The sequence below is a fragment of the Coenobita brevimanus genome, chromosome 41 (genome assembly GCF_032717465.1).
Source record: "Coenobita brevimanus isolate Jiangsu-jjx chromosome 41, ASM3271746v2, whole genome shotgun sequence".
NCBI lineage: Eukaryota > Metazoa > Arthropoda > Malacostraca > Decapoda > Coenobitidae > Coenobita > Coenobita brevimanus.
Window position 1 is genome coordinate 14,672,242 of NC_136994.1, and position 270,000 is coordinate 14,942,241.

General features: G+C 42.6%; 5 protein-coding genes and 1 non-coding gene across 6 annotated transcripts in view; 2 read left to right on the forward strand and 4 right to left on the reverse strand.

Annotated features, from left to right (window-relative positions):
• Nucleotides 1-89,285: 89,285 nt before the first annotated feature.
• LOC145397480 (elongation factor 1-beta'-like) lies at nucleotides 89,286-92,907 on the reverse strand. The gene is made up of 2 exons (XM_080270534.1): nucleotides 92,782-92,907; nucleotides 89,286-90,046 (listed from the first exon to the last, which is right to left on the reverse strand). Exon 2 carries the CDS (start codon nucleotides 90,040-90,042, stop codon nucleotides 89,326-89,328), a length of 717 nt encoding a protein of 238 aa, XP_080126660.1. The 5' UTR covers nucleotides 90,043-90,046; nucleotides 92,782-92,907; the 3' UTR covers nucleotides 89,286-89,325.
• Nucleotides 92,908-93,696: 789 nt separating this feature from the next.
• On the reverse strand, nucleotides 93,697-117,479 carry awd (nucleoside diphosphate kinase). Its single transcript, XM_080270535.1, has 3 exons — nucleotides 117,254-117,479; nucleotides 111,827-112,041; nucleotides 93,697-93,976 (listed from the first exon to the last, which is right to left on the reverse strand). The coding sequence occupies exons 1-3, from the start codon at nucleotides 117,437-117,439 to the stop codon at nucleotides 93,859-93,861; spliced, it is 519 nt and encodes a 172-aa protein (XP_080126661.1). The 5' UTR covers nucleotides 117,440-117,479; the 3' UTR covers nucleotides 93,697-93,858.
• Nucleotides 117,480-118,195: 716 nt separating this feature from the next.
• On the forward strand, nucleotides 118,196-135,894 carry wcd (U3 small nucleolar RNA-associated protein 18 homolog wicked). Its single transcript, XM_080270491.1, has 9 exons — nucleotides 118,196-118,213; nucleotides 125,125-125,411; nucleotides 126,353-126,598; nucleotides 127,700-127,886; nucleotides 129,130-129,327; nucleotides 131,149-131,346; nucleotides 133,238-133,406; nucleotides 133,845-134,137; nucleotides 135,733-135,894. The coding sequence occupies exons 2-9, from the start codon at nucleotides 125,179-125,181 to the stop codon at nucleotides 135,892-135,894; spliced, it is 1,686 nt and encodes a 561-aa protein (XP_080126617.1). The 5' UTR covers nucleotides 118,196-118,213; nucleotides 125,125-125,178.
• An 8,071-nt stretch (nucleotides 135,895-143,965) lies between these two features.
• On the reverse strand, nucleotides 143,966-196,823 carry Cap-D3 (Chromosome associated protein D3). Its single transcript, XM_080270592.1, has 17 exons — nucleotides 196,805-196,823; nucleotides 194,544-196,486; nucleotides 189,858-190,034; nucleotides 188,133-188,299; nucleotides 186,666-186,819; nucleotides 184,200-184,398; nucleotides 183,664-183,784; nucleotides 176,605-176,812; nucleotides 175,187-175,338; nucleotides 174,500-174,656; nucleotides 171,846-171,977; nucleotides 168,286-168,457; nucleotides 167,436-167,632; nucleotides 154,625-154,762; nucleotides 145,253-145,352; nucleotides 144,309-145,087; nucleotides 143,966-144,248 (listed from the first exon to the last, which is right to left on the reverse strand). The coding sequence occupies exons 1-17, from the start codon at nucleotides 196,821-196,823 to the stop codon at nucleotides 144,102-144,104; spliced, it is 4,962 nt and encodes a 1,653-aa protein (XP_080126718.1). The 3' UTR covers nucleotides 143,966-144,101.
• Nucleotides 196,824-201,357: 4,534 nt separating this feature from the next.
• The window catches only part of Itpr (Inositol 1,4,5,-trisphosphate receptor), a 365,063-nt gene continuing 296,420 nt past the window's right edge, over nucleotides 201,358-270,000 (forward strand). The window contains exons 1-3 of the mRNA XM_080270492.1: nucleotides 201,358-201,452; nucleotides 221,192-221,262; nucleotides 237,350-237,465. Coding sequence (XP_080126618.1) covers nucleotides 201,358-201,452; nucleotides 221,192-221,262; nucleotides 237,350-237,465 — 282 coding nt within the window. The remainder of the gene's footprint in view (nucleotides 201,453-221,191; nucleotides 221,263-237,349; nucleotides 237,466-270,000) is intronic.
• Nucleotides 209,005-209,123, reverse strand: LOC145397572 (5S ribosomal RNA). Its single transcript, XR_013896997.1, has one exon. It is a non-coding gene; the product is annotated as a 5S ribosomal RNA (ribosomal RNA).

Sequence of the window (270,000 nt, forward strand, 5' to 3'; positions counted from 1 at the left end):
TTTTTTGGTATTGGCGGGTGATTCAGTTCAGCATAGGAGTGCAGCTAGATGTGAGGTATAGCCAGGATTTCTTGATGTGGGCAGGTCGTTATGTTCAGCTAAGGAGTGGACATTGTTAGGCATGTGAGGTGGAGCTTTTCTTGGTATGGGCAGGGTATTCAATTGAGCTTAGGAGTGCAGGTGGTTAGGTGTGTGAGACGTGGGTATCTTGGTATGGAAAGGATATTTTATTCAGCTTAGTATAGATGGTTAGGCATGTAAGGTGGACGAATAGTTTTGTAGCCTATTTCAGTGGTCATGCTGTTGATAGTAATTGCATGTTTGAGCTTTTTCCTTTTCTTGTTTATGGATCCACCTCATGACATTTAGACACCATTGACCATCTTTAGCCTTAAAAGATTCCTACCTCACCCCTTTTAGTTCAGTTGATGTGGTCATATTGAAAAGATGATACGAGTAGTAACGATGGAGACTCCCTAACTAAGGCTCGTTAAAATTCATGTAACCGGAACATGGCATTAAAGTTGCAGAACTGGCCCAGTTCCCTGTGATGAAAGTAACGTAGCTATAGTAGTGGAAATGAGTTGCCAGAAAAGAACATGTGGAGTTAGGTGCAGGGGCACAGACAAAGAGACATTAGGAAGTAAAGGAGTATTTTGTTGTTGTTGTGGATTTCCTAGACAGCATTAGGAGAAACGGAGTTGGTTCTGCCATGTGGAGAGGTGGGAAAGACTATCTAGGAGAGTATGAGAGTCAGGTGGGGATGAGCGGGGAAGAGAGAATTAGATGGAGGAATGGGTTGTAAAAGTATGAAAGGGGGGAGGGGAAGAGGGAGGATGGATGTGAGGGAGGAGACAGGATGTGGTGCAGGGATAGGGTGAGTTGGAGAGAGGACAGCCTATTAGTGGAGGACGGGATGATAAGTTAGCTGTTATTGGGATTAGTGTTAATGTTTGGTATTTAAAAAATAGTGAGAGATGGCAGTATTAGGCCAAGTTAAAGTGAAAAGGTTGAGATTTGAGTGTATGAAGGTGGGTGTTGTGAGATGGCAATTTTAGGCAAAGTTAAAGTGATAAGAGGATAGGTTGAGAGATGATGGATATGAGTGTGTAAGATAAGGTGATGTGTGGTGGTAGGAGGGGTTGTTATGAATAGGGACAGAGATGCTTAGAGGTTCTTTTAAGGGCATAATAGAGTTGGGCGATAGTTGTAGCCTGAGGTTCATCTGAAACCTGAACCCAGTGGACTGCAAGCTGAGGTAGCCCTTCTCCAACAGTCCACCATCTTGGTTTCTAGGGATAGGGAGGGAATTTAGGAATGCTTGTAATACCAAACAGTGGATCTGTGTGGTTATATCAGCGTTGAAAGCCTAAAGATGTCATTGATAAGATGGAAAAATGTCAGCAGAAAGCATAAAGACACCTTTGAACAGGAGTTAACGAGTTAATACTTGGGGTTCCGTGACTCATGACTATAGTTGTTTAGCATTAGCAGGAATAAAGTACTAGAACTGTATCGCCTCATGAAGAGTTTAATGGTGACTATATTAACCCCTTTGCACACAGATAGGTTAAACAAGTTTTTGTGTTCCACAACACATCGGCTTTTCTCCTCTGCCCACCGCGCGCTCTAAAAAAGTGTATTCTCGGCTTATTTTCGCCACCCAAACATATTTATTTTGCCACAGAACCCACATATTCCTATTCGTCAATGTTTGTTCTACACAAGAAAAAAAAAAAAAAAAGTGTTTGGGCCGTATGAATAAACATTTGATAACATAAATCGAATGCTTACCAATCAGTCTCAACATGTTATGCGATCATTGGAAAGAGAATTTTATTAGCTTTCGAACGGGGAAGGTTGTATTTTGATATGAGGTATGGTGTACGAGTAATAAGCGAAAAAGTAAAACCCATTTCCAACAGCTCTAACAAAAAACTTTGGCAGTGTTATGTTTTTATCATCCTGTGCAGGATTCCATTGGCTTTCATTTGTAGACAACAACAGTTCTCCTACGCCCCATAGTTTTTGAGAAAAATGCAAAAAAGTATGGTGTGCCCATGCCGTGTCATGACAGTAGGGCGGTTTCCTGCCTTCCTGTAAGCTACTGCACGTATTTCACCAATTCCTTGTACACTAGATATGCACACTATGTTCACACGATTCACTGTCTCTTTTTATAGTTGAATACTCAAATTTGGTGCAAGGTAGAGGCAGTGTAGTTCATTAGAAATGGTAGCACAATCTTTGTTGGGCCGGCGGCTGATAACGACCAGGAATGCTTCACAAACACCAAATATCCTATTGCAAATGCCTAATCTAATCACAACAATGCCCAAAAACTATACGTAAGCTTTATTGGTATAGTGAAATATGTTGCACGGCAGGGACAGGGGTAAGAGTGGAAATTTAAAGGGACAAAACTGAACAGTACCTTCCCCACTCACAGCTCATTCGGTACTGAAAAACCCATCTGCACTCGCACTGGTATCGGGACCCATAGTTGTCAACTCTTTACTTTTGACGAGTGCCGGGCAAGCTATGATGCCTCCTAAAATGACGCAGATCAGCCAAAAACTTATTTTCTGGTAAAGGTTTTCTGCTTTAATGACACCAAGAACATCAATGCATATTTACGCAGCCAGACCCTAATGACGACTAACACGTCATCGTGTACGAAGGGGTTACACTGAGCCGTCTGTAAACAGTCAGATGAGAAATACTGTGTGTTAGCTACAGTGAAGTGCTAGAGTTGTCCTGACTGTTAATGGTGACAGTATTAAGTTAGGCTCCCCAGACTTAAACCAGCTGGCAGTAGTTGGAATAAAGCAATAGAATTATCCCAACTCTAAAAATGTTTTTTTTTATTATACAAGAAAATAAGTGCAATGGCTCTATGAAGATTTATTTGACTTTGGACTGTAAGAACACTTTTAATGCCACCAAAGGATGTACACTGGTCTGTTAATCTTATACCCTTGTTGTTCTGTAAGTAGGCTGGTCATATACCCTATTATTCTTAGTACTGTTATTTTTATTCATGTTTTGTCCCATGCTTATCTGAAAGTGAACCTGGTGAACTTGCATTGAAGTTTCCCATCTCGTGTAGCCCACCATTCCCCTTTCAGATGATAGGGAGGGAGTTGAAGGTTACTAGTATTTGTATCCAGATGTGTCCCATTATATCAGTGCCACCACATGATGGCATCCCTTTGTAGCACCATCCACCCTTAACTACTTGACTTTAATGATATATTTTGTATTCCTGTTACCTTCACATGATTTTATTCAGCTAGAGAGATTTTGTCCAGCTGGGAGCATTACATACAGCCTTAATTAACCCCTTCACTAAGAGAGATGTCATTGAAGCAAAGTAACATTGGTGATGACCTGATTAAATGGAAAAGGATGTTATTGGATTGGTAGGGTCAGTAGCCAAGCCTCAGGACGCTACACCTCCAAAGCCGTAAATTGGAATACACTGTTACTCTTGCCATGTAACACTTGGTGAGAAAGTAGCAGAGGGAGATGGCTCTGTTGTAACCTGTTCAATATAAAAGACAATTCCAGTTAGGGAGGTTAGCTGCAGTCTGGGTGACAGTGGGAAAGTAGCAGGTGAAGATAATTATAGCATAACCAGTCCAGTATGAGAGTCTTTCAGCTGTGTAGGTTAGATACAGCCTTCATGAACCCATCACCACACCCTCTTCAGTACAGGAAAATTTTGCCACTAGGGAGGTTAGAGACAGACTGGGTGACTGGTGGGAAAGAAGCAGGAGATAAATTATTACTGTGCAACCCATTCAGTATGGAGAGTTTTCTAGGAAGGTAAGATAAAGGCTTCATTAACACCATCACTAAAAGAGGTGCAGTATACTGATGAGAGAGGGAGAGAGGTGAGGACAGAATAGAGGCCTTTTTTTCCATCCCCTGTTTCCAGGAGGAAGCAACACATCAGAGGTGATTACATTGATGAAAAGAATAAATGTAAAGGAAATGAAGAACAGAATGGTCTAAAAAGTGAAGTGGCTGGTGCTGTGTCTTTAGGACTTGATACAGAATAGATATTTTGAATGCTTAGAGAACTGCTGGAATGTATTACTTCCAATATTATTACAGTATATGGGTATGAAACGTATGAATGAATTCTGGAATATTAAGATATGGTATACGGAAGTGTTAGTAAGCCCCTTCAGTATGATCAATTTTCCTTTATTTTTGTTGCCTCCAGACAGTTCTGTCCACCTTAGGAGAGACTGAACTGGAGGGGTTAGATTTAGCCTTTGTTAACCCCTTCACTGCATAATTCCTGCCCAAAACAAAAATCTTCTTCAGGTAGCAAGAAGAAACCCAGACAAGAAGCCACTGGGGGGAAGGGGTGAAATTGCTTTGATAGTACAATACTTTATGCATTGCACAGAATGGATGAGTAGAGTATATGTAAGATAGAGGGTAGGAGAAGGCTTTTAGTGGATAATAAGGATGTGTAAAGAGGTGAGGTAGTGAATTAGGTGAAAGACTAAGACAAAAGATGAAGATGGATAGATGATGTACATACAGAGGGAGTTGCATGTGACGGGTTGCATCCTTTTTAACACCTGCATTCTGATTGTCTTTTTCTTCTTCATTGGGCTTCCACCAGATATAACTTTTCAACTTTGGAAGGACTTCTCTTACTGACTGGGTAGTTATGATTGTGCATAACCCCTTCGTTTTTAAAAGTAACCCCTTTGCTGATTAAAACTGACTAGAGATAGCAAGTCTAACTTGTAAACTGTCACCAGATTATAGATGGCTGTGTTATATGGAATGGTCTTTATCCCACAGATATTATAAAGTTCACATTTGTGCGGATTGTTTGGGCTTTGAGGTGGAGCTGAGAATTAAATTTGTACTGTTCTGTAAGGCCAGCATTCTCATAAGTTACAGAGACATGCGAGCACCTCTTACTTACTTGCCTATGTATATGACCATGGTATATATATATATATGTAAAGTATGTAAGTGTTGAAATGATGTAAATAACAAACCAGAGCATAAGCTGTAATATTCAGACTGTATTGCTAAGGAGGAAATGTTAGTCTCTTAAGTTGATGAGAATGCCAGCTTAACCCGCTGTGTGCCAGTGCCGTTTTAAAATGGTGTAAAATAAAAAACATCACTGTGACCGCATTTTTCAAGATTCACGGGTAAAAATTGACAGGCATGTAAGGTAACTGTTCCTCTACCATCCCCCAGGCTGTCAAGGCCATACACTCACTCACTCCCCCCCTCCCCAATAATGCATTCACGGTGAGAAAGACACGCAAATTGTGATAGATGCTGAAGTAATAAGTGATCAGAAAAGTGTACTGAAATTGCTATACCTTCCCAGCATAAATACCTGAGTGTACCTTACATAGAAAACGGCTTTCTCACGTATGTGGTGAGCGTGAGAGAGCGGCTATACCTGTACATGAGCATGCAGGACTGAATAAAACCGATTTCCGACCCTCGGTGAGCATTTTAATGGCGAAATTCGTTGTTTCCACATTAAAATCTATCATTTTAGCCCAAAAAAAAAAAAAAAAAAAAGTCGAAAAATGGCCGGCACTGGGGTGACCCAGAGGGCTAAAAATAGCCGGCACGTGGCAGGTTAATTCTTCATTATGTACCACTGTTTTTGACATTCTTTTGTGATATTAAGCCCTCAGTATTTTACAGTAATATTGTGTAAAGTTCAGTTGCCACCTAGAAATTCAATTTACCAGTTTTCTCCAGTTCCAGTTGTGTGTAAAAAGTCGTGATATTCAGAAACATCCCTGACATATAATGAGGACGTGATGCCTGTGGTTCTGTGACTTGAGAGCTCCTGTTTTTACACTTTCTTGTGACTATTTCTGGACACTTTTCACCTCATATTTGAGTGGGAAACAGGGTTAAGATATTTAAAGGTCTTGAATCTGTTGTGATTCAGTAATGTACCCTTTGCTTTTTTTTTTTTTTTTTTTTTTTTTTTTTCCCCGGAGAGACTTTGTATTGTAGTGGTTAGATATGACAGCAAATTTATTTTATTTTAATATGAAAGGCCTTCCCTAATTGAGTAAAATTGCTTGGTAGCAGCAAGAATTAATTAAAAAGGTATGACACCCAGACTGAAAAATGTAAAAAGTCCTATTCAGCATCACACACACACACACACACACACAAAGATCGTTAAATATGGAGCGTCGTTCGTCTGTACAGTTGTACGCAGTAACATACAGCTAGACCTAAATGGCTCTTTTTCTCAATAAATGCTCTATTTATAGCTCCTTTCACGATGCTGGTCACCCAGAGACTGAGCTGACATTCTGCAGGAGGCGAAGGAACGCGGGCACCTATGTGCATGTGCCATGCTGGTCGGTGTTTCCCCCATGTCCATCCTTTTACCAAACAAAATTCATTAAGTGAACAACTTTCAGCCAGTTCAAGGTGTTCGTTAACTGAAATACATTAACAGAGGATTTGGTATATCGAGGGTTTACTGTAAATAGGCAGCTTATGTGTTGATATTTTTTTATTACTGATGTGTATGCAACTATATTTACACATGCAAATTGGCAAATTGAATTCAGTGCTTAAACAAATTGTAAGCTTATTGTATGTTTTAGTTCATTGCCATTGTATATCACACTGATTGTTTACTCATTCTGTACTCTAGTAGTAATGAGTTCTCATAAAATTATCAGTTCTATTTCTAATAATAAGTTAACTTAATTTTGAATAAGCATTTTTTATTTCCGGTGTCCTTTATCTTACTGTTCGGCAGCATATGACTCTGGCAGATGTGCTGCCTGATTTTAATTATTATAAGTAATCAGTAATCTTAAAATTATCATCTGTATTTTCTGTAATAGTGGTAGATGGTGGCGACCATCATCAGCTCACTTGATGTAGTGCTGCCTACTTCTTCCTTAGCCTTTATCATTCTTTTTCTGTCTGCCCTCCTCTCCTATTTCTCCCATCTTTCCTGTCACTTATTGCTTTTCTTTCCTTTACAGGTGGTTTTACATTGAGTGACAAGCCAAATGGTTTCCTGTAAGCCAAGAAACCATTTATGACGCTGGGTGGTAACCATATAACCAAACCATACGTGCTCTTTGTGTGTCAACAAGAGGGTTGGTGGAGGGTTAGTGACCCTCCCCGTAAAACAATTAACTCAGTCAAATGGCCACCCCTTACGGTGTTATGGCATCTGGCAATAGATATATTTTCTCTAAGTACTTGGTTACTTTTTTTTTCTCTCTCTCTTTTCTTTCTTAAGTACTTTCTTGATCTATTGCTCTTCAGTAAATACTCCTCCTTAATCATAGATGTATCCTCATGTTGTCTTTGAGCTTTCTTTTATTTCTTTATCTTTTTCCGTTATGTAATTTTCGTCTAGTATCATTATGTCCTGTTCCACTTTTGTATTCTCTTTCTCCATATTCTTCTTATGTCTTGTACTCTCAGCTCTCCCTTCCCCCCAGTTGGTTAAGTAAAAGATAAAGTACACTACATTTTCTTTTTATTGTATTTTATCCATCTCATACAATATTACAACTGTTACACATCTTTGAAGGAACATACAGCAAAATGGAGGACAACATAATATATTACCTGCAGAAGTAGAGGCCCTCTTGAGTGCTGGAGCTGGAAAGGTAAGGAATGGGAGTAGGATGGAAGGAAGGATGTGAGGAGTGGTGGTGAACCTAACCAGCTCAGGTCACCCAACACCCACCAGCTGGCAGGTCAGGTCAGGGTGGTGAAGAGGGTTAGTGTTGAGGGTGGAGGGGGGGGGTAGTAGTACTGCTGACTACTAGTAGTAGCAGTCAGCAGTACTACTACCACCACACCCTCAACACTAACTCTCTCCACCACAGTGACCTTCCCTGCCATGTGTGGGGCAGGCAGGGTGGTGAGGTGGTCTAGTGTTGAGTGGGGGAGAGGGGGTGGTGGTAGGCCCAAGGACTGGACTACCACCACACCACTCAACACTAGCTCACCCCACCACACTGACCTGCCCTGTCATGGGTGGTGGTGGTGTGGCTGGGGGTGAGTGAGGCCTGTGTGTGCTTGGCAGGCTACAGGCAGCCTTGCCACACACAGACTCACTCACCCCCAGCCACACCACCACCACTACTGACACCGTAAGCTGGTGGGTGTCGGGTGGGGGGGGGGGACCTGGAGCTGGCCAGGGTGAGGAAGAGAAAGAGTTCAAGCTGTGAGAAGAAGGAGGAAGCACAGGAGAAGGGAGGTAGAAGGGGCAGAGTGCCCTCTCCCCCCCTCTCCCCGACCCATCAGGGAGAGGACATTCTGTCCCCGGGTTCCTATCTACCCACCCCCTCCCATGCCCCTCCCTCCCAGCCCTCCCTCTCCCTCCCCCCCACAGACCCCACCACTCCACACACCCAAGGAAGAAGAATAGGGGACCCACATACACACCGGATTCAGGATGTGGAGGAAAGGATTTGGGACAAGGAAATCACACATACACACAGGAGATAGAACAGTGGCAAGAGAGGACACACTAGGTAAGAGAGAGAGAAAAAGGTGTTGAGGGGAAGGATGGTGACGAAGCTGGTGACTGGCATCACAGGCTCCTGGGCTGGGCTGCAACATCCAGGACCTGCAATTAGAGGGACAGGACACTGGGGAAGGAATAAGGATTGGGGTGGAGGAGGGAGGAAATAAAGGCAGGTGATGGAAGGGAGGTATAGAGGGTAACTGAGGTGTAAGGGAAAGGATGAAGGACTCCACCACCTGAAACAAAAGAGAAAACTGTTAGTCTTTTGAATTTAGGTGCTCTCTGGCTACCTGACTGCTAAAATTCGTGGATGCATTTCCAGCTTTATTCATACCACCAGTTAATTTTACTCAGCCACTTCACTATCAGAGGTATGTTCTAGGTTTAACTGATTATTTAGAGTGCTCTGAGTAAAGCAATTAATACATCAAATGGAACGGTTTAGTTTGTATCAGTTTAGGCTGCTAGGCTCCTCGGTAACCATTTTGGTAATTCAATCAACCACACACTATGAATACATTGTACCTATCCCTTCTCTATTAATAAAACTTCATTATGCTTCCTATCATCCTGCTGAATTCTGCCATTTCACCCTATTTCTCTAAAATCTTCAGTGTCTGTCTACACAACTCTTCTGAAAGATCCCTATCATTCTGTCTTGGTAAGAACTGTTTTCACTCAGTCTATTTTATCACGGTTTACCTGGCAAAACCAAGGTTTTCATATGACCAAACATTCATATTTAATTTGTAGACACCTTTGAGGAGGAGAAGTCAATTAAGCACGACATATGAAGACACACAAGTGTGCATTCAACAGCAGCTCCTACAGAGGGGAGTGTGAAAGAAAGGATACACCAAAATAAACTAAGTATGGAGTACAAGGGGGTTCGCCTTGAGGTGTACGTGTCGTATGTTGAGTCTAGGGGCCCCCTGTGGGGTCTGAAAGTGATAGCACACAGCAACATAGCCCAGTAAGTGCTACTCAGCCTGCGGTAACAGTAAGCATAAGAGGACCACTGAATCAAAACCTGCACTGATATAGTGCCTTAATTACCTATAGATACATCCAGTCACAGTTCTCTCGTGGCATGCAGTCTTTAACACACCAATGGTAAAAATGACTGGGTTGGCTCTAGGGTGACTAACAATACTCTGTGAAAAAACATTTTGACATGCTATTTACTTATTCTGCCACCAAGCTATGATCAAATAAGAGTTCAAGCTGCCATAACCTGGTACATGGATTCTGGGCAAGAGCATTGCAAGCAGTGTGAGTACTGATAAAGACTACAGTACTGTAATTACGGGTTGCTCAGAGCAAAGAGAGATGCAGAATTTGTGACCTTCTGAAGTGGATGACTAAGGAGAAGGGTCAGTACCTGCCTGTGCCTAAGACATTAAGCACCCCAGGCTCCACACAATCTGATCTCTTAGCAAGCTGTGGACTAGTAGCCAGTGGTCTGCTTATCTGCACAGAAGTTGTTGGCACTAAGGTTGGGAACAACAGGGGTGCCACTAAGCTTAAGTATGGTGGTGTTGCAATATGCCAACTCACAGGCCAGTGACAGGAGGAGAATGATGTACCTCTAATGTTATCAGAGATTCAAAACAATGCCAAAGCACTCACAACCTTGCAATGCATCACTGAGCCATAACACAGTAACTTTTGGAAGGGACGTGGTACTCACAAACAGGGCTTTTTGGTAAAGACACAAAAGGCCAATGTCTCGGGAAGCTTGTTGGCATGACATGAACCACCTCAACAGAACATTCCCACAAAGTGTGGATGTTCCTTGTATGTGGGAGGCCAACATATGTGGATGACACGATGTATCCACTTGCAGGGAATTTAAGCTGTCATCAAGAATGGACTGGAATGTGTCAACCTTTAATTAATGTCACAGTGTATTCACTGCAGCAATATGAAACTATCATTCTGTGCCGGTGTCTCCCACAGTGAGAATGAGAGGATTACTAGAAGCTCTATGTTACTGTGTTGTGCTGATGTGTGTGGAGATTTAGTCTTGTGGCCTGGGGTAAGCAAAAGCCCCAGCTCCATCCAATGAATGAATGTACTAAAATGACAGGTAAAAGTTTTGTCCATGGCCCTGTGGCTGTTGAGCAGGGAGTGGTAGTCCATCACTGATGTGGCTGAAGAATGTGGGCGGTGGTGGTGTGTGGCAGTTGAAGGATGGTGTTGCTCTGCAGAGCCAACCAATCAAGATACAAGCATCTACTGCAAATTCTCAGTCTTACCTGGGCTTCCTATATTTCTCTGCCTCCATGTTAAAATCACAGCCAAGCCATTCTAAGGTTTGGGTCAGCTGCAGCCTGCACGTGTGAATATTAACTGAATAATGGGCCCAGAGACTCTGCCGGCTTGAGTGGGGTAATCACTATGTTAGTGTATTCATGTCACTGCTGGATGCTGTTGGATGGGGAGGATAATGCTACAAATTTTCATCACTGCATGACTGGGTACTGACTGGCAGGACCAATCACTACTAAGGTCAATGGTCTGGCATAAAGTAGGGCTGTGGACACATGAGGCCACAGAGATCAGCACACATACTGCCACATCCCGAGTGTGTTTGAAACCCAGCCACCACAGAAATCCCACCTACCCCACTATATAAGAAGCAGAGACATAAGTCAGGTTTTTGGTGGTCATCAATCAACCAGGATCACCAGTCATGCCTGGTATCCAAGTGTCAGCCATTAAGTAACAACTCACATCACAGGGCTATTCAGTGTTCATAATGACTGGGTGGAGAAGAGCTGCAGGCTGAAGGCAGGAACCAAACTTATCCCTCATAAGAGTGTGCAATGCTTGGATGTCACCAACTAAAAGGAATCTGAGTATGGACTTCGTATCAACTTACAGTGACTTTAAAATTCTGTCTCACCATAAACCAAATGTGAAAGCATGCAAGAGTTTGGAAACCGAACCATAAGGATCTCATCAGTTGGAGCACCATAACTCTCAACCACCAGGTGTTCAAAAACTGAATGTGGGCAAAAGGGCAATAATTGCACTACAGTATGTAGGTCCACCACTAATCTCTCAGTGTGCATCGGAGTACTGACACAGACAGAAATACTCAAGTGCAACAAGAGCAAAAACTAAAATCATCTCAACAAATGGACAAGGGGGAGAGAAAAGTTTAAAAATCTTGGTAAGTGTAACTAAGTACTTAACTATTTGCCTGCAGCACTGGGCATAATGATCCCTGCAACCCTTGCTGGATGAGGGAAAAATCAGAGGGCTGCAAGGAAAGAAAGACATTGTAATCCTTGCTGGGTGGGGAAAAATTAGAGGGCAGCAAGGAAAGAAAGCCATTGTAACCCCTGCTGGGTGGAGGGAAAATCAGAGAGCTGCAAGCTGGAAGGAAAGACAGACATTCAAAGAGTAAAACAACTGAAAATGTAGTCAGTAATAAAAAAGTGAAATGGTGACAAAGAGGACTGTCAGTACCAAAGCCAAAGTACAGTACTGTATTGTAGTTGGGCACAGATAGGCAAAGAAGATATCAAGAAATTGGAAACTATCATAAATGAAATAATGGAAAAAAAAATGAACTCTGCAGCTGCACTAACAGCAGCAAAGTGGGGAAGTACCACACCACAGCCAGGCTGCAAAAACCGTCCCCAAACTAACCAAGAGAATGCCAAAGTATGAGCCAGACAGACACAAAAACCCCTGATACTTCTACCAAACCCTGGACAGCCTGATAATACAGCTGGCCACTCCAGACACAGCACACGAATGGAAAGAATGGAGATGCAAACAATAATACCTAATAAAGGCAGCCATGAACTACACTGGCACCCGGTGAAGCACTTGCTCTGTCAGCAGGTAAGGAATCAGTCACTTTGGATGTAGGTCATCATGTCTGGTGAGGTATTCTTGCTGGACACATGAAGCAACACACCTTTTCCTCAGCTCTGTGACATGATTCCTTCCACCACCACTTCTAATGCCTGTGTACTCCTAATTGCTGCTTGATGCCTCTTCCTCAAAGATACCTACAAATGAAGTGAGTGCAAACTGGTGATGATGATGATGGTAACTTGAGTCACTGTTCTCTCTCTCCCTCTCTCACCTACAACCCCAAACACAATCCTAACATTATACTTAGTCTGTCAGCAACAAGGCACTGTACTTAAACTATGAGATCAATTGCTGTACCTTACACTTAATACTACTCTGCTGTCACAGTATTGTATTAACTCTTTGTTTAGCTCTCAAATATTTACAACTTAAGTAGTTAAATGTGAACAATATTTTATAGTTACTGTCAAGATATCTACTGCATTAAAAATACGGTTTGCAAAATAAACAAACAGATAACTTGCTAAAGAAAGAGTTAATGTATAGCTACAGAACTAAAAAAAGATAAGATATAACTCACCACAGTGCTGAGTGTTCCTTCAAAGACTTGAATAATGTAGCAAACGTGCCAAGACAATACAATACAAAAGTATGAGATGGATTATTGAGATGAATCAACAGACTGCCACAAAAATGTAAAAATTCAACTTGGGGAAAAAAAAAAAAAGTGTGCAACGTTGTGGAGAGGGATGTCTTCAAGTGACGTCACTGATACAACCAGTGATGCTAGGTTATAGAAATGTCCCACAACTCCCTCCCTATCCCCCAAGAGGAGGATGGTGGACTGCGTAAGGGCAACTTCAATCTGCAGTCCACCAGATTCATATCTAGATGAACCCAGGGAGACATGAACAACAGGAACAATGTGTGCATTACTGTATTATGAAAAGCTTAAAATATAACTGCTGATTCATCCTTTACAAATCAACACAAGTGATCAGTTTATAATCAGATGACAGTTGTTTCTTGCCCATGACTCTGGTGATTACGATGCAGCCACATCCACACAGGCCAGGGAGGAGTGCTACTAGATGTGCAGGTCAGGACGCTGTGTACAGTCACCAGTACACTCATGCTGTGTACATCCAAGTCCACAGGTGTATGTTGAGCTGGACAGAACACCACAAACTGTTGAAGAAACATTAACATTAATAGCCATATCATTTGTGCCAAATACTAAACACTGAAAAATTCCATATCACCAAATGACACAGTGAAGTAAGATCCACAAAACAAGGAAAGAGAAAATGGCAGACCTACTAATGGCTTCCATGCATTACAATAATATATTATGATTCACTCTTTCCTCTTTCTTCTGCCTGTGGGTGACTCTAGACTGAGTGACAAGCCATATGGTTTCCTGCTATACAGGAATTTTGGCGCCTGGTGGTTTAATGGGTAACTGTGGCACTCCAATAGGATTGAGCCAGTGAAGGTTTATATCCAAGGGATGGTTGGGGTTTATTGCTCACATAATGCCACTCAGGGATGAGTGAGGCTGGTCACTCTCATCTTAATTGTCAGGACCAATTTGCCTAGCCCCGGGCTCCTACGTTTCTCATGAGGCAAAGCAGGATTGGATAATGGATGGATGGATGGATGGATTATTATTTCTCTTAATACATGCAGGTGACATAAGGTACAAGTAATTCACCTATAATAAACCACAGAACAAGGTGGACTAGGACTGCATCAAAGGCCTACAAGTGGGTTGGTCAATAACTGAACTCTTACCAATAAATGTTCCATCCTGTAGTGAAAGCCTGCATGGGTCCAGTTATGAGGCAACATGATCCTCAAGTTTGTATACAGTATCAGGCACTTGACAACCACTGGATCATGCACCACTGACCTGGAAAAGAAAATACAATAAATAAATATAAAGAATAATAAAAACAATGTTCATCATCATCAGCATCTTCCCAACCCAACTTCCTACTATGTCTAATAGACGAGTACAATGTAGAAATAAACGTCATCATCATTATCATCTTACCCCACTGCTCGCTGTTGGAAAGCATCATCATCATCAACCATCATCATTATCATCATCAATCATCATCATCATCCTAACCCAACTTTGCACTATTATTATCACCCTACCTCAATGTAGTACTCTCACTACAATACACAACAATGCTTTAGTCTCTCTGCATGTGGGTATCTATGGTCAAATGTGGTGCTGATGTGGGAAGGACTATGACCAAAACACCTCTCTACTACCACTCCACATTCCCTCATACATCTCACCTACCACTCATCACCTTCTTTACACTACTCTGGTTTTAGATATCTTCCTTCTCTTTGTGCTTAAATTTAAAGAAAGTTTTAGACATTTTCCTTCTCCTTAAGCTGAAATTTAAGGAAAGTTTTATATTTTCCTTCTCCTTATGCTTAAAATTTAAGGAAAGTTTTATATTTTCCTTCTCATGCTTAAATTTAAGGAAAGTTTTATATTTTCCTTCTCCTTATGCTTAAATTTAAGGAGTTTTATATTTTCCTTCTCCTTGTGCTTAAATTTAACTTAAAGAGAAAATGGAAGAAAGGTTTTGTGTGGGTGTGGAAAAGGTTTGATGACACTAATGATGATTATAATAATATGAAGAAATATGTGATGAGGTTACTGAATATTACAAGACAAGAGGTAAATACCAGTAACAGATTTTGAATGACATATTACTCTAAAAATGGGAAGCTGTTTTTGAAAGAGCTAAAACATACTGTATAGTAATGAATGTGGTGTAAAAAAAAAAAAAAAAAAAAAAAAAGTGGGAGAATGCTAACAATTGGGCAAGAAATAAGGATCTGATGGGCAAAATGTTGTGAAAATTTGGTGAATGGGAATTATTAGAGTTGAGCAGTGGCAAAGATAACTGAATCTGGAGGTTATATAGCAAAAGTAATTCTATGGCAAAATAACTGGATCTGGAGGTTATATGGCAAAAGTAATTGGACTGGGAGGTCATACGGCTAAAGTAACTGGATGAGGAGGTTCTATGGTAAAAATAATTGAATCTGAGTTACTATGGAAACAATAACTGGATCTGAAGGTTATATGGCAAAAATAACTGGATCTGGAGGTTATATGGCAAAAGTAATTGGACTGGGAGGTTCTATGGCAAAAATAACTGGACTGGAAGGCTATATGGCTGAAATAACTGGATCTGAAGGTTAGAGGGGAAAAATAACTGATCAGGAGGTTATATATAGCTACAGTCTATCCTTGCCTAACATGGTTTGCTGTAACGCGATATTGTTCTAACACGGCACGATTTTGCGGATGGAAATAAACATTCAAACGCAGGCACTGTCAGCATAACGCGGTAATTTGAACCGAGCAGGCTGCGATGCAGGTGAACCCAGCAATGAAGTTTTGATCCTAAGTCGGGCTGAGTCTCTCAAGGAGTTCATCTTTGATAGCAACCCTTCCCTTGCAAGAGGTAATGACATGCTTAAGCAGACTGTTGACGCAGTCAGCGTCTACAATCGTAAGCACATCAACCTAGTAAACCATCATAAACAGTCACTAATCACTCGTTACTTTGCCATACAAGCTGCCGCTGGTCTACAACAAGAGGATATCCAGCAACAGCAGGATGAAGAAGCTATGGAGGACCTAGAAAGTGATGTTTGGAGTGTTGCTAGTGAAACAGACTTTGATGGATTTTAGTGTGTGTTCTCTCCCTCTACCTCATCTCCGGAGATGTGTGTCTGCTCTTCTCCTCACATAAGGTACAGTACAATAAATAAAAAAGTCCTATTAACCTAATGTATTTTTTGTAACCATATTAATGCTTTTAGAAGGTTTAAATTGGGGTGTATAAAAAATTTTTGCACCACAAGAGGGGAAAAAGTGGATTTTGGGCAGAGGTGCAGAAGGAAACAGGGATTTTCAAGAGTTCCTGCAACGCAATACTTGCCTAACGTGACGTCGGTGCACAAGCAAATACCCGCGTTAGGCAAGGACAGACTGTATGGGGGGGGGGGGAGAGAGAGTGCCTAAAATGAAGCAAAAGCAGAGGCGAGGAATGCTGTAAAAGGGCTTAGAGAAAAGGGAGACAGTGGGTGTCAATGAGATACGAAGATGGTATGGAGTAACGGAAGCAGTAAATATGATAATGTAGTAGCCGCTTTACTCTTCCTTTCTCCTGATGATATTATTACACCAACATTAACTGATAAATGCAAGTACAGAGAACGGCAAGATGAATTCACTTTATAAAGCAAAATGGAAAAACCTATGAAATGTTACAGGTAAAAAAATATACAATACCCACCAGTGCTTTCCCATCCATGACAGCGTTCAATTCTTCCTCATTTCAGAGAATCGGTTTTCCATCTTCTTCCAGTCCTGTGATCCCCAGCGCTACAACTGTGACCGGATTACTTGAGGCGCCAACATGTACAAGTTCTTTTCCAGGTAATTCTTATTCAAGCTGCAAAAAGAATATGAAACATCAGTACTGGACACTGGTTTGACAGTGGAAGTGCTTCTCTAACATTTTGAATACTTTTGCTCTCCATTTCTAAGAATAATAACAAATTTTTCCAATACACCCACCCAAACCCAAGAATATGTCCATATAAATTTGCCAAAATTATTCAGAATACATAAACTATTATTGGAATATAAATTCAAATAACATAAACCAACAACCTAACCTAATCTACAAATAAACTGGGCTTTTTTGTCCTGGCCATCTTAAAACTACTGTAATTCCAATTCACTCACAAACAAAGAGGTGCTGAGTGACTGAAATCTGACCAAGCAGTACAACTGTTTGAAACCCAATGTCAACAATCATCATTATTTTATGGTAGTACAATACACAGATAAGTTTCAGTATTAATGTAGTGTTAGATATGGACATCACACACCATTATTTACTTTTTTTTTTTTTTTTTATATGTGGTTAGTTACATTACGGTTATTTATGGTTAGGTTACTTTACTGGGACTGGCAACATCGAATATGAATGTAAAAATCTAGTTCTCAAAAATGTCCCAAACTGCAAAAACAGGCCTTTTCAACTCACAGGAAAATACAGCACATGGAGTTTCATGTTATTTCTATGGGTCTTTTTCATTAACATAATAAATTTTCCCTACTAAACCACGCAGACCTTTACCTCATCTACCCTAACTAGCTAGGCTGGCTAGGGGAGGCTTCACCTCTCATTATTAACCTTTCATTCCTGCAGCAAACGGTACTGTATATGGGAAACATTGTTACTAATGTAAAGAACCTACAGAAGACTCCATGCACTGCAGTTGCCCCCCCTCCCCTGAAAAAAAAAAAAAAAAAAAAAAAAAAAGTTTCTTTGAATGATTATCAATTGTATATCCTAACCTTAAATTGCCAAGATCCCATGGCATACCAAATTAACACCAAAACAAGATGCTGTATCCCCCGAGGAACGTCAATCACTCCTGTAATTTACATTAAAAAGGCTAAAACTTCTACGATAAAATTAATTGCTGGTTTGTATTGAGAAACTGGCTGATGGTTTGTATTGAGAAACTGGCTGATGGTTTGTATAGTGAAACACGGAATCTTTGTGGCCATAACTCAGGCATCGTCTCTTCCACACTGATCTCAATGCCCTTCAAACTTTTGCTCCTATCCCGTGACTTACCTCACGTCCCTAACTTCTATATGCAGTCAAAATCAACCTAGACGCTGCTGTTTATCCCCAAATACCTAAAAACACTTAAAATCCCCTAAATATTCCCCATTTAGACTTACTTTGGCAAAACGTTTGGTCCTGCACGGAACTCCAGGTGCCGGAGTAAACAACGTGCTGAATATAAGCCTCACTTTTAGATACTCTTTTCTTTAAGCTGTTTTTTATTCTTGTCAATATTTCTAAAAATAAAATAAAACAATAATGCAAGAAAATCAAGTCTTAATGCTACTTAACTAAAACAGTCCTTTGAATGTATTTACCTGACCAATCTCTTACGATCAGTCCAACGTGGCCCGCGAAAACGAAGCTTAATTTAAACCATTGTTGATAATTTGATATCCCATGTCTTCCTTATTATACTGATTATATATGATAACGATATCCCATGTCTTCCTTATTATACTGATTATATATTATAATCTCATGTTTGTTTCACCGGCTACCCCTTTCCTTTTTCAGCCTAGTCAGCTATAAGACTTTCTAATACCTCTTATAATGGATGCTGCATCTCGGCTTTCTACTGTAGGCTGTTTTTCCTTTCCTTTCACGATACAAAAGCTTTCTAGAAGTAACATGGCTGAAAACTGGTGTAACAGAACATGAAAATATGGAGATGGAAGAATTACAACCGAAAATACGTTGTTTTACCTCCTCTTTAGTATCTTCATTTCTCTTTTAATAACAACTACCCAATTTTATCTTAATTCCGTATATTTTTTTTTTTTTGCTTTTCTTCCAAAACACGCCAGAAATTTATTACAATAGCAAGGAAACTTTATCATCAGAAGGGGTAAAAAAAAAAAAAAAAGTGAAAGGAGAAAAAAAAAAGATCCGGTGACTAAAAAAGGGGGGGCAGGAGGAAGGAGATGAAAGGGCGAAATGGCTCATGGCTGAGACTTTGAATAAATGGAATAAATGGAAAGACAGAGAGTGAGAGAGCTAGTCCCATAAACCAGCGTCTGTACAGTTCTCTTTGGTGGTCTATCATAAAGAAAACGTAACTGAGACGACAACTAAAGGCAGACTATGGCAAAGAAGCGTACACTATGATCCATGTACTGTATCTACTAAGGGCGTATATATATATATATATATATATATATATATATATATATATATATATATATATATATATATATCTTCCTGTCTATGTATATATGAATATATCATATATATGTGCATGCTGCATATGTATATGTATGCACGCCTGTACACACACCCATATCTTTATACATAGGTACCTATCCTGTACATGCAGTATGTCTGTTGCTACATGTGCATGAATATATACATATATGTATAGATATATGTCTTCCTCTCTATGTATATATGCAGGAGTAGGTGAGAATGAGAGGGCAAAAGAAGGAGTGTGTATGGTTGTGAGTAAAACACTGAACAAGAACATAAGAAAGTATGGATCAGCTGGGTCAAGGATTGTGTGGCAAGATTGAAAGTTGGAATACAAATGTGGGCGATTGTGTGCGTGTATGCGCCAACGCAAGATCGTGCAAGCAGAGTGAGAGAAGAGTTCTGGACAAATGTGGAAGTGTGCATGGAAAAGTTTGGAAGGAATGAGACAGTGTTTTTGATCGGTGATATGAATGGTAAAGTAGGGAATATGAATGTGGATGGAATAGTTGGTGAGTGGGGTGTGCCTGCTGAGATAGATGAGAATGGTAGTGCGTTAGTGGACATTTGTGCTGGGAGGGGGTTGGTGATAGCCAATACCCTCTTCAGGCATAAAATGATCCACAGGTATACATGGCGAGTGATGAGAAGGGTGGGTGGTGAACTGAATGAAAGGAAGGCAATGATTGATTATGTGTGTGTGGATGAAAGGATGCGAAGATGTGTAATGGATGCAAGAGCCTATAGAGGTTGGGGGAGTGGACTTTCTGACCACTACTTGGCGGTGGCCAGAATCAAGACCAAATAAGATGGAGTAATAGAAGAAGGGAAAGACGGGAAGAAGGAGTAGTTGCAAGGAGAGTGGAAAGGTTACAAGAGGATGAGAAAAAGGCAAAATATAAAAGAGAAGTGGAGGAACGATTGGGCAATATAATATGAATTGGAGCAGATGGGGGACGTGGAAGGTGTGTGCAGGATATTCACAGAAGAAATATGTGCAGCATGTGATGTGGTGTGTGGGATGAAGAGAAGACGGAGGGGGGTGCAAGGAAGAGCGTGGTGGAATGAAGAGGTGAGATAGGCTGTGGCACAAAAGAAGAAAGCATACAATGAATGGATGAGAAATAGGGGTGTGGAAGAAGTTGAGAGGCGGAAGAGAGAGTTATATGTAGAAAGAAAGAGAGAAGTGAAAAGATTAGTAAGAGGGAGTAAGAAGGGAGTGGATGAGGAATCTGGAAGGAATTTGTGTAAAGTGGAGGGACTGTAAGAAAATGTTCTGGAAAGAGGTGAAGAGAGTAAGACAGGGTGGAAATGAAGTTAGCAGGGGAGTGAAAGATAAAAATGGTAGATTACTAGTGAACAAGGGAGAAAAAGTGAGCAGATGGAGAGAACACTTTAAGGAATTGTTGAACATAGAGGATGGAAGTGATGAGATATAAGTGGCTGGGGAATGGCTGGGAGAAGGAGGGAGGTGAGAAGACAGGAAGAAATCAGTAGGATAGAAGTTGTGGAAGCAATGAAGAAAGTTAAATTGGGGAACGCCCCAGGAATTGATGGAGTGTGTGGTGAAATGTTGAAGCATGGGGGAGAGATAGTAGTGGAATGGATGTGGAAGATGTGCAGATTGGCCTGGGAGGAAGGTAGAGTTTCGGAGGATTGGAAGTCAGGTATAATTATTCCCTTGTACAAAGGAAAAGGGGAAAAAGAAGTGTGTGGTAATCATAGGGGCATTTGTCTTCTTAGTATAATAGGAAAAGTGTATGGTAGGGTACTTATTGACAGAGTTACAGAAAGAACAGAGAAATTAGTTGGAGAAGAACAGGGAGGCTCTTGGAAGGGAAGAGGTTGTGTAGATCAGATATTCATTCTTAGATCTTTAGTGGAAAAGTTTCTAGAGAAGGGAAAGAAGTTGTATGTGGCTTTCATGGATTTGGAGAAAGCATATGACAGGGTGGATAGACAAGGATTGTGGAAAGTATTAAGAATATATGGAGTAGATGGGAAGTTGCTGAATGCTGTGAAGAGTATGTATGATGGTGCTAAGGCTGCACTGCATGTGGATGGTGAACTGCGTGAATTTTTCTCTTTGAAGGTTGGGTTGAAACAGGGATGTGTCATGTCTCCATGGTTGTTCAATCTGTACATGGATGGGGTAATAAAAGAGGTACAAGGTAGGGTAGTGATGTTGGAGTGGCCCTGGTGAGAGAGGGTAGTGTTTGGAAACTCCCTGTACTGTTGTTTGCGGATGATACTGTGTTGTTGAGTGAAGACGAAGGGGAGCTGCAAGGCTTGGTGGATGAGTTTGGGAGAGTGTGTAAGAAATGGAATCTAAAGGTGAAGGTAGGGAACAGTAAAGTGATGGTCTTTGAGAGAGGTGAAGTCAGTGAATGTACAGCGAGGTTGGATGGTAAGGAATTGGAAAATGTGCGTACGTTTCAGTACTTGGGTAGTGTGATGAGTAAGGATGGAGGTCTGGAGGGTGAAGTGCTTGAAAGGGTACAGCAGGGAAGAAAGGTTGCTGGTTCCTTGAAAGCAGTGATAAGAAACAGGGAAGTGAGCATGGAAGTGAAAAAGTTACTACATGACAGTATTGTGATACCAACTCTAACGTATGGAAGTGAAGCTTGGACGTTGTTGGAAGGGCACAAGTCAAGAGTGAGAGCAGTGGAAATGAGTTACTTAAGAGGAGCCTGTTGAGTCACATGGAGAGACAGGCTGACAAATGAGGATATAAAGAAGCGTTGTGGTGTGGATGTGGATGTGATAGGAAGCGTTAGGAGGAATACACTGAGGTAGTTTGGCCATGTGGAGAGGATGGAGGGTGAAAGACTGACGAAGAGAGTGTATGTGAGTGAGGTGGAGGGGGGTAGAGGGAGGGGGAGGCCGAGGATGAGATGGAGGGATGGGGTGGAGAGGTATATGAGAGAGGGGGGTGTGAGTTGGGAGGAGGGCAGTGAAATGGCGGGGGACAGGGCGACATGGAGGCGATTTGTTTGTGGCCACCCCGAACGGGATTGAGACGTCTGGCAATAGATAGATAAATAGATGTATAGATATATATGTATATATATGTGTGCATATGTGCCTCTCTCTGCATATGTATGTACATACGTGTGTATCTGTATGCCACTTCACTCATCAAAACATGTAATGATAATTACTGTGCCAACTCTGTACCATGTATGTATCATTGTGTGCCTTAGTTCATTATTGTGCTTGTAATGATAATTCCTTCTGTACCGTCTATGCCCTGTGCTACCGATTGTGTTTTCCTCATGCACCCCTCCCTGTTTGGCCTTCAGGGACAGTGTTGCCCAGAGTGTTGGGGCTTGTACTGAATGGTAAATAAAGAACCTAAATAAAAAAAAATATACACTATGATCCAAGGTTTACTGATTTACCTCATAAATAATAGAGAAAGGAAAGTTACAATAATACTTAGGCCAAGAAGATCACGGATTTGCCTCCATAAATGGAAAAGAATGCTACAATAATCCTTAGGCCAAGAAGATCTCTTATTATGTTCAGCAAATACACAATACGTGTAAAAATAACTGTTATATCCAGTGAGATAGCCAGAGGGGTGGCCAGGGCTTCCATGGCCACCCCAAAATATGCCTGGCCATCCCAGTGGCCATCTCAAATTTTTGGGAGAATAGCCTCCGACCCCCCTGAAGAGTTCTTATTGGGCTGCCCCATTAGTGGGCTTGGCCACCCCTTGGCCAACCCATGCTGAAAATTCTGGTTACGGTTGAGTCTATATGGCTCTGTTTGAAACATTAACTACTTGTTAAAAGGCACTCTCGTGTGGGTAACTATTTGCGGACAAGCCAAAGATATACAAAAGAATCATGAATCCTCAGGAAAGAAACTCCAAGCTGACATCAACGAGCTTCAGGAATGTAGTGAAAATGGGCTCCTATCCTTCAGTAAGTTTGAAGTAATGTATGCAGGAAAGATGAACCCTCCTACGCGAACCACACAGACGAGACTCCCTTACAAGTTACGACAGAATAAAAAGATTTGGCAGTTTATGTAAGCCCTAACCTCTCACCATTAATAATTCCATGTTGGGGAGGATTAGGAGAACGTTTACTTACATGGACTTAGAAATATTCCTGGCCCTTTACCCAGCACCGGTCATATCCCACAAACGAAAGGGACATTAATAACCCACGAAAAGTTCAAAGCAGAGCTATAAAATTTTCCCCTGAACTACGAGAGCTGCCTATCATGGAAGACTACCTGCCACTGAGTTTACTACACTTGGAAAGCGAAGAATACGAGGCGGCATGATACAAGTGTACAAAATCCTGAGTGGCTGCAAGGATGTGGACACCAGGCAGTTCTTCACGCAGGTAGAGAGGGACACGTATCCTGAGACAAGCGAACACAGCCGGAAACTTGTTCAGACCAGGTTCAGGGCCACTATTAAGAGGAATAATTTCTTTAATGCATTAGTAATTAACAAACGGAATGGGGAGTAGGCAGTATAGCACCAGCCGATCAGGGAGGTACTCCCAAGGGGAATGGGAATATTGGTGATAGGGAAAGCTGGAGCTCCTGTTTCACTAGTCACCAGAATATCCTGATCATCCCCTTTACTGACCTTTTCAATATGACACTAACATGGCACACTTCTTTCTACCTCATGTGCTACCCTACATCCGCTTTACATATCACACTACTACACAACACCAACAACTGCTACTACTACTACTACCGCTACAACAACAACAACAACAACAACTACTACTACTACTACTACTGCGAATACGGCACCGACCATGGAGCACTCTGTTGCCACTGTGATGCTGGAGATGGACGCCTTCCTGTGGTGGCACTAATATAACCAGGCAGTTGGACTGTTGGATTATACATTCGTCCCTCAGCTATGTCCCTGTCCCCCTGAAAGGAGGATGGTGGGCGGCAGGAGAGGGACAGCTCCAGCCAGCAGTCCACTGGGTTCACGTTTCACACACCGCCTTCAGTCAGGTGGCATGTGATCGTATTCTTGCTGCCTTCAGACAATTTTATGCAGCTTGGGAAAGGGCTGTCGTAGTGAAGGGGTTTATGAAGGCTGTATCTAACTCCTCCATTTAGGAAAATGTCTCCTTAGCTTAATATAATCGTCTGGAAGTAGCGATAATTTAGCGAAACGTCATCGTAGCAGTAGTAGTAGTAGTAGCAGAAGATGAAGTAGTAGTAGTAGTAGTAGTAGTAGTAACCCCAGGCTCAGGTGAACGTGAACCCAGTGAACTGCAGGGTGAAGGTTCCGTCCTACATTTCACTATCATCCTTTCGGGGAATAAAGAGGGAGTATAACAGGGCAGTGGAGTCGCCCAGCTATATCAGTGTCACCGCAAGAAGGCGTCCCTCTCCACCAGCACTAAGATGGAACAGATTCACGATAAATTAATGCAAGGGAAATATGAAGAAAGGTGGGATCTCTCTCTCTCTCTCTCTCTCTCGCTGCATGGATTGAAGAATTGACAAAGGATGATTAGGTTTATACACGCTAGCTAGTCTTCCTTTATTCCATTATGTGTGTGTGTGTGTGTGTATGTGAGAGAGAGAGAGAGAGAGAGAGAGAGAGAGAGAGAGAGAGAGAGAGAGAGGCCTTGTGCACTATGATTAAGGCTGGGATAAGATTAGCGTATCAGTGAAGTATGCGACCTTATCTATGAAGAAATAGTTAGTGCAGGACACCAGGAGAAGACACATTATGGCAGGTTAGTGCAGTGGTGTAGTATAATCTTACCTATAAGGCGCTGAAGGGGAGCCTACACGTGGTGGCGCTGTTTAAACTGTGTGGAGCATCTGAGGCGTCCATCTGCGAGCCACACCTCGTATTTCCCTGCACTACGCCGATTCTGGTGAGGCGCTGTGTACCACAAGGAGGCGCTGGCTCCCTACACGGTGTTTGTTCTGTACTGCACCTGTAGAACAGTCACACAAAAGCAGTTGTTTACCTGTGGTTCTGATCTGCCAGACAGGCAGGGGTTAAGTAATAATAACAACATAACCTATAAACTGTTCACATTCACAGCACTGCCATCTCTCCGTCTTGAAAACTGAGCTTAAACATGAGATTAACACCAGAAAATGATACTAATGGAGAAATGCGCAGGAAGCAGACCTGTAAAACTGTCTTATTCTAACACTGAGCTACGGGAAATAAGATGAAAAATAACGAAAACCTCCGTCATGTTAAAGTGAATGAACTAAGCCAAGACTGTTCTTTTAATTTCAAGATTTAGTCCAATCTTCTAGATTTCTCATTCCTCCCCAGTCAAGACTGTATCCTTCATTTTTCAGTATCTTTTATTGTGTGCTTCATATCGCCTTCCATATCATTCCTCTCCAAACACCAGACAGTATCCTTCCCTTTCAATATCTGTTATTGTGGTCTTCATATTAGCTTCTACATCTCTCACTCCTCTCCAAACAGCAGACAGTATCCTTCTTCTCATTCTCCTTTACTGGAGGCTTCATATTGCTTTCCATATATCTCATTCTACCCCAGTTGACACAGTATCCTTCTTTCCTTATCCTTTTTTACTCTGGCTTTCATATTGCCTTTCATATTTCTCATTCCTCCCCAAACAACAAAGAGAATCCTCCTCATTATCTTTTACTGTGGGCTTCATATAGCTACCAAATAAAAAACAGATAATGTAACAATTTCCATTGCAACAGCAGGTAGAGAAGTGTCAGCGAACTTTTGTTCATGGCTGTACCAGCAGTGTTTTCAGATGTAAGACACAACCTGCAGTCACTTCCATGCTGGACCTAAGAGTTAACCACATCATGCATGAACACTTGCAAAACTGAATACTTACAAGGGACGGATCCAGCATTTAATAAAGGAGGGGGTCAGTAATTTCTTCACCCACTAAGGACAAAGTTATTAAAACGGTCAGATTCATAAATGAGGATACTGCTTATTTCTTTCAATAATTCTACTTACTACATCCGCCAAGGGGGTTATGATTTTGGCTCGGCTGGAGAGGTTCGGGGGTGTGGGCTGGAGTGAGGGCAGACTGATGGTGGAGGACAGAATGACATGAAGGCGATTTGTCTGACACCAGCTCTGTGGAAAAACAAGTTGATTGAATTTCAACAAATTTGGAATAACAACACACCATCAGAGGAACAAGTGATAAAAATTTGTGCAAAAAAGGGTCAACGGTCAAAGTCAACGCCATTAAGAGCATGATAGGAGGGGGATGGTGCTGCCTTGACAGGGGTGTGCGTTCTCTGAGAGCTATTGTTGTGGGTTATGATTTAGCTGCTGTACTATACTCTTTTCACTTCAACCTGGCCTGAAACTGCAAGCCCTCCATCTGCAATGCTACGCTGTAAAAATAGCTTAATAATGAATTATGATGTTAGTCACATATAAGTGCTATGGAAAGGATGCAAAACTGTAACACTGCCTCTTTCTGACACTCAGCTACGTGAATAACCTAGAACAGGGCGAAAATCTGAGCCAAGTTATGTGAAAGAACTATAACAAACAGGTAATGGAAAATGATATGGGCAACAACTCAGAATTCAGAAACTTTCCTGGATCCGCCCCTGGAAAGAAATAAAAAAGGTACAGCTGATAATAAAGGGAAACTCAGCCGCCAGGATCCCCACACCCTAGATCCGACTTTATTTACTATATGAAATTCGATGAGCCTTAGATATGATATGAGTCTCCCTGGTTACTATACTCTTGTGACTCCAAAATGGCCTTGTCATTACTCCATCTTGAATGCTCAGTTTTAAGTGGATAAAACTAGATGATGATGTTAGTCACGAATAAGTGCTATGGAAGGGGTGTAAAGCCGTAGTACCGTCTTGTTTCTGTCACTGAGATCCGTGAAACAAGCTGCAACACGACGAAAATCTGCGCCAAGTTATGGTTAAGAGAGTATAGTCAAATCAACCCTCCAGATTCCCAGAAAGAAAGTATCAGGAAAAAAAGTAACAGTAAAAAACGTAAGGGAAAGAGCTAATCTAACCTAACCTAACCTAACCTAACCTGACCTAATCTAACCTAACCTAACCTAACCTGACCTAACCTAGGAAAAGTCGTTACTTTTTTACTGTTACTTTTTTTCCTGATACTTTCTTTCCGATTCCCCCAGTCTGACACTCTACTTGGACATAAACTGAGCGGAAAATGTGAATAGGCCTTGACCATATTGTTTGTCAGTGCAGGTGAGACTTTTCAGCCACTAACCTATACAAAGTGGCCCCAGGGGACGCGCGAGGGTGCGAACGAAAAATTCCATGGGTTGCAATAACTGATGCTGAACTCCCGCCCGTGCCAGCAAGCATTTGGCGTGGATGTGGCCTTAGGAATTTAGTCATGCTTTAATGGAACCTGTGTTGTGTTGTACATACGTGCAGGTATCAACATGGTGAGCTGCTACTCTGGGTCGTCGTGCCCGTCGCCCGTCAAGGTGGGGCCTGACGATCCCTTCTCATGGGGACAGTTCGCCGGGAAGGTTGGTGCGGCGCGCCACAACGGTGGCCTCATACCAGGGATAGTCATGCACGGCGCCTCTACTTGCCTCATTCCCTGGGGCGGGCAGGCCATTGCCAAGTCTGAGTACTATGTAAGTGAATTTTCTGTCACATTTATTCCCGTCACTGCAGTGATATTAGTTTTGTTCATCTTACTACCTCCAGATAATTTTACTCAGCTGCCATTAACACGATAATGAAGGCTTTATCTATATATACAGTTTGAAAAATTCCTCATGTCTGGTGCCACTTCTGATCTCACCGAAAGTCAAGCAGGTAATGACTAAGCAATATTACTATGCAAATGCAATCAAGGAATCGTAATTGGTGACACGTATGGATTAGCCTATACAAATGCGGTACTAATATGTTAATGGGGAGAAGCAGGAAGAACGTTAACCATTGGTTGGCTATAAAGTTACCAACCAATATAATAAACAGTTATCCCTGGGTCACAGGAAAGTTTGGCTTGTTAATCAGCGTAGAGTCACCTGAAAGTATTACAGCTTCGAGTAAGAGGATGGTGGGCACCCTTTCCTTCACAATATAACAAACAATGTATACCTGTAGTATTTTTCATATTCTAAATAGTTATCAGATCTTCGACAGGAGTCTAGCAGAATCATTCCCCCCCCCCCCTTCCAACAGTCTGGACCGAAGAACCTGGTGGAACTACGACGATCCTGCAAACGCCCCTGGATTCCCCCTCCCCCGCCAACACACCACCATTACTACTGCTACTACTACTACTACTACTACTCTTTCCTCTTAGATGCTGGATAACCCCGGAAATGTCGGTCTGGTGTGGGTGAGGGCAAGCAACGGGCAGGTCCCTAAAGGTGCTGTGCAGGGCGGATATTCGGAGACCGGGGAGAAACTCTACATCGGCAGGATCACCTACAGTGGAATGAATTTATCTGGCAAGGTGGGAAGATCTCTGTTTTGTCGATTTGTTTTCATCTGACAGAAATGGGCAACACTGTCACCTTGAATACTGAGCCTTAGTTATGAGGCAGCAGTGAGTCTCCCTGGTTACTGTATTAATGTGACGCTAAGTTGGCCTAAAACTGCCACCACTATTTTTGAATGCTGAGCTATAACAATAAATATACACTAGATAAGATGCTTGTCACGATGTGCTATGGAAAGGATGTAATTCCGTAGCAACATGCTTTTATGCCACTGACCTATGTGAAATAAGCTGCAAAAGGACGAAAATCTGGGCCAAGTTAGTGGAAAAGAACTATAGTCAGATTTATCCTTCAGTCTGACTACACCTGCCATCAACTGAGCTGAGAGGTGTTACGGATCTTTGTCAGGCTGTACTCTGGTTGGCTTTGGAGATTCGTATCACCGTTTTGTCAGCGATTTGTTTTGCCTGTGACACCTATATTCTGTTGTAAGCTACTGATACAAAGAATAGCAATATTAACACGAATTTGGTAACATTCAAGAAATTAAGGTTATATCAGCTATTTTTTTTTCTGAGCTCTATGAACAAGCCGTACTTAACCCGCCCCGTCCCAACCACTTTTTGACCACTGGTACCCCCCAATCCCGACCATTTTTCGACCCTTTTTTTTTTTTGCTAAAACTTTCGCTTTTGGTGAGAAACATCGAAAATTTATAGAGAAATCGCTCACCTGAGGTTTAAAATACTCATTACAGGTAGGAGAGCCTCCTTACCTTACTGGGTTTTCTATCGGGCTGGCACCAAAAAAACGAGTTCTATGGGAGGATAACTATTTCACACCACTCATAAACGGTATTTATTTATTTACTGTTACGAATTTTTATGTAGTACAAAAGTATATTGGTTTTCAAGCAGTAATATAGGCATTATAAGCACTGTTTCACTCACTAATACCTGACCTTTTTTTGCCACATTACCTGATCATCATTTCTAACTGTTTCTTCCTCTAATGCTATGTAAAGTTTGTCCTCCACATTGTCATTGATTGGGGAATCACTCTGGCCCTGAATTTCGTACCGTGGCATGACATGGCTATACTGGCCAGGTCACTGATAACAGGTGAATTGCTGAGACAATGGCATGCAGGGGGTGGGAAGAGGTCATGCTGGGTAAGGCATTGTCTCTGCCTGGCATCTTGTTGAGGAAGGTGTCACGTGTATACGTACCAAAAATGACTTGCGAAAATTGAAAATTGTGGAAATTATGAACCTTGCACTTGCAGGACGTTGAAGTACGTCCCCGGGATTAGCTGTGACAAAACGTGAGGACGTGGAAGTACGTCCCCAGGACACCACAGGTTAAGGGGGAATAGAATTCGTAATGCCTCGTCTTGAGCGATTTATTTTGCACATTACACCTTAATATCCATGTATATGTCATTCATATCGTTTTAATGTGGATATACCTTGCATCAATCAACATACAATAGGATCGCTATGGTAGAGGTGTTAAGAAAGCTCCAAGGACAACCCACAGTTTTCGTCTTCAGTATTGTGACGTACATTTTTTTTTTTTCCATTCTTAATACTACAGGTCAGACTTATTCAATTTAAACGGGGCCTCTGTACTCCATTTAAATTCACCTGACGGAACTCGACCACTCCCACAACTTGAGTCGCCGTTGCATGACATTCGACAGGCTACGTTGAGGTACTAAATTAATACGTCTTTTTAGTTCCTACGCTTCACTGATCTTAACTTGGCCCATAATTTCGTTCCTTTGCAGCTTATTTCACGTAGCTCAGTGGCAGAAAAAAAAAATACCACTGAACATCCTTTCCACGACACTTCGTTCCTAAAAGCATATTCCAGTGATAATCTACTGTTACAACTCAGCCATCTAAGTGGTGAGATAGGAATTTTAGGCCCAGTTTAATCAGTTCGAAAAGTCTAAGACAAAGTAAATAGTGTAGACCGTAAACGTAGTAAAAATAAAAAAGTAAAAATGTGTTACCGGACTGACTACGGGGTTAAAAATGCAGATGTAGATATTGCGTTGCCATTTAGCTATGAGAGAGAGAGAGAGAGAGAATTTACAGACTATGTAAATGGTACACTGTAATTCCCAACAGGTTCACCCAAGTCACGGAGTGTGCTACGTACCCCACAACGGACAAGAGGTTCGCAACAGTAGCTATGAAGTCTTGTGCCTGAAAACCATACCACTGGCCAATCTCGGTTTGTAGGCACAGAGGAAAACCAAGACAAAGCTAAGTCCTCGGCAGTATTACGTGCCCTACTACGGACAAAAGGTTTCTAACAGTAGCTATATTGGTTTGTAGGCACAGAGACAAGCCAAGACAAAGGTATACTTGTATCTGGAACAGGCTTGGTTGTCCAACAGATAATAACACTACTCGTTTTACCTTGACTGATTTTCGACCTTTTGCAGCTTAATACACTTAGCTGAGTGGCAGGAAACGACCATACAGTGCTATAGCTCTACATTCTTTCCATAGTAAGGCTACTTGGTAACTAGTATCACAGCCTATTGTTAGAACTCAGTATTCAAGATGGAGAGATGGCAATTTTAGGTCGTCAGAGTAAAAAGGATATACTGCAGTCTAAGCGACCTACAAGTGGATTAGTATTGCAAGTAGTCATGAATTTGATGAACCACCACAGTTTACATCCTTCAGTTAAACAAAGATGGCATAAACACCAAAACACATGAACTCACACAAGTCATCAAACAACAGAACATACACATTGCCATCTTACAAGAAACAAAACTACACAGAGCACAGAAAACACCGACATTTCATAACATAACCACCATTCGACAAGACCGGGCGACGGCGGTGGCGGTGGACTCATCACCCTGGTACACAAATCCATCAACTTTGCAGATACCAGTGCACACACAAAGTCACTTCTCCCCCCACACGACACCACAACAGAAATACAATCAATTAAAATACGTACTGGTAACAAATCACACATAACAATCGCTAACACATACATTCCCCCCCAGTCGTCCCCCACAGTACCACACAATTACTCTCCACAGATACACCACATCATTAACATACCCAACATCCTGGGTGGTGATTTCAATGCCAAGTCGTCGGCCTGGCATGTCAACAACCCTGACACAGACAGAGGGCTGGTACTACAATCCCAGACAGATCATCTTTTCATACTAAACAGTCTACACCAACATATCCATATCCCACACCAAGCCCTCTTCCTCCCATCATCTCCAGACATCACCTTCTGCTCCCTAAACCTCGCCCCCACTACATCATGGAGAGTGGTCAAAACCCTAGGTTCTGATCACCTCCCAATCATCATCACTACCAAAACCAGAATCACCCCAGCTGGCCACAATCACATATACACTAATTATAAGACAGCCAACTGGGAGGCCTTTGTAACTGAAACAGAACAACATTTCGAAGCACTAAACAGTACATCCATCACAAACATCAACACCGCTGTGCACACTTTCAATACAATCATACAAAACGGAGACAAAAGACACATCCCTAGAGGCAACAGAAAGAGACACAACCCCAACTTCACACAAGAAATTCAAGGCCTCATCAGACAACGGGACACACTGCGACACTCCCCAACACCCCATACACAAGACACCATACAACAAATACAAGAACTCAACAATCAGATAAACAACAAAATATCAGAACAGCAAACACTAAACTGGAAAAATTACCTTCAAACACTTGACCACAAAACAAACATCAGCAAACTCTACAAAACACTAAACAGCATTACATTTTCCAATAGCAACACCACACAATCACACGCTGCCATCACAACAACAGACACCATACCCCCAAACAAACAACAAGCACACACTCTCATCAATCACTTTTCACAAGTCAGCCATCTAAACCCCCATCCCAAAGACCGACGTATCATCCGACGTAAGAGACAGTTCCCCACATACCCAGACTACGCACCTTTCACTTACAACCAGACGAAGCACATCATTAACAACCTCAAGCACTCATCTGCCTGTGGACCAGACAACATAAGCAACATTCACCTTAAACACCTAGGACCACAAGGCATACAAGCACTCACCAACATATCAAACTACAGCTACTCACACAAAAAAATATCCAACATCTGGAAGCATGGCAATATCATCACTATCCCTAAACCAAACAAAGACCCCACGTTACCCTCCTCACATCGCCCCATCACACTCCTCTGCAACCCCTCTAAAGTCACTGAACGACTGGTACTACAACTAGTAACACCTCACATTCCCCTAGCCCAGTCACAACATGGCTTTAGGCCACTACACTCCACAAACAACCTTCTTACAGACCTTACGCAGAGAGTTTTCGATGGCATGAATTCAGCTAGGCCACCACACAGAACACTCCTAATCATACTAGACATTAGGAAAGCTTTTGATGCCATCCCCTGCCACAACCTCACAAACAAAATACTCAACACAAATGCACAATAACACAAAAAGATGGCTGGCAAACTACTTAGCAGGCAGATGTGCACACGTAACATTTGCCAGTCAGTGCTCTAACATCAGAAACTTCACAAACGGCGTCCCCCAAGGATCTGTTTTGTCCCCTACACTCTTTAACCTATACATGCATGACGTACGCACACCCCACACACCACAGATACACATAGCTTCCTATGCAGATGATATAACACTTACTTGTACGCACCAAAACGCAAACACAGCTGCACACATCATTCAACATTACCTCAACATTACACGAATGGTTCACCACAAACAGACTCAAAATAGCCCCAGCCAAATCTACAGTGACTCTTCTCACAAACTGGACAGCAGAACACAGTCACATCCCACACCTCACAATAAACAACACTCCCCTACCACACACACACACACACACACACACACACACACACAAAATCCTTGGTGTAACATACAATATATACATTAATGTCATTTAAGCAACACATCATATACATTAAAAATAAAATAACACCAAGACTCAATGCTTTGAGGTCACTTGCCCATACAACATTCGGACACAACAAAGAAACCACCACCACAGTATACAAACAATACATACCGTACGTTCAGTGATGAATTATGCAAGCACTGCCTGGGTTTCTAACCTCACTAAAACACACTACAACACTCTACAGACCGTACAGAACAAGGCCCTAAAAATAATCACAGGCTGCACAGCTACTACATCCACACACCACCTACATCAAGAAACCAAAGTCCTCAAAGTCAAGGATCACCTAGACATGAGAGGCACCCAGTTATTTACTGCAGCCTCGACAAACCCACAACATCCACTACACTACATGGCAGCACATCCACACACACCAAGGAACATCAAAACAACACCCAGCACACAAAACCATACACAAATACTGTCATCTCTCCCCCCTCACCAACCTCAGACCAGCTTCCAGAAGCATATCCACACTCAGATCATTCGCCGCTCCATTCAGTCACTTAATGACAACACACAGCTGCATGCACGGCCTCCTGACATCTACCCTTCTGAATCCTATCTTCCTCGTGAGGACAGGATCCACCTGGCCAGGCTGAGATGTGGGCACCACCCAGCCCTCTTAAGCTACCAGAAGAGGCTGGATGGCTCCATCGCTGATGCCTGTCTAGGATGCAACACAGCACTCCATACTATTAAGCACATTATGGAAGACTGCATTGCACACAATCACCTACGCCAACAACACAACATACACTCTTTGAGAGCTCTGTGGGAAAGCCCGGACTCGGCCATGGCCTTCCTAAGGGGCTCGGGGCAGTTCGGCCAGACTGCCTAGGGAACAACAACAACAACTACTACTACTACTACTACTCCCTTTATTCTACCTTGGATAAAAATTGTCATCTCCCCACCTTGTCTGCCGTGTTATAAAAATAGATTAACACTAGAATCTGACGCAAGTCATGATGAAGTGCTACAGCAAGGATGTATAGCCACATAATAGTTTTTCTGCCAATGAGCTACAGAAGATGAAATACAAAGGACCCAAAAGGCAAAGTTAAGGTTAAAGAACTATATATATAATGTAATATACTTTACAGGTATTTCAGTTACTCTCCAGTGGATTAATATCTTTGAGATTTCATACTCAACAAGTTTTTTTTAATGCATCCATCATATTGCTGTACCATAACTCAGCACCATTTAAAATAAAAATAAACTTTTCATTAAAGCGGTTTCTTCCTTACCTTCACTCAAGTACCAGTACAGCTTCTTTCCAGCGAAAGGACAGTAAATAGTACTGTACCAATCAAACATGGTGTTCACAAAACGGTAGAGAAACTGGTGAAACGGAGAGTTAGAACTTCAGCTTCATTAATCAACAAGCCATTTGCTCCAACCCATCTTTGTTGCTGTCTTTTTTAGTTCCACTGGCACAATGAGCTGACCAGCATGCTCTGAAATAGCAGAAGGAATGAATGAAAACAGCTGCGTTCCCACCTATACTGTCAATCATGACTCATGGAAAATCTTCACACACACACACACACACACACACACACACACACACACACACACACACACACACACACACACACAAAAGTCTAAAGAATAATAATAGGATGTACGAAAAACAAAAATATAGATCACTTGCACCAAGAGGCAAACATACTACCAGTCAAAAGGTACATGAACTTTACAATGGGTAGATGCCATGAGGCACTTACATGTGGTGCTCTGTAACTTATATCTTTGAGCCTGGGTGGCTTATTCACCCACTACTGCATCCTGGGATACGTGGTCACTGCATAGTCCAGGCTACCACAGCTAACTCCCCTAGGTGTTACTCCAGGTACTTATTTAACAAACCAATCCACGAAGGTGGCTAGGCACCGCTCCATCACATCAGTCATTACTTCTCACTGAACCACTTCACCTGTAACATCTTTACTATCACTCACTCAGTTTCGTTTCGTTTTTAAAGGCTCCAACATGCTTGCATGTGTCGGCCTTGGTCACCTAATGGCGGCTCTCCACGCTGCACGATCCATTGCAGCCTCCCTGTTCAGTCCCTTAACCCTAAGGTCACACTTAATGACCTCGTCCCATGTCTTTCTCGGTCTACCCCTCATAACCCCACCCCAATATTAACACTTCTCACCTTCCTCACCCAATTATCATCCCCCATCCTCTCCACATGTCCAAACCACCTCAATCTACCTCTCCTCATCACAACACCAATACACTCCAGTCCCATCCTACCTCTCAACTCTTCCATTGTAAACCCAGCCCCTCCAGGCCTTGGACGCAGGGACGCACTGCACATCCACCTAATTATTGTCATTTCTGTACGTCTGAGCCGGCGAATGTCTTCCTCCTTCACTGCCCAGGTCTCACTGCCATACAACATTACACTCCTAACACATGCTGCATACAAAGACCCCTTAGCACGTAGAGAGAGCCCTCTCAATGTCGGGAGAGGCAAGAGCTCCCTGAACTTCTTCCAACCACTTCTCACCCTAGCCACAGAGCTAGCTCCAGCCCCACCTCCAGCACACAACATGTCTCCCAAATAACAAAACTCTTCCACACACTCAAGAGATTCACCAGCAAGTTCAATCCTTTCACGTCTGACGATCTCCACCTGCTCATCCCGGCACGCCGTACACATAAAATCAGCATTATCTCGCAGTCTACCTCTGATACCACTACATCTCTTATGCACCCATTTATCACACACACCGCACAAGATGGAATTACTTCCCACGCCCTTGTGGCAAACTGCACATGGCCACTCTCCCTCGTCTTTGACAGTACCGCCACCAACCCTAGATATCATCACTTTTGTTTTATCTGCATTTACCCTTAAACCCTTTTGCCCCATACCATCTCTCCACTTCCTAAACCTTTCCTCAGCCTCCCTTTCATTCTCTGCAATCAACACCAAATCATCAGCATACAACAACTCCCACGGGAGTCCGTTTCTAAAGTCACGTGAAAGGGCTTCAAGTACCATGATAAACAACATGGGACTCAAGACTGACCCCTGATGCACACCAACATTCACGGAAAACTCATCACTCAAATCTCCATTCACTCTCACCTGGGTGTGAGCACCCACATACATGGCCATAACCACCCTAACCAGCCACTCCTCCAAGCCAAGCTTTCTCATTGCCCACTTCACCACCTCTCTAGGGACTCTGTCAAAGGCCTTTTCCAAATCAACAAAAACAAAATAAAGATCCCTTCTCCTACCAATATATTTTTCCTGAAGCTGTCGAACAATGAATATGGCATCAGTGGTCCCCCTACCTGGCATAAACCCAAACTGCATCTCATCAATATTCACTCTTTCTCTAATTATACCTTCTAAAACTCTCTCCATTACCTTCATTATCTGATCTAAAAGCTTTATACCTCTATAATTTCCTCTTTCCAGGGCATCACCCTTCCCTTTATACACATTTACAATTACACTCTTCAGCCAATCATCTGGGACAACACACTCATAAATAATCCTATTTATCAAGTCAGTGACTAAACTCACCCTTATATCGCCTGAGGCCTTCAACATTTCGGCAGTCAACCCAGACACACCTGCTGCCTTCCCCACCCTCATCCTGCCTATTGCCTCACTCACAGTAGCAGTATCAATCAAAGGCCAAGGGCCAGACACTGGATCTGCTGGCTCCAAACCTTCCCTGTCTCAGTCAAACTCCTCATTCAACAACCGGTTATAATGCTCTCTCCATGCATCTTTAATATCCTCACTGTTCACCACTTTCCTTCATCATTCTTCACACACTGCTCACCTATGATATCCCGATTATCCCTCTTCACCTGACCTGCCACCCTAAATATATTTTTCCTTTCCCCATGGTTTAAGTTATCAAGTAATTGTCTCTGTGACTCAGACTTTGCCCTGTATACCTCTCTCCTAGCCCTACGCTTGGCAGCCAAATATTCCTCTTTGCTACCACCCTTCTTCCATTCAGTCACCCTAGAAAAGGTACACCTGATTGCTTCATCACAGGACCTAATCTACTCATGCAATTTTATGTTGCACAACCTCCACCACAATGAAATAAAAGGTGAACAACCTCCCTACACAACAAAGAATACCTCAATAACAACCTTTCTCTTCCACACTACACTGCACTTAAACATATACAAACAGATAGCCACCGAAGCCATCAAAAACCTCCTGCCAGACAACAATCTTCCTGAACCCCTATCAGGCATTCATCCCTCAGAAACTGTCCTTCCCAGAGAGATGTAGTGCAACTGCAACGTGGCTTTGTATCCTTCCTGCTTCCATACCAACACAAAATTTAACTCACAATCCACTGTGACCTCATTTAAGTGCAGCTCCTCCCACCACAACATGATTACCTCATGCATATCTCTTTCACAACACAATCATTCGATATACCAATAAATAAGATCTCTGGAAGTGTCCATCTGAAATAGTTTTCTGCATTTTGCTGGGGTCACATCCAGATGAACATGGAGTCACAACAATAAACTAAGCTACAATATGATGATTTCAAACAAGTGCTACGGAAAGCATGAACAGCCACAATACTGCCACCGAGGTACAGGAAGTAGGCTGCCACAAGGAGGAAAATCTTTGACGAATTAGGGAGGACAAACTAAAGGATAAAAACAGACTGCTGAACTGCACGTTGTAATAGACCAGGATATACATCAGAGGGCCAGCCGCTAACTTGGTCAACAGCGCTAGTAAACACCTACATTTATTTTAATTCTTTGAAAACCCTCGCATGGAAAACGGAGGATGACATAACTGGGGAATTCCACAAACCAGGTTTAAGACGCTCGCAGACGGGACTAGCATCAAAATTTTTGCTAAACTCTGAAATTAATCTCCGGAAAATGGAGACAAAATATCACCATGAGTGTTATCAAATACAGGCTACATGGTTTTTAGAGCAGACTGATACTTTTTTTTATGCAGCACTTGTATGTTTCAGTTTCCCTTTGCGAGGTTTGGACAAAAAGACATGATCCACAGGTTTACGTGGCAACCAGACATATTTCTTTGACATTTAAAATCTGGACAAAACACTGAATTTCATTAGACTGACTCCTGAGTGGAGAATTATGCACAAATGTTACCACAATAAGGAAAGTGAAATTTAGTGAAGCAGCGCTGAGGCAGTCACGAAAGGGGCAGACATTAATGCAAAAGGCAGACAACATACAGTAGATAGACATTTTGGTTTTAAGTCCATTCAATAATGTCTGTGCTGTACATATGACTGTCTGCCAGGTCATGCAGGAATACAACCAGGTTGATTATCAGTCTAGGCATTCACATACAGAAAACAGGCATAAATTGAGAAAATCTGGACCCATAATGGCAAATGTCTAGTACATGCAAGTCATCTCCTGACTTCATTCAGACTGATGTCCTGATGATAAGCTAAAGTTCACTCAGTACTAGTCAAAATAAATAGTTTCAGGATCTTAGATATGAGACTAATTTCCAGCTCCCAACAACTTCAGCAGCTGCTTCCAACACCCTCCTCCAAAGACAAGACATGGTAAACACATACACACTTGAGGGTCACATTCTCGTTAGCTTAGGAAACTGTCTAGCGTTAACATTTCTTCTTTAGCAACTTATTTTGTACATTTAAATATTCACGTATGGTTGGTAAACAACACGGCCAGTTGGAGAGATCGTCGGTAAACAGTGTCTGAACATAAACAAGTACCACTACCGTACAAGTACTATAACTACTGCTGTTAATACTATGTCCAGCAGGCATTGTTTGGGCAGTTTACCTTTATTAGTTTGATATCGAAGCTGGCTGGATGTCTAACAGAATCTTGCTTTAAAGTGATCCAAGTTAGGTTGCGTCATCTTGGGGGACGCATCCATGCTTCTGTTGACACCTAAACTTGATTCGACGTCTTGAAAGCTCACACCACTTCTTCCTGTAAAAATATGGCGATTATTGCGCGACTGGTTTGAAAAGGTCTCACAGGGCCGGCCAATTCTGCCCAGCGGGAGGTAAAAATTAATATACCTGGGAATGTTGGTTTCTTGATCTGAGGGGTCATATAATCCATCACTGCATATGCTAATTATCCTCCAAGTTACCAGCATTCACGGACTTACCTCAGTTTGTGAATATTGAGCCGGAGGTAGTGACACCAGGGCCAAATTGGCATATTAACCACATGTTACTCGTCTGCCGTCCCTTGTGGTGCAGAGTAAACAAACGTGGTAAGTATAAGCGTCACTTACAGGGACCTAAATTTATTTATTTTTTATTAAACTCTTTTCAGTTTATTTAAAATGAATAGAATGAAAACGTAAACAAGTAGTAAAATAGCTATTTCAATATTGTACACAAATATTCCTTCAACAATCCCTGGCCAATAAACTAATCCATTCAGATTTCATTTATCCCGACCATGAGAGAATCACTGATGACTTTATGCGAGCTCCTATTTCCGCTCAGTTTAACATGATCATCTAGCTCTAGCTGAAACAGGATACTTACATTGTCCCTTATGACCCATGATAAACGAACGATCAGCAGATACATTACCCCTAAAAATAGCGATTTTCTCTAACACTTTCATGACAGAAAACAGGAATAACGGCAGTAAGATAAGAAAACCAATAATAAAGGATTGAATACTGATTCAAACTAATGAGGAAGACGTTCTATGAAGCTTCCTGAGCCAAGTAAAATATTATCATGGACAAATATCAGACAGAGTATACATAAGTGTCATTCCTGGATATATATGTCGGTATCTGCAAGTCAAATAACCAAACCTACTCACCGTTGCCCACCACCACTGTCCTGTTTCACCCTCTGTTCCTTGTATCAGTCCTATCATAGCCTCTCTTTGCCTACAACCAATATTTTCTGTTCCAACATATGTGCTTTATATCCATCCTATCATACCACTAATACCAGTATCTTGTGCTTCAACGTACACGCCTTGTGTCTGTGATGCCATGACTGTGTATCACCACTATCTTCTTTTTCACCCTTGTATGTTCACCTGTACCTGTCTACCACAACTATCATCTATTTCACTGCCTGTCTTGCATCTGTCCTAGTACATCTCATCACAACTACCTTCCATTTAACCACCTGGGCCTTGAATCTATCCTACCATCCCTCATGCTAGCACAACTGTGTCTTCTTTCTCATCAACCTTTCCTTGGATTTGAACCCTGACGCGGCACAACCATTCGGAGAGCCCTAATCCACTAAACCACCAGGCATCTGCTGGATAAAAAGGAATAAAAATCCTGGTGAGCGTATGTTATATTTATCAGAAACAATAATACGCTTATATCTTTATATATCTATCTATCTATCTATTGCCAGACGCCTTAATCCCGTACGAGGTGGCCACAAACAAATCGCCTCCATGTCGCCCTGTCCCCCGCCATTTCACTGTCCTGCCCCCAACTCACACACTCCCTCTCTCATATACCTCTCCACTCCATCCCTCCATCTCATCCTCGGCCTCCCCCTCCCTCTCCCCCCTCCACCTCACCCATATACAATCTCCTCATCAGTCTCTCACCCTCCATCCTCTCCACATGGCCAAACCACCTCAGTATGTTCTTCCTAACGCTTCCTATCACATCCACATCCACACCACAACGCTCTTTTATATCCTCATTTGTCAGCCTCTCTCTCCATGTGACTCCACAGGCTCCTCTTAAATAATTCCACTGCTCTCACTCTTGACTTGTGTCCTTCCAACAACGCCCAAGCTTCACTTCCATACGTTAGAGCTGGTATCACAATAATGTCATGTAATAACTTTTTCACTTCCATGCTCACTTCCCTGTTTCTTATCACTACTTTCAAGGTACCAGTAACCTTTCTTCCTTGTTGTACCCTTTCAGGCACTTCACCCTCCAAACTTCCATCCTTACTCATCACACTCCCCAAGTACTTAAACGCATTCACATTTTCCATTTCGTCACCATCCAACCTCAATGTACTGTACATTCACTGACTTCACCTCTCTCAAAGACCATCACTTTACTCTTCCCTACATTCACCTTTAGATTCCGTTTCTCACACACTCTCCCAGACTCATCCACCAAGCCTTGCAGCTCCCCTTCGTCTTCACTTAACAACACAGTATCATCTGCAAACAACAGTACAGGGAGTTTCCAAACACTACCCTCTCTCACTAAGGCCACTCCAACATCCACTCCCCTACCTTGTATCTCTTTTATTACCCCATCCATGTACAGATTGAACAACCATGAAGACATGACACATCCCTGTTCCAACCCAACCGTCAAAGAGAAAAATTCACTCAGTTCACCATCCACACGCACTGCAGCCCCCGCACCATCGCACACTCCCCACAGCACTCAGCAACTTCCCATCCACTCCACACACTTCCAGTACCCTGCACAATACCCTCCACAATCTTTATATATGTTGATTGATTACATGCATATTTACCATTCCTACTCAAGTAAATACATTTCAGCTATTATGAATAATCAATACATTGCAATAATTAGCAGTTATTGACATTAACACTAAACCAACGTGCCCGATGTCTTTTGTATTCTATTCTTGCCGTCTGAGTTAGGAGTATAATGCTGTATGGTAGTGAGACCTGAGCAGTAAAGGAAGAGGATAAGCGCCTTCATCTATAGCTTCCTTTCTAGTCGTTCTATAGCCGCTGTTGTAGACGGCCATCGTTCTTCTCCTAGATCTATCAACATTGGTGTTCCTCTGAGCTCTGTCCTATTACAAACTCTCTTCCTTTTTTTCATCAATGACCTTGTAAGCTGTACATCTAACCCTATCCACTCGTACGCTGATGATTCCACCCTTCACCTTTCCCTTCGGTTCCCGCAACGTCCATCTCAGCAGTTACTTCAACAAACAAGGGATAAGGCTATGGCACACCTAATATCTGACTCGGCTCGTATTTCTGACTGGGGTAAAAATAATCTTGTTTTTAATGTATCAAAGACTCAATTCGTACACCTATCAACCCGTCAAAATCTTCCACAGGAGTACCCACTAATATTTAGTATTATCCAGCTCAATCCTGCATCATCTTTGAATATGTCTGGTGTTTCATTCACTCTTGGAAAGATCATATTACATCTCTTGTAAAATCTGCTTCCAAGAGATTAGGTGTGCTAAGCCGACTCCGTACCTTCTTTACTCCTGCGTAGTTGTGGACTTTATACACGGATTTTATTCTACCCTGTGTAGAGTACAACTCTCATGTGTGGGGAGGCTCCCCACATACAGCTCTTCTCAATAGGGTGGAGTCAAAGGCTTTTTGTCTCATTAACTCTCCTCCTCTTACTGGCTCCCTTCAACCTCTGTCTCTTCACCGCACTGTTGCACCTTTATCTCTATTCTATCGCTACTTCAATGATCACTGCTCCTCTGAACTGTCTGCTTGCATCCCTTCACATCTACGACATGCGCGTAGCACCCGTCTAGCAACAGACTCATCCCTTTTTTGTCTAACTCTCTAATGCAAGAGTTAACCATTACTCCCAGTCCTTCATTTATGCAACAGGTCAACTCTGGAACTATCTCCCTCTGTCTGTATTTCCTACTTCCTATGATCTCCAGTCTTTCAAACGCAGTGTGTCCAGGCATCTCGAAATGAACGGATCTCGAATTTGGCTCTCTTTCATATTTTTGTTTCTTGGAAGGAACAGTTTGCGGGCTCCTGGCCTTTGGTTCCCTCTTCCTTGCATAAAAAAATAAAAATAAAAAAACGTACAGAAATGGCAATGATTAAGTGGATGTGTAGTGCGTCCTTGAGTGCAACGCCTGGGGGAGCTAGGTTTACGATTGAAGAGTTGAGAGGTAGGATGGGACTGGAGTGTATTGGTGTTGTGATGAGAAGAGGTACATTGAAATGGTTTGGGCATGTGGAGAGGATGGGGGATGATAACTGGGTGCAGAAAGTGAGATGTGTTAATGTTGGGGGTAGGGTGGTGAGAGGTACACCGCAAAAGACATGGAACGAGATCACTGAGTATGACCTCGGGGTTAGGGACTAAATAGGGAAGCTGCCAGAGATCGAGCAGCATTGACAGCCGCCATTAGGTAACCAAGGCCAACGCATGCAAGCATGTTAGAGCCTTCAAAAACAAAAACGAGAACGACGACAACAACGTCTGATAATTTTGTTCAGCTTTGGACTCATTTTTTGAACTGGGAGGGTTAGAGACAGCCTTAATAAACCCCTTCAGTTGGACAGGCTTTCCACATGTGGTTAAAAAAAAATGTTTGATGAGTGACGTCATTTAAACCAGGCCATCTCCAAATGATATTATTCTATTTAAGGCAGACCTCTTGCTGTGAAGGAGTTAATGAAGGCTATAGCTAACTCTTCTAGTTCAACACATCTCACTTAAGCAGAATAGAAGCCTCTGAAAGCAGCAAGACTTCAATAAAAAATATATCATTGGAGTGAAGGGTTGAATATTGTCATGTTTTACAATGATGATGATGATCATCATCATCATCATTCTTACCTTTACTGTAAATAAACAAAGATCTATCTATCTCCAGCAAACGCCTTTAAAGGATGGTCATAAAAAAAAATATCCCCCCAGTCGTCCTGTCCCTTGCCATTTTGCTGCCCTCCCCCCAATTTATACCCCGCCTCTATCCACCTAAATAAACAAATGAACAATAGCAGGGGGAAGCAGTAGGTCGTTTTCATCGTAAATCATTCAATCTGATAATGAACTACTGATTTTATTCTTGCTTGTATACTCATTTTACCCTAGCCTGGTCTAAAATTGCCGGCTCTCCATCTTCAATCCTGAGTTATAACAATAGATTGACAATAGAAGATGATCCTAGTCACAAAAAAGTGCTGTGGAAAGAACACAGAGCTGTAGTATTGTCTTTTCCTGTCAATGAGTTGCGTAAAATAAACTGCAAAAGAACGAAAACCTGGGCCAAGTTTGAGCTTCCTTAACTGATGAGAAAGCGAGCCCATATCCTAGGAATAATCTCCTGTTACAGCTCAGTATACAAGAGATGGCAGTTTGATGTTTAATATTCTGTACCTATTACTCAAAAGGAGGATGGTGGACTGCAATAGGGTAGTTTCAGCTTAAAGTCCTCCAGAATCACAAACAGATAAGCATGAACCCATACCTGAGTTATGGACTCTAGTAAATAAATCTCAGAAATATATTCACACCAAAATTTGCATGGAAACCAATGCATCTATTCCTGTACTGTATAATGCTACTTCCCTATTGAAGTTAAGCCAATGGAAAAAGTAAACTGTCTAATCATAATTTTCCTTCATCCCGATCTTCTCCGCCTAATGATGGGATGTGGCGGGGCGCAGAAAACAAGGATAGGGATAACACAATAGAGGAAGTACCGAAATTTATATGTCAACCCCATTACCCATCTAAGGAAACAGAAAAAGAGAACTAATCAAAATTTCCATCATTCTTTCACTTATAAAGACCCCAAGATACGGGCATATATCGGCCAAGGTCACCTAATAGCACCTTCCATGCTGCTTGATCTCTTGCAGCGTCTCTATTCAGCCCCTTATCCCTGAAGTTGCACTATAACCATCCAAGGTCTTTTTCACACCCCCTCGAAATTCCGTCCTCAACGTTCACACATCTCACCTTCAGCACCCAGTTGCCATCCTCCATCATCTCTACATTCCCAAACCATCTCAATCTACCCCTTCTCAGCACAAAAGCACAACAATATATTCAGGTCCCATCCTTTCTCCCGAACCATCCCAATCCACTCCTTCTCAGTCTGCCTCTTCCTTTCAGTTCTGTCCTCAACATTCACTCCTCTCATATTCTGCACCAAGTTGTCACCCTCCATTCCCAAAACATCTCAATCTACCCTTTCTAATAAAAAAGCTAATACATTCCAAATACCATCCTTCCACACCATCTCAGTCTATCCCTTCTCAATCTACCCCTTCCTCTCAACTGTACTGTCATCGTTCACACCTCTCACCCTCCACTGTTAACTTCCATCCTCTTCACATGCCCAGTGAAATGGACCACATTAAATTTCTGTACCTGCCCCTACATACTTTACCTCTGCTCTCACCCACACTGGATAGGCCAGGATTGTCAAATTCAGGCTGATAAGATCGAAGACACCACAGGACACGTGAGGACCTGGTGGATTTCATGGTCATTCTCTGCAAGTTCGGTTTTTAGGTGTCTAGAGGCACACCGGTGAGTTCCAAGAGCTGAGTGGGACGTTGACAAAAAAAGGTGTTGAATAAAAGCAGACGGCAGTGAATGGCTAGTTAGTAACCAGGATACACATTTTGAGCGGCTAATGCCTACTTGTCAGTAGGGGGGGGGGAGGGGCTGGCATCATGTTCTTTTGAGGTAAGAAAGTAGGTAAGGTAAGGTAAGGTGGGGGCAGACGCCATGAGCAGCGTAGTAGCGGTGCTCATCTCCGAAACATAGAGCTTTGAGCCTGTGGTTTTTTATTCACACAATATCATGGCATACAAGGCCATTGCATCACCTAGGTTTCCACAACTGCCTCAAGGTGCTACCCTTGGTATTTATTTAACATACCAACCCACAAAGGGTGGATGGACAGTTGGACACTTAGGTCGAGTGACGCCACCTGCCCGCATCAGGATTCGAACCCTGGCGATAACTGGCCCGCAGCTTTACAGTCCGTAACTTTTATAAAAATCATTAGACCTACCCCCAAATTGGCAAAACTGAATATCTACACCTCTGTTCACTTTGTACTCTGCTTACTTTTAACTAGGTGTAAAACTGCCGTCTCTCCATCTTGAATGTTCAGCAGCAACAAGAGATTTAACACTAGAATATGGTGCCAGTCACAAAGACGTTGTAAGGAAAAGATGATGAGCCATGTTGTCATATTGTCACTGAGCTACGGGTGATGATTGCTACAAAAGGACAAAAATCTCCACTTTGCTCAAATGAATGCACTATACTGTAGGCATAAAATTTCCATCCCTACAGCTTCTGTGCGATGGAAAGTATGTAGGGTTATGTTAGATGAACTGCCTGGTTAAATGAACAAATTATAGACGGTCTCCATATGTTGACCTACATTTTCTGTACAGGTATATTTCAGATACAAGTATAAACAAGGTTGAATGATGATACTACATCTCTATTTGCTGAGGGGGGGGGGTACAAGACCCACCATTTTGTTTTTAGTAGTGTTCGTTTCATTTCGTTTATAAAGGCTCCAACATGCTTACATTCATCAGCCTTGGTCACCTAATGGCAGCTCTCCATGCTGCTCGATCTCTGGCAGCCTCCTTATTCAATCCTTGAGGTCACATTTCTATGGCCTCACCCCAGGTCTTTTTTGGTTTGCCTCTCATGGTTCTGCCCCCATCGTTAACACTTCTCACATTCTGCACCCAACTGTCATCCCCATCCTCTTCACATGCCAAAACTGTCTCAGTCTACCTCCCCTCATCACAACAACAATACACTCCAGTCCCATCCTTCCTCTTAACTCTTTCATCGTAAACCTCCCCCTCCCCCCAGGCCTCGCATTCAAGGATGCATTGCACATCCACCTAATCATTGTCATTTCTGTATGTTTGAGCCTGTGAATATCCTTTTCTTTGACTGCCCAGGTCTCACTACCATACAGTATTACATTCTTAACACATGCCGCATACAAAGATCTCTTTGTATGGAGGGAGAGTCCTCTTAATGTCGGGAGAGGCGACAGCTCCCTGAACTTCTTCCAACTACTCCTCACTTAAGGCACAGAGATAGTTCCAGCTCCACCTCCAGCACATAACGTCTCCCAAGTAACAAAACTTCCACACACTCGACTCACCAGTAAGATAATCCTCTCAGGCCAGACAATCTCCACATGTTCTCACCGACACACGCCACGCACGAAATCAGCATATCTCGCAGTCGATCTCTAATACCTCTACATCTCTTATGCACCCATTTATCACAAACACTGCACAAATGGAATTACTTCTCACGCCCTTGTGGCAAACCACACATGACCACGCTCCCTCTTCTTTGAGAGTACTGTCACCATCCCTAAATACCATTATCTTTGTTTTACCTGCATTTACTCTCAAGCCCTTCTGCCCCATACCATCACCTCTGTTTTATCTGCATTTACCCTCAAGCCCTTGTGACCCATACCATCTATCCACTTCCTAAATCTTTCCTCTGCCTCCCTTTCGTTTTCTGGTACCAACACAAAGCCATCTGTATTCAACATCTTCCACGAAAGTCCACTCCCTGAAGTCACGTGAGAGTGTTTCATGCATCATATTAATTAACAAGGGCCTCAAGATTTACCCCTGATGCACAACAACATTCAAGCAAAACTCAGCACAACAACATTCAAGCAAAACTCATCACTTAAATCTCCGTTCATTCTCACCTGAGTGCGAGCACCCACAAACATAACCATAACCACACCAACCAGCCACTCCTCGATTCCAAGCTCTCTCACTGTCCACTTCACCACTTCCCTAGGGACTCTGCCAAAGGCCTTCTCCATATGAACAAAAGCGAAGCACAAATAACTTTTTCTTTCCTATATATTTTTCCAGAAGCTGTTAAGAATGAATATGGTATCAGTGGTCTCTTTGCCTGGCATAAACCAAACTGCATCTCATCAATACACAGCCTCTCTAATCATACCTTCTAGAACTCTCTCCATTACCTTCATTATCTGGTCCAAAAGTTTTATGCCTCTATAATTTCCTTTTGCCAGGGCATCACCCTTCCCCCTGTACACATTTACAACTCACACTCCTCAGCCAATCATATGGGACAACACACTCATATATAATCCAGGCATATTTTGCTCAGGCTGGTGTGTGTGTGTGTGTGTGTGTGTGTGTGTGTGTGTGTGTGTGTGTGTGTGTGTGTGCACTCCTTTTTACCTGTACTGCCTATCCTTTCCAATGCCTTCACTGATACTGGGGAGGGATGCCTTTATGTGGTGAAACTGTTATTACCAGGCAACAGAGCTACCAGGTTATACAAATGCCTTTCATCTTTCTCCCTAGTCCCGAAATGAGGATAGTAGGCTGCAGAAGGGTAACCTCAGCCTACAGTTCACTGCATTCATATTCAGATGAGCTTGCAGCCACAACAAAACAACACCAACCCCTTTCCTACTAAGCATAACTCCTTGAATGTGGTGATAATTTTAAGTTTATTCATGCTTGCTTCAGGTGATAGTATTAAGTTTAGAAGCGATTTTGAATTGAAGGGGACTGATTAAGCTGTCATCAACCCTTTCATTTCTGTGTTTGTTCCTATGTTGAACAATATCAAGTGACTGCGGCAATGCAAGAATAAGTATGACATCCTCTGGTAATCACAGCAGTAGTTGTAGCCCCATGTTCAACAGGAATAAGCATTTATTGGACGGCAGGCTTAAATTGCTCTTCTCCCACAGTCCACCAATCTCTTTTCAAGGGATAGGGAAGTAACAAAGCTGACAGCTGCTTATATAACCAGGAAGCTCGGAGCTGTTCGGCCAGACTGCCTAAGGAACAACTACCAGGAAGCTAAACCCCCCCGTTAGGACCAGCAGCGGTGGCGTCTTCGCCGTGGGTCTACCCCCCAGAGGCTGTCAAAGCAGAAGAGGAGGACAGCATGGGGGCCAAACCACCGCAAACCCCCCCGGCCCCTCACGGGGCCCGAGAACCTGGGAGTGGGTTCGGTCGCCCAGGCAAGTACCACATCTCTCAACACACACAACAACCCCGTTTTTTCTACACCGAGAAAAGACTCCTCGGTGGTCATTTCTTGACGACTTCTAGCCGGGGACATTGACAGCAATCCAGGACCCATCAACAAATACACATGTCCAACATGTTCAAAACCTATCACTTCGAGCCGACAGACAAAGGGTTCAGTTCAGTGCAATTCCTGCAAGAACTGGACTCATTACACCTGCACAACACTTGCAGAAAGAAGACATTACACAAACACTGGACCTGCTCCCTATGCTCCTTCCCCCCACCCCCTAACCCCCCCACCAACCCCACTCCTATTTCCTCCACACCTCAGCCTAACCCACCGAACCTTCCCACACCATCCAATCCCCCAATCCCTCCCATTCCACCCCAGTCTAATTCACCCCAACCCCTCCCATTCCACCCCCATCTAATTCACCCCAACCCTTACCTCCATCACAATCTTCTCCTACCCCTTCCCCTCCACCCACACCCCCACCTCCCCCCCGTGCTGCAGCACCCAATACACATCGCACACACAATATAAACATCCTTCAAATAGATACAGATGGCATAAACACCAAAAAACAAGAACTCACACAATTCATCAAACAACAAAACATACACATTGCCAGCTTACAAGAAACAACACTACACAGAGCACAAAAAAACATCTACGTTTCGTAATTTCACCACCATTAGACAAGACCGGGCCGACAGCAATGGCGATGGACTCGTCACCCTGGTACGCAAATCCATCAACTTTTCTCATACTAGCGCACACACAAAGTCACTTCTCCCACCACATGACACCACAACAGAAATACAATCAATTAAAATAAGCACTGGTAACAAATCACACATAACAATCGCCAATACATACATTCCCCCCCTCCTAATCGTCCCACACAGTACCACACAACTCTCCACAAATGCACCACATCACTAACATACCCAACATCCTGGGTGGTGATTTCAACGCCAAGACGTCGGCCTGGCATGTCAACAACCCTGACACAGACAGAGGGCTGGTACTACAATCCCAAACAGATAATCTCTTCATACTCAATAATCTCCATCAACATACCCATATCCCACACCAAGCCCTCTTCATCCCATCATCTCCAGACATCACCTTTTGCTCCCCAAACCTCGCTCCCACAACATCCCGGAGAGTGGTCAAAACCCTTGGCTCTGACCACCTCCCAATAATCATCACTACCAAAACCAGAATCATCCCAGCTGGCCACAGACACACATACACTACTTATAAGAGAGCCAACCAGGAGGCCTTGAAAACTGAAACAGAACAACACTTTGAAACATTAAACAGTACATCCATCACAAACATCAACACCGCTGTGCACACTTTCAATACAATTATACAAAACGCAGACAAAAGACACATCCCTAGAGGCAACAGAAAGAGACGCAACCCCAACTTCACACCAGAAATTCAAGGCCTCATCAGTCAACGAGACACACTACAACACTCCCCAACACCCCACACACAAGACACTGTAAATCAAATACAAGAACTCAACACTCAAATGAACAATAAAATATCAGAACGGCAAACACTAAACTGGAATAATTATCTCCAAACACTTGATCACAAAACAAACACCAGAAAACTCTACAAAACACTAAAAAGCATCACACTCTCCTACGGCAATAATACACAATCACACGCTGCCATCACAACAACAGACACCATACCTTCAAACAAACAACAAGCACTCTTATCAACCACTTTTCACATGTCAGCCATCTAAACCCCCATCACAACGAACAACTGTCATCAGACGTAAGACACAGTTCCTCACAGACACAAACTTTGCACCTTTCACAACCAGACGAAGCACATCGTTAGCAACCTCAAGTACTCATCTGCCTGTGGACCAGACAACATAAGCATCGTACACCTTAAACACCTTGGACCATACAGCATATCAGCACTCACCAACATATCAAACTTCAGCTACTCACACAACATAATACCCAACATCTGGAAGCATGGCACTATCATCACTATCCCCAAACCCAACAAAGACCCCACGTTACCTTCCTCACACCGCCCCATCACACTCCTCTGCATCTCCTCCAAAGTCATTGAATGAGTGGTATTACAACTAGCTACACCTCACATCCCCCTACCCCATCACAACATGGTTTTAGGCTGCTACACTCCACAAACATTCTTCTTAAAGACCTTACACAGAGAGTTTTTGATGGCATGAATTCAGCTAGGCCACCACACAGAACACTCCTACTCACACTAGACATTAGAAAAGCTTTTGACCCCATCCCCCGCCACAACCTCACAAACAAAATATTCAAAACAAACATGCACAATAACACAAAAAGATGGTTGGCAAACTACTCAGCAGGCAGTTGTGCACACGGAACATTTGCCGGTCAGTCTTTGAACATCAGAAACTTCACAAATGGCGTCCCCCAAGGATCTGTTTTGTCCTCTACATTCTTTTACCTGTACAGTACATGCACGACATACCCACACTCCGCACACCACACATACACATAGCTTCCTATGCAGACAACACTCACATGTACACACCAAAACGCAGACACAGCCGTACACATCCTCCAACCTTACCTCAACACACTACACGAATGGTCCACCACAAACAGGCTCAAAATAGCCCCAGCCAAATCTACAGTGACCCTTCTCACAAACTGGACAGCAGAACACAGTCACATCCCACACCTCACCACAAACAACACTCCCCTATCACACACACACACACACACACACACACACACACACACACACACACACAAAATCCTTGGTGTAACATACAATACATCAATGTCATTTAAACAACACATCACAAACATTAAAGATAAATTAACACCAAGACTCAATGCCTTGAAGCCACTTACCCATACAACATTGGACACAACAAAGAAACCACCAGCACAGTACACAAAAAATATACGTTCAGTAATGAATTATGCAAGCCCTGCTTGGGCTTCTAACCTCACTAAAACACGCTACAACTCTACAGACCATACAGAACAAGGCCCTTCACAGGCTGCACAGCTACTACACCCACAGACCACCTACACCAAGAAACCAAAGTCCTCAGAGTCAAGGATCATCTAGACATGAGAGGCACACAAATTCTCGCTGCACCCTCCACAAACCCACACCATCCACTACACTACATGGCAGCACATCCACACACACCAAGGAACATCAAAACAACATCCAGCACACAATACCATACACAAATACTGTCATCTCTCCCCTCTTGCCTGCCCCAGACCAGCTTCCAGAAGCATATCCATACTCAGATCACTCGCCGCTCCATTCAGTCACTTACAGACAACACACAGCTGCATGCACGAGCTCCTGATATCCACCCTTCTGAATCCTATCTCCCTCGTGAGGACAGGGTCCACCTTGCCAGGCTGAGTCGTGGGCATCGTCCAGCCCTCTTAAGTTACCAGAAGAGGCTGGATGACCTCATTGCTGATACCTGTCCAGGATGCAACACAGCACCCCATACTATTAAGCACATTTTGGACGACTGCATTGCACACAATCACCTACGCCAACAGCACAACATACACTCTTTGAGAGCTCTGTGGGAAAGCCCGGTCTCAGCCATGGCCTTCCTTAGGGACTCGGGGCTGTTCGGCCAAACTGCCTAGGGAACAACTACTACTACTACACCTCATCCCCCTGTTATATTGATGACACTACATGAAGGCATCCCTCTTCAGCACCAGCACCTCTGGTTGAAGGGCTTAACAAGACCATCTGGCAGAAGCAAGAATATAGTACATGATATTATACTGACTGGGTTAATACTGGACAGTAAGACGGTAAATGCCATATTTTTGTAACACCACAGATACCAGGTAATCATCACAACATTCTTTTCCCAACTATGTATCTGACTGTAATACAGTTAGCTAGAGATAAAACCTTTCAGATCATAATCTAGTAACGACAATTGCTGCATATATATAAGAGTGAATACATCTAGAGTATCAAATATCACAGAAAAATAACTAAAAATCATGAAAAAAAAAAAAAAACTACTTACATGGACAGTTGGAGACCAAACTACTGGTATGCGTGATATTTCACCTCCTTCTCACTTTCCTCTGCTGGCTAATACAGTATTTCTCTACTAACAAAGGCTTGATATGTGTGTCTGCTTTGCGATTATGTTCTCTGCTATGATGCATCAGGGGCAGATGTGTCAGACATGTCCTAAATGTGAAGTGGACATGGTGGAACACATTATACTCATTTAACTCAGATTGGCTTAAAATAGTCATCTCACCATCCTGAACGATGAGTTAGGAACAGATTAACACTACAGTATCATGCAAGTCACAAGGACATGTTATTGATATGACGCATAGCTGTAGCACTGCCTTTCCCTGCCACTATGCTACATGAAGTAAGCTACAAAACAATGAAAATCTGGTACAACTTAAGATGAAATAACTATAGTAGGTTAACTTTTGTCTCTGAATGAATATATCCCATTGGAGCCTGGTGTCCCAAGTATTGGACAGAACTGGGATTTTTCAAATCTTCACAAAGTAGGGAACCCCCAGGTAGGGACCTATGAGCTTCACGACTATGAACCGATAGGCAGAGGGCAGTTCACTCAGTACCCACCCAGTGCCATGCCTCGCCCAGCACCCCTGGGATCCAATGGGTTAATGACTGGCAAACCCATCAGTCTCTTTAACCCATTGGAGGCCAGTGTCCCAAGTACTGGACAGAACTGGGATTTTTCAAGTCTTCACAAAGAAAGGAACCCCTAGGTAGGGACCTATGAGCTTCACGACTATGAGCCGATAGGCAGAGGGCGGTTCGCTCAGTACCCTCCCAGTGCAGTGCCTCACCCAGCACCCCTGGGATCCAATGGGATACTGATGCTCTGTGTAAGGTACCAGTAGATAGATGCTTAAGGAAGGTAGAGTCCCAGAGGATTGGAAGTCAGGTACAATTATTCCCCTGTGCAAAAGAAAAGGGGAAAAAGAAGTGTGTGGTAATCACAGGGGCATTTGTCTTCTTAGTGTAATAGAAAAAGTGTATGGTAGCATACTTACTGACAGAGTTAGGGAAATAACAGTGGAATTAATTGGTAAAGAACAGGGAGGTTTTAGGAAGGGAAGAGGTTGTGTAGATCACATATTCATTCTTAGGTCTTTAGTGAAAAAGTTTCTGAAGAAGGGAAAGAAGTTGTATGCAGCCTTTGTGGATTTGGAGAAGGTATATGACAGGGTGGATAGACAAGGAATGTGGGAAATATTATGAATATATGGTGTAAATGGGATGTTGTTGAATGCCACGATGAGTATGCATGAAAGGGCTAAGGCTGCATAGTGTGTGGATAGTGAATTGAATGAATTTTTTTAAAACAGAGGCTTTAATGTTGCAGCTGAACGAGGCTTACATGAGGGAGTGTTAGTGCCAACTTTAACATATGGGTGTGAGATTATGGTGTGGCATGAAAATGAAAAGTCAAGAGTAACAGCAGTGGAGATGGGACTGCTGAGGAATGTATGTGGAGTACAGAGGGTGGATAGGATACAAAATAATGTGATTCGTGAAAGGTGTGGAGTGAGTAAGTCGGTGGACACCAGAATCGAAGAGAGTGTACTGAGATGGTATGGTCATGTGGAAAGAATGGATAACAATAGAAGGGTGAAAAAGGTATATCTGAGCGAATTTGAAGGAGGGAGGAGGCGAGGTAGGCCAAGGAGAAGGTTGAGAGACATGGTGAATGAGTGTTTGAGGAAGAGAGGTTTGGAAATCAGTGAGGCTAGGGACCTGACAAGAGATTGAGCTGGCTGGATGAATGTTGTGAGAAGTGCATGATCAGGGATTTTGGCGTCCCTTGTGAGCATGGGAGCGTCCGGACTGACTCAATCGGATACATTTGCGTGGAGCTGCAGAATGTGGTGAAAGTTTTTGGCGTATAAGGTAGAGCCAGGATTCCGGAGGCTTGAATGGTGAGTGAATGGAAGTGTGGCCTATTGGATTGGGCAAGTTTGTGCTGTCTGGACATTGCTACTGCTCACCCTGCCCTTGGGTGGGAAGGGAGGTCCGGATGATGATGATGATGATGATGAAAGTTGGATTGAAACAAGGATGTCATGTCTTCATGGCTGTTCAATCTGCATATGGCTGGGGTTATAAATGAGATACAAGGTAAGGCAGTGAATGTTGAAGCAACTTTAATGAAAGAGGGCAATACTTGGAAACTCCCTGTACTGGTGTTTGCAGATGATATTGTATTGTTAAGTGTAAACAAAGGGGAACTGCAAGGGTTGGTGAATGAGTCTGGAAGTGTGTGTAAGAAATGGAATCTAAAGGTGAATGCAGGGAAGAGTAAAGTCATGGTCTCTGAGAGACATGAAGTCACTGGATGTATACTGAGGTCAGATGATGTGGAAATGGAAAATGTGAGTGCAGTTAAGTACTTAGGTAGTGTGATGAGAAGGGATGGAAGTTTGGAGGGTGAAGTGCTTGAAAGGGTTGAACAAGGAAGAATGGTTGCTAGTTCTTTGAAAGGATGATAAGAAACTGAGAAGTGAGTATGGAAGTAAAAAAGTTGCTCCATGACAGAATTGTGATACCAACTCTAACATATGGAAGTGAAGCTTGGACCATGTTGGAAGGACACATCAAGGGTAAGAGCAATGGAAATGAGTTATTTAACAGAAGCATGTGGAATTACATGGAGACAGACTGACAACTAAGAAAGTGAAGAAGCGTTATGGTATGGATGTGGATATGATAGAAAATGTTTGGAGAAATACGATGAGGTGGTTTGGCCATATGGAGAGGATGGAGAGCAAGTGACTAAGGAGGATAGTGTGTGTGAGTGAGGTGGAGGGAGGGAGAGAGAAGGGGGGCCCAGGATGAAATGGAAAAGTGAAGTGAGATGTTTGTACTGAACAACAAAGCAGCTCCACCACCTGGTCATATCTGTGTCACCACTTGAAGGCATCTCTCTCCAGTACTTTCCCAGACTGCTGGTACTGTAAATTAGGGAAGACTGAAAAGTCACTTCTGATTATTCTTCCTGTAGTTTAATGAACTTAAAACACAAAAAAATCCTTATAACATGGAATTAAAAGTACCCTCATTCCCACCAGAATGCATACATAGCATAGGTGATATCAAAATTACAGCACAACAAAATAAATAAAGAATTTCCTCTAAACCCTTCTTATGGTAAACACAACTGATTTGGGGAAAAATACTGACATGATAATGGAAACTGTTTTTATGCTCTGCAATCATTTCATTTCATTTTTGAAGGCTCCAACATGCTTCTACGCATCAGCTTTGGTCACCTAATGGTGGCTCTCCATGCTGCTCCATCTCTGGCAGCTTCCCTATTCAGTCCTTCATCTCTAAGGTCACACTCATTGACCTCGTTTCAGGTATTTTTTGGTCTACCTCTCGCAATCCTGCCCCCAACATTAACACTTCTCACTTTCTGCACCCATTATCATCCCCCATCCTCTCCACATGCCCAAACCACCTCAATCTACCTCTTCACATCATGATACCAATACACTCCAGTCCCATCCTATACCTCAACTCTTCCACTGTATTCCTAGCCCCCCCCAGGCCTCACACTCAGGGACGCACTCCACATCCACTTAATCACTGTCATTTCTGTATGTCTGAGCCTGAGAATATCCATTTCCTTTACTCCCCATGTCTCACTACCATACAGCATTACACTCCAAATACAAGCTGTATACAAAGATCCCTTAGCATGGAGGGATAGTCTTCTCAATGTCAGGAACGGCAACAGCTCCCTGAACTTCTTCCAACCACTCCTCACTCTAGCCACTGAGTTAGCTCCAGCCCAACCTCCAGTACATGTCTCCCAAATAACAAAACTCTTCCACACACTCAAGAGACTCATCAGCAAAATAATCCTTTCATACCTGACAATCTCCACCTGCTCACCCCAACACATAGAACACATGAAATCAGCATTATTTTGCAGTCTACCTATAATACCACTACATTTCTTATCCACCCACTTATCACAGCCATTACACAAGATGGATTTACTTCCCACGTCCTTGTGGCAAATCGCATGTGACCACTCTCCCTCTTCCTTGACAGCACCGCCACCAGCCCTAGATACCATCACTTTTGTTTTATATGCATTTACTCTTAAGCCCTTGTGCTCCATACCATCACTCCACTTCCTATATCTTTCCACTGCTTCCCTTTCATTCTCTGCAATCAACACCAACTCATCAGCATACAACATCTCCTACAGGAGTCCATTCCTGAAGTCACATGACAGGGCTTCAAGTACCATGAAAACAACAAGGGGCTCAAAACTGACCCCTGGTGCACACCAATACAAGACACATTTCTATGATGCACAGGATAAAAAAGAAATAGCATTGAAATAATTCATAACAATGTCCTCTCTATTATACCATTTACAGACATTCAGGTTAGAACAGGCTTTTTCAACCTGGGGAGTTTGATGTGACTTTCAGTGAGCCATTCAGTACAAAAAGTCTTCCCTAAGATGAATAAAGTCATCTGTAGGCAGCAAGAGTATACCATTATCATACATCACCTGAATCAAGGGGGGGTGGTTGTTCTGTTGTTGTAACCCCAGGCTCATTTGGTTGTGAACCCAGTGGATAGACAGAAACCGACCACTTCAACCAGTCACTCTCTGGGGTCTTTTATTGGGGTTATGGGGATGGGCTGTCTGTGTTTGATAGAGTGGTCCATGAAGTGAGTACCAGTATGTTGTGGTGTGGGGGCTGCACTGCGATGTGTGCATACTGAAATGTTTGTGAGCTGTAGTTTGTGTTGGTACTGTAGTAGGGAAAGATGGTGATCACATCACAATCTGGCTTGAGGTAACCGTCACTCTCAGGGTAGGGTAGTTTCTGACGGGTGTATGCCTGTGAGATTCATAAATGATATTATTTGGCTGAACATTTGGGATGATTGTGGTGGCTGTGTTTATGTGCTTGTAAAGTGTAGTGTTGGGTGGAGGAGAAGGGATGTTGAGATGCTCTGGACAGCATTGAGCTGTTGTTCGATTTTTGTTTCTATGTGGATGGAGTGATGCAACAAGGAGTTAAAATGGTGGGCTGGATCTTAAGCTGATGCAATGAACTGTGTGCCTCTCATATTCATATGATCTTTTATTAGAAGTTCTTTGTTTATCCAAGTCATCTATATTTGTGGTCTTGGTGTATTTTTTTTTTTATCATACCTTATCCATGTTTTTGTTAAGGTTGGGCCCCAGCTTAGGCTAGCATAATTCACAATTGTTCTAATGAATTATCTTTAGAGTTTTCAAAAATTCTTTTTCAAGGCCACAGATAGGTTTGTGAGTGTCTTCATGGCATCAAGTTTCCAGGATGCCTTTGTTATTTGTATGCTGAGAAAAAAACATGAAAGGAATGAAAGGGTGTTTTTGATTGGTGATATCAATGGAAAAGTAGGGAATGTGAAGGAGGATGAAGTGGTTGGTGAGTGGGGCGTGTCTGCAGGAGAGGACGAGAATGTCAGTGCCCTAGTGGACATTAATGCAGGGAGGGGGTTTGTGACAGCCAAAACCCTCTTTAGGCACAAAACAACCCACAGGTATATGTGGCGAGTGATGAGAAGGGTGGGCAGTGAACTGAACGAACGGAAGGAAATGACAGATTATGTGTGTGTGAATGACAGAATGAGAAGGTTTGTAATGGATGCAAGAGCATACAGAGGTGGATTTTCTGACCACCATGTGGTGGTGGTGATAGTCAATCCTCAAATGCAATGGAGGAATAAAAGTAGGGAAGGACAGGAAGTTGTAGTCCATACAAGGAGGGCAGAAAGGATGCAAAATGGAAAAAAAAGCAGAATAGAAGAGAGAAGTTGAGGAGTGATTGGGTAAATATGATCTGAAGCAGATGGGGGATGTGGAAGGTGTGTGCAAGATATTCACAGAAGAAATCTGTGCAACATGCGAGGTGGTGTGTGAGGTGAAGAGAAGATGAAAGGGGGTGCTAGGAACAGCATGGTAGAATGAAGAGGTGAGACAAGCTGTGGCACAAAAGAAGAATGCATATAGTGAGTAGATGGGAAGCAGGGGCGTGGAAGTTGAGAGCCAGAAGAGAAAGTTATATGAAGAGAGGAAGAGAGAGATGAATAGATTAGTAAGAGAGAGAGTATGAAGAAAGTGGATGAGGAATTTGGAAGGAATTTGGGTGTAAAGTGGAGGGAATGTAAGAAAATGTTCTGGAAAGATGTAAAGAGAGTAAGACTGGGTAACAGAGAAGTTAGCTGGGTAGTGAAAGATAAAAATGATAGATTGTTTGCGAAGAAGGGGGAAGAAGTGAGCTGATGGAGAGAACATTTTAATGAACTGTTAAACACAGAGAATGAAAGTGATGTGAGGATAATTGGCTGATGGGAGAAGGAAGGAGGTAAGAAGGGAAGAAAAAACCAGTAGGATGGAAGTAGTGGATGCAATGAAGAAAGTCAAAATGGGGAAAGCCCCAGGAATTGATGAAGTGCGTGGTGAAATGCTGAAGCATGGGGGAGAGATAGTAGTAGAATGGATATGGAAAAGGTAAAGACTGGCCTGGGAGGAAGGTAGAGTTCCAGAGGATTGAAAGTCAGGTGTAACTATTCCCTTGTACAAAAGAAAAGGGGAAAATGAAGTGTGTGGTAATTATAGGGGCATTTGTCTCAGTGTAATAGGAAAAGTATATGGTAGGATACTTACTGACAGAGTTCAGAAAATAACACAGGAATTAGTTGTTGAAGAACAGGGAGGTTTTAGGAAGGGAAGAGGTTGCATAGATCAGATATTCATTCTTTGGTCTTTAGTGGAAAAGTTTCTAGAGAAGGGAAAGAAGTTGTATGTGGCCTTCATGGATTTGCAGAAAGTATAAATGACAGGGTGGATATACATGGAATGTGAAAATATTAAGAATATATGGAGTAAATGGGAAGTTGTTGAATGCCATGAAGAGAATGTATGAGGGGGCTAAAGTTGCAGTGCATGTGGATGGTGAATTGAGTGAATTTTTCTGCTTGAATGCTGGACTGAAACAGGGATGTGTCATGTCTCCATGGATGTTCAGTCTGTAGCTATATGGACGAGGTTATAAAAGGGCGACTTTAAGGAGAGCGGGCAACGCCCGGAAACTCAATGTACTGTTGTTTGCAGATGATCCTGTATTAAGTGAAGACGAAGGGGAACTGCAAAGCTTGGTGAATGAGTCTGTAAGTGTGTATAAGAAATGAAATCTAAAGGTGAATGTTTCATTCTTCCTCTTCCTTCTGCCTATGGGTGACTCTACACTGAGTGACAAGCCAAATGGTTTCCTGTACACTAGGAAACCATTTACCATGATGGGTGGTAACCATATAACCAAATTTTGGCACCTGATGGTTTAGTGGGTAATTAAGGCTCTCCAATTGGATTGAACCAGTGTAGGTTCATATCCAAGGAATGGTTGGGGTTTATTGCTCACATAATGCCACTCAGCGATGAGTGAGGTCGGTCACTTTCATCTTTAATGTCAAGACCAACTTGCCTAGCCCTGGGTTCCTATGCCCCTTATAGGGCAACACAGGATTGGATGATGGATAAATGTAGGGATGCATAAAGTTGTGGTCTTCGAGAGGAATGAAGTCACTGAATGTTCAGTGAGGCTGGATGAGAAGGAAATGGAAAATGTGAGTGCACTTAAGTACTTGCAAAGTGTGATGAGTAAGGGTGGAAGTTTGGACGGCGAAGTGCTTGAAAGAGAACAAGGAAGAAAGGTTGCTGGTTCCTTGAAGGCAGTGATAAGAAACAGGGAAGTGAGCATTAAAAAAAAAAAAAAAGTCACTGCATGATAGTATTGTGATACCAACTCTAATGTATGAAAGTGAAGCTTGGACCTTGTTGGATGGACACAAGTCAAGGGTGAGAGCAGTGGAAATGAGTTATCTGAGCAGAGCATGTGGAGTTACATGGAGAAACAGACTGACAAATGAGGTAGTAAGGAAGCATTGTGATTTGGATGTGGATCCAATACAAAGCGTTAGAGAAATACAATGAGATGGTTTGGCCATGCGGAGAGAATGGAGAACGAGTGACTAATGAGGAGAGTGTATGTGAGTGAGGTGGAGGGGAGAGGGAGGGGGAGGCCAAGGATGAGATGGAGGGATGGAGTGGAGAGGTATAAGAGAGAGGGGGGTATGAGCTGGTAGCAGGGCAGTGAAATGGCAGGGGACACGGCGACATGGAGGCGATTTGTTTACGGCCATTCCTTACAGGATTAAAGTGTCTGGCAATAGATTGATAGATTGATCAAACAATGTGGAAATAAGTTGATAAGGACAAAAATCTGTGTCAATGTAATGTGAAACAGAGTGTTAAACTAACCCTCCAGTCTAGCTAAACTTATCCAAGTTACAGCAAATCCATTACAGTGACACTGGCCTGAATCAGAACTTTATTTTTTCTGTGCATGGTAAGCTAAACAAAAGTTCAAGGTAATTGAACATTATGAGTTTTATTTAAAAACTTTTAGAACATTAACCAGTATACTTTCAACCCTACATATATGATATAAAAAGTTGGAATTCTTAAAAGTGCTCAAGCTCGACTCTGGAAACAGTTCTTGACCTCCTGACTGAAGGTATTTTTTTATTGACTAGTTGCTACCTTCAAATGATCTTATTTAACTTTGGGGAACCTTTTGCAGTGAAGATTCTATGTAATCCTCATTAAACTTTCTACCATGAATTGTCAACCCAATGCCAATTAAAACAGTAATATGGTTGCAAGAACAAGGTGAAAAATACATCCTTGGGCTGAAGGGGTTAATCTCAATATAGTACCACAATAAGAAATACTGTTTGCTGACACTTCCCTGCTGGCTGCGGTAACACAAGGTATTACATGAAATATTTTTATGTTAAGCCCTTCAATCTGATGAATTTTGTATATCATTCTTATTGTCTCTAGGCAATTTCATTCAACTTCATGGAAACTTTCTAAGCTGGACTGGTTTGATAAAGCCTTCATAAATCCATTCAGCATTAAAAATCTATCCTGAGCTGAAGTAAACTGCTTGGAGGTAGCAAAAATAATCAATAAAACAAGATACCAAACTGAACAAGTTTAAGGCAATAAGAAATATGTTTGGGAAGAACGAGAAACATGGATGCCAGGATACAGTGCTGGTAGGAGACTGCCTGAGAACTTAGGCTAATGATGGTACGTCACTGCCTAACAGTGTCCTTACTTTCAATGTGGGTTGATGCATGTCGCTCAAGAGTAGTCTTACGAGTAAACATCTTCCCACAAACATCACAAGCATAACTTTTCACTTCTGTATGCGATAACATATGCTGACTGAGATCGTTTTCATACTCAAATTTCTTACAGCACCGACAACATTCAAACCTCTTTACCTTCAAATGAATACGGATGTGCCTCTTGAGGGTGTTCTTATCTCGGAATCTCTTACCACATTCACCACATTCAAGGTTCCTTGCCTCTATGTGAACTCGGCCATGTCGGGTGAGGGTGCTTTTCTGAGTAAATTTCTGACCACATTCATCACACTCAAAAAGTTTTTCTCCTGTGTGAATATATTTATGCTCAATAAGGTGGGCATTTTGACGAAATTTTTCTCCACACTCATCACACTGGAACCTTTTCACCCCGGCATGTACCATCATATGTCGATTAAGGTTGCTTTTTATTCCAAATTCTCTTCCACATACTGGACATGTATAACCTTTAAATCCAGTGTGACTAAGAGTGTGCTGTACTAGATGAATTTTTTGGTTAAATTTTTTTCCACATTCCTCACATTCAAAATTTTTCAGTCCCTTGTGTATAAGAGTGTGTCTCTTGAGGGTGCTTTTATCACTAAATACTTTACCACATTCATCACACACTACAGTTCTCTCCTCATTATGTGTCTCTGAGCAATGATTTTGGTCAAACTCTGTTGTAACATTGTTGCTGAAATCAGTACAGTTTAACTTTTTTTCCTCCCTGTGACAGAGATGGTGTTGTATCAACTGCTCCCTCTCAGTAAATATTTCTCCACATTCATTACACACCAAGTTCCTGACCCCATTATGAATAAGTTCATGCAATGCAAGGTCACTGCTCTCATCAAAGTGTTCACCACACCGCTGACAGCTCAAATTGCTGTCAAGCATTTGCTTGGCAGCTTCCATCATAAAACCCCTTCTACCCCTTACTAGTGTATCACATACTCTTATCAGGCACAGTAAGTACTAATTGTATGTTGGTGATGTTTCAGAATACCACAACATTCCCTTACACAATGCACCAGTGTACCACAGTAAAAGTCCTGTAATCCAAATGGTAGGGGACCAAGGGTCTTTCGGACTACTGTTTTTTTCAGAATATTGGGTGGGACCTCTGAAAATGTTAGAAATATGTACATGATCATTAAGTAAACAATTAAAATGACATGGGTTATTGTTTTACTCACCAGAAATGCATAGTACTGTAGATGAATAGTTGCAGGCTGGTACATCCAAGTCTGAGAGCAAGTTCAAGCCATATAAATCCTTAGATAAAGCCCAGAAAAATTCAAAAAAGGCACAGAAAAATGACAAAAATTTTGCCTTGAAGAATTCGGAGTATTAGGATATTCAGATTATTGGTGGTCGGATTGGAGGACTTTTACTGTATATGGAACTGACAAATGAACATTAAAGGATGCATGTGGAACTTAAGTACAGTATGCAGCTTTCCTGTAAATTACTGTGAACCTAATAGCAAAGGGAAGAAAATGACAATAGGCTATATGACAAGGTACTTCTGTACAATTATTTTTCACTCTATAATGATACCAATCTAGGTTCAAGTTGGCCAACTACCAGTGCTACATATGCTGATAAGAAAAATGGCCACTGGGGATGTCATACTGCACAACTGCATGCAACATACATGGCCTAATTACTATTTACCTTAGCACAGTAGGCCTAGCACCTAAAGTTTCTATTAACTTTTGTTCACTGCACTGATGAAAGGGTTAGCATGTCAGAGGTAACAATGGATGGTGTTTGTCCAACTTAAGTCTGAGGAGCCACATCAGCACCCTGATTTTCTAAACTTTGTTCAGTCCCTTAGCTTTATCCTGGCAACCATCACTGCTGCACCTGAAACATTAAACGATATTCATCAAGCACCATCCAGAGATCCTGACATGTGTTGACATCAATTCTATATGTAAAGCTGTTGCTGTTTATTTTTACTTTTTTCAAGGTCTTGGCCATATATCCATGTGTAGGCCTTTATATAATAATGTATATATAAACTGTTGATGGTAAAAAACAGCAATACTAGCTGCCTTGTAGCACCTGCACCACCAGTGTGTCACTAACAAGTAAACTGGGTAAACTTTTAAAATGGCAATACAGTTGTAGGCATAATATAACACAATACTAAATGTAATTACATAGCTACAGGTAACAATATGTAAAACAGGTAGTTATGTCTGAGTTCTCCAGGAAGAGTTACAGAACACATCCCCTTGCCTAGATGAACCAGGAATGTATTCACATAATGTATATCCACAAACCTTGTTCTCCCAGACCATCAAGAATCCTTAACCATACGATGTATCTCAAACTTCCTTGTAGTCCAGACAACCAAGAATTTCAAGACATATTCAAACACGTGGAGTGCCAGTTAGTCCACATGATAGGAGATTTACCAAACATACACATCCTCTCCACGCTGTATATAATGTTGGAGAGATTCCCTCCAGAGAGAGAAAGGGGAGAGAAGGGCTAGAGAGAAGGTCCGACGTTAGGATCACGTTCCACTAAACTGTAACTCACTTTTTATAACTGTGTGCAATAAACTTTGTAACTCAAGAGTGCTGTAACTAACCCCGTTGACACTACATTTCGCTACTTTATTCTGGCTGAGCTTAATGATCCATAATCGATTGCCTTATCTCGCTACAAGTACCTAAGACCACACTATCGAGACAGGATGTTCTAACTGTTGCTATTATCTTAGGCCTTAGGTTTGAATTTGGAGTTCACCAGCCAAGTGCTGGAGACAGACACCTTTACAAGGTGACAACAATAGGACCGAATGGCTCCACTGCCTGGTCACACAAATGTCCCTCAGTTCCCTTTCTACTCCCCAAAAGGAGGTTGGTGGACTGCAGAAGGATAACTTCACCCTGCAGTCCATTGGGTTCACATTCAGATGAGCCTGGGGTTGCTGCTACTACTACTACAACTACTACTATGATTACTACTACTACTACTACTACAACTACTACTATGATTACTACTACTACTACTACTACTGCTGCTGCTGCTGCTGCTGCTGCTACTACTACTACTACTACTTCTCCTACTAATACTGCTACTACTGCTGCTGCTGCTACCTTCTCCTAGGTCACCTGTTATTCAAGGCCACTGAGTCTAACTTTGTTGTGTAAAGACAGGCTATGTATATGTAGTAGTTTCTACCTAGACAATGGCTTCCTGGACCACTTCCATGGTTGTACAATTGCAGTCAAATATTGCGTCTTGTTTCCAGCCACAAGAATCTTTACCAAATGAAGACTAGGAACATGACTCCCTCCCTTTCACTTCCCCTCTCACCATCCCAATTCCTTCCATTCTCCTTCTCCCAAAGCTTTGCTGTTTCATCCTGTGGCTGGAAGTAGTACACAACTTTTGACTGCTGTGTATCTCCCAGGCATAATGGTCACCGTTTACCTCCAACTGGATAAAGTTCCTAAAGAAAATATCTACGGTACATACTCATAAATTGATATTTGGTATGTACTCATCATGTAATGGCAGTCAGGAGTGACTGAAACACTGGATCAATACGCAAAACGAACATCAATGGTCAGATGCTGCATTTGATCTATTATCAAATTACAGCAATGCTATCTATCTATTGCCAGACATCTTAATCCTGTAAGGGGTGGCCACAAACAAATTGCCTCCATGTTGCCCTGTCTCCTGCCACTTCATTGCCCTGCTCCCAGCTCACATTCCCCTTTCTCATAGAGGCTACCTCTCAACTCCAGCCCTCCATCTCATCCTCGGCCAGCCTCTCCCCCCCCCCCTTCCTTCTCACTCATGTACACTTTCCTCATCAGTCTCTCGCTCTCCATCCTCTCCACATGATCAAACCACCTCAATGTATTTCTCCTAAAGCTTTCCATCACATCAACATCCACACCACAATGCTCCTTCACTTCTTCATTTGTCAGTCTGTCTCTCTATGTAACTCTACATGCTCCACTCAAATAACTCATTTTCAATACTCTCACTCTTGACTTGTGTCCCTCCAACAATGTCCAAGCTTCACTTCCATACATCAGAGTTGGTATCACAATGCTGTCATGTAATAACTTTTTCACTTCCATGCTCACTTCCCTGTTTCTTATCACTGCCTTCAAAGAACCGGTAACCTTTCTTCCTTGTTGTACCCTTTCAAGCACTTCACCCTCCAAACTTCCATCCTTACTCATCACACTACCCAAGTACAGTATTTAAATGCACTCCCATTTCCCACATCTTCATCATCCAACCTCACTGTACATTCAGTGACTTCATTTCTCTCGACGACCATAACTTTACTCTTCCCTACATTCTCCTTTGGACTCCGTTTCTTACACATTCTCCCAAACTCATTCACCAAGCCTTAACTTAACAACATAGTATCATCTGCAAACAACAGAGCAGGAAGTTTCCAAATGCTGCCCTCTCTCATTAGGGCTGCTCCAACATCCACTGCCCCACCTTGTATCTCTTTTATAACCCCATCCATATACAGATTGAACAACCATGGAGACATGACACATCCCTCTTTCAATCCAACAATCAGACAGAAAAATTCACTTAGTTCATTATCTACATGCTCTGCAGCCTTAGCCCCCTCATACATGCTCTTCACAACATTCAACAACTTCCCACTTACTCCATATATTCTTAATATTTCCCATATTCCTTGTCTATCCACCGGGTGGCTGAATCGGTAGAGAGGCGGCCTGCAGTCCTGATGGACGCACGTTCGAATCCCGGCTGGGGCAGGGAACAGTTTAAGGATTTTTCATTCATTCATTGCCAGACGCCATGTATCCCAGACAGGGTGGCCAAGGGCTTAGAGTTAATTGTTTTACGGGGAGGGGCACTAATCCTCCACCAACCTCGCTTGACACGTAGGGATGCTAGGATTTGAATTTCATAAAAAGCGGACTTTCCTGATCTACCAGATGACCCGCCAACATGTCGTAAAAATACCCCCGCTAATACCAATACACCAGACCCGTATGAGACAGCCCTAGCATGTATTCAATATGGACGGTGGATGTTAGTGCCGAAGTGGTGACATGTGGAGGTGTAGGAGGACTACTGGGCCTTGGGATAGGCTACTGCCCCCGAGATATAGGCCCTGAAGCCTTTGCCCAGAGTCGGACACATAATATATATATATATATATATATACAGTATATCCATCCATCCATCATCCAATCCTATGTTGCCCCATGAGAAGAGTAGAAGCATAAGAGCCAGGGGCTAGGCAAGATGGTCCTGACATTTAAGATGAAAGTGATCAGCCTCACTCATTCCTGAGTGGCATTATGTGAGCAATAAACCCCAACCACCCCTCGGATATAAACCTTCACAGGCTCAATCTGACTGGAGCACCTTAATTACCCACTAAACCACCAGGTGCCATAATATGGTTATATGGTTACCACCCAACATAGTAAATGGTTTCCTGGCTGTACAGGAAACCATTTGGCTTGACACTCAGTGTACAGTCATCCATGGGCAGAGGGAAGGAGAAAGAACGAAGGAAAGAAAGACAGGACGGAGTGTAAAGTCACCAATAGGCAGAGGTAAGTTATAAGAATGAAGGAAAGAACGACAGAAGAGGAAGGTAGGGCAAGAGGAAAGGGCAGACACCCAAAGCAGCACTACATCAAATGAGTGGATGGTGAATGCCCCCACCTACCTATATAATGGTAATGTCTGTCAGGTGGAACCAGAACTTGAATGGCTCCAATGATGTACACTTGACAAGCATATTTCAAAAGACATTTTTCCCACTTTTTAACATTTTCTTTCTCCTTCTGGTACCTACCTCACTCCAAATTCTTAAATAAGGACTGGGATAGGATGATTCAGAACCTTGATAAACAAGAATTTGCTTAAACAGTACAGTATTTGGGTAGTTTCTGTATGACATAGCTTAGTATCTTGATAAAGTATAGGTTATATTGCTATTTAATTACTTATCATATGATGTTAAGCTGAAGCAGCAACCAAGACATGAAGCATCCACCATGATGAGGGTGACAGTTGTGGCAGTTAATATTACTGACAAGGTGTTCTCACCAACATGTTTAAGCCCTTCCCTCTGATGATGTATTTCTCATTTTAATCATATCACTAAACTATTCTATTCAACTTCAGTAGGACCTCTTGAAGTGAAAGGGCTTAATGAAGAATTTACCAGTATATTCAACTTCAGTAGGACCTCTTGAAGTGAAAGGGCTTAATGAAGAATTTACCAGTATTTAATAAGTCCAGCTCGAAGTCTCTCCACAGCATAATGATATACGGTAGTTTGTAAATAGCAAGAATAAAGTAGGAAATACATCATGTAACTGGACTGACGGGGTTTATTCCTGACAGTGAAAGCAGCATACCATCATCACTGTTGTCATCTCTGATGTTTTGCTCCCTTCCTGGAAACCTTCAGACAGGAGATGGCCAGGACAGAACCACCTTCAGGTGCTCTCTCTCTCTCTCTCTCTCTCTTTCTAAGGGTAAACATCTAAGCTGACCCAACTAAATTTAACCAATCCAAATGAGGAATCAACACCCTTCTCCATGATGCTAAGGTCTTTAACAGTTTTTTTTTTCTTTCTTTCTTTCTTTCTTTTTTTAACTAATCAGATCACTGCCATATGATTATATTCTCTGGAGGGTGATATGATAATGACAAGTTGCAGAGGGTTAGTGATGGGTATATCTAACACACCAGTTTCAAAAGTACTGTACACTGAATACATCTGTCTGATGATAGCCTGAAAAGATTAAACGGTGCTGTATATAACCTACACATCCTTGGGCTGAAAGAGTTACATCAATAACAGTTAAAAAATGGGAGTAAATCTAATGAACTACATCCTCTTCTGATAATCAAATTCAATGATGGTATTGATATTCAAAAACAATGCAGCAAAATTTAACCACCACTGCACAGTAACTTTCTTACAAGCTCATGATCTTAAGGAATATCATTTTAGCACAATAGGCTATGCAACACAGAGCTGTTTATTGATTTTAAACAACAAAAATAAAATTTGATAAACAATATATTCCTGTTTTTAGGTAACTAAGGATGCCACCACGATGCCAAAAGCAGTGTATTTACTGACAATCGTGCCAACTGAACATCAGTGCATCAGACATATTCAAATTTGCACAAATTATAAAACACAAATAACCCAGTCAAAGCTAAAGGACACTTAATGATCAAAGTGAGGCTAATGCATGACCTAATCAACCTAAGCTCATGTTGCTTAGCCTAACCAACCTATGTTAATGGAGCCTAACCTAAACTACCCTAATCTGTCCTAAGTAAGAGGCTTTGCCTCCCAGACTCCCAGGATAATACCCACTTAACAGTACGTATTGCCACTAACCCTAAGTTTGAAAGCCTCCAGTACCTATCAGGCCAAAGCCAAAACTCAATTTTGCTTTTAACCTGACCTATTGGTAAAGGCAATGGGAATTTAAATACTGAACCAAAAGTAAAATGCACTTCAGGAAAGTAATGCAGCAAGCTTTGCTCTACCGTAGGTGGCAACCTCACTGGAAAGATGTAATACCTGTACATTGTTAATAATCAGTTTTTGTGTATCTGTGGTAAAAAGTAAAGGTAATTCTTTATCACATGGGCATGCTGATTCCATCCATCCATCCATCCATCCATCATCTAATCTTGTGTTGCCCCATGAGGAGCATAGAAGCCCGGGGCTAGGCAAGTTGGTCCTAACATTTAAGATGAGAGTGACCAGCCTCTCATCCCTGGGTGGCATTACATGGGCAATAAACCCCAGTCACCCCTTGGATATAAACCTACAAAGGCTCAATACAGCTGGAGTGCCTTAATTACCCGCTAAAATACCAAGCGCCATAGTTTGGTTATATGGTTACCACCCAGAATAGTAAATGGTTTCCTGGTGTACAAGAAACCATTTGGCTTGTCACTCAGTGTAGAGTCACCTGCAGACAGAAGGAATAGGAAAAAATGAAGGAACAAAAGACAGAATAGGAAGGCAGGAAAGAAGGAAGGAAGTGAGGAGAGGGTAGTTATCCAAGAGCAGCACTACATCAAGCGACTGGATGGTGAGCACCCCCATCTACCACTAACTGGCTGATTCCACCTATCGCATAACAAACTCATAATCTCACAGAAAGTAACTTTGGTACATAGGCACCACAGATAGTGGTATACATACATTTTCCTTTAAGCAGTAGATGTACCTTTCCCAATTAGTTCTTCCTGATGGTCTGTTATATTTTCCTGATTATTTCTGGGGTGGTAAACAAACAGATCTTTTACTTCCTTTGTTTACTTTGTAGAAATTTGCCCTCCGTCGGGGCAGCTACGGTAGACCTCTGTTGCGACCAGGCAGCTCTGCTTCTCTGATATTCCATAGGTTTGCCAAAGAGTTGCTTGCTACGCTGGGGAATCCCAGTGTTGGGGGCTCATTGGGTAATGCTGCCAACCATCCGTCCAGCTGACACTTGACGGAGTAAGTCATGACCCCTGTCAGCTCCCTGACTGCCATTGGCACAACACTGAAGAGACAAGCTCCATTTCTTGTGGAGCAGTTGTGTATGACTGTCTGTGTTCTCTGGGTTGTGGTCTCTGTCCTCTTGATGTAGCATTGTTGTCCTTTTCTTACGTGGTTATTTACTTTCTGCCCCACATCAGGCACAAGACTTTCTAAGGTGTTCCACACATAGATAACTAGCTAGTGCTCACATCTTCTTTGAAGAGAATATAGTTTCAACTCCTTCAGCTGCTCCCAATAATTCATATGCTTGAGACCCCAGATTTTGCTTGTAAATGTCCTCTGTAAGGATTCCAGTTTAACCCCAACACGCCAGGGGTTTTCCGATGTCACACGTTCCTCCCTATGGGGGATATCTGTGATGGAAAAAAATACCCTTACTTCAAACCCTAATATCTGCCAAACTATAACAGCTAGAGAAAAAAATAAAGATACACAAGATTCAACAACTCTTCCTCTTTCAAATGAAAGTATCCCCACATCTCCTGGTGGTCCCATTGATGAATAAGGATAAGTTAAAGTTCAAAGGGTGGCAGGAAGAGGCTTGCGGCTATACATGTCAACCAGCATTGCTCTGCGCCCAAAATCGTGATGGCTATACATGTCAGCCGGCGGTTAGGGATTAATGATATCCCGTCTTGTACTGAGTCGAGTTGGCGGCATTATTCTAGTTTAGGGAGGACCAAGGCCTTCCAGAGGGTCAACATACAAGCCCTTGCTTTTGTCTGAAAGGTCCTGAAAATCCACCCAGTCAGTCTGCTGGCTGTATTGCTGATGCAGTTTACATGTTGGGAGAAAGTTCCACCTGCACTAATAGTAACTCCTAGGTCACGCATGTGTTCTTTTGGTGCGATGTTTTGATGGCAGACCCGGTAGTTAGTGCCCTGGTGTTCTGCAGTGGGCCATATCTCATCAGTTCGAATTTCACGCCATTTATTTTCACGTTGTTGGTATCAGCCCAGTCGAATAATGATATAGGTCTTCTTGCAGCAGAGCCACATCATCCTCTGTTTTGATCTACTTCACCCTTGTGTCATCAGCAGATGATGTAGCCTGTGAGTGCTAAAGTTCTTTATCTACGTCTCTGATCATGATCAGAAACAAAAGTGGTCCTGGCACCAACCCCTGTGGAACTCCACTTTCCATTTCACTGGAGTCTGACAGATGTCCCTAGACTGCTGTACTTTTTGTGTCCTGTCTGTCAAGAAACTGCATCCACTTTCCAAGGTTTCCCCCTTTGCCAAGGTTCCTTAGTTTATGGAGAACAAGGCCATGGTCAACTTTGTCGAATCTATCTATCTATCTATAGCCCGACGCCCTAATCCCGCAAAGGGTGGCCGCAGACAAAACGCCTCCAAGTCACTCTGTCACCCACCATTTGACTCCCCTCCCCCCAACTCACCCCCCCCTCCCTCATATACCTCTCAACTCCATCCCTCCACCTCATCCTCGGTCTACCCCTCCCTCTCCCTCCCTCCACCTCACCTACATACACCCTCTTAGTCAGTCTGTCATTCTCCATTCTCTCCACATGTCCAAACCACCTCAGTGTATTTCTCCTAATCTTTTCAACCACATCCACATCTACCCCACAATGTTCCTTCACTTCTTCATTCGTCAACCTGTCCCTCCACGTCACTCCACATGCTCCTCTCAAGTAACTCATTTCCACTGCTCTCACTCTTGACTTGTTCCCCTCTTGCAAGGTCCACACCTCGCTTCCATACATCAGGGTAGGGATCACAATACCATCATGCAGTGACTTCTTAACTTCCATACTCACCTCCCTATTTCTCATCACTGCTTTCAGTGTACCAACAACCTTTCTTCCCTGCTGTACCCTTTCACGTACTTCATCCCCCAAAGTTCCATCCTTACTCATCACACTACCCAAGTACTTGAATGCACTCACAATCTCCATATCCTCACCATCCAACCTCACTGCACACTCTGTGACTTCATTCCTCTCAAACACCATAACTTTACTTTTGTTTACATTAACTTTCAGCTTCCTCCTCCTACACACTGTCCCAAATTCATTCACCAAACCTTGCAACTCCCATTCATCTTCACTCAACAATACTGTATCATCAGCAAACAGCAACACCGGAAGCTTCCAAATCTCACCCTCATTCATTAGGGCCACCCCCACATCCACTGCCCTACCTTGCACCTCCTTTACAACCCCATCCATATACATATATTAAACAGCCATGGAGACATCACACACCCCTGTTTCAGTCCCACATTGAGATCAAAGAACTCACTCAGCTCACCATCCACTCGCACCGTAGCCCTAGCTCCCTCGTACATACTCTTCACAGCACTCAACAATTTCCCCTCCACTCCATATATTCTTAATACCTTCCACATACCTTGCCTATCTATTCTGTCATAAGCTTTCTCCAAGTCCATGAAGGCAGCATACACTTTCCTTCCCTTCTCTAGATACTTCTCCACTAAACATCTTAGAACAAATATCTGATCTACACACCCTTTTCCCTTCCTAAATCCCCCTTGTTCTTCTCCAACTAGCTCCTCTGTCATATGCCTAACCCTATCAATGAGTATTCTACCATATATTTTACCAGTCACACTAAGAAGGCAAATACCCCTATGGTTACCACATACTTCTCTCTCCCCTTTTCCTTTGTACAGAGGAACAATTATACCTGATTTCCAGTCCTCTGGAACCCTTCCCTCTTCCCAAGCCAATCTACACAACTTCCATATCCACTTCACAACAATCTCACCCCCATACCTAAGCATTTCACCACACACTCCATCAATTCCTGGGGCCTTTCCCAGCTTAATCTTCTTCATCGCTTCCACAACTTCCGACCTACTGATCTCTTCCTCCCTCCTCTCATCTCTTCTTCTCCCAGCCATTCCCCAACCACTTATACTCACACTGCTCTCACTCTCTACATTCAACACATCTTCAAAGTGCTCCTTCCATCTCCTCAATTTCTCTCTCTTCTCCACCAACAATCTATTATTCCTATCTTTCACTCCCCTACTATTTCCCCTTTCACACTGCCTTACTTTCTTTACCTCCTTCCAAAACAATTTCTTACTCTCCCTCCATTTCACACTCAGATTCCTCCCAAACTCTTCATCCACTTTCTTCTTACTCTCCTTCACCAGTCTCTTAACCTCCCTTCTCCTGCTCACATATACCCCTCTCTTCTCTCTCTCATCTTCTCCCCTACCTCTACTCGCCAACCATTCACCATATGCCTTCTTCTTTTGTTCCACAGCTCGTTTCACCTCATCATTCCACCATGCTGTCCCTTGCACACTTTGTCGAATGCCTTGGGAAAGTCCAATTAGATCACATGGACATTTATACCCTTGCTAATATCTTCCAGTGTGGCTTCCTGATGAACGAGTAGCTGTGACAAGCAGGATCGGCCCTTTTCTGAAGCCATGTTGGCCCTAGTTACATGCATCAATCTCCTCCATGTGCTCATACAGTCTTTTTCTGACATCATGTTCAATTATTCTAATAATGTGGGAGGTCAGTATCACAGGCTGATAGTTTTTGGCCAGTCCTTTCTTGCTCCCTTTGTGGATCAGAGTCAGGGATGAGGGAACTATGCGAGTATGCCAGGGATGAGGGAACTATGCCAGTAGCCAGGGACTTGGTGGCTAGCTATTAGTTTCAGCGGTAGTGTCAGCCCATTTTTGCAAGTTTTCAAGAACTGTGCGCTAAAGCCATCTGGGTCTGCTGCTGAGTCCATGGCTATGGTATCAGTGGCTTTGATTATTTCATCAGTCAGCTTTAGGGTATGTGTGGCCACCTGTGCTTCGAAGAAGGCTGCTGGGTCGTCCACGATTTTGCCAGGCTTAGGTACACTGAAGACACTTTCATATTGTGTCTTGAGGACAGGCTACATGCCCTTCTCACTGGGTCACCCACTAGGTTTTCTTCACCATCTACTAGTGGGCCCATCACTGATATGTTTTTAGTCTTCTTGTTTGCGTAAGTAAAGAAGAACTTTGAAGTATCTCTTCTACTGTGGATTGCTTGTAGTTCTTCTCTTATTCTCTGATCTTCATAGGACTTCAGTGGTTTATTTTCTATTTCTAGGAGGGCCTCTAGCAATTTGGTAGCTTTGTGATGTGGAGGATTTCTTGTCAGTTTGGCTTTCCAGAGGCTCCTCTTTCTCACAAGAATGCATCGGTCTCTTGGGATTTGTCTTTTCTTTTTGAGGTATTTTTTGGTGGTAGGTGGTGGTGACCATCATCCACTCACTTGATGTAGTGCTGCCTACTTCTTCCTTAGCCTTTATCATTCTTTTTCTGTGCCTGTCCTCCTCTCTTCCTATTTCTTCCATCTTTCCTGTCACTTCTTATTGCTTTTCTTTCCTTTACAGGTGGCTTTACATTGAGTGACAAGCCTAATGGTTTCCTGTAAGCCAAGAAACCATTTACAACGCTGGGTGGTAACCATATAACCAAACCATACGTCCTCCCTACGTGTCAACAAGTGGGTTAGTGGAGGGTTAGTGCCCCTCCCCGTAAAACAACTAACTCAAAGTCAAATGGCCACCCCTTACCGGATTATGGCGTCTGGCAATAAATAGATAGATAGATAGAAGTGGGCCACAAATATACGTCTGCATATTCTGGTAAAAGTAGAGAGCAATCACTCAACATTATTGTCCACCAAGACAGCCGCCTAGTTGATTCTTAGTTTGCTTTTACAGCAACCAGCTTATTTCCTTATAGCAGAAATTTAGTTTCCCCATTCCTGATAGGGTTTTGCATCCACGCTGTGCTGACATTAACTGTGACTGTGACTTCGCAATATTTGTGATCAGGCATGGTGGTTTCGAAATATTCAGACTGCTGTATTATTCTGTGATTAGTGTTAAAAAATCTGGTCTAGGATGTTGGGCCCTCTTGTTGGTTCAGGTACAAATTGTCAGAAATATTGTTTCCATGAGGTCTGTCAGCTTCCCTGCTTGATGTTTTTCTTCTACCATTCCACCCTCCACCTCTAGTGACTTCCAGTTCACATGAGGGGAGTTAAGTCCTCGAGTAATAATTCTATGTCTGAGGCTGGCAGGTGCCCTATTATATAGCTGATAATGTTTGTGACATCCTCAAATGGCTCCACAGTGCTGTTACAACAGTTACCACAAGGTTTATTTCCTTAATCCAAAGCAAAAAAATTTCACACATCCCATTTGAAAAAGTTTCCAAAGTTTCTATATTTGCTGCAATTTTATTCTGAATATAATGGCTACTCCACCATGACTTCTGTCTCCTCTGTCAGTGCAAAAAAATTCGTAGTTTTTTTTCTGTAACTCTCCTAACATGTCATTGTGCACATGCATTTCCACTGGCTAAAGCAAGTATGGATAGCCTATATTGTCTGGTGGCCATTTCTTGCAGCAAAGGGACCATATTTTGATTGCACTTTGGGTACAGGCCTGATAGCAATTCAATGAAACAGGGTTCCAGTGCCCTGTTTTCCATTTGTCCTGCCATTCCATTTTTTCCATCATGGCAGTCATCATTTTCTGTAACTGGGACTGTTGGGAAATGAAATCTACCTTTGAGTACATTTCAGTAAGTCTCTTCAATTATGCTGGAAACAAACAATCACAGGTACAGCATAAAGACCGTAATGATAACAAGATGGGGGGAAAAAATTTCATAGACTGTCGTAGATGATTTACTGGAAGAGGATAAGCAAATTCAGCAGGAGAAGGTCATTTACCACCCTGGAAATAGTCAGAAAAATAAAGAAAACAAACTGGAGGAATATGAATTGAACTGGTAAGGTCTTTCTGCTGCTTAAAGTAAAGCATACACTTACCCAGATAGTTAGGCTAACTGCTGATTTCTGACTGCAGGAAGTGATTAGAAAACAACGAAATATACTTATTTCTGTGTACTTAAGGAAGCGACCAGGTCTCTGGCTGCAATGTATTTACCAACAATCTCTGACTGGCAGCACTGTTTACCAACCATCGTTCCAACTGGACGAATCAGTATATCATACTCACAGTACATGCAAGGAAAGAAAACACTAATAACCATGTCAAAGCTAAGGAAAACTTAATGGTTTAACCAACCAAAGCTAACCTAACTTAATGCGTCTGAAACCAGCTTCAAATTTAGATGTGTTTGTTTGGAACACTAGGTATGGCCAGCTACTGGTAGACATCAGAGGAATATTTACATTCTAAATCCTCATTTACAGCTTTCAGAGGTAAGTTTATAAAGATGTCCAGAAACCATGGTGATCCAGGAAAAATAACAAGTAACCCGTGAAAGACTCTTTCAATAGAGATTAATTAATTAATGTCCAGTTCCTGAAACATAGCAACCTTTGAAACACCCGCTTCCACGGAATATCTAGAAGACTGAAGCCCGAGTAAAACATCTATAGCTTTTCAACAAAACTACTACAGCATCTACAGTACAGTACTCACAAGCTAGCCACAAGTTGAGTTTGGTACGATGCCAACAGCCTGCAGTTCCCTGGGAATTGGTATGGTGAATTCACAAGGTCAGTGGAAAATTGATCTTTTACTTGGTTCAGTGTTTATTGAATGAACTTGCTCTTGTAAGTTGTCAGAAATGCTTATCCTTATTCACCTGTCAAAGAGCATCTGCCTCCCAGCATAGTCTCAGCTGTTAAGCAGGCTTGCCAACATTGCCATTTGCCATGTAAACAAAGGCATTTTTGGTATTTACATTGTCCATTTTTGTCATCAAAATTTTGCCGAGAAGCTTAAAAAGCTGTTTTTTTTTTTTTTTTCAAATGCGAAAATTTGGTATGTAGTTTTTGGTTAAAATTGATCTAGCTTTGAGATACGATGTGATCATTGTGCGGAGGCTTGCCTAGTTATACAGATCTCTATCTCTCAATTTCTAAAGATGATGGATGACATTTTGATTTTTCTACATCACTAAATAAAGTTTCTTATCATGTCTACTTTGCTTTCAATATTGGTCTTATCTCAGCGAGAGGCGAATACGTCTTAGGCCTTGGCATAGGGCACAGCGGGCGCACCATACTGAGTTGAATTGATGTTCGGGAGTTTTGCCTTGTAGTATATTGAGTTGATGTTCGGGAGTTTTGCCTTGTAGTATATTGAGTTGATGTTCGGGAGTTTTGCCTTGTAGTATATTGAGTTGATGTTCGGGAGTTTTGCCTTGTAGTATATTGAGTTGATGTTCGGGAGTTTTGCCTTGTAGTATATTGAGTTGATGTTCGGGAGTTTTGCCTTTGTGGTATATAGATCTCTGTCATGCTTTCAGCAGAATTACTGACGTTGAGGTATTGTCGTATATATCCCAGTTCCCACTCATTTAATACATATATATGTAACACTGGATGTTTTTAGACTGACTCCAAGTTCTAAAGACACCAGTGACTGAGCGGGGTCCTCTTTCCAGACCGGAAATAGAACACTTACGAAGAAACAGGGCATAAAAACTCGGCAGACACCTTAACACATATATTGCCTTAGTCCAACTTCCTTACAATATACATACATTGGTACACTGAATGTGGATGGAGTATAGTGACAGGTTCGTTAATATTAGTACATTATATCACCTGGGCAGTGCTTACACCCGATTACTACACAAGAGATTATCACATAGATATATGGTGACACTGTTCATACAATCGGTTTCTTGGACTCTGCGTGGTATATGTTGGCCTCTTTGCACTTGGGATATTACTCAGGTTCTAGGGCGCTTAGGTATTAACACAGCACTCTGCGTAAACTGGGGTAGAGACACTATGCGGGTGGTGTTTTCTGTTTCTATATCACATATAGTCACTGTCACTATTAAGTCTCTAGCACGACACTGGGGTCCTGAGGCGTCATCACTGGGCTGCTGAAGTCTGGGCTTATTCGAGGTGGCGCCCGGGGGTTGGAGGGAGCCCTACTGGGGAGCCCTCCTGCAGAAGACACGGGACAGCTCTCGGGGGCGTCGCGGACCGGGCGCGTTTCTGGTCTGGGGTGCAGGGAGGCCCTTTCCTGCTCGGGCCTCGACCTGGTGAGGGGCCCTCGGAACTGGGGCCGAACAGCGTCAGGAATCGGGCCTGCCGCTTCTTGCTCCTGGCGGAGGGCTGACGGTGAGTGGGGCCAGAGCGGTCCTGCCTTGGGCTCCGAGGGCTGGCCCTGGGAGGCATGGGACCGCGGTCGCCTCTAAGTTGGGGCGCCATCAGGGGTTGGCTGTGGCATCTTGCCCGCGGGTCATCTGTCAGGATCCGGCATTGTTCAGGGGCAGGCCGTATGGCGTGAACTCCGCCTTCGGCGACAGGAACTCGCCACCACTCCTGGAATGGCACACCTCTGGGGAACCACACCTGGAGGGAGAGACAGAAGGGCGTCCCACACAGCCGAGGGGTGGAGAGTGGGCCGCGCAAGGGACCTCCTCCGGGAGAACCCTCGGGACTGTGGACAAAGGGCGTACAGTGGCTGTCGTCGCGGTTCCACAGCCACTTGGGGTAGCAGCAGAAGGATGTACAGTGGCTGTTCCTTCCCCGGCGTGTACAGTGGCCGTTGCCGCAGTGCTGCTGCCGAAGGAGGAAGAGGCAGATGAGGGTCATACAGTGGCCGTTCCCTCCCCAGCGCGTAAAGTGGCCATTGCCACGGGTCTGCCTGCCCAACAGGAAGCAACTAAGGGATGTACAGTGGTTGTTCCCTCCCCGGTACGTACAGTGGCCATTACCGCGGTGCTACTCCCGTAGGAGGAGGTGGACGAGGGACGTACAGTGGCAGTTCCCTCCCCTTTGCCTGTCGGTGTGCGTATAGTGGCCGTCACACCGAGGCAGGCTCCAGATGTGGGTACAGCAGAAGGACATACAGTGGCCGTTCCTTACCCGACGCGTACAGTGGCCATTGTCGTGGGGCTGCAGGGGGAAACAGCTGAGGGATGTACAGTGCCTGTTCCCTCCCCGGTACGTACATTGGCCATTACCGCGGTGCTGCCTGGGACTGTATCTGGAGCAGTCCCACCCCGATCATGATGAGGGCTGGTCCAGCCGAGAAGTAGTTTCGCATCCCTGCAGTGTCGTGGTTGAGCAGGTTGAGGGGAAGAGGGACACAAGGCCGGGGCACACCTGGGCCCGTCTTGCTCTGGGCCAGCGTCGCATCCACCCAGCCCACCGTGGTGTCCTCCTGGGGTGGGGGTGGGGCCGCAGTTCCATAGGGGGGGGGGGGGTCCAGCAGTGGGAGCAAGCATTTATATATATATATATATATATATATATATATATATATATATATATATATATATATATTGTATATCTATATATATAATATATATATATATATATGAAGTACCCATCATGATGAGACACCACCAGGACGTCGTGACACCAACCCCAGGAGGAGACCACGGAGGGGCTCTGAGGGTGCCCGCAATACCCAGGCAGTATGGGCCTGTGTCCCCGACTACCTTGCGCCCTTATTCCCCGCAACGGACCCGGCAAGAACTACACAGTGCTGGTACATTACTCTCCAGCTGGACCAGCCCTCGCCAGGTTCAGGGTGGGGCTGATACTTCAGTCCCAGACAGCACCCGAATGATGGCCACTATCCGCACTAGGCTCTAGACGGCCACAAGCCGCTCACCAACTGCATCCCCCTCTCTGCAGAAACCATTGAAGGCCACTAGCCACACTAGGGGAGAGACAGCCACTGCCCGCTCTCCTTTTACATGCAGCTGCCTCAGGGAGCTGGACCTCAGTGATGGCCACAACCCACACCAGCAGGCAGGTGATGGCCACTAGCCACACTTTGCCTGCCGTTCCCTTCCCTCCCGGAACCTCAGTGATGGCCATTAACCACACCCGTGAGCAGGTGACGGCCATCAACTGCACTCAGCCCACAGTCCACTCGGAGAACAAGGCCCCAGCAATGGCCACTAACCACGCCAGAAGACAGGCGATGGCCACTAGCCGCGCCTCCCCTCACAGGACCTCGGTGATGGCCATTAGCCACGCCTGTGGACAGGTGACGGCCACTAGCTGCACCTCGCCCTCAGTCCTGCCAAGAAATCGGGCCCCAGTGACGGCCATTAGCCGCACCGACAGGAGAGGGATGGCCACTAGCTGCCCTACCCCTGTTGCTCTTGGGACCTCGGTGATGGCCACGAGCAGCACCAGGGAGAGACCAGACACCACCCGTCTCTCGCCCCCTGTGACTTCCCCTCCGGAGGACGTCCCTTGCTTGGCCCACCTTTCCTGCAGCCGAGCGGGACACCCCTCCTGTTCTCCCCACAGAGACAGCCCCCAGGAGGAACTACCCTGCCTGGAGGTCTGGCAAGGCCCCACTGTGACCTGGGGAGTTTGAGCATTGCAGCCGGTGTCCAGATGAGGCCACCCAGTGTCAGATTCCCAAAGGAGAGGACGCTGCGGACCACCCCTCATGGCGACCTGACCCAAGGCCACAGTCCCTGGACTCCCTGAGGTGCCCCCAGGACCCTGGGGTGTGACCTCCCCAGCCCCAGGGGATGACGACCTCCTCCCCAGGGTGGGCGCAGACAAGTGCACCTACTCTCCTTATTTGGTCCCAGCCCTAAGGACTGAATGCCCCACCGAGGCCCCATTAGAGAAGGGCCCCTCTCCATGCTGCCCAGCAGCCCACTCCAGATGATGCGGCTCCTGGGAAGGCACTCCTGATGGGACCCCTCCCACACCTGGCCGACACTGGTAGGAGTCCAAGACTTCAGTAGCCCTGTTGGAGTCTGCATGCCTAGATTCTGACTTTGTACCTGGATAGTGTATTGTGCCTTAATTGTATCTACATTGTACCTAGTGGTATGTGATTTTAAGATAATACACGTGTAAGGTTGATTGGTCTGACCAGAGTTTTTATGCCCTGTTCCTTTCGTGGTGTATTCTAGTTCTGGCTTCGAAAGAGAACCCCGGCTCAACAGCCAGTGTTCTTAGGGCAAGAAGTTGACCTAAAAAACACCTAGCATAACAATAATATATATATATATATATATATACACACACACACATATATATGAGATGCTCGCCCCCACAGGAAACCCAGGGAGGTGTGTCGCAACACCTACCCCAGTAAGGACCCATGGCCCCACACCCATCCCAGAAGGAGACCATGGGGGGGCATGTAGAGAGAGCACCGGGCCCAAGGGAGATGGGCCTAGGTGTCCCACGGCCCTGCGCCCCTCTTCCTCTCAACATGGCCACCAGCAGGAGGGCAGTCCTGGCCAACTACATCTCAGCTGGGCCAGCCCTCGCCAGGATCGGGGTGGGACTTGTCTCACCACAGTCCCAAGCAGCACCGCGGTGACAGCCACTGTACGCACCGGGGAAGGGACAGCCACTGTATGCCCTTCAGCTGTTACCCCCTGCAGTGACAGCCACTGTATGCACCGGGCAGGATGTGACGGCCACTGTACGCACATCAGCTGGCAAACCAGGTAGAGGCAGAACCGTGGTGATGACCACTGTACACACTGGGGAAGGGACAGCCTCTGTACGCCCTTCGTCTGCCACCTCCTCAGGAAACAGCCCTGTGGTGACGGCCACTGTATGCACTTCGGCTGTTGTCTCTAAGGCTTGTGGAACCGCGGTGACAGCCACTGTACGCCCTTCATCCACAGCCTCCGATGTATAGGACCGAACTGAAGCTTAACAAATTAATCACTGGACTGTCTGGGATTTGAACTCAGGCCCACGCACTTCATACGCATCCATGTTGCCACTGAGCCAAAGAGAGGATCCTCGCTTTGCCTCTAAGCAACACGGGCTTTTTATACATCCCATTACATCACTCCCCTCTCCCTGATGATTAATGTGGTTAGTTTCGAACAGACGTGGTTGCGTAGCACACTGGAGGCCACCACTGGGGAAGACTGCGAACCATGCACAGACAGCTCATCTCCGGGATGTGGACTAGGATGCTGCCAGCTAACCAACAACACGTCAGTGCCCTCTCAGCCTTGCCTCACATCCCATGCTGCTGCCAATAGAAAAGAATCAAACTGAAACTTAACAAATTAATCACTGGTCTGGCCGGGATTTGAACTCAGGCCCTCGTGCTTCATATGCGCACACATTACCACTGAGCCAAAAAGAAAATCCTCACTTTGCCTCTAAGCAATGTGGGCTTTTTATACACCCCATTACATTGCCACTACCCCTTTGGAGGAAGTCCCTGGCTCGGCCCACCACCCCTCCGAAGGCCGAGTGGGATGTCTCTCTCTCTCTCTCTCCTCTCAGGTGTGGTCCCCCAGAGGAGTTGCAGATCGATGAGTTGTGGCAAGGGCCCCTCCCGAGCCCAGGGATCCACGCCCTACAGGCCGCCCCTGGACGATGCCCGCCGCTGATGGGCGCTATGAGGAAGGGACACCGCAGGCAGCTCCTGACGGAGGTCTGACCCTGTGGAGACCGCAGCCCCCAGACACCCAGGGGCATCCCCAGGACAGGGCCTCCTGAGCCCCACGCGAAGACGACCCTCCTCCAGGAGCAGGCTAAGGCAGGCACGCCTGTTGGCCCTGTTCAGCCCCACTCCAGAGGGCCACCTCCCAGGTCAAGGCCCCACTAGGAAAGGGCCTCCCTGCAGGCCAACCAGCAGCCCCATCCAGATGATATCACCCCTGGCAGTAGTCCGGTGCCCCCTAGGGGAAGGCACACCCGAGGAGCTACCTCCCAAACCCAGGCACCACCTGTAATCAGCCCGGTCCCCAGCGCCCAGGCCGAGCCTGACAGTGTTCCTATTAATCTGTACATGTATGTCATTGTTGTATATTGTAAAGGATTGTATTTAATGCAATATATGTGTAAGGTTGGTCTGCTGAGTTTTTATGCCCTGTTCCTCTTGTAGTGTATTCTAGTTCCGGTCTCGAAAGAGAACCCTGTTCAGTAGCTAGTGTTCTTAGGACGAGAAGTTGACCTAAAAACACCTAGCATAACTATATATATATCTATCTATCTATCTCTATCTTTATATATATATATTATATATATATATATTTGGCCATTACTTCTTTCTGCCACCTTGCTGTATCCTAGTTCCGTCGTCTTTATTTTCCTCACTTTATTGGGGTTGCTTACCTAATCATTTATAGTTGGGGGATAAGAAGATACCTTCTTGTGGTATCCCCCACCTCCGGCAGATTGATTGCCAACCTCACCTCACACCCATGAGTTTGTCATACCGTGCTTTAAAGGTAGCAATCGTTGGGGCCGTTACCACATGCTCCGGGAGAACATTCTAGGGGTCAATTGTCCGGATGGCAAACCAGTTCCCCTTCATACTGGTTTGCCAGTGGTCGGGCTTGGCTAATTTCAGACTGTGGCCTTTGAGGTTGTTGTCGTAGAGTTGGAAGAATTTGGAGTAGTGGACATCATCGAAGCCATGGAGAAACTTGTAGCCTTCAATCATGTCCCCCATCTGCCCCCGTTCCTTAAGCATTGGCAGATTTAGAGCCTTGCATCTCTCCTCGTACAGCAAGTCCTTCAGCTCTGGCACCAGCTTCATCCCCTGGAGTTGGACCAGCTCTAGGAGATCTATGTCCTTAACCAGGTAAGGCAACCAGCACTGAGCACCATAATCCAGCATTGGTCTGACCAACAATATAGAGGGAAGATAGAATTTCCTTATTGATATTGCTGAAACTCCTCTTGCTCAAGCCAACGCTGCTGTTTGCCTTAGCTGCCACCTTGGCTGAGTGTGCTGATGATATGAGGTCAGCAGACACAAACACTCCCAGGTCCTTCTCCACTGTGGTTTTTTTGAGGACTGTATCATTCAACTTGTAGTTGGTGCCAGGGTTCTACTGCACATAGTGCATGGTCTTGCACTTGTCTACGTTGAACGACAGCAGCCATTTTTTGCTCCACTCCTTGAGCCTGTTCATGTCGCCTTGCAGTGCATCGGTGTCCTCCTGTGTCCTAATGGTCTGGTAGATCCTTGCATCATCTGTGAAGAGACTTGCTCTTGACTCTAAGCTATCTACCAGATCATTTACACACATGATGAACAGGACTGGGCCCACAACAGACCTCTGAGGCACTCCACTTTTGACTGGCAGCCATTCCGACTTGGTTCCCCTGACAACTACTCTGTGGGTTCTTCCTGATAGAAAACTTGCCAGCCAACGCCTTATGTTTCCTCGGTTCCCTTGTGCACCTATTTTCACCAGCAGTCTCTTATGTGGCACTCTGTCGAACGCCTTCTCACAATCGAGGTAAATGACATCGACACAGTCCTTCCTGTCGATGGCGTTCACCACGTCATCCAAATATGTGAGTATATTAGTCAGGCAGCCCCTCTTGGCCCTAAAGCCATGCTGTGCATCACATAGGATGTTGTTCCTGGCTAGGTGAGTGACCATTTCTTACCTAACCATACCCTCCATCACCTTGGAGACGACGCTGGTCAGAGAAACTGGTCGGTAGTTTAGGGGGTCAATTTTATTTCCCTTCTTAAAGATGGGGGTTATGTCTGCCTTTTTCCAGTCGTTAGGGATTTCACTTGTAACCATTGATGATTGGAAGATCCGCCTGAGTGGTATGTATAGTAGTCCTGCACAGGTCCTAAGCACAAATAGAGAGATGCTGTCTGGACCTGGAGCCTTGTTCACGTGGAGCTGTTCTAGTTGACAGTGAACATCTTCAGCTTTGAACCTCATGCTCGTGATTTCCTGCACGTTAGGATTTCCAACGGGACTGGGGATAGGATGGGTTGCATCCTCTTCAACAAATACACAATTGAAGGCCATATTCATTACTTGGGGAGTCTCCCTGTCATCCCTGGTCAAGCCGCTCTCTGGTGTTGACAACCTTGTGACATTATCCTTTACGCTGATCTTTGTCCGCATGTAAGCCCAAAAGAGCTTAGGATTTTCCAAGGAGTCGATGGCCACCTTTCTTGCATACTGGAATTTTGCCTTTCTCACGTCTCTGGTTGCTACATTTCTTGCCTCGGTGTAGATTTCCTGTCTATTTGGTGTTCTTCTATCCCTGTACCTTTGCCAAGCCTCTTCTTTGTCCCTCAACTCTTCCTCAATGCATCTGGTCATCCACTTTTCTTTGGCTGGTTCCTGCCAGGAGGAGGCAGCTGGAATGCACTGAGTTACAGCTCGCACAGAGTGTCGTGTGAACATGTTCCACATTTGTCCTATTTTCCCATGTATTTCAAGATATCCTCATACCATAAACAATTCTCAAGTCATTTGTAACAGTCTCTTTACACTTCATTTCTGCTGCACTTTCCATTCCCTCTTGAAATGTTTCATAGATACTGAACTTTTCCTTACATAATCTTGCTGACACTGAAGAGGCTTCTCCTCTGAGGGGACTGTTTCCCCCCTCTCTCCTGGACTTTTTCCCATCAACCTACTCCAACCATGGGCCTGTTTCCCCTCCCCCCCAACCATCTACCCACTCAGGGGCATAACTAGGATTTTAAAGAATGTGGTGGACAAGCCTAATTTCAGGGGAGTCTATGAAGAAATGCTTGGTTCATGGATATGACCCAAGGAAATTTGGGGTGGCCAGCACCACTCTGGCTCTGCAACTGCACCCATATATCAACATATCGACCCACTCACCCAGGGTGGTCTCTCAGTTGTACTGAAGTGGCTTAGCAAGTCCCCATACACATACACGAGAGAGAGAGAGAGAGACTGATCAGTACAGTATGGAAGTATTTCCTATCACAATTTACAGTGCTGTGATTAAGAATTATTTTGTTTTTCTCATTATTCACTCAGTTGTGAAGTGTATGGCAGTCATATAACCCATCATGTGCAAAACAAAAGATCAAGAAAGTTTGTAAATATCGGTTGTATTCATTAAACTTCTTTTATTCTGTGAACCTCCAACAGGGGATGACCCTAAAACTACTGCCTCCAGGTTACTTCATCCTCACATACTGTACCTAATTCACTCTCTTTGACACAGCTCTTCTTCCTTCACTTAACATACTTCTCCACATTCTTCTTCCAGACCCATAAGGTCTGGCTCTCCCGATATTCCCTCGCTTTCACTTTCAGGGACCACCATGTATGTGTGCTATGGGCATACATTACAATTATATATGACCATGCCATCTCAACATAATCTTTGTATCCAATCAGTAATTTCATTTCTCACAACTGTCACCTCCTTCTTGTGGTGACAACACACCTGTCTTATAATGTTCAGTATTACTGCTACAGTAAATGCAATAATAAGTTTCTTCCACACCTTCACATATACAGTATATTACTGTGCTATTGTACCTGCAAAGTATTTTGTTGCCCTCAACAAACTCCCTTCATCACAAAATATGTGTAACATACTTCATAAACCCACCAAATACATTCTAATGTAAGCCTTTTCCAGACAATTAAAAATGAATACAGTACAGTATTCAGATGTTTTCCCAACTGACAGTATGACAGAAATAAACCCCAACCACCTTATGACCCACAAACAGTTGGTATGCCTTCACTCACTACACTACCAGCCACCCTATTAGATGGGAACATTGTGGTAGGTGGGGGTGCTCACCATCCACTCACTCAATGTAGTGCTGCTTGGGGTGTCTGCCCTTTCCTCTCTTCCTTCCTTCGTCTTCTTTCTTTCCTTCATTCTTTCCCCTTTCTTCTACCTAGGGGTGACTTTACATTCCCTCTTGTTTCTTTCCTTTTCCTTCTGCCAATGGGTGACTCTACACTGAGTGACAAGCCAAATGAATTCCCGTACACCAGGAATCCATTTACTACGCTGGGTGGTAACCATATAACCAAATTATGGCGCCTGGTGGTTTAAAGGGTAATTATGGCACTCCAGTCGGATTGAGCAGGTGAAGGTTTATATCCAAGGGGTGGCTGGGGTTTATTGCTCACATATTGCCACTCAGGGATGAGTGAGGCTGGCCACTCTCACCTTAAATATCAGGACCAACTTGCCAAGCACCGGGCTTCTACGCTCCTCATGGGACAACATAGGTTTGGATGATGGATGGAACAAGTTACATATTTATTAAAGGATTTGCAACTGACAGTAACCCATACTGTGTTTAGACACTTTCTTGTTTACTATATAAAGTTAATCTATATCTCCCATAAGTGTTTTTTCATTACTATTATACGAATTTACAACTGGCAGTACTCCAAACTGTGGAAGCATAATAGCCACATTTGTAATGGTGTTTCCACTGATGAGATCCAGGAGTTTGGGGTCTACTTTGACATCCTTCAGGTTGTACCCCTCCATACCATCTAGTCATTTGACTGTAAGACACTCTGAATTGTGTGTGGACACATTTCCTTGTTTACTACCGAGTTTGGTGCTGTAGAGTGACATCATCATCATCATCAGGACCTCCTTTCCCACCTCAAGGAGTAGCACATCCAGACAGCCTAAGTTTGCCCAGTCCAATAGGCCATGCTTCCATTCACTCACCATTCAAGCCTCCCGAATCCTAGATCTATCTGACATGGCAAAAACATTCACCACATTTTGTAGCTTCGCATAAATGTATCTGATAGAGTCAATCCGGACACTGTCATGTTAAAAAGGGGTGCCAAATCCCTGATCATGCACTTCTCGCAACAGCTCCATCTCAGTCCCCTATCCTCACCGACTTCCATACCTCTCTTCCTGACACACTCATCCACCATATCCTTGGCCTACCTCGCCTCCTCCCTCCTTCAAATTCGCTCAGATACACCTTTTGAGTGAATATGGAGGATGGAGGAGGCAAGGTAGGCCAAGGAGAGGAAGGATATGGTGGATGAGTGACATCTTTATGTAATGGCACCAGTATAACTGGGCAATGTCACTCAACCACTTCTTATCCTTCGAAAGGAGGATAGTGGACTACTGCAGGACAGCTTAATCGAGGATAGTGAACTACAAAAGAGCACCTTCAGCCTGTAGTTTACAAGGCTCATGTCCAAATTAGTCTGGGGTAACAACAGCAACAATTTTTTTTTTTTTTCAGGTTACAGAAAAAAACACTCTTGCCTACCCAAAGCTTCATTAATAAAAGGAAACTGTGGTCAAAACATTCATATTTTGTTGAAGGCAGCAATATCAACCGACTGCACACTATCTTCAAGAGCACAGATCTTTTCCACTAGGTCATCAATGGATACCTTCTCATCCTCAACTGTACACAGGATACACAATTTGTTTATGCCATAAGCAAGAGGAGCCAGTTTGCTTGCACCCCACTGTAGTCCATCAAATTTAATTTTCCTTATCTCCTCTTCTGTGGCTCTCAGATCTGTCTCATCATCCCAAGGCTTCACATCCAGCATCACAGATGACTTGGCAATTGGCCCAGGCTTTTTGGATTTCTTTTCTGCATAAGCTTTGAGTCGCTCCTCACGTACTCGAGCTGCCTCCGTGTCCTCTTCCTCATCATCTGAGCCAAACAGATCAAATTCATCATCATCATCATCATCCTTTTTACTTTCAATGCCAGCTGGTGCTGAGGACCTTGTATTGTTACCACTATGAGAATCTGTGTTCTTAGTAGGCACAATATTAACTGCAGTATAGCCCTCCCCCACAGACAGCTTCAACTCTACACTGTAAGATTCAATGTGATTGTACCACCTAAGTACATGGCAGTAAAGTTTGTCAGGCTGGCCTGCCAGTGATGAGAACACATCAGCATCTGCTTGAGAGGGACTGAAGCCCCAGATGTAACTGCGTTCCTCCAGGTACCGGTTCAGAGTCTCCAGCCCACATGCTGTTCTCACATCTCCAAAAAATTCCATTAGTCTGAAAAATATCTTGCATTAGTGAAGTAATACTTTACTGTATGGGGTCCTGTATTGCTACTTTGAGCATTTTCCCATAATTTACATTACTAATACGAAAAAAGAAGCTTGTTGATGCTTCACTGTGAACCAGGACAGCAAATTGTTACTAGTATCCTAAGTCAAACCAGTTTACTGAATAATTCACAATAACGCTACACAATACTGGACATGTACAACATGCACTACCATTTATCATAAAATTAATGACAATAAACACATGCAAGCCAGCACCCACCTAATGATCACAGTTCACCAGTTTGTGGGGTGACCTCACAAATTCCTTTACCTTTATTATTATTATTTTTTAACCTTCAATATTATACTCTGGATTAGTTCTAAAATACTTTTGTAGTTGTTGTTGTTGAGTAAACCTGGTCTATCTGGCCATACTGACCCATCAATCATAGGCAAGCAACCGTCCCTGCAGAGCTGTCCCAGGTGGTGAACCGATGTTCTCTTGCGGTAGACAGTGCCTTACCACAGTGAGGCATGGGCAAGGGTGTAGAGGTTCGGTTCCAAGTGGACATCACATCTGCATCTCTCCACCCAGTTTATAGGGATATTGCAGTAGGCTTCACACCACCCAGTTATCTAGATATATAGTTACCACCCAGTGCTGTACAGAAAATGGTTTCCTAGGCTACATAAAACCATTAGCCTTGCAATTGTGTAGAGCCACCTGAAGTGGAAAGAATAATTGTAGAAGAAAGGACAGGAGAAATATGAATGAATGCAGATACAAAAAAAAAAAAAAATGAGAAAGGTGAAGGAAGTAGGCAGCACTACCTCAAGTGAATGGATGGTGGTAACCACCACATTTACCAGCACCACCTACCACCTACTTTTGTAGTGTTTAACCATTCCTATGTGCTTTACATTCCCTTTAATCACTGGTCAACTGAGTTATAATAATGAAAAATTATTTACCGATTTTCCTCTTTTACTGGTATTGTTGGCAGTAAGCGAGGGTGCCCATCATCCACTCATCTGTAGTGCTGCCTACTTCTTCCTTCATATGTCTGTCCTCTTTTCCTATTTTTCCCCATCCTTCCTGTCACTATTTATTACCCTTCATTCCACTTCAGATGGTTCTGCAAATGCCAAGTCAGTTGGATTCCTGTAACTCTGGAAAACATTTACAATGATGGGTGGCAACCATGTAACCAAATGAAGTGGTGACATGCAGCCTATGGTTTAACTTTTAACTGGGGACAAATGCAGTATCCATCCCACACCGATCCCTGCACCACGCTGTGAAGCGGTCAGCTGCTTGGGACAGCATTGTAGGGGCAGTTGTTTGCCTGCAGCTGATGGGCCTGCTCAATCAGACAGACTGGGGTAGCACAACAACTCTGCTAAGCCAAACAGTTTGATCAACAACAGATGATACTCTAAAACTAATGGTCCAATTCCCACAGTCTGTTTGGGGTGGCTGCTTGTATGTTCTTACCTATCCTTCATATCAACTCTGCACCATCCCACCTGTAATGCCTGGAAGCCACTGAAACTGGAGTATTACTGGGTAGAAGATGAGTTACCGGTAGTATTAAGGACAGGCACCATGGAGCATTTAGCAGCAGTGCTCATCTGTGACTTGGGCATTCAATTTTGTGGAGGGTTATTCACCCACCATCCTGCGATACATGGCCATTGCATCATCCAGGTTACCACACTATAGTTACCTCCCAAAGGTGTTACCTTAGGTACTCATTTTACCAACCAACCCACGAAGGGTGGGAAGTGGGACCATCCGTCCACACCCTGGCAGAAACTAGCAAGCTTCATAGCTAACAACAATAATCACTCAGCTACCATGACAGAGTTGAAAGTGTCATTATCTAAACAGCCTTGACGTGTTTGGGACACTGAATGAAGTCAGTAATACGGGACTTATTGGCTTCTTATAAAAAAATGGGGAGGGGGGAGGGACGACCAAAGTTTTTATGTACCGTCTAAACAGGGAAATGATATCTCTGCGTTGGCCTAGTAATGCTGCAACCTCCTCAGTAAAACATTATTATGTAAAACTGCAGTGCATACAAAAATATAGTATATAGAGTAAATGGCCTCAAGAGTTGTTATATTATCCCAGTGTTTAACCTACTGTGCAAGGCTTCATAAGACCTGGTGACAAATGTAACCAAATGATCTTGCTAATGTCTAAGGAATATACGAAAAAGAAAACCCACACACCAAGCTGAATCTCAGAGCAAACTTCCAAACCTTGGCTTACACTTCTGTTCATCACATAACCCTTGACCAGTTTTTTACCTTCACAAAAACCTCTCATTCCTAACAAACTTTGATCTGCCTCCACTATGTAGTAGGCTTTATAAGACCTGGCGACAAATTTTACCACATGATCTTGCTAATGTCTAAGGATCTACGAAAAAGAAAACCCACACACCAAACTGATATGAATCTCAGAGCAAACTTCCAAACAATGACTTACACTTCTGTTCATCACATAACCCTTGACCAGTTTTTTACCTTCACAAAAACTTCCTATTCCTGACAAACTTTGATCTGCCTCCACTATAAGAGGTCACAAAAACTTAAACTGATCAACTAACAAGAATTAAAATAATCCAGTACAGTAAAGGTTAACAACTTTCCCCACATAACCACATCCACTTCATACCCACACACTTCAGATTACCTAATAATCCACACAATACTTGGACCACATCTTACCCCAGATCCCATGCACTGGTTGAGCTTCCCTGTCAGAAGCCAGAAAAGTGCAGGAGGCTAGGTGTTGTCAGGCCACCACAAACACCATGCAGGTAACAATGTCATCTCTGTTACGATCAGCTGTGGACCAACTCAGTGGGCAAGGTTACCAATCTGTTGGCACATCTATCTGTTACTCATGTCACAAATGCAAAAGACCAATGGGTATGATGACCCTACTCATTAACAGAAAAAATGCAGTTACCAGTTATCAGTTGCCCATTTTTAACAGACCTCTCCAGCTTAGCTTCAAGGTATACTGTTCCACTGAAAATGCTCAAATGAAGACTGAGGGGTTTTCACACTGCACTACCTGTATTATAATGTTCAATTAATAACTTACATCTTATTGCACATTATTGTTGCTCGTATAACAATTTCATTAGTTAATTTTACTGATACATTAGAACTTCATACTGTACTTTTCTTGGTAAGTACACTCAAACCTTGATTTAAGGGGCCTCCATTTAAGGGATTTCAGATTTAAGGGACTCCATATTCTGCCTGACAAATGAACAGGACCATTCAAAAAGTCCACTGCTTGAAACATTAATATGTTTCTTTACACAGTAACTGTAAAATAACATTCATAATCATATAAATAAGTGAAACAATCATTGCATTTCATAATAAGATTGTCTTTATATGTGGTAAAACAATGGACATTTTCAAGTAAGGGACAAGTTGATTCCCCATTTAGTCCCTTAAATTGAGGTTTGAGTGTATATAAAACCATGAACTTTTCAGTCACATTCCTTGTACAGCAATATTGTACAAGTGTTCTATTTATTGTCCATACAACCTTGCCAAGTGAGATGGATTAAGCAAAACATGCAATACCTACCAAGGAAATGCTTGCAAAATGAAACTGCCATGAAAACCAAATATCTTTATTACAAAGTAACACCTAAATCAGAGGAGTGTGAGCCTGGTGCGTGGGTGGTGATGAGGTAAGTGTGGTAGTACAGTGTCCCCTCCCCCCCACACCACCAGCACCATACCACCAAACTACACCCCTCCCCCTCCCCTCCGTGTCGCTTACTCGTAGATCCAGGTCTCATTGGCCTGAGTCCAGCTGAACAATTCCTCTGGCTTGAACCACAAAGCAATCTCCTTCTCAGCAGATTCAATGGAGTCGGAGCCGTGGATGATGTTCCTGTTAGAGGGAATATATAATTATACAATACTATACTCTGTCCACTTAAACTTGGTCATAAACTGCCATCTCCACATCTTGAAAGCATAGCTGTAACTGTAGAACATTGCACTTTATTCTGCTCAATTTAACGAATTAAAACCATCATCATGAATGCTGAGTTATAACAGAAAAAAAGTAGAATATAGTGTTACACCTTCTCCACTTCAACCTGGCTTAAAACTGCCATGTTTCTACCTTCAATCTTGAGTTGTATGAAGAATTCAGCACTAGCATATTGTATGGTGTTAATCACAAAGATGAACAACAGAAAAGATGCAGAGCTTTAGGTACAATATTGTCTTATTCTGCCACTGAAACAAAGGACAAAGTTACAGTGGATAGAGCATAGTGTATTAGCAGCAGTAATTGTTCCCTAGGCAGTCTGGCCGAACAGCCCCAAGTCCCTAAGGAAGGCCACAGCTGAGACCAGGCTTTCCTACAGAGCTCTCAAGGAGTGTATGTTGTGTTGTTAGAACAGGCCACTGTGTGCAATATAGTCTTCCATAATGTGCTTAATAGTATGGGATGCACTGTTGCATCCTGGACAGGCATCAGCAATGGAGTTATCCAGCCTCTTCTGATAACTCAAGAGGGCTGGATGATGCCCACATCTCAGCCTGGCTAGGTGGACCCTGTCCTCACGAGGGGGGGGGAAATTCAGAAGGGTGGATATCATGTCGTGCATGCAGCTGTGTGTTGTCTTTGAGTGACTGAATGGAGCGACGAGTGATTTCAGCACAGATATGCTTGTGGAAGCTGGTTTGAGAAGGTCATGGGGGTAGAGATGGCAGTATCTGTGTATGATATCATAGGCTGGGTGTTTTTTTGATATTCCTTGGTGTGTGGGGATGTGCTGCCATGTACTGTAGTGGATGGTGTGGGTTTGTGGATACTGTGGCAAGAATTTGTGTGCCTCTCATGTCTAGATGATCCTTGACTGAGGACTTTGGTTTCTTGGTGTAGGTGATCTGTAGGTGTAGTAAGTGTGCAGCCTGTGATTATTTTTAGACTCTACTTCAGTATGGTCTGTAGGATGTTGTAGTGTGTTTCAGTGAGGTTAGACGCCCATGCAGGGCTTCCACAGTTCATCAGTGAACATAGATATCGTTTGTATACTGTGGTGGTGGTTTCTTTGTTGTGTCCGATGTTGCATGGGCAAGTGACCTTGGGGAGCTTAGTCTTGGTGTTACTTTATTTTTAGTGTTTGTGATGTGTTGTTTAACCCTAATTCAGCAGCGTCGTCCGGGATTCCGAATTTAGGCCTACTTTGCGTTGTGGAGGAGATGCTCCAAGGCCTACGGCGCTCAGCTGCCATGACATTTGATTAAAAGGATGTAGCATTGTCTGTCATTTTTACACACTTTGTTTTATTTTTTTTTATAATGTTGTTTTAGTTAAATACATTTAGTTCATAGTTCCTAGAATTAAGATTAGCATCTAATTTCAGCGAATTTTTTAAAAAATAAACTGTACCATTCCTATATGTATATTTCTACCCCCAAAGTTGGTCCGGGATTCTGGACATCGCTGGTAGGCACGTGATGCTGACAACGCTAATATTCCAGGGTTAAATGACAATGATTTGCTATATGTTACATCAAGGATTTTGAGTGTGTACGCGTATGGTAGAGGAGTGTCATTTATGGTGAGGTGTGGCATGTGTATATGTTCTGCTGTTCTGTTTGTAAGGAGTTACTGTAGATTTGGGTGTGGCTATTTTGAGTCTGTTTGTGGAGAACCATTCGTGTAGTGTGTTGAGGTAAAGCTGGAGGATGTGTGTGCCTGTGTTTGCGTTTTGATGTGTACAGGTTAGTGTTAGGTCGTCTGCACAGGAAGCTATGTGTATTTGTGGTGTGTGGTGTGTGAGTTTGTTGTAAGTGTTGGGGCCAAAACAGATCCTTGAGGGACACCGTTTATGAAGTTTCTGACATTCGATGACTGACTGGCTAATGTTACATGGCACATCTGCCTGCTAAATAGTCTGCCAGCCATCTTTTTGGGTTATTGTGCATGTTTGTGTTGAACACTCTGTTCATGAGATTGTGGTGGGGGATGGCATCAATAGCTTTGCTAATGTCTAGTGTGACAGGAGTGTTCTGTGTGGTGGCCTAGCTGAATTGATGCCATCAAAAACTCTCTGTGTAAGGTCTGTATGAAAGTGTTTGTGGAATGCAGCAGCTTAAAACCATGTTGTGATGGGGCTAGGGGGATGTGAGGTGTTACTAATTGTAATACTATTCGTTCAGTGACTTCGGAGGGGATGCAGAGGGACGGTGTGAGGAAAGAAACGTGGGGTCTTTGTTGGGTCTGGGGATAGTGATGATAGTACCATGCTTCCAGATGTTGTGTATTATGTTGTATGAGTAGCTGTAGTTTGATATGTTGGTGAGTGCTTGTATGTCTTGTGGTCCAAGGTGTTTAAGGTGTATGCTGCTTATGTTGTCTGGTCCACAGGCAGATGAGTGCTTAAGGTTGCTAATGATGTGCTTCATCTGGTTGTAAGTGAAAGTTGCAAAGTCTGGGTCTGCAGGGAACTGTCTTTTGCGTCAGATGACATGTCGGTCGTCGCGATGGGGGTTTAGATGACTGATGTGTGAGGTGATTGATAAGAGTGTCTGCTTGTTGTTTGTTTGCGGGTATGGTGTCTGCTGTTGTGATGGGAGCACGTGGTTGTGTAGTGTTGCTGTTGAAGTGTGTGATGCTGTTTAGTGTTTTGTTGAGTTTGCTGGTGTTTGTTTTGAGATCAAGTGTTTGATGATAATTATTCCAATTTAGTATTTGCTGCTCTAATACTTTATTGTTTATCTGAGTGCTGAGTGCCTGTATTTGTTGTATTTGTCATACACAGCAAGGTGTTTACACAAATGCTCACCTATCCTAGAAAACAGTGATCAATTAATCTAAAATCTAAAATGGCTGTCTCAGCTCCCTTCACTATTGCACAGTTTTTAAACATTCTTGCAGCATGGCGGCTCTGTGGTAGAGCGCCTGACTCGAGACCGAAGTCGTGAGTTTGCGCTTCACCCAGGTAAGCTGCCTTGCCGGGAGAGGTAGCCCTCTCCTGTCACCTAGCTGGTTGTAGCAGCTGTGGATCAGTGGGATAGCACGCTCTGACCGAAGGGTCAGAGGTTCGAGTCCACCCAAAGGTCATTTGTAGACTTCAGGAAGGGCATCTGGTCATAAAGTGCTACACGCTCCAAAACTAAAAAGTCCTCTGCCCAGGGGCAACGCCGTAGCCCTTATCGAAAAATGTTACATGGCGTAAAAATAAAAAAATAAATAAAATAAAGTGAGAACTCGATTTATAGGATATTGCAAATTAGAAATCCTACAACCTTCATTTAACCTCATCACAACTACATATCCTTCTTGTCATACAGAACTGTCTCATGAAGGCCTGGTCAACATGGAAAATACATCATAGGAATGAAATGGTTAACATGTATAGGATAAAAATATATACATAACACTCGGCGAATGTTGGGTCTCCGTGTACCACCCCCAGTAGAAGCGTGGGCATGGGTTGCAACAAGAACCATTCACTCTAGGCATTATGTTACTTTAACCAAAAAAACTGAATCTTGGTCAGCATTCTGGCCGATTAATGCCATGTTAAACTGATGACTAAATACAGTCAGCCCTCAACAATCATGGATTTGATTTTCTGAATGTTAAAAAAAAAAAAATCAACATTTTTAGCAATCATGTGGTCACAACACAACTACAGGGGCTCACTTGGTAAGCTGCTGTACTCACGCAGTTTCAAGCGCTGGTCCCCCCCTGGGGTAGGGGGGTTTCAAGAATACTCCCCCAGTATCCCTGCTTGTCGTACGAGGCGACTAAAAGGGTTGGTGGTGGGTTAGTGCCCCACCCCGTAAAAAGAACTAACTAAAAAAGCAAATAAAGCGCCTCGGACCCGGACGGACCATACGTTGATGACTAAGGAACGGACAAAGGACATTCTGAGAGTAGGAACGTGGAATGTGAGAGGAGTGAATGATGAAGTGAAAGAGAGAGAGATTGTCCAGGTGCTTGAGGATGCAAAAGTGGATATATGTGGATTGACTGAAACTAAATGGAAAGGTGAAAGGATGAGAGAATGGGAATACGGTGTAGGTATATGTGCAGGAGTCAGTGAGAATGAGAGGGCAAGAGAGGGAGTATGTCTGATGATAAGCAAGAAGTGGAAGGAGAATATAAGAGAGTATGGAACAGTGGGTGCAAGGATTGTATGGGTGAGGATGAAAGTAGGTATACAAGCATGGGCGATTGTATGTGTGTATGCTCCAACAGAGGATCGAGTGGCAAGAGTGAAAGATGAGTTTTGGGCGAAAGTAGAAGCATGTATGGACAAGTTTGAGAGGAGCGAGAGAGTGCTGTTGATTGGAGACATGAATGGCTAAGTCGGGAATGTACGAGTGGATGGAGTGGTTGGTCAGTGGGGTGTGCCAGCGGAAGTAGATGGGAATGGTAGTGCTTTGGTGGACATCTGTGCTGGTAAGGGGTTGGCAATAGCCAACACCTACTTCTTTAAATCATAAGATGATCCACCGGTATACATGGAGAGTAATAAGGAGGATGGATGGTGAACTTGTTGAACGAAAGGCAATGATAGACTACGTGTGTGTGGATGAGCGAATGAGAAGACAAGTGTTGGATGCAAGGGTGTGGAGAGGGTGGGGGAATGGAGTCTCGGACCATCACTTAGTGATGGCCAAGATAGAGCTGCAAAGAAAGTGGTTGAGGAGGCGAAGGGGAAGACAGGAGGAAGCAGCTCCTGTGAGAAGAGTGGAGAAATTGCAAGATAGTGAGAGGAGGACAGAGTATAAGAGCATAGTGGAAGAAAGATTGGGAAGGTATGAGCTAGAGCAGATGGAAGGGGTGGAAGACGTATGTAAGATATTCACGGAAGAGATAAGCGCAGCGTGTGAGGTGGTTTGTGGAGTGAGGAGGAGATGCAAGGGTGTGCAAGGGACAGCATGGTGGAATGATGAGGTGAAAGCGAGCTGTGGAACAAAGAAGAAGGCATATGGTGAATGGTTGGCGAGTAGAGGTAGGGGAGAAGATGAGAGAGAGAAGAGAGGTATATGTGAGCAGGAGAAGGGAGGTTAAGAGACTGGTGAAGGAGAGTAAGAAGAAAGTGGATGAAGAGTTTGGGAGGAATCTGAGTGTGAAATGGAGGGAGAGTAAGAAATTGTTTTGGAAGGAGGTAAAGAAAGTAAGGCAGTGTGAAAGGGGAAATAGTAGGGGAGTGAAAGATAGGAATAATAGATTGTTGGTGGAGAAGAGAGAGAAATTGAGGAGATGGAAGGAGCACTTTGAGGATTTGTTGAATGTAGAGAGTGAGAGCAGTGTGAGTATAAGTGGTTGGGGAATGGCTGGGAGAAGAAGAGATGAGAGGAGGGAGGAAGAGATCAGTAGGTCGGAAGTAGTGGAAGCGATGAAGAAGATTAAGCTGGGAAAGGCCCCAGGAATTGATGGAGTGTGTGGTGAAATGCTTAGGTATGGGGGTGAGATTGTTGTGGAGTGGATATGGAAGTTGTGTAGATTGGCTTGGGAAGAGGGAAGGGTTCCAGAGGACTGGAAATCAGGTATAATTGTTCCTCTGTACAAAGGAAAAGGGAGAGAGAAGTATGTGGTAACCATAGGGGTATTTGCCTTCTTAGTGTGACTGGTAAAATATATGGTAGAATACTCATTGATAGGGTTAGGCATATGACAGAGGAGCTAGTTGGAGAAGAACAAGGGGGATTTAGGAAGGGAAAAGGGTGTGTAGATCAGATATTTGTTCTAAGATGTTTAGTGGAGAAGTATCTAGAGAAGGAAGGAAAGTGTACGCTGCCTTCATGGACTTGGAGAAAGCTTATGACAGAATAGATAGGAAAGGTATGTGGAAGGTATTAAGAATATATGGAGTGGAGGGGAAATTGTTGAGTGCTGTGAAGAGTATGTACGAGGGAGCTAGGGCTACGGTGCGAGTGGATGGTGAGCTGAGTGAGTTCTTTGATCTCAATGTGGGACTGAAACAGGGGTGTGTAATGTCTCCATGGCTGTTTAATATATATATGGATGGGGTCGTAAAGGAGGTACAAGGTAGGGCAGTGGATGTCGGGGTGGCCCTAATGAATGAGGGTGAGATCTGGAAGCTTCCGGTGTTGCTGTTTGCTGATGATACAGTATTGTTGAGTGAAGATGAATGGGAGTTGCAAGGTTTGGTGAATGAATTTGGGACAGTGTGTAGGAGGAGGAAGCTGAAAGTTAATGTAAACAAAAGTAAAGTTATGGTGTTTGAGAGGAATGAAGTCACAGAGTGTGCAGTGAGGTTGGATGGTGAGGATATGGAGAATGTGAGTGCATTCAAGTACTTGGGTAGTGTGATGAGTAAGGATGGAACTTTGGGGGATGAAGTACGTGAAAGGGTACAGCAGGGAAGGAAGGTTGTTGGCACACTGAAAGCAGTGATGAGAAATAGGGAGGTGAGTATGGAAGTTAAGAAGTCACTGCATGATGGTATTGTGATCCCTACCCTGACGTATGGAAGCGAGGCGTGGACCTTGCAAGAGGGGAACAAGTCAAGAGTGAGAGCAGTGGAAATGAGTTACTTGAGAGGAGCATGTGGAGTGACATGGAGGGACAGGTTGACGAATGAAGAAGTGAAGGAATGTTGTGGGGTAGATGTGGATGTGGTTGAAAAGATTAGGAGAAATACACTGAGGTGGTTTGGACATGTGGAGAGGATGGAGAATGAAAGACTGACTAAGAGGGTGTATGTAGGTGAGGTGGAGGGAGGGAGAGGGAGGGGTAGACCGAGGATGAGGTGGAGGGATGGAGTTGAGAGGTATATGAGGGAGGGGGGGGTGAGTTGGGGGGAGGGGAGTCAAATGGTGGGTGACAGAGTGACTTGGAGGCGTTTTGTCTGCGGCCACCCTTTGCGGGATTAGGGCGTCGGGCTATAGATAGATAGATAGATAGTTATTCATGGATTTTTCACAATTTGCGGCTAAGTTTGTAAAACATCCCACAAATATGGAGGGCCTACTGGACTGTGTTATCTACATATTCTTTTAACATTAAATTTTAATCAGTGCATTTCCTTTTCTTTTTACCCAAATCCATCTTCTGAAGATCAGAAACCATCTGATGTCAGTTTTCTCGATGCACCTAACTTTGGACACAGGCCATGATGCTCATCCCTGAGGTCTAGTAATCCAACTACTGCAAACTCAAAAAGGACTGATCCTCAGTCATCAAATGTCAACATCTGGTAATAACAGACTACCCACTGTGCATGTACTGAGATACACCAAAAGATATCATATCCACAGCTGGTGTTATGGTATTATCATGGGCATTTATGACATACCACTAGGGCCATATAAATAACCAATACGTGATACTAAATTCATATTCTCAGGCTGTCTCTGCAACAACCAGATTCAAACTCATGACTCCACAGCCCAGCCCAATGCTTTATCCACTGCACTACCACCTCCCCTGGTAAAACTACCATACTGATGATACTGAAAATATACCATGACCATCTTATTCAGCCATGGCATGATGGTATTAGCAGGGGAACTGGTGGATCTTGAGAAATAGCAGTAAAGACTAAATCTTCATCCTAAATAAGCTATTCCCTGGCCTCAACTAAGATACAGCACCCTTCTAATCAGTTGATCTCACACACACACACACACACACACACACACACACACACACACACACACACACACACACACACACACACACACACACACACACACACACACATTGAATACGAGGACTTAGCTACAAAATGTTTAGTAATGTGGATGGGCTGATGGTTCTCTCATCAAGAGCAGTGAAGTCAATAATGTACAGTGAGGTTGGATGAGGAGGAAATGGAAAATGTGAATGCGTTTAAGTACTTGGGTGGCGTGATGAGTAAGGATGGAAGTTTAGAGGGTTAGGTGCTTGAAAGTGTACTACAAGGAAGAAAGGCTGCTGGTTCCTTGAGAGCAGTGATAAGAAACAGGGAAGTGAGCATGGAAGTGAAAAAGCTACTACAGGACAGTATTGTGATACCAACTCTAACGTATGGAAGTGATGCTTGGACCTTGTTGGAGGGACAGAAGCCAGGAGTGAGAGCAGTGGAAACGAATTATTTGAGAGGAGCATGTGGAGTCACATGGAGAGACAGACTGACAAATGAGGAAGAGAAGGAGCGTTGTGGTGTGGATATGGATGTGATAGGAAGCGTTAGGAGAAATACACTGAGCTGGTTTGGCCATGTGGAGAGGATGGAGAGCGAGAGACTGACGAGGAGAGTGTATTGAGTAGGAGGGGGAGGCCAACGATGAGATGGAGGGATGGAGTGGAGAGGTATATGAAAGAGGGGGGTGTGAGCTGGGAGCAGGGCAATGAAATTGCAGGGGATAGGGCGACGTTGAGGCGATTTGTTTGTGGCCACCCCATACGGGAGTAAGGCGTCTGGCAATAGACAGACAGAACTTGAAGACTTTAATATTACAGAATGGAAGCTACATGTTTTATGTCTGAGCAAATGTCCAATTAACCAGTGATACTGATATAAATGTAATAAGCCAAAAGGATTACAATATGAGGAGGAAAGATGGAAAGAGCAAATGTGTAGAAAGAGTGATGATTAAGAGTGATAAAAAATTAAAAGTCTATCTATCTATTGCCAGACGCCCCAATCCCGTTTGGGGTGGCCACAAACAAATCGCCTCCATGTTGCCCTGTCCCCCGTCATTTCACTGCTCTGCTCCCAACTCACACCCCCCTCTCTCATACACCTCTCCATCCCATCCCTCAATCTCATCCCTCGGCCTCCCCCTCCCTCTTCCCCCCTCCACCTCACTCACATACACTCTCTTTGTCAGTCTTTCACCCTCCATCCTCTACACATGACCAAACCACCTCAGTGTATTCCTCCTAATGCTTCCTATCACATCCACACCACAACGTTCCCTTATATCCTCATTTGTCAGCCTGTCTCTCCATGTGACTCCACAGGCTTCTCTTAAATAACTCATTTCCACTGCTCTCACTCTTGACTTGTGTCCTTCCAGCAACGTCCAAGCTTCACTTCCACATGTTAGAGTTGGTATCACAATACTGTCATGTAGTAACTTTTTCACTTCCCTGTTTCTTATCACTGCTTTCAAGGAATCAGAAACCTTTCTTCCCTGCTGTACCCTTTCAAGCACTTCACCCTCCAAACCTTCATCCTTACTCATCACACTACCCAAGCACTTAAACTTACTTACATTTTCCAATTCCTCACCATCCGACCTCGCTGTACATTCACGGACTTCACCTCTCTCAAAGACCATCACTTTACTCTTCCCTAAATTCACCTTTAGATTCCGTTTCTTACACACACTCCCAAACTCATCCACCAAGCCTTGCAGCTCTCCTTCGTCTTCACTCAACAACACAGTACAGTATCATCTGCAAACAGTAGTACAGGGAGTTTCCAAACACTACCCTCTCTCACCAGGGCCACTCCAACATCCACTACCCTACCTTGTTCCTCTTTTATTACCCCATCCATGTACAGATTGAACAATCATGGAGACATGACACATCCCTGTTTCAACCCAACCTTCAAAGAGAAAAATTCACTCAGTTCACCATCCACACGCACTGCAGCCTTAGCACCATCATACATACTCTTCACAGCATTCAACAACTTCCCATCTACTCCATATATTCTTAATACTTTCCACAATCCTTGTCTATCCACCCTGTCATATGCTTTCTCCAAATCCATGAAAGCCACATACAACTTCTTTCCCTTCTCTAGACACTTTCCCACTAAAGATCTAAGAATGAATATCTGATCTACACAATCTCTTCCCTTCCTAAAGCCTCCCTGTTCTTCTCCAACTAATTCCTCTGTTGTTTCTCTAACTCTGTCAATAAGTATCCTACCATATACTTTTGCTTTTATACTAAGAAGACAGATGCCCTATGATTACCACACACTTCTTTTTCCGCTTTTCCTTTGTACAAGGGAATAATTATACCTGACTTCCAATCCTCTGGGACTCTACCTTCCTCCCAGGCCAATCTGCACATTTTCCACATCAATTCTACTACTATCTCTCCCCCATACTTCAGCATTTCACCACACACTCCATCAATTTCTGGGGCTTTCCCCGATTTAACTTTCTTCATTGTTTCCACAACTTCTATCCTACTGATTTCTTCCTGTCTTCTCACCTCCCTCCTTCTCACAGCCATTCCCCAGCCACTTATACTCGCATTACTTCCATTAATTAAAAGTGAAAAGGATAAATCTGGTTAAGTAGAAATATTGGGAATGGAACTTACAGAACATGGTGGGAAGCAAGATACAGCTGTGCTGCATATGCCTCCACAGACTAGGTCATGGAAGAGAGGAATATGGGCAGCTAGACAAGGAATCCCTACCTGTGCTCAAGATATTAACTGAACAGAGAAATAGACTGGTACTAACTGAACATTTTAATTATGAACGACTGACTGGGGAATCCTGAGGACAGACTAATGGACTTAGTAATGGAGAACATGTTCCTTACCATCATCATCCAATTCTGCACTGCCCCATGAGGAGTGTTGGAGCCTGGGGCTAGGAAAGTTGGTCCTGACATTTAAGATGAGAGTGACCACCCTCACTCATCCCTGAGTGGCATTACATGTGCAATAAACACCAACCATCCCTGGGATATAAACCTGAACAAGCTCAAACCAATTGGAGCGCCTTTATTTCCCAATAATCCACTAGGTGTCTTAACTTGGTTATATGGTTACCACCCAGCATGGTAAATGGTTTCCTGGTGTTCAGGAACCCATCTGGTTTGTCATTCAGTGTAGAGTCACCTGTAGATAGAAGGAAGAGGAAAGAATGAAGGAAAGAAAAAAAGTGGAAGGAAGAAAAGAAGGAAGGAAAAGAAGAATGGCAGGCACCCAAGAGCAGCACTACACTGAGTAAGCGGATGGTAAGTGCCCCCACCTACCACAAGGGAACATGATGTTCCAAAGAAAATACAAGATCTAAAAGGGATGATGTACCTAAGACTAGATAACCTTTACATGAGACTTTACAGAATATATAGTGCTACTGCCCTCCTGTAAAGTGGCCAATTGGTTATTGCTGAAATGAAGGTACTAGGCAAATGCTTAAGAAAAAGAAGAAGCATATCAACAGGACAAACAATTAGGACTATGAGAAAGAAGATTCTGATTCCCCATGGCATCACTTTGGGAACACTGACTGCAGTGGAATGGAGAGGGCAAAAATTATCCATCCATCATCCAATCCTACATTGCCCCATGAGGAGCGTAGGAGCCTGGGGCTAGGCAGTTGGTCTCGACATTTAAGATGAGAGTGACCAGCCTCACTCATCCCTGAGTGGTATTACATGAGCAATCATCCCCAACCACCCCTTGGATATAAACCTTCACCAACTCAATTCGATTGGAGTGCAATAATTACCCACTAAACCACCAAGTGCCAAAATATGGTTATATCGTTACCACCCAACAAAGTAAATGGTTCCCTGGTGTACAGGAAACTATTTGGCTTGTCATTCAGCGTAGAGTCACCCACAGGCAGAAGGAAAAGGAAAGAATGAAGGAAAGAAAGACTGAAGAGGGAGTGTAAAGTCACCTGTAGGCAGAAGGACAAGGATAGAATGAAGGAAAGAAAGACAGAAGAGGATGGAAGAGAGGAAAGGGCAGAAATCATTCATGAGAAATAAGTAATCTTTCTGGAAGTACCATATACAGGAAAAGCGTCGGTAACCATGTCCCAAAATTCTCTGCAAGAATGGGGGAGGGGGGATAGTAATAGGTGTAGGGAGGTATATGACCAAAAAGGCAGCACAGAACAAAGTATGATGATGTATGAAAGAGCCTGGAGAAAGGATGAAGTGGCAAACATTGAATATGCAAAAAGGAGAGGAAGAAATAGGAAAAGGCTATTGTAAGAAAAAGTAAGAATGTACCAACACTGTTCTACAGGTTTGCTAACAATAAAGAAGAAAATAAGAGTCAGTAAACTGAGAGATGATGAAGTAATTAATGAGCATGACTCCAATATGTGTGACATGGTGACTGATAGACTGTAGTGGTATTTGTAATATAGTGTACTACATCTGAGTGTTAGATACTGTACAAGAAATGGCGGCTGGGTAGAATCCATCTGCCTGGACTTGAAGAACGCATCTGACAGTGCCACACAGATTATTAATTAATCTATCCATCTACCTATTGCCAGACAAATTAATCCCATAAGAGGTGACCACAAGCAAATCGCCTCCATGTCGCCCTGTCCCCTGCCATTTCACTGCCCTGCTCCCAGCTCACAACCCTCTCTCTCATAATCCTCTCCATTCCACCTCTCCATCTCATCCTTGCCCTCCCCCTCTCCACCTCACTCAGTCTCTTGCTCTCCATCCTCTCCACATGGCCAAACCACCTCAGTGTGTTTCTCCTACCGCTTTCTATCACATCCACATCCACACTACAGCGCTTCTCCATTTCCTCATTTGTCAGTCTGTCTCTCCATGTGACTCCTCATGCTCCTCTCACTCTTGACTTGTGTACTGCATGGGAATGTGCTGAAATGGATGGAAAGTTATTTGGTGGGAAGACAAATGAGAAAAGTTATAAGAGAAGTTATCCCAATGGAGAGAGAAAACTAGTGGAGTGTTCCAAGGTTCTGTGTTGGTCCCAATCACATTCCTGACATATGTAAATGACATGTCCGAAGGGTTGAGTTGTTATGAGTTTATCTGCAGCATTATGCAAAATTTATTAAGCAGATGAAAGGGATAGACTGTTTCATGGAAAAGGTAAAGGATCTGGATAAGCACTAATTGGAATCAAACTTGGGAAATAGATTTTGATGCTTATAAAAAGTCATGCTTTAGACCGGGAGTGAGTGAGTGGCAAGAGGCCACCGTACAGTACGCATTCAAATGGGAGAAGAGATAAGGCAAAGAAATGGACCATGATGTGACTATACAGGATGACCTATCACCATAAAAACAACCATGATTACTGATGGACGTTACGGTTTACTGACAAATATAAGTGCCTTTTAGTTATAAGGATGAAGAGTGTATAAGCCCAATATTAGAATATGCAGCAATGATCTGGTCAACCCACTTAAAAAAAAAAAAAAATAAAAAATAAAAAAAAAAAATAATAATAAAATAAATAAACTGGAGAAATACAAAGGATAGCCACAAAAATGATACTGAGCTTGAGAGACTTGCCTTACAAGAAGAGACTACAAAAATTGAATGTATCAACCCTGAGAGAGAGGAGGGAGAGGAGAGTTGATCACAATGCTTAATGGAGCAGGGGGAATAGAGTGAGTGGGTTGAGGGAACCTCTTTGTGAGATAAGGGAAGAACAAGAGATCAAATTCAAACTGAGAGTTGATTCCTGAGATGTAAAAGAAATTTGTTTTTTGAAGTACAGCTAAAGACACTTAGAATAATTTAGAAGAGGAGGTGGTACAAGCAAGGAGAACATCCAGGAATTTAAATCTAGACATGATAAAAAGACTTCACACATAAATGACACAGGACAACAGTAGTGTAGCACAAATTACCAGTACATAGTCTATAATTATGTAAATACACTAGTTTGTCATGAACTGGGCAAACTTGGGCAGCCTGGACATTGTTACTCCTCACCCTGCCTTAGGGTGGGAAAGGAGGTCCAGATGATGATGATGATCACTAGTGCCAAATGCAACATGCAATAAAAAAATCCAAAGACACCCCAGCAAAGCATTATCATATATATATATATGGATTTTGAACTGATACTTGAACCCAAGTAGAAACAGACATTATGCATGTCTTACAACATAAATAAGCTACCCAAGTAGAAACAGACATTATGCATGTCTTACAACATAAATAAGCTTGATATACAGTAAGACTACTTCGCTCTAACATCTAGTCATCCTACAACAATGCTGTTACCCTGACATGCAACGAATCTCCAGCTCATATCAAGCATTATTACACTTTCATCTTATATTCTGAAAAACTATACAGAAATCAGGATTCGTTGTCAGTTTGAATTTTTGACATACTGTACTTGAAGTTATGCTGTGACCACTATCCAATCTAACCTAAAATACACAAGTAGATTCCATTGTACGTCAATGAAAAATAATGAACTGATGCTGAATACTGTGGTGGCATGTTATCGTCATGTATGTTTATATGGAACACACTTAACTTTAACAAAAGGCAACCTCAAGTCTACTTCCAAATAGACTAGGAGCCCCCACAAACTGGAAAAGATGCCACTGCTCGCCAGATAACTTAATGTAAAATGCAAAAGTGTGGTCAACTTGAATTACCTTCTATTATACAGTTTTTTTGCTACTTTACTGAAAATAGGATATTTACTGATTTATCTACATATAATACTGGAGAAAAAATGGTTTATTTATCAAAATGTAACATAAATGGAAGATTGTCATTTGCATCTATCTCAGTTTAGGAACAGTCTACATGTGATTATTAACCTGTGGATTGTGAGCCACAGCTCAGGCTGGGTAGCATGGCATTGAGAGCCACAGCTCAGACTGTGCTGGCCGTGCATCACCACTAATTACTCCACCCCTACACAAACTTACACATGGTGCTATGCAAAGATGGAGAGAGAGAGAGAGATTGTTTTTTGCACCAGATGATGCCCTGGATGTTTATCTACAAGTTTATAATAAACAAAAAACTAAGAAAAAAAAAAAACTTTTTTCTCCATTTTTTGTGCTGAACGGAGTGGGATAAAAAAAAGGTAATTGCACAATCCATGGGTTAATATGTTACCTGAGTATTGATTACTATTATGTTTTTAGGTGTTGGATGTACATTTGCAATGAAAAATGGTAAATGGGTACAATGAAATTGTATATTACATAAAAAATGAAGGACGTATGATACATCAACAATCGAGGATCGTATGAACCCACTGAGCTCTATCATGTGGAGAGGCTTTCTCATGGGTACTTTGGAGTGAATCATGGATCAATGTGCTTTAGCAGATGTGGAAAAATGAACTGCAGCACAAATGTGATGTTTTCTCAGAGCAAGAGGAATACCTTGCCTTTTAAAATTTTGGTTGCTGATCTCAGCCCCATGCGATTTCGGACATACAATACTGTACAGTACTTATTATTATTAAGCGTATAATGGATAGAATAATGTCAATATTTGCCAAATGAAAGATTACAATCTTTGGAAACTGTATGATAAATTTTCCCAACAACTGAGATTCATAACACTTGGTAAAAAAAAGTGCTGAATGCAAACACACCCAACAAGTTTTCATGGCTTCTTGTAAACTCTATGAAGAAATTTTCACAGTAAATCTTATGTAGAGCATCAGTTAAATATATAAGATGAATATAATACTGGTATAATGCTTTATGGATGAGTAATAATCTGTACAGAATTTTTTAAAAAGATACACCAGCTCCAAGTGGGTAGTGACCACATGCTATGTAGTGATTCGGCAAACACTGGCAACTTTCAGGGGTTTGTAGGGGCTCCTTCTCTTTATAACATCATCACAGCCAAGCGAGATGAACTACATGTACATATCACCTCTTCCTTACCAGTTTATTTTGCATACTACACTAAAATTCTCTTCATTATTACATATATGTCCATCCATCCATCATCCAATCCTGTGTTGCCCCATGAGGAGTGTAGGAGCCCGGGGCTAAACAAGTTGGTCCCGACATTTAAGATGAGAGTGAATGGTACTTATATAAAACAATATTACAAAAAGTCCGCATTAACAAAAACAATGAATTAGAAAGTGCATAATGATGCCCAAATCACAAACCTTAAATCACAAAGTGAAGTGAATTTTTGTTTTTTCATCATGGAATGCCTGTGGTTAATATGTTCAGTCAGCCTGCATCACACACTGGTACTACAGAATGCGGTCAACAACCACACTGGAAGGCCAAATACATTCCACCATTGTCAAGTATAGCATGCCCTCGTCTTACAACTGGAAGGTGTTTCTAAAAACAGACTGTATAGTGAATTTAGCATTTGCATTGATGGAGTGTGTGGTGAAATGCTGAAGCATGGGAGAGAGATAGTAGCAGAATGGATGTGGAAGATGTGCAGATTGGCCTGGGAGGAAGGTAGAGTCCTGGAGGATTGGAAGTCAGGTATAATTATTCCCTTGAACAAAGGAAAAGGGGGAAAAAGAAGTGTGTGGTAATCATACGGGCATTTGTCTTCTTAGTATAATAGGAAAAGTGTATGGTAGGATGCTAATTGACAGAGTTAGAGAAAGAACAGAGGAATTAGTTGGAGAACACGGAGGCTTTAGGAAGGGAAGAGGTTGTGTAGATCAGATATTCATTCTTAGATCTTTAATGGAAAAGTTTCTAGAGAAGGGAAAGAAGTTGTATGCGGCTTTCATGGATTTGGAGAAAGCATATGACAGGGTGGATAGACAAGGATTGTGGAAAGTATTAAGAATATATGGAGTAGATGGAAAGTTGTTGAATGATGTGAAGAGTATGTATGATGGTGCTAAGGCTGCAGTGCATGTGGATGGTGAATTAAGTGAATTTTTCTCTTTGGAGGTTGGGTTGAAACAGGGATGTGTCATGTCTCCATGATTGTTCAATCTGTTCATGGATGGGATAATAAAAGAGGTACAAGGTAGGGTAGTGGATGTTGGAGTGGCCCTGGTGAGAGAGGATAGTGTTTGGAAACTCCCTGTACTGTTGTTTGCAGATGATACTGTGTTGTTGAGTGAAGACGAGGGGGAGCTGCAAGGCTTGGTGGATGAGTTTGGGAGAGTAAGAAACGGAATCTAAAGGTGAATGTAGAGAAGAGTAAAGTGATGGTCTTTGAGAGAGGTGAAGTCAGTGAATGTACAGCGAGGTTGGATGGTAAGGAATTGGAAAATGTGAGTACGTTTAAGTACTTGGGTAGTGTGATGAGTAAGGATGGAGGTTTGGAGGGTGAAGTGCTTGAAAGGGTACAGCAGGGAAGAAAAGTTGCTGGTTCTTTGAAAGCAGTGATAAGAAACAGGGAAGTGAGCATGGAAGTGAAAAAGTTACTACATGACAGTATTGTGATACCAACCCTAACGTATGGAAGTGAAGCTTGGACGTTGTTGGAAGGACGCAAGTCAACAGTAAGAGCAGTGCAAATGAGTTATTTAAGAGGAGCCTGTGGAGAGACAGGCTGATGAACGAGGATATAAAGAAGCGTTGTGGTGTGGATGTGGATGTGATAGGAAGCGTTATGAGGAACATACTGAGGTGGTTTAGACATGTGGAGAGGATGGAGAGTGAAAGACTGACGAAGAGAGTGTATGTGAGTGAGGTGGAGGGGGGAAGAGGGAGGGGGAGGCCGAGGATGAGATGAAGGGATGGGGTGGAGAGGTATATGAGAGAGGGGGGGTGTGAGTTGGGAGCAGGGCAGTGAAATGGCGGGGGGACAGGGTGACATGGAGGCGATTTGTTTGTGGCCACCCCAAATGGGATTGAGGCGTCTGGCAATAGACAGATAGATAAGTGATAAAGCAACTGCATAATGAGAAATTAGGCACTGTAGCAATAAAAAAAAAGGCACTACAATGATAAGACTGTATAAGCAATCAATCATAAAATGCAGGTCTACTTAAAATGTCATCATCAAAAGTTTGGGTCTATGTCCCACTTTGCTAATTCAGGTTTAAGCATACCTGTACAACCCTAAGTCTCCAAAGCCACCTATAATATGACCTGCAATCAAAACAGAACATGACACTCACCGGCCAACCTCAATACAGAAGTCTCCCCTGATGGTGCCAGGCTTAGAGTCAGCAGGCCTGGTTTCACCCATCATGGTGCGTGCGGTCTTGACGATACCGGTGCCCTCCCAGCACATGGCCACCAGGGGACCCGATGACATGTACTTACACAAGCCAGGGTAGAATGGCTTGTCAGCCAGGTCAGCATAATGCTTCTTCAGGTGATCTTCACTGGCCTGCAAGGAGGAGAGTGATATTCTGATAAGCATATTAACCAAATTTTTCCACAGCTGTAGCAACTTAGATGTATCATGCTATTTACTGTAAATTCCTGTGCACTTTACAAAAATGGTAACTCAAATGATACAGTACTACATGGGTTAAAGGGATCAAGTGAGGCCTGGCTGTATTGCAATGAATGAAAATTTTAAATGAATTCCAAAATCTTATTGTAAAAAAATCTGATTTAAATGACAAATGTCTAAACATAGAGTATGCTGTGGCTTGTTACTTCCCCCCCACCCCCTTTTAATTGTCATGTTTATTTCATTCTGCTACAGTGGTCTCTCAGCTTGAACAAATTAGAAAGGACTTTGAATAATGAACTCAATACATCTTGCTCTACTCTGGGTATCACCAGATTATATTTCAGCACGGGAGAGACCTCTTGTAAAGATTAATCAAAACATTCAACAAAAAATTATAGAAGTATAATAAGCTCTCATTATAAGTTGACCTCTATTTATTATTTTTTTACTTTATGAACTGTATTTAAAGTTTCCTGCTACCTATGAAACTAAGGTATATGTTAATGAGACATGGGGCCACCTCTCTCTCTCACACACACACACACACACACAAAACAATAATAATCATAATAATATAACAAAAAATAAATATAAATATATCAACACTTTGGACTGTTTAAGAGATATTATGCAGGCATAAAAAAAAAAGGGCATTTTAGAGTGTGGGGCCAATCCATTAATCAAGTTAAATTACTGTACTTTTATCACAGATGAGGTCTGATTTGTGCCAAAATGGTGACTACAGGAATGGTGCCACTGCAAATTTAAATTTAATCTGTACGAGCGAAGCTCTCAGAACCTGAAGCAGCTCAGAAAGGCTGCGACATTAATAATAATACTGTACGGTAATAATGATTTGAAAAAAGTAGTCCCATATCTCTGTAACAACTACCAGAACTGATTACCAGTCTCCAAGTTACATTATCTGAGAAAAGAACCTTTACCTTAGTGATACTGTATTGCACAATATTTACACTACTGATCAAAAACTATATACATATATATCATTAAGATATGATTGTAAGTTCTCTCAGTATCACCCCTAGTATGAAGTGTAGGCGTGAGTTGCAACGAGAACTAATCACTCTAGGCATTAAGAACATATAACCACAACACTGAACAGTCAGCATTTTGGCCGATAAATGCCATACTTCTATTCAAATTACATCTTAACTAAAGCTGTTGTCACCCTAGATTCATCTGAACATAAACCAGGTGAACTACAGACAGTCAAACATCCTCCGTTTGAGGGAGATAGTGAAAGTTCCAAGGGATGTTTGTATAACTGGGCAGCTGTAATGCTTGCAAACAGCAAGTTTTGAATTTAGGAACCCAACTTGTGACATTATTGCCATGATAAAGCAACCCAATTTGTAATGACATTACTGTCACACCAACCTTTACATACCTGATCAACTAATAACCTGAACAATACTTTTGTCAGCTAAAAAGGCTCATTATTAACTACTACTTTTATTGTTGCATATTACACCTCAGTTAGGTTGTAACTGGTGGCAACCATCAACCTTTCACTCGATGGAGTGCTGCATACTCCTTCCGTCACCTCTGTCATTCATTTTCTGTGTCTGCCCTCCTCTCTTCCTATTTCTCTCATCCTTTCTGTCACTTTCATTACTCCTCTCCACTTCAGGTGGTTATGTATTGAATGACAAGCCTAATGACTTCCTAAAACCCTGGAAACCATTTACAGTGTTGGGTGGTCACCACCTAACCGAATGATGTGGAGCCTACTATGGATTGGTGCCCCTGTTTAACTGGGCATAGACATAAATACGACATCAACCCAGTAACTACACTGCCTTATCGTGGCACAGCACTGTCCACCACAAGGGAACATCAGCGCACAGGACGATCCTAAAAGGGTGGTAGCTTGCCTGTACTGTTTGCTTGGCCAAACAGACCAGGGTTACTCAACACCATCATCGCCTCAGTGTTTTAAGTAATTTTGCTATGGTCACAATGCACAAAGAAAATACTGTACTGGTAATATACAGTACATTATAATGTACCAATGAGGAATATATGTTAGCAACTTCAATGATGAACCTGTAACTGTAAATGTTTAGACAAAAAATGAAGCTCGTGTACTGAAAAAACTAATGCCTTGAAATTGACAATGTGCAGTACCTTAAAGTGCATTCCTGCCATTGTCACAGAGTTACATTCAGATTTGAACTTTTCAAGCTTATGGTGCTCAACCTTCTTTAAACCTTAGGCTGTACCACACCCAACAGAGAGGATATCTATGGTCAATGATTTGGGAAAAGTGACCTTTTTCCACTCAAAAAATTTCTTACAATACTAATTATACACTTAAATTATATGCAAGTTTCAATGAAGTAAGAGAATAACTTTTTTGCTTGATTAAATGTGTAGAGACTGAATGCATGCTTCAATCTGCACCTCCCATATTCTCCCTCTCCTCATTTATTTTGAAATTTCTGTAACATTTTGATTGCTCTGGTGTGATTATGATATATCAGTCCTACTCCCACTAAAAAATATGTTGTTTAGGACTCACACAGGATGAGAGGAGACAAAGCAGAACCACCAACTGGCTGGAGAAATGTGTCGCACATCCACTGCCTCACTATTCACCTCTTTGGATTTAACGAAAAGGGTACGTGTGAGCGAGTCCGAAGATGGGGGGAGGAACGGTGGATAGATATGGTTAACGACTGCATGAAAGAGGTACAGAAGCTAAAGAGCCTAGGGAACTAACAAAGAATTGAGGTTAGCAGGTGGATTTTGTACAGGAGTGTATGATAAGGGTTTGGGATCACTTTTTCATTTTTATTAACTGGAACACTCACTGGCTTGACTCTTCCCTGATAGGTAAGTATATACGGTATACTGTATACTGTATGAAGCTATATGTGGACAACTGTACCTAATAGGAGAAGCCATGATTCCGAGGGCTTGAATGATAATGTGTATAGTTCATTACACTGGACAATCCACTGATTAGTTATCTCACTACTGTACTGTATTCTCTCTTGGCTTTCTGTACCCTACCTCACCCCTACTGTATTCTCTCCTCCTGGCTTTCTGTACCCTACCTCACCCCTACTAAGGATAGGAAATACTTGAGAGGTATACTTATCGGTTTTCTGCCCATACTGCTTTTTCCCACGAAACTTAGGTTTATCAGATGGATTTTGATGTGATTCATTCGATTTTGAGCATCATTTCTGTCGGAAATAACCAGATTTTGATATGACCCCCCCCCAACCCCCTGCAATAATGGGGGATCTTTGGGGAATCGGGGGTTTTAGGGAGGGGAGAAACAGAAAATGGTCATTTCCGACAGAAATGAAGCTGAAAATCGAATGAATCATACCAAAATCCATCGGAAAAACCTAGGTTTCGTGGGTAAAATTCGAAGCTCAAACTTATCCTAACCTAAAACCTAACCTAACCAAACCTAATCCAACCTAACCTAACCAAACCTAATCCAACCCAACCAAACCCAAACCAAAGTAACCTACTATTCTAACAATACATCATCTTTCCTTACTCATCAGATAGGGACACTGAACATGTAGGGGCAATACACCGTGGGACCTAAGAAATTCGATGCATGAATCGTTGTTTTCAAAACACCCTTGAAAAATGCGCCCGGGAACCGAGGGACACCTGCTGCACTGTACCGCAATTTCTACTCTGATTTTGAAATGAAAGCGGGAGGTAGTGGAGGGAGCAGCGCAAACACTGATTGGCTGTAGGTGATGGCTGTGATTGGCTTGCTTCTCGCCAGTGTTGAGAGCTCAGTTTGAACCAAATTTCGTTGAGCTAGCAAGTCATCCTAGCTGGGTTGGAAGGGGGAGGGTGGGATGAGGACACCCAAATATTATTGTATCTTCCTTAAAACCAATTTGCAATGGAAGTGTATAAGGAAAATGTTGATGAACTTGAAGAGATGATTACGTAGAACATAATAAAATTCACGGGAATGATTATGGGCAGAAAACCGATATTATCCGTTAAACATTCACTGGTATAATACATTAGCTGTACAGTTTTAGGTATATGTCTATCAATCAAATTCACAGACAGAGTTTGGATGTTCAATTTGGCATGTTAATAGCCTAAGGTTAGGGGCAGTTACTGTTCTATGAAGGTTCCACTTCTCCACAACATGGTCGAAAAAAGAATAATTTCAGTGTTGGACCTGAATTTTGTAGCAGATGGGTACTGATGTAGCTTAAAACTGCACAAAATAAATGGTGGGCATAATTACAGCCTTTGTTAGTTGGGTGTCATTCCAGAATACCAGAAAATGTATGCAGTAAAGCCTACTTCAGATGAGGGCAGAATCCATAGCAAGCCATTAATTTCACATAATTTAATAAATAAAACAAAATACGCATTGCATCCAGCATATAAACCATCATCTCAAGGTCTGGGCTATCAGTAACAGCATCACTCCTCTCACTCCATCACTGTCACGTCAATGTCACCTCATGCATCTTCATCCATCCTCACCATTTCACACAATCTATAACCCCATTACACATTAACCTTAAAATACGCCACGATATATAAAACACAATGAAAGTTACTGATTATTTCACTTTTATCCAGCCACAAAGAAAAAAAGTCAACACGGTTTAAATGTCACCGGCGTCCCTTCCCCTCCCCCCCCTGCTCAACCACCTTACTCCTTTAATCTCCTCGCCGGCTTCAGCTTTAATATTACTTTCTCAGTATTACTGCTCTCTATAACTTACTATAAATCGCAGCAATCTGTGGTCTTGAATGTTTAAATATCTGTGTAATATTACGTAACTACTAGCTTAGGTACTATGCCTGGCTGTTAATTTCCAATAATCTAAGAATATTTTACGTATGTAATTACCATACGGTGCCCACACATTATTGTGCAAAGGAAAATGACGTAATTATGTACTTTAACATGAATTACAAGCAAATGTGTGGCCACACGAGGCGCTTTGATACAAACTAGTACTATCGCACAGTACTTCCGTATTGAACAGGAATAAATTAGGAGGTCATGAGAGTAATTATGCATGATGTAAAGAGGGGGAAGAACGTAATTACATTCTAAAATATGAAGTGAGGACTTAATATGGAGGATACAAGAGCCGCCATGCCTGACCTGCATAAACTTCATGCCGACCATCTTGAACCCCTTGGCCTCGAACCTCTTGGTGATCTCGCCGATGAGGCCGCGCTGGACACCATCGGGCTTCACGGCGATGAAGGTGCGTTCCCGAACCATGACTGACAGCGGAGTGAGGAATTGTGCGACTACAGAGAGGAGGGACGTCAGGCACACCAGCATCAGCAGCCACCGACCGGGCAGGGACTGATGCCGGGACCTTTTCTCATTCACCTTCCGCCATTAACACCGGCCTTCGCCACATTCTCAATTACTTACTGTTTTATCTTTCTCTGCAACTCATATAGCCCTAATACAAAGGCTTCAACAGCTTTTAATTTAAAAAAAAAAGTAGAACGGACCTTCGATGTTGTTGAAATGTTTGTTTTCTTTAAATATAGAAATTTTTTTTATTCCCGACTGGAAACATCCTTTAATTCATTAATCATTAAATGGTCGATAAATGCTTGTTGATTTTGTATTAGAGACCGTTATAAGGAAAAAAAAGAGTAGAGATTATTGGTGTTCAGCTTTAAAATGGAGGCACACGGCATAATCTTCAATCAAAATCATAGAAATTTTAATACATTTATGCATGACCACCATCAACCATTGCTTTATGTATGGAGTAGTGTACTATTAGTTTCGCTACTTACATTTTTTTATGTTTATTTTAGAAATTTTGAATGCATGTTTATTTACATGATGGAAAGGGACTGTTTTTTATCTATCAGCAATTAAGAATTCTGAATACTCGTTTACAGCGTTATTAGTAGTGTTTCACCTGTGTGTAGTGTATGTTGTATTTTAATTTGTCTAAATATTAGGGATACTATAATAAAGCCATCACTCACCGTGTCACATTCATAAGAGGTACTTTGACGATTGTAGGCAATCAGATTCTAATCCCTTTCATGATACCAAACACAGCCAGACCCACCAATTTGTACACGTGAGGTGAGGTATTCACATACATTGCATTATTCTTAAAAGCAGAAAATATTGTATTTCACTGATTTATTGTTTCATTTTGAAAGCTCAGTAGCGAATTTGCCTAATCATATTGGAAATATACGAGTGAATGCTCAGCAAATCGCTGTCTGCTGAATGGAATACGTTCATCGACACCTCTGTAACAACGGTGGTGGTTTTAATTTCCAGTGTGCATGTTTATTTTGAGTTACCTTTAAAAATTAGAAGGATAATAATTGCAATAAAAGTAGGCTGAACATGAAGAAAAGGAAATTACAGAATTAAAGACAAACAGACCGATAAATGTGTGCATTACTGAAGCAGCAGAAAGGCCTTACCAATTCAATTCATATTCCTCCAGTTTGTTTTTTGTGTTTTCTTCTTTTACTGTTTTCGGGGTTGTAAACTACCATTTCCTGCAGAAAAATTTCCCCCATTATTATCTTGTTCTTTAAAACCATACCTATGATTGTTTGCTTCCAGTGCAATGGAAGAAACTCACTCAGCATACTCAAAGGTGGATTTCATTTTCCCAGTTTCCCAACCGAAGCTTAGTTTAGGTTTGGTTAGGTTAAAATGTTAGGTATGGTTAATCTAGGTTAGGTTAAATTTTGTTAAACACTAAAGACAGTCCTTTCCGCCATTATGCTGACAAATCAAACGAATTGTCACAGAGGAACAGCTTACAGCGTGCAGAGAGATTTAAAAAGTAACTTTTATTTACCATCCCAGAAATAATTGGAAAAATATAACAGACCATTAGTAAGAATTGATTTGGTAAGGTGTTTCTAGGTGGTGGCGACCATCATCCACTTACTTGATGTAGTGCTGCCTACTTCTTCCTTAGCCTTTATCATTCTTTTTCTGTGCCTGCCTTCCTCTCTTCCTATTTCTTCCATCTTTCCTGTCACTTCTTATTGCTTTTCTTTCCTTTACAGGTGGCTTTACATTGAGTGACAAGCCAAATGGTTTCCTGTAAGCCAAGAAACCATTTACAGCACTGGGTGGTAAGCATATAACCAAACCATACGTGCTCCCTACGTGTCAACAAGTGGGTTGGTGGAGGGTTAGTGCCCGTCCCTGTAAAACAAATACCGTAATTCAAAGTCAAATGGCCACCCCATGCGGGGTTATGGCGTCTGGCAATAGATAGATAGTTTCTACTGCTAAAAGTAAAGCATATGTTTACCCTCATCTTCCCCTTCCCAATATACCTCTGAAGATCAGGATAAAAGATTGGTAGCTGATTACCTGCGGTGGGATTCTTAGATTTACGTTCGATTTCCTGTCGTATCTTAGATATGTTTTTACAAGAAGAACTAGACAAGGGAAGTTTTTCACCCCTTTCCTTGGTCTGCAGAAAACAGTTATAACCTGCAGTAATTTTAGTCTCATAACTACAATGTATTTATGAAATTTGAAGACAGGAAGATTCATTAGTTACCTTGACCCTCATGCAAATCAAAATATGAGTTACACGAGGAAATTGATCATAATTTCATTTGTGTATCCCACATCCCCACAATGTTGTTTCTGCTCCAGATGAGTCTTGTCAGTTTTGATGTATGATGTAACTCAGTTATGTACATCATGTACAAGAGAAAGTAGTCCATACAAAGAGCATAGAACAGTTGCAAGAAGATGGAAAAAGGGCAGAATATATGAGAGATATGGAGGAGCACTTGGGTAAGTGTGATTTGGAGCTGATGGGGGACATGGAAGGTGTGTGCAAGATATTCACAGAAGAAACCTGTGCAGCATGTGAGGTGGTGTGTGGGATGAAGAGAAAATGAAAGGGGGTGCAAGGAATAGCATGGTGGAATGAAGAGGTGAGACAGGCTGTGGTGCAAAAGAAAAAAGCATGTAATGAGTGGATGAGAAACGGGTGTAGAGGAAGTTGAGAGTTGTAAGAGAATTATATGTAGAGAGGGAGAGAGAGGTGAAAAGAATAATAAGAGAGAGTAAGAAAAGAGTGGATGAGGAATTTGGAAGGAATTTGAGTGTAACATGAAGGGAATGTAAGAAAATGTTCTGGAAAGAGGTAAAGAGAGAGTTAGATAGGGTGATAAAGATTTAAGCTGGAGAGTAAATGATAAAAATGGTAGATTGGTAGTGGAGAAGGGAGAAAAGTGAGCAGATGGAGAGAACACTTTAAGGAATTGTTGAATATGGAGATTTTTTTTTTCCCCCCCAATTCTGGGCATAGGCTTCACAGCATGCTCCCAAGGCCCAGTAGTCCTCCTACATACCATACTGTACACCTCTACATGTCACTACTTTGGCACTAACACCCATCGTCCATATTGAATACATGCTAGCTAGGGCTGTCTCATACAGGACTGGTGTATTGGTATTAGCCAGGGTGTTTTTACGACATGTCGGTGGGTCGTCTGGTAGATCAGTAAAGTCTGCTTTGATTAAATTCAAATCCTTTAAACTGTTCCCTGTCCCAGCAGGGATTTGAACCTGGGTCCGGTAGGACTGCAGGCCACCTCTCTACTGACTGAACCACCGCCTCCCCCAAATGAAAGTAATACGAGTATAAGTGGCTTGGGAATGGCTTGGAGAAGGAGGGAAGTGAAAAGAGGGGAAGAAATCAGTAGTATGGAAGTAGTGGAAGCAATGAAGAAAATCAAAATGGGGAAAGCCCCAGGAGTTGATGGAGTGTGTGGTGAAATGCTGAAGCATGGGGGAGGGATAGTAGTAGAATGGATATGGAAGATGTGCAGATTGGCCTGGGAGGAAGGTAGAGTCCTAGATGATTGGAAGTCAGGTATAATTATTCCCCTGTACAAAGGAGAAGGGGGAAAAAAAGTGTGTGGTAACTGTAGGGGCATTTGTCTTCTTAGTGTAATAGGAAAAGTATATAGTAGGATACTTATCAACAGAGTTAGGGAAATAACAGAGGAATTAGTTGGAGAACAACAGGGAAGTTTTAGGAAGGGAAGAGGTTGTATAGATCAGATACTCTTTCTTAGGTCTTTAGCAGAAAATTTTCTAGAGAAGGGAAAGCATGCGGCCTTCATGGATTTGGAGAAAGCATTTGACAGGGTGGATAGACAAGGAATGTGGAAAGTATTAAGAATATATGGAGTAAATGAGAAGTTGTTGAATGCCGTGAAGAGTATATATTAGAGAGCTAAGGCCGCAGTGCATGTGGATAGTGAACTGAGTGAATTTTTCTCTTTGAATGTTGGATTGAAACAGGGTTGTTCAATCTGTATATGGATAGGGTTATAAAAGAGGTACAAGGTAAGGCAGTGGATGTTGGAGTGACCCTAATGAGAGAGGGCAGTGTTTGGAAACTCCCTGTACTGGTGTTTCCAGATGATACTTTTGTTAAATGAAGTCAAAGGGGAATTGCAAGGGTTGGTGAATGAGTTTGGGAGAGTGTGTAAGAAACAGAATCTAAGGTGAATGTAGGGAAGAGCAAAGTTATGGTCTTCGAGAGAAATGAAGTTACTAAGTGTATAGTGAGGCTGGATGAGAAGGAAATGGAAAATGTGAGTGCATTTAAGTACTTGGGTAGTGTGGTGAGTGAGGATGGAAGTTTAGAGGGTGAAGTGCTTGAATGGGCACGACAGGGAAGAAAGGTTGCTGGTTCTTTGAAAGCAGTGATGAGGAACTGGGAAGTGAGCATGGAAGTAAAAAAGTTGCTGCATGGCAGTACTGTTATACCAACCTTAACATTTGGATGTGAAGCTTGGACCTTGTTGGAAGGACACAAGTCAAGAGTGAGGGCAGTGGAAATGGGTTATTTGAGAGGAGTGTGTGGAGTTGCATGGAAAGACAGACTGACAAATGAGGAAGTGAAGGAGCATTGTGGTGTGGATGTGGATGTGATAGAAAGTGTTAGGAGAAATACATTGAGATGATTTGGTCATGTGGAGAGGATGGAGAGCGAGAGCCTATCGAGGAAAGTGTATGCGAATGAGGTGGAGGGAGGGGGAGGCCGAGATGAGATGGAGGGATTGAGTGGAGAGGTATATGAGAGAAGATGTGAATTGGGAACAGGGCAGTGAAATGTTGTTGGACAGGGTGACGTGGAGGCATTTTGTATGTGGCCACCCCTTACAGAATTGAGGCATCTGGCAATAGATAGATAGATGTGTTTCATCTTTTCTCACCAGTATGTCCATTGCAAAATCATTGAAAGGGAGATAATTAATATGAAGGAAATTTAGGAAATCACAAAATCTGAAAGTCTGAGGCAGGCTTTTAATAATATGTAAGATACAAGTGGTATAAAACTGTCAACACAAACTGTGTCAAGGTTGAGACAGAAGAATGTAGCTTTTTCTGATAGGATGCATCCCTTTAGATTTTTTTTTTTTTTTATGACCATTCAAGCACTAGTAGTTCTATCTATATACCTAGGCTGCTTCCCCCAAGAAGAGGGAGATAGCCGAAACAGGACGACACACTCCCAATTTACTCATCCATTCAAACACATTCATTCATATCTTAGCCCCAAAGGGGAGAAGGGACAGATCCTCACCGCACAAGGGTCAACTGCACAGTGCAATAAGTGATATCCGCAGCAGGGCCCGACAGTAGAACTGGTTTACTCCTGCCACATCATAATAGACCCATCCCCTTACCCACACCTGACCTGACTAGCTGATCAGACCAAATGCAGGGGAATATCCCCTCAGGGCTGCGTCATCATTTATTCATTCACAATTTCTCTCCATTTATTTCTGTCACGCACAGCCACTCTTCCTTGCTCAACAGACATCCCTCTTGCATCCAGCGCTCTCTTCACACTGTCCATCCATCCTATTCGTGGTCTCCCTCTCAGCCTTACACCTCTCACATCAGAGCTAGTTATCTTTGTCACCAATCGCCCATTTTCCATTCTCTCCATATGCTCAAACCATCACAACACCCTCTGCTCAACTCTACCAGCCATCTCCCGAACGACTCCAGTTCTCCTTCGCACTTCATCATTTCGCACTCGATCCATACGTGTCACTCCACACATACTCCTTAGACACCTCATCTCCATTACATTCAAACTTTTCCTCTCTGCTACACCCATATTCCATGTTTCAGCCCCATATAATGCAGTTGGTACCACAACACCATCATACAGCCTTCTCTTTACATCCATCCTAAGTGAACGACATCTAAACACTTTTTTCATTCCTCCCAGCACCTCACCTACTTCATTCATTCTAATCTTCACTTCTGCATCTATTCTTCCATCCACAGCAACATGTGACCCTAAATATTTAACACACTCTACCTCCTCAAGCAACTCACCATTCAAAACTATATTCACTAGTAGTTAGTACCAAAAAATGTTAAGCCTAGGACTGCAAGAGGCAGCTATATAGGACTGTTTAGGGTTAATGATTTGTGTGTGTGTGTGTGTGTGTGTGTGTGTGTGTGTGTGTTTCAGAATTTGTTTTTTATTTTCATTTTTCATGGATTCTTTATTCTGAATTTTGAAATCTTGTACAGTACCGTACTAAGCGACCTAGTTATGTACAGTGCACCCTCGTACAATGCAAGTTTATGGGCAGCAGAAACCCTTGCATTCTACGATTTCGATTGTGTGAACCAAAGAACTTATGGGAAAAATGGTTTATGGTGGACAGCCCACCTTGGGCTTGGTCTCCGGGCCCCCTTCCAGCCTACTCTACCCTGCTAATATTTTGTCTAATATTACTTCTAGTTGGACCAACAAATAAGACAACGAATAGAACACTATGTACCTTTCTTTAAGTGACTTCTGGGCTTGCTAAGAAGGGAGGGGGTGGGTTTCCGAGGCTTAGGGCATCTACACTTGCCCTGTGGGGTGAGGTGCCCTGTTGTCACTCTCACTGTCACTGCTGAGGTCTCCTGGAGGTGCCATAAAGGCTTCAAAGTCGACAGCTGAGACCACGTTGAAGAGGTGGGTACTGCAATGATGCTAAAACGGACCACAGGATGCGAGGTACAACGTGTGTTCTCGCGGCAGTATGGAGGAGAAGTGTCTGTTTACCCAGGAAAGTCGGAAGATGGCATGCAGATAGCTGGCCAGCTGCCCACCATTTTGAATCTGGCTCGTTGCCAGGCACCTGCCTTCACGTGACTGAATGACATAGTCCAGCCCGACATTTGTAGTAATGGCGGAAAGTACATTTGTGCCTTGGAATCATATGGCTGACTTGCATGTTGTGAAATTCGATTAGCAGATTTCGCATTTGATAAAAATAAGCATTTTCTGGGCTGACCTCGCATTGTAGGTGATTCGCACCCTGTGAGTTCACATTGTGTGGGGGTGCACTGTACCCAGTTTTTCTTAGTGTTGGAATGGTCTTACTCCAAAGGTACCAATACTTTGTGATGGAAAATAGGATTTAATTCAAGTAAACCACTCAAAAAATTATCCCAGAAAACCGTGATGTCATAAAAAAATAAGATGACTCTTAAATGGCAAATTTACCATGGTTACTGTTTTCACTTGCTTGAAGACTTGCCTGGCAACTTACCATCTGTCATGTTGATTTGCTTAAATGTTACCAGTGTCCACAGTACATGCTGTTACTATTTACTGTCTGTTATATGAAGCTGTAATATATGTTGGAAATATGAAGCTGCACCCAGAGAGGGACAAGTGCCATCCTTTAAGTAATGCAGTTTTGTCTGGCTCAACTCCCACTTTTTTATTTGTGGCATGTATTCTTCCAAGTAATTTTTCTTGAGAAATATTTTCTTCTATCATCAGTGGCTCTTGAAGTAATCATTCCTAATCTTGAATGATGTGTTCTGGCTTTTTTTTTTTTTTTTTTTTTTTTTTAAATAGCTAGTTGCCCCTCTGTGGCCCAGAGAGCTTCATGTGTGCAGTGTAATTACTGCGGATAAATTTTCCTATGCAGTAACTAAAATATATAATGACTGTGTTTCAGGTCGTGGGTTGAAATTGTATACTGTAGTGTGAAACCAGCAAGGGAATTGTGAACATGTCGCCAAAATTCACAGCTAAACTTGTGGGCAAACTCGGCAACAAAAAATTTAATAAAACAAAGAAGAAAAGACTGAAATCTGGCACTCGGCCCCTAAAATCAGGAGTCATAACCATCGACCGGAAGGGAGATGTGAATGTGAAGGAGCAGCAGAATGACACGAGTGGAAAGTCACGGAAGGCAAAGAAGAGGGAGGCAAAGGCATACAAACAGATGGTGGAGAGGGAGAAGTAAGACTGTTTATCCAGTTGATTGTCAAGATTATGTAGTAGGACAGCTCTCTCTCTCTCTCTCTCTCTCTCTCTCATTGTTTTCTGTATTCACCTGTGTTTCCATTAGGGTTTGTTGATGCTTCAATGAGTCATTTAATGAGATATAAATTAAGAATAACACCAGAGTCTCTAGTAAAGATAGAAAGAAGTCAGGTAATTTAAACATTTGTGGATTCATTTAGAGAGAGGATATGCTGTTGAACTTCTTCAGCCTGAGCAATTTTTCATTATCTCTTTCATGCATTTATTAGATTGCCATACAGTATTCAGTTTAGGAGAGCACCTGGGTAGTGAATGGGTTAAATTAGTTTATATGTAACCTGCTCCAGTTTGAATGCCTCTTGAGAGTTGGATATGGTATATTAAGTTAAACAGGGATGCCTTCATGTGGTGGCACTGATATAACTATATGGAGGAGATGCTCACATATATACATCCCTTAGTCCCTTCCCTATCCCCAGAAAGGAGGATGGTGGCCTGTGGAGAAAGGGCAGCTTTGGCCTGCAGTCCATTGGGTTAATGATCAGATAAGCCTTGGGTTAATACTATTGTTGTTACTACTGATGATAAATTTTAAAAATGTCATACTGGAGGGGTTAGTATTCCATTGGCTAAGCTGGATGTATTGCAGTATATCCTCATTTTTTCTTTTTCTTTTTTAGTATCCACAGTAAATTATGGTGATATAGCCTCCTGCCTGTGAATTTGATTTGCTTGTTACCCCTAATATACTGTACAGTACCAATTGTTTGATTAACACTTCAGCTAATCTTTTAAAGCACATCCATGATGAATAATAACTGCCTGTACTATTCTCTTTTTGTGTTAACTTGGCCTTAAATTACCATCTCTGGGGCAGGTTGAGGGGAAAAAACTGTAGCACACTCTCTCTCCCACAGAGAACTGGCATTAGACCTTTTTGGAATTGATGATGATGACATATCCACGGACCCCACACCAGCCACCGTCCCCACCTCACCATCTGCCCCACCTAAGAAGAAAGTAAAGGAAATAAAAGTGAAAAAGGGAAAGAAGAAGAAGAAAGGGAAACAGATGATACCAGATGATCCATTTGACATTCATGGTACAGCTGAAAAAGAAGAGAGGCAGCCAGCATGGGTTGATGATGACGACATACAAGTAAAGTAAGTATGAATGAAATTAGGATGACCAGGTATGTATGGGTGTGAGGTGGTTGTAAGTAGAAGGAGGGGAAGACTGAGAACTCCATGGAGAGTGTATAAAGAAGAGTGATGTTTGGAAGGAGAGTTGGTGTATGAGAGTGGGTTGGTTGGAAGGAGAAAAGAAGAACTAAGGTAAGATAGGGAAGAGTGTATGAAGGAGAGTGGTGTGTTGTGTGTTTGAGAGTGTGGTGATTGGAAGGAGAAGAAGAGGAAGGCTGAGAATTAGTGGAGAATGTACGAAGGAGAGTATTGTATGTCAAGATAGGAGAGTGTATGAGAGTGAGCTGGTTGAAAGCAAAAGAAAAGGACTGATAACAAAGTGAAGAGTGTATGAAGGAGAGTGTTGTGGTGCATAAGCAGAGTTAGGGAGTATTTATGAAGTGGTTGGAAGTAGAAGGAGAGGAAGATTGAGAACAAAGTGTGTTGTGGCTGGAGAGTGGGAGACATGAAGCTGAATGTGAGAGAGGTGCTTGGAAGAAGAGAAAGACAAGAAAATGGAGAAATAAGATCAGAGAGTATATGATGAGGGTTGGTGTGTAGTGAGAGGAAAGTGAGGTACTGATCAAGCTAATATATGAGAATGGGGGTGGTTGGAAGGAGGAGAGAAGGAATGAAATGATGTAGAAAGGCATATATGGGAGGGCGGGGTGTTTTGGAAAGAGAATGAGACCGACAAAGAGAGTGGATGAGAATAGGGTGGTTGGAAAGAAAAAGAAAGGAAGGTTGAGAACAAGATAAAAGGTAAGATCAGAGAGTATTTAAAGGAAGGTAGTGTGTTGTGAGAAGAGGGAGAGAGACTAACCAAGAGAGTGTATGAGTGTTTGGTGGTTGGGAGAAGGAAAGGATGGCTGAGAACAGGATGGAGAAATAAGCTTGGAGAGTATAATTGTCATGGGAGGAGAGTGAAGGACTAACAAAGATGAAGAGGTAAGATCAGAGAGTGAGGGAGAGTGTTGTGTTAAGGGAGAAGAGTGGGAGACTGACCAAGAGAATGTATGAGAGTGCATTAGTTGCCTTTCCCCAGAGTTGTACTTTTAACCAATTTTACCTTTGACTTGGCAGAGTGAAGGATGTTGCAGCCACCAAGAGGAATGCAAAGGGATCAACAGGGGTGCAAGAGAACTCAGAGCAGCAATATAGTGAGACCCTGAGGAAGCAATTCACACAGGTCGTTGGTGGCACACCAGAATGGGCCTCCCTCGACCGGGAAGATGACGATGATAGGGAAGAAGACGGGATGCTGACAATGGTGAGTTGAAAGTTGTGTAGGATTGAAGTATCATTAAAAGATGGGACTTTATGAGTAGGTAGATTACAAATAAATTTTCCTGAACCCTGAATATGGATGACATCATAATTAGTGTATTTTTGCTGCTACCACATGATTTTATTCAATTTAGGAAGGGCATCTTGTATTGAAGGGGTTACTAAGGCTCTGTCTAACCCCAGCAGTTTGAGAAGCCAATTCTAAGTGCAGTAAAATCATCAGGAGACTGCAAGAACAAACAGAAGACATCACCAGTCTCAGTGGGATAAAAGATTGGCAATCTTCACTTTTATGTCCATCTAGCTTTCAGACATCTACTTAACTTTCTGAGCCTTGGGATGTCTCTTTTTTATTATTGTTGCCATCTCTAACAGTTTTACTCAGCATAGGATAAGACTTTTCAAACTATAGAGGTTAAATACAGCCTTAATACACTCCCTCAGTATGAGTTGCCTTACAGAAATTTAATAGTCTGATAGCAGTAAGAAGAAACTAAAAAGGACATCAGCATGATTCCTACCTACCTACCTACTGCCAGACGCCTTAATCCTGTAAGGGGTGGCCACAGACAAATCGCCTCCATGTCGACTCTGTTCCTCGACATTTCACTGCCCTTCCCCCAGCTCACACCGTCCTCATATACCTCTCCACTCCATCCATCCATCTCATCCTTGGCCTCCCCTTCCCTCTTTCCTCCTCCTCCTCACTCACATACAATCTCCTCGTTAGTCTCTCACTCTCCATCCTCTCCACATGGCCAAACCACCTCAATGTATATATTTCGTCTAACACTTTCTATCATATCTTGATTCAATGGCTGAAATTCCTACAATCTTGAAAATCAGTAGACTTCAGCTTTACCATTGGTTTAATGTATGTATACAGAGTTAACAAACTAAAAGTTGCCTGCTAACTGAAATACTGGTGTCCACAAGCTTTGATGCATTGGAGGGAGCACAGGGACTAGAGTATTGAGAGTTATAAGGGTTCATCATTACTGTAGTACTGTGAGGACGAAATGCAAAATGTTATTCTTATGAGTTGGAGTCAGGATTCCAGTGGCTTGATAAGTGAATGAATGAGACAGGCCTATTTAACTTGGCATGCTGATGATAAATTCCCTCTGGCAGTTTTTTTCATGCTGTCTAGAACCTAACTTAATCCCATTGTTGGGTGGAGAAAAAGAGATCAGGTTGATGATGGTGATGATGACTTTTCTTTCCAGGGTACAGGTGATTATCTCTCCAGAACAAAAGGTGGTGCCCTGAAGAAATCCCGGTTGTACTTCAAAAAGGTATGCAACCTTAATCATCAATCACAGACAGAGGGACCGATTATCAAAGTGGTGGAGTTCAACCCTCACCTACCAGTGGCACTGGTTGGCGGTCGTTGCGGTCTAAATGGCAGCGCCACACTCTTTAAGGTATCTATAGTTCTTTCGCTTCAACTTGGCCAAGATGATCGTCATTTTTAGCTTATTTCACATATACCAGTGGCAGAAAAAGACAGTAGTATGGCCCTACATTCTTTCCATGGAGCTTCTTTGTGACTAGCTTCATATTCTAGTGGTAATCTGTTGCAATAACTCTGTTCAAGATGGAGAGGTGGCAGTTTTAGGTCAAGTTTGGGAGGGTCTTTATTTGCCAGCACTAACTAGGTTATGAATCATACAATACAGTCAGTCCAGTCATTGTGTGCTGTCACTAAATGGGTCATAGTTTCTCTTATGCACTCACAGCTTACTTAAAATCAGGAACATAGGAACTCATGATGAGCTTTCAAGTTGCATTATGTTTGTGATGAAAATTCACCAGACTTCACATGCAACCATACAAGGGTTGAAGTTACCATGGAGAGCTCGCACAACTTTGTTTTGTTTTAGAATGTTGTTGTAGCCCTAAGCTTATCTGTAGCTTATAGTGACAAAACATTTTTTTGTGAAATATATCTTCTGGCTTTCAGCTGAGGAGTTGTATATATATATATATATATATATATATATATATATATATATATATATATATATATATACATATATATGTACAGTATATAAATAACCATATAACCAAATTTTGGCACCTGGTGGTTTAGTGGGTAATTATTTCGCTCCAATCGGATTGAGCCGGTGAGGGTTTATATCCAAGGGATGGTTGGGGTTGATTGCTTATGTAATGCCACTCAGGGATGAGTGAGGCTGGTCACTCTACTAGTACAGAGTAGTTAGTTGACAGTTTTGGTGAGGCTTCTGGAATGCATTTCCTCATTTTCTTAAGTTTCTTACGGGGAAAAATGCTTCAATATATGAAAAATCGATATACAAAAGATGTTAAAGGTACCTAACCCTTATGTTTATCGGGGACTCCCTATGTGTTTATTTGAAGAATGTTAATGTTGTGTGTACGATGTGTGTTCGGTGCTGCAGCACGGGGGGAGATGGGGGTGGGGGTGGAGAAGGGGTAGCAGAAGGTTGTGATAGAGATAAGAGTTGGGGTGGATTAGATTGGGGTGGAATGGGAGGGGTTGGGAGATTGGATGGTGTGGGAAGGATCGATGGGTTAGGCTGAGGAGGTGTGGAGGGAGTAAGAGAGGGGCTAGTGGGGGGGGGGGAAGGAGCATAAGGAGCAGGTTCAGGTGTTTGTGTATTGTCTTCTGGCTGCAAGTGTTTTGCAGGTGAAATGGGTCCAGTTCTTGCAGGAACTGCACTGAACTGAACCCTTTGTCTGTAGGCTTGAAGTGATAGGTTTTGAGCATGTTGGACGTTCGTAATTGTTGGTGGGTCCTGGATTGCTTCCGATGTCATTGACTAGAAGTCTTCGAGAAATCACCGCCTGAGAGTCATTTCTCGGTGTGGAAAAAACAGTGTTGTTGTGTATCTTGTGTTGGGAGATGTGGCACTTGCCCAGGCAGCTGAAGACATTCCCAAGTTCTTGGGCTCTGTGAGTTTTTTTTTTTTTTTTTTTTCCAAATATTGCAAAGTGTGTTTTGATGTCTAAAAACAGCCAAAAGACCGCGGAACACTGCCAAAATTAGGAGGGGTACTGTACATATAGATTGGGTATGGGTATACAGTAGTTAGGGTATGGGTACCGTAGAGGATATTGCTCCGTATCCCCTCATTGCCTGTATTCAGTCATACCTTTGGCTCTGTTATGATGAATAATCAAGGAATTACTGTATATATATGTGTACACATGTATATATAATTCTGTATTTACAATGTTAAATATCCAAATTTTGTTTGCAGGTGGATGGAATTACAAACCACAAAATTCAGTCAGTACGCTTCCCAAACTACCCGATCAGATGTGGTAAGTTCCTGGCGGATGGGAAGAAGTTTTTGGTATCATCAACCAAAGAGCACAACTTCTTTTGTTATAACATGGAGAGCGGCCAGCTTTTGAGGTTCCCCGCCAACATCAGGAACAACATGTTTGGGATAAAGGTAAGGCCACAGCTGCTGATTTGAATGTACGGTTTTGTTGTTGTTGTTGTTGTTAACCCAGACTCATCTGAATGTGAACCCAGTGGACTGCTGGCTGAAGTTGTCTGTTCTCATCTTTTTTTTAGGGAATAAGGCCATACCTGGTGTATTGAATGTACAGTTTTGTTGTTGTGTCCCCAGGCTCATCAGAATGTGAACCCAGTGGACAGGCTCAAATTGTCCTTCTCCATCCTCCTTTTGGGGAATATGGAAGTAGCTGAGGGATGTTTATATAACCAGGCATTTGAGCCACATGGTTAAATCAGTTCCACCACAGGGGATCCCTCTGTAGCACCTGTTTTGCTGTTAATCCCTTCAATCAGGTGACTTATACATATTCACATGGTTCATTCTTGTGAAGTATCATCATCATCGTCATTGTCGTCGTTGTCATCATCATCATCATCATCATCATCATCATCATCATCATCCAGACCTCTTTTCTCACCTAAGGACGGAGTGAGGTAAGATCCACATTACATTGTAGAAAAATTGCCAAATTTAGATTCATTGTTGCCCTTTAAGCTATTTTGCCACTTTCATTCTAGTTTAAAATAACAGTTAAGTTGGGAAATAATTGTGATGGTTATATATATTAGGTGGAGTCTAAATTCCGGGTGCTTGAATGGTAAGTGAATGAGAGTGTGGATAAAACAGTAGAGAGGTGGCCTGCAGTCCTAATGGACCCAGGTTCAAATCTCTGGTGGGGTAGGGAACAGTTTAAGGATTTGAATTTCATAAAACTTGACTTTACTAATCTACCAGAAGACCCGCCAACATGTCGTAAAAATACCCCCACTAACACTAACACACCAGTCCTGTATGAGACAGCCCTAGCATGTATTCAATATGGACGGTGGGTATTAGCGCCGAAGTGGTGACATATGGTGTATGGTATGTAGAAGAACAACTGGGCCTCGGAAGCAGGCTGTGAAGCTTTTGCTCAGAGTCGGACAAAAAATATATACAGTATATACTGTATATATATATATATATATATATATATATATATATATATATATATATATATATACAGTATATACTGTATATATATATATATATATATATATATATATATATAAGTGAGGGGCATGCTGTTGATAGCTTTCTCTTTCTACATTCTAAATCCTACCTCACACCATCTTTGAGTGGGAAAAGAGGTTGGGACGATGATGATGATGATAAAAATTCAGTTATCTGTAAAAATGTGTTTGCATCCCCTTTTTCACAGTACAACTTATATAGAAAAATGTGATATTTTAGAACACTTCCCTCCTGTATTGGTCATTTGATTCTTGCTACCTCCTGACCATTTTGTTCAGCATAGGAAAGACTTCAAACTGGAGGTTCTTCATAGCTTGAAGGAAATGCTGTAATTGGGTGGTAATTGATTCATATGGAAAATACATCACCAAATTGAAGGAATTTTGTTAGCTGGACTGTGGTAGCCTAGCCTCATGTCCCCATAGCTGCTTTGAAGGGATTGGCTGTTACTGTTATTTTTACTTACTGTATAGGTGGAAGGATGGAGTAAGTTGGTACGTGTATGAAAGTGAGTAGTGTGACTTGGAGGGAGGGCAGGCTGAAGGTGGAAAACAGGGTGACATGAGGCCAGTTGTCTGTGGCCACCCCATAGGAATGAAAGCATCTTGACATGAAATATACATAGATGGTGCTGTAATGCCAAAATTGGATACCTTAGTGAAGTTTGTAGTCTGGGCAGCCTGATGGTGGAAGACAGGGTGACATTAATTTGTTTGTGGCCACCCCCTCAGGGATTAAGGCGTCTAGCTGTAGAAGTTCTAGTAGACAGGTAGATAGTGCAGTAATGTCAGGATGTGTTACTTTACAGAGTTTTGCAGTCTCTCCAGGTGGGAATTTCGTCGTGACTCTAGCCCCATCCGGGATAATGGATGTGTTTGATGGCCGGGTGTTGTCACACATACACACATTCTATGCTCCAGAAGAGGTCTATTGTATCACCTTCAATGAGAACGGCACCAGGATGTACTCACATGGAGGTATGTTGCAGTGACATGGATAGAGCAGGAAAAAAATTAAGTTCTTTGATGTTGTCCCTTCCCACCCATTCTTGTCTGCTTGTTAAAATGAACTGTTGCAGTCTTATTATTAATGGGTTCCAGATTTATATGAGATGAGAACCTGGTAAACTGCAGGCTTAAGTTGTCCTTCTCCATCAGTTCACCATCCTCCACTGAGGGATAGGGAAGTAGTTGAGGGATGTTTGTATAACTAGGCAGTTGAGTCACCTTGTTACATCACCACTACCACATATGTTATAATCTGTTTACCTTTTTAACGCAAATCTTTGTTATGGGTTACCTTTTTCATCTTCATTGTCATCATCATCGCAGTGTTGCATCATGTGTGGATACCATTCTGTATAGGACTTCACAGGAATGCCACACAAATTACACTGATGTATATGTGTCTTACAGCTGGTGGTGATGTGTGTGTATGGGACATGGATACAAGGCAATGTGTTCACCGTTTCTATGATGACGGGTGCATAAAGGGTACGAGTATAGCAGCTTCTGGGTGCTATCTGGCGTGTGGGTCATCATCGGGCGTTGTCAACATCTATGACACCTCACAATTAGTCTCCAACCCCACCCCAACCCCAGTGAAGGTTCTGTCCAAGCTCCTCACGCCTGTAACATCTCTTGCCTTCAATTCCTCCACTGAGATTCTGGCAACCGCCTCACGTGAACGGGAGGAAGCCTTCAAGCTGGTGGGTGAATTTGTATATGGATTTTCACTTTTATTTATTTTTTTATTTATTTTTTTTGTTATGTGACCAACTCTGGACATAGGCTTCACAGCCTACTTTCAAGGCCCAGTAGTCCTCGTACGTACCACACACCTCTACATGTCACCACTTTGGTGCTAACACCCACCGTCCATATTGAATACATGCTAGGGCTGTCTCTTACAGGACTGGTGTATTGGTATTAGCTGGGATATTTTTATGACATGTCGGCGGGTCTTCTGGTAGATCAGTAAAGTCTGATTTTATGAAATTCAAATCCTTAAACTGTTCCCTGCCTCAACAGGATTTGAACCCGGGTCCGTTCGGACTAAGTTTCAAATATTTAGTACAATTCTCATTTCAGGTTACTGTATGCTAATGTTTTCCTGCATATGTACAGTAGTTCCTCCCACCCCTGCCTCATAGTCTGTAATCAATCAGCTACAAGCCAGTAGAACTTATTTATTTTAAACCTGGTGGTTTAGTGGGTAATAAAGGAGCTCCAATCGGATTAAGCCGGTGAAGGTTTATATCCAAGGGGTGGTTGGGGTTTATTGCTTATGTAATGCCACTCAGGGATGAGTGAGGCTGGTCACTCTCATCGTAAATGCCAGGACCAACTTTCCTAGCCCCGGGCTCCTACGCTCCTCATGGGGCAACGTAGGATTAGATGATGGATGGATAAACTTGTTTCAGTTATATTAGCATTTTGTCTGCATGTTCCGAGGTGTAATAGTGCTTTACAGTTGGTGGATACTAGAAATAGGATATTGAAAAAATTGCACGAACAGTGAAACAAACTGCATTAATGAAAGTTGTGACTTATAGTAGGTGAGTTCAAGAGATTGCACTGGCATTTTTTAATCCTCTGTCCCTTGGAATAGAGGCCAGTATGACCTTGTGAACTTGGTAGAAAAGCTTTATTGGACACTTGGTGGTGTTGTGGATTAAGGTGGTTCAGTCAGATGTGACTAATAAGGGTTTACATATTAGGGATGGTTGGAGTTTTATTGCACACATAACACATTCAGGGAAGTGACTGTTAACTTGCCATAATGTCTGGACTGAGTAGCGTGACAATGGGCTCCTCTGCCCCTGGTGGGCCCATAAAGGGTTGGATGATAGATAGATAGTTAGATAATGATAATGAGGGTGGGATTGGATGATGGGTAGATAGATAAATAATAATAACTAGTAGTAGTAGTAGTTGCTGTAGCCCCAGGTTCATCAGAAGTGTAATCCCAGTGGACAGCAGGCTCAAGATGTCCTCCTGCAGTCCATCATTCTCCTTTCAGGGGATATGGAAGGAGCTGAGGAATGACTTTATAACCCGGGTAGTTGAGGGATGACTGAATAACCCAGGTAGTTATAACCTGAGTAGTGGAGCCACCCAGATATATTGGTGCCACCATATGAAGGCATCCCTTTCTGGCACCAGACAATGATGCTCATTTTGGTCTCTTGCAGGTTCACTTTCCTTCAATGACATACTTTGAGAACTTCCCCGCGAATCACACTTTCCGTATCGTCATCCCTTTCTGGCACCAGACAATGATGCTCATTTTGGTCTCTTGCAGGTTCACTTTCCTTCAATGACATACTTTGAGAACTTCCCCGCGAATCACACTTTCCGTATCGTCCAGACACTCAACTTCTCCCCGCTGAGTGGCTTCCTGGCTGCTGGTAATGACCATGGGAATGCCCAGCTCTTCAGACTCCATCACTACAAGAGTTATTGAGGCTGCAGCAATATTGACTAATTGTGGGATGTGTGGTATCATAACAGTAGTGTGGTGTGTGGTGCCATACCGGTACTGGGACAATGACAGACGTAACAGCAGAGTGGAGGGATATGGTAGCCTACATGATATCAAGATAATGGATTGTTTGAATTAGCTGATTTAAGATTTTTGCCAAAAAATTGGGTGAGGTAGGATACAGAAAATGGGAAGAGAATTACAATAATGGGAGAACTGTCAATAGCATGCCCGGTTAAATGGGCCACACAGTCATTCATACACTATTTAAGCCTTTGGAATCCTGCTTCAGCCTCACAGCTACTTTTTTTTTTTTTCCCCATAAAGTATTTCACATACATCTGTCACACGAGTCATTTTGTCATCATCATCGTCATCTTCATCATCATCATGAGTGTTAAATCCACATCATGTGCTTAATTCATGAATCCTTCACCCATCAGGCACATGTTAATTCCTTAGCTTCATCAGCTTCCATACTCTGCACTCACAATCATTTTTATCCATTGGCCATCTTTCATCATCTCCAACTTTCAAGTTCACTCACATACCCTTTTCACCACCTTGTCTACCTGTGCTATATATCCATTCTCCCTGTATGACCATACACTGTTCTGGAAACCCTATTTTCAACACACTTCTGTACACCATATCTTTCAGTGATCACTGTTTTTTGTTGTATCAGCTCTATGTACATGGCACACATTTCTTAACAATCACATTTCCACAGCCATTACTTGTGACTTTCAGTTGAGCCAGTTTCACCTCATATGTTAACATGGGCACTGACACACCATGAAGTTGTCTTTCAGCTTCCTTACCCAGTCTCTCTTTCCTCCTCCTCCTCCTCTTAATCATCATCTGGACCTCCTTTCTCACCCTAGGGTAGGGCGAGGAGTAGCAACATCCAGACAGCCCAAGTTTGCCCAGTTCAGTGGGCTAAGCTTCCATTCACTCATCATTCAAGCCCCCGTAATCCTGGCTGTAGCTGATATGCCAAAAATTTTCACCACATTCTGTAGCTTCACATAAATGTATCTGGTAAGTCAGTCTTCTTCCTACATTACAAAATATCAGTGGATGATTTGTATTGTAGCAGTAGTTCCAACCTCAGGCTCATCTGAGATGTGAACCCAGTAGACTGGTGGCTGAAGTCCTTATCCTGTAATCCACTTCCCTCCTTTCTGAGGATAGGGAGGGATGAAATGTTACTGTAGAGTATTAAGGGAAAATTGAGGTGAAGGCAGAGATTTCTTATTTTCCATGTTGAATTAACCCATACCGCTCTGGGAAAAGAAAAAAAATTATATCCCTCTATGCTGGATGATTTTGGATTTTTTTTTTCCCTGGCTAAATGGGCTTTATACAGCAATATGAGATCGCTGGCACTAATAAAAGTAATCACTAAAGCCAGATAGTTGATTGAATCGAGTCAGGTTGATGCCACTCTACGTCTGAAATCTTCGAGCTTACTGAGAGAGCAGAGCATCTATGAGCCTGTGAAGACTCACTCATCTCGTGCGCTCCTAAATCAGTGTTGTAAGCATAATGGAGAAATGTCTGAAGTTAGCAAGATATGATATTGCCTTCCATTTTACTTTGGTTGCTTGCAATGACTTCTCAGTGTTGCAGGACGTAGATCCGCGTCACCGGCATTTGTGAAGGGGATGTGCTGTAGGTCTACGTCACTAGCGTGGTACAGGTTAAGGAACACATATGGCAGTCAGATGTATATATATTTTTTCATCAAGTATAATTACTTAATGAAATGTAAATTATTTGTTAATAAAAATGTTTATAAAGGTTATATGTATATTTTAGTTTAGAAAATAAGTGTAAAAATGATTAATGGTAATCACATTTTATTGTTGGGGGATTCCTAGGGGTTAAGGCATCAGTGATGATGATGGTGATGATGATGATGATGACTAGATGATTTTACTCTACTTGGGCAGGGCCTTTGTTAGTGAAGGTGTTTTTGAAGGTTTTATCTAACCTGTCGAGTTTGAAGTCTAAGATAAAACTGGATAATGAGAAAAAATTATTGACATCCTTAGTCGGAAGAAGCCCCAGGATATCCATGTGACCCATTGCAATGACTGATTTATTCCAAAATGAATACTTATAAATACTTATCAGATAAATATTTAAATGTGCAAATTATACCCTATTTCCAGTGTGCAGTAGCAAATTGTTCTGTCCATTACTCTTCCGTAATTAGACATTTTGATGCCCCGGGTTCAGTTTTACAGATGACAACTGTGGTTAATTGTAGGGGACTGAACTTTAGTGATACTGTACTTGGTTGTTAAATCCTCCTCTTGACCTTTGCCAGCTGAGGATGGGGTGGTGTGGGATCCAGAAACAAAGGAAGAGAAAGCAGCATGCCCAGTGATGTAAATTATTGTAATTCATATATCATTCAGGCCCTGGATGTGTGGCTCCATCTTTCAGGCTGAACAGCCTACACATGTTCAGATTTTCCTATTTTTTTTTGCAGATGCATATTTCATGCATATGCAATGAACAGCTAGTCCATCAACAATCAAGTTAATAAAGGGGTGCCAAGCCCTTGTCATTTGTGCTTCAGAACAGAACTCATTCAACCAGTTCTGTTACCTGTCATTTTCATAGTTTCATCAACTTCCATAAATCACTTTTGACACTCAGCAACTTATCCATCCATCATCCAATCCTACGTTGCCCCATGAGGAACGTAGGAGCCCGGAGCTAGGCAAGTTGGTCCTGACATTTAAGATGAAAGTGCCCAGCCTCACTCATCCCTTAGTGGCATTACGTGAGCAATAAACCCCAACCATAAACTAATAAATTGATCTCAGCAGATGGTAGGGATGAGCAAGCACATATACAACTGTATTTTTCTGTATGACTGAGATGGGCAGCACTGTTACCAGTATGGAATGCAAAATAAACAAGTGATGAAGAATTAGGGAGTTAAGATGATCAAGCAGTTAATGCAAAAATTTTAAAGCAATTACTACTTCAGCAGTCCTTAATATCACAAAAAAAATCATCTTAACTATAGGTGTACTTTTTGTTGTTGTTGCTTAACTCTGGTCTTAGTGAGTAGACGTGTTGACCACAAGTAAGCAACTGCTGGGTGGGGTCATCCTATAAGTACAGTACATACAGTGTGTAGGGAACTGGTGCCCCATTGTGACAGCTAACCTCTCCCTAGAGTTGGATCAGGGTCCTTCCCCATGGTGAGGTGCAGGGAAATATGAGGACGTTTGGTTCCTGGTTGGATGCTGCAGTTGCAGAGCTGATTTATTCCACCCAGGGTAAACAGTACCTCCATGTGTGGGCTTTTGTGTACTATAGATAGGTAGACAATTGACTGTCAAGCAAGCAGTAAATTATACTCAAATTACCATAAACCATTAGTCTCTGAGACATCAAGAAATGGAAACATATTTTAACTAGAATATTTCCTTTATTCATTTACAAAATAATGTATTTCAAATTTTAAACAATTTATAAAAGTTGCAGTTCTTATTACAGGGGATGCTTATATTTTTAAGATTTTATGAATGCACTAAAAAAAATAAGAAAAAATAAAAATATACATTAACAGACCTAAGGTGAGTGATGCAGATCAGTTATGGTAATGCGAGAAACAGGATGATAAAAATGAAGATGAAGACAGTAAGAATGAAGACATGATTCCTGGCTAACCTATTATTATCTACATTAGTATAAATGGAACTAACCTAGTGTATAGCTGAAACCAATAATCGATATCCCCTCCCCCCCAAGTCAATGTAAATTACGGGTCGTTGAATAGTCCGCTCAGATAAGGGAGGGAGAGTGATTATTGTTTTCATCTACATCACTAGCCCTTCTACTTGGCCGTGCACTATTCCATTTCTATGTATAGCATGTCCTTATTATAAAATGCCTGTTTTATGTTCTATATTGCTCCTCAGTCCCCAGTAAATCCTTGAAAAATTGTTGACTACCATTCCACTGTTACCTATAATGTTTTTTTGCCACTCCCTTCAGTTTACAGTACCAGTTACATGGACCAAGTTGTGATATTTAGTAACACATCCCCGGCATGAGGACAGCCTGTATGATACCTACAGTTGACCCTCAATTGTGCAGAACCCAAAACAACGAACTTTGAATTTAATTGACACCATCCGTAGGTCCATTTACTCCTATGGACCAACGGATGATATGGCAACAGTGTACGCTGCTTTGCAATGCATTCACTAGGTAGGTGGCCATTAGCGCACCGCCTGTTGCTTTGTCTACCTCATCAATACCAGTGCGACAGTCATCGTGTCACCACGCCTCCTAAAACTGAAAAATGAAAAAGAGTGAACCTTAGTGTAGCTCAGACATTTGAGCTAATTCGCAAGCTCGAAAATGGTTCTTCAGTGGCACATGTATGTGAGGAGCACGAAGAGTAAATTAAAATGAGTGACACAGGGGCTCGAGCTGTTTTCTAAAAGACCTACGCTCTCAGGGAAAATTTTAGTCCCAGATACATCTCAGGTGATTAACATTTGATTTGCAATTTAGTTTTCTTATAGACGTACGCTCTCAGGGAAAATAATTTTAGTACCAGTTACATCTCAGGTGATTAACATATGATTTTCAATTTAAAAAAAATAGAGAACAAACAAAATATACCAGTACTTACTTGACGATATTACTGAAGGCTGCCTGAATGCCCCCGACAGTGTGCTTACTGCCAATCCCACTGACTGGATATGATGTCAGCACACCAAAACAAACTCTAATGTATACAATTTAAAACCATATAGAGCACTGGAAGCCTAAATGAACATGCTGAAATCTAACTGGGGAGCTTTGCCCCGCCAGACCTCCTAATAATTATAACCTACCTAACAACATGCAAGTTAAAATGTGCATTAAGTAAAACTTGTGCCCTAATACTATCATGCGTTAAGAGCATTCGTTACTCATGGCACAATCATCAAATGATCATGTGATGGCAAGGGTAGGTGCAATCACAGAGCAAATCTTTATATACATCACACAGGACACATTCAATAAAATAATGATACAGGTTAGTAAAATAGCGCTCAGCAATTAAATTAAATCACTTCATATTCCGTAAAATAAAAGATGTGTGTAGTATTACCTACGATAATGGAACATCCTATTTAGGAACATTTTTAAAACACTTATAAAAATACTACAGTGGAATCTCCTTAATCGTATACTTCTAAACAGAGGATTCATAACACGCGACATCATGCAACTTGCAATATATTTCACGGAAATTATACATAATTCATGACTGCAATCTCAAAAGTGAAGATTTTCCTATGCCTCCTGTAATACATGCCACCATTACCTCACGTCTGAGTGTCTAGCCAGCTGTTAATTACTAAACCAATCATATTCAAGCATAGCACTTACTCTAAGTCAATCAAAGCACTTACCTCCCACACCAGGCATGAATCGTACATAAGCGTGGGACCCGGCGCCTGCCCAGCTCAGTCCATTATCTCCTCTCTGTTGACAGCGTGTGGTGTACGAGAGGATTTCTTCCACCCCACTCCCCATGCTTCCTCCACCTGCCCATTATTACCATGGCTGATCATAACCCTCCTACGCCTACAGCTTCTTTGAAGAAGGGGAAGATGTCAATGTTATTTTGCACCCAAAAGTTTGATGTAACAAGGAGGATTGAAGGCATTGAGAAGTCAAAGGTGCCCACCATTACGGAATCAACAAGGAAGATCTCCCCAACTGGCTGTGTTGTTTACCAACCACTGCTCCAACTGGATGCATCAGTGTATCACGCATTCAAAATCCTCATTTATAGCTTTCAGAGGTATGCTTACAAAAATGCCCAGTACCAGTAGCTGTGGTAATCCAGGCATAATAAGTAACCTGTGAATGACTCATTTCAATTGAAAATGCGGAAAGGCCCCACGATTCCACCTATATAATGACAAACTCGCAATCTCAAGTAATTTTGGTACATATGCAACGCACATAGTTAACTGCTGAATTGTGACTGCAAGAAGTGAGTGGAAAAAGCAAAATACTGTACAGTATCCTGTACCTATATTTTGGGGTAATGAAGGAAGCAGGCAGGTCGTCATCAACAGTGTTTACTGACGATCTCTCCAACTGACCGCATTGTTCACCAACCACTGCTCCGACTGGATGCTCATTGTATCGCGCATTCTAAATCCTTATTTACAGCTTTCAGAGGTATGTTTATAAAAATGCCCAGTAGGTGTGGTACTCCTGGAGTAATAAGTAACCTGTGAAAGACTCATTTCACTAGAAAATATGGAAAGGCTGTGCCTGTTTGGTAAGGAATTAAGCTCAATGAATTGATGACTCTTACGATGACACGGAGGCAGCTGAGGGCAATGATGACACTGCATCCGATGCTTCCACACTAGACTTTGAGGGGATTCTGAGGGAGGCTGATAAGAAGGAAGCGGTACAGAGGTAACAGCACAGTCGCCTTATGCTGAGAGGCTGTAGCCCACCTCAAGCCTCCTCCCTCCCCTGTCCATTCAAGCAATGTCGTCAGTCAGTCAGGTAAAAATCTTACAATATAGTTCATTTCCATGAAATATGCTAAACTAATTTCTTTACCAGGTTGTTAGTGTCTGCTGGAGACCAGTTTGATGTAGGTTTGGGGGTAACGGGGGCAACTTTTCCAAGATGACAGTTTCATAAATAATTTCCCCCATAAGCTTAGTTATTTCTAACTAGTGGAATTTGCAAATGACAATGTGTGTCTGGTCTCCTAAGACCGTTATTTAGGAGCGTTCACTGTATATATGCTGACCTATAAAAACTAGCGATGGATCCTGTCAACACTTCATTCCAGTATGATATTTGGAAATACCGTGTCACAGAGTGGGTGCCATTTTTGTTAGTGTACGTACATATTTTACAGGAACGGACTGGTCTTCCCCCCCATTAGTTCATAAAATTGAGGGTCAACTGTATACAGTATAATGTTTGGTCCGCTTACCATGACACTGGCTCATATTCTCTCCAGTTACAGCCTTCACATTTTGTATTTTTTAATTCTTGCTACCTTAGTGCTGGATGCCTTTACACTGTGGCCCCGATATAACTAGGTGATAAGCTTTCTGGTTATACACATGTCCCTCAGTGACCTCATTGCCCCCTGAAAAAAGGATGGTGAGCTGCAGAAGGAAGGCAATATCCACCTGCAGTCCACCAGGTTCATATTTCAAATGAATCTGGGGCTACAGTTACTATGAAATTGGGTCACTGATTTTCACTGGTTAGGGCCTTCACTCTGTTGACAAGTTGTGTTTAACTTATTCTTGCTACCTCCGGAGATTTTATTCAGCCTGAGACTACCTCTTGCAGTGAAGAGGCTAATGAATGTTATATCTAACTTCTCCAGTTTGAAGGCTCTCTACAAAGCTGAACACAATTGTATGGAGATAACAAGAATATAAAATGTCATCAGACTGAAGTGACTGAGGAGGCTCCCTTGCACCTCATCCCTATCAGCTTATTTTTGCATTGGATCCGTTAATATTTTGCATGTTATTCATGTAATCTGACAGTGTCAGGAAGACACTTATACCCAAAAATAATCAGCTGTAATATGCCAAATAAATCATCTGCTGATGTATTTATTAGTTTACTCTTGCCATTCCAGACAACTTCATTCAACTTAAGGAATGGCTTTTGTACTGGAGTTACTGAAGGCTGCATATAATTCCTCCAGTCTGAAAAGTCTTTCTCCACACATGAATAAAATCACTGGCGGTAGGAATGATCTATCTATCTATATACCTAGGCTGCTTCCCACAATGATACAAGAGAAAATATGTCACCAGATGTAAATGGTTATGGAAGAGGTGCTAGAAAGCTCCTAAGGTGAAGAACATATGACCCCTAAGGTTCATTCCAGTTTAGATTTACACTCGACCACAATTCACACCCTTCCACACAGGCCCATACTCCCTCACACTAACTGTTACCACCTATAACTATAGTACATTCCAAATATTACACATGATGGAATTAGACCGAAGGGGTATAGTTCATTCAAAATAGGAATGACATAATGGAGTCAGACTGAGGGAGTATGGGCAGGTGCAAAAGTGTGTGAGCTGAGGCTGAGTGTAATTCCAATCTCAAATAGATCGTAGCTTCATCCACACCAAGCAGGAGTTACTTCATTTCTTGCTCTTGCTTCTTTTTTGTTTGGGTTTGCGTGAGGCTGCTGGATCTGTCTGAGTTTTGGTAGGGTCAGGACTCAGAGAGGTCATGTCTCGCGTCCGCTTCATTTTGCTGCTTGAGGCTGGGGCTTTAGCTGTCTTCTTCTTCTTTTCAAGGGGAAGTTTGGTACTGCTGGAGCTTGCTGTTGTTGAAGTTGTGGAAACATCACTTTCGGAAGCATCGCTCTCAGATATGGATACCGCCTCGCTCTCCGTTGTTTCCGAGTAGGACTCAAACAGTCCTCCAGAGCTGCGTCGTCCTGTACTTTTCTTTTCTTTACTAACTTTCTGGAGTTCTGAGTTCAAATTCCTGGTGGTCTTGCGAATTCGGCTGAAGTCTGATTCCTTGGCATACGCTTCCGGACTCTTGAGGTGGAGGAGAAGCTTCTGTTGGCCCTCTGAGCCATGAGAATCCATTCTGGAGAATGTAGTGGAGTCTAAGTTAATTGCACTCAGCTCTTGTGTTTCATTGATGAAAGTTATGTTGCTGATGACACCTTGTTCACCATGTGGGGTACTGATAGCCCTCAGGAGCTCTTCTCTGGTCTTCTGTCTGTGTGGGGTGTGTGTTTGCTTTTGTTGTGCAAGTGGTGACTGCTGGCTGCACACTGGACGTGGATCAATGTGTGTGTCGTCCTTATCTCCTGCCGCTGGCTCACTCTGACGCTTCCTAGACTCAGTATCATCACTGTCATCTTTATTTTCCTCTGCTGACTCAGTGGCAACATTCCTAAAATCAGCAATGCTAACTCTCCGTTGATTGGCTTTGGTAAGAGCTTGTCTGCGTGGACTCTCTCCAGCTACAGACATCCTTCTAGCTATTGAGGCAGCCTTGCTCAAGCGTAGGAGCTGGTTCTTTGACATGCCAGGGGTGATAGTCTGTGGTGCTGATATGCAAAAGGGTGATGCCTTGGCCTTATCAGACTCAGGGGCCTTTGATCTCTCTGGTAATGATGGAGATGAACCCACAGCAGTGTTTCCATTCTCATCATCCTTATTCTGGTTACTACGATTTCCACTGACACTGTCCTTATCTGTTTCTGCTCTTTTCTCTCCTTCATTCCTTTCATCTCCTTCATTCCTCTTCTCTCCTTGGCCTTGTCCTCCCTCCTCCTCTTCCTCTTCTTCCCACTGCTCCTGGTCAAACCGCCTCAGGTCAAACTCTATTTCCTTGGCCAGCTGTTTATCCCCAGCCAGAATCTCCTTCACCTGGGGATGGAAGGAGAGCATATGACCAAAATTGCATCTCGGCACTATTAAATTACCTTTTTATCCCTTAGATTCTGCTGATGTATTTCTGAAACTTATTGCTATTTCCAAGCAAATTTATTCACGTATGAAAAAGCCTCTCATAATACTGTACAGGGATTAATGAAGGCTGTATCTAACTCTTCCACTTTATATATATATATATATATATATATATATATATATAAAAGCCTCTGAAATAGAACAAATCAATGGAGTGAAGAAGTTCCTTTGACAGTCAGAGTTTCTCTTGAATGGACAAAATCATCTGGTGTTAGCCCAAATAAAATTCTATGGAGTACCAATAGTAGCGAGGGTTACCTGAGTGTTTTTGAAGCCTCTGGCTGCTATCATTTCCCTATGCTCAAAACATCCAGTTTTAACCTAAGTAAAAGATTCAAGTACACCAGTTGCATTGAAAGTTAAATACTGGATAACCATTCAAGCTGGAAGAAAGGAAGACAACTCCAAGCTGTGACTGGACAAGTCTTTACCAGTCTTATGGGGGGGGGGGGGGAATTGTATTACCAACCTCCTTACTATAGTTCATTTACTTTAACTTGACATGGATGCCTTACTCCTTACAGCTCAGCTGATGGCCATGTGTAATTAGACTGGTGGATTGATCTGACTACGATACTAACCATGGAGACTCATTCCTACCTCAGAAATATAGCTCACCAAATTTCATGTAACCATAACCTATTACTGAGGTGAAAGTGGCCCAGTTTCATCAAATGAAAACAAACTGACTACAGGGGTTCCAGAATGTTAAAATGCTTTGCTTCATCTTGTAATGACATCTCCTACACTCCATGCTAAGAAATTTTTACTTTTTACAACTGTTAAGTAACTTAGATTTCCTCCTTCTTTTACAGGCCTATCTATCTATTTACTTCAAATAAACAAGCCAATAAAATATTTATGTATTGTACAGTGGTGAGAATATTATTAAATAATTAATCAAGTTGCACACAGAACAGAAATTTCAGGCTTCACCCACCATATAAAAGATGCATAGAGGTACTTAATTAATTAAGCCTGGAGTTACCAGTATTATTTAATGATAATATGTAGCTTCAGACTATTTTGCTTGCTTCAAAGTTGTGTTTGTGTCAGTTAAGGAGGCTTTGTAGCATCTCTTTCTTAGTGATATAATATCTAAATAACACAGTGTTCTCTTGTAAGCTATTAATGCCCTGATATTAATGACAAAGTTTCGTATTGTGTCATATCGTTTATAAAGGCTCCAACATGCTTGCATGCATCGGCCTTGGTCACATAATGATAACTTTTCATGCTGCTCAATCTCTGGCAGTCTCCTAATTCAGTCCCTCGTCCCTGGGGTCAAACTCTATGACCTCGTCTCAGGTCTTTTTCGGTTTGCCTCTTCCAACCATACCCAATGTTCACAGTTCCCTCTTTCTGCACCCAACTGTCATCCCCCATCCTCTCCACATGCCCAAGCCATATCAATCTACTCCTCCTCATCACAGTTCCAGTACACTCCAGTCCCACACTTCCTCTCAACTCTTCAACTGTAAACCTAGCCCACCCCAGGCCTCCCATTCAAGGACACACTACACATCCATCTAATCACTGTCATTTCTGTATGTTTGAGCCTACGAATATCCTCTTCCTTTACTAACCTGGTCTCACTACCATACAGTATTACACTCCTAACACATGCTGCATATAAAGATCCCTCAGCATGGAGGGAGAGCCCTCTCAATGTCAGGGGAAGCAGTAGCTCCCTGAACTTCTTCCAACCACTCCTTACCCTAGCCACAGAGCTAGCTCTAGCCCCACCTCCAGTATATAATAAGTCCCCCTAATAACAAAACTCTTACACACACACACTTGAAGTCAAGAAAGAGAGAGAGAGAGAGAGAGAGAATTACAAGAGTGTTTAGAATGAAATTAGTTCCAATGATTGAAATCCTTAATGTACTAGAGTCACAAATGAATGAAACAATTATTGTAGTGGAGTAATGGGAAGGTGACCACAAGCATACATGATGTCACTGCCATTACAGCAGACTGGCAATAACTGGAGCAACTGCAGTGGGACTGGCAAGGTGATCCAGTAAGTGACAACATGAGTGAGACTCGTCACAACAGATGTGACAATCCAGCCTCACACTTGTGCTGATGGTGAAAATTTTACAAGTGTCAAGTCAATATGTAACCTTTACATGCCTTATTCAATGTCTGAGCTGAGTACTTTCACCATTTTGTGGTGGATGAATGATGTTTGGTGTGTGGTCGTGCCACAACTCTGATCCGTAGCGTCAATTATGATGCTGCTCAGCTTAAGGTTCTTGGTAGGTTTCTGGTTAATCACACATCTGAATACTCTCATTAATTACTTCAAAGTATTGTGGTAGGTGGGGGGTGCTCACCATCCACACACTCGATGTAGTGTTGCTCTTGGGTGTCTGCCCTTTCCTCTCCTCCATCCTTCTTTCTTTACTTCCTCTTCTGTTTTTCTTTTCTTCGTTCTTTCCTCATCCTTCTGCCTACAGGTGACTTTACACTCCCTCTTTTGTCTTTCTTTCCTTCATTCTTTCCTCTTCCTTCTGCCTGTGCGTGACTCTACACTGAGTGACAAGCCAAATGATTTCCTGTACACCAGGAAACCATTTACTATGCTGGGTGGTAACCATACAACCAAATTTTGGCGCCTTGTGGTTTAGTGGGTAATTACGGCACTCCACTCAGACTGAGCCGGTGGAGGTTTATATCCAAGGGATGGTTGGGGTTTACTGCTCACATAATGCCACTCAGGGATGAGTGAGGCTGGTCACTCTCATCTTATGTCAGGACCAACTTGCATAGCCCCAGGCTCCTACGCTCCTCATGAGGAAACATAAGATTGGATGATGGATGGATGGATGAAAAATGCTGGTTTCCTCATTCGTTTTTAAAGGCTCCAACATGCTTGCATGTGTCGGCCTTGGTCACCTAATGGCGGCTCTCCATGCTGCACGATCCATTGCAGCCTCCCTGTTCAGTCCCTTAACCCTAAGGTCACACTTAATGACCTCGTCCCATGTCTTTCTCGGTCTACCCCTCATAACCCCACCCCCAATATTAACACTTCTCACCTTCCTCACCCAACTATCATCCCCCATCCTCTCCACATGTCCAAACCACCTCAATCTACCTCTCCTCATCACAACACCAATACACTCCAGTCCCATCCTACCTCTCAACTCTTCCATTGTAAACCCAGCCCCTCCAGGCCTTGGACGCAGGGACGCACTGCACATCCACCTAATCATTGTCATTTCTGTACGTCTGAGCCGGCGAATGTCTTCCTCCTTCACTGCCCAGGTCTCACTGCCATACAGCATTACACTCTAACACACGCTGCATACAAAGACCCCTTAGCACGTAGGAGAGCCCCCTCAATGTCAGGAGAGGCAAGAGCTCCCTGAACTTCTTCCAACCACTTCTCACCCTAGCCACAGAGCTAGCTCCAGCCCCACCTCCAGCACACAACATGTCTCCTAAATAACAAAACTCTTCCACACACTCAAGAGATTCACCAGCAAGTTCAATTCTTTCACGTCTGACGATCTCCACCTGCTCACCCCGGCACGCCGTACACATAAAATCAGCATTATCTCGCAGTCTACCTCTGATACCACTACATCTCTTATGCACCCATTTATCACACACACCGCACAAGATGGAATTACTTCCCACGCCCTTGTGGCAAACTGCACATGGCCACTCTCCCTGCCTTTGACAGTACCGCCACCAACCCTAGATATCATCACTTTTGTTTTATCTGCATTTACCCTTAAACCCTTTTGCCCCATACCATCTCTCCACTTCCTAAACCTTTCCTCCGCCTCCCTTTCATTCTCTGCAATCAACACCAAATCATCAGCATACAACAACTCCCACGGGGGAGTCCGTTTCTAAAGTCACGTGAAAGGGCTTCAAGTACCATGATAAACAACATGGGACTCAAGACTGACCCCTGATGCACACCAACATTCACGGAAAACTCATCACTCAAATCTCCATTCACTCTCACCTGGGTGTGAGCACCCACATACATGGCCATAACCACCTAACCAGCCACTCCTCCAAGCCAAGCTTTCTCATTGCCCACTTCACCACCTCTCTAGGGACTCTGTCAAAGGCCTTTTCCAAATCAACAAAAACAAAATAAAGATCCCTTCTCCTACCAATATATTTTTCCTGAAGCTGTCGAACAATGAATATGGCATCAGTGGTCCCCCTACCTGGCATAAACCCAAACTGCATCTCATCAATATTCACTCTTTCTCTAATCATACCTTCTAAAACTCTCTCCATTACCTTCATTATCTGATCTAAAAGCTTTATACCTCTATAATTCCCTCTTTCCAGGGCATCACCCTTCCCTTTATACACATTTACAATTACACTCTTCAGCCAATCATCTGGGACAACACACTCATAAATAATCCTATTTATCAGGTCAGTGACTAAACTCACCCCTATATCGCCTGAGGCCTTCAACATTTCGGCAGTCAACCCAGACACACCTGCTGCCTTCCCCACCCTCATCCTGCCTATTGCCTCACTCACAGTAGCAGTATCAATCAAAGGCCAAGGGCCAGACACTGGATCTGCTGGCTCCAAACCTTCCCTGTCCCAGTCAAACTCCTCATTCAACAACCGGTTATAATGCTCTCTCCATGCATCTTTAATATCCTCACTGTTCACCACTACCTTTCCTTCATCATTCTTCACACACTGCTCACCTATGATATCCCGATTATCCCTCTTCACCTGACCTGCCACCCTAAATATATTTTCCTTTCCCCATGATTTAGGTTATCAAGTAATTGTCTCTGTGACTCAGACTTTGCCCTGTATACCTCTCTCCTAGCCCTACGCTTGGCAGCCAAATATTCCTCTTTGCTACCACCCTTCTTCCATTCCCGGAAAAGCCTTCTTTTCTCCTTAATTGCAGCTTCTACACCCTCATCCCACCACCAAGTTACTTTATGTCTTGGTGGTCCTCTTGTCCAGCCGCATGTTACATCAGTAACTCTCAAGAAATTGTTCTTGAGGGCTCTGTACTGTTCATTAACGCCTCTGTCTACAGCTCCCTGTTCAGCCACCACTCTCCTCAACTCGCTATAGAAGGCATCCCTTACTACTTGGTTTTTCAGCTTCCATATTTTCCTCCTAGGTACATAAGTCCTCTTTTTCATCATTTGTTCTTTAAGCACCATATCACAAATCAATAGTTTGTGCTGCTGCACACCGTCCTCACTTCCTATAACTTTAACATCCCTCACTAACCTCCTATCGGCCCTCCTAACCAGAAAATAATCTATCTGACTGCTATTTCCCCCAGACTCATACGTAATTAACCTACTGTCTCTTTTCCTAAAATATGTGTTGCACACAATCATGTCCGTTGCCTCCCCAAACTCGAGTATCCTTTCCCCTTCTGCATTCCTTAGACCATATGCACATCCCCCATGCACTCCTTCATAACCTTGGGCTGCTTCACCTACATGACCATTTAAGTCCCCTCCCAAAATCACTATCTCATCATCCCGCATACCACCCACTACACGTATTAAATCATCCCAAAATCTATCTTTCTCTGATTCATCCAATCCTGCCTGTGGAGCATATGCCGATATAATCACAGCTATCTTTCTTCCCAACAGAATTTTCACAACCAATATCCTATAAACTTACTCTCAAAACATTCATAACATATTCCACCCATTTCTCCGCAACCATCACACCAACACCTCCATATCCGTCTGTCCTCCCCTGCCAAAACAACTTATAGCAAGAGTCCTTCCCAACAATCTTTCTGGCTGATCCACCCCTGTACCGGACTTCCTGCAAACACGCCACGTCCACCCACCTCCTACTGAATGCCTCAACGACTTCCCCTGCTCTTCCCCTCAAACTTCCCACATTCCATGAACCCACCCTCATCCCCATGGGTGATTTACTGTCCTCAGGCTTGCTTTGAAACCTTTTTGTTTTGTCATCTTCAGTATTAATCAATGGGGACAGACACAGCACAGGTCCCACTCACCGCACAGTCCCAGGTCCAGGCAATGGATCTGGGACCCCTAGCCCACCAGCTTACCAGTGGCTGTGGTAGTGGCCTCGGGGCACCCTGCCAGGACAGCTGCAGGGACACCCTCCAAGCGTGTCTTGGCACTGCAACTATCCCGCCATTATACACCCACTGATAGGGCAGCCTCCTGGGACGCTACTCCCAGGTTCGGGCCCCTCTCTATTGGGCGGAAGCGGCAGCCTGGGAACCGCAATGCCCTGTACCCTCTAGCACAGGCCCGAGCCCCATCTCGCCCTGGACCCATGATCTATGCCGGCGGAACCCCCGCCACGCCTCCCCCCAGAAGTCCGCCACTAGGTAGAGGGGGCAAAGTTTTCTGGCCGCATGCCCTTGCTGGCGCCAACCCCTGTAGCGTAGTAGGATATGTTGTGTGAAATGTAAAGTGCATGTGGTGTAGTGCATAGATAGTTAGAGGAAATGTTTGGGAGAGTATGCTGGTCTACTCTCCATGTTACTGTCACACTGAAAAGGTCAGCAAAGGGGGATGGTTAGATAGCTAGTGAAACAGGAGCTCCAGCTCTCCCTATCACCACCATTCCCATTCCCCTCGGGAGTACTACCCTGTTCGGCCCGTGTCTAGGATAGGTAAAGTTAATCATTAATATCTTTGTTGCACTGAATATTATGTCCAACATGGGAGGCCACCATTGCACCATTTTGTCGCTCTGGTTTCCCTTATTCCTAATGGCAATTATAACTTTAAATATACATCTGAGACACAGTTACCATACATCAAACTCCCTCATTTTCACAAAATACAGTATAATAAAAAGTTCCATAATCTCTGGCAGTTGCTCAATACTGTATGGTATTTACTAAATGTAATATCTTCTACTGTCATGGTTGGGTTTCTTTCTCCTTTTTTTTTTCTTTTTTTTTTTAGTTTTTTTTACATTACAGTAGGGTTGTGCCGATAGTATTATTGTATTTTGCTTAGCACTTTCACATATAGCAACAGGATAGAAACTATCTCATAGTGAGACATGCTGCACAGATAGTGACAGGCTGCTTGAGAATGGAGGGCTGGCAGGCTGACTTGCCAGTGTCTGGATCCTGGCAACGTTGACACTGAACGCAAAGCAATCGTCACTTGTCGCAGGATGCCACTGTATCCCACTGTTGATGTTTTTTTAGTACAGGTCTCCCTCGTTTTACGACTGGTATGCGTTCCTAGAAAGGCAATCGTAAACCGAAATACAGTATCGAAAAGCGAAATTAAGGTTTAATGGGATAAATAGGGATGCGTTCCTGGACTCGTGTATAAGGAACCCAAGACCCATACAAGTGATCTAATATGTAATAATAATGATGATGTTTTATGTATTGTAAAGTCATGCTTGTCTCCCCAGCTTTCTTAATGTTGACAGCATGCTGTATAACAGTCAATACAGTCGACTGTGCAAGACTCATGGAACGAGCGATGGAGTTTGCCCCCTCACCTGCTTCGTGCTGCTTCACAACATTAAGCTTAGACTCCAGGGTTAAGGACGTACTTGCTTTCTTTGGCTTCATATCACCAGCACCAGATGTTGCAGGGCGTTTACAAGACATCACGGTGGTGGCACTAGGGGTGCAAAATATGAAGAACAGGAGAAATAGTAATACCATGGGCAGTGATGTACACAGATGCACAGAGGTTGTATGCTGAACAAGCACGCGGGTGAGACTGGCAAAAGCGCGGGAAACTGTGTGGGTGGGGTGGGTATGCCACGCATCTCTCGGCTGATCTGCCTGTGAGTGCAGGATTTGCACATGCCCAATCGTAAATGCGAGGGAGCTCAATCGTAAAATGAACACTTGGTACTAAAGAAGGAGGATCGTAAATGCGAAATATCGTAAAATGATACAACGTAAAACGAGGGAGACCTGTACTCTGGTGCTAATTTGATTTATTTAGGTAAGAATTTGTCCCACAGATAGCGACATTAGTATCAGACTGTTAGTGTCACTATCTGCACAGCCCTACTGCAATTTGGTATGGAACTGCAATGTACTGGTGTTGTGATGAGGAGAGGTAGATTAAGATGATTTGGGCATGTGGAGAGGATGGGGAATGACAAGTGGGCACAGAAAGTGCAAAGTGTTAGCGCTGGGGGTAGGGTTCCGAAAGGAAGACTGAAAAAGACCTGGGAAGAGGTCACAGAGTGTGACCTCAGGGATAAGGGCCTGAATAGGGAGGCTGCCAGAGATCAAGTAGCATGGAGCGCCACCATTAGGTGACCAAGGCTGACACATGCAAGCATGTTGGAGTCCTTATAAACAAAACAAAACGATATTCAGGAAGTGGTTAATGAGGTGTTTAACTGAAAACAAGACCAAGTGCCAACATACAGTAATAAAAAGGCTGGTTGTGGTTGGAACTGAAGTAAAACTCTGGGCAATACTTTCAATCACGCAACACTCAGCCTTTCTAAAGTTCAAATTATTCTGAAGTTTGAATACACTTCAAGCCTAAGGAATCTGTATTTGAGAAGGTTGACTGTACTGTACTGAAGCCATATTGTTACAATGTATATTCTAAAATACCTGGATTTTACATGGAATGGCAGAAATTCAGTTTCATTTCTGTTACTTAAGTAAGACTGATGCTCAACGTTTAATTATAAAAACAATACAGTTGCTCCACAACATGCAAACTTAACAGGGACCGAGAGATTCCCTGTAACCAGTGAAGTCTGTCAGCTGAAATTCACTAACACTGTATATGAGGCTAAATATGAACAGATCACTGCTGAACATTATGAATACATGCAGCAACTAGAATACCATTGATGTACAAACTGCTTTTAAGTAAATGTAATCATATGGACTCCCTACGTGTCAACAAATGGGTTGGTGGAGGGTTAGTGCCCCTCCCCGTTAAAGAACTCAAAGTCAAATGGCCACCCCTTACAGGATTATGGTGTCTGGCAATAGATAGATAGACAGATAATTATTTGTATCATTAGGAACTTTACGTATTAATAAATACTGAATACACAACAGCATTTTGTACATGTCACAGAAAAAATAATAATAATAACTTGTATAATAACAATACCGTAATAATAAATACCTTCTTAAAAAATATGAAAATTTGTAACTTTTATATATGGGAGCTACTGTATAGTATCCTCACCTCATTCTTATAGTCCTTCATAATCTCCTTGAAGAAGAGGAGGAGGTGCTTCATCAATGGGGACCGCTGTTCCTCCAGCTTGTGCTTCACTGACATCATGATGGGTATGATGTTCTCTATCATGTTGCACTTTACCACCTGCATGGATGGATTAGGACAAGGCATTAGGCTTCATAATCACATCAATGTTTACCTATATCAGGCTATTTTGACTATGGGTACTGTGCTTAAATTTGTGGGGGAGAGAAAAATTATGAAGGCCTCAACCCCCACTGTGATGACATGATATTAGTTTTGATTATTGTTGCTACCATGTGATAGCATGATGTTGCTCAGGAAATAATTTTGGAACTGGAGGGATTGGATACACCCTTCCCTAACTTCTTCAATACTGTACCAGGATGCTTTCCTACACTCTAAAAGTGTCTGATAGAGGCATGAATAAACTATAAATGACATCCCATGGCTAAGGGGGTTAATGCCTCCATGTAAATACAGTACCTATAACACATTTATGCTGGGATGAGGTTTGAGAGAATTAAGGATGCAGGTTTAAGTACATACTACATGTATGTAGAATATTCAAAAACAATCCAAATGCAGCTGAATGTTACTCTACACTACTTAAAAAGATATTATATGGGTTCAGAGTACAACAAACTGGTGATGGGTACACAGTACTGTACTTCAGCCAATCATTATATTAAATAACCCATGCTAACCAATGCACGATAATAAAGCTGGTAGCTGTGGCATAAATAACCATACTACCTGCAGTTCCATAAAAAAGTTGACACTCATGTGTTGTCAGAGTCATCCATCACTTTCTGTCTCCTGGATTGTATAACCAAATACAGATGTGCACTTTTCATGCCACGAGGAGAGGATAAATTTACTCTATGCTCAGGTGGTGTCATCAACTTTTTCATACAGCCCATGCTCAATATGTCTGCCATTCAGAGCCAGAGTTACTCAGTCAGGACCCAAGAACAATGCCATCAGGTTAACTGGCAAGTCAAGGGTGCAAATTTGACAATGATGGAAGCACAGTACCATCTGACAGGAACTGGTATAGTCAAGGACACAAGTTTACCCAATATTCCTCAGCTTCAGTGGGGATGTTAAAGATGCCTGGAGAAAGCATTACAACTGGTTGTTGAATGAGGAGTTTGACTGGGGCAGGAAAGGCTTGGAGCCATCAGATCCAGTGTTCCCTTGGCCTTTCATTGACACTGCTACTGTGAGCAGGGCAATAGGCAGGATGCAGGTGGGGAAGGCAGCAGGTGTGTCTGGGTTGACTGCTGAAATGCTGAAAGCCTCAAGAGATACAGAAATGGGGTTAGTTACTGATTTGATGAATATGATTATATATGAGTGCATTGTCCCAGATGAGTGGCTGAAGAGTGTAATTGTAAATGTGTACAAGGCGAAGGGTGACGACCTGGAAAGAGGAAATTGTAGAGGCATAAAGCATTTAGACCAGATAATGAAGGTAATGGAGAGAGTTCTAGAAGGTATGATTAAAGGAAGAGTGAATGTTGATGAGATGCAGTCTGGGTTTATGCCAGACAAAGGGACCACTGATGCCATATTCATTGTTTGACAGCTTCAGGAAAAATATGTAGGAATGAAAAGGGAATTGTACTTTGTTTTTGTTGATTTGAAGAAGGCCATTGACAGAGTCCCTAGAGAGGTTATGAAGTGGGCAATGAGAAAACTTGGGATCGAGGAGTGGCTGGTTAGGGTCATTGTAGCTATGTGTGTGGGTGCTCACACCCAGGTAAGGGTGAATGGAGATTTTGGTGAATGTTGGTGTGCATCAGGGGTCAGCCCCTTGTTACTTATTATTGTACCTGAAGCCCTCTCACATGACTTCAGAAATGGACTCCCGTGGGCGATGATACATGCTGACGATTTGGTGTTGACTATAGAGAATGAAAGGAAGGCAAAGGAAAGATTTAGGAAGTGGCAAGATGATATCAGGAACAAGGGTGTAAGAGTACATGCAGATAAAACAAAAGTGATAGTATCTAGGGCTGGTAGCAGCACTGTCAAAGAAGAGTGGCCATGTGCGATTTGCCACAAGGGTGTAGGAAGTAATTCCATCTTGTGCTGTGTTTGTGATAAGTGGGTGCATAGGAGATGTAGTGGTATCAGAGGCAGACTGTGTGATAATGCTGAATTCATGTGTGCGGTGTCGGGGGATGCAGGTGGAGATTGCCTGGCATGAAAAGACTGAACTTGCTGGCGAGTCTCTTGAGTGTGTGGAAGAGTTTTGTTATTTGGGAGACATGCTATGTGCTGGCGGTGGGGCTGGAGCTAGCTCTGTGGTTAGAGTGAGGAGTGGTTGGAAGAAGTTCAGGGAGCTGTTTCCTCTCCTGACATTGAGAGGGCTTGCCCACTGTGCTAAGGGATCTTTGTACTGTATGCAGCATGTGCTGGGAGTGTAGTGCTGTATGGTAGTGAGACCTGGAGAGTAAAGGAAGAGGATCGTTACAGGCTCAAACTTACAGAAATGGCAATGATTAGGTGGGTGTGCAGTGCATCTCTGAGTGTGAGGCCTGGGGGGCTAAGTTTATGATGGAAGAGTTGAGAGGTATGATCGGACTGGAGTGTATTGGTGTTGTAATGAGGAGAGGTAGATTGAGATGGTTTGGGCATGGGGAGATGATGGGGGATGATAACTGGGATCAGAATGTGAGAAATGTTAATGCTGGGGGTATAGTGGTGAGAGGTAGACCGAAAAAGACCTGGGACAAAGTCAGTGAATGTGACCTCAGGGATAAGAGACTAAATAGTGAAGCTGCCAGGGATCGAGCAGCATGGAGGGCTGCCATTAGGTGACCAAGGCTGATGCATACAAGCCTGCTGGAGCCTTCAAGAATGAAACGAAACGAAATGAACGAATGATTCAACCTCACACATGGGGTATGCCCATCACCTTCTTCCCTCTCACATCATATCACAAAGGGAATCATCTATAGGTACTGTACAGAAACATAACCTCTCTAACTGCTACAGAATGTTGGCCAGCAAAGGGCAGTAAGAAGCAGAACATGTGAAATATTAGGGGAACTTACGTCCTGAACTGTACATCTTCATATTGAGGCAGTACTGCTTTTCAAATATTCTAACAGTGTAAGAACTAATCTGTCAGACTTTAGGTACTACAAAGCAAACATAGTTATTATAAACAAAGTTATCAGTTTGTATCCTTCAGTGTCATGCAATAGTATGGGTGAAAATCAATCTTCCAAATCAGTCTATTTAGAATCCAGCAAGATACAATATTTATTACAGCGTCATTAAATACAAAAATCAATCGAAACAAACATCTTCATTCTCTCAACCACTCACCATCCCTCTCCATCCACAATACATAGCATCATGTATACAGTACCATTTATTCATGCACAGATAAAAAAACCAACAACAGAAAGCAACAGAGGAAAACTCAGGGCAAACCTTGCAGACAGACAAAAATGAAACGAAAGGAAATGAAATATTGTAATGAAGTGTCCTCACTACAAACACAAAGTTACAATACAGGTACTCCTCCTTTAAAACTGTCTAATTAAACTGTTTCTCTGTGGACCAATTCACCCTCAAGGGGTTTCTTCTGAGCTAAAGAAAATCATCTGCCATTAGCCAGAATAAAATACAAAGAATGTCCTCATACTGATGGAAAAGATGCTGATGAATTACCGTTGCTCTTCTTTTATTTAAAGTTCATGATTCACTGCAAACTTGATGGGTCAGGTGAAGTACTGTATGTAATATTTTGCCTGCACTCATCCTAGACAATGTGGGGAGTGCCTGTACATGGGAAAATGAAATGATCTCATATGCATCTATGTATGGTGGCTTTGTTGTAGACACTGGAGATTATCATGCTTGCTACTAGATCGTAAACTACCATACACAGGTACTCCTCATTTAAAGATATCTGACTTAAAATCTACAAAATATTAGTGTTGCTGTAACCCCTTAACTAAAAGCTAGAAGAATCACTTTAAGCAGCCATTTGCCAGCAAACTTCTTTGAAATTAAGTGAGGAGTGCCTATACAAAAACCATTCCCCCAAAGCGCTCTTCAAAAAAAAAAAAAAAAAAAAAAAAAAAAAGGTTAACCAAACATAAGTTTCAAAGGACTGCAATACTGTACTGGAGAGACATGGCAAATTAATGACAGTAAAGCCGAGGTAAAAGAGAACGTTCTCGTCATTACCTGTGGGAGGATTCCTTTTCTCTGAGAAGAGTGCAGTAGAAATTTTTTAGTGGTATCAAAAAGTGCAAAGTTTATATAAAATCAACACACAGGCATGTGAATGCCTGCATGTTGAATGATGCCACAGCCTCAGAAAGCAGCTGCATTCTGCAGTGGGACAAGAAATTCACCCCTCACCTCACCCTTACAATTAATGTGTTCCTAAGGTCAATAACTGTCCTTACTCACAAACCTCCCAACATACCCTCACACATCAACACTTGCAGTAACAACCAGTCTCTGCTGGAGGAGTTTCCAGTTAAAAACTGATGTGATGGTGCTGACAGGAATGTCTGTCATTGGACCTTATGATAAAATAGCAATAACTTAGAAATTACATCAAATACTCAATTTACTACAACAGCCATGATTTCAACCAGTGTCATTACAGACTACAGCCTACTGTTTTTTCCACATGGTTATTATCTACCCACTGCCCACACACTAAGTTCTGCTAAATTCAAGCAGTATTTATGGTGCAATCATCCAATTAGTCTAACTTGACAAAACAGAGCCGTGCCCCCAGTCTAAGTGTTGAGCTGTGACTAGTTGATATGAAGCTGAGAGACACTAAAGGCCAAATATAATAAGAAGAATTGTTTCATTAATCTCCTTCATTAATATGAACTAATCAACTGAATGGAAGGCAGGGTAACATTGCCGTGATACTTTAAATGGACTACAAATAATTATAAGTGACTGGGGTGGTAATGTTCAATGGTTTACTAAGAGCTGAGACCATCTTTATATACATATATATATATATGTAAAATTTAGAATACTGTAACATGATTCACACCAGAGAACTGACAAATTCTTGTTTATTACTGCAACCTATGCACAACCTTCCAAATACAGTATCTTCAATTATCTTGTTTTTATTTTATCAAGAAAAAATGAAAACAAGATAATAGAAGGCCAAATTCAAGATCTGTTCTTTTCAAGATGTCAGGACACACTGCATTTAAAAGACGAGGTTGCAAGCAGTAGGAAATCCAGATAAAGGAAGACCTGCTCTATAATCTAATCAAGCAGTTATCTATTTTCAAGGTTTGTTTCTGCTTTATTCTCATCTGCTTATACACATCAGCAACATACAACTACCAGGTTATTAGTTATGTAGTAGCAGCAAAGACTAATAATAACAAGTTGAATAAACACAGTTTTCAGAGGCAGTCTCTCACTGAAATGCAAGTATATGTAACTGAAAAGTTCTAAGGAACAAATCTGTGTGGATAATTAGAGTTCCAAATTATTATCACATGTAGTGTGCATAATCACCCTCGTCTGTATTCCACTTAAACATTTATTATGTACTGTATTGTTCAGGAACAATGTCAGTAGGGAATTATGTACTTTAAGATGGGTCATTAACTCAAAGAACTCTAGGATCAGTAACAAAAACTAATGAAGAAGAAGCAAGGCTGTGATGAGACAGAACAACAAGACTGAAGAGTACAGTATATGCAGAAGCTGTATTTTAAACAGACAAATGAGAGAGGTAAGAAGCACTGTGATACGATGTGCAAATACTGGAAAGTGTTAGAAGTGTTTTTATTTTTATTTATTTATTTTTTTAATGTTTCTGACTCCGAGCATAGGCTTCACAGCCTGCTATCAAGGCCCGGTAGTCCTCCTACATGCCATTCACCTCTTCACGTCACCATTTTGGCGCTAACTCCCATTGTACATATTGAATACATGCTAGGGCTGTCTCATACAGGACTGGTGTAGTGGTATTAGTGGGGGTATTTTTACGACATGTCGCCGGGTCTTCTGGTTGATCAGTAAAGTCTTATTTAGTGAAATTCAAGTCCTTAAACTGTTCCCTGCCCCAGCGGGGATTTGAACTTGGGTCCGGTAGGCCTGCAGGCCACCTCTCTACTGTGTGAGCCAACGTCTGCACATGTGGAGATTTTGTAGAATGACGGACTGACAAGGACAGAATACGTGAGTGAGGCAGAGGAAGACAGAGGGAGAGGTGGAGACGTATGTGAATGAAGGTGGAATGAGTCAGAAGAAGGGTAGCCTGATGGCAAAGGACAGAGTGATGTGGAGGTGATTTGTCTGTGGCCACCCCTCTGGAATTACAGCATCTAATGACAGTATGGTTTTGCTGGCGGAGTTCCCGTCTACTAATCACTACTGCTGCTCTTCTTCATCTGGAAGCCTTCTGGCACCTCTTCAAATATTTTTTTTTTTTTTTTTTTTTTTTTTTTTTTTTTTTTGGTGGGGGGGGGGGGGGGGTAATATAACTTATTAATCTTTCATATGCTATTCACATCTCTTTTCTATACGGAAACATGCAGTTTACATACCATCGAAGAATATACAGTACTACTACGTCAGATACTGTACAGCAATAGTGGTATGGATGAGGTGCTATGGGTGGGCCTCCTGAACCGCTCCACTGATATCCTTATTTTACTTTATTCTTGCTAATACCAAACAATTATATTCAACATGGGATATGTCTTGTAGTCAAGGGATTAATGGACACTATATCTTATATCCTCAAGTTCATAAAGTCTCTCCAAGGGTTACTAAAACTGTCTGGTGGTAGTGGCTGGAAGTTGCAACCCCATGAACATCTCAGTAAGAACCTGGTGGACTGCAGGCTGATGCTGCCCTGTTCCTGCTGTCCACCATCTTCCTTTTGGGGGATAGGGAGGGAATTGAGGAACAACTGTATAACCAGGCAGTGGAGCAGCACAATTATATGTCACTACATGACAGTATCCCTCTCCAGCATCTTGTCTGGTGGTATCATGAACAACTTGAAAATGCCATTCAAGTGAAGGAATTATCCTACAAGAATACCGGCACCTCTGATGGGCATATGATTAAACAAAAATTCTACCATGCCACATCTCTGTAATTGCACCACTCCACAAGTGGATTCCACAAATTATCCGTATGCTCAGTCACAGTTGTGGCATGGGGTGAGAATGATGCATATGATGGTATAAGAAGACTGGGTTTCTAGTACACTGTATATCATTATATTACATGTATCTGAGAATGACTATAAAAATACTTTCTCAAGCTTCATGTTTTCCCAGTAATTTTTGCATTCAAAGATAGCATAAATGTGGCATCCCACAAACGAGGATTCCATATTCTGTATTAGTAGCAGTAGTTGTTCCCTAGGCAGTCTGCCGAACAGCCCCGAGTCCCTAAGGAAAGCCACAGCCGAGACCGGGCTTTCCCACAGAGCTTTCAAGGAGTGTATACTGTGCTGTAGGCATAGATGACTGTGTGCAATGCAGTCTTCCATAATGTGCTTAACAGTATGGGATGCTGCGTTGCATCCTGGACAGGCATCAGCAACGGTGTCATCCAGCCTCTTCTGGTAACATAAGAAGGCTGGATGATGACCACATCTCAGCCTGGCCAGGTGGACCCTGTCCTCATGAGGGAGATAGGATTCAGAAAGGTGGATATCAGAAGGCCATGCATGCAGCTGTGTGTTGTCTAAGTGACTGAATGGAGCAGCGAGTGATTTGAGTATGGATATGTTTCTGGAAGCTGGTCTGAGGCAGGCGAGGAGGGAGAGATGACAGTATTTGTGTATGATATCATGTGTTGGGTGTTGTTTTGATGTTCCTTGGTGTGTGTGGATGTGTCGCCACGTAGTGTAGTGGATGGTGTGGGTTTGTGGAGGCTGTGGCGAGAATTTGGGTGCCTCTCACGTCCAGATGATTCTTGCCTTTGAGGACTTTGGTTTCTTGGTGTAGGTGGTCTGTGGGTGTAGTAGCTGTGCAGCTTGTGATTATTTTTAGGGCCTTGTTCTGTACGGTCTGTAGAGTGTTGTAGTGTGTTTTAGTGAGGTTAGGAGCCCATGCAGGGCTTGCATAATTCATCACTGAATGTATATATTGTTTGCATACTGTGGTGGTGGTTTCTTTGTTGTGTCCAATTGTTGTGTGGGCAAGTGATCTCAAGGCATTGAGTCTTGGTGTTAATTTATCTTTAATGTGTGTGATGCTTTGTTTAATGTAATGTATGTTTAATGTAATGTATGTAATGTATGTTACACCAAGGATTTGTGTGTGTGTGTGTGTGTGTGTGTGTGTGTGTGTGTGTTCTGCTGTCCAGTTTGTGAGAAGGGTCACTGCAGATTTGGCTGGGGCTATTTTGAGCCTGTTTGTGGTGAACCATTCGTGTAGTGTGTTGAGGTAAGGTTTGAGGATGTGTGCAGCTGTTTGCGTTTTGGTGTGTACATGTAAGTGTTATATCATCTGCATAGGAAGCTATGTGTATCTGTGGTGTGTGGGGTGCGGGTATGTAGTCACTGTCGTGCGTGCATAGGTTAAAGAGTGTAGAGGACAAAACAGATCCTTGAGGGATGTCATTTGTGAAGTATCTGATGTTTGAAGACTGACTGGCAAATGTTACATGTGCACATCTGCCTGCTAAATAGTTTGCCAGCTATCTTTTTGTGTTAATGTGCATGTTTGTGTTGAATATTTTGTTTGTGAGGTTGTGGTGGGGTATGGGATCAAAAGCTTTGCTAATGTCTAGTGTGACTAGGAGTGTTCTGTGTGGTGGCCCAGCTGAATTGATGCCATCAAAAACTCTCTGTGTAAGGTCTGTAAGTGTGTTTGTGGAGTGTAGTGGCCTAAAACCATGATGGGGCTAGGGGGGTGTGAGGTGTAACTAGTTGTAGTACCAGTTGTTCAGTGACTTTGGAGGGGGTGCAGAGGAGTGTGATGGGGCGGCGTGAGGAAGGTAACGTGGGGTCTTTGTTGGGTTTGGGGATAGTGATGATAAAGCCATGCTTCCAGATGTTGGGTGTTATGTTGTGTGAGTAGCTGTAGTTTGATATGTTGGTGAGTGCTGATATGCTGTGTGGTCCAAGGTGTTTAAGGTGTATGTTGCTTATGTTGTCTGGTCCACAGGCAGATGAGTGTTTGAGGTTGCTAATGATGTGCTTCGTCTGGTTGTACACGAAATGTGCGAAGTCTGGGTCTGTGGGGAAGTGTCTCTTACAACAGATGACACGTCGGTCATCGCGATGGGGGTTTAGATGGCAGACATGTGCAAAGTGATTGATGAGAGACTTTGCTTGTTGTTTTTCTGAAGGTATGGTGTCTGTTGTTATGATGGCAGTGTGATTGTGTAGTGTTGCTGTTGGAGAGTGTGGTGCTTATTAGTGTTTTGTAGAGTTTGTTGGTGTTTGTTTTGTGATCAAGTGCTTGGAGATAATTATTCCAATTCAGTGTTTGCTGCACTGATATTTTATTGTTTATTTGAGTGCTGAGTGCTTGTATTTGTTGTATGGTGTCTTGTGTATGGGGAGTTGGGGAATGTCATAGTGTGTACTTATGGATGCAGCAGTTCACACTTATTTCTACAGCGTGTATATACTACTTACATTAAGCTACACGGCTACCACACTTACACATCACCAGTATGCGGAATACCCCACTGTCAACTCATTACTTTCGGCCTTCAGTTCTTTTTTCTTTTCCCCTTTCCCACCTACCCACTTACTATAATGAACATTTAATAGTTTTCAGTAAGACTTTATTAAGCTGCAAAGCAGTGTCATGGTAACAACATTCTTTCACACAGAATCGGGCAAAATAATGAACGAAATCTTCAATAAAAGTCAATTTAATGTTTCTTCCGTTCATGTCCAATATTTGCAGTAGATATTGGTACTGGTTCGGGATTATAAAAAAATGCAAATACCTGTATCTGCGATATATTGGCTCGGCAAATCATAATGGTTAAAGCACTAGTTTAACCCCTCAAACGCGGATCGTCGCATTTGCGACGCTCGCCAAAAAGGACATAACGGCGGAGCGTCGCGTTTGCGATTCGAGTTAATTTTGAATAAACGCGGGCAAGGATGTTCCAGCTGGTATTGTCTATCAGTACCACCACCCTTTAGCTACAATTAGCATACTTTACCTTTGTACTACTGACCTCCGTTGTTGCCAAGTATCGTGTTTTCCCCCCCTCCCCCCCCACCACGGCCCGGCCAGCCTGGCTGTGATACATGGCAGCGCTCTGACTGCTCAGAACTGTAAATCTGCGCTCTCCTCTCACAAGCAGTTTATGCTAATAGGAAACACTTGTTTCCCCAGTTGTAACACTAGCTTTTTTTCGCATGGTTTGCCCCTGTTTAGCGTCAGTTTACCGCAGGCTTTCAAAGTGACATTATGGCGAGTTCTAGCTCTTCCGAGTCAGTGCAAGTGGCCGACAGGAACGAGAATAGAGTGACGGGCGTAAGGCAGAATAAAAAGCGCGCCACGGTGATCTTTTGGGAAGTAATATGATTGAAAATAATGTAGTATACATGTTTTTAGCTGTGAAAATGGAAATGTTTGTTGAGTGATGGGAAGACTGCCGCCGCGCTGCATGTCGGCCGTAAATTCCGTTGATTTTAGCCTTATTTTCAGTGCTCATTGTACAAATACGGATTCCAAACTACCTGTATGTTGTAGTATAAAGTTTACTGTGACAGCATGAGGCTGTGGTAGAGGGGAAACCGGGTTGCTGGAGGTGTGAAAGTGAAGATTTGGTTACCCAACTTTGCAAGTCTCCATAAGTCCTTGGGTAGTCCACGAAGGCTCAACACCTGTCTCTGGAGAAAGCTGAATGTAAGTACTATCTGCCATACCAAGTATAATGTTCTAGGGTTAATCTCTGATTTTTGCCTAATATTTTCCTACAGGTACTCAGACCGCGATACAACCCCACCACCCGGGGGGGGTCGGCTGTCCATGGCCGCACATTAGGGGTTAAGCACAACGACCGGTGTCGAGTGCAACTGGAGGTATCCACATTTTTACCTAAGCATACAGCCACCAGTTTCAAATCTCTGCAGGAAGTCTCTTATAAGTGTCAGCTCCTCTGCCAGCAGTCTGGTGTCCACAAGTTTAAATTCAGATGAGACTGAGGCATCAACAACATCAAGAACCAGTTACTGCTGCCAAAGATAGGGATCTGGAGATAAGGAAAAGACAGACTAGTGACGAACTAAAATGATGGAGGAAGCACTGAACAAGCTGAGACAGTGGGGCCATTCTGAATGACAGGGACAGCAGGTGGCAACAAAAATAACTGCAGGTGGGTCAATTCTAACTTCTGTTGGTGAATTCTCTTGTTCTGTAAGTGTTGTACACCATCAAAACATGGCAAGGTGATGTTCCAGACAGAAACAAGTAACATGAGAACAATAATGTGCGACGGTTTACCAAGACACTAACAAAACAACATTCACTGCCTTAGTTTCCAGCCACACAATAAAGAGATAAACAACAAAAACATGTACGGATATCCTTTCTGCAATATACATCACAGAATTCCCCTCCTCCCCCTTCCTGTGTACACAAAGTTACAAGGATGTTTGCACCACAAGTGTCAGGAAATGGGACTGCCATATCCATATATTATGGTGGTGTTGCTGCTGTGGTTATTTATGCAATCCATTTTGACAAAATGTATGTACAATTCAGAAGAGAATAACTGCCACATGTAGAGTAGATTGCTGAGGAAGTGGTGCCACAACTCTTCCTAACCCAATGACAATATGGCCATTTGTCTGGCTATAGTCATGTGGGTTACCTAAGAAAAGGGGATGGAGGGAAGAAGTATTAAAGAAGGGAAAGGAAGGGATGGAAGGGGAGGGAAGGAGTAGTGAGAGTGGAGACAGAGAAGCTTGAACATATTTTTGTTATATACTACAACCCTGAATGAACTGCACTTATTATCTGAGGATGATGAGACATAAATGGACACATAGATATACTGAACGATCTGAAAGACAGACAGAAAGTTAGACAGATATACATACACTGAGAAACTGAGAGACAGACAGAAAGATGGAATAATAAATATGGTTGGTTTATGTAGGTAGATATCTTCTTCTATCTTTCTTTCCTTCATTCTTTCCTCGTCCTTCTGCCTACGGGTGACTTTACACTCCCTCTTCTGTCTTTCATTCCTTCATTCTTTCCTCTTCCTTCTGCCTATGGGTGACTCTACACTGAGTGACAAGCCAAATGGTAACCATATAACCAAATTTTGGCGCCTGGTGGTTTAGTGGGTAAGTATTGTGCTCCAATCGGACTGAGCCGGTGAAGGTTTATATCCAAGAGGTGGTTGGGGTTTATTGCTCACGTAATGCCACTCAGGGATGAGTGAGGTTGGTCACTCTCATCTTAAATGTCAGGACCAACTGCCTAGCCCCAGGCTCCTACGCTCCTCATGGGGGAACGTAGGATTGGATGATGGATGGATGGATAAAGACTGATAGAGACAGATAGATAGCTTACAGAAACTGTCAAACATTGATACATAAGAGAGATATTGACAAACCGATAAAACAACAAAAAGGCAGTCAAGATGGACAGATAAACAGATGGACATAATAACTTAATGACAGATAGAAGAACAGATATTAGAGCCTCCCAAAGAAAAACAGATAGACATAGACAGACACAGTGAAAAAAATAGATGGACAGACAGATAGACAGAGTAAATACATAATAAATTCTGTCCTGGCCCCCACCATCTCCCCGTGTGCCATTACCTGTGAGATGATCTTCTTCTTGACAGCCATCCCTGCCATGGCCGCCTGCTCAGCCTGGTCAGTGGGCTGGTCGTTATCCTCTGGTCGGGACTTCAGAGAGGCCAGCTTGATCTCGTCACTACGTAAGACCGTTAATGTGTCCTCTAGCATTGGTAAGCTTGAGGGCGTAAGCTTGATCCTTCCGTCAACAACTCCGCCTGGGGATGAAAAGATGAGGTTATTTTTTCTTCCCATTTATCTGTGTGGCAATCTTGATAACTATAGTTCTTTCATCTAAACCTGACCCAGAGTTTCATCCCTATGCAGCTTATTGTACGTAGCTCAGAGGCAGAAATGGACAATGCTATGGCTTCATATCTTTCCATATCTCTTCTTGGCTAGCATCATCCTGTGTTGTGTTGTTAATCTATGGTTGAAACTTAGCATTCCAGATAATGAGGTGGCAATCTTAGGCCATATTAAAGTGAAGAAAATACAGCCACACAATCACCACTCTTAGACAGAAAACATTCAGCTACAAGTAAACGTGTCAAAGTTTGAGTCTAAAATCACAAACTGTTACAAATCTTACAGCACATTTTATATTCCTTTTCTTCCAACAGTTTCCTGCAACTGCTTGTAGCAAGTGGCTGGTTTTGGTACTTGGTCTAGCTTCCAGTCCATAAAAAAAATTAGCAGTACCATGGCCAGCCTCAGTATGTGGATTCCTTAAGAAGCATGGCATCATTTTTATGTACGTACGGTATACATAACTGCTTTATGGACTCTGCCTCTCCTCATCATTATATGGCTAAAAGAGGTCTGGATGATGATTTTGATGTACAGTATTTATGTAGAGATCAAAGCTCACCAAGAATGTCCTGACATAGTCGCTGTGTGGTGTAGAAGCGCTGGTCATCAGGCATGTGATCCAACATGAAGCGGTAGATGGCATGACGCTCCTCCAAGTGTTCCTTACCCGCCAGTGAGAACAACTCCTTCTCCTGCCTACTCTGGCTGAATCGATTGTAGCTCTCATGTTCCTGAAGGCAGAAGGAAAATTATTTTATATTATGAAGTTTCACAGTATACACTTTACATAATGCCACTCAAGGAAGAGCAACTGGCCACCCAGGCTTTAAATGATAAAACAGAGTTGCCTAGAGGCAGGCCAAAGTGCTCCTGATGGGAGGGGAGGGGGGGGGAGAACTGATGGTACACAGAATAATTTTTGTGGAGTTTTGTGCTCTCTCTTTCCTTGTTTTCTGAATCCTACCTCACTACATCTCCTTACTTGCCAGTGACAACAACTCTTCCTTCCTTCTCTGGTTGGACTAGTTGAAACCCTTGTGTGCCTTGTGGGTGGGGTTGCTGAGCTGGTCATATTATTAGGAGGTTGAATCTGACTAATGATGGAAATGCCTTATGATGGCTACACTTCAATGGATCCATAAACATCACCATCATTCTGGCCTCCATTTCCCATCAAAAGTTGGGGTCAGGAAAAGTCCAGAAATCATGGAAAGAGAAAACATAACGGAGGGAGAATTATTCAACACATGGGCCACACTTGCTCACTGACCATTCAGTCTTCCGGAATCCTGACTTCACCCCACGGGCATGGTCCTCTGTACATTTTTTTTTTTCCATTATAAATGCAACTTGTTTTACTTATTAGACAGAGTTAATCCATCAACTATCAAGTTAAAATAAGGGGCGTGCCAAATCCTTGCCATGGTATCTTTCTTACAATATTCATCCAACCAGCATCATCCAATAAACAGATTGATACTATATATGGATGAGTAGATAAATGGTTAGGTTAGTTTGGTTTGGGTTGCACTAAGCTGGGCTATTAGCTTAGACTAGGTTTGGTTAACAGATAAATCAAATCAGAAGAGGCTATGTTAGGTATGAGGATAGATCAGAGTATGCCATGCTGAGTCAATAAAATGGAACTAAAACATCATCATCTAATCCTGTGTTGCTCCACGAGGAATGTAGAAGCCTGGGGCTAGGTAAGTTGGTCCTGACATTTAAGATGAGAGTGACCAGCCTCACTCATCCCTGAGTGGCATTATGTGAGCAATAAACCCTAACCATCCCTTGGATATAAACCTGCACATGCTCAATCTGACTGGAGCGCTTTAATTGCCCAATAAACCACCAGGCGCCATAATTTGGTGTTATGGTTACCACCCAGCATAGTACCTGGTTTCCTGGTGTACAGGAAACCATTTGGCTTGTCACTCAATGTAGAGTCACCCAGAGGCAGAAGGAAGAGGAAAGAATGAAGGAAACAAAGACAGAAGAGGGAGCATAGACACCTGTAGGAATAAGGAGGAGGAAAGAATGAAGGAAAAACGACAGAAGAGAATGGAAAGAAATAAGGAAGGAAGAGAGGAAAGTGAAGTCACACAAAGAGCAGCACTACATGAAGTGAGTGGATGGTGAGTGCCCTCACCAACCACTAACTAAAACAATTAAAATAAATGGGTAAATAATGGGGAGGTGGGAGTGAAACTACACCAAACACACAATATTAGTGTACACAGATACACAAATACAGCATCTACTTTCCAACATCATTACCGTCCCGACCTTTTTTCCCATCTAAGAATGGAGTGAATCACAAACATGGGAAGTATTAAACTGGGAGAACTATCACACCACACCCAGTGATATGGGCCATACAATCACTCAAGCTCCCAAAATTACGGTTGTTTCAAAAGCTAAGGCCCAAATTCAAGTCTCGGTTTTGAACCCGATCCCCAGTTTAAAACCTGGATTAAAGCATAATCCCTGATGAACAATATTCAGAACAAGGGTTTAAGCTGCTGTGGCACTAAGTCCAAGGTTTAGTCAATCTGTGGTTTAAACTGCCTTAGGGTGGAGGACTGATGGGAGATTGTGGCTGGCAAGTGTCAAAATAAATATGAGATTATTCTTTTCAAACATCTCTACAGACTGAAGAGTTAGTGGAGAGGAGACTATTGGGTAACATGTGTGATAATGTCATAAAAAATAAGAATCAAACTTCCTTGTCCTCTCTACATTAAGTAAGCTGTGCAAACTAAACAGTAGCCTATTATTACTGTAACTTACTTCTCTATCACAGAACTTTATCAGTAGTGCAAATATTGGGGTCTTGGGCTTTCTTTTATGTCTAGCACATTCTTAAATCCAGCATAGCGTGAAATTTTTTACTGTTCACCGACGGTTCAGTTTAGCTCTTTTCCAGATTTCTGTTTGGCAACACTCGCTTGTAGCCACCTGAGCGCTTCCTCAGTCATGCTGGTCATGGGATGGGGAGGGGTTGCTGTACCTTTGCAGCTATTCAAACTATCATCTGTGCAAACAGTAACCCATTGTTTATCACCAAACTTTGGCATCATAAAACTGAAAGATGTGCAAACAGAAGCCTACTGTAACATAAATGCTTCCATCAACATATTTTTCTAGTAACGGTACCCAAAGTGCATATGCTTGATCAGAAACATGGATTTGTTTCAAAGAAGCAGTCGTAACAGTAATTCACGTCATTTATATATCCCCCTCCTCTGAAACACAGTTAGACTGAAGCAGTTTGACACATGGCTTCAATTTCTGATACTTTTACATCATAACACTAATGAACAACTGATAATGACTATCATTAAGACTTGTATAATTATCAAATTTACATATGGCAGATAAAGCGATAGCTGACATAGTAATAAAAATGAACTGCAAATGCAAATTGTTTATGCTCCCCACAAAAGCTTACTAACTTACCAGTACTGAACTATTCATGACTAGTCATGGATTCTTTATACAGCTACATTTATACTGGATTATTTTTTCTCATATTATTGTACTGACTGGGTAGGAAGTGACTTTTTTGTGGCTGGTTTTTCTGCCAAATAATCTCAGTTAAGCTAAAAATGCATGTTGATTTTGGCTGTGAATATCATGTCTGAATGCTTCAGTATAAGGTTTAAGTCTCAGATTACTCACTCTCAAATTATCTGAGATATAATCCAGTGACCTGAAAAGGCTAAACCCTAAGCTATAATCAAAGACTGAATAATACCTAATCTGTAGTTTATACCAGCCTCAAACCCGAGGTTTACCACTGTCTTGAATTCAGGCCTTAACCATCTGCACGTAATTTCAGATCTTGAATGCTGAGTGAATGAGTTTGTGGCGTTTTCATTGGGCATGCTGCTGATTAGTTCTACATTGATTACTGTATGTTTTTCTCTTTTCATGTTTTCTGGACCCTATCTCACATCCTTGGGTGGGAAAAGAAGTAGGGATGATGGCGATGATGATGAGTCTTTAAACTGTACCATACTAAAAAAGTACTGTGTGTACAGATGACTAGGCTTTCACATGTATTGTTGTAAGCACCAAAGCTCAAAGCTGACACACAGAGGCAGGATCACTGACCTCATAGCAGTTGTAGTGGAAGATGCACTCAATGAAATGCTGGCACAAAATCTTCGGGAAGCGTTTCAGAAGGCGCTCTGTCACATAGAAAGTTGCCGTGCTGCGGATGTCCTCATCACTGTCAGTCAGGCACTGCACCACACAACACGGTTAGGTTAGGTTACTTTACTTCAATCCCTTCCACCTGATGGCGTATTTTCCCACTCAATGCAAGTTATTTAGAGATTACTTTATTCAGCCTAGGGGAGACTTCCAGAGGTGGATGAATCAGATCATTCATTAAGTTCTTCACCACTAAACAGCTCTCCTAGGATTGGGGGGAGGGGGGGGGGAATTAAGTCACCAGAATGAAAAGATTTTAAAAAATGAAGGTAACCACAATCAATCCTCACTTAGGCCTAGTATGTATACTGTACTGGTGAAACACTTAAGTAAAACAACCTTAAGTGAGATTTATTGCTCATTCAAGAATGATGAGATACAATACAAGAATACAGAAACTCACTTTTGACTTCAAAATAACTTTACAGCGATTCATTTGCTACATAATATTGAAACTATTTTTAAGTGAAACAACTTGAATCAAGGACAAACTATATAATATCTAATTTGACTACATAATGGCCTGGTGAGAGAGGATAGTGTTTGGAAACTCCCTGTACTGTTGTTTGCAGATGATACTGTGTTGTTGAGTGAAGACGAAAGGGAGCTGCAAGCTTGGTGGATGAGTTTGGGAGAGTGTGTAAGAAACGGAATCTAAAGGTGAATATAGGGAAGAGTAAAGTGATGGTATTTGAGAGAGGTGAAGTCAGTGAATGTACAGTGAGGTCGGATGGTGAGGAAATGGAAAATGTGAGTACGTTTAAGTACTTGGATAGTGTGATAAGTAAGGATGGAAGTTTGGAGGGTGAAGTGCTTGAAAGGGTACAACAAGGAAGAAAGGTTGCTGGTTCTTTGAAAGCAGTGATAAGAAACAGGGAAGTGAGCATGGAAGTGAAAAAATTACTACATGCAGTATTGTGATACCAACTCCGACGAATGGAAGTGAAGCTTGGACGCTGCTGGAAGGACACAAGTCAAGAGTGAGAGCAGTGGAAATGAGTTATTTAAGAGGAGCCTGTGGAGTCACATGGAGAGACAGGCTGACAAATGAGGATATAAAGGAGCGTTGTGGTGTCGATGTGGATGTGATAGGAAGCGTTATGAGGAACACACTGAGGTGGTTTGGCCATGTGGAGAGGATGGAGAGTGAAAGACTGACGAAGAGAGTGTATGTGAGTGAGGTTGAGGGGGGAAGAGGGAGGGTGAGGCCGAGGATGAGATGGAGGGATGGGGTGGAGAGGTATATGAGAGAGGTTGGTGTGAGTTGGGAGCAGGGCAGTGAAATGGCGGGGGACAGGGCGACGTGGAGGCGATTTGTTTGTGGCCACGGGATTGAGGCGTCTGGCAATAGATAGATAGATAGACTACATAATACATAATTTGACTCCTTATTATGCAGTCAAAACAATGGCACCTAGCATAATTAATCAATAGGCCTGGTGGTAGAGTGCCCAGATCAGGAAGGACTGTGGCTTACATGGTACAGTTAAAAGTCCTAGAGGTGGCCAGAAGTTTTTCCATTAAGTACTTGGCAACCAGCAACATAGTTCAACTTTCAACCTTTAAATATTCTGGCATATCAGATAGAACCAGGATTCTGGGGGTTTGAATGACGAGTGAATGGAATGAAATGGAATATGAAGTTTAGGCCAAAGGCCAAGCACTAGGACCTGATAGGTCATTCAGCGCTTTGATGAGTGAGATATGAAAGACGATAGTTTAAAAGAATGAGTGTAAAAATTGAGAAAACTACTACACAATAACCATGCAACTAAAATCGCAGGTAAAATGAAAACAGATGTAGTCAGCAAGCCCTAAAACATAACTATGACAACACCAATCACAGCTTGCAGTATAGCCCTGTCTCCTTTAAAAATGCCATAAGGCTAGAAACATTTGCCCTATTACCTAAAACAACTGATAGGGATCCCCTATTTGTTAAAAATTTCGCCCGAGAGCGGGCATAGGTCGGACAGTCCAATAAGAAATGCCTGCAAGTTATTGTGAGTTGACAGATGTCACACTGGGGTGGGACCCCACGGTCCAGAAGGAACCCATAAGTCAAACGTGTATGGCCAATTTGCAGCCTAGTCAACCTTGACGAGTGAATGGAAGCATGACCTACTGGCCTGGAAAAACTCTAGATGTCTGGATGTTGCTACTTCTCACCCTGCCCTAGGGTAGGGAAGGAAGTCCAGATGATATGATACTGATAATGAAATATTCTGGGCTATGGCAGCCTAGCATCAGATCCCTATGCTTCCAAGAGGGTAATATGGATTTGGCTAGTACCATTTTTAACAAGCCACATGTCCTGAAGATAGGCACCTTCTAGCAATGACACCCATAAAACTGGGTGCCAGAGCTAACTGCTAATACCAACACCCCTAAGCTCCCTCCCTGTCCACCAAATGGAGGATGATACACTGCAGATGGGCATCTTCAGCCTGCAGTCTGTTGAGTTTATGAACCTAGGGTCAACAACAACTACAATAATAATAATAATAATAATAATAATAACAACAACAACACTAATAAGCCATTGGATGTACCTGAAGAATCCTGTAGAAAAATGATCCCTTAAGTTTGAGGTAATCTTCCTGCAGGAGGTTGATGAGGAGTGTGAGTGTGGTGCGGCGGACTTGCAAATTGGGGTCACGCAAGCATGCTGTCACTTGTGGCATCAGTGGATCCACCAGGGTTGCATATCTGCACAGAAAACACTCATTGCTGATCAGGTCTTTCATATTCACAGTCATTAATCGACTTACACTTCAGTCCATGTGTCACACACCTGCACATACAGCACTCTTTATTAGTCCTTTTCTTTACAGACAATAATCCACTTACATTTCTGAGGTTGCAAACTACTGTACTGCAGCATCATTGAAACACATGAACTTATTACTGGTTATTTAGCATGGCCTAAAGCTCTGAGTTTTGAGAGTTTTATGGAAGAAAGTTGGTGGTTTCAACAGTGTAATGGAAGCAAGTTTTGGGTTTTAAGAATGGAAGTAAGTTTTGGGTTCTGAGAGTGCATAGGAACAAAGTTTTAGGTTTTGAGGGTGCCAAGGAACTAAGTTTTGGATTCTGGGAGAATAAAGAAATTAAGTTTGTGATTCTGAGAATGTAAATGAACTTAATCTGGATTTTGTGAATGTAAAGGAACTGAGGTTTTGGGGTGAAAAAAGACCATGACTGTATCTGTCTGGGGCATCCTCCCTACAAGGGCCACTCACCTGACACACATATCAGACAGAGTGAAGACAATGTTGACCTTCATTGCCGGGTGTTTGGTGGTGTCCAGCATCTTGCCCAGCGCAGGGATGATGCGTTTGGCCTGATCCTCATGTTGAAGGAACATCTTCCCAAGTGTAACCACAGCAAGTGCCTACACAAAGACAATAACACATTCATGAATTATGTGCAGTTTTCACTTCTTGTTGTTGGTGTTGTGGCCCCGGGCACATCGGGATGTGAGCCTGAAAGACTGCAGGAAACCAGCCACTTCAACTGGGCACCCAGAGAGAGATCTTTTGTTGGTGTTATGGTGAAGGTTTACCAAATTGTGAGAGTGAGGTGCATGAGGTTATTTTGTGTGTTGTGGTGTCAGGGATTGTAGCTAGCCTATTACAGCCTCTTAGTTCCTTGAATCTCCTGATGTTCACCATCCTCTTTTCAGGGGATAGGGAGAAAGCTGAGGGAAATTTGCATAACACCATGGATGGCATCCCTCTCCAGATAAGCCTAGAGCAACAACAATCCCTTGAATCATATAAAACATTCTACTGGTATATTCCTGCTATGTCCTGATGATTTCATTCATCTTAGGGAAGACCTCTTACACTGAATGAAAGCCACATTTACCTCCTGTTTAAAGCCACCCCAAAGTTGAATCAAACTGCTCGGCAGAAGCTTGATCAAACCAGCAGAAAATGGTACCCATGCAAGTATGAAACATTACAGTTCGGTACCTTGCAAAATGTACAGTACCGGTGTATGCTCTACTGACAGGTTATTCTCCTTTTGTTGTTTTCCTGTTCTTGAATTCTACCCACCCCTTTGAAACAGTGAGAAGTTACAGAGTGATGATGTCTGCTATGTCTGATATCATAACAGGCCAAGCTTCCAATCTATCATTAGTCTTCAAAGTTTCCAATGAGATAATCCATATGACTATTCACTATCAATAAAAGACCAAAAATATTCATGCACATCCATCAGGCCATACCATTCGTGCAGTCTCATGTTATCATCATCATCATCCTGATCTTACCCACCTAAGAATGGGGTGAGGTAAGATCTAGAAAACAAGAAAATCTGGAAATGAGAGAACTACCTACAGCATGCCCTGTGAAATAATCAAACCACCAACTTGTAGGCCTAACCATCTGCACTTTTTTTTAATCTTTTTATTAGATACATTTAGCAAACACCTGCCAAACAGTCAGTAATTTCTAGAGTTTCACTATCATCATTATCATCATCAAACCTCTTTTCCCAGAGGTGAGAAGGGTCCAAGAAGCAAGAAAAAACTGGTAAAATAATAAGTAACCATGGTCTGCACAAATTAAATGGGCCAGACTTGTATTAATTCACCATTCAAGCCTGTGGAATCCTGGCTCATATATGCTGAACAATGTTTTTACAGTCTCACCTGTACTCTGGAGGTTGGGTGGAATGCAATGGTGGTGGGCTGTGAGCTCTGAGTCTGTGAGGATGGCACAGATCCTACCAAGCGCTTCTTGTTCCCATTGCCATCCTGGCCTGGCTCAGAGAAGATGATACTCTGCAACATTAGAAACATCCGCTTGTTGACCTTCTGCGGGCACAGCATGGCAGCTTCCCCAAGTGTGAACAAGTGCCTGCACAAAGGAGATATACAGCACAATAATACATATAGGGTATGTGTTTTCATTTTTTCATTCATTTTCAACCTCTTCAATATGGTGACATCTTTTTGCAGCACATTTTCACTACCTGCAGACCATTTTATTAACACAGGAAAAATATCCTGTATTGCATGGGTTACTGATGGTTGGAATCTTACCCTTTCACTTCGAAAAATCTCTCCTAAGCTGATGGAAACTGTCTAGAGGAGGTAAGACTAAAATCAAAATACTGTAATATGACTGGACTGTAAGGGCTACCGATGTCCACAGTAACATCATCATCAATATCATGCCCCTTTTGTCCACCTTAAGCTCTGGTGAGGTGGAATCTAGAAACAATGAAACAGAAAGTACAAAAGTGTGAGAACAAACAACAGCATGCCTTTTCCAGTCCATAATAAAGTACAGGGTACAGAAAAAACGTCAATTAAAATGCTACGGTTATCCATACAGCCAATTTCCCAGTTTAACCCAAATGACATTACTAAACTTTACAAAAACACTGTAATAACATGGAACACATCCCTGTTTTATAATCATGACTGCCTATAATCATGCAGTGAAGTGAGAAGTTTCAAGTGAAAGGGAATATAGCTCACTTTACCATACACTATGTTAAAGGTCAAAAGTACACTGATTAGTAGAGTGTACCCTACGTGAGTGAGGAGGCAGGCACGAGGAGAAAGGGAGAGTATGGATGAGATGCAGAGGTATATGAGTGAGGGAGGTATGAGTTGGAGAGATGGCAACTTGATGACAGAAGACAGGGTGACATGAGGGTAATTTATTTGCAGCCATCCCTTCTGCAATAAAGGCCACAAACAGATAGACAGACAGATACATACAGACAGACAGATACGAGGTCTATCCGGAGAAGAAACTGAACTTTTTAAATAGCACACAAAGCATGACTGCAACAGGAATCCTGTGAAGTGGCAACTCCGTGCTTTAGTCTAACACCAGCTGCATCATGCCACAGGGGCCAAATCCGGAAAGTAGAAGGGCTGGGGAACGACATTCGTCTTGTGCTTCACCAAAAAGTCACAGACAAGATGCGACACGTGGGCAGATGCATTGTCATGGTGCAGTATCCAGGATTGTTTGTCCATGCCTCAGGCCTCTTCCTTTGCACTGCCTCCCTCAAATGCTTCAGAATGTCTAAGTAAAGCTTTTTACTGACTGTCTGACCACATTGAACAACTCATGATGAACGATGCCTTTCCAGTAAAAAAAGACAATCAACATCACCTTCACATTTGAGCGAGACTGATGTGCTTTTTTTTTTGGTTACAGTGACAATGTTCCAACCCACTGCGACAACTGCCTTTTTGCTCTGACATTGTAGCCGTACACCCATGTTTCATCATCCGCTGTGAAAAAGATTTTCACACAAACACTTTGCCCAAGTGCACTATACGCACATTCACTGAAGCGTGTGTACCTCAATGACTAAGTGATGTGGTGTGATGTAGTCATTGTTTGACTAAAGCTCGAAGTCGCCACTACGCTGCGCTCCTGTCGCGATCACGCTAAACCAGCTAGTTAGTGCACTATTTCAAAACTTTGTTTTCTTTTTGGACTGACCTTAAGACCTTGAAGATAAAGACAGGCAGTCACTCCTTCCCTATCTGGTTTTTGGACTGTACCCATCTTAAACATATTCCCACCTAAATGGATTGGGTGAGGCAGAATCCAGAAAAAGAAAGAGAAAGCATATAAGCAAGACTACCAAACACCATGCCCAGTAAAATGAGCCACATATTATTCACATATCATTCAAGCCCTTGCAATCCAGGCTTCACCTTGAAGGCATTATCTTCAACACATTTTTAAAAAATAATTATGCATGCAATTAACACAAACAGACTCACTCAAAGCAGAGGTGCCAAATGATCTCTACACTGAGTGACAAACCAAATGGCTTCCTATACCCAGGAAACCATTTACTATGCTGGGTGGTAACCTTATAACCGGGGTTTCTGGCAGGGTTAAGTGTCCCCCAGATTCCCCTATCCAAAATCACTTAATCATGGCAGTTGTTTCAGAGAGCCTTGGAGGGCCCAATATCTGCCCAGGGCCCCAACCAAATGGGCAGACTCGCTTGGCAATGTGGAATGTGAGAGGTGTGAATGAGGAGAGCATGAGGGTGGAAGTGGTGAATGTGATCAAGAGTGCAAGATATGCCGTGATGGCGCTGTGTGAAATGAAGATGAAAGGGTGCGAAGTGGAGGAGTGGGAGGGTGTGAAATGTGTAAGATCAGGAATGAATGGGCGAGGAAGATGCAAGAAAGGAGTTGCTTTGTTGATGAATGAGGTGTGGCAGAGTGGAATGAAAGACTACAAATGTGTCAGCTCGAGGTGTATGTATGTCAAGTTCAAGTTTGAGAGAAATTAGTTGGAGAAGAACAGGGAGGCTTTAGGAAGGGAAGAGGTTGTGTAGACCAGATATTCATTCTTAGATCTTTAGTGGAAAAGTTTCTAGAGAAGGGAAAGAAGTTGTATGCGGCTTTCATGGATTTGGAGAAAGCATATGACAGGGTGGATAGACAAGGATTGTGGAAAGTGTTAAGAATATATGGAGGAGATGGGAAGTTGCTGAATGTTGTGAAGAGTATGTACGATGGTGCGAAGGCTGCAGTGCGTGTGGATGGTGAACTAAGTGAATTTTTCTCTTTGAAGGTTGGGTTGAAACAGGGATGTGTCATGTCTCCATGGTTGTTCAATCTGTACATGGATGGGGTAATAAAAGAAGTACAAGGTAGGGTAGTGGATGTTGGAGTGGCCCTGGTGAGAGAGGATAGTGTTTGGAAACTCCCTGTACTGTTGTTTGCAGATGATACTGTGTTGTTGAGTGAAGACAAAGGGGAGCTGCAAGGCTTGGTGGATGAGTTTGGGAGAGTGTGTAAGAAATGGAATCTGAAGGTGAATGTAGGGAAAAGTAAAGTGATGGTCTTTGAGAGAGGTGAAGTCAGTGAATGTACAGCGAGGTTGGATGGTGAGGAATTGGAAAATGTGAGTACATTTAAGTACTTGGGTAGTGTGATGAGTAAGGATGGAGGTTTGGAGGGCGAAGTGCTTGAAAGAGTACTGTACAGCAGGGAAGAAAGGTTGCTGGTTCTTTGAAAGCAGTGATAAGAAACAGGGAAGAGAGCATGGAAGTGAAAAAGTTACTACATGACAGTATTGTGATACCAACTCTAACGTACGGAAGTGAAGCTTGGACGTTGTTGGAAGGACACAAGTCAAGAGTGAGAGCAGTGGAAATGAGTTATTTAAGAGGAGCCTGTGGAGTCACATGGAGAGACAGGCTGACGAATGAGGATATAAAGAAGCGTTGTGGTGTTGATGTGGATGTGATAGGAAGTGTTATGAGGAACACACTGAGGTGGTTTGACCATGTGGAGAGGATGGAGGGTGAAAGACTGATGAAGAGAGTGTATGTGAGTGAGGTGGAGGGGGGAAAGAGGGAGGGGGAGGCCGAGGATGAGATGGAGGGATGGGGTGGAGAGGTATATGAGAGAGGGGGGTGTGAGTTGGGAGCAGGGCAGTGAAATGGCAGGGGACAGGGTGACTTGGAGGCGATTTGTTTGTGGCCACCCCAAACGGGATTGAGGCATCTGGCAATAGATAGATAGACAGATAGAAGTTTGAGATGGTGAAAGTGGCAGTGATTGTAGCATATGCACCGTGTGAGGACAGGAATGAGAGAGAGACAGATTTTGGGATGAACTGGGTGAAGTAGTGGGAGAAATGCCCAGGAGCTATAAAGTGATTGTGATAGGGGATATGAATGGAAGAGTAGGTACTGGTCCAGAGGATGACATAATGGGTTATTATGGAGTACCAGGAGAAAATGATACTGGGAAGAGACTAAAGGATATATGTCAGGGGAGGAGGTTATGCATTTGTAACACGTATTTCAAACACAGAGATGTACATAAATATACATGGTATGGAGGGAACGGGGATCATGTTGAAAGAAGCCTGATTGATTATGTGCTAATAGAGAGGTCGATGATGGGATAATACAAGGGCGGTGAGAGGACGATGTGGAGGTCTGTCAGATCATATGATTGTGGTATGAAAGATCAAACTGAGAGGAGTGAGGTGGATCAGGAGAGAGAGGAGCAGTCAGGGAGAAAGACTGAAAGTTGAGAAGCTGAGGATCAAATAAATGGCAGATGAATACAGGACCAAAGTAGAGGACGAGTTAGAATTACAGAATTGGAATGAAATGGATCTGGAGAGAAAGTGGAATGCATATAGGGATTGCTTAGTTAGGAATGCTAAAGCGAAGTGTGGTGTGGCAAGAATAACAACAAAGAAGAAAGGTATGGCATGGTGGGATGAGCAGGTAGAGAGAGTGGTGGAAGAAAAGAGGAAGAAGTGGCTAAAGTGGTTACAGGATAGGGGTTCAGTTGAAATAAGAACTGAATATGTTGAGAGCAAGAAGCACGTAAAGAGACTAGTGAAGAGGAAAAAGGGGGAGGTAAATGAGGATCTAGGAAGAAAAATGAATGCGAACTACTCTGAAAATAGAAAGTTATTCTGGAAAGAGGTGCGGAAATGTAGAAGTGAAAGCGGAAAGAAATGGGATGGTGTGAAGGATGCAGGTGGTAGATTATTAACCCATGGAGATGAGGTAAGGACCAGATGGAAAGAATATTTTGAAAGCCTGATGAATGGGAATAGGGAGAGCACAGCAGCTGTAAACATGATTGGTTTTGGAGGTGTGCAGAGAAGGAATGCAGTGCCAGGAGACATGACACTCGCACAGGTGAAGAGTGCTGTGAAGTGGCTGAAAAATGGGAAAGCAGCTGGGGCTGATGAGGTGTATGCAGAGATGCTTAAGTGTAGTGGAAAGAATGGAATGAAGTGCTTGTTGGAGATATGTAAGAAGGCATGGATGAGTGAAACTGTGCCTGCAGAGTGGAAAAAGGCTGTGACTGTACCCCTGTACAAAAATAAAGGTGAGAGAAGTGAGTGCAAGAATTATTGTGGCATAAGCTTACAGAGTGTGGTAGGGAAGGTATATGGAAGAATTATTATAGAGAAAGTAAGAGAGTTATCAGAAGTCCTAGTGAGTGATGAACAGGGTGGCTTTAGGAGTGGCAGAGGATGTGTGGACCAAATATCTGCATTGAGACAGATAGTAGAGAAGGCTTGTGAGAAGGACCATAAGGTGTTTATGGCATTCATGGATCTGTAAAATGCATATGACAAAGTGGACAGAGAAGGATTGTGGAAAGTTTTGCGCATGTGTGGTGTAGAGGGTAAGCTGCTAAGTGACGTCAAGAGTTTTTATGATGGTAGTGAAGCATGTGTAAGGGTTAATGGGCACCTAAGTGAATGGTTCACGATTAGTGTGGGCGTGCAACAAGGTTGTGTGATGTCCCCGTGGTTGTTCAATATATATATATGGATGGGGTGATGAGAGAAGTAAAAACACGAGTAATGGAGAGAGGGATGGCATTGGTAATGAATGGTGATGGATGGAATATCTCAAATTTGTTGTATGCTAATGATGCAGTGCTGCTTGCAAGTACCAGACAAGAACTTGGTAGGCTAGTGCAGAGTTTTGCTGATGTCTGTAAGCGTTGTTCCTTGAGGGTAAATGTAGAAAAGAGTAAAGCGATGGTTATTGAGAGAGAAGGTGACTCCCAGTGCAATGTAACAGTGAATGGAGAGAGACTGGAATTGGTGAGAGAGTTCAAATATCTGGGTACAGTGATAGAAAAAAGAGGAAAATGTGCAAAAGAAGTTGAAAGCAGAGTGACACAAAGAAGAAAAGTAGCTGGTGCAAATGAAGGCCTTGATAAGAAACAGAGGCTTGAGTGTTGCAGCTGCACGAGGCTTACATGAAGGAGTGTTAGTGCCAACGTTAACATATGGATGTGAGACTATGATGTGGCATGAAAATGAAAAGTCAAGGGCAAGAGCAGTGGAGATGGGACTGCTGAGGAATGTATGTGGAGTACAGAGGGTGGATAGGATACGAAATAATGTGATTTATGAAAGATGCGGAGTGAAGAAATCGGTGGACACAAGAATTGACGAGAGTGTACTGAGACGGTATGGTCATGTGGAGAGAATGGAAAACAATAGAGGGGTGAAAAAGGTATATCTGAGCGAATTCGAAGGAGGGAGGAGGCGAGGTAGGCCAAGGAGAAGGTGGAGAGATATGGTGGATGAATGTGTGAGGAGGAGAGGTTTGGAAGTCGGTGAGGCTAGGGAACTGACAGGAGATCAAGCTGGCTGGATGAATTTTGTGAGGAGAAGTGCATGATCAGGGATTTTTGGCACCCCTTTTTAATGTGGCACCATCTGGATTGACTCTGTCAGATACGATTATGTGAAGCTACAAAACGTGGTGAATGTTTTTGGCGTATCCAATAGAGCCAGGATTTCGGGGGCTTGAATGATGAGTGAATGGAAGCGTGGCCCATTGGACTGGGCAATTTTGGGCTGTCTGGACATTGCTACTCCTCACCCTGCCCTACGGTGGGAAAGGAGGTCCAGATGATGATGATGATGAATGATGCAATTAACATATATCTGCCATATAGCCATTCCACCAACTATCAAGTTAAAAAAAAGGAGGAGGGGATGCCAACCCTCTGTCATGTGCTTTGGTGTGGCCTATATACTTTATCCGACTAACTCAGTCTTCATCAGTTTCCTGGCTTCATCAACTTCTATACCTCATTTACTTACACACACATTACCCACAGCCATCTAACTTCTTCACATACATAATACCACTCCATTTCTCAGCCACCACAAAAGAAAATTTTTCAAAAGCTCTCTCTAATGCAATGCCTTACCTGAAGAGCTTCTCCTCGCCCTCCTTGTTCTGTGGTTGTGAAGCTTCAAAAAGGACAGACTTAAGGTAGTCATCACAGGTTTTCAAAAGTGGGGCTGCCCATTTCTCTATTGCCTTCTGACCTATTGGGATATAAAAAGGGATTTAGATAAAAGCATATCATACAGGTTGTCAAGCATTTCTTACTCAATTCCTCTTGTATCACAATTCAGAAATTAGATATGACTGTAACTTTAAACAATGCGGTTTTATAGCATACACCCGTTAAAACAGTAAGTCAATCCCATTTTACCCTCTTCAAGGCATAAGGACCTGAGGCTAAGCTACTTTACTGCTAGTCTAGTACATTTAGAGGTATATGACCAGCCCACTTCTTTAGATGGCATTACAGGATCAAAGAACATTCAGTCACCTCTTAGAGATTGAACCTACACAAGTCACTCCGACCGAGGTGTTCTAACCACCAGATCAACAATAATATCTCACTCAGCTGTACTGGAGGGCTAGTTACCTGTACATTCACCCATCAGGACATACCCTCTGCCTCCTCGCCATGCAGCCTGTAGGTAAGCAGTGTGATAGTGTCCATTATGGAGGAGATCAGTTCCACCCCCACTGAGAATGATGTGATGGGATGCAGGAGATGTTGCTGGAAGGCCTCGGCACGGTCAACCGGCACGTGATCTATACTGTTGCACAGCACACGAAGCACTTGCAGCAATGTGTAAGACCCAACCTGTGCATGTGCAAGGATAACAATTAATCCTGCAAGCCCAACAATGTCTTTAATTTTATTTCTGCCATCTCCTGATGGTGTTACACAACTCAGGACAGGTTACAGCAATCTATTCATTTCAGCCAGGTCCTCCTTGAAAATTACTGCAAATCTCATGCTGAAGAACTGTTTTTTTTTACAGTGATAGGGATGAGGTTAGTAAATGTGTCGTGATGCTGTTGTTATTGTTGTGGTCTCAGACTCATCTGGAATGCAAACCCAGCCTTAAGCTGCCCTTCTGCTTTCCACCTTACTCCTTTCAGAGGACAGAGAAGTTGATGACAAATGTTTGTATAACCATGCAACTGAGCCTATAGTTATATCAGTGCTATGTCCCTCACCAGCACCTGTTCTGGTGTGAAAGGCTGCATTACAGTGAGAGGAGTCTACTTTGGCATGTATGTCATATTCTCTGTTGATACACAGCCCCTACAACTCACAAGGAGGTACTATGGGATTGCCTATTATTACTTTACAGGTGTAGAGAAGGATGATGGCTGTTTTTTCAATATGGAAAGGTAAAATAGTCTATCTGAGAGAGTAATTCCCCTAATACAGGCTACTTCTGAGAGGTTCTTGTAGGAAATTCTTAGGAATCGGCACTCTGCTGTGGATAGCCATGTACTGTACAGTACACCATTATATCGGTGCAATGTAATCCTAGGAGGCGGAAATGAGTTTTCATGGCATTCAATTTAGTTCTTTGAAACTTTGCATTTGTTTCTCTGTAGGGGGTGGATACAGTGCAGTAACTAGGATGGTACAGTTTTTATGTTTGTTGAGGGAATTAACAACATAGTTTTCAGCCAGGTACATGATAAACTGGACTTTGCAATCCTTACCTTACACCCTTAGATACCAGTAACAGCCTACTCAATGACCAAAACCCTTGAAAGGGCCAACAGGTCTGTTGCTGTTTGCTGTCAGACACAGACACTAAACAGTAACCTGAAGCAGCAAACTGACTCCTTTGTGACTAATTAACTTCGCAGCATTATGGGATATCGTTGGTACAGCCAGGTATGTAACAAGCTACTAATCCATGAGGGCAAACCGAGGCCTATTACCTGCATAATATGTCAACACCAACTCCACTTCAACAGGCATGTGGCGTGTTTTCCTGAGGTTGACCCTGCCCACAGGGTGATATCTGACAGTTAACCTGGGGTAGAGAAGACAATGGGGAAGGCCACAGAACTCATGGCTGAAGCAGGTTCATCATTCATTTTGAGTGATACTTAGTGGGAGAAGAGTCGCTCCTTGGATGGTTACACCAAGGGGTGGAGTTGGAGGGAGAACGGGGATATGCTTCCCATGCCATATGCTCCTTCCCCCCCCCCCCCAAGATGCTTGCTTTCCATGTATCCATCATCGTCAGAAATTCAACTCCACCCCACAGGCTGTGCTATTCAGATATTCACCTTTTTCCTGTTAAGAAGTTTCCTCTCCTGGATACCATAAGTGCCTGGCACTAGCCAAAATCATATATAACTTGCATCCATTGCCAGGAAGAGTTAATGTACTGGGTACCAGTGAATAAAAACCCACATTCCTGTTTAGTAAGGACTACTTTCAATTACTGTACATTGACAAACTACAATACTCCTCCCTCAGTTGCACAAACTTATCTAGTGAAATGTCAACTCATAACAGTACCAGGAAATCTAAATCCAACAAATATAAAGTTTATTTGTCTGCTTTTTTATTTTGTATGCACATATGGCTGACCACATCATCATGATCATGATCATCATCATTATCACCTAATCCTGTGTTGCCCCATGAGGGGCACAGCCCAGGGCTAAGCAAGTTGGTCCTGACATTTAAGATGAGAGTGACCAGCCACACTTATCCCAGAGTGGCATTATGTGAGCAATAAACCCCAACCACCCCTTGGATATAAACCAGCACAGGCTCAATCCAATTGGAGCACCTTAACTGCCCACTAAACCACCCAGCACAGTAAATGTTTTTCTGGTGTACAGGAAACCATTTGGCTTGTCACTCAGTGCAGAGTCAGCCACTGACAGAAGGAAGAGGAAAGAATGAAGGAAAGAAAGACAGAAAAGGAGAGAAGGAGGGAAGAGAGGAAAGGGCAATCACCCAAGAGCAGCACTACCCTGAGTGGATGATGAGCACCCCCACCTACCACCAATACATATAGCTATAATAAAACATACTTGGTACTACTTGAAAACCTGACAACCTGAAACAAGTGAGTAACTGACCTCTGAAGTGAGCTGACAGTGTTCCTCAAAGTAGTCGAGTGCAAAGGTGGGATTCTTTACGGTGACATATGCTGAAAGGAGTGCCAGGAGTGTCCAAGCCTCCTCGTCATTCTCATGTCCTATGTGAGTCATGACTGTTGACATCACACGTGGGCTTTTAGGAAAAAAGAACATCAATGGTAACAATTCAATCAGTTAAAATGATGTCATGCTCCTACTTACAGAATTCCCATACTGAGGTCTGCCATGGTGCAGTTGAAGTTCCTGACAGACTGGAAGTTAAACAAGTGTGCCAAATCTAGTTAATTACTTCCTGGCAGCTGTCAGAAACTGATGGGGGAAAAAAAAAAAAAAAAAAAAAAAAAAAAATTGATGTGTAATACAATTAATAACAATGCAAGCGTAGCTTCGACAATGACTCTGTGTACTTCTGGCTCAATGTTGCCTGCTGACAAAGTGATAAGTGTGTGGCTGAGTACTAAGCATGTAGCCATATTCCATTCCCATGATAATACCTTTCAGGATCTACGGTAGTCAACAATCAACTAAATACCTGATAAATGGTGACAGGAAATCCAACTTAGGCAACCCTCTATAAAAAATAATAAAATTTCAAAATACAATCTCTTGTTCTTTATAACTGGTCCTATAAACTGTGGGAAAACTGTCAAACATAGCCAGTTCTCAATGTTAATTAAGGATATGTTTCAAAGAGTTATTTTTTCCATACACCTAAAAAATCCATCCATCATCCAGTCCTATGGGCAAGCTGGTCCTGACATTTAAGATGAGAGTGGCCAGCCTCACTCATCCCTGAGTGGTATTACATGGGCAATAAACCCCAACCACCCCTTGGATATAAACCTACACAGGCTCAATCCGATTTGAGCACATTAATTACCCACTAACCACCAGGTGCCAAGATTTGGTTATATGCTTATCACCCAGCATAGTAAATGGTTTCCTGGTGTACAGGAAACCATTTGGCTTGTCACTCAGTGTAGAGTTACCCACGGGCAGAAGGAAGAGGAGAGAATGAAGGAAAGAAAGACAGAAGAGGGAGTGTAAAGTCACCTGTTGGCAGAAGAAAGAGGAAAGAATGAAGGAAAGAAAGACAGAAGAGGGAGGATGGAAGAAAGGAAAGGGCAGACACCCAAAGCAGCACTACATCGAGTGAGTGGATGGTGACTGCCTCCACCTACCATGAATACTTAATACTGTACAAAAAAAAAAAAAAAAAAGGTTACACATAGCAAGAAATTAATATTATACCACAGCCAATACTTTTACACTGCATAATAATGCACCCAAAAAGGTGCCAGCAGGAAGAAATAACCCTCTCAATGGTCAAAATAACTCTAATATTGTATTCCACTTAATGAAAGACAAAACAGAGCTTAAAGTGACTTATATACAAGCCTGAGTGTTAATATTAAACAAAAGAGTTCCTGTAATTTTTTTCCATACCTCATAAGCTCTGACTTGGCCCACATCTGAATGACCTTGTTGAGGAACTTATGGAAGGAGCATTTAGTGAGGGCCTTCAGGATGCACCAGGGTAGCTTAGCAGCTGGTGTATCTGCTTCAGGATGCCCTTCCACCAGCAGTCGCCGCAGTACCATTGAGTCCATGATCTGACCAACAAGTTCATAACAAATAAAAGTAAATGAACTCAAGCTTCCTCCTAAGGATTCCCTTGGCTGAGACTGGCTGTGGTACAGCTGATGTTTTCTATGGACTGAAAGCTAAACAAAGTGCAGAGCCAGGTAAATACTTATTATCTGACTATCCAGATTAACTGAAAGTCACAGCAGTCTAGTGATGAAGGTAATGAAGTCTTGTAGGTTGTTAATAACACCTTTCATCTGAAAGGCTTTATCAAACCCTTTTAGTCTGAAAGACTCTATCAAACCCCTGTAGTCTGAAAGGCTCTATCAAACCCCTGTAGTCTGAAAGGCTCTATCAAACCCCTTTAGTCTGAAAGGCTCTATCAAACCCCTTTAGTCTGAAAGGCTTCATCAAGCTCCCTAAGTTTGACAGGCTATATTTAACCCCTTAAACTGAAAGACTATATCTGTCTACCTTTGTCAGACAGGTAAGTGTGAGGCTACATATGGAATGTTTTTTGACCTTCCACGGGGAGCCAGGATTCTGGGGGCTTGAATGGTGAGTGAATGAGAGTGTGACTCATTCAACTGGACAAACTATGGTTAGTATCTCATTCTATCAATTTTTTTCTGGCTCTCTGGATATTAACTCACCAATGTGGGGTGGGAAAGGTTTGGATGACAAAGACAGCAATGATGATGAATAACTTAGGTTTTGGTTTAGTTATGTAGATATGGAGAATGCAAGACTGACTAGGAGAGCGTATGTGGCAGGGGAGAGGGTAAGGGTGAAGCTGAAGATGTGGTATAGAGATGGGGTGGAGAGGTATGTGAATGAGGGTGGTGTGAGTTGGAGTGAGGGCAGCCTGATGGCAGGAAAGAGAGTGACATGAGACAATTTGCTTGTGGCAATCCCCTCCAGAATTAACCCCTTCATTTTGATGATATTCTTGTTGCTATTAGAGGTTCTTATTCAGCATAAAGAAGACTTTTCAAGCTGTACAGATCAGTTACACACACCATTAACTCCCCTCAATACTAGGAGTCTCCTGTAAACTGAATGCAGTCATCTACGGAGAAAAAAAAAAAAAAAACTCAGATTGAAAGGGATAATGTGTCAGGTTACAGACTGATAGGTAGATAAGCAGATAAACTCTCAATTTTCCATTGTAACTCAGCCACGCCCTATGCTGCATAATGTGAAATGGCAGATATTACATAGTAACCCCCAGCAGCTCAATCTTCAGCATCGAGCTGGATATTGTGTTACTATCCATCTCAACCCTCTATCTTAAAAACTTTCCCATAACTAAGTGATGAAAACTAAGCATAAAATACAACAAAATAATGATCCAGCACAGTAGCTAATACAGCACCGGTTGGCTGCCGCTTTCGAGCTGGCTGATACACCTCAACACTGGATATTGCATAGAACCGCCAGTTATGTCCTGTTCCAGTGCCAGATGTTGCATAATTTTGCCGGATATTGCTTTAATAGAGTTAAGCCAACAGCATCAGATATTGCATTGGGCCCAATATTGCGACGATGGATAATTGAGAGTTTATATAGTAACACTGAGCATACCTCGACAACACGCTCCTGAACCTTAGTCTCTGGGTCAAGGATGAGTGGTAGGACGCCAGAGCACCAAGTAGCAGTGACAGCTGGGTGTTCAGGGTAGCATTCCAGTAGTGCCGTCAGTGAATTCAACATCTGCTTCCTCACCAGCAGTGCAGGGTCTCGACAATGTTCCACCAGCACCTGTAATACCACACTTGCTTCAAGGGCTTGCACTGCAGTATCTATCTTTTGAAATATTTGTCAATCTCATCAGTGCCACATCATTCATGAAACAGTTTTCATGAATTCTATCTTAAAAATTTCAAAATACCGGAATTTATCCAAACATGTCTTTTGATCTACCTACAGCATTTATCTACCCGTCTATTTCAGCAATGACATTATTCACAATACACTTGTTTTCTGTACCTCTAGTAGCCTTTAATCAACTGCATTTACCTGTTTCAACAAGGTTCCACCAGTGACGGTAATGCCACCACATACAAACTTGCCTCTGTTATTGTAAATTCTATATTTTGATTTATGCTCATGCAATATACTGTATCTCAACAACAAGATAATGTCATACACCATGAAACATTTGCCTCTAGGGCTCCTAAAGCATCATTAGTTCTTTTATCTATTTATCTAATTTTAAAAATGTCACCACTCACAATATGCATGCTTTAAGGACTTCTATTATATTCTTTATTTACTACTCTGTTTATCATTTTCAACAATGTTCCACCAGCCCCTTCCTTATCACCCCATATACCGGTACACTTGTTTACAGCATTTTGTTGGACATTTATTGTTAGATTTATTTATTTAACACACTGTCTTACAAACACATATAGTACTAGTGTCTAGGACAGTGGTTCCCAAACTGGGGGCCATAACCTGAACCGAAGGAGTTTAGCGAGTAGGTAGTCAGTGGAGAGAGCTTACACTGAGTGGAATGGGGATTCAAATGAAGGAAAAATGAACCTGGCATGAATGTTCAGAAGCAAATGGTCTGGGAGGAGGTGGGTGTGTTGCAATTGAAGGCCATGGTTGTGGCAGATAATTATGACTCACTATGATAGCATATCATTTCAGAATTATAAAGTTATCAGATTTGTAAGATTCAAAGATCAGATCAAATTGCGTGGGATTAATACACTTTTTCAATCCAGTGAATTTTTTTTTATTGCTGAATCAGATTTTCGCAATAATGCAATTTTTAATTACTCTAAGTATGGATTTTTTTAATGTGCATTTTATTATTCCTTTAGTACCATTTCAATAATTATATATATATATATGATTCAGCTAAGACAAAATACACATATCTTTATTAAAAAGAGAAAATAAGAAAAATGGAATCAATAAAATTACAGGATTTGCTAGAGTGATTTTTATATGGACATGATGAGTGTAGGACTGTAGTGTAGACAGTCACTGTAGTCATGGGTTATGGTTGGGGAAGGGGGGCCATGTACAAGGATCATGTATGAAAAGTGGGTCTATCTATCTATCTATCTATCTATTGCCAGACGCCTCAATCCTGTTTGGGGTGGCCACAAACAAATCGCCTCCAAGTCGCCCTGTCCCCCGCCATCTCACTGCCCTGCTCCCAACTCACACCCCCCTCTCTCATATACCTCTCCACCCCATCCCTCCATCTCATCCTCGGCCTCCCCCTCCCTCTTCCCCCATCCACCTCACTCACATACACTCTCTTCATCAGTCTTTCACCCTCCATCCTCTCCACATGGCCAAACCACCTCAGTGTGTTCCTCATAACGCTTCCTATCACATCCACATCAACACCACAACGCTCCTTTATATCCTCATTCGTCAGCCTGTCTCTCCATGTGACTCCACAGGCTCCTCTTAAATAACTCATTTCCACTGCTCTCACTCTTGACTTGTGTCCTTCCAGCAACATCCAAGCATCACTTCCGTACGTTAGAGTTGGTATCACAATACTGTCATGTAGTAACTTTTTCAATTCCATGCTCACTTCCCTGTTTCTTATCACTGCTTTCAAAGAACCAGCAACCTTTCTTCCCTGCTGCACCCTTTCAAGCACTTCACCCTCCAAACCTCCATCCTTACTCATCACACTACCCAAGTACTTAAACGTACTCACATTTTCCAATTCCTCACCATCCAACCTTGCTGTACATTCACTGACTTCACCTCTCTCAAAGACCATCACTTTACTCTTCCCTACATTCACCTTTAGATTCCGTTTCTTACACACTCTCCCAAACTCATCCACCAAGCCTTGCAGCTCCCCTTCGTCTTCACTCAGCAACACAGTATCATCTGCAAACAACAGTACAGGGAGTTTCCAAACACTATCCTCTCTCACCAGGGCCACTCCAATATCCACTCCCCTACCTTGTACCTCTTTTATTACCCCATCCATGTACAGATTGAACAACCATGGAGACGTAACACATCCCTGTTTCAACCCAACCTTCAAAGAGAAAAATTCACTTAGTTCACCATCCACACGCACTGCAGCCTTCGCACCATCGTACATACTCTTCACAGCATTCAACAACTTCCCATCTACTCCATATATTCTTAACACTTTCCACAATCCTTGTCTATCCACCCTGTCATATGCTTTCTCCAAATCCATGAAAGCCGCATACAACTTCTTTCCCTTCCCTAGAAACTTTTCCACTAAAGATCTAAGAATGAATATCTGATCTACACAACCTCTTCCCTTCCTAAAGCCTCCCTGTTCTTCTCCAACTAATTTCTCTGTTCTTTCTCTAACTCTGTCAATAAGTATCCTACCATACACTTTTCCTATTATACTACGACCAGAAAAAGTTTGGGAACCACTGGTCTAGGACATTTACTGTATCATGTATCAGATCCTCAGCCAATGAAGTTGGATGGAAATTATGTATTTGCCTGTGTCTGTCTAGGTCTGTGTACACGATATCTCATAAAGCTGTTATTGCATTTCAACGAAATCTGGTGGAGGGGTGGGTAGTGGGCCATGGATGAGCTGATTAAATTTTGGAGGATCCAGATACAGGAATGGTCATAAATATTAAATAATAAATTTTCTTGGTAATAGTGGAGGTATGGGCTCTCTGAAAGTTTGTAACAGGGTAGATTAAGACCATACAGTTACATGTAACTGACTATGTAAGACCATAAAGTATTTAAGCCTACCTACGAGGGAAAATGAATTACAGCAGTGAATAATAAATTGTATTTGCATTGGTAAAGGTATGAATGCTCTGAATGCTTCTTGTCTGTCTAATTCCATTCATCCATCACCCAATCCAGTACTGTTATTCTGGAGCATAAGGGCACCAGGCTTTGCAACTCAGTCCATAAATTTAAGAGGTGAGACTAGTTGCTCCCCCATAAGCAGCTTTAGGGGAGCAATAAACCCTACACCATCGCTTGGAATGAGACCCTTATGGGTCACATCCAGTATACCTAGCATAACATGTCATACATACTCACACACACTTGACCTCTAGCACTGCTGTCTTATTTATCTACATACAGGTACAGGTGGAGGAGGGGAGAAGGAGGGGGAGGCCAAGGATGAGATGGAGAGATGGAGTGGAGGTACCATATATGAGAGAGGGGGGTGTGAGCTGAGAGCAGGGCAGTGAAATGACGAGGGACAGAGCAACATGGAGGAGATTTGTTTGTGGTCACCCCTTATGGGATTAAGGCATCTGGCAATAGATAGATAGATAGGTACCAGTATCTATCTTCTGCTGCCTGTTCCTACAGTGCTAATGACAGATTTGTGGATACACTACCATCCCAGCTACACAAATGCCCATTGTTTTTTATACACACCGGTACAGGTATACCTCGATATACGATACCCCTAGATGCAATACCCCAGCTTAATGGTAGAGATAGAAATACTACCTTACACTACTTAATGATGGCCAAACCCCGGTTTAATGATGAGTTTTGAATTCTTTTTACCAATTCTGATTATATTTTAGGCTAAAACTGTGTGTTTTTTGACTTAGATTAATGTGTTTTAGTGGAGGGTCAGTGCCCCTCCCCATAAAACAAATAAAGTAAAATGCCCACCCCTTATGGGATTATGGCATCTGGCAATAGACAGACAGATAGATAGCCATAGATGGGGTGAACATTGTCATTTTGGGGTAGCTACAGTTTACTAAGCTTGATTTTTTCCATACTTATATATGATGATTTTCGGATTTTATATGCTGGTTTTATTGAGTTATTTACAGGCGTTAGGCTTAGGTTAGTTACTTTTACAGCTGTTAGGCCATTTAGATTGGCTTTAAACTTGTTTTTAGGCTCATTTGGTTGGGTTTTGGACTTAGTTGGGGGGAAACCCAAGCCTGAAAAATGCATCCCATTATTTACATGTTATATCTACCCTGATATACATTACGCTGCCTAACCATGTTTTTTTCCTAACCAACTGCATCGTTAAACTGGGGTTTACCTGTATTTAATTATTCAACTTACCTATCTACAATGAAACCTTTCTAAATCATATTGTACTTCATCACCACAACTTACTCTTCTACCAATTCTTAGCAGTGACAGTCCACTACAGCATATGTAACAATTTTTTTTTCTATAATTATACACATTTAAACCATACACTGGCCAATTTCATTGTACCTAAAATGAATTTTTAATAATAAATTGCTGTACAGGACAGAAAAGGGCAAGAGCGTTACTGACCTCCATGTTCTTCTCAGAGAGCATCTCATTGTCCAGCCTCATGAGGTTCTCCAGGACCTGCAGCGCTGACTTCCGTACTGTCACTTTGTCGTCCTTTGCACGTCGATGCAACATGTCCACCACCATGGCAGCGTTGGGGAAGTCCAGGTCCTCATCATTGTCTCCAGAATCATCATCCAGGTCCTCCAATGGTGACTCCAGATTAATATTATTGTTGGCAATGTGTGGTGTGGTGAAAATAGTTGGTCGTGGGCGCAGGAAGATGTGTTTCATGGCCAGGGTAATGGTGGGGTTGGTGGAGAAGGTGCAGTCGGCCAACAGCGCCAGTGCCTTCGAGCGTACGGAGGCAGCGCTGTCACGGCACCGGGAGAATATGATGCTGAGCAAGAATTTGTGTGAGAGGATGTTGCGGTCTGGGGGCACGTCCACTGGATGGTCCACAGACACACTCAAAAAACTGTTTTCTGCCTCCCTCTCCTCTCCATCTTTATCTCCCTCCTCCCCTTCCTGTTCTTCCTCTCTCTCCTGCTCGAGGATGGGTTCACATGACTGTCTTGGCTGCCCTCTGTCTCCCTCTACCTGCCTCTCCTCCTCCCCAAGCATCTTTGATATAACCTCCAGCATAAAGAGACGGTGGCCAGCCTTCTCATTATGGGAGAACTTGAAGAACCATTTCATGAGGCGAATATACACCTTGACAGGAAGGTAACGCAAAATTTCCACAACTGACTGAGCGGTCTTTTGCCTGTTCTCAGCCCTGTCTGGCACTCGGATACATAGATGCTGGATCAATATGTAGACACCTTCGTGTGCCTCTTCCTTCACTTGCGTCAACAGATACTTTACAAAAATTTGTGAATGGTCCCGTATGACTCCCAGAGAGCGGGCAGACAGATCAGAGGTGCCCCTAGCAGTCATAAGGATGTTGTACATTATGTATTTCATGATGAGTATGACAGTCTTGCTAATTTTGCCATGTATTGGGTTGCAGAGAGCCTGAACCGCAACATAGGCATTGTAAGCCAGGGCCGTGACTGTTGATGCTCCATGCCGTCCAATGAATATTCCATGAGGATTGTGAGTTTCACTCCTGGACACCTCTATCAGTATGCTGATAGTCTCATCCAGGCAGTCAGAGGATCGTTTCAGGGAAAATCTTGCTAACAACTTAAGAAAATCATTCAAGAGAATGTTTAATACTCTTATCAGTCTCTGTGCTTCAATGGGGGACAGCATCTCTCCCTCCTCCTCATCATCATCAACTTCAGCCACAGGAGGTTCATCATGTGATCTGACACGCTGAAGTCCACGGCTGGGACCGCGGCCTTTCTTTGGGCTTGACAACCCAACTCTCAGTTTGGTTGATAATCGCAATATATCTAATGCCTTCATGTACAGAACTGGGTGGAAGAATCTGAAAGCATTGCTACCTGGAATACTTAATACAAGAAAGTAAAGACTTGCTGCTTGTACACCAAGGTCTCTCTCTGCCTCACGAGCATCATACCTCTGGCCCCGACAACAGTAGTAAAACAAAAGAGCCATCAGTCCGTTCACATCTTTGGATAATTCTACCCAGAACCTGGTATATAGACTAATATCATCGTCAGCTGGGAGGGCTGCAGTGGACCGTCGTTTCTCTGCCTCCTCTGCAGTGAGGGGCGGGATGGTGTCAATCCACTGACGGAGACAACTATTGACAGCATCAAACAAATTGCAAATATTTGTGTTGAAATGAAGTTCTTCAAAATCTGGTGGTAGATCCTCTACCTCTGTAAAGTCAGCGTCGATCACATTCTTAATCCACTCGTCATCCAGCTTGTCCAGAGAGAATTTAGAAAGTAATTCCAGTACCTGCTGCATCTTTGCAACAGCTACACCCTCGGCCATCTTGAATGTTTTGATTGTTTGAAATGATCCGCGCTTGACTTCAAAACAAAAGTCTTGGAAAAATACAGCATTATGATTTTAAAATCTTTATCATTATGGCATAGTTAATCAAGAAAATTTTCAATAAATCTTTAAGAGATATAGAAATAATTATTCTCATTTGCCAATTTTTATGTTTTACATAAAAATCAATAATAAAGGAAACAGTACATATATTAAGATTACTTTCTCCATCTTGGTGCCGAATTAATGAAAAAGTAAACATACTAGTAGCAACGGTAATAGTAAATGAAACCTTAATCTTTGTATCAGCTTTCCTTCTTTGCAGTTCTCATTCGTATTTCGTATAGCGAAAGATGTTATGGTGAAACAGTAGATGGACCGAGTCATCCAGCCGGTGATGCCAGTGTCGCTCTCGCCGTTGTGGGGAGTGGATGTGTCATCGTCATTCGTCGTCTTAGTCTGTTTATTTACATTCCTGATATTTGGGGAAGAAGCCTGTGAACATCTTAGGTGTTTTTAAAGTAGTTCACAAATGGTAAAGAAAGCGTATAAGTCAGTTATCCTCACTTAAAATGCTGCTACTCCACGACATATGTAGAAACTGGATATTCTTAATCTTGAGGTTACTTTTATATCTGGCCGCGATCAGCTTGTCATTGCCACTCTCAAGGAAGCCAGTCTTTAGATTAATGGACATACTAACGAAGCTTAGTTGTAGTGGAAGCGGTGTAGGGTGAATGTGGATGTTGTGAGGGAGATGTGGAGGATTGAAGCACTTGAGGCTGTGATATGATAAGTGCCTCCGCTCTCCCACTTACCCGTGATGAATGGTAAACTGGGTCTTGTCCTGGTCAGTGTAAAACTGTGATGTGGCCGGGAGGTGTGTGTGCGTGTGGCTACTGTGAAAGAGTGTTAATGGTGGTAGCATGGCTCCTTGTTCTCATTTCAGTACAGTTGTCACCCGCAATTTGAAGACAGGTTTCCATAACGCATTCAGTATTGACATTGTAATTTAGTCTTGGTCTGCCAGGTGATTCAGTGAGCCAAATTACAACAAACTGGTAATAACATGTATTAAGTTATAATCCAAGCACTGCTGGGTGATTTGCGCTGAAAGTGTGTTTGAACCCACTACAAGGGGATAATATAACTATTTTTACCATATTTTTACCGGTAGTTCCAAGTGATTAGCTGGAATAGGAAGTGTCAGTGGTGGGTGAATGGCCTTAGTCTTTCTTTAAATCAACACAGTTGTTGTCCACATTTAGTCTACTGACAGGTTTCCAAAATATGAACATTTTAGTACAGCCTTCAATAACTTTTAAATTGTTTACTGCCAAGCAGTTTAATTTAGACTGGCTACTGTTTAGGAATGTCAGTAGTGATGGTACAGGGTCTGTTTGTACGAGTAATTTAGTAGCTACAGTTGTCACCTATCCTCAGTTTGGAGACAGATTTCTGTACTCAAACCCCTTCTTTTTGATAATGCCTTTTTAATGTACAGTATCCATTGTCCCACCAGGCGATTAGCTATCAAGAGGCAGAGAGATTGGTTTTCATAATTTAAACCCATTATTTACAGTAATGTCACTTTACTCTTTTCTAGTTGTGCCAGGCACTCATGGTATGAACTTATATACTGTAGATCTGCCACTATAAAAGGATGTCAGTTGTGGAATGTACTCTTCTGTCTGTAACTAGACACCATAATCCCAGAAGGGGTGGCTTCAAATGAATTGCCTCTATCACCCTGCCCCCCACCATCAGGATGCCTGGTCCAACACACACACACACCCCACACTCATATACCTGTCCATCTAATTACCATCTTATCCTGTCTCTCCTGTCCCCTCCTTCCTTCCACCTTACTGAGATAGACTCTTACCCTGTAATTTGGTACAATTATCACTCTTCCTCAGTTTGAAGGCCAGTTCCATAATCCAATTCATTATGATAACACCTTGTTAGTTACAATCCTAGTCCCATGAGATGTTAATTGGATAAGGGATGTCATTGATGTGGTATTGGCTCTTACTTTCTGTAGTTTAGTGCATTTATCATCCACCCTCAATTAGAGATTGATTTCAGTAATTGAAGAGATTATGGAAGAATACAGCCTACACCGCAATGTACCATAAATGTGTCTCAGGAACTGATGGAAGGAGTCAGCACCCCCTACTCACCCTCTTTGTATTGGCTCAGGGGAGAGGGATGTGACATAGCCTATGCCCCAACACTTTTGTGTTATCCCCTTTAGCTTGAGGAAATCCCTTGCTTTTTAACCCATTTACCTTGGGGAATTTATTATTATTATTATTATTGTTTTTTAGTCTCATTAGCTTGAGGAAATCTCTTGTTTTTATCCCAGTTTGCATGAGGAAAACTCTTGTTTTTTAATCCATTTAGCTTGAGGAAATGCCCTGTTTTTATCCCTTTGGTTGGAGGAAATCTCTTGTTTTTGTAACCACTTTAGCAAAGAGAAATCTCTTGTTTTAACCCCTTTAGCTTGAGGAGTTTTTTTTTTTTTTTTTTTTTTTTTTTTTTTTGTATTTATTCTTACTATCTCCTGATGGCTTTATTCTGCTAGACCCCCTTATCTGAGTGGCATGTTTTATTGGCTTAGCCTATTTGTGCTACTAACAGATTGTTTTATTCATACTGTGCATGCATTAGGAAGGACCTCTAGCAGTGAAGGGTTTACTGAAGGTTGTATCTAATTCCCCCACACAAAAATTTTCTCTTAAGTTTAGTAATATTGTCTGGAAGTAATACAAGTAAACCATACAAATAGACTATTGCTGGCATTATATGGGTTAAGAAAGCTCTCTAGCACTGAACAGTATATGGTACTGTAATGAAAGCTGTATCAGGGTAATAATTCTAGCTCCTCCAGCACAGAAAGACTCCAAAGCTAACTAAAATTGTCTGGAAATAATAAGTGTGGAATGAGAATAAAGCTGTACTGTACCTCCACATACTCTGACCTCACTAGCACAGATTCCACTTAGCTATATACAGTACATATTGTAGTGCTGTAGGTGATGCCAGAATTCAGCAAAGTGCTTCAGACTACCTGTGTGGTGATAGCTATATTGGCTACTATCTTGACTTTTGTTAAAATTTTGAGGGGTTTTGCCAAGAATTTGATGGGTATGAGGCCAGCACTGATGACCCCAAAAGGATCTGGAATCAAAGAGAATTTTTAGTTGGCATGTTGAAGTCTATCTGTCTGTCTATTGCAAGACACCTTAATCCCATAAGGGGTGGCTACAAACAAACTGCCTCCATGTCATCCTGTCCCCTGCCATTCCACTGCCCTGATCCCAGCTCACACCCTCCTCTCATAAACCTCTCCACTCCATCCCTCCATCTCATCCTTGGCCTCTACCCCCTTCCACCTCACTCACATACACTCTCCTTGTCAGTCTCTCATTCTCCATCCTCTCCACATGGTAGGTGGGGGTGCCCACCATCCACCCATTTAGTGTGATGGTACTCTGTTTTTAGGGTAGCTCTGCACTGAGTGGCAAGCCAAATGATTTCCTGTAAGCCAGGAAAGCATTTACAATGCTGGGTGGTAACCTTATAACCAACCAACACGTGTTTCATACGTGACAACAAGTGGCTTGGCGAAGGGTTAGTGCCCCTCCCCGGAAAACAACTAGACCTAACTAAAAAAAAAAACTATGTTCAGGTGTCATGTTGATGTTTTTCCTTTTTTTTTTCTTCTTTTTTTTTTTTTAATTCCTCTAAGTACAGTAGTTGTGATTTCACTCTTACATGCATGTGGTACATCATCTAATCCTGTGCATGAGGAGTGTTGGAGCCCAGGGCAACAAGATGGTCTTGACATTTATGATGAGAATGACCACCCTCACTCATCCCTAAGTGGGATTATGTGAGCATTAAACCCCAACTACCCCTTGGATATGAACCTACACAAGCTCAGTCTGGCTAGGGTGCCTTAATTACCCACTAAACCACCAGGCGCCATTGTTTGGTTATATGGTTACCACCCAGTGTAGTTACAGAAAACCATTTGGCTTCAAATAGAAATTTAAGTACCGGTAGAAAAAATTAACTGACATGAATGGTGGTTGAATAGTATGGTGTGCAGCTGGCATGCCTTTTTCCCACATGCATTGTTCTGGTTGCTGTGCTGGTACTTTTTTTTTTTTTTTTTTTCCCACCCTGGGAATCATGCATTTGGAGCTCAGCCATACAGAGGATCTACTACAGTACAGATATTAACATAACCAGTAGTGCCAGCAGCATCAATAATTGGCAAAATTCTACAAAGTTCAGTACTGTATTAAGTTCTCTCCCAAAATCAGGACAGCAACTGCAGATTTTCAGCTTTTGAGTCTGCAACCTAAACTGCATCATCAGCATCCCAGTATAGCTACCCCTTTCCCCAGTAGAGCTGTCCTTCTGTTTTGCTTTCCTAACAAGTCTGTCCACAGACTGACTGAACAGCCATTGATCATGCATCCCTGACATATATCACACTTTCATAAAACCATTCATCTTTCTTTCTTCTCATCATAATAAATCATGAGATTGTATTGAGAGAATAGGAAGAAAATTAGTGGCATAGGCATGTTGAGGACAAAGTAATGTACTACTTTTAATATAGTTACCTGGCATGTAACAGAGATGATGTGATTGTGATATAGATGGTACAAGTTGTGTGAGACGACATCCTGAGAGTGGCAGTGACAAGGAAAGCAGGGAGAGGTGGTTGGTGAGGGACTAACTCAGACACACTAGAAGGATGGGGATGCATTGGTGACCTGAGATGCCAGGGGTAGGTCACTCCCCCAAGAGTGTGGCCCGGGGGTAAGTGTGAGGAAAAGACGCGTGTAGTGCGAGTGAGTTCATGGACAGCCCTCATTTGAGTGCGTGAAGGCTGAACATCAACATGGGGCCTGAAGGTTCAGCGTCGTTCCTTCACATGGGGGACATTGTGTCTCTTTATGCAGAGGGCAGTGTCTGCGGCTTCATCAGTACCCTTGGGTAAGTCACTGGTGTATGGTATGCTGTGACTTGTTAGGGAGCTATTGCTGTTAATTCTGACAACTAACAGTTTAACCCTAATATAGTAACAGAGAATAATACATGTAACTGGTATCCATTATGGTACATAATTAACAGTCTTGATAAATGTGCAGTATAATTTTAACCTAAATAACTCTAAGTGTAGGCTGCCGGTAATTATAATTCAGATAACTCTTATTGTTTTTATTTTAAGCCTTCATTGCTTTTTTCATTATTCGCTAAGAGTGTTTATGCTAAGTATGGTATTATAAGGTGTAGACTAGGTAGGCAACCTGTGTTTACATCATTTTTATCTGCAATAATAGCTAACAGAATTTACTTCACAGTAGAGTTCCATTGTTGTGATGGCATTTCCCTTCTGCTGTCTGGTGAGTTAGTCATGTAGAATATTGTTGATACAATTGCCGGTACAATATCATTATAGTATTGGATCAAGTCTGTTGGCAGAGGACAGTACGGTACCTAATCTAATCTGATGCATCAACATATCTTAGGGGTTGATTGATCTGTGCCCAGGTCAGCTGTGATCTGTGCTGAGTCAGGATGAAATGAGTCATTGATGGTGGTTGAGAGGAAACATTATTGAGATTGATGGGTTGGTATACAGTACTAGCCTATGTAATACCAGTAGCTACGTGTATGTATAGCCTCAAGTAGTTTGTCCATCGTAAATTGGAAATTTTCATCCTCTTGTAGTCTGTTTTGTGTACAGTATGTAGATGACAACCGCGGGCTCTTCATCCATTCCGTAGCACTTATTTGTGACTAACATCATATTCTAAAGTTAATCTCTTGTTTTGCTGCAGCTCAACATTCAAGATTTTGAGATGGCAATTTTAAGCCAGGTTGAAATGGACAGAGTACCTACTGGTATAGTGTACCGGTACTGAGTAACTGTTAGTATGGTACCGGTATAAAAAAAAAATAGGGGGAGGGGGGATCTCCACAGGACATGAGTGATGTAAGCTCCTGATTTCGCATGTGACCACACTAGATAAAGTATGGACAGTTTCAGGCGAAATAGTCAGTGCTGATGATTTTCTGATATTGTTACAGTTAGGCCTGTGTGGTAGGTGGGGGCACTCATCATCCACTCACTCGATGTAGTGCTGCTCTCAGATGTCTGTCCTTTCCTCTCCTCCATCCTTCTTTCCTTCCATCCTCTTCTGTTTTTCTTTCCTTCATTCTTTCCTCATCCTTCTGCCTACAGGTGACTTTACACTCCCTTTTCTGTCTTTCTTTCCTTCATTTTTTCCTCTTCCTTCTGCCTGTGGGTGACTCTACACTGAGTGACAAGCCAAATAATTTTCTGTAGGCTACACCAGGAAACCATTTACTACACTAGGTAGTAACCATACACAGTAACCAAATTTTGGCACCTGGTGGTTTAAACGGTAATTACTGGTACAGCGCTCCAGTCAGATTGAGCCTGTGTAGGTTTATATCCAAGGGGTGGTTGGGGTTTATTGCTCATGTAATGCCACATGGGGATGAGCGAGGCTGGTCACTCATCTTAAATGTCAAGACCAACTTGCCTAGCCCCGGGCTCCTACGCTCCTCATGGGGCAACGTAGGATTGGGTGATGAATGAATGAATCATTACAGCACATTGCATGCCAACATTTGGTTGAGACTGAACTCGACTCAGATATGGATATGTGGTGACCTGATACCTTGTCACATCAAAGGAAGAAAAAAAAAAAATGCCTTCGGGTTGCTATTTGAAAGTGTTGATCCAAATTATTGTAGTCTGGCCTGAGATATAAGAGGCCAGGAAGGGTACAGTATTCACTTAGCCTACCCAACTAGAGCATTTTTTATTTATATTTTTATTTGTGGGTGTTTGAGAGAGAGCTGAAGGGGGCCATGAGGATTTTGAGATTCCTCTAGAAGGGACTGGAATGAAAAAGATTGAAAATCACCGACTCTACCTTATTATCCCTGTATAGTATTACTGTTACACAGTATCTAAGTGAAACAATTGAACTGACAGAATTTTTGAGCAGGAGGAAGTTACACATAATCATTCACAGCAATTATAGTGCGCATTAGCTACCATAAGACAAAATATAGCATTTACCATCATAGTCATTGTTGTTGTGGTGGTGACCCCAGGCTCATCTGAAGATGTACCTAATGAACAGCTAGCTAAAGTTGCCCATGTCATGCAATCCATTGTCATCTTTTTCGGGGCTAGGAAGGGAGTTGGGGAATGTCTGTATAGCCAGGCAATGTCTTTGCCATTACAGTAAAGAGTCCCTCTCTTGTACTACTGTATGGACCACAGACAGTGGATGTTTTCTTTTCCAGTTTATGGTACCTCCCTCAGGTAGGCTACTGGTGTAAAATATGGGTTTTCCAGTAAGTTGTACAGTACAGGTAGCTACCTTACTGATTGTGAATGACGGCACTGAAATGCATAACAAACCCAGCTTGGTTGATTCAGAACTGGAATACTGTAATGAGATGTGAAGTAGAGAAAGCTGAAAAAAAGACCTTATTATAGAATCTTGTGATCTGTTTGCCAGTCACTGACCTGATGGCCCCAGAACTGTACAGATAAGATAATTCCAGATGGAATTTGTCAGCGACCAAATGTATGGAATATTTGACATTGCACTAAAGGTACCGTAGCTATTTTTTGGCTGAGGATTGTGTGCATTGAGAATGGGTTGGAGTGAGTTGTACTGTACAACTACATAAAGATTCTACTAGCTAATCAGTAGCTTAGCCTGGAGTGAAGATGCTGATCATGAACATTGCTGTGTGGTAGAGGTGTCAATGACAGATAAGCACTAAACTGTTGATGTAACTTGTCTTTTTATTTGAAATATGATCAAGTGCAGAGATTAGATTTTGATTATACGAGACAGGTCTGCACTCTAGGAAATTTACTGTAATATTCACTTAAGTCTAGGATGTGTAATGGCTGTAAGTGAAGCAGTTTTGAGACCTGCTTCTAATTAATGATTTAGTGGTTAAACCCTTAAAGTCCCATGGTCATCTGTCCAAGTGTTCAGGCCTTCGTATGTAGAGTCCTAATATCATCGCGTGTACACAAGCTACCAAAAACTGGCGTGAGCTGTCCCCATCTCTTTGATGATGTATATGAGCCAAGCCAATGGAAAGTAGAATATCTAGTGGCTGGCCTGATTGGTACCCCTAGACCTTGTGGGGGAGGGTCCTGCCACTGCCACCTCTCCACCTCCCTCTGCCCCATTGGATCCTGCCCTCTGTGTCCCATCCTACCCAAACTACCCCCCATATCCCCTCTAGACCATATTGGCTGTATGTGGGAGGCATATTCCCTCCCCTTCCCTCCCTCCTGATGCCCCCCCACACTCCCTCCACATCCCTATTCCCCATTCAGTGGTGTCCCATTCTTGCTTATGGCGAGAGATGACTTTTTGTTTTTGACGGTCGACAGTCTGCTAACCATTAGACATGTGAGAGTGAAATATACATTTTCCGGTGAGTAATGTCAAGCTCTTCAAATTCTGTAAGACTAAAATTTACCTTGGTGAAAGTTGAGAAATTGGACCCTAAATGTGGTTCTGGGGCCAGACAGAGTGGGAGAATTGCTGTCTTTGGGGGTTAAAGCAGAGTACCGGTAACCCACATTTCTGACATGAGAACAACTTGTATGATGAATCACAGGCAGCTTTAAGTGAAGAGATTGTGTTCATTCACCATCAACTTAATAATGAAAAAGCTGTGAGGACTAACCATTGGAGCTTTATGCCGTGTCCCCATTTTTTGGTAAGGGCTAAGGTGTTGCCCCTGGGTAGAAAACTAAGGTTTGGAGCATGTAGTACTTTAAGACCAGATGCCCTTTCTGATGTCTAACAATGACCCTTGAATGGACTCAGACCTCCAGCCCTTCGCCCAGAGTGAAGTGCTGTAACCCACTGAGCCGCAGCTGCTGTGGTACCTATTCTTCATCTGAAAATTGATGCGACGTGGACTTTGTGTAATGGAGCTTTCATGTCTAATACCAGTATCAGAAATATGATCCTGAAAATTGATGCAGCATTGACTGTATGTGATAAAACTGTCATGTTTTCTGCATGTTAAGTATCAGGATTAAATGGGGGTAGGGGGGTTTCAAGAATACTCCCCCAGTATCCCTGCTTGTCGTACGAGGCGACTAAAAGGGTTGGTGGTGGGTTAGTGCCCCACCCCGTAAAAAGAACTAACTAAAAAAGCAAATAAAGCGCCTCGGACCCGGACGGACCATACGTTGACGACTAAGGAACGGACAAAGGACATTCTGAGGGTAGGAACGTGGAATGTGAGAGGAGTGAATGATGAAGTGAAAGAGAGAGAGAGATTGTCCAGGTGCTTGAGGATGCAAAAGTGGATATATGTGGATTGACTGAAACTAAATGGAAAGGTGAAAGGATGAGAGAATGGGAATATGGTGTAGGTATATGTGCGGGAGTCAGTGAGAATGAGAGGGCAAGAGAGGGAGTATGTCTGATGATAAGCAAGAAGTGGAAGGAGAATATAAGAGAGTATGGAACAGTGGGTGCAAGGATTGTATGGGTGAGGATGAAAGTAGGTATACAAGCATGGGCGATTGTATGTGTGTATGCTCCAACAGAGGATCGAGTGGCAAGAGTGAAAGATGAGTTTTGGGCAAGAGTAGAAGCATGTATGGATAAGTTTGAGAGGAGCAAAAGGGTGCTGTTGATTGGAGACATGAATGGCAAAGTTGGGAATGTATGAGTGGATGGAGTGGTTGGTCAGTGGGGTGTGCCAGCTGAAGTAGATGGGAATGGTAGTGCTTTGGTGGACATCTGTGCTGGTAAGGGGTTGGCAATAGCCAACACCTACTTTCGTCATAAGATGATCCACCGGTATACATGGAGAGTAATGAGGAGGATGGATGGTCAACTTGTTGAACGAAAGGCAATGATAGACTACGTGTGTGTGGATGAGCGAATGAGAAGACAAGTGTTGGATGCAAGGGTGTGGAGAGGGTGGGGGAATGGAGTCTCGGACCATCACTTAGTGATGGCCAAGGTAGAGCTGCAAAGAAAGTGGTTGAGGAGACGAAGGGGAAGACAGGAGGAAGCAGCTCCTGTGAGAAGAGTGGAGAAATTGCAAGATAGTGAGAAAAGGACAGAGTATAAGAGCATAGTGGAAGAAAGTTTGGGAAGGTATGAGCTAGAGCAGATGGAAGGGGTGGAAGACGTATGTAAGATATTCACGGAAGAGATAAGCACAGCGTGTGAGGCGGTTTGTGGAGTGAGGAGGAGATGCAAGGGTGTGCAAGGGACAGCATGGTGGAATGATGAGGTGAAACGAGCTGTGGAACAAAAGAAGAAGGCATATGGTGAATGGTTGGCGAGTAGAGGTAGGGGAGAAGATGAGAGAGAGAAGAGAGAGGTATATGTGAGCAGGAGAAGGGAGGTTAAGAGACTGGTGAAGGAGAGTAAGAAGAAAATGGATGAAGAGTTTGGGAGGAATCTGAGTGTGAAATGGAGGGAGAGTAAGAAATTGTTTTGGAAGGAGGTAAAGAAAGTAAGGCAGTGTGAAAGGGGAAATAGTAGGGGAGTGAAAGATAGGAATAATAGATTGTTGGTGGAGAAGAGAGAGAAATTGAGGAGATGGAAGGAGCACTTTGAGGATTTGTTGAATGTAGAGAGTGAGAGCAGTGTGAGTATAAGTGGTTGGGGAATGGCTGGGAGAAGAAGAGATGAGAGGAGGGAGGAAGAGATCAGTAGGTCGGAAGTAGTGGAAGCGATGAAGAAGATTAAGCTGGGAAAGGCCCCGGGAATTGATGGAGTGTGTGGTGAAATGCTTAGGTATGGGGGTGAGATTGTTGTGGAGTGGATATGGAAGTTGTGTAGATTGGCGTGGGAAGAGGGAAGGGTTCCAGAGGACTGGAAATCAGGTATAATTGTTCCTCTGTACAAAGGAAAAGGGGAGAGAGAAGTATGTGGTAACCATAGGGGTATTTGCCTTCTTAGTGTGACTGGTAAAATATATGGTAGAATACTCATTGATAGGGTTAGGCATATGACAGAGGAGCTAGTTGGAGAAGAACAAGGGGGATTTAGGAAGGGAAAAGGGTGTGTAGATCAGATATTTGTTCTAAGATGTTTAGTGGAGAAGTATCTAGAGAAGGGAAGGAAAGTGTATGCTGCCTTCATGGACTTGGAGAAAGCTTATGACAGAATAGATAGGCAAGGTATGTGGAAGGTATTAAGAATATATGGAGTGGAGGGGAAATTGTTGAGTGCTGTGAAGAGTATGTACGAGGGAGCTAGGGCTACGGTGCGAGTGGATGGTGAGCTGAGTGAGTTCTTTGATCTCAATGTGGGACTGAAACAGGGGTGTGTGATGTCTCCATGGCTGTTTAATATATATATGGATGGGGTTGTAAAGGAGGTGCAAGGTAGGGCAGTGGATGTAGGGGTGGCCCTTAATGAATGAGGGTGAGATTTGGAATCTTCCGGTGTTGCTGTTTGCTGATGATACAGTATTGTTGAGTGAAGATGAATGGGAGTTGCAAGGTTTGGTGAATGAATTTGGGACAGTGTGTAGGAGGAGGAAGCTGAAAGTTAATGTAAACAAAAGTAAAGTTATGGTGTTTGAGAGGAATGAAGTCACAGAGTGTGCAGTGAGGTTGGACGGTGAGGATATGGAGAATGTGAGTGCATTCAAGTACTTGGATAGTGTGATGAGTAAGGATGGAACTTTGGGGGATGAAGTACGTGAAAGGGTACAGCAGGGAAGAAAGGTTGTTGGTACACTGAAAGCAGTGATGAGAAATAGGGAGGTGAGTATGGAAGTTAAGAAGTCACTGCATGATGGTATTGTGATCCCTACCCTGACTTATGGAAGTGAGGCGTGGACCTTGCAAGAGGGGAACAAGTTAAGAGTGAGAGCAGTGGAAATGAGTTACTTGAGAGGAGCATGTGGAGTGACGTGGAGGGACAGGTTGACGAATGAAGAAGTGAAGGAACGTTGTGGGGTAGATGTGGATGTGGTTGAAAAGATTAGGAGAAATACACTGAGGTGGTTTGGACATGTGGAGAGAATGGAGAATGAGAGACTGACTAAGAGGGTGTATGTAGGTGAGGTGGAGGGAGGGAGAGGGAGGGGTAGACCGAGGATGAGGTGGAGGGATGGAGTTGAGAGGTATATGAGGGAGGGGGGGTGAGTTGGGGGGAGGGGAGTCAAATGGTGGGTGACAGACTGACTTGGAGGCGTTTTGTCTGCAGCCACCCTTTGCGGGATTAGGGCGTCGGGCTATAGATAGATAGATAGACGTCATCTAAGGTGTGATGAAATCAATTACTTTGGTAGCTATTCGTATGTGATAGAGGTTATGTTTTGCTTATGTTTAATGCCAGGACTAGATGATAAAAAAATGTATATCTAATCCATCCATCCATTGCCAGACGCCATGTATCCCAAATGGGGTGGCCAAGAGCTTAGAGTCAATCGTTTTACAGGGAGGGGCACCAATCCTCCACCAACCCCACTTGACACGTAGGGATGCCAACAGCATCTGGTGTTCCCAGGCGGTCACCCATCCAAGTACTAACCAGACCCAACGTTGCTTAACTTCGCTGATCGGATGGGAAGCGGTGTACTCAACGTGGCATGGCCGTATATCTAATACCAGTACAGTAATCACTCCAATATCCGACGTAATAGAGCCATAGGTAGGTCCGGATATTGGTTCTGTCCGGATATTGGGCCCCAGCTTATGGACTTGTACTTATGGACCCTAACTCAGAGAAACACCTATACAACTCCCTCTGGACATGCATAGCACCTATATAAGGCACATAAATGACTGAAATAAATGCAAAAGAAACATAAAATGAGGGTTTAGAAGTAGGTTCATACAATAATAAACATTCTGGTGACTGGCTCCTGGACTGGTACTTATGGACTCTAACCTAGCCTAACTCAGAAAAACACCTTCCTACTGCACATGCATAGCTCCTAACACCCTATTCACACCAATAAAGGACATTAAAGAGTGAAATGAGGTAAGTATAGTATGGAAAAAAGTACAGTATGAAACATTCTTATGTCCGGATAGTGGGGATGTTCGGATATTGGGTGTCCGGATATTAGAGTGATTACTGTATTTAATATAGCTAGGGTACATCGTCTAACAATTAATAGCTACTGTACGATAATGACTACTTTCCTAAGATAGAACTTATATTTTGGTCATGCTTAATACCAGGAATATGAGCAAATGTAAAGGAAGCTGCATGTTTAAATATCAGGATTTAAAGTGTCATTAAAGAAAAAAATGTTGTAGATCAGGATTTAATGTGGATCATCTAAAAAATTGCTGCAGCATTGACTACAGTCACTACTCGTTTTATGTTGATTTGGTATACGACAATTCATTACAGCGATAACAGAAATTCCACCCCAAAATCCGATTTGCGATGAATTTCCCGCTAGAATAATATTGCCCTCGGAAAATTTCGTATGAAGTGCCAGGCACACGCAAGGCGACAGTCACTTGCCTCAGGCAAGATGGTGGCCCCAGCATGCAGAGCATTGTTTTGGTTCAGTTGCGGTCCTGCCACCCCCTTCAAAGCCCTGTCTTTTCCACTCGTTCACGTGGGCCCCCTTGCTATCGTCACCTCTCAACCAAGCATCGTGCTACAGTAGGCCTATACATTGTGTAGCACCAGGCCAGCATTACGGAAGTGTGAATGTTGTGTTGTTTGCAACGATTTACTGTACCTGAGTAACACCGCCTGTATTGGAGTGATAGTGTTTGTTTTGGTCTTGGAGACGACTTGGACTGACACAGAAAGTGATTATGGTGGGTTGTTATTTTTGTTTCAGTCTTGGGTAGGTGACTTTGGGAAGCTGAGTTGACGTAACCTCCCTTTTATAATGTGTTTCCATCTCCCGATTTATGATAAAATTGTTATACGTTAAGGTACGACCTGACATAAGCCCATCGTACGAGTAGTGACTGTATACCGTACTGTACTGTATACAGTATGTATATGCTAATCTCTCATGCTTGGTTCATATTTAATGGCTTGGGCAATTTGGTGGTCTGGCAGTTCTGGTGTTGGATGCAGCCTCCCAGCAAGTGTCCAAGCCAGTAACTGGCCTCATAGTTTGTCTGAATAGCACAGTCAGCTTAATGACCACAACTTTTTCTTTGGGGGGGTAGATGGGGGCACCCATTATCCTCTTACTTGTTCTAGTGCAGCCTTGGTTTAACTTTACACTGAGCAGTAACCATACATCCATATGACACTTGGTGGTTTGGTGGGTTAAAGTGCTCCAACTGGATGGACCTTTTAATTAAGAGTTTATGTTAATAGGATGATTGGGGTTGTTTGCTCATATAATACAGTATACAGTGCTCGTCAGAATTATTGAGCGCCCTGCGTCCCTCCTAAGAAACAAGCATTTCAACATTGAAAAAACATATAAATAATGCATTTTATTTACCTTTAGTGCTTCGTAGGGTAGCCTTTATGTTTCTCCACGGACCTGAGACGTCTTGGAAGTGAAAGGGCGAGGCTCCTGAGGTGCTGGAGGGGTATTTTGTCCCAGGAGTCACGAATGGCAGCTTCCAGCTTAGGCAGAGAGCTAACGTCCTTCCCTTGGAGACTCTTCTTTATGATGTACCAGAGGTTTTCAATCGGGTTGAGGTCTGGGCTATTTCCTGGCCAGTTTGTCATGAATGATACCTCGCAGTCACGAAGCCAATTGGTGACCGATTTGGCCTTGTGAGCAGGTACACCGTCCTGCTGAAGCACTCGTGCACCTGTTAGCTCGAATGAGTCTGGTAAATGATCACACAGAAGCTCCAGGTAAACATCCTGATTCACTCTAACATTCTTGGGAAGCACAACAAACTTCCCCAAACCTTGACCCGAGAAACAAGCCCACGCCATGAGTGAATCAGGATGTTTAACTGTGCTTTCTACATACCGTGGGTCAAGTGGGTCACTACCTTTGCGTCGATACACACGTGCTTCTCTGTTACAGGTAACACTAAACTTTTCCTCATCAGACCACAACACTGACAACCATTGCTCCTCACCCCAGTTTAGATATTTATTAGCAAAGGCAAGCCTACAAATTCTCTGGTTCTTGGTGAGAAGAGGCTTTTTCACAGGCCTATGACTTGTGTAACCAAGCTTGTGCACCCTACGAGACACTGTTCTCACAGACACCTCACCAACACTTCCAGGTTGCTCTCCTTAATTTTCCGTACACTCACACGAGGATTAAACTCCACTGCATGTTTTAAAACATTAACAGACCTTGGGGAAGTTTTCCTAGGCCTACCAGACCTCGGTTTCTTTGTGGGAACTTCACCACTGTTTTCCAACCGAAACCGCGCACACCAACGACGCACTGTCGATCATGCCACACCAACCAATTCACTAATTTCCTTTGTCTGGTGGCCTGCCTCCTTTAGAGCAATGATCTGGGATATGATTTCACTCTATAGTTCATGGGTAGGTGCCATAACAAAGTGGTGAACCCCAAAACACTGCGGGACACTCGGTAAAAAATGGCGCAATTTGAGAGGAACACACGGCGGAGTTCCTCTTTCTCAGGCAGCCCGTGGACAACTGAGGCGGGAACCAACCAGCGCGTCGGAAGGCCTCAGGCTACCGTGATGTCATGCTCGCAGCGCAAACTTGTGGCTCAATTTTTACCCCCCAGAATGGGTGATTTTTTTTGGCCATAAGTATTGCGCTCCCGGCGGACAACGCTGAATAATTTTGACGAGTACTGTATACCTCTCAGGGAATAGTAAGACCCTGTCCTTAAAAGTTGTGACTGAGTAGCCTAGCCCCAAGACCCTATACTTCTGGTTAAGCAAAAATTGATTGAATGAGGGATGGATTCCCCCCCCCCCAACCCTCAGAATGAAATGATTCACAGGTGTTACTGGCATGTGCACACACACACACACACACACACACACACTCTAATTGGTACTGAAGCAAGTTGACATAACAGGACTTTGTGTACCATACCAAAATAATCAAATTTTTTTATTGTTAGCCATATACGGTGCAGTACTGTACAACTTGTGTGCTGATATAGACTACCCCGTACTGCACCCCTCATATGTAAATCATCATGGGCTGCATCCAGTTTGGGTGTCTTAACTCACTAGACCACCAGGCATATAAGCTGTTTGGTTAGCTTCTGTGGCTGAGCTGCTAGGAGAGTGGTATGGTGTCTCAAAGGATGTGTGTTTGAATCCAAGCTGGGGCAGCGAACAATTTAAGGATTTGAATTTTGTTAAATTAGGCTTTACTGGTCTACCATAAGACCTACAAACATGTTGTAAAAGCACCCCTGTTAATACTTATACAATACAGCAATCCTATATGAGACAGGCCTAGCATATATTCCCTATGGTGAGTGGATGTGTGTCAGTGCTGAAATGGTGACATGTGAAAGTGTACAGTACTATATATGTCTATAGGAGGACTGCTGGACCTCAGGCAATGGACTGTTAGGCCAAGCTTGTACCCAAAGTCGGACACATAAAGAAAAAAAAATAGCCTATATAGATTCTTGGACTGTAAGAATAGAAAGAAAACAGTACTGTACTAGTAAAATATGAAAAAAACAAATCATCAGTGTAACTGTATACAGTAGTACGGTACCTGGTAGTATTCGCAGTTGCGGCTAGCCCTAGGTTCATCTGAAATGTGAATTGGTGGACTTCAGAATGAAGTTGCCCTTCTTCTGAAGCTCACCATCCTCATTTTGGGGGATAAGGAGGGGACTGAGGGATGTTTGTACAACAAGGCAGTTGACCCACCCACGTGAAGGCATCCCTAACTAGCACTGTTTCACCATAATAAAGGGATTATACAACACATAGTCAAGACTGACAGTGGTAGAAGCAAGACATCTCTCTTATGGGATGGATGTGTATAAAGCCACTACATTAAGGGACTGATATGAATATATCTACTGAAGTAGTTTATTGTTATACGGTAGCTATGTACAGTGTATTAAGTTTTTACTGGTAGCTAGCATTAGCATAGTTTGCAACACTGAAATATCTATTCAGTAGACTTTTATTAGGTTTATTGAAATTGTGTAGAATTCTGCATATGGTAGCATACATTTGTGGCTAGCCCAAATGACCTTTAACCCCTGTATGGATGACATCCTTTTCAGTTTATTTCTTCTGCCTGCAGATGATTTTATTCAGCTTTGGAAAGTCCTGTCTTATTGGAGGCGTTTGGTAATTGTACTGGCATATACCATAACCCCTCCAGTTCATAAACTCTCCCAAACCTAAGAAAATTGACAGGAGATGTCAAAAATACAATGAAACAGATGTCTCCAATTGTTGTGGGTTAATCTCTTCAATGATGATGACTTGTATTTCAGTTTTGCTACCACTGGTCAGTTTTATTACCAGCAGAGTTCTGAATAGCTACGTCTTAAATCTGGGGTTAATGAATGCTGTGTCAAACCCCTCCAGCTTGAAAAATTTCTCCTAAGCAGAATGAAATAATCTGTAAATAACAAGAATAAAATGGCAAAGGATGTCATCAAAATGATAGGCTTATTTTCCTCGTTTTACATAAAAAATTAGTTCTTATTGAAGTACCACGTGTATCGTACCCTACTATACTTACTGTTGTATTTGGATCCCAAGATAGGATAACTGAACCTGGATTATCCTTGTTCATGCTGTAAGTAGTGTTACCTTATCTGTGTTATTATCAGTATTAATACCAGTATTCATTGCTGTACATAAAAGTAATGCTTGCTTGATATCTGGTACCTGCTGTTGTTGTTGGTAATCTTAAGCTAGCCAAGATAATTGGGTCCTTTCCTAACTCTGTTACAGATGTGAGTAGTGTTGTGTAGCCTCCCCCTGCCCCCTCACCATCACAACCCCAGCCATACTCCCTCTCCTCTCCCGTAATCTGATGGATGCTATCGGCTCATCCTTTCCTCAACACCCTCGCGTCTTTCTCGTAAACAGCTTGACCTGATGGTTCAGTTGAGCCTCTGTGTTGAGGATGTCTTTCTCAGAAACTTCATATGGTCTGGCATGAATAATTTGTCTGTTGTGCTGCGTCCACTGCTGATTTTTACTCATATTACAGCCTCACACCTTCTTGCTCTGTATCTTGTGCCATTGTGAATGGATTTATATTTGTTTTCTCTCATTATCAACACTGTGTCCGGTATTTTAAATTCAGACTCCTGTCAAACCTTGTATTCAAAAGTCATTGTGCAGGCTCTTAATATAGCAGCCAAATCCTCTGAGGTACCGGTACTTTTTTTTTAATACAGCAGTCAAAACAGATCAAGCATGAAAACCTGAATCATGATTATTCCTCACAAAGTGATAACAGTATCAGTAGCCTACCAATAGTGTTATGGTATACTGTATTAGAGAATTGTTCAAACAAGTACAGGTACCACCATCAGAATTTACAGTAGGCTGTAGCTAGTGTAATCATTTCTGTTTTAGATTACCAGAGTGGTAGCTACTAGAAGACTTGAAATAAGACAGTGTATAGTAGCTACTATATTAACATTACTGGGTAGTAAAGTAGCAGTAACAGTAGGCTGCTGGTACTGTAGTTAGCTACTGGATTTTGAATTGACAATTTTTCAATCATTTTCGTATTTGGTACCTGTTTGAGCTATTCCATACCATACCCATCTGAGAATGCGTTTTTTAATTTAGCTGTCAACATTATTGATGAAATGGTGAGTTGGTACTTTTCCATGATGTTATCGTGCTTGTGATCTCATAGGTGCAGTATGCAAGAAAGAAATTACCGTTGTAGGCCTAATTTATTTCACAGCTACTTCCCATAGTGTGCAGTACATGTCTGTAGTGTTGTGCAGTATTTTACAGCATTTTTATGCAACTCCTTAAGCATGACTATATAGTTGCTGTATTGTTATTGCATGTGTGAGTATGTCTAGGACTTAAAATTGGGGGTGACATTATGCGGCATATGTTGCCATCTGTATTGTAGCTTAACTCCATTCTAAGATCACAAACTACTGCTGAAATGATAGCTGCATTAGAAAAGAACATGCTCCTCAGATTCTCCAACAAGTTTTTTCTTTTCTCACAAAATCCATTCTAGCCCTCTGGCTCCATTTCCCAATAACAAAGCTAATGTCTGAAACAATGTAAAAGGTTAGCTTACTTATGATAGAGCATGAGGCATCAGAAGTGCCACCACACTGACACCATAGCTTTCCACACCAAAACGGCTTATTGAAGGCATAGTCAAAACAGGTCATTGCTGAGGTACAAACAGGTAAACTCAACAGTGTCATCAGCATAAATACAAAAGACAGGTAGCCTATGCAGGAGATATGGTGGGAGACGCCATTGATGCTGTGTCATAATGAGTTAGCCTACTGCACATGTACTCAGCTTCAGGTGCAAGCTTTGCACAGCTCACCACATATAGATTAATGTGTACTGCTGTTGACAGTTTCATTATGGATATAGGCCACTGGCACACATATTACAAACTGGGAACCATACACTGCAAAATAGGGGCTGTTTAGTTTACCATCCAGTGGTCATTATTTTTTTTTAATGTTCCCGGGGGTATTGGATCACGTATAGATTGATCGATCATATTGATTATCAAGGTCCCAAGATGCTTGACCACCTAATGGCAGCTCATCATGCCGCTCAATCCCTGGAAGTCTCCCTATTCAGTCCCTTATCCCTGAGGTCACACACTTATGACCTCATTCTAGGTCTTTTTCAGTCTGCCTCTCGCAACTCTACCCCCAACTTAAGTAAGCTGAGTGATACCAGTAATCGGCTAGATTGATTTTATGTAGAGTTGATGCTGAGTTTGTACCCTAAAATTTTATTTTGATATGGTTATGAGAACCTTAGCACTAAGGTAAGTCGTTGTAGGCTGGTGATTGAAAGCAGTTCCCAGTTTTGGAGATAAATATGGCTATGGATATTAGAACTGTCTGTTTATGAAGAGTAGCATATGTGCAAGCTGGCTGCTACATCATACCAGTACAGTACTGTACATGTATATAGAGTATGATGATAGCTTATAATGTACAGTATGGTAGATACTGTACTGTTTTCCTCAGTGTAGATTTGCTGAACAAGTAAGTAAGCTTACCAGGTAATGGGTCAATAGACTCTAAAGTGTCATGTAAATATTTCAAGTAATGGTAGTGAGTAGCTTCTGTATTGTACAGTAGCTATATCTTTATGTATGCAGCTGCTGATGTAGACAGTCCTTCCAAATGGATGAACAGCCCTTTTCACACTTTTAAGATGTGATTTATGGATTGTAAAGAGCAGCTGGTTGATTGGCCTAAGAGATGCTACTTTCTTTGTCTGGGGAGTTGTTGTGCCATGGGTAAGAAATCACTAGGTTTTGCCAAGTGAAGTCTGGCTGGTAGTATGGTACGGTATACCATGGTTAAGACCACAGAAGGAAGCAGTATGCCCTAACCAAAAATAGTTATAGTTCTTTCACCTAAACTTGGCCCAGATTTTCATCTTTTTGCAGCCTATTTTATGCTCAGTGACAGAAAACACTGTTAGACTGTTCTACATCCTTGCTATAGCATTTCTTTGTGACTAGTATCTTTTTCTAGTGTTATTTAGTTATAACAGCCCAGCATTCAAAGTGGGGGGATGGCAATTATTGTCAAAGATAAAGGAAAATGAGTAGCCTACTGGTAGCCTATAGCATGTACTGGACAGGCATTTTTATTTACTCTGAAAGGTAGAATATGCTGGTTGTATTTATAGTAAAAAGAGGCAGTAGGTCAAAAAATTTTATCACTGTCTTTTTCGTGGTGCGTTGTTTTCCTCATGCTGTCTCTGGTTCATCTTCATCCTGTTGAAGTAATGTCACAGACAACAGTAGCTCTTTGGTTAGGATCATGAATTAATTTTGATTTATTCTTATCTATCATGTATTACAATATTACACAATTAATCCTACAGTATATATTATTACCTCTGCCAACAAAGTTGCTGGAGGTTATGTATTCACCTGTGTTTGTCTGTGTGTCCACACGATATCTCCAAAAGTTCTCAATGAAATATTGTGGAAGGGTGGGACATGGGCCAAGAAAGAATTGATTAAATTTTGGGGCGCATCTGGATCCTATGTATCCCGCACAGAATCTCCAAAAGTTCTTAATGAATTTCAATAAAATTTTGTGGAAGAGTGGGCTGGGTCAAAGAACAATTGATTAAGCTAAATTTGGGGATGGATCCAGATCCCGTGTATTCCACACAATATCTCCAGGGATCTGGATCCTCTTTAATGGTAATGGGATTGTCAGAGGTATGCGCTCTCTGATTGCTTTCTAGTTAGTATTAGTACAGGTATTACCTGTTTTGTCATTACCAGTACTGCATTATTATTACCCTACTGTTACTAGAGTCACTCTGTTTTTAGCAGACAGAACTGGGCCACTCCTGCAGCTTGAATATTAAGTCGTGATTGCATAAAGTTTCATGAGCAAGGGATTGTAGGGATGAGTCACCTTAATTGCTAGTCAAGGTAACCCTCCTGTCTGACTTCTCTTGGCCATCGCTTGAGGAGAAAGGGGTTAGGGAGGTTCACTAGGTTAAGGGGAAAAAAAAAAAAACATATACTGTGTTGCTGTACAGTGACCTCACCATATGCAAGGATAAAGTGTTAGCCTAGGATTCCATGCTCTTGTATTCCTGTAGGTTAACCCCATTATAAAACCTGGTGTGTTAGTCAGCCCTCTTGGCTGACCTCAACTGATCAGCTAAAATCCCTCTGTGACCCCAACTAGACTGCAGATCCTAAAGGGCATGTCATCATCACTGGGGGGGCAAATGCCAAAGGGCACATAGCCTCTCTCCACCTGCATAGCCTATGGTACTGCATATAGGTAAAATAGACAAAAGGCAGTGACATTAAAGAGGTTTAAATGAATTTTAAAAAGTGGGAAGAACTGACCATTATGGTGTTTTCAGTCATCTGGGACAGTGTACAGAAATCATGCTGTGCGAGTCAGTATTGTTTTTGCTTGCACATTGTTATGATGATGCTGGTGCTGCATTTGGTGCACACAGTGAACATACACATACAGAGGGATTGCTGCATTATTGTTTAACATGTGCTGTATTCATTTTTTCTCAGCATGTGTGTAGGGAGGAAGAGTTAGTGGTCAGAAATTTTGATTGTATAAGATTTAAAAAAAATGTTTGGCAATATCAGCAGCATACTGACTCAATTGGCCACCTGTGTAGTTGTATGTGTTGTTGGATACGACATCATGAATTCATTTGATAATTAGTTCTGTATAGTAAGTCCCTGTTGTTGCTTCTTTGTGCATTGGAATATAACACCTGACATTAAAGTGTTATTGTCATGACCAATTAATGGGCAAAAGTGGTAGCTAGTCTCATAGGATATATATTTACCATTTTATCTTAATTGTTTTCAGTGTCCTGGAGATGGTTATAAGCTTATTTGTTTGTTTGTTTATTTATTGCAGGTAATGTTGTTATGTGATGGTGTTGTTTGTTGTACAGTTATGGTATCCCACATGGTCAGTTCAGCTGCCAGTGAAAGGCTGCATGGTACAGCATGTATAATATGTTTCTCATTTTTTATAATCTTCAGTTTAATCTGCCATTATTATTTCACCTTTGCATGTAACAGTATCCAGCATACAATTTACTGGTAACTGGATATTGGTGTTACATGTTTAATGCTGTATCCTGTGTGCAGTAATGCAGTTTATCTGAAAGGAAAAGTGTCATAATGGTGTGATGACCACACAACTCTTAGACCTGCAGTGGCTGAAGTGGGTTCAAGTCCCATACAGTGGGGATGTTATACCAGCTTGATGTTATTACACAGTACAATCATATAACCTTTAAATGTTGTGGGATGGCTTACCTCTTTTGTTTTGGCTAATGCCAGGTGCTGATTAATTACAGTGAATACTCACAACTGTGAAAGATCCAGATCTCTGAGAGTGATGAAACTATCTTGATTTAACATTTAAACCTCAGGATTTAATTACAGTATCTATTTTACTCTGGTTAATGCCAGATAATGATGCCTGGTACAGTACTGGTAAACTTTCTGAGATCTGAAGTTTAATTAAGTTGCTTTTGACACAGGCCACTCTTTACTGATTGTTTTACTGGTATTCTCTTAGTAGTTACAGTGAGTTTTGGTGCACCTTCCCATGTGCTGTTAGGTACTGTAGACAGTCTGAAGTAGCCTGTGTTTGAGACTGTTGGAGAACATCCTTTTATCTAGCCAAGGCTTTCTATGCAGTGACTGGAGACTTCATTATATCAGAGAGGGAAAACCAGTGTTGTCTAATTTATCCCTACTCTCTCACAAACGTAGCTTCTTGTTGGCCTGGCCCAATGTTGTACTGTATTCCAAGTGACATAAGAGGTCCCTTAGCATCTCTTCTGTAGCAGTTTACTTTGCATATTACACCTTAGCGTTCTCGTGTATTCTACTTATATTCTTGTAATATCTGTGTAGTTTGTATCAGTAAAATTATGAGGATATGTAAGTGTTATGTGCACAATAAATAGGTAAGGAAAATGTTACTAAAACTCCAAAGTCTTACAGAGTACAACCCTCTGTCTGGCATTCAGCAGACGTTCTTTGTTATCATGCTTGTCCACTGTGTTGACGTCATATGCCTTACTGCACTGGCTTTTGGCTTCTCTCACAATTATTAATACAGGCACTCCTCATTTAAAGATGTGTTTGTGCAGAAAAATGCTTTTGGTGTGGTCCAAGACTTATCTGAATATGACCCTCATGGGTAGCAGGCTGAAGCTGCCTTTCTTCTGTAGTCTACCATCCCCCTTCCAGGAAAAAGGGAGGGATCTGAGGGACACATGCAGCTAAACTAGACAGCGGAGCTACCTACTGAAGGTGTCACCTCTCCAGCTTGTTGAATTTAGAAGCTCTTAAGTGATATGTGTATATGTATTTTCATCTCTAGGTAAAAGTGTTAAACATTCCTTTCAGAATTTTCAGCACTATGTTATAGTATTAGTTCATCAGCTTTAATGTCAAACATTTTTAATTGAGGAGTCCTGTGTATTTGGTATGTTAATGCTTAAGGTTTGCCATTCGTTTATATTCAGTTATACAGTAATATTAAAACTGGAATAATGGTAATTACAATAATGCTATACCATAACTGTAATATTGATGCATGGATAACTAACAGTTGCTAATTAATCTAAAACTAAAATACTAAGTACATGTACAAAACATGAAACTGTAATTCAAATATAACCTGTAAATATAAGCCTATATAAAAATAAACCAGAGTTCTAAACATTGCAAGCTGTTCTACTCTTTAATGTATTATCACAGTGAAAAGTTCACAAATGCATCCCTGGTGGTTGCATATATGTTAATTGTGTTACATGAAAATTTTTTGATGTGACAGCAGTATGAAACACACTGAGTATGAGAAGGAAGGATGCCCGAATGTTGGAGGAGGAATGAGAAGTATGAAGACAGGGTACAATGCTGGCAGGGGATTTGTTGGTGAACTTTTGCTTGTGATCATAATTACCAAAGCACACAGCATTTCACCCAGCTTGTAATTTCCAGCAGCAGAGACTAGCAGTAGTTTGAACAAAGTGATTTAGTACTTCTTTTACTGACCCAGCATAACCCTTCGTTCCACAGGTTGGTGGATGCCCGCTGTGTGGTCAGTCCTGAGGCTGGGGATCTCAGCAACCCTCCTAAGAAGTTCAGAGGTGAGTCAGCATTGTTAGGTGTATTAATGAACTGTATTCTGATTGGTAATGAAAAATGCATCTGTAAAGAAAAATACCTCATTACCACCAGAAATCCTCTCTAAAAGTTGACTAAATGATGTGTCAGAAGACAGAAATAGCTAAAAGCCATGGTGGTGAAGAGGTTAATGCATTTATTTTGAAATGCCAACAAGGAAATGTTTCAAGGACATATATAGTATGGCCCTAATTGTTAACATTACCATATACATCATCCCAAAACACCTTTCTTCCCTTTCCCATACAGTGAACTCTCAATTATCCATTGTTGCAATATCCAGCACTGCTGGCCCGGCTCTAGTAAAGCAATATCCAGTGAAATTATGCAACATCCGAAAACAGGACATTACCAGCGGTTCTATGCGTATCAGGTGTCAAGGCGTATCAACCGGCCTGTAAGCAGCAGCCAACTGGTGCCCAGGAAAACCCTCAAAAGTGCCAGCCACTGAGAATGTTCACTGTGCACCAGCCAATCAGAATTCATTGCAGAAGCGACTCCCCTAGCACGCCAAGCACACCACCGCACTCTCATCCTTACCCGTGGATTCTGTTGATTAAAGATGTGTCTGTGCGCTCTCCTCTTCTACCACGAGGCCGTGGAACCCTAATGCTGTGACTAATTGTGTGGCATCCTATGCTCGTGGTTGTTGCAGTGCTCGTGTCCTAGTGCTGTACTGTACTGTGATCCTGAAATTACGACGGCACATAGTGCAGTGGATGTGGCCCTAATGAATGAGGGAGATTTGGAAGCTTCCGGTGTTGCTGTTTGCTGATGATACAGTATTATTGAGTGAAGATGAATGGGAGTTGCAAGGTTTGGTGAATGAATTGGGACAGTGTGTAGGAGGAGGAAGCTGAAAGTTAATGTAAACAAAAGTAAAGTTATGGTGTTTGAGAGGAATGAAGTCACAGAGTGTGCAGTGAGATTGGATGGTGAGGATATGGAGAATGTGAGTGCATTCAAGTACTTGGGTAGTGTGATGAGTAAGGATGGAACTGTGGGGGATGAAGTACGTGAAAGGGTACAGCAGGGAAGAAAGGTTGTTGGTACACTGAAAGCAGTGATGAGAAGTAGGGAGGTGAGTATGGAAGTTAAGAAGTCACTGCATGATGGTATTGTGATCCCTACCCTGACGTATGGAAGAGAGGCGTGGACCTTGCAAGAGGGGAACAAGTCAAGAGTGAGAGCAGTGGAAATGAGTTACTTGAGAGGAGCATGTGGAGTGACGTGGAGGGACAGGTTGACGAATGAAGAAGTGAAGGAACGTTGTGGGGTAGATGTGGATGTGGTTGAAAAGATTAGGAGAAGTACACTGAGGTGGTTTGGACATGTGGAGAGAATGGAGAATGAAAGACTGACTAAGAGGGTGTATGTAGGTGAGGTGGAGGGAGGGAGAGGGAGAGGTAGACCGAGGATGAGGTGGAGGGATGGAGTTGAGAGGTATATGAGGGAGGGGGGGGTGAGTTGGGGGGAGGGGAGTCAAATGGTGGGTGACAGAGTGACTTGGAGGTGTTTTGTCTGCGGCCACCCTTTGCGGGACTAGGGCGTCGGGCTATAGATAGATAGATAGATAGACATAGTGCAGTACAGTACTGCACAGTGTACAAATGTATCTTCCATCAATGCCAGCACTTGGTGAGTATATACTGTATAGTAGTACACTGTACTGTATTACTGTACTGTATCATTACTGTGTTGTATCTTATGCTTAGTTTTCATGTTTTACTTATGGGAAATTTTATAAGATAAAGGGTTGAGACAGATAATAACACAATATCTGGCTTGATGCTGGATGTTGAGCTGATGGCTGGGTACTGCGCAAATTCCGGTGTTTCACTGTATTTGGCATAGCACTTGGCTGAATTACAACGGATAATTGAGAGTTTATACTGTACAATGACATTAACCTTGCTCTGTCTTCATTCCATGTTTATATGAATTACTCAGATTGAGGAAATATGTCTATATAAAATCAGATAATTTGGATGATGCAGCAGTTTCTGACCATACCTGAAGAGACTCCAGGTTGGGTCAAAACTGCCCTATTTTCTGACAAATGACTTTTCTGTAAGTAGGTAAAATTCTTCCCAGTAACCAGTTCCTTTATGTATGGTTTCTTTTGTGTTCTAGCCATCCTGCTACCATATACTTCTAGTCCAACTCCATTCTCCGGGTCTCTCAGGGTCTCTGTAGCTTACGAGAGAGAGAGAGAGAGAGGAGAAACACAGTAGCCTACCTCATATATTTCACTTCCCTCCCCCTCTCCCCACCACCACCACCACCACCATCACTGCACAAGCAGACAAAACAGTCTTCTCACTCATCCATTTGTCCTCCTATCACCTGTGACTTCAGTAATAATAATTTTCACTCGACATCTGTCTCATTTCAAAGCCTTCCGCTGTCCTGATATCAGAGACCTAATACTGAATTCAAATTTATGTGGAAATAGTTTTGTAATTTACTCTGCTTTGCTAAATTTAACAGACTGAGCCTGGGGGTCTTATTTAATTTTTATTCATTTATTTTATATTTTTATGACACAAGTCAAGAGTGAGAGCAGTGGAAATGAGTTATTTAAGAGGAGCCTTTGGAGTCACATGGAGAGATAGGTTGACAAATGAGGATATAAAGGAGCGTTGTGGTGTGGATGTGGATGTGATAGGAAGCGTTAGGAGGAATACACTGAGGTGGTTTGGCCATGTGGAGAGGATAGAGAGTGAAAGACTGACGAAGAGAGTGTATGTGAGTGAGGTGGAGGGGGGGGAGAGGGAGGGGGAGGCCTAGGATGAGATGGAGGGATGGGGTGGAGAGGTATATGAGAGAGGGGGGTGTGAGTTGGGAGCAGGGCAGTGAAATGGCAGGGGACAGGGCGACGTGGAGGCGATTTGTTTGTGGCCACCCCGAACGGGATTGAGGCATCTGGCAATAGATAGATAGATAGATGATCACCTCTTAATTTTATTCAGCTTCAGAGAGACTTTGCAAAATGGAAGGGTCAGATGTAGCCTTGATAAACTCCTTCAGTATGAGAAACCTTTCCTAGGTTGAATAAAATTGTCTGATTGCAGCAAGAATTTAAAGAGAGAGAGAGAGAGAGAGAGAGGTTTCACTCATATTCAGGGGTTAAGACATTTTAACCATAAATACAAATAAGGTGATCATTGTTTAGTGTTAATGTATAGAAAGCAAATTTTAAGTTTCAGTTGTTGTAGTGTAAATCCTGGAATACTGTATAAGGGTCTCAGGAGGCATGGAAATATAGTTTCTCACTGTGTGGGCATAATATAGTAAGTTTTTGTTTTAAGTTGCCTTTATTGATGTTCTATTATGCCATTAAAACAACAGTATGTTAAAGAAGAAATACCAGTTTTACTCAGTTCACAATATCTCGGCGGTCTCACCCCTTTTCTCTCCAGCTCTCCAAAGCCTAAGTTAACTAGTACTTTCAGTCCTACATACAATATACTTTCGGTATGTAGAACCAGTTGAGGGAAGGGGTTGATGATTTATCTAAAAATTCAATACAGTATAGCCAGTGATCAGTAGGAATCCAAGTTTGATGTACACCAAATCTTGATTGGTGGATATCTAATGGAATTATGCATCTTCAATTTCATATAAATTTGGTTTGGGTTCGTACTGGTATGTTGGTATTATAGAGATTATTACTATATTTTCAATCAGTAATAGCAAAACAAAAAAACAACAGCAATTACTCTTTATTTACCTTCATTTGGTGTGGCAGCTGTGTGCCCTCACTATATTGACCCTTGGTTCAACCTCTTACCTGCAGTTTTAGATGCACTGTGTTAAGGCAGTGTAAAGTGAATGGATCTTGACTTTGGCATTCTTTTGTTCTGCTTCTCCTTGGAATAGAAACTTATATGAGGGCTTCTTTGTAATGTAAAAAATGTATGGAAAGACATTGTGATGTATTGGAACAAATTAAGTCATAAAACAATTGCCTGTATAATGTAGAAAAACACAACATTGACTCCTTCAGTTTGTTGATGTATGTATTATTATTATCTCAGTATTACGAGTATTATGTCGAGAGAGAGAGAGACTTTTCGGACTGAAAGTTATGTACCTCCTACACCATCCTTTTCACTAACAGAGAGCATTCCTAGTTTGATTTTACATAGTTAGGAGATAGCAAGAATAATCTAAACAAAGCGTCTTTGGAGAGAATAGTTAATCTTCATCAGTGGTCAAAATGTATAAGAGAATCAGCAAGTTATTTTTGCATCAGAACGGTTGTGAATGCCCTAGGTTTGATTGATTCCACTCCAACAGTTTGTAGATACTGTACGTTGTTCCGTGGCCGTTAGGGAGGGAATGTGTCAGACGTGAAGGGGAAGGCTTTTAAAGGGGAACCGTTGATGGAGGGATTGTGGCAAGGAGTGCTTGACAGAGGGGGGGGGGGGATTCTGTTGAATAGTGAAAGAAAAATGCAATAGGTTGAAAGGTAAATAGGAGTGAAGAGGTAAATGTCGTGTCAGTAGAAATGGAAAAATCTGAGAGAGAGAGAGAGAGAGACGAATTTATTAAAAGGAGGAAGAATTTGAGAGTTAATTAAGAGGACAAGAGGAGGGGGAGGGGATGGCACTGGATGAATGGAAAGCAAGAGGGAGGGAGGGAGAGAAGGTTGGAGGAAGGAGGAAAGAAATGGAGGGAGGAGGGGAATTGTGAATGAGCAGAGAGGGAAGGAATGTGTGAATCAGGAGAGAGCATGATGGAGAAAAAGAAGAGAATTAGCATAGAAAGACTGATAATGGAAGAAAAAGAGCAAGAGGGAATGTTTGAAAGAGGAATGAGAGAAGGAAGGAAGTTTATGAAGGAGGGAGAAGGAAGGAGAGGTGGGAGGAGGGAAATAGGAGAGAAAAGAGAAAGATAAGGTGGGAGGAAGGAAAGAAAAGAGGTACTGTGTGAGTGATGAAAGAGTAAGGTGAGAATTTGTAAAATATCATCCACTCACTTGATGTAGTTCTGCCTACTTCCTTAGCTTTTATCATTCTTTTTCTGTGCCTGCCCTCTTCTCTTCCTGTTTCTTCTATCTTTCCTGTCACTTCTTATTCCTTTTCATTCCTTTACAGGTGGCTTTACATTGACAAGCCATGGTTTCCTGTAAGCTAAGAAACCATTTACAGTGCTGGGTGGTAACCATATAACCAAACCATACGTGCTCCCTACGTGTTAACAAGTGGGTTGGTGGAGGGTTGGTGCCACTTCCTGTAAAACAACTAACTCAGTGTCAAATGGCCACCCTTTGCGGGATTATGGTGTCTGGCAATAGAGAGATAGATAGATAGGGAAGTTGGAAGTAAAGGGGGAAAGAAGGAGTAAGAAGGGAGAGAAGGATGGCAATGTATGAAGTATAGTAGAGAAGAGGGGAGGCAGTGATAAAGAATGAGTGAGCGATGGAGGGTGTAATTGAATGACAAATAAGAGGGGTGAGGGAGGAGGGAGGAAAGAAAGGAAGGAAGGAGGAGGGAAGGTGTGAATCAGGAGGTAAAGTGAGGAGGGAAGGAGGGGGTATGCGAAAAGAAAGGAGATGAGGAGAGGAGGGAAGTGGATGAATGTGTTGTGAATAAAGAGGGAGGAAATAGTAGGAGACAAAGAACATAAGAAGAGAGGATAACTGCAGTAGGCCGGTTGACCCATGCTAGGCAGCTCCTTGAATAGTAACTGAACTACTAGAATGAGATAAGGATAGCAAAGAAGGCGGCTCTCCCCCGCCCTCCAAACCCTCCAGCCGAAGCCGGCAGGAAAAAGTCAGAAAGAACACCACGCAGTATAGAAAAACTAGCGTGGACATTTTACAGGAAAGTGTGAAAGGAGAATAGAGACTATCATAGTGTAACCTGAAAAGGAAAAATTATGAATTAGTATTGGTTATAAGATTTTCTTTTTTCTATATCCACCCCTAATTAGTCATATGCTTATCTAGCCTATGCTTGAAACTCTTAATGGAAGAGGCAGCAACTACTTTACTAGGTAGCTTATTCCATTCGTCAACCACTTTATTACCAAACCAATTTCTACCTATTTCCTTACTGAAACGGAATTTTTCTAGTTTGAAACCATTATTTCTAGTTCTATCCTGTATGCTCACTTTAAGTACCTTGCTAATATCTCCCTTATTTATACCCTTCATCCACTTAAACACCTCAATTAAGTCTCCCCTTACTCTACGCCTCTCTAGCGAATGCAGACTTAGTCTTTTCAGTTTGTCTTCATATGACAGGTTCCGGACGTCATATGAGAAGGAAGTATGCTTATCACTAGAGATTAATGGAGAGGAAGGAATATATGATTGGAAAGCAAGAGAGAGAAAATGAAAATCAGTGAATCAAGAAAGAAGGGAGAGAAAGGAGGACAGATGAAGGAAGGAGTGGTAGTGAATTATTGAGGAAAGAAGGTTGGAAGAGGGAATGATTGATTGCGGAGAGAGAGAGGGGGGGGGGGGCATTCACGCGTAAGCAGGAAAGCAAACCTAACTTTAATAGAAGAGAACCATATTTAAAGCCGTGCTCTCAAGAGGACATTTTCGAACAATAGCAAGTCGAAGGGCAACAGCAAGAGCAATGAAATTCTTCCAGTGTGATCACGAATCGTTCTTTCCCTGCGCGCGCGCGCGAGCGAGCGAGAGAGAGAGAGAGAGAGAGAGAGAATGTTGGCACGTGACGAACTGTCCTTCATTTCTCCTTATTGAGTAATTTGGGCCGTACTTGAAGAACAATAATAATGATAAAGGCACACGAGGCTGCGGCATTCTAGCTATAATCATACAAAGGAAACGGAATGCTGACAGAAAACGTTTATGGACTTGCAGATGGTTTGTCGGAAGGGGAAGTGAGAGCATAATTTTATAAACTGATGAGAGGTTAGTTTTGAGAACTTCGGAACCATAAGACTGTTAATAGGTCACACCAGACCCAAATATATTCATCTGTTGAGTCTTGTTTCGCCTGGTATTGAGAAACAGGATATCATCATGAGGAAGAATGTTGCTATAGTTCATTCAGTTTTGTAGTGGTAGGTGTTTAAGGCCCGACTCCTCGGTCCGAGAACTCCTAGCGTGTAGGGGGGTCCTCTTTCGAGACCGGGGGCTTAGTACAAATAGGAGAGAGGCAGGACACAAAAACTCTAGGCAATAACCTTTACACGTGTATTACTTAGTCAGACACAAGACAAACAGCAGATAGTACAACACAGTGTTTGGTCAATTATAACTCTTACAACTAGATAATCAGTATCTCGCAGGATACTAGTTCAATATGCACTGGTAAGAACACTCTAGGTGTAGTGTACAGGATTAATATCGCCCAGGGTCTCTGTGCACGTGGGGAAGTTGGAGGTGGGTCTCACGGGGGAGTCTAATTGTATTTATAGTAATATAAAGTGGAGATTATTGTTAGTGAGTTCAACTTATTATTTTCTGATAGCAAGGGGATTTTGGTAATTTATCATAACACGAATCAAGGTTTCTGCGCACGTGGGGAAATTAGAAAAGAGGTTCACTAAGGGAGGGTGTACAGTAAGGCACTGGGGGTCTATCTATCTATCTATCTATTGCCAGACGCCTCAGTCCCGTTTGGGGTGGCCACAAACAAATCGCCTCCACGTCGTCCTGTCCCCCGCCATTTCACTGCCCTGCTCCCAACTCACACCCCCCTCTCTCATATATCTCTCCACCCCATCCCTCCATCTCATCCTCGGCCTCCCCCTCCCTCTTCCTCCCTCCACCTCACTCACATACACTCTCTTCGTCAGCCAAGGTGAAAGTAAGTTGGAGCGGCCTGGGACTCTGATAAAGGTGTCCCGAGTTCGACCCTATGAATGTCGTGGTTTGCCTCCCTCCTGGGGGTAGGGTTTTTTTTTTCAAGAATACTCCCCCAGTATCCCTGCTTGTCGTAAAAGGCGACTAAAAGGGTTGGCGGAGGGTTAGTGCCCCTCCCCGGGAAAAAAAAAAAAAAAAAAAAAAAAAAAAAAAAAAAAAAAGCCTCGAACAAGGACTGACCAAACGATGACGACCCAGGACCGGACAAAGGACTTGGTAATGGCTACGTGGAATGTAAGAGGAGCGAATGATGAGGTGAAAGAGAGAGAGATTGTCCAGGTGCTTGAGGGTGCAAAAGTGGATGTATGCGGAATGACTGAAACAAAATGGAGAGGAGAAAGTGTGAGAGAATGGGAGTATGGATGGGGTATATGTGCAGGAGTAGGTGAGAATGAGAGGGCAAAGGAAGGAGTATGTATAGTTGTGAGTAAAAGATGGAAGAAGAGCATAAGACAGTATGGATCAGTTGGGTCAAGGATTGTGTGGGTAAAGTTGAAAGTTGGAATACAAATGTGGGCGATTGTGTGTGTGTATGTGCCGCAAGATCGTGCTAGCAGAGTGAGAGAAGAGTTCTGGACAAATGTGAAAGTGTGCATGGAAAAGCTTGGAAGGAATGAGAGAGTGTTTTTGATCGGTGATATGAATGGTAAAGTAGAGAATGTAAAGGTGGATGGAATAGTTGGTGAGTGGGGTGTGCCTGCTGCGATAGATGAGAATGGGAGTGCGTTAGTGGACATTTGTGCTGGGAGGGGGTTGGTGATAGCCAATACCCTCTTCAGGCATAAAATGATCCACAGGTATACATGGCAAGTGATGAGAAGGGTGGGTGGTGAACTGAATGAAAGGAAGGCAGTGATTGATTATGTATGTGTAATGGATGCAAGAGCTTATAGAGGTTGGGGGAGTGGACTTTCTGACCACTACTTGGTGGTGGCCAGAATTAGGATACAAGTAAGATGGAGGAATAGAAGAAGGGAAAGACGAGAGGAAGGAGTAGTTGCAAGGAGAGTGAAAAGGTTACAAGAGGATGAGAAAAAGGCAGAGTATAAGAGAGAAGTGGAGGAACGATTGGGCAAATATGAATTGGAGGAGATGGGGGACATGGAAGGTGTGTGCAGGATATTTACAAAAGAAATATGTGCAGCATGTGATGTGGTGTGTGGGAGGAAGAGAAGACGGAGGGGGGTGCAAGGAACAGCATGGTGGACTGAAGAGGTGAGACAGGCTGCGGCACAAAAGAAGAAAGCATACAATGAATGGATGAGAAATAGGGGCGTGGAAGAAGTTGAGAGGCGGAAGAGAGTTATATGTAGAAAGAAAGAGAGAGGTGAAAAGATTAGTAAGAGAGAGTAAGAAGAGAGTGGATGAGGAATTTAGAAGGAATTTGAGTGTAAAGTGGAGGGACTGTAAGAAAATGTTCTGGAAAGAGGTGAAGAGAGTAAGACAGGGTGGAAGTGAGGTTAGCAGGGGAGTGAAAGATAAAAATGGTAGATTACTAGTGGCACTGGGGGTTGCGTTATATTTATAGTAATATAAAGTGGGGGTTATTGATAGCACGTTCTCTTTACTATTTTCTGAGGGCAAGGGATATTTGGATAATTTACTAAAAGGAATTCCACGGCTTGAGTGTTTCACTGATATAATATGAAGGGCGTCGCACTATGAGTCTGGTTCACCAACACTGGGATTCTGCATTTGTTATTTACTATTCTGCCCCATAGTATATTAGATTATTAGTCCAACTTCACGTAAACACTTGACCTGGTACTCGGGGTGAACTATATCATCCCGTCACTGTTACACTATACTTCAGGGCACAATCACAACGTCCTGAGTCACTATACGGTGGGGGCGGCGGGGAGACACGCCGGCGACAATTCTGCCGGGACTGGGACACGGGCACGAGACGACACGCAGGGGCGTCGTCTCTCGTCCGAGGCTGCAGGTGGCGAAGGGGCCTGTACTTTCCGGGCCGGGAACAGGCATGTGGCCCTCAGGACTGTGGCCGAACAATTCCAGGAATCTCTGGCTCAGGTCTCGGCTGGAGGTGGAGGTCCTCCGCCGTCGGAGCATAGGGAGGTCCCGCCCGGGCATTCTGTGGAGGGCCTGGAGCTCCCAAGGGCTGCGGCCCCCAGAGCCAAGCAGCGCCGTCAGGGAGGGGCTGCGGCACCGACCTGAATCAGGGTTCGTCAGGTGGGTCTTCTCCAAGGCCAGGGGTAGGGAGCAGAGGCCGGGGGTGACAATAGGGCCTCTCCAGTATTCTCCTACATCCTCTGCGTCATGGGTCAGGATACTCGTCTCACGCTAGGGCGGCGGGGCTGCTATCAACTGCTTCTGGTTGTGGAGCCCGGCTACTGGCCGTGGCTTCCCAGGGGCGCAACCATAAGGCGCCGAGGCCCGGCTACTGGCCGTGGCCTGAGAGGGGGAATCAATATCAGCACACCTCTGTACACCTTCGGAGCGGCTACCGGCCGTCTGATGAAGGCGGGAGCAGCTACAGGCCGACTTGAGGGCAACACCTTCAGAGCGTCTACCGGCTGTCTGACGAAGGCGGGAGCGATTACAGGCCATCTCCTTCGGCTGGTGTGAGGAGCGGCTACAGGCCGACTCGGGGGCAACACCTTCGGAGTGGCTACAGGCCGTCTGACGAAGGTGAGAGCGGCTACAGGCCGACTCCTGCCGGAGGGGTGTGGAGTGGCTACAGGCCGACTCGGGGGCAACGCCTTCAGAGCGGCTACCGGCCGTCTGACAAACGTGGGAGCAGCTACAGGCCAACTCCTGTAGGAGGGGTGAGAAGTGGCTACAGGCTAACGCCTGCCGGAGGGGGTGTGGGGCGGCTACCAGACGTCCCCGGAAGAACACCTTCTGACGAAGGCGGGAGCGACTACAGGCCGTCTCCTGATTACCCTCATGTTGGTGGTGTGCCGATTCTTTAGCGAGGGGCGGGCGGCTACAGGCCGTCCCAAGATGGAAGACACCTTCGGAGAGGCTACTGGCACACTCCTTAGGAAGGCGAGAGTGGCTACAGGCCATTTCCTGAGGGGCTCTGATCGGAGCTGGACAGACAGCTCCACCCCGATCTGATCTGGTGGAACCTCACACAAAAGTTAGTGCAGGATTCCTGCTATGGCGACGGTGAGGCGGCTGCGCGTCATAGGGGCGCAATGCCTGGGCTGGTTTGTGCCGATGTCGCGCTGAGTCTCGCTGTGCTGCTGCTGCTCCTCTGTGGGGTCCTGGTGGGGGTGTCGGGGAGTTTCCAGGGGCACTATGCTGGATTTCACGTATTTCAAGTTTATTGGCCCAAATTTTCGTCCTTTTACAGCTTCTTTCACGTAGCTCGTTGTTTGAAATTCAGACTGTGACAGTATTACAGCTTTCCAATCTTTCCATAGCACTTCTTCGTAACCAGCCCAGTATTCTACTGCTAATCCATTGTTACAGCTCAGTTTTTAGTATGAAGAGATGGCAATTTAAGGACAAGTTGTAGTGAATAGAGTACCGTATTGTAGGTAATCCTGAACACGGCGGGAATGTATATAATGGATAGCGAAGCCTACATCCAGCATGTAGCTGCTACTGTGCTTTTAAAAATGCCTGCATATTTTATCCATAATAATACTGTATATAAAAAAAAGTGAGCACTATAATTTGTATGATAAGATACAGTATTAGCTTGTATTTAACATTATTACTGTAAGTCTTGGTGCTAAGACAAACATAATCGTCTTCAAATCTTTCCTCAGTAACTGTCCCGAGATTCTGGAGTTTGCTTTTCGATTAAGAAAGATAGAAGATTAGGAAGTAAGAATTGTTGCTTGAAAATTTCCTTGTGTGACCACGTTTTGAGAGGGAGGGGGGGGGGATGAAAGAATGGAAGGAAGATATAATAAGTGTTATGAAACTAGTAGCACATGAACTGCGGCAATCAAAATCCGTTATAGCATAATACAGAACCCAGTCTAACGTTATCAGCCATCCAGTCCATTACTGCCTCATCAAGCAATGTGGCCCGTGCTCAGGCCCCATCAACCTCCTTGTTGCCACACCGGGTAGAGCGTCTTAAACTGGCCTTATCAATACAGTACCATATTAAAAACCCATTATAAAAAAGCAGATACCCCAGTTAGTCCATGCAAACAAAAGGACTGCTAAGAGTGACTTTTGTAGGGACGAATATAATTACTTTGAACTAGCACCTTGTTTCGAACAAGATCTCACTACACCTTGGATTTGAACTTAATAATTCTCTCAGTACCATGACCTACGATAGCATATATATATATATATATATATATATATATATATATATATATATATATATATGCTGTATAAATTTACTGTTACTGTATTTTTTACTTTCGTATGCTCAGTTCCGAAATGTCAGTGAAACGCAGATCCCGATTTTATTTTATTTAAGTACATGATGATGATGGAATGTCTCTGGCCTTCCTGTATGGCTGCTGACTGCGTTCATTAGAATGGGATGGAGGCTGACCATACCTCATTACTGCAGGCGTTTCATTCATTGCCTACAGTATTTAGAGTTTTGCATTCCACTTTGCGAGTTAGGGCTTCAGTATACAATCTTTAACCTTATTATCTCCAGCCGATTTCATTCAGCATGAGATTGGGATGGTTTGCGCTTGTTTAGAGGATGGAGGAAGACAGTTGGGCTCGGTAGGTGAGAAGTGTGAACGTCGCGGGTTGGTTTGCGAGAGGCAAACCAAAAAAGACCTGGGACGAGGTCATAGAGTGTGACCATAGGGATAAGGGACTGATTAGGGAGGCTGCCAGAGATCAAGCTGCGTGGAGAGCCACCACTAGGTGTCCAAGGCCGACGCATGCAAATAAACGATACGATGCGATTAAGACCTTGCATAATAAGTGGGTCCATGAAGTAAGTGTGTAACACCATCATGAAAGTCTCTCCCTTGGTAAATGAAATGCTATGGAGTTTTCAGTACTACAGCGATGAAGCACAGAAGTACTAGATAGATCTGGACCATACAAGGCTTTGCTAGATTGAAGTACCATTAGTGTGAAGTTCTTAAGGAAGCTACGTTGAAGCACCGTGTGAAACTGCATTAGAGCAAGCACTGGTTCGTATTCTCGTCGATTCAGGAAGCACCCTAACATCTTTTCCTAAGCGACTTATTTTTCTTATTACACCGTGCATTCCTTTCTTTGTTACATAATTAATTTCAGTATCACAATTCTCTCTATATATAACGTCCAAAATTGTAGTAACCAGCCGTATCAAAAAATAAATCGCTATGGAAGAGGTGCTAGGGAGCCTCCTTAACTAACTAATTTCCTGAGGGAGGTAAAACGATGCATCCTGAGCACCTTTGCTTTAAAGCACATTGTATGAAAATAATTAAGGTGTGACTGACTGACCGGGCCGCTCCTAGCGATGCTCCCACCTCTAAAATAGGTTTCGCAGTAAAAAGTTCCCGTAACAGGTTAGAAGATGCCTAGAAGTAATTAATCTATCTGTATCTGTCTATCTATCTATCTGTCTATCAGTTGCCAGACGCCTCAATACCGTAAGGGGTGGCCACAAACAAATCGCCTTCATGTCGCCCTGTCGAGGGCCATTTCCCTGGGTTCGGTCTTTGCGGTCCGAGGCTGTCACGTAGGAAACACATGTTTGTTGGTTATAAGGTTACCACCCAGCGTTGTAAATTATTTCCTGGTTTACAGGAAATCATTTGGCTTGCCACTCAGTGTAGAGATGCCCTAAAATAGAGTACCGCTACACCAAGTGGGTGGATGATGGACGCCCCCCACTACACAAAAAGAGATCGCAGAAGATAATATAATAGGTCGTCATACCGGTACTTAGATTACTGATATTTGTCGACTTTAACTTCCTCAGGACATATTGTAAGCGACTTGGATATTTGGTAACACCTTTTCCTTAACGATTTATTCTGTACATTACATCTTGGTGTAATCACGTAGGCCGGTTAATGATGCAGCTTTTGTCAATACTAAAATAGTACAAATATCATACAAAGAGGATGTTCAAGTTTCATATGCAAAATAAATCACCAAGGAAGAGATTCTGTTACCTGTGATAAGAGTCCCCAGTATGAGAGGTAGTCGGTAACTAAAGAAAATATATATTGGCTGTGGCTAGAATGAAAACATAGAAACCGTCATCACAGCTGTGGTGGGGGTGGTAGAATGAAAACAAACCGTCATCACAGGTGTGGTGGTGGTGGTAGTAGTAGTAGGAGTGATGGTAATAGTAGTAGTGGTAGGAGGAGGAGAAGGAGGAGTGATGGTAGTAGTAGTAGTAGTAGGAGTGATGGTAGTATTAGTAGTAGTAGGAGTGATGGTAGTATTAGTAGTAGTAGGAGTGATGGTGATGGTGGTGGTGGTGGTAGTAGGAGTGATGGTGGTAGTGGTAGTAGTGGTGGTGGTGGTGGTGGTGGTGGTAGGAGTGATGGTGGTAGTGGTAGTAGTAGTAGTAGTAGTAGTAGGAATGATGGTGGTGGTGATGGTAGTAGTAGTAGTAGTGATGGTGGTGGTGGTAGTAGTAGCAGTGATGGTGGTGGTGATGGTAGTAGTAGTGATGGTTGTGGTGGTGGTAGTGATGGTGGTGGTGGGTAATAGTAGTACTAGTAGTAGTACTAGTAGTAGCAATGGTGGTGGTGGTGGTGGCAGTAGTAGAAGTGGTAGAAAAAGAAGAATAATGTACGGTATAATAGGCAAAGTACATCGCTAAGCAAAGGGTGTTACATAACTTTCCAACCCAAAGAGAGTACGAATCTGGACCTTATTCTTCCCAACTAAGACTCCAAAGCACCTCAGATTTTTGCATTAACTGGTACTTTACTATTTATTTATGAGTTGGAGATTGGACAGCGTGATGGCGGAGAACCAAATGACACACACACACACACACACACACACACACACACACACACACACACACACACACACACACAGATGAATTGATAGATAAATTGAGTGGTTGACGGATAGAGAGAGAAGCAGATTGCCTCGTTAAGAAAGCTGTGATATCAAGCCCCATATTGTCTTTTGTGATTATCTTTTCATACCTGTTTTCTTTTTTCTTTTTCAGACATATAAGAAAAAGTTAAGGTATAATACGCAAAATAAATCGTAAAGAAAAAGTGCTCCGATGCCTCCTGTCCCATGTAACCACAATGTTCATGTTCTTACCTAATTGTATCTTTACAGGAATGAGTCAAGCTCGTACTGTCCCGTGTCTTAAACCATATTTATCGTACATATCCTTAAATTTGTGAATTGTTTTGGCACACACTATTTCATTCGGTAGTGCATTCCATTGATCAATTGCTCTGTTTGGGAAACTGAATTTCCTTACGTCTTTATCACCTCTCTTCTTATGCAGTTTTTTGCAGTGTCCTCTTGCTGATGCTTCTCCATATGTTAAGTAATCATTTATGTCTATTTTCTCCTTCCCTGATATGCACTTATATAGCATTATCATGTCACCTCTTTTCTTTCTCTCCTGTAGTGTTGGTAGATTCAGTTTATTTAGTCTTTCTTCGTAGCTTAGGTCCCTTAAGCTTGGTATCCATCTTGTAGCGGCCCTTTGAACTTTTTCTATCTTGTCTATGTGTTTTTTGAGATGAGGACTCCAGACTACTGATGCATACTCCAGGGTTGGTCTAATGAATGATGTTATTATCCTTCTTAGCATGTCTTCATTTATGTATGTGAATGCTATTCTCATATTTGCAAGCAGTGTATACATGTTCCATACCTTCTCGCTGATGTGGTCAGCCGGAGATAGTCTGTTATTGATAATCACACCTAGGTCTTTCTCTCTTTCTGATGTGTGTAGGGTTTTATTTCCTAACTTATAATCCCAATCAGGTGTGTGTGTGTGTGTGTGTGTGTGTGTGTGTGTGTGTGTGTGTGTGTGTGTGTGTGTGTGTGTGTGTGTGTGTGTGAGAGAGAGAGAGGCAGACAGACGGACGGACGGACGGACAGAGACAGACAGACAGAGGTGTGTGTGTGTGTGTGTGTGTGCGTGTGTGTGTGTGCGTGTGTGTGTGTGTGTGTGTGTGTGTGTGTGTGTGTGTGTGTGTGTGTGTGTGTGTGTGTGTGTGTGTGTGTCTGAGGGAGAGAGAGAGTGAGTTTCCACACCCCTGTTTCTTCGTGGTCGTCATATACCCAGCCTTGTTTTCTTTCTTTTTCAGATTGTTTGTTCAGCATCTGCCCCAGCAACCGCTACTCGGCACAAAAGCAATTCTGGAAAGCGGCGAAGCAGAGTGGAAATTCATCAACGGACCCCAACCTCCTCAGTCGCCTCCATGTGAGTACCAAATACATAGAGCCACAGACTGTTACATGAAGCCATAGACTGTTATAGAGCCACAGACCGTTACATAGAACTACAGACTTACAGAGCTGCAGACTTCCATAGAGCCAAGACTGTTACATAGAGCTACATACTGTTACATGGAGCTACAGACTGTTACATTGAGCCACAGACTTACATAGAGCCACAGACTTACATAGAACTACAGACTTATATGAGCTACAGACTGTTACATAGAGCCACAGACTGTTACATAGAGCCACAGACTGTTACATAGAGCCGCAGACTGACGTAAAAAGGAGCGGCATGATAATCTCTTTAATATCAGTATAGCTTTTGATTTTTCCACGTGATTACTCAGCTCTCATCAGAATCCGTTTTTAACATTACTGACCAGGGTTCGTGTTTTCGTCGCTTGATTCTCCCTAGCACCACCTACTTAGCGATTTATTTTTGGACACGACTGATTAATATACATCTGCGTGCCATTTATCCAGCGTATGACGATAGTAGAATCATGTATAAAAACGCGCAACAGGGTAGTCCGGTGTAATGAGCAAAATAAATCGCTTAGGAAGAGGTGATAGGAAGTTCCTTTAGTGGACGAGTATACGGTCCTAGATAATATCCTTGAGAAACCAAACTTATTAGCGTGGGGTACGGTACTGCATCAGGTGAGAGGCGACCATCATCCACTCACTTGATGTAGTGCTGCTTACTTCTTCCTTCACCTTTTATCTTTCTTTTTGCTGGGTCTGCCCCTCCCCCCCTCTTCCTGTTTCTCCCATCTTTCCTGTCACTTTTTATTTCTCTTCTTTCCTTTTCAGATAGCTCCCGTCTTCCTATTTCTCCCATCTTTCCTGTCACTATTTCTCTCCTTTTCAGATAGCTCCCTCTTCCTATTTCTCCCATCTTTCCTGTCACTATTTCTCTCCTTTTCAGATAGCTCCCCTCTTCCTATTTCTCCCATCTTTCCTCTCACTTTTTATTTCATTTCTTTTCAGATAGCTTCCGTCTTCCTATTTCTTCCATCTCTCCTGTCACTTTTTATTTCTCATCTTTCCTTTTCAGACAGCTCCCCTCTTCCTGTTTCTCCCATCTTTCCTGCCACTTTTTATTTCTCTTCATTCCATTTCAGATAGCTCCCCTCTTCCTATTTCTCCGAATCTTTCCTATCACTTTTTATTTTTCATTCCTGTTTCTCCCATCTTTCCTGTCACTTTTTATTTCTCATTTTTCCATTTCAGATAGTATTACATTGAACAACAAGCCATGTGGGATTTCGCAATAGCCTTCGTTTGTGGTGTCAGAATGTTTCGCGTGACGGCTGCTCTGATACGTTTTTGATCTGTAGCCTACATTGATACACAGACCACACATACCTTACGATCCCAATAAGACGATCTGTCTTTTAAGGGTGAAACTTAAGCTTGGTCACGAGAGTATGAGAGAGAGAGAGAGAGAGAGAGAGAGAATTCTTGTTGGTTTAGTGACTCCTCTTGGCCGAGATTTAACACATTGCACCTTCATCATCATCTTTTACGTTACGAATGCAAACTTTGTGGTTATTGAAAAGGAAGTACGAGTGTATTTTGTGGTTATTAAAAAGAAAGTATCATGGAGGTGTAAAATATAGAATGAATCGCTCAGGTAGATATGTTACGCGAATACCCCCCGACTGAGAGTATTGGCCGTTAAAAGATCAGTTATTGAGAGTTAATCCATTTACTGTTATGTTTTTATCTAGTAAATAAAATGAACAGTATTACATGGAGTTACATTATTAGTTAGCAGGTCAGATCCCTATACTCCGTTTACTCTAACTTGGCCTAAAATAAAAACGTGAAGTATTACCTGGAGCTACAGTATTCCCAGTCTAGCCCAGGGCCCTATACCCTTGTTACTCTAACTTGGTCTAAAATTGCCATCTCTCCATCTTGAATACTGAGTTGTAGCAATAAATTATCATCAGAATATAATGTTAATCACAAGGAAGTGCAGTGAAAGAATGTAGAGTCACAGTATTGTCTTAATCTGCCACTTAGTTAACGTGAAAATAAATAAGAGGACAGAATCGCTGTAGAAAGGATGTAGTGCCATAGTATTGTCTTATTCTGCCAATGAATTACGTGAAAATAAATAACAGGACAAAAATCTATGCTGTGGAAAGGATGTAGTGCCATAGTTTTGTCTTATTTTGCCACTGAGTTACGTGAAAATAAATAAGAGGACAAAAATTACTGTAGAAAGGATGTAGTATCATCGTATTGTCTTAGGTACTGAATTACGTGAAAATAAATAACAGGACAAAAATCTACGCTGTTGAGAGGATGTAGGGCCATCGTATTGTCTTATTCTGCCAATGAGTTACGTGAAAATAAATAACAGGACAAAAATCTACGCTGTGGATGGGATGTAATGTCATAGTATTGTCTTAGTAACTGAGTTACGTGAAAATAAATAACAGGACAAAAATTTATGGTGTGGAAAGGGTTTAGTATTATAGTATTGTCTTAGGTACTGAGTTACGTGAAATAAATAATAGGACAAAAATCTGTGTTGGAGAAAGGATGTAGTACCATAGTTACGTGAAGCAAGTTACTTAAGAGGACAAAAATCTGGGCCAGGTTAAGGTGAAAGAACTATAACTCATGCTATGTAGTACCTCACACGAATATCCTCGTACAAGTAACTCAGAAAGGCTGACTTGGAACGTGATAATAAACACTCCACTCAGATAACATAATTAGGTCTTTACGTCGTTGTGTGGGGACCTACTGTTTTTGCTCTCTCTCTCTCTCTCTCTCTCTCTCTCAAACTGATGTCATTCCTTAATTTCTTCACCAGTTCCCCTCAAACTTGGCATAGATGTTCCTTGCACAAATACACCCTGATAGATTTTTTTTTTTCATTCTCTCTCCCTCTCTCTCTCTGAATTTTAAAGGGTTTGTATGAGGCCTAAGGTCAAATTACACAGACGATAATTTTAGGTTGCTCTGTATGTTCATTAATACTGCAATTTATACTGAAGTAGGCCAGTGTATTGTAACATAGTGGAGATCATCTTGCATTCCCTTGCCTATGTTGACTCGTAAATTTTTGCTTTTTCTTGCTCTCCTCAGACGATTTTGTTCACCATAGGCTAGACATTTTTTAATTGAAGGGGTAACATTGCCTTTTATAACTGGAGGGGTTAGTACAGCCTTTTATAACTGGGGGGGTTAGTCTATCTATCTGTCTATTGCCAGACGCCATGATCCCGTAAGGGGTGGCCATTTGACTTTGAGTTATTTGTTTTACGGGGAGGGACATTAACCATTCACCAACCCACTTGTTGACACGTAGGGAGCACGTATGGTTTGGTTATATGGTTACCACCCAGCGTTGTAAATGGTTTCTTGGCATACAGGAAACCATTTGGCTTGTCACTCAATGTAAAGCCACCTGTAAAGGAAAGAAAAGCACAAAGCAGTGACAGGAAAGATGGGAGAAACAGGAAGAGAGGAGGGCAGGGATAGAAAAAGAATGATAAAGTACAGCCTTTTATAACTGGAGGGGTTAATACAGCCTTTTATAACCGGAGGGGTTAGTACAGCCTTTTATAACTGGAGGGGTTTGTCACGGGGTTTTTATAATATCACGGTAATTTTGATATAAATGGTTAAATATTATTTAAATTGATATTTATATTAAATAATATTGAAGCGCAGAGACAATGATTGTCTTGCTACATCAAGCAACGATTACTTTACGCTGGCTTGTGCACGATTCTCTAAGAACGAGAATTTATAAACTTTCTCAACAGTACACAGCAGAGACTAATTACTCACAATTGCTGAATTACTGTACTGTTAGCCTCTGGAGAAAGTTACATCACCCCTGACAATAAATAACTAATACTAATAATAATAACATCAGGTTCTTGCTGATGCATTAACTCCTGGCACAACGGATTTTAAGTTAATACAACAAGACTGGTCTAAGTACCAGTTATGAAAGCAAACGTTTATGCAAGCTAGGAGCTATATGGAAAATAAGCTTAATTATGGAGAAATGAAACAAGATTTTTACTCTACATTAAGCTCAAGAAATAGAACTGTTAAATTTATTAATTACAAAAACAAATTTAACATTACATTTCAAATCAAATTAAATGAGACGCACTCGCTCACTCACACAGAAGCTAAATACTTACGCCTAGGAAAAACACCTTAACTAAACTCTTAAGACTACAAAATACACAAAGGAAATACTAGTCAATGAATGCGGTGTATCACCCAAAGCTGGAGAACTAAAGGTGGGAGCTTGGAGAAACTGTAAGTGGAGTTTGGGTACTAGCTGACCTCTCGCACTGCTGCACAGGTCCTGTCTCCGTCACAGCAAACACTAAACTGAATTCAAATACATTGTATGGGCAGGACGCAAGGCGTGGCTAACGGTTGAGGGAAGTAGAGGCGAACGATAAAGAAACAATAGTATCGCTCAGTAGCGCACTTAGTGACGTGCATCAAATCGGTCACCCCTGAAAACGGTGACGAATGATTTGAAAAGTATACCCCCGAATTGGAGAGAGAAACGGTTAACTGAGCGATACACAGTGAGTTTTCCACTAATAGTTCGTGGCTTCTCACAAAAAGGAAATGTCGCGAATTGATTCGTGACATTACGCCCCATGAAAATTAAATCTTTCTTCCTTCAGAAGAATGATTTCAATATACATACATATAAATCCTAACTCAGTCACACAAGATTCACACTGTGGTGTGTGTGCTATCCTGCTACAGGAGAAAGTCGCAGTCGTCAGTGAGCGAAAAACCTCGTATTTACGTTAATAGAAGCAAGCTTGAGGGAAAAACTCCGTGACAGACGGTGAAAATCCTGTACTCAGGTCAAACTGAGCGAAAATTCGCTACATTTACACTGACAACTAATTGTTGTGTAGCGTGGTGTATGTAATACACGGTGTAGGTGTGACAGTTGTAGTGTAACTGTACCTACGTGTAAAATGACACAGTAAATAATATGGCGACGACGAAGGCAGAGGAGAAGAGGCGGCAGCGTGCGGCAGACGATCAGCTGGTCCGCACAGCAAAACTGCTACACCCATTGCTGAACCTGCAAAACCAATTGAGGTGGAGCATCAAAAGTGTCAATGAGACAAAATTCTTATTATGTTACAATTACTCTCTCTGGCTAGCAGTCAGTACATGCTATGAAAAGTACACTCGAGGTCGCCATTAATTTTAGCACACGATTATGATCGGCAAGTTGAGAATCCCTGTGCAAACTCGGGTCTTCCATAGCCTCGAACCGCACACGGGTCCTCAACCTGTGCCTCAACCTACAGTACTTATATTAATATCGGAGAGCTGAGAAACCTTGTGCAAACTTGGGTCTTCCATAGCCTCAAGTCGCCTCTGCAGAGTTCTCACTTCCCCCTTAACCTACAATACAATACTTATATTAGTACCGGAAAGCTGAGAATCCTTGTGCAAACTTGGGTCTTCCATAGCCTCAAGTCGCCTCTGCAGAGTTCTCACTTCCCCCTTAACCTACAATACAATACTTATATTAGTACCGGAAAGCTGAGAATCCTCGTGCGAACTTGGGTCTTCCATAGCCTCAAGTCGCCTCTGCGGAGTTCTCTCTCCCCCTTAACCTACAATACAATACTTATATTAGTACCGGAAAGCTGAGAATCCTTGTGCAAACTTGGGTCTTCCATAGCCTCAAGTCGCCTCTGCGGAGTTCTCACTTCCCCCTTAACCTACAATACAATACTTATATTAGTACCGGAAAGCTGAGAATCCTTGTGCAAACTTGGGTCTTCCATAGCCTCAAGTCGCCTCTGCGGAGTTCTCTCTCGAACTTCCCCCTTAACCTACAATACTTATATTAGTATCGGGAAGCTGAGAATCCTTGTGCAAACTTGGGTCTTCCATAGCCTCAAGTCGCCTCTGCGGAGTTCTCTCTCGAACTTCCCCCTTAACCTACAATACTTATATTAGTATCGGGAAGCTGAGAATCCTTGTGCAAACTTGGGTCTTCCATAGCCTCAAGTCGCCTCTGCGGAGTTCTCTCTCGAACTTCCCCCTTAACCTACAATACTTATATTAGTATCGGGAAGCTGAGAATCCTTGTGCAAACTTGGGTCTTCCATAGCCTCAAGTCACCTCTGCGGAGTTCTCTCTTCCCCCTTAACCTACAGTACACGTGTATGTACAGGCCCTGGACATACTGTGTCCTGTGGGGCCAACAAGTGAGACGTCAGGTCTACACTTTTGACTGGGAACCAGGCTAGTCCTTGGATTACTCAAATCTCTGAGGATGCCTATCACGGAACCCAGCATACAACAACTGCCCATGTTAGTCAGCAGTTAGTAGGCGAGACATCAGGTCTGCACCTACGTTATCACTTCCCTTGATGTATCTCACAACAAGGTTAAACTGCTGTAGATACAGTGTCCAGCGTGTCAATCTTGCATTAGCCGTCTTGGTCGTGCTAAGACTAGTGAGTGGCATATGGTCAGTTTCCAGAACAAATGATGCCCCAAATAAATAATAATAATATTTTTTAACACCATCAACCACAGCCAAGAGTTCCTTCTCAACAGTACTATAATTCCTCTCGGCGGGTTTTAGCCTACGGCTGTGGTATGCCACTGGGAAGATTCCACCTTCCGATTCCTGCATCAATACGGCACCTACTCCATCTTGTGAAGCATCAGTGCGCAGTATGAATGGTTTGCTGGAATCAGGCAACTGCAAGATAGGCTCCTTGCACAACATATTCTTGAGGGTGGCAAAAGATCTCTCTTGTGCTTCTCCCCATTCAATGGTGTTTGGAGCATATTTCCGTAGCACTTCGTACAACGGTTGGGCAATGAGAGCAAAGTTGGGGATAAAACTCCTATAATACCCCACTAGACCAAGAAATGCCCTAACCTGTTTCTTGGTCACGGGTCTCGGGGCTTCTTTAACCTTCCTGATCTTGTCACCCTGACACCTGCAGTGATTGTTGCCAACAATATGACCGAGGAACTCCACCTCACTGTGAGCAATCTTGCATTTGCTAGGCTTCACAGTCATGTTGAAACTCTGGAGTCTACTGAAGACAATTTCCAAGAGTCTGAGGTGCTCCTCCAATGTGGCGGAATGAACGAGGACATCGTCAACGAACATCTCTACTCCTACAATACCATGGAGCACTTGTCTCATGGCACGATTGAATACTGCTGGGGAATTGGTAAGTCCAAATGGGAGGACTTTATACTGGTACAACCCCCTAGGAGTAGCAAAGGCAGTGAAATGACGACTCTCAGGATGAAGGGGAATCTGGAAGAATCCCTTCGCTAGGTCGAGCTTCGTGAAATATCGTGACCCTGCCAGCTTGGAGAAGATGGCAATATGGTCACCCATTGGCTCGGCATCCACTTTGGTGATTGCATTGAGCCTTCTATAGTCGCCACAAATCCTGACTCCACCATCTTTCTTGCGGACTACTACCATCGGACTACAGTAAGGAGATGAGGACTTTTCGATAATGCCTGCAGTCTCCATGTCAGCAATTTCCTTATCTACTGCACCCTGTAGTCGCATGGGAATCGGATATGGCTTAACCTTTATAGGAACATTGCTGGTCAACTCAATTTTATGACACGCAACCTTTGCAAGTCTAGGTTGGTCTGAGAAGACATCAGCATACTGACAGAGCAGTGACCATAAGGCATTCTGGTCCCCTACTGCTAAGTCAGGGTTAAGTGAAACATCTCCGACAGTCTCTTCCTGATGGGACTGAGCGGTTAAGGGCTCGTCATCATGGTCATCAGCTGGGATCACCGCAGCTGCCCCGGTTTCTTCCAGTGGCTGGTCACTATCATCAGCTACTCGTAGGCCAGTCTCCTCGGGGTCTGACTCATGATAAGCCTTCAACATGTTAATGTGGAACCTTTACGAAGATTCCCCATCTGTATTATGTAGTTGAGGTCTGAAATGCGCTCTACTACATCGAATGGACCCTTCCACTGCGCCAACAACTTGTTCTGGGCAGTGGGGAGTAATACCAAGCATTTATCGCCTGGACTAAACTTCCGAAGCTTTGCCTTCTTATCATAATAAGCCTTTTGAACTTCACGCGCCTTGATCAGTTCTTCCTTAGCTAACTCGCACGTCGACTGGAGGCGGTCAGCCAAATCAAGGACGTAGGTGTAGGTGGTCTTGACTTCAGGGTCGGGTTCTTCATCGTCCCATAACTCACGAAGGACTTGAAGTGGGCCCCGGACCGACCTCCCATACACCAGTTCAAAGGGTGAGAATTTCAATGAATGCTGTGGGGCTTCTCGATAAGCAAATAAAAGAGGAGCGATGAACCGCGGCCATTCCTTTGGCTGTTCGGCGGTCATGCGCCTCAACATCTTCTTGAGAGTTCCATTGAACCTCTCACACAACCCGTTACACATGGGATGATACGGCGTAGTTCGTAAGCCTCGGATGGACAGCAACCTGAACGTTTCGTTCATCATTGCCGAAGTGAACTGCGAACCCCGGGTCGCTCAAGACCTCCTTAGGGATACCTACACGACAGAACACTTCAATTAATGCCTCAGCAACAGTGACGGCCTCTATATTCTTAAGGGCCACGGCTTCAGGCCACCGTGTGCTGAAATCAACTATAGTGAGGATATACTTTGATCCATCACTAGCCCTAGGAGAGATTGGCCCAACTATGTCAACTGCTACTCTCTCGAACGGTTCAGAGATTATGGGCATTGGCTTCAATGGCGCAGGACGGACACGTCCCGGTCAGTGGTACGCTGACACACATCACAAGAACGTACGAGCCTCGTTATTTCCCGTCCCATTCCTGGCCAGAAAAGTCAGCATGGATGCGGTCAGAGGTCTTCTTTTTGACCCATATGACCTCCCATCGCTGAACAGTGACCTAATTCAAACACTGCTCGGCGATACTTTGCAGGAACGACAAACTGCAGTCGAACCTCACCCTGGGGTGTCTGTGACTCACGGTACAGCCGTCCTCGCTTACGAAGAAACCTGGCTTGTCCTCCCCGTGAATACTTGATCACTTTACCCTCCAGCTTCTTGCGCACTGAGGCAAGTGTCGAGTCAGTCTGTTGCTCTTGGACAACATCTTGACTACGAATCAGATCTTGCGGCGTTGCGACGGTCAACGGAGTGACGCGATTTGGAGCCTTGGCCATGGCTCGTGTTATCGCAGCAGCCGAAGTCTGAGTAGCAACATCTACGGCACAACTATTTTTGATGCCAGGTATGTTGCCTAAGATGAGGTCAAATAAAGGTTCTGGCATGACAACTGCAGCTGTCAAGCCAGTGAAAAATGGAGACGCCACCTGGATACGTGCCTCAGGGAACAATCTCACTGATCCATCAATAAGTCTAACTTGGATCTGTCGACCTGTATACTCATCAGGCCGAACTAAACTCTGCTTAACAGAGCAGCCTGAGGAACCATTGTCCCTCAGGACATTTACAGAAACACCTCCTACAGACCCTGGCTGAACAAGAAAGGCAGTGTTGTTGGTGGAAGGGTCTGAGGAGGTAGCAGCCAGTCATTCATGAGACTGCGGAACAACCGATGCAGCAAACGTGGCGCCCTGGGAACTAGGTGTCTGAGGAGAGTTCATGGTCGGAGGGGGACTTGTGAACTGTTGGGAAGTACCTGTACTGGAAGAGATGACACCACCGGGTACTTGAGGAATGAAGGCTGCATTTGCCTCCTGCCTCCGATACACTAATTGACCTGACTGAGGGTTACGTGGCTTGTCCTTGTACTGCTGCTGCTGCTGCTTGGGGAACTGCTGCTGGTTGGGGTGCTTGTACCGCTTCCAAGCAGGCTGCTGTATATTTTGCCCCTGGTCCTTCTGTGGTTTTGGACCTTGGCCATTACTCTGAGAACGGCCTTGGTGCTGGGATTCAGTCTGAGACGGCTTCCCAGACTTGGCAGTATCTTTTCTGATCCAGGTGTTTTGCTTACGAGCTTGATACCCGTATGCAGTAAAGAATGCGTCAGCCTTTTCTGCCATTTGGCTGGCATCTTTCACCTGGCAGATCTTAAGCTGTGCTATGAGCTCAGCAGGCCACGCCTCTCTAGCTGTGTACGCAGCATAAGGTCAATTATCCCCTCACGCGTGGAAGGAGTTTCATCTTTCTCCATCCACTCATTTAAGTAAGCTGTGAGACGATCAAGGAACTGAACAGCTGTCTCCTTGTCTTGGAGACGAGCTCGCATGAACTGAACTTTGGCGTCGTCTACTGTGAGACCATACGCCTTAATGAGTGCAGCTTTCATCATCTCATATGTGAGATTGTCTCCACGAATTCTGTGGAGAATATCGAGGGCAGGGCCCTCAAATAGGCTAAGAAACTGAAGCCGCTTAGCTGCCTCATCCAGTTGATATAAGTCTGCCATGTCCTCAAAACGAGCTATGTACGGCTCGATTCGCTCGCTTTCCTTGTATGAAGGAAGCTTGATGCGTGGGGTCGCCAGGACATGTGCAGGAAGAACGCTCGTGGAGCTTGGACCAACTGCACCAGACGTGTCTGAAGCCAAGGAATCTCGCTTGAGCTTCAGCACTTCAAGTTCATGTTCTCGTTCTTTGTCTCGTTGTTCACGCTCGTATTCGCGCTGTTCTCGCTCTTGTACTAACTCGAGCTCGCGTTGTTTCTGCTCGTGTTCGCGCTGTTCTCGCTCGTATTCGCGCTGAATCTTACGCTCATCACGGGCATCATTCTCGCGCTGCTGTTCCTGATTATGCCGTGAGAGTATATACTCTTTAATTTCGGTTGGGTCCGAAAGACCCATTTCTTTGGCTTCCTGTAAAAATACAGTAGTAGCCATGGCGCTAATTTATTAAGCAAACCGAAATTGAGTACTGACTGCTTAGCGACGAATACTAATAAACACAAGTAAAGAATACAGACACAAGCTAGTGGTGACCAGTCTTATCCAGTTAACTGGCAAAGAATAAATAAAAAATGTAAATGACTGGGAAGACTCAATAATAAACACAATGGGTACGGCGACTTCCCAGGAGCGAATAAAATCGTCTGGCGTTACCAAAAATAAACTAGAGTTAAGTACTCTATTGATTAATAAAGCAAAAATTCACTTGCTAAATCAACGGTAACCACCAGTAAACTTGTGCCTATAAACTTTAATAATAAATACCTAAATATGAATGAGTGAGCACTATCTCGTGAATAGCTTTAGAGCTAGGAGTTAATATCCTGGAATGAGGTCGCCAATTGTCACGGGGTTTTTATAATATCACGGTAATTTTGATATAAATGGTTAAATATTATTTAAATTGATATTTATATTCAATAATATTGAAGCGCAGAGACAATGATTGTCTTGCTACATCAAGCAACGATTACTTTACGCTGGCTTGTGCACGATTCTCTAAGAACGAGAATTTATAAACTTTCTCAACAGTACACAGCAGAGACTAATTACTCACAATTGCTGAATTACTGTACTGTTAGCCTCTGGAGAAAGTTACATCACCCCTGACAATAAATAACTAATACTAATAATAATAACATCAGGTTCTTGCTGATGCATTAACTCCTGGCACAACGGATTTTAAGTTAATACAACAAGACTGGTCTAAGTACCAGTTATGAAAGCAAACGTTTATGCAAGCTAGGAGCTATATGGAAAATAAGCTTAATTATGGAGAAATGAAACAAGATTTTTACTCTACATTAAGCTCAAGAAATAGAACTGTTAAATTTATTAATTACAAAAACAAATTTAACATTACATTTCAAATCAAATTAAATGAGACGCACTCGCTCACTCACACAGAAGCTAAATACTTACGCCTAGGAAAAACACCTTAACTAAACTCTTAAGACTACAAAATACACAAAGGAAATACTAGTCAATGAATGCGGTGTATCACCCAAAGCTGGAGAACTAAAGGTGGGAGCTTGGAGAAACTGTAAGTGGAGTTTGGGTACTAGCTGACCTCTCGCACTGCTGCACAGGTCCTGTCTCCGTCACAGCAAACACTAAACTGAATTCAAATACATTGTATGGGCAGGACGCAAGGCGTGGCTAACGGTTGAGGGAAGTAGAGGCGAACGATAAAGAAACAATAGTATCGCTCAGTAGCGCACTTAGTGACGTGCATCAAATCGGTCACCCCTGAAAACGGTGACGAATGATTTGAAAAGTATACCCCCGAATTGGAGAGAGAAACGGTTAACTGAGCGATACACAGTGAGTTTTCCACTAATAGTTCGTGGCTTCTCACAAAAAGGAAATGTCGCGAATTGATTCGTGACAGGGTTAATACAGCCTTTATAACTGGAGGGGTTAGAACGGCCTTTATAACTGGAGGGGTTAGTACAGCCTTTTATAACTGGGGTGGTTAATACAGCCTTTTATAACTGGAGGGGTTAGTACAGCCTAACTGGAGGGGTTAATACAACCTTCATTATCTAGCTATCTATTGCCAGATTCCTTAATTCCGTAAGGGGTGACCACAAACAAATCGCCTCCATGTCGCCCTCTCCTCCTTCATTTCGCTGCCCTCCCCCAAGCTCACCCCCCCTCTCTCATACCTCTCCACTCCATCTCTCCATCTCATCCTCGGTCTTTCCCTCCCTCTACCCCCCTCTACCTCTCACACTCCTCGTGTGTCTCTCATTCTCTCCACATGACCAGACCAACTCAATGTATTTCTCCCTCATTTACATGGATGGTGTTGTAAGGGCGGTGAATGCAAGAGTTTTAGGTGGAGGTCTGAGTCTGGTGAATGTTGATGGTGGAGAGTGGAATCTGAAGCAGCTGCTGTTTGCAGATAATACTGCACTGGTGTCTGATTCAGAGGAGAGATTGAGACAGTTGGTAGAGGAGTTTGGAAGGGTGTGTGAAAGGAGGAAATTGAAAATAAATGAGAATAAGAGTAAAGTGATGAAGTGTACGAGGTTGGTAGATGGTAGGGGGATGAATGTCGTTTTGAATGGCGAGTTGCTTGAGGAGGTAGAGTGTTTTAAATATATAGGGTCACATGTTGCTGTGGATGGAAGAATAGATGCAGAAGTGAAGTTTAGAATAAATGAAGTAGGAAAGATGCTGGGAGGAATGAAAAAAGTGTTTAGATGCCGTTCGCTTAGAATGGATGTAAAGAGAAGGCTGTATGAAGGTGTTGTGGTACCGACTGCATTGTATGGGGCTGAAACATGGAATATGGGTGTAGCAGAGAGGAAAAGTTTGAATGTAATGGAGATGAGGTGTCTGAGGAGTATGTGTGGAGTGACGCGTATGGATCGAGTGCGGAATGATGAAGTGCGAAGGAGAACTGGAGTTGTTCGGGAGATTGCTGGTATAGTTGAGCAGAGGGTGTTGCGATGGTTTGGGCATGTGGAGAGAATGGATAATGAGCGATTGGTGAAAAAGATAACTAGATCTGATGTGAGAGGTGTAAGGCTGAGAGGAAGACCACGAATAGGATGGATGGACAGTGTGAAGAGAGCGCTGGATGCGAGAGGGATGCCTGTTGATCAAGGAAGAGTGGCTGTGCGTGACAGAAATGGGTGGAGAGAAATTGTGAATGAATAAGTGATGACGCAGCCCTGAGGGGATATTCTCCCGCATTTGGTCTGATCAGCTATTTCAGGTCAGGTGCGGGTAAGGGGATGGGTCTGTTATGGTGTGGCAGGGGTAAACCAGCTCTGCTGTCGGGCCCTGCTGCGGATGTCACTGATTGCATTGCGCAGTTGACCCTTGTGCAGTGTGGTGCGGTGAGGATCTGTCCGTTCTCCCCTTTGGGGTTAAGATGCGAATGAATGTTTTTGAATGGATGAGTAAATGGGGAGTGTGTCGTCCTGTCTCGGCTACCTGCCTTTCCTTGGGGGAAGCAGCCTAGGTATATAGATAGAATAGAATTATCCCCGTCAGCATTAAGGTCGTCACAAAATTGAATAAGATAATCTGGTAATGATCTAATTAAAATAGAAAATAATAGGTAACCATACTGAATGCATAAACACAGTGAGGTATGCTGTTTATTAGTGAGGGATCTTTGTACAGTTGGATTGGGAAACTTGGTGATTTCTTGTGATATATATTGCATTTTTCACCATTATGTTCTCGTGTGTGTTATTATTTCTGTATTGTGTAAGTAAAATACTAGAGATACATACGTGCCGGATTTAGAAATATACCAGGAAAGAACGTAGAAATTTGCTGTGTATGTGAAGAGAGGAATGATAGAAAACTTTGAAAGCCTCCGAGAATAGGGAAAATATACGTGTCATATGCGGAAATATAGTGGTAAAGACCGTAGGAATATGCTATGTATGTGAGGAAAAGGATAAATGATAGAAAACTTTGTAAGCCTCCGAGAAGAGGGAATACACGTGTCATTTGCAGAAATATAGTGGTAAAGAACATGGGAAATTGCTGTGTATGTTTAGTAAGGAAGAAATGTTAGAAAACTTTGTAATACCCCGAAAACAGAGAAAATACACTTGTCATGCGGAAATATAGTGGTAAAGAACGTGGGAAATTGTTGTGTACTGTATGTGGGGTAAAGGAGAAAGATAGAAAACCACATAAGCCTCCGAGAATAGAGAATATACCGTATACCTGCCAAATCTAGAAATAGTCTGATAAAGGACTTAAGAATTTGGGCGTTATGTATGAGAAAAACTATAGAAAAACTCCTAGGACTCTAAAAAAATATGTATGTGCTTTATAGAGATATAATGGTGGTTAAAGAACTTAGGAAAATATTGTTTATGTATGGTAAGGAAGAAGATAATGTTTGTGTGGTAAGGTAAGAGTAACAAAACGTAAGCCTCCGAGAACAGAAAATGAATACATTCCATCTAAACACAGTATTATCCACAGACCTATACGATTATCCGGTATAAATATACTGGTAAACTTTGCAATATGTTTTTTATGTACGGTAAGGAAATAACACGGAAAGATATAGTCCTAAGCTTCCGAGAGTAGGTCCTAAGATGAAATTGTACGTAGTCCTTCACTTAAGTTCAATTCTAACCTTGTGACCGAAGACTAATCCGTGTCTTACCCTAACTGGAACACGAGAGTACACAGTTTACTTCTTCCAGTACAGTTTACACCTCTGGGTTCGTGTTTATCAAGGGTCTTACACAATTTGTAGGATAAATGTGTCTCCTAAGCGGTTTGCCGGTATGAGAAGTTTTTGTTATTACGAATCTCTCTCTCTCTCTCTCTCTCTCTCTCTCTCTCTCTCTCTCTCTCTCTCTCTCTCATCTTAATGCACACCCTGCTTTTGTTTTGATATGTTAGCTGTAATGAATTTAAAAGAATCATCGTCGTTATCGTCTATCCTATTTGCCAGGCGCCTTAATCCGATAATAACAGTAATTGGAATAACGCAATAATGTTAATAATAGTGTTAATAAACGCACTCTTAGACAGCCAGAGTTCTAAAAAGTTCCTAAATCTCGAACGTGCCGGTCCTGCGTTCACCAGACCCACCACCTGTTTACCCAAGATGATAGCATGGGACTTGGGGCTGGTTTTGTTTACACTGGCAAGGGTAGTTTCGGCCGGAATGTGTTTAGACGATACGGCCTGATGCTATTTTAGATTCTTGGCGATATTACGTAACATGGGCGTTTTTTTTTTTATATGATACTGGGTAAAGTAAATTGAATGTGGTTCTTTGCAGTTTTGCAGTGTGTATTTGTTGCTGTATTTGGAGATTATGTACGCGGATGTTTGGTACAAGAAGTTGACCGACGATGTGTGCGCTTTATCGAAATTTATCTTTCAACCATTTTTATAAATTTCTTGATAGGTGTCTTTGTTGTCCCTGTTATTGTTATCCAGTATAGTGATCTGTATAGTATATTTTGTTACGGAGAATTTTCGCTACCGACTCTGGTATTTATATAAACAGTACGGTAGCTGCTGGATTTTGATAGTAATGTTAACAACCGAATTCATTATTTTTATAGATGCTTGGTGGCCACCGTGAGAAAAGATTTGATTTTTTTTTTTTAATGCCAGGAAGAAAGGACCAAAGGCTCGCAAACCATTGCTTAAAAAAAAAAAAATCCAAATTCAAGATCCGTTCATATCGAGATGCGTGGACACACTGCCTTTGAAAGACTGGAGATCATAGTAAGTAGGAAATACAGCCAAAGGGAGACAGTTCCAGAGTTGACCTGTTGCTTAAATGAAGAACTGGGAGTAACGGTTAACTCTTGCATTAGGGAGTTGGACAGAATAAGAATGAGAGTTTGTTGCTAGACGGGTGCGACGCTGTACGAGTATTTATATAACTTTTTGGGGTTGCTAATGAGCCTGTGTATTTTTCATCTTTAAATTTACAGTCCGTGAACTTTTCGTATAATATTATGGCCACCCTCTTCTTATTAATATTAAATTCACCAGGCGGAGGGTAGCGCCGGAAGGTGGAGGGAAATTGTGGTGTAAAATACGATATTCCAGTATTTTGTCGTACTAATTACATATATTCATGCACATAATTTCCAGGGTCTGCTCCCCAAATTCAGGTCATTATTTATTTACATGTCAGGTGAGGTAGTAGTATTATTAGAACTGATTAGATTGCAGTTTTTCTTCCTTTTCTGCGTGTGTGTGTGTGTGTGTGTGTGTGTGTGTGTGTGTGTGTGTGTGTGTGTGTGTGTGTGTGTTTTCAACTCGACGCTCATCTGAAATGCGAAATTGGAGGACCGCGAGATTAATTTGCCCTCCTGTGTTCCACCTTCCTCCTTTCGGGGGATGGTGAAGTAGTTGAAGTATGTATATTCAGGCATTTGAGCAGCGTGGTTATATCAGTGCCACCACGTGAAGGCGACCCTCCAGGAGTATAAGCCACTGGAGAATATTAATGTGTCATATGCAAAGATTAGTAAACATGAGACACCTTAGTTCTTTCACGTCCACTTGTCCCAGATTTTCGTCCTTTTGTACCTTATTTCACGTAGCTCAATGGCAGAAAGTGATAATACCTACGGTCCTACATTCTTTCCATAGCACTTCTTCGTGACTACAATTTATTCACTTTAACTTGGCCCAGATTTTCGTCCTTTTGTATCTTATTTCACGTAGCTCAGTGGCAGAAAAAGATAATACCTACTGTCCTACTTTCTTTCCATAGCACTTCTTGGTGACTAGCATCATATTCTAGAGTTGATCTGTGCAATTCATTCACTTTAACTTGGCCCAGATTTTCGTCCTTTTGTGGTTTATTTCACGTAGCTCAGTGACAAAGATAATGCGTACGGTCCTACATTCTTATCATAGCACTTCTTCGTGACTAGCATCATATTCTAGTGTTAATATGTTCAATTCATTCACTTTGCCCAGATTTTCGTCCTTTTGTAACTTATTCCGCGTAGCCCAGTGGCAGAAAAAGATCATACCTATGGTCCTACATTCTATCCATAGCACTTCTTCGTGACTAGCACCATATTCTAGTATTAATCTATGCAGTTCACACCCTTACTTAGGATTTTCGTCAATTTGTAGTTATTTTGACGTAGCTTAGTGGCAGCAAAAGATAATACATCAGCTCTACATTCCATGCACTTCTTCGTGACTAGCATCATATTCTAGTGTTAAATTGTAGGTAGCAATTAAGATGGGAAGATTGCATTTTCAGGCAGAGTTAGAGTAAAAGGGATCTACAGGGCCTGGTCAGAAGACATCTATACTCTTTTTACACCAACTTGGCCTAAAATTGCCATCTCTCCAGCTTGAATGTCGAGTTTTAACAGTAGATTTACACTAGAGAATGATACTAGGTAGGAAGAATTGCTATGAAAAGGATGTATAGCTGTAGTTTTGGCCTGTTCTGCCACTGAGCTACGTGAAATGATCTGCGAAAGGACACAGCTCTGGGACAAGTTAGAGTATAATAGTTTGTAGTTGTAGCCCCAGGTTCATGTGGAGCGTGAACCCGGTGGACCACAGGCTGAAGTTCACATTTCCCCAGTGTTTATCCTCAAGCCTCTGATATTTCCACTTGCTGTCAATCTTTATGTCTATCTATCTGTCTTAGTATCTATCCAAAGCTATACACGTCCTTCCCCTGCAGTCCACCATCCTCCTTTCGGGGGATAGGAAGGAAACAGAGAGAGAGAGAGAGAGAGAGAGAGAGAGAGAGAGTTTGAAAGGGACTGAGGGAAGCTTGTATAACCGGGCAGTGGAGCCGACCACCTACTTGTAAATTAATGCCACCACGTGAAGGCCATCCCACCCCAGCATCAGACGTGACCTAAAAAAACAAAATGAAACACCTCTCATCCAGGATAAAAATATTTATGTTCAATTTCTTTTGCCATAAATTACGTTGGGAAATTCAAATGGAAGGTCATAAGATGTCGTAATGCCTGTCGTTTTGTGATTTATTTATTGCCTAGTGCGCCTGAACTCTCGGGTTTTTATGGCACACTCAGCTGAATAAAACCGTCTGGCATGAGATGGAATAGAAGAGACTAAGATTTATTGTTATTATTATTATTGTTATTATTATTATTATTATTTATTATTATTATTATTTATATTATTATTATTATTATTAATATTATTATTACTTTTCATCCCTATTGCTTATCACTCATTTCAGGGTAAAAATGCTGTATAGTAAAAAAAAAAAAAAAAGAAAAAAGAAAAATGAATAATTCTGTATCGAGTCCATGGTGGCAGGCGATTGGTTATAGGGATTTAAGGATAAATTGTCTCCAGCGGCTGCATGAAATATATTTAAGCGATACTGGGCAGTGAAATAGCGGGGGACAGGGCGACATGGAGGCGATTTGTTTGTGGCCACCCCTTGCGGGATTAAGGCGTCTGGCAATAGATAGATAGATATATACTGGGTTAAGGGTGGATGAAACAGAAGAGGAATGTATACTCGTTTTACTCCAGCTTGGTCAAAAATTGCCATCTCTCCATTGTCAATAATTTGTTGCAGTAGGCTAATATTAGATTATGGTGCTAGTCACGAAGAAGTGCTGTGCAAATGTACTCTTCGCTCGAACTTTGAAATTGCCTATCACCATTTTGAATGCTGAGTTGTAATAAACACTTGTATATAGTGCCAGTTACGAGGAAGTGCTGTGGTATTATGCTCGTTTTACTCTAACTTGGCCTAAAATTGTCATCTCTTCTTCTTAAATATTGACCTATTGATATACCGTACATTAAGACTGGAATATTGTGCTAGTCACGAAGAAGGCCTATGGAACTATTATTTTATGCTCGAACTTGACCTAAAATTACCATCTTTCCATCTTAAATGAGTTGTTGCTGTGAATTAATAGGAGAATATTGTACTAGTCACGAAGAAGTGTCACGGAACAGTACTCATTTTACTCTAACTTCGTGACTATAATATAGCGATCTTTAATACAGAGTTGTTGCAATAGATTAACAGTAGAATATGTTGATAGTCACGAAGAAGTGCTGTTGAACTTTTTTTTTTCCCCTCCGTCTTTCCCTCTTGAATGCTGAGTTGTAAATAGGTTAATACGAATGTGGCGCTAATCACGAAGAAGTGCTGTGGAACTATAATCGTGGTACCCCAGTTTGGCTTAAAATTGCCTTCTCTCCTTCGTGCTGAGTTGGTGCAGTAGATTAGCACAGTATGGATGCTAGTCACGAATAAGTGCTGTGGAAAGGATGTAGTGCCGTAGTATTGCCCCTTCCTGTCACTGAGCTACGCAAACTAAACTGGGAAAGGACGAAAATCTGGGCCAAGTTAAGGTGAAAGGAGTAGGAGTACAGAAATTTTTTTAAGTACTGAATTACACAATGTTGGTATTGATTCGATTTAACGCCCTCAGGTTTCTGTGACGCACTTTTAGCTGAATGAAATCGTGTGGCGTTAGTTGGCATGCAATACTAGAGTTCTTCCGAGCAGGAGAGGGTTGTAGACAGCCATCATTCTTCTCCTAGGGCCTTCAGTAGTGGTGTTCCTCAGGGTTCTGTCCTGTCACCAACACTTCCGTCTATTCATCAGTGACCTAAGCTGTACATCTAACCCTGTCCACTCATACGCTGATGACTCCACCCTTCATCTTTCCGTTCTTTTCCCGCAGCGTCCATCTCAGCAGTTACGTCAACAAAGGGATGAGGCTATGGCACACCTAATGTGTGACGTGGCTTATATCTCTCATTGGAGGTAAAAGTAATAATGTTTTTAATGCATCAAAAGTTCAGTTCTTACATCTTTTGACGCGTCAGAATCTTCCACGGGAATATCCTCTAGTTTTTAACAATATCCAACTCAATCTTACATCATCGTTGAACATACTTGGGGTTTCATTCTCTCGGGATTTTTCTTGGAAAGATCATATTACTCTCTTGTTAAATCCGCATCCAAGAGATTATGGTGTGCCAAGCCGATTCCGTGCCTTGTTTACTCCTGCACAATTGCTGACTTTATAGACTACAGTTGTTTTATTCGCCTCCGTATTTGAGTACAGCTCCACGTGTGGGGAGGCTCCTCGCATACAGCTCTTCTCAACAAGGTGGAACCAAAGACTCTTCATCGCATTACATAACTCTCCTCTTTCAACATTTGTTTGCCGCACTCTTGCATCATTATCTCTTTCCTATCGGTATTTCAATGGTCACTGCTCTGAACTGTCTGCTTGCATCCCTCCACCACTACGGCAGGCATATAGCACCCGTCTTGAGGCAAACTCTCATCTCTTTTCTGTCCAACCCTCTAATGCAGGAGTTAACTGTTACCGCCAGTCCTTCATGTATACAACAGGTCAGCTTGGGAGCTGTCTTCCTCTCTTTGTACATCCTACTGCCTGTGACCTCTACTCTTTTAAATACAGTGTGTCCAGACATCTCGAAACGAACAGACCATGAATTTGGCTCTCTGTTATTTTGTCTTTTTTTTTCCCTGGAGGGAACAATCTTGCTGGCGTCTGGCCTTTGGTTCCTTCTTCCTTCCATTAAAACAAAAAAAAGTATTACCACGAACTGCTATGACTCATTCAGCAGTAAAAAGTCGTATGGAGTCAGGTAGAATACATTACCAAGTCTGTTCCTAGCATACAGGGATTAATTTATGAACGTCGGCTTTTTGAGAAATTAATGTATACTATAGTACATATAACACAGAACTGAGGGAAAAGTAATTGGTGATTGTATCATAACACATTTAAGAATAAATTCAGAACAGAGTAAGCTACTATAGAACTAAATAATTAAAACGAATACTGAGTTTAGACAGGATTGTATTAAAGTGATCGAGTTTAATTAGACATTTGGAAAAAAAATGTAATATTGAAGGGTGATCCGTAATAAGCCCATCAATATATACGTTATATAATATATACACTTATTTAATATATATAATATAAATATGTACTGTGTGAATATGCATATATATATATATATATATATATATATATATATATATATATATATATATATATATATATATATATATATAAAATAAAGTGGTGTCGGATCGATGAATTTTATAAGATGCGAAAATGGCAGAGTGTGATGGGGATGTGAGGTGTTGAGTGTAATGATGGTGGTGAAACGAGTAAGTTGCAGGTGTGCTGGAGATGGGAGTGACTGCTGCTGCCCCACTATAATTAGCCTGAGAGGATGGTCGTTAGGTTCTAATATTAGGTTTTATTTAATCATGCAGGTGGTATTTATTAGCTACCCTGCGCCGATGGAGAATTAACCAGCAGAGTGGAGAAGCTTTCATGGTTATATATACATTTATGTGGGAGCAATGCGTGCTTACTGGCTTTGTGTTATTCTCTTGGTTGGGGATATTTTAATGCCTCTGCAATACGGGGACGTCTTTTTTATTTTATCACTGTTATGCTATTTTATTGAGGTAATGGAGACACTTCGTTGTGAAATTGTTAATGAACCTTTACCTATCCCCTACCTTCCTAAACGAATCCCAGAAGCTGAATAAAAGCGTCTGGAGATAGCTAGATTACTATATCAGAAAGTAGTCCCGGATTCAAATTATAAGTTTCACCCAGGAAGTTAGGAGAGCATTGTACGGGCAAATGAAAATGCATATGAAACTCTAATAAGTCCTTTTCTTATTAGCCGATGGACACTTGTACAGGATACACACGTACTCGTAATGTCAACTGTTGTTTCCTCTGCTTGTGGGATGTAGACCTGTTTAACCTACTGCCAGGTGTACTGATAATTAAAGCACTAGGCAGAAAGTGAAATAGTCTGACATCCCACCAGCAATGGACACTGCAACACAACGGGAGTAAGGGCGCTAATTCCTACCTTAACGATCGGACAATTTGCGTCAGATTACAAGTGAACTATCACATTTGGCGAGTAATTGATGCGAAAAAAAAAAAAAAAAACTCGGCAAACTGGAATTCGCCAAGTCTGAACTGAATGGGAAAAAAATAGTTTCTGGGCATGCATGACTGGACTGAATTTCCACCTATATTATAACATTACTGGGTGTAAATCATGTGATAAACACACACAACCGTGTTTCTGGCCGTAATCCAACATCTTGATAACTTTCTCATTGTCGTGGAAAGTGTACTTGTTGAATTTCTTTCCAACTCTGTACTCACGTTTTGACCCTTTCTTCTCATCTGGGCGATTTGGTGGTCTGCCAGTGTCACCCATTCCACCTTCTTGTTTTCATCAGCCATTATGTGTTCTCAAGTCCTCAGCACAGGCAGGAATCACAATAAAACACTGAAAAAATGCTGCACACGTGATGGTGGTTGACAGAGAAGTGTACCACACGTGATGGTGGCGGGCTGAGAAGTGTAAACAAAGATGTCTCGAAACTTCAAGGTTTGAGAAGACGAGACTTGAATTTCACAATACAAACTAGATTTTGTTCAAATTAAGTCAGATAAAAAAAAAATTGTTGAAATTAATTGGCATAATAATATAGAATACATTTACAGTATAATTTTATAAACAGCTTGCCAAATGTGAGATTTCTGTCGCCAAATTAGTGTTGTATACAGTCCTATCCCATCACCGAAAGTGAATTCGCCAAATAAAAACTCGCCAAATATGAGTTCACTTATCCATTTCCGACATTGTTGTGGCGGGGACCTTACTGTGTAGCCCTGTTTACGAACGCGGCGCCACCATAGTTGTGTAGTTTGACCGTCCAATGATTTTTCTTCAGTAAACGCAGAAAAACAACTATAACCACATTCATATCTACAACCCTCCAACACCCAGTTTGCAGAGTGTACTAACACTGCCCCGCCCCACCTCCCACCTCATGTACCCACCTATTTTATAACTCCCACATATATCCTTCAAGAGGAAAATTTTTGTTCTCATTGCCAACACCGCCACTCATACGAGGCCTATTTTCACAGGGTATACTCCTCAAAGTGCCCCACTCTCCACCGCCGTCTTAGTCCATCCCACCCACCGCCATCCACCCAGCCCACCATTTTTCCATCTCCACATCGAAAAATTTAGAGAAATCAGTTCCCACGACAGTTCGACCACTCATAATGTCAGGATGAAATTTGCATGCCGGGAAACTGGATACACGCGAGAGATGAAGTGCGTTGGTGGCATCATCATCATCATCATCATCACCACCACCACCTCCACTTTCATCGTTATCATTATTATTACTATTATTATTATTTATTATTATTATTATTATTATTATTATTATTATTATTATTATCGTCATTCTCATTCCTGAAAAGATGGCAATGAAGCAACTTGTAAAGGATGGCATGTGCAGCTGTTTACACTCTTGCACTGAGGCAAAATACTTGTCAGTTCCTTGGACGTAATTACGCTTTAATAGCCTTTAACTGCAGTTTCAAGTGTTAGCTCAGGTAATTATCCCGTTTAGCCAGAGAACGTTATTACAACAACAACCACAAAGACTACTACTACTACTACTACTACTACTACTACAGTACTACTGCTACTACTACTACTACTGCTATTACTAATAACAACAACAATAAACGTAATAATAATAATAATAATAATAATAAAATAATAACAGCTAGAAAGCACTCAGACAGCGCATTCCTCCACCAATGCCGGATCCGCGCCAAAATGTAATCAATTCTTTCTTGGCCCATTTCCCATCCTTCCACAAAATTTCATTTAAATTCAATGAGAGCTTTAGAGTTATCGTGTGGACAGACAAACATAGGTGAATACATAACCTCCTCCAACTTCATTGGCGGAAGTAATAATAATAATAATAATAATAATAACTAGAAGCCATGTCGCGATGGAATTTCACCTTCCACGTATCTCTAAAGTTTTCCTCGGCATATAATTTTTCATCTCCATTTCCGATGTGACGCTGATTCAGGCTGTAAAACACACACACAAAGCCAGCTAACCTCACAACTGACAACGATACCCCTTCGCCCGCTTCGCCACGCGGGTGGTAATAAATCAGAAAGAAGAAAAGGAGGTTAGTCTTTATTACATAGCATCTGTTTGTCTGTATTTATTGCCTACTTAAGCTCGCATTTCTCTCCCGTTGGACATTGTTATGGGGAGTGGTGATGAAGTGCTCTCTCTCTCTCTCTCTCTCTCTCTCTCTCTTTCATTCATTCATTCCTCCCCTCACACGCTCCTCATATCTATCGATCCGTGTCAAGTTATGAAGAGAGAAAAAGAGAGAGGGGGGGGGAGCTTTTTTTTTATTACATTTAACCCCACCAGTAGGATTAGATATTTTACATTTTTTCTTGGTACTTTCATACGCATTTATTCAATTTAGGGGAGACTTTTCTAGCTGGGGGGGTACGATACAGCCATCATTAACCCCTTCACTACTAGGTCGGTCTCTCAAGCTAACCAAATGCATCCAGTGACGAGAAGAAAATGAAAAATAATTGGCTGGATATGTTAAGTTTACGAGATCGACATGTGCTTCCGTTACTATCTGTCTATCTATCTATCTATCTATTGCCAGACGCCATAATCCCTTCAGGGTTGGCCATTTGACTTTGAGTTATTTGTTTTACGGGGAGGGGCACTAACCCTTCACCAACCCACTTGCCGACTCGTAGGGAACACGTATGGTTTGGTTATATGGTTACCACCCAGCGTTGTAAATGGTTTCTTGGCTTACAGGAAACCTTTTGGCTTGTCACTCAATGTAAAGCCACCTGTAAAGGAAAGAAAAGCAATAAGAAGTGACAGGAAAGATGGGAGAAATAGGAAGAGAGGAGGGCAGGCACAGAAAAAGAATGATAAAGGCTAAGGAAGAAGTAGGCAGCACTACATCAAGTGAGTGGCTTCCGTTACCACTTTACATACTTTCTCGAGTCACCTTTGGGAGTTTGGACCCGTTTTTGGTGGAGTATGGTAGTCGAAAGTGCATGGAAAATGATATACAGGTGTGATGTACTGAGACACCATCCTTGTTTTGACTCCAGTGTTCTGTTGTGGTGTGTTTGGTTGTCATGTTTAAGAATTGAGTTGCTTTCTGACTTTCAAGCGCGTACACATGTTTAGAGAGTGTAGATGTTATAGTTTCTCTCTCTCTCTCTCTCTCTCTCTCTCTCTCTCTCTCTCTCTCTCTCTCTCTCTCTCTCAGTAATGCCTTCCCCTCTATGGTGTCTTCTCCCCTTCTCCTTTAAAACACACACACACACACACACACACACACACACACACACACACACACACACACACACACACACACACACACACACTCACTCACTCACTCACTCACTCACTCACTCACTCACTCACTCACTCACTCACTCACACACACACACACACACACACACACACACACACACACACACACACACACACACACACACACACACACACACACACACACACACACACACACACACACTCTCTCTCACTCTCTCTCTCTCTCTCTCTCTCATAAGGCTTCCCAGGCGTGTTTTGAAGCCTTGATCACGTCACCTGTACCCTTACCTGTCCAAAACCCATTTTCTCTCTCTCTCTCTCTCTCTCTCTCTCTCTCTGTCGATCTATTTGTATATCTATCTTGGCTTATAATTTTCCTTTCATAGCTTATTATTTTCATGGTGCTGAGTGGCAAAGAAAGACAATACCACTGCACTGCATCCTTTCCAAAGCACTTCCTCTGTGATCAAAACCGTATGCCAGTGTTAATCTATTGCCACAGCTCAGCATTCAGGATGGAGAGATGGAAGCTTTTGGCCAAGTTAGAATAAAATTACCATAGTAGAAAGAAGGATAAAATTCGTACATATGTGTCATTCTCAGGCTGAAGGGGTTGATGAGAATTATTTAACTATTCCGTTTCGAAATTAATAAATGAAAATAAAAAATAATAAAAAAAAATCCTCTGGTTGTAGGAATGGTTGTTGGAAAAAATTAAATATATGTCTCATTGTGTTCAGATTATTAACATATTCACAACGATGACCAACAGGCGATTTTATTCAGCTTAGAAACGTTTGGAATTGGAGTGGTTAGAGACAGAGAAAAGTTTGGAATTGGAGTGGTTAGAGACAGAGAAACGTTTGGAATTGGAGTGGTTAGAGACAGACTTAGAAACGTTTGGTATTGGAGTGGTTAGAGACAAACGTTTGGAATTGGAGTGGTTAGAGACAGAAACGTTTGGAATTGGAGTGGTTAGAGACAGAGAAACATTTGGAATTGGAGTGGTTAGAGACAGAGAAACGTTTGGAATTGGAGTGTTAGAGACAGAAACGTTTGGAATTGGAGTGGTTAGAGACAGAAACGTTTGGAATTGGAGTGGTTAGAGACAGAGAAACATTTGGAATTGGAGTGGTTAGAGACAAACGTTTGGAATTGAAGTGGTTAGATTTAGACTTAGAAGCGTTTGGAATTGGAGTGGTTAGAGACAGAGAAACGTTTGGAATTGGAGTGTTAGAGACAGAAACGTTTGGGATTGGAGTGGTTAGAGACAGAGAAACGTTTGGAATTAGAGTGGTTAGAGACAGACTTAGAAACGTTTGGTATTGGAGTGGTTAGAGACAGACTTAGAAACGTTTGGTATTGGAGTGGTTAGAGACAAACGGTTAGAATTGGAGTGGGTAGAGACAGAAATGTTTACAATTGGAGTGGTTAGATGGACTTAGAAACGTTGGGAATTGGAGTGGACCTAGAAACGTTTCGAATTGGAGTGCTTAGATACAGAGTTAGAAACGTTTAGTACTGGAGTGGTTAGTGACAGACATCACTCTAGTCAGTATGTCTTCACCTTACAGAACTGAACCACTCCCTCACCTTGTATTTTAATTTGATGACGATTACATGAAGGTGTATGAGTTTTAGGGTCGTGTACTTAAACGTGAAATCGCAAAGTTGGGATACAGACCGCCAGATTTTTTTTATTTTTTTTTTTTTTTTTTTTTTTTTTTTTTTTTTTTTTGCTTAAATGTGAAATCGCAAAGTTGGGATGCAGACCGCCATTTTTTTTTTTTTTTTTTCGTGTGCTTAAACGTGAAATCGCAAAGTGGGATGCAGACCGCCAGATTTTGATGATTTTTTTTTTTTAAGTGTGTGGTGATGATGGAATGTATTTGGCCTACCTCTGTGGCTGCTGACTGCGTTCTGTGATATGGGATGCAGGCTGACTCTATCAAATAACCAAATGTCTCCGTAAGTGTGCCTCAAATATTCGAGGTTGGCATACGACCTTTAGTTACGAGGTGAGTATGAGTCTTCTTGGTTACTATTTTCATAATTGTACTGCATTGTGGTTACGTAAAAATCTATGAGCATTATTTATAGATTAGGAATGCATCTCCTTGGTTACTATACCCTTTTCACCCTAACTTGGTCTAACATTCCAGTCTCTCCGTCTTGAATACTGAGTTGTTACAGTCAATTAACGTCCGAATATGGTGATAGTCATGAAGAAGTGCATTGGAAAGGATGTAGGGCCATAGTATTATCTTTTTCTTCCACTGAGCTACTCGGAAAAAATAAATCACGTCACCTCTCCAGTCTGACTACACTTGGCCATCAACTGAGCTGAAAGGGTTAGGGATCAAAATAGAGGCTATTTTTACAGTAACTTGAATTTAATCGTCTGGTGGTAGCAAAAAAATAAAATGGAAAGGACGCTCGGGGGTGTTGCTTCCTGTGGGTATATATTTGAGAGAGAGAGAGAGAGAGAGAGAGAGAGAGAGACGGGGGATGGGGCAACGCTGACCAAACATGAAAATACACAGAGAGCGCATACCTCGCCAACGCATATAAAATGATGGTTCGCTGGTGTTACTCTTCCTTCCTGCTGGACGAATACTTATACGGCTTCACTTAGTTCATTATCCGGCCTTAGTCTACCCTGTTACACCATTTCCGAGAGCGCATACCTCCGCCAACGTTAATAATATTTATGATTTTTTTCAGCATCCGGATCAAAATATACCTCAGAATCTAATTAGTTCTTCTTTGCCCCACTGTCCACATATCCATCAGATTCCAATGAACTCCAAATTAAAATTCCTCTACAATGCACAGACATGGGCGAATACATAACTCTCTCTCTCTCTCTCTCTCTCTCTCTCTCTCTCTCTTTCGCATTATCCTGATCAGTATAATTATCTGTGTGTGTGTGTGTGTGTGTGTGTGTGTGTGTGTGTGTGTGTGTGTGAACAGCCGGTGTGGATAAATATTGTTGTTTCTCTCTCTCTCTCTCTCTCTCTCTCTCTCTCTCTCTCTCACACACACACACACACACACACACACACACACACACACACACACACTCTCTCTCTCTCTCTCTCTCTCTCTCTCTCTCTCTCTCTCACACACACACACACACACACACACACACACACACACTCACACTCTCTCTCTCTCTCTCTCTCTCTCTCTCTCTCTCTCTCTCTCTCTCTCCCAGGCCGATAGAGGTCACATGCCCTTCTCATTTCGTCAGTATTCACTCTCGTTTGTGGTGGTTGTGGTGATTGTGGTAGTAGTGGTGATTGTGGTTATTGTTGTGGTAGTTGTGGTAACAGTGATGGTTATGGGTGTGGCGAATGTTGGTAGCTCTGGTGGTGGTGGTTGTGATTGTGGTGATGGTAGTGGTTGTGGAGTTAGTGGTATTTGTGGTGATTGTTACTGTGGTTGTAAATTGTTGTGGTAATTGTGGTGGTATGGTAGTGGTGGTTGTGATAGTGGTAATGGTAGTTATGGTGATGGTGGTGGTTGTTGTTTCGTAGTGATGCTGGTGATTGTGGTTGTTGTGGTGGTTGTAGTTATGGTTGTAGATGCTGTGGTTTTTGTGGTGGTGATGGTGGCTGTGGTTGTGGTAGTGATTGTATGGTGATGGTTGTTGTGGTATTTATAGTAGTTTTGATGATTGTGGTTGTTGTGGTAGTTGTGGTGGTGCTTCTGGTGATGGTAGTTGTGAAGTGGTTTTCATAGTAACGTTAGTAGTGGTTGTGGTAGTAGTAATAGTAGTAGTAGTAGTAGTACGGTAATGAATGTTGTAGCTCTGATGGTGGTAGTTATGCTAATATCCGTAATGGTTGTTGTGGTAGTGGTTGTGGTTGTGGTAGTAATAGTAGCAGTAGTAGTAGTGAAAATGGTTCTTGTGATATGATGGTTATGGTGATGACTGTGTGTGTGTGTGTGTGTGTGTGTGTGTGTGTTAGGAGAGAGGGAGGGGTGTTGTGGTGGTAGTTGTGGTGAAGATTGTGGTAGTTCATCTTTAAACGCTCCCTGTCAATGGTGGTAGTTGTGTTCGCGATGGTGGTAGCAGGTTATATGAGTGTGGGGTATGATTCTCTCTCTCTCTCTCTCTCTCTCTCTCTCTCTCTCTCTCTCTCTCTCTCTCGAATTATGAAAGGAAACCACAAAACAGTGAAAAGATAAATGTTCTTAGTTTTCCTAATTTTGTGTTTCCTCTTTTAACATTCTGAATAATTTATCCCTGGGAAAGTATATTATTATTATTATTATTTTACTACTGCTACTACTACTACTTCCACTTGTGATAATAATAGTAATTAATAATAATAATCATAATAATAATAGTAAACACATTATTATTATTATTATTATTACAACTACTAAACCAGTCAGTAAAAATCCTGCCCTACACTATGATAGTCTCTATTCTCCTTTCACACTTTCCTGTAAAATGTCCACGCCAGAGTTTCTATACTGCATGGTGTTCTTTCTGACTTTTTCCTGCCGGCTTCGCCTGGAGGGTTTGGAGGGCGGGGAAGAGCCGCCTTCTTTGCTATCCTTATCTCATTCTAGTAGTTCAGTTACTCTTCTAGGAGCAGCCTAGCATGGGCCAACCGGCCTACTGCAGTTATCCTCTCTTCTTATGTTCTTATGTACACTATGTAAAACTATCAGTCTAGCAAGAATATGAAAAAAAGTTCTTCGTCGTACAGAAGGGGTTGTTATGTGTGTGTGTGTGTGTGTGTGTGTGTGTGTGTGTGTGTGTGTGTGTGTTCAGCAACCCGTCATCCGTGTTTCGGGTGATAAGGAAGGAGTTGAGGGAGTTTTGGAGCTTGTGACCTGGCAGTCCCTCCGTCCGATCATATCAGTGCCACCACGTGAAGGCGTCCCTCTCCGCGACAGACGGGGTTCTGTAGATAATAAGTTAGATTTACGGGGCCGCTTCCACCCCCACCAAATATAGCTTTATCGATTGCCTGTATTTTTTACCTTAGATTTTTTTTATCTTTTGTTATCTGTACCCTGGGTGAGGTGACGTCAGAGAGAGAGAGAGAGAGAGAGTAGGGAAGGGAGAGGGAGAAGCGACTTGGTGTGTAGTATTAGAGGTATGTGGAAGGAGAAGCAGAGAGAGAGAGTAGGGAAAGGAGAGAGGGAGAAGTAATTGGTGTGCAATGATAAAGCTGTGTGGAGAGAGAGAGAGAGAGAGAGAGAGAGAGAGAGAGAGAGAGAGAGAGAGAGAGAGAGAGAGAGAGAGAGAGAAGTGAAATGAGGGAGGGAGAAGTGATTTTGTGCATTGATAGAGCTATGTGGAGAGAGAGAGAGAGAGAGAGAGAGAGAGTAGGGAAGGGAGAGAGGAAGTGATTGGTGTACAATGATAGAGCTATGTGGAGAGAGAGAGAGAGAGAGAGAGAGAGAGAGGTAAATCAGTATGGAAGGAGTGAGGCCAGGAGGTATGCAATATAAGAGGAAGATGAATAGATAGGTTGGTATTTAGGTAAGAGTAATTGGACAGGGAGGAAGGTAAGTACGAGTATTTTAGTAGGTAGGTAGGAAGGGAGAGGTAACGAGGTAGGTAGGTATGTAAGTAGGTTTGTAGATGGGAAGGGAATGAGGTAGGTTGGAAAGCAGAGAGATATGCTGGTAGTGAGGTAGGTGGGTAGCTATGCAAGTTGGATGGAGGTAGGTAGGTATGTAAGTAGGTTGGAAGATGGGAATGAGGTAGGTTGGAAAGTAGATAGATATGCTGGTAGTAAGGTAGGTGGGTAGGTATGCAAGTTGGAAGGTTGGTAGGTTGGATGGAAGGGAGGTAAGTAGTTAGGGAATAAGTTTGTGAGCAAGTCAAGTGAGAAACTACCTAAACTGCTGTGTTGATGGCTTCGTAAGTACATCACCACACAGGCAGGTAGGTAGGAAGGTAAGTAGTCAGATAGGTAGGCAGAAGGGTGTGTATGTAGGTTTGAAGTAAGTAGGTGAGGTGGTGTTGTATTTTTTTTTTTTTTTCAGTTTATTTCGACTCTTTTTATTCTATCTTATCCTAAATTTGCCATCTGTCCACTTTGAACGTATGGTTGCAAAAAATGGTTAACTAGAGTATGTTGCTAGTCAAGAAGAAGTGCTATGGAAAGACTATCAACCCATTGCATTGTATTTTGCCTCTGTGCATCGTTAAAGGAATGGTTAGCAGTGGAATGTGATGCTAGTCAAGAAGAAGTGCTATGGTAAGGATATGGAGCCATTGCATTGTTGTCTGCCACTGAGTTACGTTAAATAAGTTACTAAAGGAGAGGAATCACGACCATCTTAAAGGGAAGAAATGCAGGCTTAAAATTGTTCTATTCTATCTTGAATGGTGAATTAACTGTATGATGAGATTAACATTAGAAAATGATACTAGTCACGAAGAAGTGTTGAGGGTAGGATGCAGAGCCAATGTCACAGTAAAAGGACAATAATCAAGGTGAAGGAACAATAGATGTGTGTGTGTGTGTGTGTGTGTGTGTGTGTGTGTGTGTGTGTGTGTGTGTGTGTGTGTGTGTGTGTGTACAGTAATTGTCGGTAGGTAAGCAGGTATGTCAGTAATTAGATGGGTGTGTGAATAGACAGACAGGTAGATAGATCCGTCAGTAAGTAGGTAGGTAGGTAAGAGAGAGAGAGAGAGAGAGGTAGATAAACAAGTGAGTAGGTGGTTAGGATGAAATAGGTTGACAGGTAGGTAGGTAGATCAGTAGGTGGTTAGATAGATAGACAGGTAGATAGGTAGGTAGGTAGGTCAGTAGTTGAGTAGATGGACAGGTAGATAGATATAAGTGTTAGATTTTAGGTAGGTTACAGAGGTAGGTGTA

Excerpts from the sequence above, each read along its gene's own strand:
- wcd (XM_080270491.1), top strand. The coding sequence starts at position 125,179 with ATGTCGCCAAAATTCACAGCTAAACTTGTGGGCAAACTCGGCAACAAA. Across the intron at positions 125,412-126,352 it reads CAGATGGTGGAGAGGGAGAA|AGAACTGGCATTAGACCTTT; the intron begins GTAAGACTGTTT and ends TCTCTCCCACAG. Across the intron at positions 126,599-127,699 it reads GATGACGACATACAAGTAAA|AGTGAAGGATGTTGCAGCCA; the intron begins GTAAGTATGAAT and ends TTGACTTGGCAG.
- LOC145397480 (XM_080270534.1), bottom strand. The coding sequence starts at position 90,042 with ATGGAATTTTTTGGAGATGTGAGAACAGCATGTGGGCTGGAGACTCTG.
- Cap-D3 (XM_080270592.1), bottom strand. Across the intron at positions 190,035-194,543 it reads TCTCTGAGAAGAACATGGAG|GTGCTGGTGGAACATTGTCG; the intron begins GTCAGTAACGCT and ends GTGGTATTACAG. Across the intron at positions 171,978-174,499 it reads TTTTCTACAGGATTCTTCAG|TGCCTGACTGACAGTGATGA; the intron begins GTACATCCAATG and ends TGTGTGGTGCAG.
- awd (XM_080270535.1), bottom strand. The coding sequence starts at position 117,439 with ATGCTGGTGTGCCTGACGTCCCTCCTCTCTGTAGTCGCACAATTCCTC. Across the intron at positions 112,042-117,253 it reads TCGGCATGAAGTTTATGCAG|GCCAGTGAAGATCACCTGAA; the intron begins GTCAGGCATGGC and ends TCCTCCTTGCAG. Across the intron at positions 93,977-111,826 it reads TTCTGTATTGAGGTTGGCCG|GAACATCATCCACGGCTCCG; the intron begins GTGAGTGTCATG and ends TCCCTCTAACAG.